Source organism: Astatotilapia calliptera, chromosome 2, assembly GCF_964374335.1.
Source record: "Astatotilapia calliptera chromosome 2, fAstCal68.1, whole genome shotgun sequence".
Lineage (NCBI taxonomy): Eukaryota > Metazoa > Chordata > Actinopteri > Cichliformes > Cichlidae > Astatotilapia > Astatotilapia calliptera.
In genome coordinates, this window is record NC_137423.1 from 35,440,915 (window position 1) to 35,686,897 (window position 245,983).

At 40.3% G+C, this 245,983-nt stretch overlaps 9 protein-coding genes and 1 long non-coding RNA gene across 15 annotated transcripts; 4 read left to right on the top strand and 6 right to left on the bottom strand.

The window, feature by feature from the left end:
• Nucleotides 1-846: 846 nt before the first annotated feature.
• Nucleotides 847-2,607, bottom strand: mid1ip1l (MID1 interacting protein 1, like). Its single transcript, XM_026145581.2, has 2 exons — nt 2,414-2,607; nt 847-2,078 (listed from the first exon to the last, which is right to left on the bottom strand). The coding sequence occupies exon 2, from the start codon at nt 2,004-2,006 to the stop codon at nt 1,530-1,532; it is 477 nt and encodes a 158-aa protein (XP_026001366.1). The 5' UTR covers nt 2,007-2,078; nt 2,414-2,607; the 3' UTR covers nt 847-1,529.
• Nucleotides 2,608-5,379: 2,772 nt separating this feature from the next.
• tspan6 (tetraspanin 6) lies at nt 5,380-15,513 on the bottom strand. The gene is made up of 9 exons (XM_026145600.2): nt 15,384-15,513; nt 15,170-15,276; nt 11,357-11,545; nt 11,201-11,275; nt 10,788-10,880; nt 10,397-10,552; nt 10,196-10,279; nt 6,096-6,180; nt 5,380-6,004 (listed from the first exon to the last, which is right to left on the bottom strand). The coding sequence occupies exons 2-8, from the start codon at nt 15,254-15,256 to the stop codon at nt 6,112-6,114; spliced, it is 753 nt and encodes a 250-aa protein (XP_026001385.1). The 5' UTR covers nt 15,257-15,276; nt 15,384-15,513; the 3' UTR covers nt 5,380-6,004; nt 6,096-6,111.
• Nucleotides 15,403-33,869, top strand: srpx2 (sushi-repeat containing protein X-linked 2). 3 transcript variants are annotated; one of them, XM_080308389.1, is made up of 10 exons: nt 15,403-15,455; nt 21,372-21,443; nt 22,407-22,598; nt 26,360-26,536; nt 26,869-26,992; nt 27,079-27,200; nt 27,284-27,463; nt 30,986-31,119; nt 31,213-31,334; nt 32,758-33,869. In XM_080308389.1, the coding sequence occupies exons 3-10, from the start codon at nt 22,508-22,510 to the stop codon at nt 32,936-32,938; spliced, it is 1,131 nt and encodes a 376-aa protein (XP_080164515.1). In that variant the 5' UTR covers nt 15,403-15,455; nt 21,372-21,443; nt 22,407-22,507; the 3' UTR covers nt 32,939-33,869. The 3 variants fall into 3 exon arrangements, with proteins under 3 accessions (XP_080164515.1, XP_026001418.1, XP_026001437.1); XM_026145633.2 differs by lacking the exon at nt 15,403-15,455 and adding an exon at nt 18,170-18,814; XM_026145652.2 differs by lacking the exon at nt 15,403-15,455 and adding an exon at nt 20,791-20,815.
• sytl4 (synaptotagmin-like 4) lies at nt 33,666-49,666 on the bottom strand. Of its 2 annotated transcripts, none has more exons than XM_026145613.2 (17): nt 49,349-49,666; nt 47,961-48,150; nt 45,006-45,221; nt 43,027-43,136; nt 42,784-42,895; nt 42,513-42,698; nt 41,557-41,671; nt 41,391-41,481; nt 41,183-41,277; nt 40,216-40,308; nt 39,573-39,751; nt 39,096-39,198; nt 38,195-38,356; nt 36,366-36,471; nt 36,184-36,292; nt 35,862-36,070; nt 33,666-34,355 (listed from the first exon to the last, which is right to left on the bottom strand). In XM_026145613.2, exons 2-17 carry the CDS (start codon nt 48,077-48,079, stop codon nt 34,207-34,209), a joined length of 2,154 nt encoding a protein of 717 aa, XP_026001398.1. In that variant the 5' UTR covers nt 48,080-48,150; nt 49,349-49,666; the 3' UTR covers nt 33,666-34,206. The 2 variants fall into 2 exon arrangements, with proteins under 2 accessions (XP_026001398.1, XP_080164507.1); XM_080308381.1 differs by lacking the exon at nt 49,349-49,666 and adding an exon at nt 48,982-49,273.
• A 1,788-nt stretch (nt 49,667-51,454) lies between these two features.
• On the bottom strand, nt 51,455-54,939 carry tyw2 (tRNA wybutosine-synthesizing protein 2). The gene is made up of 7 exons (XM_026178648.2): nt 54,752-54,939; nt 54,448-54,616; nt 54,147-54,345; nt 53,898-54,048; nt 53,700-53,809; nt 53,278-53,435; nt 51,455-52,886 (listed from the first exon to the last, which is right to left on the bottom strand). Exons 1-7 carry the CDS (start codon nt 54,802-54,804, stop codon nt 52,521-52,523), a joined length of 1,206 nt encoding a protein of 401 aa, XP_026034433.1. The 5' UTR covers nt 54,805-54,939; the 3' UTR covers nt 51,455-52,520.
• An 83-nt stretch (nt 54,940-55,022) lies between these two features.
• On the top strand, nt 55,023-86,040 carry zdhhc9 (zDHHC palmitoyltransferase 9). 2 transcript variants are annotated; one of them, XM_080308401.1, is made up of 9 exons: nt 55,023-55,159; nt 68,070-68,230; nt 74,122-74,280; nt 76,731-76,868; nt 77,076-77,122; nt 77,783-77,887; nt 81,985-82,088; nt 82,244-82,316; nt 85,067-86,040. In XM_080308401.1, exons 1-9 carry the CDS (start codon nt 55,131-55,133, stop codon nt 85,247-85,249), a joined length of 999 nt encoding a protein of 332 aa, XP_080164527.1. In that variant the 5' UTR covers nt 55,023-55,130; the 3' UTR covers nt 85,250-86,040. The 2 variants fall into 2 exon arrangements, with proteins under 2 accessions (XP_080164527.1, XP_080164524.1); XM_080308398.1 differs by lacking the exon at nt 55,023-55,159 and adding an exon at nt 58,519-59,351.
• Nucleotides 86,041-91,993: 5,953 nt separating this feature from the next.
• sash3 (SAM and SH3 domain containing 3) lies at nt 91,994-100,448 on the bottom strand. Its single transcript, XM_026145683.2, has 8 exons — nt 100,252-100,448; nt 98,670-98,765; nt 96,389-96,523; nt 95,615-95,750; nt 94,439-94,596; nt 93,781-93,993; nt 93,551-93,695; nt 91,994-92,711 (listed from the first exon to the last, which is right to left on the bottom strand). The coding sequence occupies exons 1-8, from the start codon at nt 100,306-100,308 to the stop codon at nt 92,452-92,454; spliced, it is 1,200 nt and encodes a 399-aa protein (XP_026001468.1). The 5' UTR covers nt 100,309-100,448; the 3' UTR covers nt 91,994-92,451.
• Nucleotides 100,449-107,186: 6,738 nt separating this feature from the next.
• xpnpep2 (X-prolyl aminopeptidase (aminopeptidase P) 2, membrane-bound) lies at nt 107,187-128,296 on the bottom strand. Of its 2 annotated transcripts, none has more exons than XM_026145704.2 (21): nt 128,034-128,296; nt 126,537-126,598; nt 125,988-126,098; nt 125,832-125,895; nt 125,131-125,235; nt 123,482-123,568; nt 123,171-123,314; nt 120,861-120,962; nt 118,857-118,938; nt 118,488-118,689; nt 116,254-116,343; nt 115,988-116,097; nt 115,737-115,814; nt 112,173-112,244; nt 112,020-112,080; nt 111,776-111,845; nt 111,524-111,628; nt 110,104-110,163; nt 109,954-110,030; nt 109,763-109,852; nt 107,187-107,676 (listed from the first exon to the last, which is right to left on the bottom strand). In XM_026145704.2, the coding sequence occupies exons 1-21, from the start codon at nt 128,155-128,157 to the stop codon at nt 107,476-107,478; spliced, it is 2,097 nt and encodes a 698-aa protein (XP_026001489.2). In that variant the 5' UTR covers nt 128,158-128,296; the 3' UTR covers nt 107,187-107,475. The 2 variants fall into 2 exon arrangements, with proteins under 2 accessions (XP_026001489.2, XP_026001481.2); XM_026145696.2 differs by lacking the exon at nt 128,034-128,296 and adding an exon at nt 127,239-127,408.
• On the top strand, nt 127,999-128,681 carry LOC145431943 (uncharacterized). The gene is made up of 2 exons (XR_013912277.1): nt 127,999-128,133; nt 128,574-128,681. It is a non-coding gene; the product is annotated as an uncharacterized LOC145431943 (long non-coding RNA).
• Nucleotides 128,682-195,652: 66,971 nt separating this feature from the next.
• apln (apelin) lies at nt 195,653-218,190 on the top strand. The gene is made up of 3 exons (XM_026145715.2): nt 195,653-196,227; nt 209,798-209,970; nt 213,855-218,190. The coding sequence occupies exons 1-2, from the start codon at nt 196,161-196,163 to the stop codon at nt 209,962-209,964; spliced, it is 234 nt and encodes a 77-aa protein (XP_026001500.1). The 5' UTR covers nt 195,653-196,160; the 3' UTR covers nt 209,965-209,970; nt 213,855-218,190.
• The last annotated feature ends 27,793 nt before the right edge of the window (nt 218,191-245,983 follow it).

Genomic DNA, 245,983 nt, shown 5'->3' on the forward strand with positions numbered 1-245,983 from the left:
GGGAGGGCTTTACTCAGCGATGGATGGATTGATGGATGGATGGGCTTCTGGTTGGAGCAACTTAACATTTAGATCAACTAAATGTGATGAAGCAAATCTTCCAAAACTACTTGAGGTTCAGACCATGTTCTCTGTCACCATTTGCTGTTTTATTATTTATCAAATTTGTCTCACCCAAATAAAGTCTTATCAACCGTGATGGCTCAGTTTGCTTTACTGCCACTTGTCCTCTTGCAGCTACCATTTGTACAGTGTGAGATTTGAACTTTGTTTCAGGATTATTCAGTTCTGATGGGAAAGTTTAGGGTTTAACATTCTGAAACCGATTGTTGGCATTTTGATTTCAGCCAAGTCAACTTTAAGGATTTAATTGCCTAGTTTAAGATTTAAGCAACTTGGCCTGAATATGCATTGAGGTAAGAGTCCAATTACACTTTTAAAAAAAATATAAACTTGTGCCCATGTACTTTAGATGATATACTGAAGTGCTTAAAACAGACTCCAGGCAAGTTGCATCAGATACAAGATTAAATGGTGTTGAGATCCCAGCACTGCTTACTCATTTAGTGCCAAAATTGCCACGCCCAGCTAAAACCCTTCTAGAATTATCTTGCAACATCCGCATACTCATGTTAAAATATTAACATTGCACAGGCCGGACCAACATCTATACGTTTTAAGGGTTTCCCCTCAGAAGTTTAGCTAAAGTATCATCTTTCGCCAGGAATGTCACATCAGAGACTAGTTTACATCTGAGCAGAGATTGAGGTAAACATCTATTTATAGGCAGGCTACTTGAGAGAGTCTGAACATCCTTCCTGTTACTAATGACAGACAAGACAAACATTATTAGCTTCATGTTTATTTCCATTTTATTGCATCAATATAAAATTGGATTTTCAAATTAAGTTTCCATAGACAAACATTTAAGCTATATAATGAACAACTTACAGTGACAATGTGGGAAGGAATTGAACATGGTATGGTACAAAAAGTCAAGGCACACCTTGTTGTAGCATTGAGTGGAACGCTTTAAAACCTCTGCAGGCAGGAACCCTTCAGCTCAGCTTTAATAAAATGACCATTTTTACAAGGAGGGACAGAATAGCCAGCATTCAATATCTCCTATGGGCAGAAACTTTATTCACTTCAACTTGAAATTCATGTAAATTTGAAATGCAGATCACGTGAGGGAAAACGTTCTGCCTAAAATCAGAGCTGTGCTTCATCAGGACTTGATTCAGTAAACCTCCACCGAGCACGAACATGCCAGCCTCTCCAGAAGAGGCAGGCTGACGACATGCGCAGGGATCACTGGTTTATTTATTTTATTCATTTGATGGGAGGGGGCGGAGGAGCAGGATTGAAGTTTGAGTGTTATTCAGTAGCAGGAGAAGCCAGGAGTGGTTGCCCTGGTCAGTTTACTGTCCATCTGAGAGTTTTGGAAGAGATCTGACCCATCACAAAACACCTCACTATTTCAAGTCAGTTTGAGGAGAAAAGGGCGAGGAAAACAGATGCAGTTACTTCTATCTCATGAAGTTTCCTCCTCCAATTTCCCTCTTGTACCTGTTGGTGAGGTGGTCTGCCTGCATGGTCAGCTTGGACAGCACGCCAAACAGTCCTCTGAGGTGATAATGAAACTGATGCTGCAGGTCAGCGTTGTCATCCACGTGTATGTCTCCCTTCACCGCCTGCTGCTCTTCCTGCTTCACCGCCATCTCTAGGAAGCTGGCACCGCTGCTCACCTCCCTCTTCAGCAGGCCCCACTCCATGTCGTTCTTTATGGACTTGAGCAGCAGGTAATGCTCGTACATGTCCCTCTGCTTGTTGCTGCACGGCGGTTCGTTGTTGTTGTTAGCCTGCTGCTCGTCCAGCGGCATGTCTCGCAGCAGGCTCGGCACCATGATGGTCTCGTCCATGTTGTTGGTGGCCGCTATGAAGCGGTGCATGACGTTAATGAGGGAGTGCTTGTTGCCGACGGAGTCGCTGCTGATCTGCATCATTTTGAAGGCTGTAAGGTTACAGTGTAGCGCAGACGGGTGGATCTTTAAAGGCAGAGCTGTTTGGCTGGTGATCTGCAAGATGAAGGGAGGGATGATTAGGATGCAGGAAAGGTGCAGGGAGATTGAGCAGACTCTGCAGAAATGCAGCACAGCAAGGGCAAATCCCTCTGAGACAGCTTTACATAATCAGCACGGACAATAAAACACCTGCAGCACGCCGGACTAAAGCCTGGCTGCAGGGGACCGACACCGCGAGCTGACATCTCTAATAGAAAACAGATGAATAAGACTTCCGTATGCTTCCAATCTATACCATCATGCCCGAAGCGCATCACTATGACCTCGATTTCCTGCTGCTGAAATTCAAACATCCCTTCAGTTAGAGAGGCACTGAGTAAAAGACTGACCTGGAAACCTGAGGGAAAGCTTGCCTGGTGTCCTGGTTGGTTAACTCAAGTTTTCTCAGGCAGCGTACAGCACCCGCTGGGAAGAAAAATAAAAATTTCTTCAGCTGACTGACAGATAAGCGCTGTTTTTATACCCAGCAGCCGGGTTGGGCGGTAGGAAGGACTGAAAGTCCGGCCTCTTTGGGTTTTACTGCAGAGCCAGTTGGGCTGCATGACAACTGCAGGCGGGGCTTCTGCAGCGTCTGATCCAAAATTGACCAATGAAATGAGATCTGGCAGCAGCCACTCAAACGTGTTTGTTCTGGGCTCGCCTGCGATTAGCTGCACCCTGTTTACTGCTCATCTTTTCCGGGCCGTTTGTCCCCTGAAGGCAACACTGGTGTAAGTCTCCGTGCAGCTCTTTGCACGTCGGGTTTGTCAAGAGTTGAACTCATAGATGGTTTAAGATTCAACTAAGCATAGTGTGATCCCCCCCATCCCCCCACACACGCTCACTCTCCGTCCTTTATTGGTTTGTATATATCTTGCACAGCACTGCCGCCTGGCGGTTAAGTTGTGTCGGTTCAACTGAAGCGTCCTCGCTGATGCAATACACTCATCCAAACGACACATGACCCCAGGAGCAGCACGTGTCACCAGGTGGAGCATCCACTGTGTCACGGGTGTCCCTAAAAGTCTGGCATAAATTTCAGGCTTTTAGCTGTATTTTCACGAGTTTTACAGCTTTCCCCACTGATAAAGATCTCCCTCGATGCCAATCTTAGTGCAGCAGTTAATTTAATTAATAAATAAACAATAAAATCACAGAAAAGTAGACATTTCTGTTTTGTTTAGGTCCACAGTAAAAGAAGAAAAAAAGATCCAAACAAAAAAGGACATTTTCTGTAAAATAACAATTTTCTGTTTTATAATTACAGGATAATTTACTGTGAATTTACACACTTATTTCTTCCAATTTAAGCCCAAAGAGTCATGCTGGCGGGCTTTTTTTATTTACTACAGCAGCATTTCTTTATCTTGTAGAAAAACTGTTGAAATTGCACAAATTTTTCTTATATTAAGATATCTAAGGGATTAAATGTGAAGTTGAAACTTCTTTACACTGACAAAGGGCAGAGTTTCATTCATTTGCCACACTAAGGATCAAAGTGGAGCTGCATTTGGTGCGTCATGTAAAATGAGTTTGACATCCCTGCATTATTGGATTAGTTTCACCTGCAATTTTCCTGAGTAAAACCAGCAGTCAGTGCTTTGAAAAGCATGGCACAAGTTGCCTGTGTCTAAGCTGTGAGCAATAGCCAAAGCTTATACATATTTATAGAAGGCTGCTTGTATTCATCAGCATGAATTCAATTATTTATTTACAGTCTAATGTGTTGGTGTACAGAGGCAAAGCTACAGAAATGGTCTGTGTCCTTGCGTCAAACATCATGCAAATCAAATTTGACCCCACCAGAAACTGGTTACCTCAGGGCAATAAAGCGCTATAAGGGCACTAAAATGTCACAGTTTTCTACATATGCTCATTTTTATTTTAATGAACATCAACTAAATTTTCTTAGAAGCATTTAATGTGTGATTGTATGGTTCCGTGTGTCCGAGTGTGCCTATCATTGATAACTATTCTCTGGAACTTCATGAAACACTTACTGTCTTCAAATTCACTCTCCTTGTTGAAGGAATGGGGCCCAAATACCCAAACACATTCTTTTCTCCCATAAAATATTTATGTGCTCATATCCTGTAAGTTAACATGAGTTCATGCAAGTATTAAATGATGCAATTAAGCAAGTTGTAGCAAGCGAGCACCAGAAAACATAAAACAAGCAGTGTCAAGTATCAGAGTTCAGAAACACAGTTTAAATGTACTAAGTTACATTCCACTACTGCTCATCTAACTCAGTGACGCTGTAGGATTAACAGCACTACGCACCAAGTCTAAGGAAACTTTATTTAACAAACTGCAAATGAGCAACATCTCTCAGGCCTTTGTAGAAGTTTAGAGTTCAATCAGCATAGACTGTGTTGATATTTATTTTGTCAACAACGGCATATTACCAAAGCACAGAGGTATAACTGGTGGTTATACCTCCTGCACATGCACATCATGTCAGCTACACCCAGTGACTGTTTCGTTTGCTGTGCAAACAGTTAAACCTGAAATTAAAGAGACGTAGGTTGTGCTTTTATTCTTTGGCCACAATAATAATTTTTTCCCCCCAAGGCTTTTTAGAACGAAAAAAGGTTTATTTGAATGAAATATCAAACCATTGTGCAAAGACCTACCACCTTCATACACATCAGGAGAAACGACTAGCCAGAGAAAATACAACAGCTGCAGTGAAGCACGAGATTCAACAACGAGGTGATCGAGCTGACAGCGTGTAGCCTTGTTACAGCCGTTTACATCTTTTACTATGCTGAGTGGTAGAAGTGAAGAACAATGTGGTGTTCACCCTTTAACTTCACCGCTGCAAATTATAGAAGTTAGGTAATGAAGGGGAGTCTGGTTTTCCTGGCTGTCAGCCACAGCCATGGATGAAAGTTCAAGGCCGCACTGTTTTTTTAGTGTGTAGTTTAATAGTGTAACTGTGTGACAGGTCTTTACGTTACAGATGCAATTAGAGTGCATTATGGGAAAAAAAAAAAAAAAAGGGAATCTTGACAAAGTGGATGGTAAATTCTTATTTGATCATTCAGGCATTTTTAGTATTTTGTATTTTTATGTGCAGTTACTTTAATCGCACATCAAACATGCTATTTAAATCCATAAAGTTGTCTTCCACTGAAAAACAGAGATGCTTTCATATCTTGAAGTTTATTAGCATTCTTCTAAAGGCCCCAAATATCCAGGGCATGTTTGTCTGCCAAAAATCACCTGCTGCCAGAATATTTGTGTTTCTTTCTTTTTTTGTGAGCAAACAGCTGTACAGACAGTTGCTAAGAACGCACACTGTCAGAGACACTGGATTTCATCTTTTATTTTCAAGTATTTCACATGCATCCACACAAGAATAACACTAACACTGAAAACTGTGGTAAGAAGTCAGGTGTAGTTGGCACACATAATTGGTAGGGCTGGCTTTCCCACACAGCTCCTATAAATCATTTGTACTTGATTTCAGGAAGGTGACCTGTCCATTTCTAGGGCTTATAAAGGCTTCACACATAAAGATACAGACGTTTAACATTAACAGCTTATTATTGTCTACATTTCATCTGCTCAGCTACAGACTACTAGCGAAAAAATTATAACAAGGCAACTGTGAAACAAGAAATGAAAATGTTGCTGTCAAATTAACTCAAATAAAAAAGTGACACTAATACACAACATAAACACTAAATGTAATTTCCCTAATTTACTCCCAGAATAACAAATGACCTGTGAAATGTTTTATCTTTGGTCACACCAAGTTCCGAGTATTCTCCCTTTTTGATGCTCCGCAGACATGATTCCCTTGTGCATTGGTGAGATTGAATAAAAGAAAAAGCGGTGAGTGTCTTCCATCTCTAAAATTACATGATAAGAAACACAAAGACAAAATATTAAAATCCCAACTCAGTTCACACCAGGACCGGCTCATCAGTGACCTGCAAATAGAAGCAGAAAGACCGTTACAAATCCTCCTCAGAACAATCTGTAGGACTTGCTGTTATGATAACTCCCTCATAAAAGACATACCTGTGGCAGGTGACTGTTAGACCATCTCATACTGGTTGTTGGTGATGTATCGAGACAAGCAGCAGGCCAGGAACATCCCAATGAGCTGAAACCACAGTACACAAATTTCAATCTGTGGCCCAAACTGACATCTGAAAATTTTTTTTCTATGGCTTCCTGAAACCTTAAATTACTTAAAAAACAAAACATAACAAAAAAAACAAAAACAAAACAAGCAACAATTACTTCCTTTTTTGTGTTTTCACAGATTTACTTACATCTTGTATTCATTAGCAAGACGCATGACATCTGCATTAAATTATTCTGTTCTTTTGTCCCATTTTTAGTTTTTTTTTTTTTAAGTCAACGTTTAAATGATTCTCTTTCTTATACTTTGTTAATTCCTGGGTTTTGATATTTTTGTGTGGATGGATGCTGGATAACGTGGCAGCTGTACTGATCTGCTGAGGAGAAGAGAGCTGAATGTAAAAGCAAAGCTGTTCAGTTACCCGTCGATCTGCGTTCCTGCTCTCACTAATGTCCACGAGCTGTGGGCATCGTGGATATAAGAGACAGGAATTAGAAATGCCTCCTGGGACGCCTCCTATGTGAGGTGTTTCAAGCACTTTCAATTGGGAGGAGGCCAGGGGGCAGACCCAGGACATGTTTGACAGATACTGTCTCTCAGCTGGTTTGAGAACACTTCTGTGAGGAGCTGGAGAAGATGTCTGGGTGTCTATGCTTAGACTCCTGCCCCGACAACCAAGGTCAGTGACAAAAAAAAAAATTACTAGATGAATAATCAGACAATGTTACGGTAATTTAAACATGTTTTCTAACTATTCTTTCCTTATGGCTCATGTTTGAAATAAATTTAAAACATGGGTGATTATAGTGACCCATGTGATTTAGGGGCTGTTTAAACTGGGTATTTAAATGACTTTCATCATTACTGTAGCAATGTTGTTTGTTTACTCAGGTTTTGTGTTGGTTTCTGGAGACTTGGAAAGATTTTACATTTGTCTTAACTGGAAAGCACTTGGGTCAAGTCTACTTAAATAAAAGTGACTTGACTTCTCGTATGACTGGAAAACTGTGGCTATACCGCAGAACCACAAGTTGCACAGTTTTCCACTTATAACCTTCACTTACTCTAAGTCAGAGCTTTGCATGGAGCAGCCACACTAATGCTCAGACAGGCTACAAGTAACTGTAAACATTAACTACACTGTGAGTCACTCTGAAAGAACTAGGAAGATCCTTCTCCACACCTGTGCTACAATGGTGGAAAAGAAGTATACAAAAACTTCAGCATGACAAAGAACCAGTCGATAATATAGCATCTGTGAAAGATGATTATTAAGTGGAGGTATGAAAAGAATTTGGGGTAATTCCCAAATTTTATGGCTTTATAAATGCTTTAAATATCGATTCACGGGAGACTATGGTGACTGGCTTGATTTCGGGGCTTGTCTCAAGTGGCCACCTTTGGAGCGGCATGTTGCTGCTTTGTGCAAAAATGACCTACAGTGGGGCAAAAAAGTATTTAGTCAGCCACCGATTGTGCAAGTTCCCCCACTTAAAATGATGACAGAGGTCAGTAATTTGCACCAGAGGTACACTTCAACTGTGAGAGACAGAATGTGAAAAAAAAAAAAAATCCATGAATCCACATGGTAGGATTTGTAAAGAATTTGTTCGTAAATCAGGGTGGAAAATAAGTATTTGGTCACCTCAAACAAGGAAAATCTCTGGCTCTCACAGACCTGTAACGTCTTCTGTAAGAAGCTTTTCTGTCCCCCACTCGTTACCTGTATGAATGGCACCTGTTTGAACTCATCATCTGTATAAAAGACACCTGTCCACAGCCTCAAACAGTCAGACTCCAAACTCCGCCATGGCCAAGACCAAAGAGCTTTCGAAGGACACCAGGAAAAGCATTGTAGACCTGCACCAGACTGGGAAGAGTGAATCTACAATAGGCAAGCAGCTTGGTGTGAAAAAATCAACTGTGGGAGCAATCATCAGAAAATGGAAGACATACGAGACCACTGATAATCTCCCTCGATCTGGGGCTCCACGCAAGATCTCATCCCGTGGGGTCAAAATGATCATGAGAACGGTGAGCAAAGATCCCAGAACCACACGGGGGGACCTGGTGAATGACCTGCAGAGAGCTGGGACCACAGTAACAAAGGTCACCATCAGTAACACACTACAACGGCAGGGAATCAAATCCCGCAGTGCCAGACGTGTTCCGCTGCTGAAGCCAGTGCATGTCCAGGCCCGTCTGAAGTTTGCCAGAGAGCACATGGATGATACAGCAGAGGATTGGGAGAATGTCATGTGGTCAGATGAAACCAGAGTAGAACTTTTTGGTATAAACTCAACTCGTCGTGTTTGGAGGAAGAAGAATACTGAGTTGCATCCCAAGAACACCATACCTACTGTGAAGCATGGGGGTGGAAACATCATGCTATGGGGCTGTTTTTCTGCCAAGGGGACAGGACGACTGATCCGTGTTAAGGACAGAATGAATGGGGCCATGTATCGTGAGATTTTGAGCCAAAACCTCCTTCCATCAGTGAGAACTTTGAAGATGAAACGAGGCTGGGTCTTCCAACATGACAATGATCCAAAACACAGCGCCCGGGCAACAAAGGAGTGGCTCCGTAAGAAGCATTTGAAAGTCCTGGAGTGGCCTAGCCAGTCTCCAGACCTCAACCCCATAGAAAATCTGTGGCGGGAGTTGAAAGTCCGTGTTGCTCGGCGACAGCCCCAAAACATCACTGCTCTCGAGAAGATCTGCATGGAGGAATGGGCCAAAATACCAGCTACTGTGTGTGCAAACCTGGTAAAGACCTATAGTAAACGTTTGACCTCTGTTATTGCCAACAAAGGTTATGTTACAAAGTATTGAGTTGTATTTTTGTTATTGACCAAATACTTATTTTCCACCCTGATTTACGAATAAATTCTTTACAAATCCTACCATGTGGATTCATGGATTTTTTTTTCACATTCTGTCTCTCACAGTTGAAGTGTACCTCTGGTGCAAATTACTGACCTCTGTCATCATTTTAAGTGGGGGAACTTGCACAATCGGTGGCTGACTAAATACTTTTTTGCCCCACTGTACAAGTGATTTTAGCAATGCACACTGGGCAACGTGGCTCAATAAACTTGAGTCTGATATCAGAATGTAGACTGTATGAGGGGAATAACTGCTGAATCAGAGCCAAGATGCACAGCCGCTGTGGCTCTGCTCTAGGTCTCCATGCTACGTCCCCCTTGGTGCAGTCTTGAGAACAGCTGGAGAACACATCACACAAACAAGCTTATGTTGCCACATTTCAACTAGATTTTCTCTCACTGTTGGAAATCATTTCCTGCTGTGTTCCTGTTTGTTGGTTAGTAGAGGTGGGTCACAGCAAAAAAAAAAAAAAAAAATCAAGACAAACCCTCCAGCTGATCTGCCCGTCCTTTTATTTTCATCCTAACGTGGTGAAAACTGAGCTTTTTCATTAATAGAACAGAGAGTAGAAACATCCTGTCTCAAAGTGACGATGAAAAACCTTTTCTTATACTTATTACTTTGAGGCAGACTGCTGCGATTCCTTAGGCTTAAAACATTCCTTTTTGTTAAAGCAGGATCAGGTGAGCCTGAAACATTCCCATAGTCACATTAATACAGTGAGGATTTTTCTCCACTCCTCTTTTCAATCCTGACGTGTTTACATGCCAATACTGCACGTCACAAACTTTTGTCTACTCTCCCACAGTTTGTGTTCTGTCCTCGCCTCTCTGTGGTTGCCTCTCCCCGAGGGTGGTTTTGCTGGGCGTTCTTTCTTCCCACAGTCACCAAGTCCTTGCTCATAGGATAATTTGGTTGTTGGGCTCTCTCTCTAACATTTTAGGGTCTTCACGTTATAATATAAAGTGGCTTGGGGTGACCGCTGTGAATTGGCACTACATAAATCACATTTAACTGAATTAACATAGGTTGGTTATTACTTCAAGAAAAACAATACTAATTGGTTCCTACATCCGGCTTCAATTGTTCAGCTTTTCTTTGGTTTGTAGCCACAAACGGTTTCCATATAACAGAATATTAGACATACCTGAAAGAAGGCAATTCCAAAAGAAATCCCAGCAATTATTCCCAGGTTGTTCTCCATTGTGGTGCTTACCAGCACAAAGCAGCCCTTCACAACAGGAAAAAACAAAAAAAACCCTCAGAATTAAACAAAGTTATATTGAACCAAAACCTTTTACAAATACAGCTGACCATCTTTGAGATGAACTGCTTGTTCCAAACTCACCGTTGTGTACACCACATTCTCAGCCTTGGCAAGATCCTTCAGTGTTTCTGGTGAGCAGTTATCGCTGTCTTTACAGCAGCTGACCGGGATGCCTTTCTCTTGAAAGTACTTTGTATTGTTCCAGTCTGTGTAATTATACACCCCGCAGCAGTGCAACTAAAAGCAAAGAGTCACAACAAAAAAAAAGAAAGAAAACAAAGCTATGTTGTGGATTCTCCCTTTGAGAAGACAGTGATGAAAGCAACATGGTTCAAGGAGAGTGCTCCTGTGCGTTCAGTGTTGAGTTGACCTTTAAAATGTTCATATAAACAAGAGCCCTCTGGTGTGTACAGAGAAACATAAAGTCAGATAAATGCAACGCCACTAGGGTGATGGAAAATCTCCCACTTACATTCCTCTGGATGGTGTCCACTGGATTCTTGCTCTCCGTGCCGTTGTACTTTATCACTGCGTTTTTATAGCCGTTGTCCAGTGTGGCTTTGATCTGATGAGTTCAAAATAAAGGCGTCACATACATAACAGAGGGGTTGACTTTGAGTTGTGCTAGCTGAAACCTGACAGAGATAACGGGTATCACAATAGTGGTATTCATCTTTTCGCTGCACACGCTGCACACGCTCATGTGATTGCACGACTTCACCGTTTGTGATGTTGAACTTGTTTTAACCTGTTTCAAGAAACTTTCACCCATGAAAATAAATGACAAACATTCCCTCAGTGTCATGTTACAGTTTCATTTTGATTCAAGCGTACCAACTGTAAGTTTAACCCACCTCATGTCAAAAAATATTTCCATTTCCTCACCTCATGCCTGAAGATGAAGCCTGAAACTCCAGCCACGAGCTCAGCCAGGAAGACCAAGGTCAAAAACATGGCATACTGAGAAACACAAAAGACAAAAAACAGTCATGCAAGGTTATTTCTGAGACTGGGAATGTTTCCTACTGCTCTTTCACCGACCAGTTTGAGCATCCACGGGCTGCCACGGCATGTGGCGAAGCAGCCGAACAGTCCGAAGATAACGATGATGGCTCCGGTCCCGATGAGGACATATGGCGCGTTGGTGCTCTCCTCAGCAGCCAGGGAGAAATAGGTCTCCAAGCTTACCTTCCCCCACACGCCAACGGCCAGCAGGATCACGCCTGTGACCTGGAGACAACAGAAGAGCGAGTCAGCTCAAGAATCAAAGATCAACAGAGAAACGCAAGGAAGGCTTTTAGGACCTGTGACTGATACGGGTCAAGCCCAACCAGTTACTTAAGAGTGTGGTTAGCATTCAGGAACACAATCATTTCATTTCAATTTATTATGTAGCTCTAGGGAAAATCATAAACAATGAGCAGCTTAATTAAAGAAAGAGAAAGCTAATTAATTTATCTGTGGATCACCAGGGGGGGAAATATCTACTGACTTCAGCTTCCAAAATATAAAGATCTCTTTTTTGTCACATATGATAATAAAACCATTTTTTGGTAATTATAGACACTTAAAAACATTTTAAATCTATTATTCTGCATGTGTATGTACTCTGACAGACTGGTGATCTACCTTGAATCTCACTTTTACTTGAGAACCGTGTCGGTCTGCATCCAGAGAAAACACAATTTCCCTTAGCGACTTCCTTTATTAAATCTGCACTGATCTCAGGGGAGCAAATGTAGATGAGGCAGGGGGTAGATTGTATCTGAGGCAAACAGGATACAGCCTTTCCGTTCACAATACACGCTTAATATGCTGTGGATTATTCATCTACCCGCCTCGCGTGTTTTAGTAAGAACACGCCTGGGATTCGAGCCTCAGTCTGTGATTTAATCTCAATCTCAGCAGCTTTTCCTTTAACGCTCCCCCACACAAGTCATTAGCCTGAGGGGAGGCATCGGCTCAGCCAGGCAGCAGCAATAAATTGTCAGATAAAAGCACAGCCCTGAACTCTGTGTTAGCAGAAGCAGGAGCCTCACAGGGCTGTTTGCTCAGAGCAAAGACTAACACTGAGAACAACTGTAAGCATCTGTTTTCCTCCACAGACAAGCTTGTGTTTGTTTGTTTCGTTTTGTGAAGAAACATGATTTAAGCGTAAATGGGTCCGGCAACAAGAAATTACTGTTGCGTTTATTTTTGGTTATTAAACTGTGAAAATAATAAAACATGTTATTTCCCAACTGCAGAAATTTAAACCACAAGCTCTAATTTGAAGATATATTCAGTTTTTTTACTCCTGTAAATAACAAAGGGAAGCAGGGTTTCACTGATATATTACCTGAAGATGATAACAGGTGATAATTGCTCTGCTTTTTAAAAATGTGCAAATTAGATCAGGGTTTTTCCTACTTCAAAATAAGCCTGTGTATAGTTAAAGCAACAACATTAAGTAGTTGCATTTACTTGTTCCTGATAAACACGTTTTAACCTGAGTCAGGAAATCAAAGTAAAACCACTTTTGATCAACGTCATCACCCCCCCCTGCTGATAAACAGTGCATTTTGCTGTAACTTCTGGCAATCTGATTAGTAAAAAAAATATTTTATGCATAAGTTTATGAAACCCCTATTTAAATGTTTTTAATTATGATCAGATTACATTGTCATTTGGAGTTGCCAACATGTTTCTAATGCAGGAAAGACACTGAAGATCAATTTGATCTGTTTTGGCTGATTAACTCTTCAGACAGTGTGTTAACTGAAAGTTGGGTCATTATATTAAAATGAGGCATTGTAAACAGAATAGTTGATCCTCTGTAGGCCACTATATCAGACTTTTGTGCCCTTTTATTTATTTATTTTTTTAAATTGGCCCACAAAAGTCAGTTAATTTATATACCACTAGTTAAAAACAAACAAACAAACAAAACAAACAAGTAAGCTTTGAGCCCCTGTAGGCTCATCCCTGCTGTTATTGTTGCTGGAGACACGCTGACTGCTGTGAGCCTACAGCAAAGTTTAACCAAATATCTGAGAGTCTAAGCTTGCAGTTTGCACACGCACATCTTTAATTAAACACTTACTAATTCAGCTTCGCTGTCACGGTGTAAAACAAACCGGCTTGGATTGGAGAAGCTAAAAACATCACCATCTTTAAAAGTTTGCTTCAAAAGGGAAGTGGCTGGTGGAAACACAGTCACTGGTACAAAAAGAGGAAGTGGCAACAAGTTGCCCAATGCACTTTTTCACTAGCCCCACCAAAAAAAAGAAAAAAGAAAAAAAAAGGGGGGGCCCAAAATAAACTAGCCAAAAATAAATGCAGTTTTTCATTTTTATTAATGAATTTTTCTTCTAAACATTTGTACTTCCCTAAGGAAAACCATCCAACCACAGCTGCAAATTAGCACTAGATCAAATGAAATAATCTATGTACAAAATTAAATGATTAACTGTGGAGCTTTAAACAGTTTTGTTTAGAGTAAACAAGAAATCTGAAGAGTTATTCTGCACTCCAATCTGGGTTTTATTCCATAAATCATCTCATGTAGTATTCTTGTTGCACGTGTATATAAAAACCCAGCTTCAATGAAATGTCATCTTATCATGATATGAAACTGAGCTGCAATCATCAAATTATCTCTGACATTTTCAGACAAAACCATTAATCATCTACTCATAAAAAAATAACAGTTTCAGCAAACTGTGTGGAAGAAAAATTACTAGTTGAAGCCGTACATCAAATCCTCTAATCTGAGAAGTATGCAGAGGTTTTGAACAACAGCTGTGCATTAAAAAGAAAAGGGGAACAAAAAACTGAGAACTAGATGAGATGAAATGCTAGGATGAGATGATCACTATATGGCAGCACAGGTTAACAGCAACACAAACTGAGAGTTTTTATTCCCCAGAGTTACTGCAAGACTCTTTTATCAGACATTAATAGCAGTGTACTGATTTATCTGCCAAGGGGTGTAACAAAGGTAACTGATCACAGAGTGATGACGGTCAATCTGCTGTGTAACACCAATTTTACACTGGCTAAAGGCCAAAGGACACTGTGATGAGAGTGTGGCAACAAAAACAAAGTAAACCAACAACATACATCTAATGGCATCGACTACTGCCCAAAATGTTTGCTAGTTCTACTGATGGACTGGTAAATGAGCAAAATAACCACTATAGCCGATTATACAGGCGACCAGGTGCCTTGTCCCACACTTTGTCTGGCTCTAGTTTACACAAGTCACGATATGTTATCTCACAAGAAAAAATGGGTCTCAAAGCAGATATATGAATGCATCCCGAATGTTTAGCAGTAATGTGGCACAAGGTCAACAATTTTAACAGTTTAACGGAGAAACGGGAGGAATGCAGTCAAATTAAAAGCCTTCCACAAGTCACCTGGGATCGGGTCACAATATTAATTTCCTCGTAGTTAATTAAACATTAAGTTTAATTAAGTTTCAGTCAGACATAAGATGTAATGTATTTACTTTATTAAATATCCGTTAAAAAAACAAAAACAAACAAACAAACAAAATAAAATGTGACACTGAGGTTTGAGAAGTGCATTAGTGACTTTATTAGTGTACTTTAACGGCTAACGGCAACTTCCAGGGGTAATAAAGGCGAACACTGGGTGGATTTTTTTCCACAAGTGGTTATTACCGTCGACATAAAACTATCTCTACTCTGACTCGTGGACATTTTTTTCAGAAAATTTAACTTGTGCAGTGATTTCAAGAAACCGTGTCGTGAGCCTCGTTGGCAAAGCCGCTGCTCGGAGCCCATTGTTGCTCCTTCGTTAGCCTGTAGCCCCCTACTCCCCTTCCCTTTTGCAAGTCCGGCGACTCACCCAGAAAATCAGGCTGTAGGATATGAGGAAAGTCTTCAGGCAGGTAATCACTGGCTTCGTCTGAAGCCGGCGAGACGGTGGCGACATGTTGGAGTTTAGTTTTTTAACTGAAAAAAAGAGGAAAAAACTTCACTTCCCAGCGTCCAGAAACGAAGAGAGAAGAAGGGAAAAAAGTTCTGGATCTGAGGAGAGAGGGGGAAGTGTCGTCACTTACCCAGACTCACTTTCCTGGAGGATAAACAGCTCAGCTGGACAGACTAGCGTCAAGTCCGCAACAGCGACAGCGGTAAAACACCACACGCGCAAACAGCTATCAAAATAAAAGCCCAGCTGCGACGGGTTTTTTTTTTTTTTTTTTTTAAGGGAAACGGTGTCCAACATGCGGTCCGGGGGCAGAATTGGGCCGCCACAGGGTCCCACTCGGACTGTTTGATGTGAAGTCATTTACTGCTTCAGTTTTTCAATATAATTAATTTCTTCTTGTTTTCTGCTGATGTTAGCCTTCCTGCACAGGAGTGATACTGTATGGCAAGCATTTCTAGACCAATACCAGCTGATGGAACCATAAGGAGGTGCAAGCGGTGGGAAATGTTCACAGCTTTTAGTGTTACCAGCTGTTCCTGCGCATGGAGGAGAGGCTGGGTGCTTCCTTTACTTAGTGAGGGACTGGGAGTTAGTGAATGGCTGTTTACCTGTGAGTGATTCTGCCTGTGCAGCAGTAGTTTTCATTTTCCTTGCCAGGATAGACCATTTTTTAGGATTTGTTTCTGTGTTTAGACCCCACACATAGGGGTGGAGGAGTCCTGTCAACAGACCTGTCACCAAGTTATTCTAATGATTGTATGTTTAATCTCTTAATCATTTGTTATCTCATAAGGCCATTTGTTTTTTGTAAAACAGGCTGCAGCATGAGCCCAGAAGCTCATAAATTTAGCAATTCCTGGCTAATTACATCCCATCCCCATAAGAAATGGTTCTGACTTCCAAGAATTGCAGTTGTCCCAGTTTGCTGTGGTATTCATGATTGTGGCTTTTTGGCTGTGCAGGGTTTATAGTGTGATTTTGATCAACTGAGTTATCCACTTGCTGTGTAGCGTTTGGGTCTGAGGCAAATTTGCAAAGTGTCACGGTCCTGGGTCATTTTGACCCAGCATTTTCAGTTCTTATATTCCTTTGTATTATGGTTTGTATTCTGATCCTTTTGTCATGCTTTGTTTATTAGTATTATTCTATGTTTCAGTTATTCTTTGTGAGGGATTAGTTCTTAGGTTGTGTCTCTCGTTTAGTATAAGTTCAGTTCAGTGTCTGTTTCCTGTTTCCCGTTTTATTGTGAAAGGTTGTGCCTCATCTCAGTGTGTCTAGCTCCCCGTGTCTCGTTAGCCCAAACCCTCCCAGCTGTGTCTCCCTCCTGTTTTCCATTCCCCGATTACTCCCCTGTGTATATAAGCCCTGTGTTTTCCTGCGTTCTCTGTCGCCTCGTACCCTCAGCTAGCTGTGTGTTCTGCTTCTGTGTTTAAGCACCTGCGCCAGTTTAGTATTTCTTTTCCAGTGTTTCCGTCCTGTGTTCAGACTTTTGTTGGTCTTTTGGTGAGTTTAGTTAATACGAGGTTTTTCCCAGCAATAAAGCTGCGCTTAAGTTTAACTTCCCTGTCTGAGTCCTGCATTTTGAGTCCACCACTCCTGCTTGCCTGCCTGCCACACAGCCAATCTTGACACAAAGTGTGGATCACTCATTGAAGGCTGGACCAGAGATTTAATAAGGACATTTTTTTAATAAACTTAATTCTAAATGTCTTTTTTTGTCTTTAAAGAATCTGTTGAGTGCTTTTCAGCCTCTAAGAACTTGACCAGACCAGGTGTTCAGATTTTACAGAGATGGTGCTGCTTTACATTTTTCACTGATAAATAAGAAATCCCAGTTTTACTATAATACTAGCATATAGATTTTTCTCCTGTTCTGACTGTTCCACAAGTTTACAGACAAGCATGTTTTTTGTTAATTTGTTTGTTTTTCAACTATTTTCCCCGACCCTTGCAGTGCTCAACCTTTTCAACAAAGCTCACATTTATCTTATTTCAAACACCACCGGAAGTTGAATATTTTGTCTTTGGTATATTATGAGTTAAGGTTTGAGATCAGCTACAATTTTACAGTTCAGTAGTCACAGCTTTCTTCTGAGGCCTATAAACTGGATTGGTTTTCTAGGTATGTTCACATGAGTATGACCTTGTTGTAGAAGGACAATGGCTCATTGTTTTCGTCCTGGAATAACTAAGGCATTATTGAAACAAATATACACTTTACTAGAAGCTCAGTATGAAACAATAAATCATTTATTTTGAATCAATAATTTAAAAATTAATCTGAAAATTGTATATCAATCTATGACATCACCAGCCCCCTGAAGACATGGTCCTGCAGTTTGCAAACAGCAGCCAGTATTTTACTGCACATTTAATGTTAAGGGCTTAAAAAGGTGCAGACAGGCTGGTGCAGACTGGAAGAGATTTGCTGGCTTGCAGAACAGAGTGCTATTCAATTATTAATTAATAAGCTATTACACACTATAACACCACTGCTTGCTTCACATTTGTCAGGGCTGCGCTGTGTCCACGTGCTTTTATTTTGACAGTAGCACCGCTACTTCCTGTCTCCTGCAGTCGGTCTTTACAGTCCTTATAATTAGCTTCCTTCTGCTGATGTGGATGTGACACACGCGTCACAGCAGTCAGAGCAGCCTTGTAAATATGCGCTTAGTTGAAGATAAACACAAAGACTGATGCTTTTTTTCGTTCTCCAAATTGAATTTCTACTTGCATCGTGCTCTCCTCGTGCGATTTTCTAAACAAATTACATGTGATGATCCTTTTAAAAAAACAAAGCGTCGCATTAAATAGTGCTACATTTAATTACTACTAGACCGTGAGCTCTTTGTAAGTGTTGTGTATTGTGGGGGGACATATTTGGAGCATTTTGTAAGTTTATTTTGAAAGTAGCCCGTTTCATTAAAACAAAACAAAACGAAAAAAACAAAAACCCATCAGGCGTGATGTCACTGAAATAACATTATGAGATTATGAAATAAAGATCCATAACAGCTGATAACTCCAGTGCCATTGTATATATCAGATGGCAGCCTAAAAAATCTGCTGCTGCAAGTGAATTAGCGTATAGGCCTACTTCTTGCATGAGTTGAAGGGTGGAGTTTATAAAAGATTTTTAATCATGTTTAATGCAGCGATGGGTGGAAACACACACACACACACACACACACACACACACACACACACACACACACACACACACACACACACACACACACACACACACACACACACACTAGAAGCCCGTTAGTGCCACCAAGTGGTTTTTGTCTCTGTGATGAACTAGAAGAATCTTTCCTTAACAAAAGCTGAGGAGGCTGCTGCGTGAAAGGAGCGCTCGTTGTTGACTGTGGGGATTATTCAGACAACTCTTTTTTTTTTTAAAGCTTTCCTCAGTTTTATAGCTTCGTAGGTCTGTGTTGGACTCTGAGATTCTTGGAGTTGTACAAAAAAAGTTTGATCTCATCCAGGAGTGTCATCTCTGCGTTTCTGACATGCGCCTCAGCCGCTCTGTTGCTGTCTTCATCTTGTTCTTCACAGGTGAGTCCATGCGACAAACCTAGCGTGTACGAGACAAGAAAACAAAAATAAACAACAATTCAAATGTTAGGGGCTAGATTTCATCAAAGTACCACGTGATTACAGTGCACGATGTACTTTCCTGTGATCAAAGGAAAAGTACAGAATCAACAAAGTAAAACTACTCCTTAAGTTCCCAATGCAAAAACGTTTGCTCCCAAGGTTTTGGATAGTGCATATTCTGTTAGCAGAAACTAGATGGTGAAGTTGAAACAGAGGCTGAAACTAACGAGCAATCTGCTGCTTCTGTTTAGCTACAGTAACCATGAAAACTCATATTTCCAAAGCGTAAGTGACATCTCTGATAAAAAATGGGAAGCAGCAAGCTCTCATATTTATTAAGAGAGAGAAACCATGAAATCTTTGGCAAGTAAAGAATAACTTTAACTTAAAATAATGATTGTTTTGTTTTAGCTCAATCAATCAGTTGTTCGACTAAAGCTATCTAGCTATCTAAAGTAATCTAAAGTAACTACATCTGTCTGACAGTGATCTTCTTTTAAAGGAAAAGTTATTTAGTCTAAGTTTAGTATAAATTCAAGCATTGGTTTTGTTGCAAGTCTCAACTAAGACAAATTTGTATGAATATGTAATATATTAGATGGTTGGCCAAGGTTCAAGTCACTCATCTTCCCTGCAGCTGGGAAATACCTCCTCTGCAGTAAAGCCACTGGTATTAGATCCAGATGTGCTGCATTTTTTAGGTGAATCGATGAGTACAAATGGAGGTTCCTGCTCCATTTGTGCCTCCACAACATCTCCCAACATGCAACTGGCTAAAATCCAGGATAAGATGACTTTAAAAATGAGCTGAGCTTCATTTCTCTTCAGGTGTTCCTTCCCCGTTTGCTGACCACGCAGTTTAATTACGGCTCAGCTCCAGTTAATTACTGAGGAGTCCCCCTCCGGGCCAAACGTGCTAAAGCCTTCATTTAATCCTGCAAGATAATGACATGACCTGAGATTCCCCTCGGCAGCACATATGAACTCCAGCGATGATGAGGAGTGATTGAAAGGATGATGCTCGGTCTCTCAGCTTTGTCATTAGAGACATGAAATGTCAGATGAGCAGCAGCTTCTTTGTGGTCTGACTCATTTCTGCTGCATGGTCTCACTCTGCCTGCAGTGTGCATGTCTCTGCAGTAAAATCTGCCTAATGTGTGTCAGTGTCTGGGTATTCTGCACCCCTTAGTCATCAGAAGCAGCGTTTGAGTAAAAGCACCAGTCGGGCAAGCCTTTCTTTGTCATACGTGAGAAAAAATGGATTCTCTTTGGGTCCGAGAACAAGTTATGAGGGGACTATTTTCATACATATTATCACAAAAGCTGAATGAGTAACAAGAAGTCTAATCTCCAAGGTTATGTTTGCCTATTAGGAAAAACAGCTTAAGTCTATAGAAAACCTCCGTTTCAATTTTATCCATGTATAATCTCACATATCATTTTAATTCCCATGTGCATGATAGTACACCCCACTTGCAGTAATGTCCATTTCTATATTTGAACACTGCAGTGATTAGCCTGTTATTTCCTGTGTGACTAATTCTCTGTGAGGGGAAATATTAGCCTGGGGAAGTGTATTGTGTGGAACATTGGGCTCTTTATAAGAAAAATAAAACAAACAAAAAAACCCACTGACGGTGGGTTTAATCTGCTTGTCTTAGGAAGAATCTGGAGCAGAGTAGGGAAATTAAATGTATCATTACTAATAAAATGCTTTAAAGTGGACTTTATTAGCTTGAGACTAAGTTTAATGCTGAGCTGAAGCAAAGGAAGCAGAGCAGGAACTGAGAGCTGGGATGGGGGGTGGGGGATTGACAGACTGGAAAGTTTGGCACTCAGCTCTAAACACGGAGTCATTTTCAGGATACTGTGCCTGAGCCACCACTGCAGAGAAAGAAGAGTAACAGTGATTTATTGTGCAGAAAGTACAGTACAAGAACTGTTAGAACATGGAAACTGGTGAGTAAGAGACACAATCGCCAAGTGGGTAATGAAAACATGCTGTTTGTCCTGATGTGTGGTGGAGTTAAAGTGAAAGTTTCAAAACATAACCAAGGCCATTTACATGCATCACCTCAAGAAAGCAAAGAGCCCCAGGATTTTCCATTTCCTGATTGGAAATCCAGGTGGAATATTATTTGAGTTGTGCTAAAGGAAGCTGAAAGGAGGTTGTGGAAATGAGAGTGCGCGGTGAGAAAAGTTTGTGTCTGCCTGCTTCTGTGTGACCTACATAATATGTGCTTCAGTCGTATTATTTCACCCCAGCTGATGCTCAGGAGGTTTGGGGTTCGAACCCTAGGCTTTTCTACATGTTGGCTTAAATACATGTCCAGGGGTTAGGTTGCTCCTGATGTTTCCATGTGAGTGTGTGAATGTTAGGTTAAAAGTGCTTAGGTTTTTTTAATACGTGTGAATGATACTTGTAGTAAGAAAGCTCAAAAAGAGTAGAAAAGTGCTATTTGAGTGACAGTCTATCTACCATAAACACATGTGACATGTCTGGTTGTTTTTTCAGCTGGCTCTGGGACTACAGTATACGAAAATGAGTTTACAGAGGAAGATACGACTCCTCAACTGGACTACACAAGTGCGTATGGACAACAGACACTCACTGGGGCTGGGCCATATGTCAGAACATACCATCAAACTGTGTCTATTAAAGATTTGGCCTCTGTCGCTCATATGACGGTAGCTAACACATCTGGTGTCAAGAATAAGCAGCTTAGTAAGAAAGTCTGTAAACTTTTAGATTTTTGCTCAAAGACTCTTCTAGGAAACCAGATGATAAAGAGAATATAGATATTTATAGCCTGCTTACTTCTTTGGATCCAGGGTTATGCAATCCAGATGAAATGGTTTTTTGATTTTTGTGTCAGTCACTGCTGTTAAAGCCATTAGAAAAAAAAACTTGTGTAATTATTTATTTATTTATTCATTCTTTGCTGCCTTGATGTCTGGCTTAATCCTCTTCACAACGTTGCTTCAGTTCATTGAAGATTGGAGGCATTTGTTTAGGCACAGCTTTCTTAAATTCCCAACAAAGCATTTTAATTGTGTTGAGGTCTGTCAGACAGATGACCTCATATTTGACTCTAGAATACTCTGTTATACATAGGAGCTCATGGTCGACTCAATGACTGCTAGGTGTCCTGGTCCTGTGGCTGCAAAACAAGCCCACACCATCACCTTTCCATCACCGTGTTTGACACTTGGTATGAGTTGTTTATGCTGATATGCAGTGTTTGGTTTTCTCCAAATGTGATTCTGTGCATCACAGCCAAACATTTCCACTTTTGTGTCCTCTGTCTGGGCACTGTTTCAGAAGTCTTATGGTTTGCTCAGATGCTTCTTTCTAATAATAATTTTTGTGGTGCTTTTCATCTGGTTTCTTGCTGAAGTTTGAATCTTTGAACTCTATAATAAAGACTGATTAACTGATATAGACAAGCACAGTCTGAAATCCCACTTTTCTCATGAGTGAACACTGAGTCCAACACTCAGAGTCTAAAGGAATCACACAAATCTGATTCTGGCTGCTCTTTAAAAACAGACCCTTACTGGTGCCATCCTCCGGGTCTGACCAACGGTGAGGTGACCTGCCACTCCCCTCGAGGCAGAGCCTACAGGAGCACATTGGGAACGCGTTGCCAGATGAGCTGCGATCGAGGGTACAAGCTGCTGGGAAGACGCTCCATTATGTGCCTCGCTAATCGCCGCTGGTCTGGGACTGCTTACTGCCGCAGTATGTGGAGATTTTAACTTAACATGTGATCAGTTTGGTGACACTCTTTGTTTTTCTGACCAAGAAAATTGATCAGCAAATACGGTGAGTGTCTGTTATTTGAAAATATTCATCTCATTCTTACTGGCCAGGAATTATAAAATCAGTTCAGTTCACATGTTCCCTTATTACCATGAGCACTGGAGTTGTTAATTTTATTCACTGGCACCACATGTAAGTGTTAATCCACTGCTGAAAATAGTCCCGCCCAGAAGGCTTTTGGCCCATCAGTTAAAACGTCAGGCCTCGTCTCGATTAATTTCCCAAATTAAAGATGCGGCAGGCAACTCGGTCTCTGATTCAAAGGAAGTAAACGAGGTGTTTAAGACGTACTATTCCTCCCTATATGAATCTGAATCTGCTGCTGACGCCTCAGAGATGGATTCTTTTTTTAACGGTCTTACAATGCCCACTGTCGATCCTGTTATAGCTGAACAATTAGATGCCCCTCTTAGGCTGGATGAAATTGTGCATGCAATCAAGACCATGCACAATGGTAAGGCACCAGGACCTGACGGGTTTTCAGTTGAATTTTTAAAAACTTTTATAGACAAGTTAGCCCCACTACTTCTTTCAGTGTATAATGAATCTTTTGAACGTGGTCTATTGCCCCCTACATTGTCTCAAGCACTAATTACTGTTCTCTTAAAGAAGGGTAAGGATCCTACGTCTTGCACCTCGTATAGGCCTATTTCACTGCTGAATGTTGATGTTAAAGTCTTGGCTAAAATTTTAGCAATTTGCCTTGAAAAGGTTCTTCCTACTATTATTTCAGATGAACAGAATGGCTTTATTAAAGGCCGCCAGCTGTTCTTTAATGTCCGCACGCTTTTGAATGTCATTCTTTCCCAACACTCAACCACTAATCCAGAAGTAGTTATCTCACTTGATGCTGAGAAAGCTTTCGATCGTGTAGAGTGGAGCTTTCTCTTTGCGGTCTTGCGAAGATTTGGTTTCAAGGACAGATTCATTTCATGGATTCGACTGTTGTACAGGGCACCCCAAGCCAGTGTCTATACAAATGGTGTTTCCTCTGGCTACTTCTCATTGTCACGCGGGACGAGACAGGGTTGCCCCCTGTCCCCCCTACTTTTTGCTATTGTAATTGAACCCCTATCTGTAGCTTTGAAGGCCCTTCCTCATTTTCGTGGTATTTCCCGGTCAGGCCTTGTCTTAAAATTGTCTTTATATGCAGATGACCTGCTTCTATATGTTTCTGATCCCTTATCTAGCATACCATCGATTGTGTCTCTACTAAACAAGTTCGGCTCTCTGTCAGGTTACAAAATAAATCTTCTTAAAAGTGAATGTTTCCCCATAAATTCTTTAAGTTTTACACTTAAACAATCTGACATTCCTTTTAGACTTAGCCCTGCTGGCTTTAAATATTTGGGAGTTAACATGACTCGTACTTTGTCTTCTCTATACTCTTCCAATTTCTCCCCTTTAATGACTCAAATTCAATCAGATTTTCAGAGATGGAAATCGCTACCTTTGTCCCTAATTGGTCGGATCAATGCTGTAAAGATGAACATTTTGCCTCGATTGTTATTTCTGTTTCAGAGTATTCCTATATTTTTACCTAAAGCTTTTTTCAAAAAGTTAGACCAGCTAGTTACATCGTTTTTGTGGGGAGGGAAACACCCCAGGGTGAGGAAATCATTATTACAGAGACTGACATTTGATGGTGGTCTTGCCTTGCCTAACTTTTTATTTTACTATTGGTCCTCTCATGTTCACAAATTGACCCATTGGCTTGAATCTCAAGACCTGCTGTGGTGCAAACTGGAACGCCTGTCGTGCACTTCCTCATCCTTAGAAGCTTTATTATTCTCTCCACTACCACTTAAGCCTTCTCATTTCACCCAAAATCCCGTGGTACAGTCTAGTCTAAGGGTCTGGTCACAATTCAGGAGTCATTTTAAGTACATCTCTGTGTCAGTACACATGCCCATCACGCAGAACCATCTGTTTACTCTTGGCCTCATTGATGGTACCTATGTACAGTGGAAGCGTCATGGTATTAATACATTTAAGGATCTCTATAAAGATGGCACTTTCTTAACTTTTTTAGACCTGTGTTCAGAAACAAATCTTCCGGCTACCAATCTATTCCGTTATTTTCAGGCACGGCATTGCACTTCTGCTCTCTTCCCCTCCTACCCTCTTCTCCCAAATGTCCAACCGTGGGAGGAATTCTTATCCCTTAAACCCAATAAGAAGTCAATTATATCTTTAATATATAAACAACTTATGGATTTAAATGTCCATTCCGTTGCTAAAATTAGGAGGGCTTGGGAGCAGGAGTTAGGAATAATTTTTTCGGATCAGCAATGGGAGAAAGCAGTATCCAATGTCCGTTATAGTACGTCCTGTGCCAGGTTACAACTCATCCAGTTCAAGGTGTTGTACAGGGTTTACTATTCAAAGTCTCGTCTGTCTGAGATTTACCCACAAGTGATGGATCAGTGTGAGAGATGTCATGCCACCCCATGTGACCTAGGCCATATGTTCTTTCTGTGCCCAAGACTCCATGGCTTCTGGAGTCAGTATTCAGTTATTCTTTCCAAAGCTCTTGGGACCCAAATCTGCATGGACCCTTTTCTAGCTGTTTTTGGGCTTCCAGTCAACACTGGTCTAACCGACCCTACACACTTCAAAATATTAGCCTTTACATCACTTTTGGCTAGACGTTGCATCTTACTCCTTTGGAAATCTTCAAAGCCACCTTCAGTTTCTTTTTGGTTTAGAGATGTGATGTCATCTCTTAAATTGCAAAAGATAGGCCTTGTGGCGAAGGGCAAATACAGAGAATTTTATTCTATCTGGGGCCCCTTCGTGGACTATTGCAAGTCATTAAACGCTCTACCAGCTGATTAATATCATGTCTCTTCCCCCCCCCCCCTTTTTTTTTTTTTTTTTCTCCCCCTTTTGGGGTTTGTGTTTGTTTTGGGTTTCTTATTAGGTTTTGTTTTGTTTGTTTACTTAAGCGTGTGTGTAGATGTGCCTGTGTGTGTGTTATTGTGTCTGTTCATGTAAGAAAAACTAAAAAATATGTGAGGGGAACAGATTGTGTTGTCATTGTAAACTACTGTACACTTGTCTCTCAATAAAAATATTTAAAAAAAAAAAGAAAATAGTCCCCAATTACACTTTTTTTTACTCTTTGAGAGTAATAGTTGCTTAAAAATGCAGTTCCCAGTTTGAGCCTTTTTAACAGCTCGGAGAGTTAAATCAAATCCTGTTTTTAGATATTTTCTTCACACGTGCTCACACTGCTAGTGTTGTTGACACTAAAAATAAAAAATCACCAGCCAAACCTTTTAATTCTTGGACTTTCCTGGGGTGGCTTTTTATGATTCACAGTTCAAAATAATGAATTGTTCTTTTTTTAATACTCTGAAGCAGACTGCTTAACAATTTTAACCTTTAAGGAAAGTTTCTTTTGATTGCCCCCTCCCATACAGAAGGTTTGAAAAGCAGATGGGTGGGGCTTCTGTGCTTACAGTGGAAAGTGTGAAGCTGACGTGTCCATATTAAGGATATCTGCTGTCAGTGATGTTATATAGACCCAAGAGAATAAAATAATCTAAAACTAAATGTTTAGAGCAGTCTGGTTCTTACTTGAACATACACTGAGCTCATTAGTTACAATTTTGACCATGTTTAATATGAACAGCCACCACTGTGGCCATTTAACATACTCTCTGTGTGCCCATCAGAGATGCGCTGCCACATGCTGCCCCTCATTTACCATGGCAGGTACACCTGCACTCAGGGCTTTATGGTGGACTCCAGGTGTGACTTTACCTGTGACACTGGCTATCGCATTGAAGGAGAACCATCACGCATCTGCCAGCACAGGGGGTCATGGAGCGGAGTACAGCCGGTGTGTTCAGGTACGCAGCACTGTCTCAGTGTGTAGATCCAAGTGAAGCCGACCAAATGTTTGGAAATTCTGTCAGCTATATTTTTTAACTTAATGCCATACATGGACTTTAAATCAGGCCATCTGCTCTGGTGTGGTTATCCTTCATTCCTTCACAGGATTGGCTCCTTTTACAGTCTCACAAAAACAAGCATATTTCCTCCTCGTCTGTTCTCTGGACTGAATCCAAACTGTGGCTTGTTGCTTTCTGAATTAAATTCTGCTCTTTATAGCTGTAGCAGTTGGGCAATGCTGACAACATGCCTGCTTCCTTTCTCTAATGCTACATTGCCATTATTTCAGATACTGATCCTCCAAAGATAAAGTGTCCTCCATCTAGACTCAAGGTCGCTGAGCCTGGAAAGCTCACCGCCAAGGTGACCTGGGACCCTCCGACAGCCACAGACACTGCTCACAAGTCACTCGAGTATGTCACAGACTTCCTTTATTTCCCTTTCCTGTTCATTCTTAAATGGATTTGAACATTTTGTTGGCTACTGTGTCTCTCTGCAGTGTGATATTAGTGGGCCAGGAGCCAGGCACTGACTTTAAAGAGGGACTTCACATTATCCGATATAAAGTGTACGATCAGGCCAGGAACAGAGCTGCCTGCAAGTTTATAGTGCGTGTTGAGGGTAAGCTGCCAAACCGGATTTCTTGAGTTACTATTTTGTTATCACTGTTGTATTTTATTTACATGATTTTGTTTTACATTCAGTGAGAAGATGTCCAGAACTCTTTCCACCCTTGCATAGTTACCTCAGCTGCTCCTCCGATGGGAACAACTATGGTGCAACGTGTGAATACCACTGCGAAGGAGGATACGAACGGAGGGGGGTGTCGAGTCGTGTCTGCCAATTCAACCGAAGCTGGGGCGGAGATCCTGCTGAGTGTGTTCGTGAGTACTGAGTCTGCAAATAGGTGACTTTAAGATGACTGTATAACAGTGGCAAATGTACCAGACTGACACAACAATATAATAAATAGAGTAAAAAAAAACATTTTTATATTGTAAGGTAGACCCTAGAATAATACATACAGAGAAAAACCCAACAATCATATGACCCCGTATGAGCAGGAACTTTGGCGACAGTGGGAAGGAAAAACTCCCTTTTAACAGGAAGAAACCTCTGGCAGAGTGAGGGGCGGGGCCACCTGCTGTGACCAGTTGGGGTGAGAGAAGGAAGACAGAAAGACATGCTGTGGAAAAGAGCCAAAGACTGCAGTCAGTACTCAGTTGAGGCTCCAACCACCACCAACACCGGCAGATGAATCGCAGACTGCAGAAACTTTACACTGGACTTCACACACCGGGGATTCTCTATCTGTCCATTGTTCCTCTAGACCAGCGGTCCCCAATCCCAGTCCACGAGGGCCGGTGTCCCTGCAGGTTTTAGGTCTCACCCTGGGTCCACACACCCAAATCACATGATTAGTTCTTTACCAGGCCTCTGGAGAACTTCAAGACATGTTGAGAAGATAATTTATCCAATTAAATCAGCTGTGATGGATCAAGGACACATCTAAAACCTGCAGGGACACCGGCCCTCGTGGACTGGGATTAGGGACCCCTGCTCTAGACACTAGGACTTAGATTTACCAATGAAATGCAAAAATTACCTTCATCTGAAGAGAGGCCTTCTGATGTTGTCTTTGGTTCAGGAGTAGCTTAATATTAAGACTGCTTCTTTCCCTGAGGACGTCTGTGGGTGGTGGCTCCTGATACTTTGACACCAGCATCATTCCACTCCTTGTAAAGCTTTCCCAAATTCTTTAATCGACTTTTCTTGTCAGTCTGCTCAAGGCTGCAGTCGTCCCTGTTGCCTTTGCATCTTTTCCTACCACACTTTTCCCATCCAGTCAGCTTTCCATTAAAATGCTTCGATACAGCACTCTGTGAACAGCCAGCCTTTTCAGCCATAAGTTTCTGTGGCTTACCCTCCCCATGATCGTCATCTGGACAACTGTCGAGTCAGCAGTGTTGTGGTAGTGTGTTCTAAACTAGATTGAGAGGTATATTGTATTTATAATGTTTGAAAATTCATTCATTCAAACTCAAAATGAAATCTTCAAATCATTTCAGATATATGGGCTCAAAATGTGGTCATAAATATTTTGTACTTGTAAATCGGTTTTGTACTTGTAAATCAGGATTTGTATGTGTAAAAAAGATTTGTGTGTGGACGAATTTTGACCCTATTTTTCTTCCTTTCATCTGATTGGTCAATGTCATGTCAATCACAAATGTAACAATCCAATCAGAGAACAGATGGGTTTGGCTGTCGGAGGGGCGCTTTTTTTTGAACTGCAGGTCTTTGAAGGGAATAAATGCCCTTTTACATGCCAACCCAGCGTTTTCCTTCATCACCACGAAGGAAAACAGTCTGTGGTCGTCCGAGTTTGGTGATTTTTGTGTCACAGGTCTACGTGTTTAATACAGGGACTTCCACAGCCTTTTCAACAGCGCTGCGGACCGTGGGGTGGGGCGGGCAGTGTTTTGGAAATGACAGTCTTCATCACAAAGCTTTCTTCGTTATGAATTAGCATACATGTTTTTATTGAACATTTGAAGAACTAGCAAAATAAAAACAGAAACTCTTGTAGAGGACATAAAGTCAGAGATAGAAAAGATGCACCTGCTCCGGAGCAGGTGCATCTAGTACAGGTAGAGCTGCTGCAAAAACCCACAGAGCTCAGCAGCCAGCGCAAAAAATTCTGGATCCTTTGCTTTTAGTTAGCAGTTAGCATTAGCACCACATCCTGCGTCCGATGTGAAAGGACTTTTATGCTGCACACTGTGACTCACAGCAATGGTCCCGGGTCAGCCCTGACTTTGTGTTAAACTAATCCTAAAGTAATAATGGTATTTCTAACCACTGATATACCACAACTTTATCCTTTCAACAGCTGCTGAAAGTTAGGGGACCTAGCTGCTATCGGATATTTATATAGAGATCCTCCAGCTTCAAACTGTATCACCCTTCAAGGACCTGCAGTTCAAAAAAGCGCCCCTCCGACAGCCAAACCCATCTGTTCTCTGATTGGATTGTTACATTTGTGATTGACATGACATTGACCAATCAGATGAAAGGAAGAAAAATAGGGTCAAAATTCGTACTTGTAACTTGCAGGGTTTTTTTTGGCTAAGTCCACACACAAATCTTTTTTACACATACACATCTTTTTTACGCACACACAAATTCCTTTTACACATACGAAACTGATTTACAAGTACAAAATATTTATGACCACATTTTGAGCCCATGCCAGATATTGCACTTCTGATTTTGTGAGCTGTAACCAACAATCATCAAAATTCAAACAAAAGAAATGAAGCTTGTAAGATTTCACTTCACATCAAATGACTATATGAAAGTAACTTTTCAGGATACTTGCATTTTTTGCACTAGTATATTAGTGTAGTTAATAAACAGTTGTTTATCATGGCTGTTTTGCATCAACCAGCAAATATTTTATATACAGTGAGGTAGTAAAGTCCAGTGGTTCCTGACATAAGGGGAAGGCACCCCACAAAGATAATTATTAGAGGAATAAAAAGTTCCACTTTACAGTTTCCTCTGTCCTTTTGTTATTTATGTTGTGTCAGAGATTTACAGTTAACAAACAGTCAGGTGAGTAAACAACACTGAGACACTTGTTACTGATAACGTGCAGCACGGGTGAATCTCAGACAGAGAGACACACCGAACTGCAGTATTCGTTTATTTTTATAGGTTACATCGCAAATATAATCACATTTCCTGTTACGCAGGTCCTGATGCTGTCTGTGTGTAAGCTGTGTGTGTATGTGTCACAAAGTGTGTGTGCTACAAGTCAATTTCTAAGAATAAGATAATGCAAGTCAACTTCTGCGGATGTGTATTTCTGTGCTGATCTCTTGCGGTAAATGTCACAGGGTCACAGGGTCAGCTTCCTGTTTCTTCAGAAAGCTGTGTCTGGTGAAATATGTGAACATAAGCATAACATAACATTTGAAGCATAATCAAATAAAACAGTAAAAAATCCTTAACATGTTGTGACAGATATTCAGAGGCAGGACATTTTTGATGGTGTCTAAAAGCGTTGATGAGGAGTGATGATTACACACTTTCTTCTTAAGAAGGTCAGAGCTGAAAAGGCTGAACAGCGCTGCTTTAATCTTGAACAGCTCGTGCGATTTTACGCTTCAGCGAAAAAATTAATAAATTTAAATTTTTGGAGATTTTAGCCAGAGGTGGGGGATCTGGTTAAAGTCTCCATGCTGGCAGCAAAAAGTATGAGATAGAAGAGAATACATCTGAAATCTATACATTATTACAGTATGGAGTGCACTGCATACATAACAGAATGCTTTTGTATGTGCTTATGTACATGTGGAGGGGTATAAGTGGAGGATGTAACTATGACCTTTTGTTTGTAGCAATTGAGATTAAAGCCGATGTAAAGACAGCGCCAGCTCTCCTGGATCAGTTCTATGAAAAGCGGAGGCTGCTGATCGTGTCTGCACCCAACATGTCGGACCCTGACTACCAGCTCCAGAACATCATGACACAAGTGAGACTTTACTTGATCAGCCCAGTAAAGCTTCTGAAGCCGTTTAATAAGTAACAAGAACCCAATCATGTGTTTCCCCTTTTCCTGATTCAGAAAGCAGATTGTGGATTAGCCCTCCGGCACGTAACCGTGATCGAGCTTCTGGGCTCTCCTCCTCGTGAGACTGGCCGCATTAAAGAAAGTCTTCTTCAGCCTCAAGTCATAGAGGGTTTAAGGTAATAATTTATTTGTTCAACAGTTTTATGGTTCTTTTATGGGGACTTTAAAAAATCCATCCTGAAATGACTTTATAAAATTTCCATTTCACTTAACAGTCAAGAGTTATTTTCACAAGCTTTAAATGTCAGGAGTCTCCTAATAAAAAGAGAGTCTCCATTCAAAGATTAACATTTCTAAATATAGCATAATAATCACTTCGATGGGATTTCAACAGACCCGACAAAACATCAGTAATAATCATCTGGCTTTTGGTTTCCCTGAGAAGCACTGCGATGCTTTTGAAGCTGAGCATTTTGCAGTAAAAATAAACATTAAAAAATAATTCATCTTAGGAAATGCCTCGATAAAGATTCTTTCCTACAACTGTGCAATTTGAGTAAGAAGCATTCCTCAGTTTTTCCAGACTGGAAACTCTTCCTAACCTAAGGTCTCACTGCAGACACACAAATCCTAAAGAGTACTGAGGTAAACTGAGTGAGCAGAGCACAAATCATCAGGGGAATTCAGACATCAATAAAGGGACATGTTTTATCTCAACATAGCTTAGAGTTGGAAGGAAATACATCTAATTGTAATTGAAAGCAATGAGTTGAAAGCCAACAAGTATAAAGCTGCACTGAACAATACTCTTTTTAATACAGTGATCGTGCACTCTCCATAGACTGTATATAAATGATGGCTGTAACTACCTTGCTGTAACCCATTGGTTCGCTAAATCCTATTTTGAAGACTTGTTTTGAACATTTTGGCTGTCACCAGCTTATTCTGAGAATATATTCATCACAAGGCAGTAATGTTATTCCAGTTTAAATGGGATCATCATTCACTTATTTTTTGTACTAAATAAGACATGAAACTAGTGATTGAGACCACAAACCAGAAATATTTTAGGATCTGTGTTCACATACAGTGTTTCTTGGGGTGGAAGCAACCTGGCGCTAATTATATGAGCACTTCTGTGAAGAGTTTATTATTGCTATGCTCTGCTTCTTAGTCTATTGCTATGCTAACACCCTGAGGCATTCAGAGCTGTAAAGCTTGAATCAATTTCTCAAGTCTCTAAAAAACATGCCTGACATTATTGTAACAATTTTATATGGTGTTATTCTGTGAGAGGCCCTGCAGGACTCAGAATTTGATACGTGGAAGATAACGGATGGATGTTTTTAAATTCAGGAATCAAGTGGTCAAAACTAAAATAGATAATGCAGCTTTTATACTCCAATCTGATCATTTTGAACACCTAAAGAATGATGTGTGACTACTTTGAGAAGGCAAACCTTGAAGCAAAAAGTTGACTTTTTTAAGCAACGTTTGCCAATTATAAATATCCAGCTATCCAGAATATTACAAGGATGAATTATTTGTAATTTTCACTGTAGAGGATGTGTTAATGGCTCTTATTGGGTTTCTCCACAGGCAAGCATTCAGAATATCCAGAAGCTACTTCAGCATGGTGCTCCTGGATGAGCTCGGTCTGGACCGAGAGCGCTTCATTTCCCCCGTGGGTTCAGATGAGCTGTTCTCCTACATCGACAGTTTCCTGCTGGACGAAGAGGAACGGGAGAAACTGGAGCTCCGCAGCGATTTCTGTGACTAATTTAATAAACCTCTGTCGTTGCCACAGCAATGCACTCATCAGTATTACTAACACACAGTAAGGACAAACAACCAGAAACCAGGTTCAGAGGAACATTTGAAGCGGGGAAAAAAAAGACAAGACAGCAGTTCCTTGTTTTAAAATGTGATTATACAACACTGAAGTGCAAGCACTGTTTGCTCTGTATTAAATCATCAGCCAAAGGGGTGCTGACAGCAGAAAGCGTTTGCCACAGAATATCTAGCATTTAAGATTAGAAGTAAAACACACCTGCAAATATGTGTATATACACACATATAGAAATGTAGATATGTATTTGTATGGAGCTTCTTTATTATCAAAGACAATTCCCAGCTGGACTCAGATGTAACCAAATTCCTTCTAGAAGCATCTTTCACCACATCCATACACTGAAATGCTTCCGAGCAGTTAGTCTGAAGCAGTATATAAATCAACTTTAATTCAATAGGATATAAACTTGCATGCATAACAAGTCAGATCTGATAAATATAATCTACTGCCAACTTTGCTCTAAAGGTTATAAAAGCTTTATCTCCTAAAAGTTATATTTTTTACCAACATTTAAAAGAAAAAAAAGCGGAAAAAAAAGTGTAGCGTGTGTAGTGTTGCTCTCTTTTATCTTTAGTTTAAAGTGGAGAAAGCGAAAGAATGTCTGAGTTTAGTTTATTTTTGTTTTTTGGTGGAGAGAGCATTGAGGTAAACAGTGTTACCAAAGATAAAATGTTCTTTATTGAAAAACTTCTCATGCAAGTTATACAAATAGTAATGTAAATGCACTGGTATGGATTAAATAAAGCAGAATTTCTTAGAAGCGACAGCTGAAATACTGCATAACCAGTTTGTTTCAAATTGTTTTCCCACACCAGTTTGCATCTCGACACAAATAAAGAGAACTGTGAGAAACTGCCAAGTGCTGTGCATGATTTTGAATAGCTAGAATATATATACAGTTTGAATTTTTAAAAAAGTGACTGCTTTAACAAAATAAATCTGTTGTGGTGATGCTTTGGCACGCTTCCAAAAGGTTAACACCCATCTGCAGTTTGGGGGCCGTGTTAAAGATGAACCCCGTGCAGAGAGAGCAGGTGTGAGCAGCTGTGGAGTGTCACGACAACAAACTGGGTGACCGCTCACTTCAAGAGACCGGCCTGCTCTGGTGTGACAAGCTTGAGAAAATAAAATTAATCCACAATCCCATGTTAGTCTCACAGGACACAGCTTCTCATCATCTCAGGCGTGTGCTGTCCTCATTTGCCCTTCGCCTTCCCCATAGTGGAACGCAGTGTAAGAGTGCCCTCTGCCCATGAGTCCGGGTACTGCATCATCTTCTGCCAGAGACTAATCTCCTCTCCAACCGAGTCCAGCTCCACCTCCTCTTTGCCCACCTTTACTGTGCCTGCAGGGTTAAGATTGCACAGTCACTGCAGAATCTGTTTTTCTCATTAATAATAGTAAATTCTACAACTGTTTTTTCTCAAAGATGCTTAATTTTTGTATTTTAGTTTAATTGTAAAACCCATTATATTGGCATGAATTTCAATTCAAGTCATCTTTACTCCACTGTGACATATTGCTTGCTTTTAGGCTGACCAAATGTTAACAAACTAAATGTAGAGCAAAGAGTTTCAAGGACAAATATATTTTATATGAATGCAAATTTCCCAAACCCCTTGCTACTAAATATAGCACAAGGAAGCTAAAGCTTAGTCTTAAGGATGTTATTTCTGTTGTTTTGTCTTTTAATCATTTGATTTTGCTGGGGATACATCCATCAACAGCACATCTTTCTCCCATTACATTCCAGAAAGTTCTGCATAGCGTGTGATTGTGGTCAAATTTCCCAATGCTGGGTGTAGCTTGAACAAAGAGGGTAACATTTTACTTAGCAGGAGGAAGTAGCCTTTCAATGAAAGCCAGACCTTAGAACAGTTTGTTTTACATTGTTGATTTCTGAAAACAAAATTTGTATCTCAGTATGAGAGGTGAGGGGGACGAGAGATAAAAATGCTGTGCAGGCCCACATAAAGGACCATGTGGTCACTCCTGTCCGATTGCCCATAAATAATATCTGACAAATGAATTGGTTTGTTAACAGGTTATGGTTTCATGTTTTGTAAGATGATTGTTTTGTTTTTTTAAATACTGACTCACATCCCTTTGTGCATGTGCAGTTTTAAGTGCATGAAATGGGAGATGACGTTCATTGTGCTCATTTTTCATTCAAAAGTTCTTCAAACTTAAATATATTCCAGAGTCAGAGATGTTTTTCCTCTTTGCTTTTCCTTGTTGAAGTGCAGGGGGACTGGAGGGACTTTTGTATAAAAAAAAAAAAAAAACCAAAACCCCCCCCAAAAACCATGCAACTTTAAAAGACACCCACAAAATGTACCTAACAAATACAGGTAATACTAAAGGAAGAGGAAACTGCTTAAAAAAATATATAAAAATACAAATAATTAAAAAAAAAAAAAAATACTGGCAGCTGCTATAGCTACCACCCAGTCTCTCAATGGATGTGCCTATGGTACAAATTTGAAAATCCTAGGCGACTTTCTTCTCGAGTTATCACATTCCAAGATTTTTCTGAAAACTTCTGACCTGGATGTTGAAATAACTGAGATTCAAACTATCACATTAACAAACTTGGGCGTCCATGTTGCGCGCCTGCCTGTTGCTGTGATGAAAATACCCCATCAGCCTTTTACAGGTGAGGGGTAACAATGGTTGCGAACCTCAAAATCTTTGTAGTTTAATGATTTATTCCACTTGCTGGAGACAGCAGCAAAGAAAAAAATAGTCTAGTTTATCCCCCCCCCCCAAAAAAAACAGTCCATCTCACATATGAGCTTTAAAAGCCAGGTGAAAAAGACGACACCAGGACTTCATAGATTTGATCATTTACCTTCTCCGGAGCTGAGGCGGACACCTCCCAGGAATTCATTGCTGTGCAAGGACTCTTTGTCCCACACAGTCAGCTCCAGACACATCTCCTTCAGCTGCTCCAGAGTCAGCTCCTTGTACACGAATGTTTCATTGTAGTGGGGGTTCAGGCTCTTCTTCATAACTGGAGTCTTCCTCTTTGAGTTCTTTGCCTTAGTTGGGAACAGGTAGCTGCAAAGCCACAAACACCAAACTAATTTAAAAAATACAAATTCCCGTTTAAAAACCATGAGTGAGTTTATTTATTTTTTATTGGTTTAAGAATTGGACAGGTGATCACCAACCCCTTCACAAAGCTATCCGATGTGCCTCCTGACTTCATTGCCATCAAATTCTTTGCCTCCTTTATTAGGACATGCAGCTCTCCTCCTTCCTCCACCCTGGCTTTTTTGTCTGAACGGGAGAACAGACGAGCTCAGAAATTTGAAGCAAAGCCAGAGATAGAAACAGCCACTTTTTTTTTTACCTTTGGTTTTCTCAGCTGTTTGCTTTTTAGGTGTGACAAACTTCAAGGAGATAATCAATTCCCCTTTGTACTGAGCAAAAGCTGAAGGTGGCACAACAGAGGCTGCCTGTTTGAAAAGACAAAAAAAAAGAAAAAAAAAGTTAATTTGTACACATGCCAATGTACTAACATGGAAACTCAAACCTGTAAATATATAAGACAACATCTGTAACAGCCAGGCTCTTTTCTTCATAGCTAATCAATACTGTTGCTTTGATTTAAATTGATTGACATTTGGGCTGCTCACTCTGGTCTGCAATGTGCTTTTTATTATTCTTGCTGCTTGCTGAAGCCATCATTTTGTCCGGTCTCCTGCACAAAAGCCACTGCTTTCATCCAAATGCACTGATCTACAGGTCAATAAGTTTCAGGGCGTTTTCCCACCTGCAGTGTTTAGTCCATTTATGCTTTGTATTCTGTGGCAAGGGTCTGTACGGGCTAGCATCTAGCTGTGAAATAAATTTTTCATCTTCTCCAACAGTCCAGAACACAACACCTCCTTTCTGCATTTACTGTTGTTGCTTCTGCCACAGACACATCAGGCCAATAAGCAGACTGATTACTCTCTATCTAGTGACGCATTTTGTTTTGCTTGGAGTGCACTTGGATTTTTTCTTTGTGTAAAAACAAATCAAATCACAGTGAAAAGCTACAAACTCATCAATGAATTCTGACCAGATTTAACAAACTATAGGTGTTAAAATGCCCTCAATGAAAAGCAGCAGTCCACAGAGGAAGACTGCTAGTGTGGATGCAGACAATGTGTAAAGCGTGTTCACTGTGGCTTTATCTCTAAGTAATAAAGAAAAATAAATCCAGCAAAAATGCAGGGCAATAGAGCACAAGCGCAAACGCTTCATCTAAATCAGCCCTCACCTGGTTTTACAGTGCTGCTTACAAAGACTCCCATGGTATGATCAATATTTTAGAGATCAAATTAAAGTTACATGAGCTTTATTAAGATTTCTTTACTGAACTTTCTATAATTAAACCTCAGACAGCAACTGCCAGCTCAACCAAAGGTAATTTCTACAGTAAACAGCTCAAACTGGATCTTGTGATAACACAGCAGTTGGGTTTTACTGGTTTTCACAGATCATGTGACTTTACCCAAACAACTGCAGTTTATTGTCCATGTTGTAGATACCCGTATGATGCAATTCATAAAGGAAGAGACATCATTCACAGCAGCGTTGATAGAATTATAAATTAGTACAAAGGCTATTATTTCAGCCTGATAAAGGAAGGGGCTACCTGGTGCAGCTCTCCTTTGCTTAGAGACCCTTCATTCAAATTCTAGTTAATTCATAAAATGTTACATGGCTCTGGATAAAACAGTAAGCTGATGATGAGTGGTGAGGAAGGAGTAAATGTTTCAAATAGAAGGGAGACATTGCCTGTGTGAGGTCTCCTCACTTTAAAGTAATTGAGGTTTAAAGGTCACAGTGTCACTAAGAGAGGAATCTATCAGCAAACACCTGCTGGCATTTTGCAGATAAACCAATTAAAATCAATATTTTAATTTGTTAACCGTTTCATCTAAAATGGTCCAGCTTTGTTTGTATTAGTCACATGGTCGAGGTAGTCATTCAGGCTTCCTTCAGTGCTTAAACTGGGTGGGGCATCAGTGCACGCCCCCGATACGCAGTTTAAAATGTGTGCAAACTCCACCTATTCAGCACAACGCAGATGTACACTCTGCATCGGACCTCATGGGTAAACAAGCCATTTGTTGAGTTTCAACATAGCTACAAGAAAACTCCTTAAAGAGCACAGAATCTCTGCTCTACCTTTGCCAGGAGAGCCATGCGCTCCTCCTGTGGGGAGTCGAGGTCTCTGCAGTCCAAGGGGATCTCCACCTCTCCCAAGAAGGCGTTGCGGCTGAGGCGACCATGATGCCAGACTGATATCGAGAGGGAGCGAGTGGACAACTGAGAGCGGTTGATAGAGTACTGGTAGAAGAAGAGAGGAGACGTGATGATCAAAAGCCTGGTAGATAATTCTCCAACGCGTGGCTTTGAGGAGCTTTTTAGCCCATAGTTGAATCTCGTCAGCTCACCAGGATGCCACAACCCACACAGTTATTCGCCGCTCACATTTTCAGTGAAATGTGCAATATTCACAAAAAACAAACCATTTTTTTTTTTTATACTGAATATGTATTGACCCATAACTGATTGACCCAAAATGCCCATTTTAAGCCAAACCCTGATCTGCTTCTGAAACAGCTTTGTAGTTTCAAATTATAATTTACAATCTGGTTAAACAATATGATCTCAGGTGTGGGTGGTGAAATAATTCACACCACTGCTACTGCTTCAACCTCCAAATGTGGACATTTCAGTCTTTTAAAAGTAGACAGGAACACAAACTATGACGTGAAAAATTGAGATTATTTAACAACAAAAAAAACAAAACATGTTGAGATGGATCTTTCTGGTTAATTTCCCTGTCAACAGTTTGCTACTCTGCTTAAGCTGACTCTACACTGAAGGCTGGAACTAAAATCAATATTTGACAACAGCTACTCTAATCTGCAAAGTCAATATCAACCTTAAGGTCTCCGTAGGTGCGGTCATTATTTGCAGCAGACATGGCGCAAGGTCGCTAATAAGGGAGCGTCTTTAAGTCAACAGGGTAAGATCAACAGTTGGAGTCCAGTTAGGCATGAGAAAAATGATAAATCATCACCTTTAAAGTTTCACTGTAGACTGGGTTTATAATGTTTCTCTTGGTGCTGGTTTTCTTTTTGCTCTGGCGAGATTTGTCAGGGAGCAGATAACATTTGACATAGCTGTAACATAAACACAGAAGCAGGTCAAATCATGAGTCTCCCTGTCATTATTACTGCTCATCTGTTGTATCTCCTGACTAAATGCTGAGAAAAATGTTTGTCTGTTGACACTCAATTTCCTGTGAAGCTCAACTAATCAGCTCTGGGATGTGTTTACTGAGACTCAGTAAACACAGTAACCTCTTATCGACATTGATCAAAGCTTTGCTTACATTACTGAGGGGTGTGTGCGCAGTAGAAAAATGTGTAGTTTTTAGGCACAATCAACAGTGCTGCTTAATCTGAAGGTTAAAGTTTGACTAAACTTCGCTTTTAATTTTAAATTCTGCCAGTTGGAGATCGATGTAGGTTTGGAGTGTAGTGAAAGCTCTTACGGGTTGCAGACACTCCGTGCAGCATCGCCATAAGCCAGCTGATGACACTCCTTGATGAAGACCTGGAGGCTCTGGCTGCTCTCGTCGTAACTTACAGAGAACACAACATCTCCCTTCACCTCCACACTGTCAAAGTCTCCAGCTTCACTGTAAAGGCTCATCATGCTGCCCAGTGTGCTCTGCATGATAACAAACGATCATTAACGATGCCTGCATTTGTTTCAAGTTGATGACAAATATTCAATTTTAGTTAATAAGTGGAGAAACAGACTCAGTGCTTCAGTTTAAAAAGTAATAGCAAGGGAACAAAGAAGCTACAGATTGAGAAAAATTCTACAAAGATACAGAAAGATTGTTAGGGACAAATTGAGTTAAGCATTGTCAGGATGTTTCGTAAATCCATATTAATAGCATTAAAGTCGTCTTGGTGACAGCTTTGCCTTCTATTCAGGCTCTGGTAACTATAGAAACACTTTGCTGGACTCGCACTATCGGTTTTGCACTTCCTAACGCGCTAGAGGATTTCCTGAGGTTAAAGATCCTTGTTCAGATAAGTAAGTATCAGCTCTGTTATGAGACACGTAATGAGCTGCACTTCAAAAACTACTTGAGAGATCTAATGCGAGTTCTGTCATTACTTTACCTTTGAGCCACGCAGGCTGGAGGAATTTGAGTTCATCGTTCTTCTATGAAAGCTAACCAAGCTGTCGATATCTTCTTCCTCTTCTTCATCTTCCTGCGGCACCACAATACACACTTAGCAAGTTTATCATACACACACAGACTTTGAGACCCAGCAGAATCATCTAGTTTCAAAAAGGTATTTGAGGTTTTCAGAAAAATAAAAGTTGATTTAATAACCATTTAGCTATTGACTAAATACCCACCAAATTACCGATCAAACCAATGGCATTTTAATTTAAAGGGCAGAATATATCAAAATTTATTGATCACCAAATGGATTGACCTGGATTTTGCTAACACAATGCACACTTTTCCAGCAAAAAAGATCTCCAATGATGGATGAAGGGCGTGCCCAACAGTTTCTCTAGCTTTCCAATTTACACTCACTTCACAAAGTGAGTGGCTAGCAATGTAGACGTGAGAGGCTTAGGGGTTAGCCTCCTGTTGCATGCCCAACCACCACCTTTATGCAAGTTATTACACAACCGCCTCCATCACTTAACAGACAGACAAGATTTCATCTGGAGGGACCGTCTTTGAAAATGTTCACAGTTATTGCTCTTTTAAAATAACAGAATGCCACCTCTCGCCTGCCTTTGCCACTCAACCTTGTGAAAGTTAATCTGGCTTGAATGCTGTTGATATCCACCACGAGAACAACTACTTTTGATCAAATCTAACAGCCCAGAATGTCACTTCTTCTGCCCTTGTCATCACCTCTGCTGTCAAAAATCATCCTTAGACATACTTAAACATCCTCTGAAACTGGAAAGGTAGCACTGGGGATTAAAAGAAGGCAATAAAATGGTTGCAGGATCCGTTTTTGATGATTCTTTCACATAGCTACATTGATGGAAACAATGTTATCCTTGGTAATTAACTTTAATGTGACATTATAAAATCTAAGCAGCTACACACACACTCGCCTGTATATCCAAGCCTGGTACAGATCTGCTCCTTTTGCCCAGTGATGCCTCTGATGTGTCACGTTCATTACGCAGGTCCAGTGTTGATGCATACTCTAATGAACACACCAGCAATTAAATACATATAATGAATACAGAAAAAAAAACAAACACATTTTTGTTGTGATTACGGGGAACAACACTGCACATGTTAACAGACAATACAAACCTGCAGGTTTTGTGCCTCGCTTGATGCTCTTCTTAAAGAGTCTATCAACATCCAGCTCTGGGTTTACAGTGGAGGATTTTACTTCTGGGGCCTAAAGTGACCAGAAACAAGATGCAGTCAGAGAAGAAGGTGGCGAAAATATTTCAAACAATGAAAACTATCTTACAGTGTTGATCTCTGCGTTGGTGGTTTCACTGCTGACAGTATCTGCTTTGATGGAGACAGTCAGACTGGAATTACTGGATCCTACTGGGCTGGTCCGAACAAAGCTGTTCTCCTTCCTGGTTGGCAAAAGAAACAGACATTTAACAACTACAATAAAGACCTTTTTTGTTCTAATATACAAATAAAAACTTTTAGTTTTGTAAAGAAGTCCCATTAGCCTCAGATTTGTGTTTCATTTCAGTTGTGTGACCTCAGTTCTGAAATCGAGAATGGGAGAGCACTTTAATTAAAACTACTTTGGTGGATATTTGAGGCCTGTGACCCTACTTAGCATACAAACTGAAAACTGTATTAGAAACAAGCCCCCAGCTGGGCTTCCTAATTTAGATGGGATATTATGCTGTTCATGATCCCATTTCTAAGGATATAGCACAAATCAACACATAATTATACTGACAGTAACACGAACAAGTGTGAAGTCCAAGGTCAGATATGATGGAAACTTTGTTTAGATATACTAGGGCCTTACTTTGCAATAGTTTCTCATTTTTTTAAGTACCAACACAACTTAGAAATGATTAACAACTAGGTGAATATAGGAGATTAAATATGCTGCTTTACTATACTGCAACATCACTGAACTTTTGAGAATATTTACATTGTAATAAGTTCTTTCTTTAGTACACAAACATTTCAGGCTTAATAACAATCAAATGTAGGTTAAAATGGCTTTAATTGCTCTACTTTCTCATAACGCTGTCACATAAATATCATTATCTGTTAGTTTAAAAATACAGTCTGAGTTTTTCAACTTTTATGATCAGACCCCACTTTGATCTTAACGGTGTCAGACTAAATACTCTACTCAATTAGGAGCTAAACACCATGTAGAAGAGAGCTAAATGCTGCTATTCCGGTCTCAAAAATTGCTATTTGATCAGCTACATCTGGGTTTACCTTGGTTGCTCAGGCTCGGGGGTCACACGGCCAGACTCCGTCTCAGTTTTAACGCTGGCTATACTGGAACTTTCTACAGACTCCGTGTCACTGCGATTTGAGTTTGGTTGGACCTTTAATTCTTCCTCCTCCTTTGATTCCAATGATGCCCTTGAAGTGATGGATCCAATATAACTGCTTGAATTACTGTCAACAAAAATGCGAGTTTGAGAAGTGGTTTAATGAACATTTTTAAAACCAGACAAAACTGATGTTAAGAGTGACAGCACACCTGTTGTCAACCATCTGAAGTTTCTGCTTCGTCAGAGACGGATACTTAGGAGGACCTGAATTTATTTCAGAACTACTCAACAGGACTTCACCTGCTGTCTCTCGTTTCTTCGCTATAAACACAGAACAAAAAACAAACAAGAAAAAAAAAAAAAGTGAACTGTAACGTCACTGCTCTGACTGCAGGCCGGCTGATGTTTACATAACTAGCTCAACAGTTCTACTTCCTGTTAACTGTACTCACATGGCTGCTTCTTTCTCAGGGAGACTCTCACTAGGTCATGCCCAGGTGTTGTAGAGAAACGGTTGACCCGCTGATTGTAGAACCAGTCACCCGTTCTTTTCTTGACATCACTAGAATCCCATATAAATATTCATCAGTTAACTAACAGATTTGTTAATGGTTATCCAACAAGGTGTGAGCAGTATGTGACCAATATGTGAGAGTGCAGAACACGACATATATAGTGATTATCCTGAAAACAAGCAGTTCTGGGTTTTCATTGATGTTTCTGTTAATGCCCAAAAAATGTTGCAAGACAACGAGGAGAGGAAGAGATGAGTGGTGAGATACATTTCACACTGCATAGCTGATCATCAACAGATGTGGTTTGCAAGACCAACAGTGATTTTTCATACAAATATTTGGTTATTTATTACTACTATATTGACAAATACAGTAAAAATCTAAAACAAATGGGTTAAACCAGATACTCTGTCTGGATGGCACCAATAATATTGTGAGAAAGTTTAGAGTCATTTTTCACCAGGATGTCCTTTAACGCACACATAAAACAAAACTTTAGGACTGCCTTCTTTCATCTGTTCAGTACGGCCAAAAATGACATAACATCTAATTACTCTGTTACTCCAGAGTTGGACTATTGTAATTACCCATTATCAGGTTATTCTAAAAGCTCATAGAAAGCCTTTGGTCCAAAAACACCACAACAAGCACTAACAGGAGCTAGAAGGAGAGATCATATTTCTCCTTTGTCAGGTCCCATCACATCTTAAAGACCTCTTAGTATCATATTATCCCTATAAACAACTCAGACTGCAGGCTTACTTCAGGTACCAATCCCTTCTCCTTTGGAACCAGATCTCAGTTCATCTTCAGGAAACACCCTCTCTACTTTTAAGATCAGTTTACAACTTTTTGATAAAGCTCATATTTAGAGCCAGATCAGATGAACCTGAACCATAATTTTGTAATTCTGTTACAGGTTTAGGCTGCTGGGGGCACTTTGTATTATACACAATGCAAAATAAAACCTAGCAAATCATCATTAGTCTCAAAAGCAATTCATGCGCTGTCACTTCACGTGACAGAGCAATTCATGTGTCTGTTGAACTTGGATGAATACCAAAAGCAGCTCTTCCAGTGGCTAGTCAAAACCTCCCAGATGCTGTCCGCTGACTTATCCAAGTTACACAAAAATGTTCATGTATCATAGAAGTGCCTGACATGTAGGAACACCCAAGAAGACAAACAGCTGACTGGCACTGTGTCACCTGGAAACCTGAAGGACCAATCCTATAGCATCTTTGTAAGCCACTGCAAACCTGCATCAATGATGAGCTATATTCATAACTGAGCTAATTAATGGGCAGAAATGAATTGAAAGGCCACATATTTCTGAGGCAATGCAGACTTTAAAGCTCAGTGGGCTATCATACTCAAGAATTGGCAAAACCAAATTTTTCCTGGTTAAGAATTGGCTTAACCAGGAAAAACTGGTTTCGCCAATTTAAATAAAAATATCAATAAAAATCTTTTACCCTTCAAATCACCAAAGAGAAAAATGACAATAGAGTTTTAATTGCTTTAATATGTGATTAAAAAATTACCATTATAATTTTCTGGTCAGTATCTGCATTCAAAACTACACAACCTGCTCTCAAAGTTGGTGAGGATTTTGGACAAGGATGAAATATTTCTTTTCAGCCACAATGGGCACCTTAAATTATTCTGAACCAATCTTATACATCGTCCTAAAAATATTCGTTTGTGTGTAAAATGTGGAAGAAAATCTACAGCTGAAAATTGTCAAGGCAGTTTGCTTTGAGAAATGGCTGCTTAAGTATTTAAATATTCAGAAGCACGAATGGGAATCTTACTTGGGCTTTGATGGAAATCTCTCAAATATAAAACATCAACCTAACCCCACACACCCTGTTCTTTGAAGATACAATATTTGTTTAATTTAAAACGTTTCTTACGATTCTTTGGCACACACGTTGCACAGCCAGGATCCATCGGGCAGGACCATCCGGCAGTTGCGACATACGACGTGATTGCACATCTTACACTGGCTGGAAAAAACAGTCAGTCGGCTCAAAGGCTCCAGGCATCGGCCACAGCTATGCTGACTGTATTTTTCACTGGCACGTTTGGCCCCTTTCCTCTTAACATCCTGCAGCTCTGTCTTCAACTTCCTGAGCCAAACACGCCACACAAATGCCACATAGTCAGTTTCACTTAAACAGTCATATGGCAAAGTAAACATTTTGCTGGATTTCTTTAAAAGAACAAAACAAAACAACCCAAAAACAAACAGTACATGAAGTAAGTTTTTAAACATATACTTTTTGTAAATGTTAAAGTATAATTTTATTTCAGAACTTGTGGTCATTATCAAGGTGTAGTCCATAAATATTACTCAATTACTGTAAAGCCTGATATAAAGAAGTAATAGTGCGAGACAAGAATTATGAAATTAAAATAATATGTACAGTGTCTTTGTTACTCAGCTTCTAGTGTAAATTTGTCTTGTGCATTAAAGAACTTGGGCGGAATGTTGTTTAATTTTTTTTTAATACTTGTGCAAATAAAATGAGACATTGTTGCTGATAACAAGATTAGACTTTACTGCAATACTTCAATTCAGCAAAATATGTTAACTTCAGAGGGCAGGTGGATTAAATTCATCTGCATTAAGCAAAACTGACAATTTGGTAAATTGTCAGTTTTGAACAAATTTCTAATCTGTAATGTACAACCCACCCCAACACATGTTTACGACTTACAGTGTACAACAACAGAAAAGATTTACAAAAGCAGGACAAATGCCTAAAAGGCTTAAATATCTTAAATTACAGAATAAACTTAAGCAATGAAGACTGAACATTATAAACACTAGAAATTAAACATCTTAGCAAAATACTGAATGTGTCTCAATACAGTCAAAATATTGGCCTCAGTTCTCTATAGCCGAGTCCTCAGTCTAACAATCCTGCACTGAAATCTCTGCAGAGGTTTCTGGAACGACTTCGCCTGCTTCCAAAGTGCACAGTCAGACGAGGCTTTAAGTTCTTTTTCTTTAACAGAAGAACTTAAACTGCAACAACACTTGCATCAAACAGAACATGCATGCATTTTTTTAACCTTACCGAACACCTATACTGTTTAAAATATGTTGTCTATAATATGTTTTATGATGGGCCAGATGAAGGCCACAACATGAAACATATCAGATAAACAAACCGTATGTAATCCCGGAGCTTTAGCTTCTTCAGGTTCTTTTGACTGCTAATTTTATACAGTTGCAGTTTTTAAAATGTCCTGGTGACCACATCAATGCTAATGTAGATCATACTTTAATATAAGTGCAAAGTTTTGTTGTTTTTTCCTTTTATAAAGAAGGAGCTTTGAAGTAGAAACACTCCATGCTTCATATGATGCACCGAGTGTTTCTTCTACACACCTCTTCACTCTGTTCGTATGTACACCACTTTGTATTTATTAGTCATTAATAATCTCTGGCTCTCTTCCACAGAGTGTTTTACGTTTGTCTTTCTCCCCTTCCTCACAACCGGGTCATGGTAGGTGGCTGCCCCTCCCTGTGTCCTGCTGGAGGTTTTGTCCTGTTTAAAGAGAGATATTTTCTTCCCACTGTCACCAAGTGCTTGCTCATAGGAGCTCATCTAAATTTGTGGTCTTCTTTTCTCTTTACAGTACAAAAGTGCCTTGAGGTGACTCTTGCTGTGATTTGGTGCTCTATGGATAAATATGAGTTGAAGTAAAAGTGAGCAGTCTCAGATACTTTTCAAGATGCTCGTCAAGCGCCAATAGCTCCAGAATGACTTAATGATATCTAGCACTGCACAGTGCACTGTTGCCTCATGGTAACAGGGTCCCTACTTTGAGGGAGTTTGCATGTTCTCCCCATGTCTGCATTTGTTACTCGAGGTAGTTCAACTTCCTTTCAGAGTCCAAAGACATGCACATTTGGTTAACTGGCGATTCAAAATCAGCTGATGTAAGATAAAACGCTTTTTACATGTATAGAATGAAGTTCTCTACAAATATATTTTTAGTTTTAAGCACTCTGAGTGAACAGTAAGTGTGGAAAAGCACTACATTGCAAGTACATTACATAGTGTTTTCTTCATAATGATGCAAGACGGGGGACCTATGGACAAGGTTTCCAAACAATATTAAATAGATGAAAACAGAGGCTCATTCAGAAAGCGACTAAAGCAATATCTGTGGAATTTTAATCCAGTTGCAACTGACACATTACAGTTTTTGATTGCTATTGTTATTTTATTGTATTAGTTTTGTCATTACATTTCTTTTTGCAGCGTTGATATTTTGAATAGATGTGCATTTTGTTAAAACTAAATGGAATTCTAATAAAAACAAAACAATCAGCAACAGTCAAACAATGAATCCAGATGCATCTAATACTGTAGGAGACAGCAATAAGTATCTAGAGCCAACACATTAACAACAGTGACACTGACAGTGTTTTTGTTTTGTTTTTTTCTTTAAAAATAAAATCAGATTACAATATCTATATCTTTTGTTCTCCTATTTTTGTCTATTATTTTTATCTATGAAAACCACAAAGCCACCATGCCAATATTACTTTAACTGGATTAAGCTACTATCATCCAGCTCTTAGTTGAACCCTGACAATAAATATCAAGTCCCTACAAGTATCAAATGCCAACTGGGCAAATTTCTAAATAATTAAAATACTATCTGAAAAGTTGAATATAACGCATGGGAATACTTTTGTGAAGTAAAAATGGCTAAAAATAAAACAGAATAGAAGTGCAGTAAAAAAATAAATATATAAGCGGCAGATATGAGTTGATTTTGGTACTTCTAACAACTAAATAACAAGTGACTAACTGACAGGTGTGGAAAAATTAGGAGCCTCTTCTCACCGCACACGCTGGTCCTCAGCCTGTCTCAGCTTCTCATCTCGTCGCAGCACCTCCAGGATCAGCTCCCGCTCGGATTCAGACAGGAAGCCCAGGTTTATCATGTCAACAGCCTCTGGCATGGCGTCTGTATCCAAGAACCCTTAGTGCAGGTGAACTGGCTCAATCGAGTCACTTTTACATCGAGATGTCACTGAGGACAAAACAAGAACATCAGGAGTTGAGCGTTTATGCAAAAAGTGTTTTTTTTAAATTAGACCTTCCAACTAATGCTTGACTTTACTACAGGACAACCTGCTTTCCTATGATCTCCTGTAATGCAAGCTCACCAGAGCCCTTGAGTGAAAACAGGAACTTAGTGACTCGAATCCCTGTAACGACAATACAGCCAGATAGAAACAGTTGTGTTTATGTGGTTTTAATCAAATAACTGGGAGACGACTGAGTGACCTTTCCTTCTTCCTGTTGGCTTCCATACAGGGAAGTTGCTGCTGCCAGTATGCCATCCTGCATAACTCAGCTGGAGATTTCTCATTGGATTATTTAAATCTCATGCCAACATCAACAGCAAAGCTTGCCTGGTGGGAATACTGATAAAACAACCAGGAATACTTTCTATTTCAAGAGACGACTCTGGAAGTTTCTGGCTGAAATGACCTAAAGAAGAACCAGGATGTGAGAGGATTTTAAAATCCCACAGAAAGCCTCTGCCCCGGTGAAAGCAAAAGACAACATGAACTTGGCTACGGTGCATGGTTCCCACCCTCTAAGGATACAGAGAGCAGGGTGGAGTTCGGGAGCTGAAACATTAATTTAAACCCAGCATCAGCCTTGTCATCTGTCATGTCCCCATCTGAAACTTTATGCTCCATTTAAACTCCCCGCAGGGTGATTTAGGCAGGAGCAAAATGAGGCAAGCTGTGAGAAAGCTCCCGTTTCTAAGCACGCGTGGAAAACGTGATAACTTCTTCCTCATTGTTTGAATGCCTGGAGCCTGTTATTATGATGAAGGGTTGAAGAATACCTGCAGGGCAACTTAGTGAGAGAATAAGCTTCAAGGAAACGGTCAATACTCTGAGTTAGTGAGCACGTAATTCTTTACCAATCGTAAACATAAAGGAGGTAAAAGCATTAAAAACAATAAACAACGCTGACAGATTTAAATACAGACTGGAAGAGTTTAAAAAAAGAACTCGACTATGAGTCGCTAACTGCGCCTTATCTGAAAGTCTAATTAACGCTAACGTTACATCAAAAGACCGCCTGAGACTTCCCTTTTTCCTGCTGCACAGACCGGTCTGTAAACTCTACACGTTACAACTGCTGCGAATTTTACTAAATAAAAATAATTTAAAAAAAGGCTCGGACTCATTAAAGGAAATTAAACACACCTGTTGGTAGAAGTCCACGGAGAACAGCCACTATACGACTCGCAACTCACTCCCGAGAGAAAAGACAGGCAAAAGTGATACCAGCAGCACGCGAGCTCACCGCGCGCTCACAATCACACCACCGGGTAGGTACACACAGCTGTACTCTGCTTCGTGGTTAAAACACAACCGTGCCCGAGTCTCCTTAATTGCTGATTTTGTGGCGGAAGATAAGTAAAGTTCGCAGGAGACGCTCAGGAGCGCCTCTCTCTCTCTCCACATTTTCCATGACAGGTGCTTTTCCTTTGCTCTATTTACCGGAGGAGGGCTGGGTGTGGAAAATCTCGCCCATATCTTGGTTTCCTTTCTCCCCCAAAGCTGTTTTTTTCTAATCCTTGGAAACTTGGAACAAAGAAAGTGCATGCATATGCGCTTTTCATTAAAATTTGCACCTAAATGTGTGAAATTCAATATGCAAACGAGAGAGAGAGAAGCACAGCAGATAGTTACACATAGTTGTAATACCGGGCTATTATTTGTTGTTAGGGCACAGCCATAAGAGAGCAGAGCATAAAGAAAATGATTTCTGAGTTTTAAAAAATGACAGCAGCTTTTAAGCCTGAAACACATGTCGTTTAAATAAAATAAAAACAACAACAACAACAAACTTTCAAAGTCCTTTTTGGAAGAAAACCCCTCCCCTTCCTGTTGTTTCATGTCTTATTTTACTGTAAAAGCCCAAAAAATGTTTACTTAGTAAACGCATTTTTGATTATAAGATTGAATTTATCACCACTTATCCCTGCATAAACTATTATTTAGGTTAATACGTTTTTCAGTACATGTAATGTTCTGTTTGTTTTCATGTCTGTTTGATAACTGGGCGGTGGTAGTGACCTCAATCTAAGGCAAACCTAATAAATCTATAGGATTAAAACAAGCTATGCTACCTTGCTATTCTAACTAGACCATGACTTTGATACATGTCAAGTGCTTCAATATTATTAACACATTTAAATGCATAAATAAAGAGAAATAGGATGAAACAGACAGATAAAGAAGGATAAATGACACATTTGAGCACCACAAGCCAGATTAGCTTCATTGCCCCAGGGCATTGATTTCTCCAGGAAGGATGGACCCATCCATCCGTGCAGAACATATCCCCCAATTAAGGTTCAAATCTCTCGTATCAACTTAACTGGATTCAGACCACGTGCCTGCAAAAAGCCAAATCATATGATTCACATAACTTCTCAATGTATGAAAACTGCATTCTGCAGACATTTATTCAGGCTTTTCCTTTAATATGTCATGCATATAGGTCATGGTAGTAAAACATTCCCCCTTTAAAGCAAACAAAAAACAACAACAAGGAGGGTTGTGGATCTTCAATCATGGCAGATTTATGACTAATGCAGAATAACAGTGATAATAGTGTATTTGCTTTCCAATGCAGCCACCCTCAATGGTACTAGTAATCAAACACACCTGAGAAATAGTACAACACAACAATGAGCTGCTCTTTAGCAAGGCACAGCCTGACTGTTTAGCTGCTTGCACTGTGACACTGTGACTCTGGTGCACTCGTGAAAGGGATTGGGGATTGCAACTAATTCCTATGAACGAGGAATTTCCAGCGCCGGTCATAAGTCCCTTGCATAAAAGTGAGGCAGGAAACCCGAGGCCTGTACTACGTTCAAAGCAAGTTCACATCTCCATACATTAGCCACAAGATGAGGCAAACCTACGAAGGTGGTTATAAACTCAACATGTCAACCCAGTGTTTCTCATAATCCAGCTACGAGCATGTTCACATGCCAGAAGAGTGCATATTTTAAGATGAGCAAGGTAGAATATTAGAAACATATGAAGAAGTCAAATGCGTCTTGTAATACAGCCACTGCAGGCAAAGCAGCTGTATTAGGAACGTGCTGTATTACAAGATGTGTAAATTCAAAGATTAATCAATATTAAAGCTCCAGGACATTCAAGAGTCTCACATGACTACAACTGCATATTCTGTTAAATTAACCACCTACTGTTTGATGTGTGCAAGATGATTTTAAACCTTATTCTTTCTTTCATAGCAAGTTCAATGTAAGTAAATAAAAAAAAAAAATTCAATTTAAAGATTGAGTGTTTAAAAAGAAGGCAGATAGATTTCTTAGTGCCCAGACATTTTCATCACTACACAAATGCATGGCGCCACCTCATCAGAACTCAGCACATCTGCACCTAAAGGAAAAAGGACAGTATTTTAAAGATCACAGTGTTAAAGGAGGCATCTACATCCACTGTCAACAAACCTAGAACCACCTAAAATGCATCTTGAGATCCGTTCCCAGATGCTTCAACCCCCACTCACAAATTGTCTGAGGTGACCTCAGTAGCTCACGTGACAGTTAAGTGGGACAGCGTCTTTCACACTTTGGCCCCAGTGAGTCAGGCCCTTTTTCACATGATTGGGTCAAGGATTCTCAGGACCGCCTCCAAGGGGATAATCCTAACTAGGGGTTAAATACCTGGGATTCTATAGCAGTTGTTTTAGAACTAAAGGTGCTTCCTGGATGAGAGACAAACGGTATTGATGAACCTAAAGACGCCCAGTTGTTTCCTTTCTAAGCACTCAAGACTACCATGTCCTGGATGACTGAGAACTTACACAAACATATTCAATTTAAACCTGTAATTTATGTGAGCTTATCAAGTACAAAGCTTTGTTGCTCTGTTCTAGGATTATATTACAATATTAAGGATTAGAAAAAACGCTTTAGAACTGCTTTCAGCTAACAGAAACAAAAACATATGACTACAGTTTCTCCTGAGCATCTACATTTCTTAATCGTGCTCACTGAGGAAAGACAAAAACTAGACCTTCCTTCTACCTGCGCACGTCCATGAGTCCATGGGCTTTTCCACAAGGTAAGGTCAGCAGCATAATTTAACCTGGCAACGCACCCAGAGTAAGAACTGAACCACCTTTGCAAGACTGGAGACCCAGGGTTAACCCCAAAGTTACGTTGCTAAGCCACAAATCCTGCTTTGTAGTACAGGCCTCTGGATAAATGATGGTTGCGGTTGGTTTGTCACAGCCTGACAAATGATTAAACCAGCTTGTGTAGGGTTTGGTTAGAAACGTCTGTTTGTTTAACACCACAGTGTCTGTTTAGTGTTTGTGATGATTACTTTCTCAGGAAGGCCTGCACTCCAAGTCCAGCACGACATGGTGAACATGAGGTGCATATGACTTAACGTGCTCGATGTGCTGGATATTTGTTGTCCACTGTGTACCATTGAAGTCTTTTAAAAGAGAAGCGAAGTGCTTTGCCGTGTCTTCGGCCCAGGCCTGCCACACCTCTCTGTCTGCTTTTTTCCCAGAAACCTTCTGGGGGGCATCGCCGGCTGTACTGTGCTGTACTGGTGAGGTAACGTTCTGGTGTATATGTAAAACGCCTCCTGTTGCTCTCCTGAGCAGTCGACAGGCGACAGACCAGCCGTCCTCAGAGCTTGGTATGAGACCCAGGTTCACTCGGTCAGCGACGCCACACAGCTGGAGCTGGAAAAACCAAAGTTAGACAAAAAGAGGTGATTACAAAAACCTGTATAGCGTATCTTTTTTTCTTAAAGCGGAATAAAAGGCAATTACATTTTTATAATAATGGTAAAAACTCAAACGAAACTTGCTGGTCACACTTGCTGATGATCATTTAATCAAGAGGATTTAATTAGCAGTGACTGGCTGATACTTGGCTTCTTAATTAAGGATAAGTAAGGGTGTAGGTACGGCACACAGTCCTGAGAAATCTATCTCATAGTTAAAATAGATATAGTTTTTATTAGAGGTGGACTTTCTCTGATGAAATAATCATTTCCCAAGGGACCAATCTAAAACTGTAGTATATAAACACCACATGCAGCATAAGATATAACGAATCGATGAACTTTACTTGGCGATTATCTCCTTGGTGAATCGTGCAGCGGTCAGACACTCCGTTTGCCTCGAGGTTTTTCTTTAGAGCTTCGACAGCGTTGGGGTTCCACTCACAAGCATGAACGTGACTGGCCTTTGTATGCACCAGATATGGGAGAGTGAAGTATCCAATACCTGAAGTAAGGCACAAATGGGAAAATTAAACAACAATATGCATCATAATTCGGTTGTTTTTAGGTAGCACACAGCTGTAAGAGCAATAGTACATGAGCAGTGAACTCAGCTGCACCTCCATTTGATTCAGAATTCAAGGAAACGACATCAGTCAGTAACTTTATTTCATATCTACTAAAATGGGTCCTTTTAACCTTCAAAAAGTTACATTTACCACAGATTCCTTTTATTGCAATCGTATAATATATTTTCCAGTTTTATTACCTGCATATAAATCCACTACAGTCTCCCCTCTGCAGTCAAATCCAGCCACCCGGAGCTTCTCTGTTATGTTTCCAGCCGAGAACATGCACTTGGTAACATCAAACTCATAACTGAAACAAATGTGAAGCACACATTTTCACACACATTTTAGTCTAATAAGCATGTCCCCAAGTGCTGAAATCTATGACTGATTATTACCTAATGCCATTGTCTACATGTTTGACCCAGCTGTGCTCTCCTAGCAGCATCGTCACCTCAGGAGATCTAAATCCATCTCTTGAAATCCTCCTGATCTTTGCTAGGCGCTTTGCTCCCAGTCCTCTGGCCACTGTGCTCCAAAGCTGTTGATCTAAATGAGTTAAAAAGTAGCCAGTGAGCCTCCTCATGAATTATTCTGTACATTTAGCGGTAAAGTAAAACGTGGTGCAGTTTGAGATCAGTAGCTACCCATGTTTTCCCATAATGGCAGAACAAAACAAGTGTCTCCCAGCAGGACTAGGTCTCCATGTCGCTGGAAACTGCGAGGGATGTCTCTCTTCAGCTCTTCTGTCCATCTTTCACCATGAGACTCCAACAGCTCCTGGAGGACTTTCTCTAGTTTACTACTACTCGCCCTTCCTTTCTCTTTTTTTGACTGCAGAGCAGACTGTGATGAAAGCAGGACAGAAATGAAAATATTCACAGAAAAAAAAACAGCTATTACATTTTAAAGCTTGCTGTTAATAATAATTCGTTCAGCTTTAATTACCTTACTCCAAACTACTTCAAAATCATCATCTGAAGCCACAGTGGTCCTGAAAGACTGAAGATCGAGCTGGGACAAACAGGATGCTAAAATGGGCAGGAGGACTGTCCCATCTGAGTCTTTCACTAAACTCAAACTCAGGTCCAGAGCCCCTTTGGACTGTAGTGACCTCCTGTGAAATAAAATGCATGTTAAATATAATGTCAAAGTTATTTCAAACAGGCTGTTTGTTCAAATCAATCAGCTCCTTTTGATCTAATGCTAATTGCTAGCTGCCGTTGATAGCAATGACCAAATCGTGGATTACCTGAGCTTCTGAGCCTGACACTGAGGCACACGAAGGCATGGCACACTGTCCATCTGTAAACAAACAAATCAGCTCTATTTACGTTTAGATTACGATGCAAACAAAGACCAGATGCACGTCAACAACCGGGTAGAAGCTTCCCTACTAGACACAACCCGTGTTTCCAGTCGGACTGTTATGCCGGACGGACAACTCCGAAAACAAGCAGTTGATAAACCAAAAATATATGAACAAAAACAGCACCCGGCGAACACATTTTTAATGTTTTTGTCTCTATTTCTTTTACTGCTAGAAAACTACAGCTTTTCCTCAATTAAACGAGGCCAAAAACCATTAAGTGATAGCCAGTTTTGGAGAAGTTGCTCACGGAGCCCAATAGATGGAGACAAAAGGAAGAGAAATCAGAGGGTAAGTTGCGGAAGGTAAAGCAACTTTAATGTAAAGCAGACTAAAAATCCTCCAGAATCAATCTAAAACTAATATCTATAATAAGATATAAAAATTCAACTGTTTGGGTTTATTCTTAGTGGGCCTTTATTTATGTTGTATTTGTGTAATATAGTCAAGTTATTTTGTAGGCGTTTACAAATGCAACAGACGCATCAGTAGACACGTGTACTCAAAGGCCACTTTATTAGGTACACTTTACTAGTACCCGCAGACCTTTGCAAACCTTCATGGCATAGATTCACCAAGGTGCAGGAAATATTTGTCAGATATTTTAGTTCATGTTGACATGATAGCGTCACACAGTTGCTGTTGATTTGTTGGTTGCACATTCATGATAGGCTGTGGCATTTAAATGACGCTCACTTGGTACTAAAGGGTCCAAAGTGTGCCAAGAAAATGTCCCCCCACACCACCATTACCAGACTGAATGATTGATACAAGGCAGGATGGATCTATGCTTCCATGCTGTTCAAGCCAAATCCTCATCCTGTCATTTGAAGGACCAGGAACCGCTCTGTTGTCCAGTTTTAGCAAGTCCCTGCAAAATGTCACCTGCTTTTCTATTCTGATCGGAGTGGTACCCAGTTTGGTCTTCTGCTGCTGTAACCATCTGCTTCGCTGTTCAACATCTTGTGTTTGGAGATCCTCTTATGCAAAGCTTCGTGGTAACAAGTGTTTATTTGAATGGTTATTTGAGTTAATGTTGCCTTTCTGTTAGCTTGAAGCAGTCTGGCCATTGTCCTCTGACCTCTGGCATAAACCAGTGAACTGCCACTGACAGGATATTTTTTTCTTTTTCGGACCATTCTCTGTAAACCCTAGAGATGGCTCTGCAGCAAAATTCAATTTCTGAAATACTCAAATCACCAATCTGGCACCAACAACCATGCCACCTTCAAAGTCACTTAAACCACCTTTCTTCCTCATTCTTATGTTTGGTTTGAACTTCAGCAGGTCTTCTGGACCATGTCTACACGCCTAAATGCAGTTAAGTTTTTGCTAAACAAATTTAAGGACAAATTTGACTGCAAATTTAGGAAAATGATAGTATGCACCTGTGAGATGTCCAATGGCCAGGAATTCCAAATTTCTTCTATTAGCAGGGCTGCAGTCCCAAAAACAACTGCAGTTTGATATGAGTTGTAATAGCCTTTTGGAGTATGTGTTTGTTAGTGCCCAAAAGATGGAGGCAGTATTGGCATGCCTATCTCAGACAATTTTCCTTTTCTTCCGAGATTACGTTATCTGTCTATTAGTGTGTATGACGTTAGATCAGTCATGCCACCACTGAGCGTTCCCCTTAAAAAAGATCGGCCCTGTTTGACAGATCTAACGAAACGTGTCATCTGAATTTAAATTCAGACTTTAAGCTGTCTGCAGCTGGGGGTGCATTTGAACTCGAGAGGGCGGGTGGGTCAATGCTACATCCGACACATCACCCATCATCTCTGTGTTTGATGAGGTGTTGGAGATGTTATCAAAGCAGCATGAGTGAACTGAGGCAATATTGTAGCATTGTAACATATGATATATATACTATAATTTAAAAAATTGTTATATATTTGTTATATAAATATTCATTTGTTATATAAATAAAACACTAATAATTCTTATGAAGAAATACACATCTAATGAAAATGCTGTCCTTCTCCTGACTGTCTATGAGCACAATCGACAACATCTATTCAAAACTTAAAAACTCTATCAAACTATAATTATCCATAACTGTAAATTTGCAATTTTGCACATTTATATTAACCTGTAGATTTGCAATTTTTGTGTGTATCTCTACATATATGCTGTAGTATTGCATACTCTGTATATATTATCACTGTGACAGTGTTGCAACTACTTGCACTTTAAATTCTGATTACACCCACACATAAGCTACAAGATCTACACTGTTTTACTTATTACTACTTTCTTTTTAGTGTTTTTAGTTGTGTGAAGGGAACCTGCAAAGTAAGAATTTCATTACTCTGCGTAACCTTTTGTGTTTTGCAGTGTACATGACAATAAACTACTTGAATCTTGAATCTTAAATCAAGGAAGAGAGGTCATTGACATTAATCAGTCTGGAAAGGGTTACAAAGCCTCTTATAAGGCTTCGGACTCCAGCAAACAGCGAGAGCTTTAATCCACAAATGGATACACCTTGTAACTGTTAATGATTTCATAATCAGAAAGAGACGGAGTGAAAAATTGCATCCATGGGAGAGCTCCAAGGAAAAAAACCACTACTTACCAAAAAGAACATATAGGCTCACCTCACATATGCCAAAAACATCTTGATGATCCCCAAGACTGTTGGGAAAATAAACGGTGGTCTATTAAGACAAAAGTTTAACTTTCTTGAAGGTTTACATCCTGTTACATCTGACATAAAGGTAGCACAGAATTTCATAAAGAGAGCATCATAACAAAAGTCAGACACGGTGGAGGTAGTGCCAGACCATCGTCTGAGGCTGCTTTTCTGCTTCAGGACCTGTTCGACTTGTTTTACTTGATGGAACCGTGAATTCTGCTCTCTACCAGAAAATCATGAAGGAGAATGTCAAGCTGTCAGTTTGTGCCCTGAAGCTTAGCGTACTTGGGTTATGCATCAGAAAAATGATCTGAAACACAGCTAGTCCACCTCTGAATGACTAAAATAAATAAACAAATAAGTAAAACTGAAGGTTATGGAGTGGCCAAGTCAAGGTCTGACCTTAGATGCTTTGGCGTGACCTTAAACACTTCATGTTGGAAAACCCTCCATGTGGAGGGTTTATATATATATATATATCTATATATATATATATATATAGATTTATATATATATATGCATGCTTATATACTTTGCAATTAGCTTGAAACATGTAAGTGTGAAAAATATGCCAAAAATAATAAATGAGGGCGGGGACAAAGAGTTTTTCACACCATTGTGCACACATGGTGTTAGAAATGCAAGCGTATTACTAATATAGCTTACGTACACAGTGCAACAATTCATGTGGTCAAATCTTCAAAATGTATCGGTTTGTTTTAGCCTGTCAAACTGTCATGTATGATGCAGAAGAAATAAGATCAAAAAAAGACCTCTGCATTGCTTATCTCTGCTCTCGTGGGGGATTAATCCCTCTGGTTTCCATTACCAATTAACTCCAATAAAACACTTCACGCTCTGCTCCCTTGGGCAATACGATAGGCGAGCAATTTAGCATATTAATGTGATCAAGACAGGACCTGTTCCTGTGTCCTTTGTTCCCTTTTTCTTTCACCTGTCCTGCCCCTTTAAGATTAGATATTTCAATCTAGGCGTGTTTCCTGCTACCATTGACTGAAACCGAGAGCTGGCAGGCTGTAGGGGGGGAAAGGCATATCCAAGAGCTTTACATATTCCTGGACACACTGGCGATTCTTTCTTATTTTTATTTTTCTTTAAATGAAGGCTGTTGAACCAGCAGTGCAGTCACAGTCTAACAGCCTGTTTGTGAAGACCCAGCAGCTGCTCGCCCGTAAAACCATTTATGATTTATCGAGATGACATGAATGTCAGTCGGTCAAGGTCCGCTCTTCCGATTGAAAAGCTGGATTTTCAGGTTTCTGGTGGGAATCATCTGCTGCACGCATTTGGATGAATTTCTCCTGATTTCCAGAGGTGCCCGGACCGTGAAGGGATTGAGGTTGTTTGAGCGGAGAGGGAGGCTCACTGTGGGAATGACATGCTGCAGTAAAGACGGGAAATAATATGGATTAGAAAACGCCGATGATGTGACTGCGACACTTTGAATGGTCAGAAAATGCTTCCCAGCCGCCACTTAGCGCACAAGTCTTTAATATCACTCATTAACTGGACTGTTTTTGACTAAATAGTATTTTGGGAAGGGGCTACATGTGCGCAGATCCCCTCCCGAGCCATCGGCGTATTGTCTGAATCCCTTTGCAGTATAAATACTTGTATTGACCCAAAGAAGCGCACACTGCTGATCTGAGAAGAGGACACCATGTCGGCGGTGATGATAACACGAAAGGTGCGAAAATGGGAGAAGCTCCCGGGGAAAAACACTTTCTGCTGCGACGGACGGGTGATGATGGCCCGGCAGAAGGGCGTCTTCTACCTGACCCTCTTCCTCATCACCGGGACCTGCGCCCTCTTCTTCGCTTTCGAGTAAGTCATACCCCGTGGCAAAGTTATCAGCTGCTCCAAAAAGTGTTTCCAACTCCCTTTAGGCTTCTTATGCCTTTTCCGGTTGCCAAAATATCACGTCTTATAGCCTTATCCAACATTTGTCAACTTTAGAGGTGCATAAAATCAGTATAAACTCACATAATAAATATTTTAGCTTCAATCAAAAACATCCATCACTGCTTAATTTACGTGTTAGAGATGTCCGCTCTGAGAATATAGGTTATTTGATCATGAAATGCATTAACAATTTATTTTGATTGATTGATCTGGAAAGCAGTATCCACCTTCTCAGAACTCAGAACTAGCTGAATATCCTAATGCATCACAAAGAGTAACGTAAAGTCCTCACCTTTGATTAGGTTAAATCACCAAATCAAGCTTTTACTGTTATCCTCATCTCAGTCATGTGTAGTTGATCTGAAAATGATTTCTTTAAGGGAGTATTGGATTTTTGTTACCTTTCTAAACCTACTTAATGGTAATGTGATCCTGGGCTCGGTGGTGGGCAGTAAATGTAACCTCCTTTTATGGTTTTCTTTTGTAACAGGCAACAATTTCACTTTGATAACCTCGTATTCGTGTCTTGTTGATCTAAATTCTCTTCCTGACAGAGAAGATGGTTATGACTGACCACATACTGAGTTGTTCAATATTTAATGACACAAGTCATTCAGCTTTGGTTTTGCGGCCCTTTTTTTTTTGGTCTCAGCAGTTCTGTCCCAATCCACTACTTGCACAACCCATTGGACTCATCATCCAGGCAAGCACTGTCGACCTGCTCGGATGCTGCTGGTGAAGCCAGATCTCATCAGTTCATGCTGTACTGAGGAGTGCCTTTTAATAAAATGAAGAACATGGACGTGGCTCATAAAGCAGTGCTGCTTACACTTTCTGTCCACGTCCTTGTTATTTCCTCTTTTCTTTCTTGGTAGTTTTTAAATGACACACAGAACACAATGATTTGGCACAAAATCCTGCTGTGTAACACAGTAACCTCCGTTGACTGTGGGTGTGTATGCGGCTACCAGGCCAAATGGATTTGGAGCATAGTGGCGAGGAGAAGTAGCTGCTCTTGCATAGTGCCAGGCCCTTCCCGTCTCTGTCTGCCTGCACGTTAATGGCCTCTTGCTTTCCTCTGAGTCTGCACAGAAGGAGCTGTTGTCCGGCTCAGAGCACAGAGGGAAAAGGATGATACTGCTCACGCTGAGCATCCAGAGCTGGGAGGAGGCGTTATGATAACTGATAGCTAGAGGGTCGTTAACTTGCTATGTTCATATTACAGCACAATATAATTATCTTTCTGGGTGGGACAGCTACTGAAGTTGGGCCCGAGCAACATGGGGGTAATTGCTAAATTCAGTTACATGGCAACTTGATACATTGAAGCTATGACAGGGTGAAAGCCATCAGCAGAAAGGCTCTGAGGTATAATGCATTCACAAAATGCCAATTTAACTAGTGATAGAAGCATTAAAACACCAAGTCTAAGCTCTTTGCTATTGTAGAATTATTTGTCAGCTAGTGCGAGCGCTGTAAGTAACAGCTGTTTTCATAATTAATGCATCTGCTGTTGATTATGTTCATTTTCTGCATTTTCCAGAGTCTGAGACTGCTTGTTCAGAGTACTTATTTTATCTTAAAACCCGACTGAAAAACCTTCCCATCGCTTGTCACCCATAAATAAATAACAACTATTGCATAATCATGAAACTTAGCACAGACATTCAGGCTCCCCAAAAGAAACCAATTGTAATCCTCCAACTCCAAATCTTGAATCTCTATAAACAGATATTTGCATATGAATATCTAGAATCTGTTGGCAAAGACAAGAGTTTTGGTGATGGAGGTTTCCTGGTGTGGCAGGTATTGAGGAGTCATGTGTAAGACATGCAGAGAGACCACGTGGACAGCAAAAGAAAGGTGCATTCAATTGCACTTTCAAGGTCTCAAGATATGTTTTGAAGATGACTCAACTTTCTTCTAGCCGCTTTAAGATAATCTGCATTCATAGTTGGAGACCAAATGGCATGAACCGTTGAGCACTCCCTCAGAAAACGCCTCTTAAGTTTCCCCCACTGGATGATGTCGTGATGATGTTCTAGCCACCACTGTGATTTGATTTCTGACTAAATCATTGCAAAACTGATCACATTTGTAACAGCTGCTGCTCTCTTTTGAAATGTCATCGTGTTAAGCTGCTAAACTAAGGCACGCTAGTGGATAAATATCTGTTAGGTTTGTCATTGTGAGTATAAATCAGTATGCTGACGTTAGGATTATCTGGCTCATTTTGTGCTAAAAATGGGAAAAAAAGGTATAAAACAGAAGCCAATAAATTATCAGTTAATCTGCAAAACTAATATTTGTTGAATTTCACTGCTCTAAAACACTAAAAACACTAAAAACAAACCAGTGATCAAAAATGTAATTTTTGTATAAAGGCTTGCAACACATTAAAGACTGTATTGCAGTCGATTGTGTGACGCTGCATCAGTATAATCAGCTAAGCTGCCTGTCAGGGCAACGTCTTGCTGTTTCTTTATCTTTGAGAATTCCTTCCTCACATGTGAGCTTAAGGTTGGGCAGTGTGCTGCACCGTGACGTTGATGGCAGAACAAGGGAGGGCAATGTCATGGCGTGAGCTGGCTAATATCCAAGACCAGGGGAGCAGACATCTCACTTTTATCATCAGCCACCGGCACCATGTGCAGGGAGACCCCTCCGTGTTTTAATTTGTGCTAAATTGCGGAAACCAGTGGCTGAGTACACAAATGGAAAGATGCATTAGGGACAAGTAAACAAATTAGTCACTGAAGAAATGGGCCCAGCCTTTTTAGTTTTCTTTTCCCTTGCTGGGCAGAATTTTAAGTCTTTACATCCTTACCTTATTGGATTTGTGCTGATCCTTTTTGCATATCTATTAAACTGGGTATTGCATTCAGTGTGTGTGTACAGAGGGCTTTAGCATGTACATATCTGCAGAAGGCTTACTTGCAGATAGATGTTTGCAGGTTTGGTTTCTATTTGCTGCTTTTTGTGAACGTGTGTGCATATGTGCATGCGGATTGCCACCTATGGATTTTGGAGGAAGGAACAAGAAACTGGAACATAAGGACAGTGTGTCATCTGTCTGTCCACCACAGGACACTTAGCCACTAGGCCAGAAAACCATATGTGCATGACGATCTTCTTTTCTGGGTATCGGTGCTGTATGTGTGCAGTAATGGGAGCGATGCAGGAGAAGTAGGTATACAGGGATGAGCCTGCAGAGCGAGTGGCTGCAGTCAGAAGAGCTCTTGTAGTCAACCCCCCCAAGCCTCTCTCAGCATCTAACTCCACCCTGTCTCCCTGTTAACCAATCGGAAAGCGGCATCCGGCCAAGGCCAAATGAGCAATAACATGATTTATACCCTACTCAGAGTACGCGCTCCATTTACAGCAACCATGATCTAAAGGCTTTGTTCTCTGGAAGCTTCTCTATCAGAAGGAGAGAGCCGCTCCTCTGTGGAGGGTGGATTTTATAAATCTATAGCTCACAGCCTGCTAGCCTGCTTCATGCAAGGAAGGAAAGTCCACATTATATTTGCATAAATCTTGGGGTGGGGTTGAAGTAGATGCACTGCTATCAAAAATGTGACAGAGATACTGCTAAATAAACACATTTCTCATCAGTCTCAAGTTCACTTGCTAAATATTATATGACCCAACATCTGTGATCCTAACTTTAATCCCACTAAACGTTCCGTGACCCAGGCTCTAATGTTTCATCTCTCTCGTTTGGTATTTAAATGTTGCATAACAAGGACGACTGATTTAAGCCTGGCATCAGAGTATAGTGAGTGTAGTCTGGAGCTTCAGGTTCAGGGGGTGCAAGCTCCCATGACATCAGAGCAAGGACATGTATCATCTTTGTCTACCTGAAGCAGGAAATTCAGTCACGGCTTGATACCGCATACTAATGTATGAGGTGCTGATATCTGCATCGTTTGGATGACTCTTGAAATATTCTTAGATAAGAAGTAAATGTTAAGTGAGCTTTTGGATTTCGTCAGGCTTTCGTTTTTTTGAATATTTATGAGAATAGCATGAGCAGTTTTATTGCTGTGGGAAAAGCACGAGGATCCACGAAAGCTTTTCTGATATCGACTTGTTTCCTGCTTGTATCTTAAAAAGGAGAGAGGGCAAGCAGAGGTTGAGAGCTTTTGTTTTTTTTCCCTCAGCAGTGCCCTAGAAACAGCCAGGCACAGTCTGCAGATGTTTGTATGACAGAAGGCTGTTACTGAGGCCCACTGTTGAGCTGCCTGCACAGCAAGTGCATAATTCATTTGGAGTATGAGTCAAGCAGGCCTGCAACAGCTTACAGCTGTTAAGTATTAATAACGGAAGGGTTTGAAATGTTCGACAAAGGTAAAATGTCACGAGTCACTATGTGTGGCGTCGTAATCCCGGGTTCAGGGGCGGTGTGGCTGAGACGCTGAAGTGATTCTAATTTGGTGATATCACTACTTTAGGAGCTTTTCATCTCTGAGCTTGTGTCATTCTGAGTTAAGAAGGAACTAAACGTCTGCAGAAGACTCGCCTTAAAGCATCTAATGCCCACCCACACCAGGCACAGACATGACAGTAGGAGCAGCAGTAGGTAGTTTATCTGTCTCCTGTGTAATGAGATTTAATTGTTTTATTTTAATGCCTTTATTGTCTTTTATGACCACCAGGTTTTTCCCTAAACGAGTTCCCTTTTATTAAACAAAGTTTATTCGGTGTAACTTCGGTAAAACTCGGGGTCTAATGCCCACTCTGTGATATTTGTTTAAGATTTAATTAGGGGCCAATAAATAATCCAAAGAACATACAGCAAGGCTTTATTTGCCTATTAAGTCAAGGGGTAAACTCAATTGTGATAATAGTTTTGTGCCATGGTTAATAAGATTACAGCCTTTGAATGTGATGTAGGCCTCCTCTGGGTCAATCAGTAACCAATATGAACTACTGCAACTTGTGCAAAAAAAATAAACACTGTAGAAACAAGAGGTTTTAGCATCTCATACCTTCATATAATTGGCAGTGGCACAATTTAAATTCCTTTGTTGTTGTTGTTGTTATTATTTTTAATAAATTGGAAGAATGCAGGAATGGTTTAATACGCATATAAGGGGTGAGGTTAACAAATGTAATCTGGTTACATTTTGCCTTTTGTTATGCAGCACACACAGATAAGTGTGCAACTCATTAATTAGAAGACAATTTTGCTAAGAACTATGAGAACACAGTCTGTTTGGATTGTAATGGCAATGCATTTTCTTTATGTAGTACCTTTCAAAAACAAAGTTACAAAGTGCTTAACAAGATAAGATAAGAAACAGCAAATAAAACATCTAAGAGAAGGCAAAGGTCACTCAACATTTGGCTTAGGAATACTAGCAGCACAAGGAGGTAAAAAGTGAGGAATAAAGAAAATTAAAAATAAAACAACAGGTAATTAAAAGCTAGTAGAACGTAGATTGAAATTATAACTAGGAGAAGGCGATTAAACAATTGAGGTGGACAACATCGAAATAAACTTCAAATGGAGGCACAGAAAAAGCCTACTTTGAAAAAATATGTCTTTAAGAAGGATTTAAAAGACAAAAGTGAGCTTGGTGATCTGATCTCCTCGGGATGATTATCACGAAAAATGGGTTTCCTAACAGAAAAAGAGTGATCACCCTTGGTTCTCAGTCGAGACAGTGAGGTGACCAGCTTGGCCGAGGACCTTTTTTCATTATTCTTTTCTTATTTTCTGTAATAATCCAAAAGCCTACAGACAAATTCTACTGTGTATCAAGGGCGAGGTGTTTTCTAACTTCCTGGTTGGTTAAAAAACAAAACAAAAAAAAAAGGCACTCTATTACAAATGTATTATCTCTAAAGGTAGTTCATGTATTTGTAGCATTTCAGTGTAATAGAAGGTATTGTAATGTATTCTCGATGAGCATTACATGAGATGAATTATACTACTGTTTATTTTGCTAAATATAAAGCAGTAGGTAAGCTTAGCTTTGCATAAAATTTAGATATTGTGGCATACCTGTCTCTGTACAAAGGTAAGGAAATCTGCCTTCTAGCACCTCTCAAGTTCATGAAATAATTTCCACACAGGTTGTTTTCACACCTTCACAAAGACATGCTGTTAGAATAGTAAACGGATATTTCATAAATATGAAGTAAGTTGGTTAAGGAAGAGGGTTTGTTAGCAACATGTGCGTGTCAGTTGACAGATATCCCCTCGTAGACGATCCAGTTTTTCCTGCTGCTTCTGTGGTGATTGGTGAACACGGAGTCACCAGAGTGGTGCCGTGACAGCTCCACCCTGCACAGCACAGGAAATTGTCACATCCAGGAAAGATAGGGGGGCTTGATGGGAAGCAATGATAGAGAAGCCTTCCTTGAATATGTTCCAGTTTACGGTTACGGGAATTGCACTTCATCGACAGACTGCAATCCCTCAGCCTGAATCCCGCTCTGTGCGGCCTCTGCACAAACGGCTGTGGGAAACACACCTCGCAGGCCTGCCAGTGGAAATTTCTATTGATTTGATCTCCGCTCCTTGTTTCCATTAATGTTTGAAATGCGCTGCCGGAAAACTGTTCAGACAAGTCAAGCAGGTGTGTGTGTGTGTTTGCTTTGTTGTCTTGTCAGAGCTCAGGTATGCTGACAGGGTTCATGTACGTGGTGACATTAAACAAGTCCGCTTTGTTCACTTTTAACTGTATGTCTGCATAGTGAGAACAGAAAACCGACCATGATGATGAAGCAAAACTGTGGGTGACACTGTAGTAGATGAGTAGCTGACATCCGGGCCACCTGTGTGAGGTTATCTGTGTTAAACAAATTAAATAAAACAGGCAAAAGCAATTTATTTTTTAATGGCTGCTGATTTCTCTCTCTTTTCCCCTTTTTGTTATATAACTGCAGCCACTTCAGGTTTAATTATGAGATCACAGATGTGCAATGGTGCCCCTATGCACAGATTTCTGTTATTGGCTTAGAGCGCATTGGATCGTATAGAAGAGCAACTCCGATCAGCAAAATTTGAACTAAGTCAACAACCGTCCACAGTATGAAAAATAAGAGTTTTACCCTCCATATTTTTCATGTGTTATAGGCTACTTGTTTTTGTTACAATAGAGTGTTGGCTATAACCAAATGTTAACTGTTTGGATATTCTTGTGTTGTATTTGAGTTTCAGTTTGTAGATTCTGATATTTGTTTTTAGTTTGTCCTCCTCGCTGTTGTCACTGCAATCATCCTGCACCTCATTTCTTTGTTGCTACCTTAGCAAATTTGTTGCTAGATTCAGCCGCTTTGTATAACCATTCACTGGATTTTATATTAGATGAAAAGGACTTGGCAGTAAACCACAAGACAGTAGCTTGCTGTTCTGTCGCAACCAACAGAAAAGTCCTCCTCGCACTTTTTTTATTGGTTTATTTATTTATTGGTTTTTTATTGGTTTAGCAAGAAAAATAAGATAATAAAATAACACCTTCATTTATTTTATTTTTAAGCCCCATTTTTTTCCTTTATCGTGGGCTTTTTTACATTTTCTGTTTAATTTAGTGTAATGTTTGGCGCTTGTTTTATATTTTTATTATGCTGTATTGTTTTAAGATGTTTTTTTATGGTTTGGCTGCTGTAAAATAGTAATTTCCTAACTTTTGAGATAAATATGTTTCTTATGTTATTGTAACATAAAGCACTTGGTGCTTCTGATGTTCTCTCTAAGTGATAATTTTTGCCAAATTAGCAGCAAAGGCTGTGAACACTTATGTACATGTTTTGTTTTTTATTTTTAATAAATCTGCGTTAATTTCAAGCAAACTGTTTGTTCACTTTATCTTTATGGGGAATCGCATGTAGAGTTTTGAGGCGAGGCTGTAACATGACAAAATGTGGAGGTACTTTCCAGATGCACTGTATGCAGATGCTGTTTAATGGAACAAAAGAGAATACTGTGTAAATAAAGTGTAGTCTGGTGATCTTGTGTGTGGGCAGTTTTATGCGTGGCATGCTGAACTACAGTTAGTGTTCCTCAGTCCCTTAAAATCCTGTAGTGCAACATTAGAGTCACATTATGAATATATGATTTCAGCCTCAAGGGAGAGCGATGAGGCCATAGAGTTAAACTATTAATAACTGCGTGTGGAAGCCTTTTTGCTGCTGCTGCGCTCTTCTGTTGCAGCACTTTGCATTGCAGCTCACATCTGTTATCAGATTGTGCAGCCGGCCCTTTTGGAGGAGCCCAGCTGGCTCTAATCTCAATGGCCTGGCAAATGGATCCACGCTTCTCCACTAGTACAGAAGGTGTAGGGAGTGCGGCATCGTGTTATTTATTCAAGGCCACGACTTCGGTCTTGTGGTTCGTGACCTTATGCTCTGAACACCAGTTAAAAATATGTGTGGTGTTGTTTTGTTGTGTCCTCTGTGCTCATGGCTTTCCTGAGAGTGCTCTGCCGCTTCTCTTAAGATTATCCGTAGTTATCATGTATTACTATGATGGAGAACTGTAGAACAGGATTTCTTTAATTAATTAATGTGAGAAAAACATGTTTTTCCTCAATCCTGTATGATGTCAAGTTTGCAGATGCGAATATGTAGAAAAGAAAGCAGCTGTTGTGTGCACATTATTTTAAAAACACTTTTCTTTTTCTTGTGCAGATGTCCATACCTGGCTGTTCATCTTTGTCCCGCCATCCCAGTTTTTGCTGTCCTGCTGTTCCTTTTCGTTATGGCCATGCTGTTGAGGACCAGCTTCAGTGACCCCGGGGTGCTACCGAGGGCCCTTCCGGAAGAGGCTACATTCATTGAGATGGAAATTGGTAAGTTACAGGATTTGCGGACAGACACTCTCCACTGCTTCCCTTATAACTTCATGTGAAAAAGGTTTTCACAGGACTCTATGCTGTCCTATGAAAAATTAAGTACACCCTTACTGCAGGTGATTAAATGATCAACAGCAAGTGTGGGTATCTCTGTAAAAGCACAAGATTTGTAAGTCTGCTGGTCTGGAAAATTCAGGTGTGTGTTTTAACACAATGCCGATGCTCCCAGTAGTGGACTTTGCAGCAAATTCGCTCCAAGGTCAGACTGTGCAATGCTAAGAGAAACTAAAAAAAACCCCAAAACAAAGTCCAAGAGCTACATCTCAGGCCTTAGTCACCTTAGTTAGATATTAAAGTTCATAACAGCCCAATCAGACAAAGACTGAAGAAGTATGGCTTGTTTGGAAGTGATGCCAAGAGTTAGCTTCTTCTGACTAAAACCACAGCAGCACAGCTTTAGCTTGCATCAGCATAAACCTCAAGACCTCTAGAACTACGTCCTTTAAGGTGACCGACATAGAGATGTTTGGCCATAAAGTGCAAAGAGTGCCAAAGACCAAACCCAGCACTTCATACCATTTGTGGGCTGGGCACTTGTGGGTAGCGTGGCTGAGCGGTCTAAGGCTAGTCTCTCTGGAGGCGTGGGTTTGAATCCCACCGCTGCCATTATTGGGGACAGGGATAGCTCATTAGGTAGAGTGTTCGCCCCATGATTGGAAGGTCGGGGGTTGAAATCCACTGAACGGCTATCCTGAGGCAAGCTGGATTGGTACTCCTTCGATGAGTGAATGGGTTAATGCAGAAGACTAAACAATTTCCTACAGGATTAATAAAGTATACATTTATTATTATCATTGTTATTCTGGAGTCAAATGTGATGCCTGACAGCTAAAGCTGGGCTGAAAGTGGGGCCTTCATCAGGACAAAGATCCCAAGCAGAGCGGCAAATCTACAAGTGAATGGCTGAAGAAGAAATAAAAAATCAAGGTGTTGCAATAGCCCGGTCAAAGTTTTGTTTGATCACATTTGATTAAAAGCGATATCACCATTATTACCATTATCTTATCCACATGTTTCTCAGTCTGGACTAAATTGTTTGCAACATGGCTTTGCCCACTTCTAACAATTGAGAAGAGCTCAGGGATAAACACAAACACAGGAAACTGTTAAAGGAAACAGTGTTTACATCTACAGAAGAATGTCAACACTCTAGATCAAGAAGATAGAGCAGCGTTTATGTCTTTTAAATACCAGTTTAAATTGCAGCTTTGACAAATCCTTAACAGCCTGACAAGACCACATGCTATGCAATTGGGTTTATTTGTACTATTACAAGTAAGTTATCTTGAGCACTACCTGTCACTAGCAAACAATGGAGAGACACGACCAGTGACTAGCTGTGTAGCATTTAGCAGCTAAAGAGCCTCAGGCACAGCTGAAAACTAAAGGCTGAGCCTAAAGAGGAGCAAGAACCTGACCTACATTTGGCAGGTAAACACAAGCACGACTCCATGTGAACAGTATTGTTGCTAATTAAGAAACGAACAAGGTTTTTTGTTGCTAGTGCCAGTTGTAGGTGTAGTTGCAGATTTAATTATATTTTTGGGAATGTTTGAAGAGGCTTTATTTGCATGAAATACACTCATTAGTCACTTTGTTAGTTATACGTTGCTAGCACCAGATTGGGGCCTTTAAGGATCAATGTGTTGACAGATGGTCTTCTGCATGTTTATGGTTATTTGAGTTACTGTTGCCTTACTATCACCTTGAAGGAGTCTGGCCATTGTCCTCTGACATAAATGTGGTATTTATGCCCGAAAAACTGCTCTTTTTCAGGGGGTCTTTCTTTGTTGTACAGATGTTCGTACAGGAACATCAGCAGTTTCTGAAATACTCAGAGCGCCCACTCTGGTATCAACGACCACGCCACTTTCAAAGTCACTTAAAAAAATCTTACTTACCCATTCTGGTGCTAGACCTTGTAACCAGGTCTACCCCTCTGCACTGGAGTTCCTGCTGTGTGATTGACTAGATATTTGTATTAGTGAGCAATTGAACAGGTGTATTCTGGTATCTTTTCAAACCTTTGGCTTTTGACACAAATTTCAAAAATACAGTGGCTACGTGATTGTAAAGTTTTTATTATTTAAAAAAACCTCAAAGTAATAAATAGTAAAAAGTAGCATGTGACCTCACCTTGCCAAGTGTGGCAGTCCAGCGCCTGCCCTTGTAAGCAGTGCTATTCAGTATCAGTGCTGATAATGCCATAGTCACAAGTCTCTTATCTAGATACATTTAAATGTTTAGTCAGCGACGTGTCTAGTGGTTATTGCAGCTCAGGTGCTTTTACATCGTTGTCATCCAGGGTGTTGCACACAGCGGCGCGTGTCTGTGTGTCAAAGGACACCCAGAGGTGTGGATTGCAAACTAGGTGGAAGTAGTTAAAGTATTTAGGAGGGATAAAATATTTCACTATATATGTTTGCTAAACAGTGAGCAGACAGCCTCAATCTGCTGGTTTATTTATTCTTGTTATACTTTAGATTGCTAAAAGTTGGGTGTGCTCATCCACAAATGTAGAGCTTAGTTTAAAATACAGTTTTTCACAGTATCCAAAACATACAACACTCTTAGAAAAGAGAAATTGCCCTTTGTTCTTTATGATTTTTTTTTTTTTTGTATTTTCATGCTGCTATATTTGTTTAGTATCCAGTGCTCTCTCTTTGCCTCCCTCCCTCCCCGTGTGGCTGCTCAATGTTCTTTGTCTCTGTTAAAGATTCACAGCATCCTTCAGCCAGCATGCGTGTTCCCTCGCTCTGTGTACGAAGCATGGGCGTGGACCGGTCTCTTTTGAGGACAGATTAGGCTTATAAAAAAAGGCTAGGGCACTCGGCTCTCTGGGATTGGGTTAGCTGGCATCAAGTGCTGCTGTCATCATGACCGTGACTCATCGTGCTCGTTCGATGATGCTGATGGAGAACCTGAAACGCATGCATGTTTGTGCTGTTAGCTCTGAAACAATTAGTCAAAGGATGGAAAATTCGCTGCCTATTTTAGTGATCTATTACTCATTTGAGTCATTTCTTTACGCAACAATACCACATCGATCCTCTGGTGATGTTTCGTCGCTTTAATTTGTCTTGAGTGACAAACACCAAACTAATTTACTGGGTGGTTCATTTATTAAAATTATAAATATATATTTTAACTCAAAAGTACAGTTTTTAAATTTAACCCTAACCCTTGTGCGTGTTTTTTATTTTGACAGCGAATGCGCACCTGCGGACCACTTATGTGCAGCCCTGGTTATTTAGCTCATCATATTGCAGCCACAGAGATTCTTTTGTCCATGAAACCATAAAGCTGCACTTTCTTTTTTGCCTTATAGTCTGATTTGTCATAACTTCTCCGTTTTGTGGTAAGCTTTTCTTTGGCTGTCACTTCTTCACCCTGACCTGTCTTATTTGGCTCAGCAGAACTGAAATGCTTTTACACGCTCACTCACATAAGCTCAGCGATTCTCTGCGCGATCAACCTCTCACATGTTTAAGCTTGCTGCGGGAGATTTCACTTGTCATGTTTGCATAGTAAGCTAACGATTAATAAGACGATGTCAGAGGAATTGGTGCACAAATTATCATCACTCACAGATCAGTGCTGTCGCTCTCTATACACAGTTCGCACGATTGCAAAGTGAAAGCAAAAAACAAGCGCAAATTCAAACGCGATTTCAATATGTCACATATTGACAGTGGCTCACCGCCAATGACATAATTACCCAGCTACATTTCTGAAAGAATGCAAAAGCATTGACATATATTTTTCCTTCCTACAATAGCCCGACGGGCAGGGCAGAGATAGATTTTGGTAGCCCGACTGAAAAAATCGCTAGCTCCGGGACGTCGGGCTAGCGATATTGCAAGCCCTGTATCTGATTGAGGAATCACATCATCTTTGGAAAAGAGAGTTTATTACAGAGAAATGGCTCTTTCCAAAATAAAAGTTATACTATCCGCTTCTTCTGGGCTATATTCTCAGCAGCATAAGGAGAATCATGTGCTAACAGCTGTCTAAATGACTCGGCTAAAGTTAGTAGCATGCTTGTTGTTTTTGTCTTTGCACTAGGATGATGTCGGCGTAAATGTGCAGTCATATTCGTTGTGTTCCCACTAGTGCTTTCAGGTTAATCTCGTTGAAATGACCTTAACGCCACAACACGGCAAATCTCCGTTAACGAGCTACCGCGGATCGCTCTGTGCATGGGGCTAGACGGCCAACACGTTAACGAGCTAACTGCGCTAACACACTAGTTCACACCAATGTAATTGAGCATTGCATGGCACATCCAACATACTGTTTTACTTTAGTCCATGACTGCTTACCTTCAGGGTCATACGTCACATGAAAACCAAAATAATTCCAAACGCCAGATCTGAATGAGGTTCAATTTGCTTGTTGCAAGGAGAGCTTAACTTCTGTCTCGCTAGCTTGCCCTTCGCTCTTCCTTCTGACTATGCTGTCTGTGTTGAGCGCTCAGTGGATCTGCGCTCGACAGTGCAGCCTAGACGGAGTAGTCGAACACAGATTCACTGAGCGCTCCACACAGACAGCATCGTCAGAAGGAAAATTGATAAAATAAATTACAAATGTTGTATTGTTCGATACATATGCGTACCGAACCGAAAGCACTGTATCGAACGGTTCAATATCGATACGAATATCGTTGCACCCCTAGTTTTTATGTGTTAGGATGGCTGTTGTAAGTGTGGGAGTGCTAAAAGCCAGTTGAGCAAGCGAGCAGGGATGTTAAAGAAGCCTCTGCAGCCCCGATGCTCTGTCCCTTCTGCCTGTTAGCAGCAGTCCCCAGGGGGAAAGCTAATACGAGGAGAGGCATCTTCTCGGAATATATAATGCCACGAGCAGATTGAGCTTTGCTACCCAAGGGAGTGGCATCATTCCCTGTGAGTGGTGACTCATAAATTTATTCTTCACTACTTTATCCTGAAAGCCACTAAATCCCACATTCTGTGGGTGCATGATGCCAAGTATTTGTTGCTGTCACAATCTATGAATTTATGTCCCAGGGATGTTTTTAATAGAAGCCTGAAAATGTGCTCGTTTCACTGATTTATTTGTGCAGAAACTGCTTTGTTTTACTTAAGAGATCTTCATTTAGGACTCTATACAAATGATAAGTATGCATTTTAGGCTTTTGCCCCTTAGCATCTCTGAACACTTTCTAAAACCCAGATAATTTCATTTCCACAGAAAGCACTTTTTAAAAAAAAAAATCTTAATGAATCCCCAGGAAGTCAAATAAGTACGCTTTCTCTTTTCCATTAACTCCACATTCACGCCTGTCCACTGCGACATGTTAATGGTAGATTTCTTCCTCGCAGCTACTCTGCGGGGTTATTCAACTGTGTGATCATCGGCTTGCACGTATAATCTCCAGATCCCGGAGTGTAAGATAATCAGAAACATCCAAATTGTCACAAGCAAATAGTATGTCAGAATTCATTTGTTTGGCATAAGATTGTACTGTGAAATATGGCCATTCCAGTGATAGAAAGCTGTCCAAATGGAGAAAGATATGGTGCTTTATAGTTGCAAATAAAAATATTGACAGTTAAACAGCCCACCTATACTGTACTGAGCGACAGTTCTTGGTGAATGACATCCTCAAGGTTCAGCTGTCGTGATTTATGTCACTAATTCTCACATTAGAGCTCCTGTCCAATGCAATCCAATGCACAAATCATGTTTAACACTGTCTGAGGATTTCATTTGTTGCTGTGTTGTGCTGACTGTGATTAAATATGATCTCTTAGAGTAATTTATATTATGTCATCCACATTGATTTAATGTTTTTCTGTTCGCTTCCACAGAGGCTGCCAATGGGAACGTCCCCGCAGGGCAGCGACCCCCGCCCCGAATCCGCAACGTTCAGATCAATAATCAGATCGTCAAGCTCAAGTACTGCTACACGTGCAAGATCTTCCGACCACCTCGAGCGTCCCACTGCAGCATCTGCGACAACTGCGTCGGTAAGAAGTCTCATCTGATCTGCCGTCGTTTGTTACGCTGCTCAGAAAGGCTTCACAAAAGGAGAAAGATGAGATGGGTTTATTTCAGGCGTGCAGAAATAGAAAGGTGAGCAAGGAGAAAAATAGCTCGCTGACATGATGGCGATTACTGATGCCTCATCCTTAATTACCTCCGTGCATTCGTTTGTCACGGTGAAAAAAAGAAATGTTAGCTTTATAAATATACGCAGAAGCGGACGGGATGTAAAAGTTTTAGAAAAACATTCGTGAGGGGATTTATTTTTATTTTTTAGAATGCCCTTTAAGTTTTGAAGGCCGTGAATTTGTGGTGCATTGTGATGCTTTGTGACGTGACGCGTGTGTGTAGCTGTGTCATCTCACAGCTCTGCAGATTAGCAGTGATTTGGTAGCCGATGAATGAAGAATGCGTTTGAAGGGAGCGTAGACTCACAGGCGACGGGAGAGGAGACAGTGGAGGCTCAGTGAGGAAATAAGTGCTCAGTCATTGTGAACACTGGTTCATCTGTGTCCACCTGCTGTAGAAACGCACACACTCCCAGCGCTAGCATTACACAACTGCATTCCTGTGACCCTCTTTTACTGCAGAGGTTTTTGTTTCCTCCTCACCTTAACTTTGCTCATACTGATGGAAGTCTCAGAGAGAAAACAGCCACTCCACTATTATAAGATGCAAATGCACAGTTTTGTAGTCCTGCACATAAAGTCTGGGGTGAAGGTGTTGGTCTCTGAATAACTGCACATATTTTATTCAGTGACTCACGCTGCAAAAAGAAAAAGAATATGTGAGACTTTTAATCAAGTTTAAGTGCTTATAGATTTATTATGGAGTGAACAGTGTGGATGATTGTTATGCTGCTGCACTCCATATGCAACCTACAAATCTGGGGCAATCAAAGTAAACACAATATGCATAAATGGAAGCTGATGTTTGTCCATATGAAATGGTCTTTTTACACTTGTTTGCTGTTTTGTTTGCATCCCAATAACTGCTAAAATCTATCTTTTACCTGAGCTACTTTTCTGTCTGCTTATATTGTCTTTGGGTTTCAGTAGGGATGCATCTATATATCACTTTGGCCAGTTTGTTAGGTACACCTGTTCAACTGCTTGTTAACATAAATATCAAATAAGCCTGTCACGTGGCGGCACCACGATGCTTTCATCTATTAGAAAATGGTCAAAATGAGCTGTGGAGGTTCAAACTGAGATGAGAACAAAGAATAAAGGCGATTTAAGGTCAGAAAATGAGAAAATATAGAAGTTCTCTTTGCATAAATGACTTATGGATAAGTGACTTATAGTCTTGCCAGATGTCAGGGGAGAGTGTTTCACGCTGACAGGAAGGCAGCAGTAACTCAAATAACTAATAATTACAATCAAGGTATGCAGAAGAACAACTCTGAAAACACAACTCATTGAACCTTGAAGCAGACGGGCTACAGCAGCAGAAGAACACACTGGGTGCTACTCCTGTCAGCTACGAACAGGATACCGAGGCAACAATTTGCACAGGCAAACCAAAACTGGGCAGGAGAAGACTGGAAAAACATTGGCACAATTTCTGCTTTGATATTTAGATGATATGGTCAGAGTTTGGTTAAATGACATGAAAGCATGGATCCATCCTGCCAATCCAACAGAGCACCTTTGGAATATGGTGGAATGGGAGATTTAGGATTTGTGCTAATGTAACAGACTATTTACCATCGTAGATTAGCTGAGGGTTTTGGTTTTAGTGGGTAAAAAAGTGCTAGAGTGAAAGTTTTGAGATCACCACAAACATTAGCTTTCATCCTCTGTGCGTCTGTACTAAATTTCATGATTATCCCTCCATTACGAGTTAAGACATTTCAGTGAGAGTCATGCTACTCATATGCGTTTTATACACTCCTATCATTCCTTTCCAGCTCGTTGCTTTACATTTAGCGACTACTTTATCCCAAAACAGCTGGAATACAAATATAGTCATCTTGGGTCAACATTTGCATTGTGTTCCTTAAATATAACAATCATCCACGGGTCCACTTGAATCTACAAACCGGTTCACATCCTGTCTGTTTGCCTCCGTGTTTACTTGATATTGTTGTGAAACTTCATCTGGGGATTGCAGCGGTGTCGGCTGCGGAGGAAAGTGTAAAGTAAGATGTTTACTTTCATTGTCCATTTGACCCTGCCCTGCTTTCATATGGCTCTCCTCCAGCTGATAGAGGAGCAGCCACAAAGAGGAAGCGATCACTATATTTAGATTCAGAAGCTGAGGCATAAAGCAGCCTTTGACTGAAAGACTGTTATTGAAATTTGTGTATTTTTAACATTCCTTTGATTCCCAAAATTGTCTACTCTCCAAGAAGGCTTGTTTTTCAGGTTCTGGAACATTTTACATATTTATAGTTCCCCTTTTGTTCTTTTTTTCTTCTTCTTTCCCTCAGACCGTTTTGATCACCACTGTCCATGGGTGGGCAACTGCGTGGGCAAGAGAAACTACAGATACTTCTACCTGTTCACCCTGTCACTCTCCCTGCTCACCATTTATATCTTCACCTTTGACATCGTCCACGTGGTCATGCGTAAGTATCCTGTCATTCAACTGGCCAATCAGAGAGAACACATGAGCCTAATCTGTAGCCACACCACATCATCCTGCTTCCTTCTTTTACTGAACATAGGATGAGACAGACAAACTGAAAGAGTATTTCTTCATATGGATGATAAGCTCTGGGTTTATTACCTTAATAACAATAATGACCTTGTAATTTCTGTTTCCCTGTCCACAGGCTCAATGAATGGTGGCTTTTTGAACACTTTGAAGGAAACACCTGGAACATATCCTTTAAAACTGAGTGTGTGGGTGATATGTTTGCTGGATTTTCATGAACACCAAAAACTGTACAGCCTTTGCCCAACCTTAGCATAGCTAAGTTAACAGAACTCTCATTACTTGAATGACAAAAACTCATCCTGCAATTGAAGATAAGCCGCTAAACTGTGACAAATAAAAAGAAAAAAATTACAACTTGCTCATATTTTGCACAGACCCTTCTGCAAGATTCTCATTATAAAATAATTCACCTGGAAACACTCTAAAATCATCCTGAGACTGTGGCATCAGGCCACACACTGGGATAATCTTAGGCTTGTAGTTACCTAGCTACAGCCCGTTAAAACCTGCAGATTCATTGATGAGAGGCAAGAAATAAGTGTCTGTTTATCTGCCTTTTCTCATGTTACAGAAATATTAGAAATTTTAATGGAAAAAAATCTTTAAAGTTGTTTTAATTAAGTTATTTCTAAATGGTCTTATTTTTTCTCCTTTTTGCACAGTTAGAAGGTAAAACCGCTTCTTTCACCGCTCTGTGTTCTTCCACTGACATTCACTGCCTTTAATCATGTTACATAATTTTTTTTGCTACGCTGTCTGCGGTTTAATCAGTAACCTCGAGTCAGCCAGAAACATCTGTTACTGTTTTCTTAACTGGAGCTCACTGTGCTGGAGGTGCTGGTGTGTTTCTTCACCCTGTGGTCAGTGGTGGGACTGACTGGCTTCCATACCTACCTGATTTCTCTCAACCAGACCACCAACGAGGATGTAAGTACTTTTTTTATTCTTGTTGTTTTTTGTTGAATAACTGCTCAGGTCTACAGTTCATTTTGGTTCGAGTCGAGTCTCAGTCAGTCCATTCTTTATTATTTATTATTATTTATTGTTTTCATAAAAAATGAAGATGGAAAATGACAGATGAACTCCTGAAATAATTAGGCAGCAATTGCTTTATGAGCGCACATACAACATTGGTTCCCCTGTACCCATAAAAGACTAAAACAACTGAGAGTGAGAAAACTGGGAACTCTGCATGCTCATATGGTTCGACATTTCAGTTACAAGGCAGGTCCCAGCTAAAGCATCTCGTGCTCTGTCATCTTTTTTCACTGGAATGGAGACCGTAATTTGCAAATTAACATCATGTAAGATGAGACGAGATGGTCTGGGACATTCACAGCAGTAGAGTGGACAGAGCAGGAATAAATAGGTGTAGCATAATCTAACAACAGAAATACTATATAAAAACAACTAGAAGAAAAATGTACGCTCTAAAAAGCAGAAGAAATATATGCATTAATAATAATACAACTGACATTTTAGATGCCTCGTAGCAGCAAAAATTGAATGTTTCATAGTGCAGTGGCTGCATGTTAATAGCAGCAAATACTGAGTATCACACATGTGTACCTTTAGTGAGTCTGACAGCACCTGGGTGAAAACACCTCCCAAATCTCACCTTCACACTGTCACTGAAGGAGTTGCTCATAGCTGTCAGAGTGACTTGAATGGGGTGGGAGGTGTTGTTTAACGTGTGATGACAGTTTAGCCACCATTCTCCTGTCACTCATTACCTCTACTGGACCACTAACTCCATTCACACTTGTTGGTTATTGAGGCCATACAGTCATTAGGAAAGTGTTTACTGAGGCGATCCTGCAGACATCTGAGTTATTTTGGAACCAAAGAAGTGACGCACTGCAAGTCATTACAAGAATACAGATTGAGCTGTGTCCATCTTTTATGTACAGTCTATTCTGCTTACACTTTGACAGACTATTATCTCATTTATTTTATTTTTCCAAGTTTTCTGCAACTATACTCTGATTCTTCAAACTTTATTTTTTGTCACATAACAACAGAAATCGATATTTGGCAGAATCCAGTGAGCTGCCTACTCTGTAGGCTGCATTTGCCAAGCTGATCCTACACAGTGTTTGGAGCATCAGTTTAGTGTTCGAGTGGGTTTCATAGACTTTAGTCCAAGTGAACCGCTGCTCAGACCAGTTTACGTTTACATTTCATTAAATCCACATGTGGCTTAACACATCTGGTCAAGCTGCATCTGGATTAACACAGAGACACATTTACTCGTCTCTGTGTTTCTTTGCAGCCTTCTCATTTTTGGAGGAACGTGTACGACTATTTCAGCTCAGAGGAAGGCGATAATACAGCTAAAGCTGTTTGTTACCTGCCAGAAACCCTCGAGGGGAATATGGAGAGGCGTTTATTCTCAGTTCTTTAATGCCCCATTAGGAGGACTTAAATGCTTCGGGGTTGAACAAAGTCCAACCCCACTGACCAATAATAGAGATGAAGATAAACGCACATATTACAGTAATGCTCGGATTTTTAAGAGTGATGGGTTAGATGTGTTTTCTGGTGAGGTCTTGGTTTATATCTTGAAGGTAATGGTCAGGTGGATACATAATTAGGATAAATCACAGTTTTAGCAACATTGTGATCGGGCAGATTGGCTTCCTGTGGCTGTAAAGATAAACATGCATCACCGTGGTCCAACACTACAATTTCTAAGACCAGAGAGCTGTTACCTTGACAACAGCTCCTCCTCGTTCAGCGCTGAAGGACAGAGGGCTGGTAAACTGTAGCTCGTTAAAACAAGGTTGGTATATTGTAAACAAAAGAAAAGCAAATAAAGTGTCTGACGACCAACAGGAAGAAAACAGAGACATAAAAAAATGAGATATTAACTCACTCTCATTTAAGAGATTGTACACACAGAATTCACCAGCTTGTTTGTTATTTTTCTGTAAAGGTTAATGCTTTATTTTTTATCTAAATCAGGAAGACTGAGACAGAAAACCACCAGCAGGAGCAGCTTATTCTGCTCAGACTCTCAGCCATGCGACAAATTGTTTGCAGTTGGACTCCTCTCAGCCAACCAGCAGGCTGATGGAGCGTAATGATCTAAAAATATGCACAAAAAGCTTCTGTACTTAATAAAAGCACTGACAAAATGAAGCTGAAATAAGTCGAAAACAGACGCGCCGGTCTCTTTCTCCCAGCTTGCCAACTACATTTAGAAAAAGCTTCTCCGGCTGAATGAGGAGGAAAAAAGTATTGATTGGTTGGCCACATTAGCACTGAGTCGTTATTTAGTCACTGCACACAGAAACACAGAGTCAGGCTGATGCGAAGCAGATGATGAGCGGCGGACATGCAGGTGGATGAATTCACAAAGGGAGTAATTTGCGTTGCGTCTGTGCAAATATACTGACATTAAACAGCACGTGTTCTTTAATGGAGGCTTTGTTAGCCCAGATCTAACTGCAGAGGCTCTGATGAGAAGCAGCAGCAGCGATGTGGTGGGAGGTTCTAGATGGCTGAAAGCAAGAGAGTGCACTCATACTTTGTTGTAATGATTAATTTATAATTCCCCTTCTTCTTTCCTGTGGGATGGCTGGCCTCATTTTTTCCCCATTTAATCTGTGATAAAGCAGTGGAATGTGCACCTAAAACGTGTAACGTTGCTTCAGGAGTTGAAACAATAGCTGTCAGCCCAGCTGTTTCAATATCTGTGATTGGGCTAATAATAGATGCATCGATACCTGCAGGGGCCGGGCACGGCGCCAGAAACACTGCTGTGGCAGAGACGAGGAGGGGGAGTGAGAGGAGAGAGGGAGGAGAAGGCGAACAGGGGAAGGAAGGCACCTTGAGTGTTATGGTTGCTCTGGTCTCCCCGTAGGACGACGCATGCTCGATGAAGTGTGTCACACATGCAGACACACGGAGGCATGTGTGAGGCGCCTTGTGTGCAGGCTCCTGACCTACATCTATGACGCCTAAAATAAAGCTTTTTGTCCGTCCTGCTGGAGGGTCAGGGAGTGCATGCTCTGCTGCGAACAAAGAGACGAGCCTTTACAACTATTACAGATGCACTCACAGATGCATTCAGAGTCTGTTTTATCTACGTTTCCTGTTTTTAAAAAAATCAAATCTAATGTGGCTCTAATGCAAAATCTGCAAATAATTGTTGTCCACATTGAAGGTCATTGGATTATAATGGAAATATTTGTTTTCTGTTTTGTGTATTTTATTTTATGATGTTGTGTAACTGTGCCAGATTTATTCACACGAGAATTTTTTTTAAAAATCTGCACTCATTGCACTTTTTGTTAGTAAATGCAGCAGGGGGGTGATTCCTCTGGTTCCAAAAATGAGCTGTATTAAAAGTATCTAATAGCTTGTTTCAGGTCTTATTTAATGGAAAATTATGTTAATTTTGGAGCTAAATAGACTATAAACTTGTGCATGATTAAGGTCCAGGTTTCTCCTATATATGAAAGCAGTGTCCTTGATTTCTTCTTTCAGGTATTTAAAAGAAATTTGTTTAAAAATCTGTCTTTGCAGGAAATATTCCTAAAGATCCTAAAAAATTATAGGCGGTGTCAATAAAATGATGCACAGATTTGTATTTGTATTAAAAAAAAACAGCTATATATGCATAGCATATATGCATAAGTAAAATAATCGTTTAACCCCTTAAGCCCCAAAAAAGCTGCTGTGTAGTGGTTTTATTGCAGAAGAAAACCTTAGTATGAACTCAGATTTTTAATGAATGAATAAAGTGGTTCTAATCTTCCATTGCCCTGCCTGTTTGTACCCATCAGCACATAGATTTCCCAGTAAATCAGTATTCATTAACTCCTGACAAGCTAGATTTTAGTGGGTCAAACCCAACACTGTGGGGATAACTTCTATAAATGGAAGTATGCTTTTGAATAAGGTATAAGCACAGGGAAAATCTTCATGAAAGAAAAGTGAGTGCTACTGCGGATGATTGATAGTTTGGTAGGGTTTGCTTCTTCACTGATTTATGTTGTGGTGAATTTTGTTTTGCATAGATTAAAGGATCCTGGTCGGGAAAGAACAGAGGCCAGAACCCTTACAGCCACAAGAACATCATCAAAAACTGCTGTGAGGTGCTGTGTGGCCCGACATACCCGAGGTAACTGCTTATTGTATCTTAGGCTCACAGTTTTTGGGTTTTTTTTGGTCATTTTGTCAGTGCAAGACTGTTTCCCGCACTGTTGTCTGAGCTTGGTGGCATTGCTTTGTTTTGGTGACTAATGAGCAGAATGATTGCTTCGTCTCACCCTACAGCGTCTTGGACAGAAGAGGACTACTGCAGGAGGATACACTCATTTCCTCCAGCAACCCCGTGCCACAAACTACGGTGAGTGCCCACAAACACACCCACATGCACTCTTTCTCATTGTAGTCTCCTCATTCAGACACACCGATTCGTGAGTGGATGGAGGCTGCAAAGCACAGAATAATGAATATAGAGCAGACATAAAACAGTTGAAACCACTTAGAATTGAGAGAAGAAAGGAAGTGTGTGTGTGTCAGTGTCAGAGAAGGGCCATTTTGTGCCTCTTCTTAGCATACAGATGCTGGCGTTTTGCATTCACTCGTGTTTGTTCCACTGCTTTTAAATGCGAACAGGACCACTAGTCAGGATTATTTCCATCTGCAGTAATTTATATTGGGTATTATAGCTCTGTTCTGGGACCTCCTCGCCCTTTTATGTACAAAAATGGAGCAGCAAGACCTGCACAGAATAGAACACTGGTTCTGGTTAAGCCAAATACAGCATGAAAGGGGGAGATGAAGCGCAAGTGGGTCACAAAGTGGCTTGCAGATGCACAGCAGCTGAGGACCGGTGAAAGCCACTTAAACAGCGCAGCCTGTGTAAGATTTGTTGTTTGTATGTGTGGACAGGTATCAGCTGAACTATTAGCTAACATGTGCTTTCACTGAGATCACGTGATCAGCTGGGATTGAGGCTGAGCTTGACTTCAAGATCTGCTTTTTACTTTTAGATATATTTTGTGGGCTTTTTAGGCTTTTTTTGATAATGTAGGACAGTGGAGAGAAAATGGGAAAGACCAGGGAAAGGTGCACAACAAATGGCCTCGAGGTGCTTTTACCTTATGGCGTATGGGTCGCCTGCTCTATCCAGTTGGCTAAACCGGCGTCCTGTACACCTGCTTAAACTAACACTATACAGAGCAGGCATTTAAGTCTTGGAAATGTTAAAGTTGCCCAAGTGAAAAATCCTGTAACTGTCGCTGTGTCCATCCATGGTGGTTTAATACTTTTCTAGTTGTGTTGCAAACAATAATTGCATTTTTGGAAGTGCACTTACTTTTAAATGGTGTGTTGGGATCTTTTCTGTGCCTATATGGGTTCTCTCCAGGCATTCCTGCTTTCTTGCACAGTCCAAACACATGATTTGGTTGTCTGCATCACCGTGCTAGCCCTGTGGTGGATTGGCAGCCTGTCCAGGTTGTCCTGTGACAGATGAGATGGGCTCCAGCCTCCCTGTGACCCTGAATTGAATATGCACTTGGATGATTAGTGTGTTTTGCTGCATATGAAATCATGTATACTATATAATAAATGTGTTCTGAGATCTCAAAATGGACATCGAAACAAATACATGGTGTTCAAAAAGATCTAGATGAAGTACTCAAGTTGAAAAATCTTTACTGGCATACAAAATGATGAGACAGCGGTCAGTGAAAACCCAAATCACCAAGCCCTTTGAGGGATGGATTCAAAATTACACCAAAAATCAAAGTTAAGATTGTTGAAGTTATTGTTTTTGATAAAGGAATTAGTTCCAGCAAAGGAAGAAGAATCACAAAGAGATTTTTATAAATTATATAGTTTTAAAAATGGTACTAAAGAGGAAATCCACAGCTTGCACTTGAAGTAAACCAATAAACGATCCAGCAGTACTCAAGCACTTCACGGCATTGGGTAGGTGTCTTCTCTGTGAGCTTTTTCAGGTTTTATTGTTTTACATTGATATTTCTACATTTATTTTATTATCTGACTGATTTTAACTGGGTTCGGAAAATGTGATGAGGCACACGTTTGTTCATCAAAGCCCAGAATAAGCTGTTACTGTAGTACCAATAAAATAAAACAACACAACTTTCAACTTTGAATTTGACTTCAGTCTTTAAAAAATTAAAAGCTGAGCCAAAGGAAGTCAGTACAATATCAGTAACGCGTGACCTTTTAGTACTCTGTCGTCACTGAGCTGAACTATAAGTGGTGATTTTAGCCGTTTTTCCACTGGAAATGAGCGTCAGCCGACAATGTTTTGATGGAATGACTCTTCCATGTACTCTTCCGTGTATCGCTGCTATTGCTTCATTACAATCTGTTGTGATGGCAATAACGACCTCTGTTGTACTCGGTCTTACCACAAAGGCTTCTGAGTGCTTTAGCAGGTGTTTTTATGTCACAGCATCACAGTTGAGCAAGATGCAGGCACAAAACCTGCAGGTGTGCAGCTCAGATCAAAATGAAGGCGGCATTCAGAGTTGGGTGGGGTCCAAACCATGAGTTCAGAGCACGCCGTTTTATCTTTTTGTTTTTTAATTTAGCAGCTCTCTATCTCTTCCTAATATAGAAAATGTGAATGTGATAATAGTATATGAATTTCTAATATAAAAGGAGCGACTGTGTTGTCTCCACCCAGTCTGGAACAAAAGAAAGATTCGCCTGTTTTATGTTCTTCTTCCTGTTAATCATCTGATTCAGATCAGTTTGTCGTTACTGCATCTTTTCAGCTTGCTGTCCTCTAGGGAAGAGAATTGCACATCAATTCCAGTTAATAGCTGGTACGAAATTGCTCAATCTATCAAAACCGTGTGCCGCCCAAGTCTAACAGCTCCTTTTAATAGCAGTGGCGTGTTTGGGTTTTTTGTTTTTTTTTTGTTTCTTTGGGGGGGTTGCTGTCAAACCGGTGGCAGTCAGGCTTTTGCACACCCAAGTCAAGTGCAAGTCTCACTTTATTCTAACTCAAAATAATATTACAGCATTGATAATACCACTGATTGCAGCAATATTGGCACTGCTATAAACCCCACAGTTTCAGTGACCATGTTTATTGTCCTCTCCCTACAGAAAACCACAGCTCCGCTCATCCCCAACGAGCACACACCTGATGATGCCAAGCCGAGCATTGCTGCCTCTGCGGAGAAGAACGCCTCCCCGAAAGAGGAGCACCCTGCAGCTACGAAAGTCCCACCCCTGGCTTCACCCGAGACTGATGCAGAGACTTCCATCGCCAAGGAAAGGGCCCATTAGCTGCATTAGAGGGCGGCTCTCATCGGGGCTGCTCCTCCAGCATCCTGCCTGGTCAGGAACTGAAGCATTAATAATCAATGTCTGACTACTGTGAGGAGGACTCAGTTATTCTCCGACTCCTGCCCATCAATCCCTCAGAAGAGCGGAGATTTTGCTGCAGCTCCTCCTCTTCCCTGCTTTTTCTCACTGGTAGCTGCAGAGGAGTTTGATTGACATTCACTCCTGCAGGAGAAGTAATTAAATGGAAAGTCAGCAGCTTCCCGTCTCCTGAACACTGCATGGAAAAAAAAAACGCATAGGGGGGAAAAAGCTGCTGGGGTGCCGCAGAAAAGACACTCCCCAAGCTCTCGACAGCCCCTCAGTTCGCCCGTGGGCTTCCTCTGACTGTCAGTACTCAAGTATGTTTATATTTAAAATAGCGTAATGACATTTATTATAAGAGGCCAGTTCAAATATCCTTGCAAGTCTCTGGCAAAAACAGAAGCTATCACTTCTGGACATGTGTACAACTTCATACATACAGTCGGTTTATGTTGTGCATATATTACACGCCCTATGCAAACCACAAGAAGGCTGGAGAAGCAGCTTTGAGAAGAGTGTGGTGATAAAGGGTTTCACCTTTCAGTCGGAGCTCCTGATGTCCAGGCAGCAGGAGAACGTGTGAATCCTTAGCTGAGAAATTCATTTAAGGCTCCTTCCAGGCAAAGTCTACCTTGTACTCTGATACTGCTGCATTCAAGTACTGGTGTCACTGATGTGCATCTTTTCTTAACAAAGTGATCTCATCCAGACCAACGCCTGTCCTTTCATTTTTTACGTTATTTTCTTTTTTATCTAATCAAGGATGTAGTGTGCCATCGGCGCTCTGAAACGGATGACACTGAGTCACGCACATTTAAAGTCTCATATGTGAGAAAAGGCCTGATGAGCGTAGAGACACTCGTAGTACCAGTGCCTTAATGTAACGGTTGCATCCATCTGTAGCAGCTGAGGTTCACCAACAGAGGAGCCCTTCAAATCATTAATCCAGTGCTAACCTGTGGAGGTGATATAAAGGAAAAAGCATGAATCTTCTACTTAACACTACAATTTTTATGTTGTTGACAAACTGTGAATTTTCCAAATCTGAGAAGGAATAATCACTATTTAGCTGAAAGGATCACAGAGCCCTGTGGTGAGTTTATGTTGCTGCGTTTTAAAATATCGCAGGTCACTGAAAAAGAGCTTGTGAGAAATAAACAACTAAGCAAAGCCATCTTTTAACTGCAGGTTGCTTCAGCAGCGATAGATGTGCTGAAAACTCAGCTGCTGGGTGAGGATGAAAGAACGAAGTGTGTAGCCAGAGTTAATTATTCAGCCTTTGAGCTCCTCCTGATCTTCCTCCCAGTCCTCTCTCTTCCTGCCGTGTTCTGCCTCTGTAGAAAAGTCTCATATCTTACTCCTCTCCTCCTTTTACTTGCACAGTTTTTTTTGTACAGTACGCCCACGACCGGTGCAGCTTTCGCTGCAACCAGCTGTGTCAGGCTCATTATCGCAGAGAATTTTTTTTTAAAAAACAAACTTTTATCCTCACCCCCCTACGTGTCTTTTATTTTGCTTTGGTCACAACGATCGCCTGAGGGTACAGCATCTGTGCAGAGACCAATCAGAGAAGGAGTCAAGCAGATCCTTTGTATTAATTGATGTTAGCTGATAGTGAGAGTTAGTGATTGTGCCGTATGCAAGACAGAGTTTGTGTTTGTGAAATACACTTGTGTAGAAGTTTTAGCACCGTATCAGACTCTAAAATCAAGGGTAGAGAATAAAGTTTAGGGTGAATTGAGGACGGGGCATGCCATCATTTTTATTTAACTGTCAGACTTTACAGCTTTAAAAACTTGATGGGGTAAAAGCATTAAAACTTTTTCAACCAATATTTTGTCGGTTCATTAACTCGTTCATTCTCTAACTGTTTCAGCTCTTGAGGAATTCTTTCTACCTGCTCTCAGGTAATCCCTGACACGTCTCTGTTGGAGGATGCTGTGAAGTGTGTAGTTGTGTAAAGAAGTGTAATTACTGAGTATTTGTTTGGAAAACTCAGAGAAATGCTAAAATTTACAGTAAACCGAGACCTTTTTTTCTTTGTTTTCAACTAAAGCTGAACTTAGTGGGCTTTCTTGTGGAAAGTATTTAAAGATAGTTTGGTGTATTTAATTGTCACCGAGAAGCAAGAATGTATGATGTTCGATTTTTGAGAAGGGGGGAAAAAAAAGGGAAGCTCGTGATGTTCAAAGGGAGGATGAAATTTAAGGTTTAGCTGAAAGTCTGCAGACCACAGAGAGGCCGAGCTCTTGTATTTATTCCTGTTTTCAAAGCGGGATCAGACGTGAATGCTCTGATCTGATTATTACATTGCATTATGTATACAGATACAGTACTATACCGTTGATGGAACACTTATTTATGTCCACTTTGTTTGTTATCAACACTGTGATATATGTATTTCATTCAATTTATTCACTTCTTTTTACATGATCATTGTGTCTGGTAAATAAAAAAACAAAACATGTTGTCTTATTATAACTTTGTTAACGTTTTCTTCTGTCAGTGGGAGGCTGCTCAGTTGTTCTTATTTAAAAAGCATTCAGCGGGAGATTTGTTTGTAATCACAAACCGCTGAATCATGGAAGAGAACGGTTAACACAAAAAAAGAGAACAGATGGGGAAAAACACCCTTTCATGGAAGCTTGTTTATATCACTGAAATAAATAAATTGGCATCATAAGTCATAATTTCAGTTTATGTAAAAAAAAAAAAATTCACTATTAACTAATACATTTTGAGATGATTCAAAATTTTAGCTTGCTGTGAATGTTATTGTTGCACCGTTTGTCCACAGCATGTCTTTTATCCTGTCTTCCTTCTCTCACTCTAACCAATCACAGCAGATGGACCCGCCCCTCCCTGAGCCTGGTTCTGCCGGAGGTTTCTTCCTGTTAAAAGGGAGTTTTTCCTTCCCACTGTCGCCAAAGTGCTTGCTCATAGGGGGTCATATGATTGTTGGGTTTTTCTCTGTACCTATGAAGCACCTTGAGGCGACTTTTGTTGTGATTTAGCGCTATATAAATAAAATTGAATTGAACTGAATTGAATTGAAGAGTGCAATCTGCAAGCTGTTGGCAGTCACAGATGGTATAATAAAAAATGAAAGTAGGCCAGTTTGGAAAAGTCAAGAGCAGCGTTTCCATCTTTGCCATCTTGGTTTCAAAAAAACAGGATGTGACGAGGAGGACCGGCCAGAGCTTGCTCATTGTTCCCACTCATTGGCTAATGACTTCTAATTGAAGTTGTTAGCTGACGTTGTTGGGGTCAAATCAGAAAGTTATCATTTATAGAGCTGAACCAAAGATATCGCCATCTAGTGACCTGTCCGATAAAATGCGCGATTATTGCATCTCTTTGTGGCTTCATTTTTATGATCTGGAATTTACGCCACGCTTACTGTTTATGAAGTACTTTATCCCAATATGCTTACTTTACTTACGTCTCCCAGAGTTTGTAAAAGTAGAATAGGAGTCAGAGGCTTCAGCTATCAGCCCCTCTACTGTGGAACCAGCTCTCAGTTTGGATTTTGAACAAACAGACATGAGACAGACATGTTTCCGCTTTAAAGGTTAAACACAAACTTTTCTCTTTGAGGCTAACAGTCAGGGCTGGATCAAGTGACCCTGAACATCACTTAGTTATGCTATAGACTCTTCATGTGACTCCCTGACTCCACTCACCACTTTTCACTTCCCATCTGTTTATCTGCCACTGCAGTGTGTCACAGTTATTGGTTTTTATTTAATTTGATTTTAAATTTAATGACATAGTTAAATGCTGTCTTCTTTCTGCAACAGTAGGTGTTTTGTCCCATCTTCCTGTGTGCTTTTCTCTTCTCTTTCCCCAAACTGGTCACAACCGATGACCATCCCTTCCTGAGCCTGGTTCTGCTGGAGGTTTGTTCCTCTTACAAGGGAGTTTTTACTTCCCACCATCACAAAATGCTTGCTCATAGGGAGTCGTCAGATTGCCCGAGCTTTGCTCAAATTACTGTAGGGCATTTAGCTAGTAATATAAAGTACTTTGAAGCAACCTTTGTGATTTGGCACTATATAAATAAACCTGAATTAAACTGAACAAATCAGTCTGGACGAGCACAAACACAACAGCCAATCAGAATCAGGCACAAGTTAGAAAATAACAAGTAATAAATGAGTAAATAAATAATTACACATAACAAATGTGAGCAAAAGCTATTCGTGTTTTTTGTGTCCTCAAGCATAATTTATGGTCCCACAGATACATCTGTGCACGTTTCCATTTGGACAGCCTGAGAACCTACACAGATATTTAGATGTTGTAGTTTCTTATTCACATGCAGTGTGGTAATATCTGTTGCTTCATACACAGTTTAAATTGTGTCCTCATCATTTAGAACTAGTGTTTCACTTTTCATATAAAGATCAAATAGCAGATGTGCTGCACACCAAACTACAGCATGACTAGATTAAACTTTGTCCTTTTCCTCAGCTGAGCAGCCGCACAGAGCTGCCAGCGTGGGTGTAAACTCCCACAGATGTATATGCTATGTATAAAACATACGAGAAAATGGTTTTCACACAAGGACTCACAGCTAGAAGACCAAAATGTGGGAAAAATAAATCGTGTTTATCCCACAGGCAGATATGATCCTTTAAGATTTACCCAAATCACACTTTTTGAGATATTTTTTCACTGAATTATCACGAAACGGATAAAACATGGAGGGCAGAAACAGAAACAAGTGTCTCTATTACATTATAAACATTGAATTTGGCGTGTTTTACTGCTGAAAAACTGATATAGTCCTAATAATGAAAAAACTCTTGCTGTGTCATTTTGAGTGTGACTGAAAGTTATTTGCTAAATATATTTTAGCAGCCATAGAATTTCATGTGACTATCCCATGTACTTTTTAGCTATGACGGCTAAAATCAAGAGATGCAAATCTTCAGCCTTCCTCTACATAATTTAAGGTGTGTAACACAAAAAATATTCATTGCAGGGAGGTGAAATTGTGCAGACTTTCATTAAACGGACAAATATTCTACAAAAACAGCCCTTTTCGAACAACTGCATACCATCTCTTTGCCGTCACTGTTTTGGTGGATTATTGTCTCCACTTTGCATTTTTTAGATTCAGTGATTCACAAGAAATGATTTGCTGATCAGGCAAATCGCTCATCTAAAGAGAAGCCATGGCTCTCATGTTCTAATGGCAGGGTTTGCTGCGAATTGTGGATTTATTTTAACTCTAAGCTTAAATCCGAAAACTGTTCTGAGCGCTAAAAAAAGAAACCGACCTCACCGTCACCTCGCAGTATGGCCCTGAAGTCCAAACATCTACATCCTACCTTCTGTCAGCACAGATAAAACCTCTGAGGAAGTTGATAACCCACGCTCAGTTTATTTCCACATCTGGAAGCTGCTGGAGTCACGGAGATATCCGCTGTGGAAGTCATGACAACCGCACGGGGGGGCATCAAGGTTATCACAGTTAATTCAACCTAAGCTAAAAGTAAAACTGAAGGTGAGAAAATAAATTTGAATAAATGAAATACAAATAAAAGGCATCAGTAGTGTAGCTGCTCCATCGTCCAACTTATTAAACAAATACCATCTATATACTAATCTATATTGCAGGATACTATTATACTACCATCTATAACTCAGATAGACTCACCAGCAACATTATTAGGCACACCTGTTTCAATCACATGAAAATAAGTTCAAAAGCTGCATCAGAATCAGGAAGAGAGGTGATTTGAGTGACTTTGAATGCTGCATGGTTGTTGGCAGCAGTCAGGCTGGTCCGAGTATTTCAGAATCATCTCCAGGATTCACAGAGAATGGTCTGAAAAAAGACAAGCGTCAGTTTTCTGAGCTTAAAAAGGGTTTGTTGATGCCAGAGAAGATTGGCCACGCTGCTTATAGTTGATAGAAAACTATAATCAGTTGCAACCAGTTGTTTCAACCAAAATGTGAGCATGTTGAAGGAGATCCAGCAGCAGAAGACCACACCAGGTGTAACTCTTATCAGACTACAATTCATATGGGCTCAAGATGTTGCCTGGGTGACGAGTTTCAATTTCTCCTGCAATGTTTGGATGACAGCATCAGCATTTCGCATGAACAGCATGAAGGCATGCATCCATCCTGCCACGCATCAACGGTTCAGGCTGCTGGTGGTGATGTCACAAGATCACAATCCAACACAATACCTTTGGGATGTAGCGGAACAAGAGATTCGCATCATGGATGTGCAGCCAGGAAATCTGCAGCAACTTTCTGGTGCTATCGTGTCAGTACGCATCAAAACCTGTGACGAATGTTTCCAACACTTTGCTGAATCTGTGGCTTCAAGAATGAAAGCAGCTCTGAAAGCAAAAGAGAGTCCAACCTGAAACTTGTACTTTTATGTGAGTGCCTATTACAATAAAACTAATACAAACTAATCGGATAACTAAAAGTAAAACCAAATGTTTAAAAAAAAAGAAAGTAAACATTAAAATTGAAAATTAAATTGAAACATGGCAAGCGAAACTATTTGCTTCACAAATGATGAAATGATGATAACTTTGCAAAAGCCTCTGGATACAGTGTGTGCGCTGACAGACTCACAGACAGCTATTAAAAACAAATGTGAAACAGTAGCAATTAACAGCTTACAGAATCCACATCTTGATGACAAATTTTCTTTAATTTTTTTATATTTACAACACTGCATCCTAATAGCATGAAAAAACTGCTGTAATATACATTATAACTTGCAGCAGTTGTATTCAAGTTACATTTAAGTATTTTACATTCTTAGACGTAGTCTCAGAGACTACGTCCCATGAAAATGGTTTTAATATGTACCATTACGCTCAGATACATTATGATAAATGATGACAAACAACTTTATAAATCAAACAACACAATACAAAAAAACATTCATTTAAAATAATGTGTCCAGCTAGGACAGATGAAACAACCAAAACTGTGCCACTTGCTCAACAGTCCATGGCTATGTGACTATTGTGTTCATACAGTCTGCTCTTCTACCATGAAGAGATATTTCAGTGGGATTAAATCTGCATCCACAGAAACCCAGAGGACCAGGAGTAAGAGAAGTTTGACAAGTTGTCCATCACGTCTCAGGATCCTTCGTCCACTGTCAGCCCCTCCAGCTGCTCCTGCACATTCTCCAGCTGCTCCGTCTGGCTCTCTTGTGGCTGCTCGGACTCCGGCTCATGGTTCTCTACCTCTTCCTCCATCTTTGGCTCCTCGCGTACACTCTCAAGATTCTCTGAGCTCTCAAAACAACCCGAATCCCGCGGCTCCTTGGCGTCCTCCCCAGATGTTTCCTCCTTCTCCTTCTCCCCCTCCTCCTCTTCTGGCTCTGACTCTTCTTCAGCTACACAAGCACAAAAACAATCACAGTTTAATATATAGAGGTTTACGCCAATCCTTTTTATTCTTCCTGAACTCTGACAGGTCCTTTCATCTCGCTCAGCATCCAGCAGTAAAGGAACAACACAATCATTCATCCGGAGTCACTTTGTGTCCACCTGGTGAATCTAAACCCTAGCTCACTCCTGTTCAGCGTTGTTTATGTTCTCTCAAACCTCCTGAGGGAAATCCACTACATGCAGGCAGCTGACTGTTATTTGCTGCTGTGTTAGTGCATAAATACGGTGGGACAGCAGAGAGTGAACCAAAACAGTAAATCTGTGGGTCAGATGGCTAAAAAAAGAGACAAAACTACTAGTATTTAATGCTCAAACAGCTGCAGATTCAAGAAACACTTGCAGGTTTCTCAGCACAGATAATCACTTCCATCCGTTCACATCTCACCAAAGTTATTGTAGTATGTATGAAAATAAATTAATATGCTGCAGGTTAAATTACTTTCAGTGGTTTCAATGAGCAACGACTCTAATAGTAAGGAATCATGGACAGTCATCACTGTGGTCAAAATAATACAAATAAAGGTTATTGCGGTTTTGGGGAAGTAGATACTGATTCATATGAAATGGTTTTGAGTGAATTTTAAAGAAAGTTTAAATTCACAAACTGTCCTTCTGCAGCAAAGATGAGCCAAGATATTAAGACGAAGCACTGATAACACAACGTGAGCCATGAAGTGCACCTGATTGTGTAGTTGAAGCATAAAAAAATGACAAAGTGCTCCTGAAATCAGCATCCTTTGATTAGATATTATGAGCTTTGCAGCATCACAGTGTATAAACTTACAGTCTCTCAACAGCTCAGTGGCGTTCAGGATCTTGGAGCGCTGCTCTGGGTCTGTGATGTTCAGCTCATTCAGGTGAGACTCCTTCAGCCCTGCAAAGTCCTCCAGAGTCTGGAAACCATGCATGGACAGCAAAGAACTCAGCTCCTGCAACATGAGAGAGAATAAGGTTTACATCTCTGCGATCAGACAGAGGTGACCATCGCAACAGTTGCTCTGCAGTTTCCCTCACCATCAGGCCGATGCTGTCCAGGACTTCCTCCAGGGATTTGGGTTTGGATTTGGCTCGGTTGGCTTTTCTGCTGCAGCGTTTCCTCCTGGTCGGGGGGCTTTCGTCGGGCAGGAGGTTCACATAAATGAACTTAAAGGAGCCCACCTTGTTGTTGAGCTTCCCGGTCCAGGTGCCCACGGGGGGCTTCTCGATGATGTGGATGATGTCCCCTTTCTATGAAAAGAGAGAGCATTAATACTGGCAGCCTGACAGGAGATAAAAGAAACTCACAAAAGACAGAATTATGAGTTTAAATTAAAGTCTACGATCATCTCAAAGTTTCGCTCAATATCTGATCAAAAAGCTATCCAGTGATTTAAGATAATGATCACCAGTGTAAAAGCTTTGAAAATATGAGTTTATAAATATTTTAAGAACCCCGTCAAGCAGACTTTTCTGATCACACATCATTGTATAAACTGCACTGAAATGATATTTTATCAAAGGGGGTAACCAGTAATGGAGGGTCTTGTAGATTAAACTCTTCCTTCACGGATGATAATCAAAATGACCGGTCTTCTTTTACACAGCTAACAAGCTCCCTGGAGGACGCCTCAGTGAGACAGCAAACGAGGCCAAATCGCAGCCAGTGAGGAAGACTCCCCCCTCCGAGACTCACTTGGAGTTTTAGCGAATCCACATCGTAGGGGCTGGGGGTGAAGTCGGTGTGGACCACAGCGCGGCCGCAGAACGGGCCGTTGTAAGCAATGCCGTTCTCCTCCAGTCGCATGCTGTCCCTCTGGCTATATCCACTGTCCAGGCTCTGTCTGTCGCTGTCTGAGGAGGACAGATAAGAAGCTGGGTCAGATTCATCCTGAGGCCTTCGCCTCTGCCCCAGAGGTTTAAACACACTGTAAACATCCCTGTATGACTCCAGGAATCATGCTGATGGGACACTGGGCCTTTATACAATATAAAAGGGGTTTTCATTAAAGTAGTATGGCATTTTACAAAGATGTCAGACCTCTAAATAGCATTTGTAACATAAATATATAATATTAGGTTGGACTTATTAACTATGAATGCTGGATAATTAAGTCAAAGCACTTTTCCTCCAGTGGGAAACACGGCCTTTTGAAGACTTGAACAGTTACAAGAACATTTTACTGGGAAAACTTCCCTTCTCAGTCATCTGTAAAATTATCAACTTGCTACTTTCAGTTGCTCCCTGTGGTTTTGCCACAGCGGGTAGCTCCGCATGTTTGATTTGGCAGATTTTTTATACCCTTCCTAACGCAACCTCATAAGGATTGGGTTCGCCTCTTGGGATCAAACTAGGCATCGTTTGCTTGTTAAGTAATTATGAAATCCCTTAAATTGTGTAAATTAAGAAAAGCGGTGGCACTCACAATTTAGTTTAGCTTTGGGATTGAGTAGCACCTGTTTGGGAAACTTTTCTACCTCTGTTAAATTACTCCAACAGCAAAGTTAAGCCTGGACTAACATTTTAACACTGTTTTAACAGCTATAATGCCGAAGACTCTCTATGCATCTGACCGAGGAAATCAGGTCGACTGAGTCAGTGACCTCCTTTAAATCTAAAATTAAAATACACTTTTAGGGGAGGAGAGCCTTTCCTGTTTTTACTTGAGTAAAAATCCTTCCTTTAAAGAATTCGATAGTCAAGAATCTAGTTTATCATTATAATTATTGTCTTGCTGTTAAAAGAAAATTAATATCACCCTAAAAAAGTATTCAGTGTATCCTTGGGCCACACGCAGTCTGTCACATCTGTGTAGTCGGACCTCCTGTTCCTCTCACACAGCCTGAAGTAGTGATTTTTTTTCACACTTACTGCCAGAGAGCTGGCGGCTGATGGGGCTGGGCATGGTGTCCTCCGAGCCTGTGGAGCACACCGACGTCCTCTGGCCTGCACTCAGATCTGGAAGCCAGTCGGAAGGGACAGGAGACAGCTCTTCACCGCTCTCCCCCTGGGGACAACAGTGCAAGTCAGAGGTCAGTTCACATTTACCTCCCATACATAATAAAAAAGTCAAAGAAGTGTCTCATTATCTTTGTCTCAAACTTGTTTCATTACCTTGGAAAATACTTTTGGGCATCTGTCATTGATTTGCAGAAAAGTGAATTCTTCTTTAAAAACACGGTCTGGCTTGTCTTTGTGCTAACAGACATTAACCTTTAAATGACAGATTGGTGGCAGTCTGCTAAATTTAGAGCTCTGAACTGAGTGAGCATTATACCAAACTTTGGTAGGAGATAGACATGAAAAAGCAGAAGCAGTGGAAGAGGGTTTATTCAGGCTCTTTACCCAAACATCAGCATCCCCACAAATCTAAAATACTTGATTACAAGAAGAGTGCACAGCACTGGCTGAACTGTAACATTAAATTCTGCAGTATGCTGTATTTTAGTTAAATCTAGAAAACGTTGCATGCAAGTTTTTGTGCAAGGTAAAAGAATAAACCCCTCTGCAGTACAAGGATTTCTCCACAAGGTGGAGACAGATTCAAGTTTGTAGTAGTGTGAACTTTTTTTTTCCTTTTTTTTTTTTAGGTATGCATCACGTGTTAACCTTTGGATTACTTTGTGAAACTTAAACAGTCTTTACCCCTTCTTCAGCTAAAGCCTTCTGCACCATCTTGGACGTTTTGCGGGTCATGGTGCGTGAAATGACATTGCGCCACTTCTTCCCCAGTTTGCTGCCACTTTTCACTGCTTCCTCTGCAGTCACACCATCTGCTACCTGGAGAAAAGGAGAAAAGGGAAAACCACCAGATGAGTTTTCAGTGTTATTTAAAGTCACTGGAATTAAGGTTGAGAGTAGTAAAAAAAATTCAAATCTAAGCCACTGACATGGATTTCCTCGGTGGCATGGAAGCCAGGTCATAAAAATTTTCTCACAGACTAAGAAGAGCGTTTGTGGTAATGGGGTTTGCGTGCGCACATGTTACTGCCATCCACAAAGTATTTCTCTGTCTCTCTGTAGCACGAACACGCACACACAGACACACAAGCGCTCTACTGTGGTGCTTGAAAGCACAGTTTTAGAGAGTGTTACCAGACTCCATCTGCAGACAAACTGTGTGAAATTGCGTGCTTATTACTGACATCTAAAAATGTCGTTTTCAGGCTTTTGAGGTAGTTAACAGCAGAGACGGGCACATAGCTTAATCACAGTGATTATTAGTATCATGCAGATCCTAAAAAGCAACAGTGGGCGCTTGTGAATTAGTCAAGAGCTGTAGCCCAAAAACTTAACATTAAGTATTAAAAAGAGTGCCAAATAGACAGAATACATCAAGACAACAGATGCAGTTTTATCCTTAAATTGCTGTAGGTAAAATAGATTTGTCAGGTGAGTTATGAAGAGCAGCAGCAGAGAATTCCTAACAGCACCCACCTGGTTAGTGGTCACGTTCAACCACCATAACCTTCTACTAATAATACCCACAGGTTTCTGTTTTGGTTCTGCTACTCAGGTGTAGTTTTGAAGCATGTCGTATTAAGACAAGCTTTTTTCAATGAAGTCTACCATCTGTCCACATTACCTCCTGATTAAACTGTTGTAATTATTTCTATTTCTTCACCAATCGTTACTTTATCACCTGCAGGGTGTACAAAACACAGAAGCTCGTCGTTTCTCAGGAAAGAAACAGTGCGATCACATCACACCTGTACTGGCCTCCCTGCACTGGCTCCTAGTCCATTGCAGGATCCAGTTTAAAATTTTACTATTTGCTTTCATGAGCCCGAGTGGTTTTGTGCCATCCTACTTAACCTGGTCTGTAAACCAGCTGCTTTTAGAAGTTTCTAGATCCACGCTCAAAGTTGAGTCGTGTAGTAGTTGAGCAGGTTTCCTGGGTTTTATCATGCGGTCTTATTTATTTGTATTATTGTTTATTTGATGATGTTTTGATATTTTTGCAGACTTTAGTGTATTTATTAGTGATGTGCTGATTGGTAATTATCTTTGTATTTGGCATAACCTATACAACACTTTAATCAGCTGATATTAACAGAATTTTGGGGGGTCAAGCTTGGCTTCCCTGATTTAAAAATCAATACTAGATTTGCAAACTAACCACAAGTTTGTCCATTTAGCTCCATTCCCTCATATTCAGTGAGAAATGTCTTGATTTGAAGCCAATTTTGGTACAAATATGAAATAATTTGGCCCTGGAGAAGCCCTCAAAGCTTGTCGTGCACTTATTCTTAATGAAACACTGAAGAATGAAGAAACGCTGCCGTTTATCAGCAGTGTAAACATTCAGTAACCACAATGACAATGGCAAACCCACGTCTGCAGAGACCGCTGACAGGGGTGTAACAGATGAATTCTCAGCAGAAATTTTTAAGCTCAGAGTTGACGTAAATGAAAAATAATAAGGCCAAATTTAAATGGATACACTCTTCGGGGGAATACCATTTATGATTTTCGGACGGAGAGGCTCTCTGCTTGACTAGACCGGAGGACATCCTGTCTGCATGCTGTTGTCATCTGGGGCTCTGTGCAATGCTTCTCATTCTTACTTCCTCTGTAATCATTTCTCTCTAACTTCCACTCAGTAACCTGAATGTTGCTGGGAAATTATTAATATATTCTGTTAATTTTAAAAGTGTTATCATTTGTTCACACGTGTAAATCAGGAAGCACCAACTGGGCACTTCTGTAACAGTCATAACTGAAAAAAAGCTTCCACTTGACCTCTGGTGGATGCGTTATTTAGAGAAGGCCACAGTACGAGAGACGAGGAACAATGTAACAAAATATCTGGAGGAACTGCTATTCAGGAAGTTAAAAGAAGAGATAAAATAGGTATTTTTACTTTTATAAACTGATGTTTTGTATATTTTGCTTGTTTTGGGCAAATCCCAGGGAAGAAACTTACATTCTCCTCCAAGCTGAACTCCTTCTCTGACACAACAGGAGAGGTAGGCTTGGGCTTCATGAAATCCTTGAAGCTGCTGGACCTCTGCAGGGTGAGCTGCAAACAAAATGTGCATTGCACTTAAATATCATGAACTCATGAACAGCAAAGAGGATCACACAGTTGTTCAGTGGTTTTCTGTGGAATAACTGATAATGCTGAACTTGCGGTCGTGCACACAGTACGATCTTATCTCCTCAAATTTGTGAACAGAAGGGGTTTCTTAGAAGTAATGTGTGCCAGTGTTTCTCCACACACTGTTATCGAAGTTGAAGTCACGGCTAATTGAACGTCTGCACGGTGATGTGGCTGCATCTGATAAGGTTTTACAAAGGTATTGCAGCTGTTTAGCAGGAAACACAAAGGAAATGATGTGCGGCTAGATTCATTAGGGTTTCTGCAATAAATAGCTCGTGTTTTCAAAAGTGGCATACACAAGACCTTGGGGGAAGGACAGGAGCACCAAAGCTAAAATATATACAAGAACATGATTTCATCCTCGCAACAACATTGGTTTTTTTAATTCTTTTTTAGTTCAAACACCAGAAAGGCAAAGCTCTAGTAATTTTGAGCAAAAGAGACAAATTTGACTCATTTTTTTGCATATTTTCCAGATTTAGACTTTCTTGTAGCTGTTGTGGAAACTTTTTGTCTAATTTTCCATTTAACCACGCCGCCGTGCAACATCTTATCGCAGCTCATCCTTCTCTCTCTGCTCAAACCACAGGAAACTGGCAAAGCTTTAGCAACTGCTGCCAGCCAATCATTGCAGACATCCAGCCAGCACCGGTGGCTTACGGTCTACCTTGTAAAGTTTAACCACCAAAGCTTAACCTTCAGCAGTCTTGGGCCTCAGTGACATTTAATATGACAAGTTCTGGTGGCAAATGTTTCTTTTCCCATCCTCAGTTTTTATTTAACAGCCACAGACCTTTCAGCTAAATCAATCTTCTATTAAAGCCGACAACCGCAGCAGTGACATGAGAAGAACAAACGCAGCGAGTTGTGTAATGACATGGCGTGAAAACGACCGCGGGTGGAGAGCTGGATGGAAAATAAGAGCACTGGTGTCAAGTGTAGGAGGTTCACTATCTTGATAGCAGCTGAAGACAAAGTCAGCAGAAGCCACAAAGCCTTCTCTGACTCAAACTACATCTGCAGCAATGATTCACCCTGCCAGAATAGAGGAACTTTACTTTTCTAAAAATGTACCGAGGCTGCAGCCAAAACGGTAGTTAGAAAAGGTAGGAAATATTCTGCTTTAGGCAAAAAGCTGCTGCTGAACCTCAAGTGTTGTCTGTGTTCGTGTGCGTTCAGCTTAACCGCAAAGGTCTGAACTAACTTAAGCTGACATCCTGTGTTGAAAAGATGTGCACACAAAGAAGACAGCTGATGTCGAAGTGCAAACAAGTGTGTGTGGCAACAAAAGTCTACAAAAAGTAACAAATATAAAAACTATGACTTTCTGTTTAATATAAGCATTTCTAAGTGTAGCTGCACAGACACATCAAAACAAAGAATTACAGCAACCAAAAAAACTCACCTTCTTCTTCTGCACCTGCTCCTTCTCTGAGGCATTTGATGGCCTTCGCCTCAACATCTTGTCCCTCTGTGATCCTCAGATCTCCCCGGACAGAAAGCTGTGGGAAAGTTGGACCCGCTTTAATCACCTGAGGATTTCTGTGACTGCGCGGTCACAGCCCGAGTCTGATTAAAAAACTGAGGAAGCCTGTTGTGTGCTGTGTTGCTGCCGAGTGAACTGCAGAAGCCAGCAGGAAGTCACGTGGCCATGCTGAAACTGAAGAGGCAAACCCTGTTTTTGGTGACTGCACGGAGACTCGTGGTTTTGTTACAAGTATTGCTCACAAGCGCATGCTATTTGCTCTCTGTGGCTCAAAACTGAACATGATACATGCAACCTTAATGAGTATTTCATTACAACACTGTTGACTGTTACCACATATCAAATGGTGCAAAATCACCTGTTTCTCATCATCTTTAAAAAAAGTTTTAAAGATAAAAGTTAAGTCAAGTAAAAGCTGGCTGGAGGAATATTAATCAGCAAAAGATGTTGATGATCTTTTGCTGCAGTGTCACAGCTGCAGTGACATCCCGCAGCCACTTATACAACATTACTACCCCTGCACCGTCTTTGAACTTCTGCAAAAAGTTGCAGTTAAATTTACTGGCTGTAAAAACTTCTCTTGTGTATCTTAACATCTGTGTTGTCAGGCTCCTTTGTGTGCTCACGATGTTGAGGACAAATAAAAGGTTTTGATTTTGCAGTCTGTCGTTTAGCTTCAGTTTTAGTGTGGAAGTGAAAGGCAGCTAGAGCTGACATATTTAGCAACTCAGTAACAGCTTTGCAGCTGCAGCTACAGGAGGCCATAAAAAATCAAAAAATCACAAACTGCTGATCAGATTGCCCAAAAACTCACATATTTACTCACAAAGTGGTTTATGGGACAAGTGAGTTAAAACAAAAACGGCCAGACACATCCTGACAGGATAGAAATGGAGCATTGAGACAAAAACAACTTGTGTGACTCAGAAATGTGTGCGCTTGTGAGTGCGCACTGAGCTGGCAGGACAAGGCGAAGTAAATGGCTGGCAGTAAATGTAAAGAGGGAAGTACGATGCAAGTCAAGTTTAGTTTGTTATTTTGGAGGGAGGGGGGGGGGGAGACCACATGATAAGAGGATGCCCTATTTTAGTTTCCTGTCAGTCGGTTAAAGGTTGGCAAGCAATCTCGCAAAAGATCTCAAATGGGATGAAAACAACAAGCAACAGCTGATTTGGACAGTGCAAACTAACACACAGTAGTGTCAGAAACATTCAGACGTTTGGGTGACTACAGTGCTGCAGAGATAACAAAATAAGAGCTCTTAGCACATGTTTAACGTAAAGAAAAAATAAAAACACTCATGCATAATGAAATTTGTGTAAAGAAAACAACAAAACATTATTACGGACGCAGCTGTTATGATTACACTCACGGACACGTGAAGATGCTTTTTTAAATAATTTTCAGACAGCAAAAGGGAAAATCAAAAAGCTTTGAAATGATCCAAGAATCGAATCCAGGCTCCTGCAGGTTTCCAGCGTAATAGTTATTAGCTCAACCACAGTGAACTAGGGCAGCACCTGTTTTTTGGCTTTTTCTGTAACCAAGTGTAACAAGTGACAACCAGATCTGACAGAGAAACCATGGGACTCTCTTATTTGGTAGCAGTGCAGTCTGATTTATCATCTTATTTACTCTGAGCAGATATGGATAAGCCAAAGGGAACGAACGATTGAACTGGTTACTTCAATGGAGATGATAATTTACAAAATGAAAGCCATGTTGCTGTTGTCCCCTCTGTGAATCACCACCTTGACATGGTGGAGCGCTTTGTGTGCCCCAGCGATCCCTTTGCCTCCTTGAAGGGTCTCCCAAGGTAAATTGGTCCTGAGTGAGGAGGCAGACAACGAGCGATTCAATGGACCAATGACAGGCAAGAAGAGCAAGGGACCTGTGTACCCTGCCCGAGATAGGCCTGGAGCCAAGAACTTGATGGAAAGCGCCTGGTGGTCAGGCCTTAGTCCATGGGGCCCAGGTGCTCGGGGATGCTCCATCTGGCGACTCCATTGTCCTACTGGGAGACTTCAATGACAGAACAGGTGTGATTTGGAGAAATGGCTTGCTTCATCTGAACCTGAATTTTGTGAAGTTTTTTTTTGTACGAATAACAGTTTGTCCATAATGAACACCATGTTCAAACATAAGGATGCACGTGGCACCTGGATAGGTTGCAGGTCCATAATGGATGGATGGAAGATCATGTTATGTTAAATCACAATTAAGAAATAAATTGGTTTGGTTTTAAATACTCCCTATTTCTCTTCCTTAACAAGGGTTAGGGTTTGGTTCTTGAGTGCCAACTTTCTACTTCCACACATAAAAAAAATGGACAAGCCTGTCCATCTATTATGAGTTTTTTTCCAACATTTTTTCAAAGAGTGAGAAATCCAAGTGAAATCTACAAATATTCAGGCTGCTTACTGATGAGATTTGTTCACTAAAACATTAAATTATAATGCTCATTTGCTAACAGCAGGTTGTTTCCACACTGAGATCAGCCAAAACACCAAGACAGCAACAAAGGAAATGCTCTTAGAAAAGAGACATAAATAAGCAGTGGGTGACATCGAGGTGGCTACATCCATCTTTTATACTCTTAGTGTTTCCAGATTACAGACCACGCTTGGCTGTAGCTCAGATCTGCACCTCAACCTGACATAACTTCATCTGCATACGCCTTCACTGAATCACAGTTAGTCTGGAACTACACCAAGATGAGCTCTTCTAAAGGGTCGGGTTATTTGAAGGTGAATAACTACTCATAGTCAGATTTAAGAGATCAAAGTCCACAGGTGTGTATGTACCTCAACTTAAATACGCAGCACTACTTGGATTGTAGTGATAAGCGGAAGACTTGTGTTAAATTAATATGGGAGTGTTTAACAGTAAATACATGGTAAACATAAAAGATCTTTCTATCATAGAGAACAATGATCGCATAGTTTTTCTTCCTCTTCTCTTCTTTTCACCACAAGCTCACCAAAGTGGATGAAAACGCCTTTTCTGAGAGCAATCAGACTCTGTCTTTGAAAGGCTCCGTCATGTGCTTTTAATGACCAGAGATGCAGATGCAGGGTGCGAAGTGTCGACGCTTGTCTTCACACCTTCAAGTCACGCTGACAGAACAGTTGCCCAGCAACCCAAGTCTACCAGCAGGAGCGGCTCTAAGCTGCTGAACCACGAGTCCAGTTATGTGAAGCTGCAGGTTGAATTTGATTATGATTCGATTTCAGATGTTGTCATTTTTTAATGAAGAACTTCATGCATTGGGAATTTGTGTGCCCTAAGTAGCCTTTTTGGCATCAGTTATTCTGTGACTTTTTCAGAGTCAAATACTGATTCTCTTTGTAGATGCATATTTCTCATTTAATATATTTTACAGCCACTGTTTACTTTCCTGTGCCTTTGTCTGGAGAAGTAACTTCATTAAATGTGCACCTATATGATCAGTTAATTTTAATACAGTACTGTGCAAACGTCTCAAGTCCCTCCTCATTTCTTTGTATTCTGCTAGAAAAACTGGAAATAGGTACAGCATTTCAGATTAGAATACTGCACCTTTTATACTGCTCAAGTGAGAAACATGTAAAAAAAACACATCCTATGTTAGTTTTACAACACCATGATGGTACTACTACTGTAGCTCACATGTTTTGGCCCTGCCAACACTTTTTGAGGCCCTCTCACACTTGTGTGGAAAAATGGTGGTACATTTTTCATACATCTCCAACTTTGGGGGTTTTCCCTTTAGTGATCACAGTTTCTGTGAAAGAAACAGGCACAGCTTTAGCTTCATTAATAAGATGATTAATGAGAAGCAGATAAGTCTACATCTTTAAATAACTGGATTAGAGCTTTTTATGCTGCGGTTAGAAAAACTGAGGTACAGTCAAGACAACTCTCTGGAAAAATTCAGAGTGATCTGATGATCATCCATTGGATAGTGGAATAAAAAAAATGAGCGAATCACAATGCAATACCTGTCACCAAAACACAACATGCACTCCTATTTCTTTATTTGAATTTGTGAAAAGTGACAGTGGCATCCAGTTTAACAGTTTAATTAATTATATTTTTGTGTCATCGATTAAATTCCCAAAGAGCTGTATTTGAAAGTCATGTTTCACCTGCGTTTACACTGGACCTCATTTTTTGTTGGTTTCTTTGAAGGATTTCACACAAAAAACTTTTGACAGCTTTCATTCTTTGACTTTGTGTTTTCTCCTATTTATAGAAATATCTTTCATCACAATGTCACACATGCTGAACTCTATTTTTGTTGGTTTTATTTTTGTTGGTCGCTGCCCAACAGCTTGTTGGTCCATTACTGTTATGTTTGTGTGATAGTAGCAAACTAATGTCTGCCAGGCACCATTAAGAACACAAAACATTTGCATAAATGGTTACTTAAAAAAACAAAAAAATAACTTAATGACTACTTAAATATTTGAATATCGTGCACATCCCTTGGGGTTTTCCCTAATGCAGTTATGCCTGTCACATAGCCATATTTATGAGCACAGCATATATACTGTTTGCAAGTGGCAGCCAGTTACAGGAACGTTGGCTTATACGGAGGGGAAGTGAGCTAAGATGTCACATTTACATAGTAAAAAAAGAGGTGGACATCACGTGATTAGTTTTGTTGTGAAGCACTCATATGAGCATTTTCACCAACACGCATCATCCCAGAGGAGAGTCCACAACAACGAAATCATGTGTGTGCGTGTTTGTGTGTCCAGGGTAATGGCATTTGGCAAAAAAGATTCAGAGATTTCATGAAGTCAGATACTCAGAAACCATGTTGTCACTTTGTTGCATTCGTTATTCACGTTTCTCAAAAAAAAAGTCTTCTTTTATGTCTTTATTCAGTTGATGAACCTCTTCTAGTTGCAAAGTTTGAGCTGTTTATCTCACTTTTAGCTCAGTTTTGAATCTGAAAAACATTACGTGGGCTAGATGTGGTACACACACAACAGCACAGCTGACATTTGGCCCATATGAGGTTGACCTGTGGCTAAGTTTATGCACTCACACTGCATCAGGGCTACCAATTCAGGCCAAATGCAACCTAAAATAACTACAAATATGAGCTACTGTCTCCAAAATGTGTGTTAAAAACTCACCTCTGTGCCACTTGTCCATTTAAGTTTTTGTTATTTATTTTCCTGGGTACCAATCAGCAGTTTGGACAAGAAAGCAGCGTAGCTTTACAGTTAATCTTTGGGTTTCTCTACTAACTAAATCACCTCTTACCTGGGTATATCAACCTGGTAACTTATGCTGCTCCAGAGTTGGTTATGTTCTAAATTAGAGACAAACATGTATGAAATCACCAGTCAACTCTTTTTGTGTCACTGCTGCAGTTTGTTGATCAGTAAAAACTCATATTAAATAAAACATTTACATATAAAATATATGCAAGGTAGGCTGACTACTTCTGTAAAATAAAAACATCCTGGTAACCTGTTAACTTTAACATCTGGTGGTGTCCATCATGCTTCTGCACACTTGTCTTTTGGAGGTTTCTCTCTCCTCTTCTTGTATTTCATCAACTGTAACCACAGGGTTCAGCATTGGCCCTCTGTCCCAATTACTTATTTTACCTGGACCACATACTGCTGATGCTAGCATCCTTCCCCAGAACTGTGCCTTGACAAACTCATCTCTTATATCTAGAGACAAGTTTCTTGTCCTCAAAGCTCATTTTTTACTTTGGCACAAACCCTCTTAGAGCTGGCGCTGACTAAATTTAATTAGACACTGGAGGTTGTAAAAGCATATCAATGACCTTTGATGGAAATAGGTCACACCAGAGCTCAGTGTCATAACAAAGGGTCTGAACACTTACAGTATATAAATAGGATATTTCAGTGTATTATTTCAGTACAGGAACACTCCATGTTTTTGCTGCCTCATTGTGCTGTATTCTCTGGGTGATCGTGATTTGAGGAAGGCATCCATCTCAGTCAAGTCGAGCAGCCGCCTCTACTTTTTTCGGTGGGTGGTTGTTACATTAAAAAAGTCTACCTTGTAATTTGAATGCAAAAACTTCACATTTCTATCTTGAATGTAATTAAATCATGTAAGATCTGTATGAAATTCAACAACTTAATTTGTTCTTGTTGAGATCACATGATACAATCTAGTAAGAGTGGTTAGTTGCTGGACTCATGAAATTCACAAAATCGCAGGAGATTTCAAACTGCAGGAAAATCACTGGAGTTATACGAGGCAGACAACTACACACACGCCACGTGTATGCTATTGCTATTTATTGTGTTTATTGTGCAAATGGTTGTTTGTCTCTACGTGATAGACTGGTGAGCTGTCCAGGCTGTACCCTGCCTCTTATCCTATCACTTCTGGGTTATGCCCAAACCCCCCCTGCAACCTGGATAAAAATGGAAATTCTGCAGCAAGGAGGCCGTTAGTCGTTTTAGATCCATTCAATTCCAATGTTAACCAGACTCTAGACTTTGTTGAACATTATGTAATATGAAGACAACATGTAGTATTTAAGTATTTAAGTAGTATGTAAGTGGCCATGTAGTATTGGGGTAAAAGCTATTCAATAGTGTTGAAATAAAATGACAAAATTGCAAAGGATTAAAATATTCCAAGAACTCACCTTACTTCATCTAAACATGTTTCAATCGCGTTTTATCAACACAAAATGCACGGGTTTGTTGAATATGAATAAGTTGTGTTGATTGAACTCAGTTGTTTAAGTTTCTGCCAAAGAAAAACACTTGTGTGCAACCAATGTCCACTATTGAATTAAGTAAATCCAACATGGTCCCTTTTTTCAGTGTAGACTGGTGAGAAACAAATAAAACCACTTTGCAAGTTCCTTAACAAACCCTTTTTTTTTTAGTCTTTACTTTAATAAAATAGAAACAATATTATCTGGTCATACAAATGTCCAGTTTAAAACCTCTAAATTATCACAACAAATCATTTAAAACTCCACATCAAACATTTACCAACATAATTCAATTATTAAATACATCTTTCAATAAAAAAAAAAAAGAAGTTAAATTGCATCTCTCAACCCGGTATAGCTGCTCAACTGAGACTGCATAGGAGTAACAGTGTGCAAGTCTGCTGCGAATGGAGTAAGTGCAGTGGAGATGGAGATGCTCAGACGATATTGTGGAGCATAGCGACAGCCAGAGCGATGAGGGTCAGCGAGGACGAAGAGACGGAGGCAGACGAGCCAAACTCAGCGAAAGGCTCCGTGTTTCTAAGCATCCAGTCCTTCTCCTCATGAAGGCCCTGATTGTCCAGTTCAGCACCCACCAGGCTCCGGATTGTCTCGTAGTATTTATTCAGCCAGTGAAGCTGGTGAGAGAAGAACATTTACTGAATGTTTACTGTTTAATATTCCAGCTGAATTTAATAAGCTTTATTCCAAAGTAACCAAAATTGCTTAACAAGGATAAAACAGAATTTCCTTTTTATTTTAGTGAAGAAATAAATGCACATTATGAAAGTGTTCGCACGTAATGATTCATTTATGCAACACATGATGAACATCCTGTGGTTCCTCAGTTTTCCTCACAGTCAGCCTATTGTCATTACGCAGAAATGTTTAGCGTTATAAATTTTAAAAAATGTATCGTCATTGCTCCTCAGATGAACCACTTTATTTCATTTTGGAGTGTTATGGACTCTGGAAAAGATCATTTTCAGTAAGAAGTCTGTGAAACTGACGACTTAGACTTCCGGCTCTGATGAAATTCAGTTTGCACAACCAGTCAAATGACGTGATCCATTTTTAAAGGACTTACAAAACAATCCTTCCTGTGGCAAAATGCAAAACAATCTACAAAACCATCGATTGGGCAACCATCGATTGCGTGCTGTATGTCTGTGCTGTACACTCCAGTTTTAAGGGGCTTCACAAGAAACTGTACTTAAAACACTGCTGTTCAAAGGTACAGAGCCTTGCTATCTGGCAACATGTGAGAGATTTTGAGACACTGTCATAAAGGTCCACAGAAGGATGAACATGGTGAGCAACAATACTTAGGTAGGCTTTGGATTTAAACGATGCTCAGTTCATACCGTGGGGCCCCGGAAACAATTCAAAATGAGGAAGGCTTTTGGGATGGGTGGGCAAAAACCATTCCTGATTTGAGAACTGCATTAAGAGTGCTGAGAATGACGGTCATGGTGTGAGGATTGACTGCAACATAAAGAAAATAACTCCACAAATAAGTTGTAGGGAAAATGCCTTCATTCTAATACCACAGTTTACTCTATATACTCCAACAATTTCTGCATGCAAGCCTTCATTCAGGGACTACTGGTTAGCTTTGATCTTGTTCCAGTCAGATTTGTGAGGCATAGTGTAGTTACTCATACTGTACTTACCCATTAATAATAATGTTAGCTCACCATATAAACTGAAAAGGGCTACAATTAGTCCCTTTTTACGAATCAATGCAAATCAGACGATTGCAATTACAGAGCAGAATCAGTTTTTAAAAACAAGACTGTTTAGTGTCTGACTCCTGACACCTATTCTGTTTATTATAAACAGCCCCTAAGAATACATATGCAAACAATTCCCTACACTATTACACCATCCCGTGTACTCAATTAGTGATACAAGACAGGACTGATTCATGCATTCATTCAAATGCTGCAGCAAACATTGAGACCAGACAGCATTTGTCTAATCTTCTATTATCCAATGTTGGTGAATCTGTGTGACTTGTAACCTCAGTTTCGTCTCCTGGCAAGCACTCTGTGTGGTCTGCACCTGTAAACCATCTGCTGCAAGGTTCAAAGCGCATTCAGAGATGCTCTTGTGCATATCTTGGTTGTAGTGGTTATATTTTACAATTCTTCTCTAACATCAACAAGACATTTCTAACCAGGGAACTGCTGCTCATGGGATATTTGCTTTAAAGTGCACAAAAATACACTAGATTTAAATAATACCAGGATTTAAACGTTCATGAACTCTACAAAAGTAACATCTGTTTGTGGTTATCAAAAGTTAATGTCATCTTGATTTGAAAAAAGAAAAAAAAAAGCAGCATAACAAGTTCTTACATTTTCCACTTCTAAAGAAGAGCCAAAACACAGAAGTTGATTTCACACGTGGTTTTGTTTTCTTTACAGAGCGTTTTGATCAGTGAACCGTAGACAAACTGCAGCTTAAAGCGTATAATGGGGGATTTTAAGAGGAAACCAGCATTGGTATTGCAGGCAAAAGAGCCTCTGATATGACAGGTTTGTATACCCAAAGGTATTTACAAATTAAAACTAGAAATTAGTTTTGGGGAAGTAAACTCACACCGAGGTGCAGCCGAGCATTCATTTTATGCCTTCACGTCAGCACATATTTGTATCTCATTTTCAGAAATTGGAGGCAAATGTCTTGTAGTTGATTATGCAATGAGATGCAATTTCTTACCTGCTCTGAGCTGAGCAGTGACATGTCAATCAGCTTTCTGTCATATGGAACCAGTGATACAGTGTCAAAGGTCAGGTAGTTATTTCCATACTGAAGGACAGAAAAGAAAATCCACATAACGTTACCTTCACGTTACATTAAAAAAAATGATATAATTCCAGATTATCAATAAGGCACCACTTAATTTTCACCTTTGTCTGAACCGGTACGACCACTGCAACATCTTCAATCCGGATCCCAAAGTCATTCTCCTTATAATATCCAGGTTCTATGAGCAAAATCAAGCGATTTTTCAGGATTTTGACATTTTGCACAGAAAAACTTTACAAAATAAAACTCACCGATAGACGTGAACATGCCGGCTCTGAAGCCAATGTTGTTGCTTTGGAAGCCAACAGGCCCTGGGGATACATTACATTAACTCATGATTAAAATGCAAGTTACGTTACAGAAAAACAAATAAACCTCTCCATGATTTACTCTACAATATATACATTGGAAGCTTGTGAACATCATGCAACCTAAAGTGTATTTTCATGATCATGCTGGTCAGTGGATATCAAGTATTAAAGAGGAATTATCAGAGGTCATTATTCATGAGCCAAAATGTCAGACTTCAGTTTCAGCTTTTTTACTCTTTAACACTGTTAATGTGGTGGAACATACAGCTGAGACTGATGAGAATAGTTTTCTGGAAAGTTAAAGGCGAGCTTTTATGATCTTTGTATCTCTGTCATACATTACTGTCGCTGTGGACATCCATAATATAGTAATCTCAGGCATTTAGCTAAGGCTGTAAGCTGGCCGGGGACCTTTTGTGTGGATTTGCATGCTCTGTCCAGGTACCTGGGCTTCCACCCACAGTCCAAAGACATGCATGTTAGATTAATGTGAATGTGAGTTTGAATGGTTGCCTCTCTGTTTTATGACTGCTGGGACAGGCTCCAGCCAAACTGCAACTCTGATTTGGATAAGTGGAAGAAAGTGGATGGATAAATGGATCAACAGACTCTTGACTGACATTTCAATGTTTTATATATTAAACAGTTGAGAGATGATGAAAATAATTGTTACCTTCAGCCCTATTAGGAATAATTTCCTCCTGATATTGTTAAAAAACAATTAAACACCATTTGGGGCACAGAATGGACCAGCCACTTAAAAATCAGCCCAATTTTATTTATCCTTGACACACTGTATGATTTTATTTATTTATTCATTTTAACTCAGAAGGTGGAGAGAAGTAAGCAAAGCGTGATAACTAAACAAAGTGTTTTAATACCCTCTAGCATCTTTTTTGCGGAGGCTGGAAGGAATAAAAGTAATGCTTTCAGAGGTTTTTTTTTTATCCCACTTTGTCTTCTGCATCTGTAATAATGCAGAAGACAAAGTGGGATAACCGTTAAATTGTTTCAGTTTCAACATGGTTGATTTAGTGGAAGATTTGGTGCCACTTCTCTTTTTTATTAAATTATACGTTTCCTTGAAATTCTTGTACTTTGTGGCTTTTTCGAAGTTTTTGTACACCTGGGACACATTTGACATGGACTCTCATCCACAGATAGATACTTAGTAACTACTACTGGAAAGATTAAATGCATAAACCCTTTCTCTCGCAGTGTAGCCCATTTTCTGAAACCTTTCTGAGATATTGTTGTGATGCATAGATGCAATATACGCACTGAAAAATAAAACAGTGTTCAAAAAACAGCACGCGGCATATTTGGCATCTCAAAGTCATCTCCAAATAAAGGTTCGTACACTCATGAACTCCGAAGTAGTTTCCGACACCGTGACCTGTGCCATGGCCGTAGTTCAGGCCCACCTCCCACAATGCCCGGCGACCCAGCATCTCCATGTTCACACCTGATGATGAACAAAAACCTCCAGTCAGACATCCTGTACCAGACACGCTACATCTACTCACAGCTATGGTCTATGGTGGAGGAAGGGGGCTCTCTAGTGGTGAAACAGAAAGATTTCATTTAAGATGTGTTTATTTTTCATTCCCACCTCTTGTCCCGGAGGGAAAAATGGTTCTGGATATCTCAATGTTTCCCATCAGCACTCGAGTGAAGGCCTCCTGTGAAGCAAGACATGTGGTAAATGATAGGAAACTTGTGTTTTGAACAAAATAATAAGAATTAAAGAATTAGCATATTGAAAAAAATAGAAAGGAGCAAAGTTGATTGATTGCTATATGACTGATTAGACTGATTATAAGGAAATATTAACATATCTTCTCTATCAGTAATACCTTTTGCATTTCTGTGGGCTTTCCCCAGTGAACCGTCCGAGTGATGTCAGTGGTGCCATCTCTGAAAATAGTGAGAGACACGGTGACTCATTTTAAACGCTCGTGACATAAAATGAAACTACAGAAGTGTGTGAAGAGATCATTTTTACTCACAGATACTGGCCACCAGAATCAACCAGGTACATCTCATCAACTGTCAACCTCCGGTTTGTTTCTTTTGTAGGGCTGTAGCACAAAAACAGGAAATGATAGTAGCACTGCTTGCTGGTGTTTTTCAAATGTGTTGAACTATTAGCAAAAGAAAAAAAATGCCTTCATGCAAAAAATCCAAAAACATAATAATGTTATTGTTATTTTGTGATAACCGCAGGGCTCTAAGGCTCAGAAAGATATAATCAGGCTGTTTATAATAAGACCGTGCGGGCCTCATTTTGTGAGGCACAAAAGTTGAGGAAAGAAAAATATTCTCAGTTACTCATCTTTTACAGATTTTCCTCGATGCCTTTTATGCAGGTCTCACATCAGGAAAGTCGTCCTCACGCTTAGTTCTCAAAACATCTCTCACAACACACACTCATTTTTATAAAAGACAAAAAAGTGTCAACACATGCAAAGCCACTCGATCACTTTAACTCTGCAACCAATGACTAAAAACCTTTCAGTCAAATAATTTTATGTTTTCATCAAAACCTTACTGGAACCAGCACCTCTCTCTAAACCACTCGCACCACCTATTTGTGTGATATATGCTTGTGTGTAACCAGGCATTCCTGACACAAGACTGAGAGCATGCATTTCTATTTGCTTCAAATCAAGGGCATCTGCTACTTCTAAGAGTGCTGAGAATGACGGTTATGATGTGAGGATTGAATGCAACATAAAGAAAATAACTCCACAAATAAGTTGTAAGGAAAATGCCTTCATTCTAACACCACAGTTTACTCTATATACTCCAACAATTTCTGCATGCAAGCCTTCATTCAGGGACTACTGGTTAGCTTTGATCTTGTTCCAGTCAGATTTGTGAGGCATAGTGTAGTTACTCATACTGTACTTACCCATTAATAATGTTAGCTCACCATATAAACTGAAAAGGGCTACAATTAGTCCCTTTTTACGAATCAATGCAAATCAGATGATTGCAATTACAGAGCAGAATCAGTTTTTAAAAACAAGACTGTTTAGTGTCTGACTCCTGACACCTATTCTGTTTATTATAAACAGCCCCTAAGAATACATATGCACATTTACACTAAATGGCCACACCTTTGAATATTTGATTTCAGGTGTTTTGAGTCCCATTTCCACAGGTGTATAAAGCCACAGCAGAGCCATGCAGTCTGCTTTACAAACGTGAAACAATGAGTCACTCTAAAGAGTGCGGTTCGATAATAGGATGCCACTGCTGCAACAATGTGTGAAATTTCTTCCCCCCTAGATGTCACACAATCAACTGTAAGGGGTACTACAGTTAACGAACCACCACCACAACCCAGCCACAAAGTAGCAGACCACATAAACTTACAGAGCTAGGTTACAGCTAAGGAACTGTGTGTAGAAGTCACCAACTTACTGCTGACGCGATAATCTCATAGTTTTAAACATTTTCTGTCATCAAAAACTGTGTGAGAGGAGCTTCATGAATGGGCTTCCATTGCTGAGCAGCTGCATACAAGCCTTATACAATCCTGTGTAAGCATCTGGGGTGGAATAAAGCATGATGCTACTGGACAGTGGTGCAGTTGAGTTATGTGGCGTGTCAAGTCATACTTCTCTGTGTGGCAGTCTAATGCCACACCAGGTCAGGGTTTGTTGAATTCTCTGTTTTCAGCTGTGTGGTAACATTTTGAGGAACACCCTTTTCTAGCATGTCTTTGCCTCAGTGCACAAAGCAAGTCCCACAGAGGCATGGTTGGATTAGAACTTGATGGGTCCACACAAAGCTCAACACCGATTGGATGAACTAGAATGGCAATTGTGAGCCAGGACCTCAAAGATACTTTTGTGGATAAATGGGCAAAACTTCCCACAGACAGGTGTAAAGTACAGGTATTCTGTCCACATAGTACAGTGACTCATCTTTTGATGTCAGTCTGAATGCAAAAAAACAAAAATGAGTGTATTGAATGTGTTTGCGTGTTCAGTCTAAGCACTCCAACATTTTTTCAGTTTCTGCATACAAGCCTCATTCAGTTAGTCTTGTTCCAGGAAGATCTGAGGCAGTATTCTGGTGTAATTACTCATACTGTACTATTACTCCAGATTTCCCATAAACTGAAAAGTGCTACACTCAGTCCCTTTTTAACATCAATACAAATCAGACATCAATATCAGTTTTAAAAAGCAAGACTTTTCAATGCACAGTGGTTGAGCAGGTTTAGGCTTACTTGGATACAATCTGTCATTTGGTTTAACTCTAGTTTTATTTATTATTTATTTTTTAATTCACGATTAACAAAACCGCTCATTCTGCTTGACTTGCAAACAGTCTAACACTACGAATCAATCACCATCACCATCAAGGGACTTGCCCACAGTACAGTGAATCTGAATCAGCTTCTGTGACAGTGTTTTTCCTGTACTCGACCCTTAAAAAAACTAAACAAAACACTGAATTAAAATTATAAAGCCACAGTTTACTACAAAATGCTTTGCTGTTTGTCATATCATCTGACTGTAGAGGTTTCTCTCTATAATATTATAACATTCGGGGGGTGGGGCTTGAGATGATGGTTATTGTAGACTGGCACCTTATATAACTGAACGCATTATCAGAACTCGAGTATGTGACATGTGAGCTGAGGACGTTTATAAATAATTTGTAGGAGCTGTAAAATGAAAGGTGATGATTCTGCATGACTGTTTCCAGGAAACGTGTTTCTTGAGTTTGTGACAATCTTAGCTCAACCAGCTTTCAGTACATTCAGTAGTTCTTTTAGGAGTAAAAAGATCCCGTCAAAAAACATGCAAAAAGAAGATTTTGGATGTATATTTAGGATATTCTACCAGAGATTTAGCATGCCAGCAAAAACAAGTTCCTGTTTTGGCTTTAAGTGTTTTTTTTCTCCCCTTCTTTTTTTAAAAAATCCAGTAATGTTATCCTATTTTTACAGCTTTGAGAACTACAGAACATCATGCAAAAATACTAAGGTACAATATTCATTTAATAAATGCCTTGGAAAAGTCATGTTGGTTGTGAAATATTTAAGAAGGTTAAGACTGCTGCGAGTACACCACAACCACCAACAAAAGCGGCAACAAGTTAATGATACCACAAAAATGTTACAATGCTGCCTTGTTGTGGAACTACAGACAATTACAAATCCAGATGCGTAATGTCAGGTTTACGCAATCATATAAGGTCCTAAAGGGACCTATAATTAAATCTTCTGTTACTTTTTTAACCTTAAACTTTTATGCTTTTTAAGGACCTTGTTGTTTAGTTTGTGTTCTTTTTTTTGGTTTGAACATCTTGGGTCATAATGGAAAAGCCTACACTTGAATTCCGATTGATTTTTTATCTTATAATCCATTTAAAAAAAAAGTGCACCAATGAAATCTTGAATATCTGAGCACCTCACAATGATTTAAAAAGATTCAGCAAACATTTAGGTCATTTTTGGCATCCAGCATGATAGTTTACTGTAATCTTCTTTGAATGCATCCTTAAAAATGCAAAAATGAGTATAAAGATGTCGGGATGAAAATTAATCTCACCTGTAATGGGCAAGAGCAGCATTAGGTCCACTTGCAGAAATGGTGGCAAAGCTTGGGCCTCTGCTGTCCTTCTGTTTGCTGGAATGACGTTCACATAATTCTTTAATTATACTGTTACAAATTTGAGTTTGAGTTTCATAATTTCTAAAATTTCTCATCTTTCATGTGTAACAACTCCTTTAAACTTTACATTTTCAAATTAAATAGTTGGCTTCAAATACTTCATGTCAGCCGTCCCTGTTCCCACCCACCTGCGGCACTTGTCGACGTATTCCGCAGCGGTCAGTTCAGTCGCATTCCCCTCTGGCACGGTCTTTTCCAGCCACATCAGGAACTGGATAACAACAATGGCATCCCTCACCTGCACAGAGTCACCGTGACAATGAAAATGATGCAGATTAAAAATGCATATGGCATGTTGAAAGGCACCTTTGAATGGGGTAATGCATTTACTCAGATGTATGTTTACTCAGTATCTCCTTTGGAGGCATTATGCGTGTCTGAGTGGATGACATACGTGAGCATCCCGTAAAATCTGCTGCTCAGTCTCATCTTTCACAGCTTTTGTCGTCAGCACGGGAGAGTAGGAACTTGTCAATAGTTTGTCCTACATGATGCAAAAAAATAATGATTATTAATTATTATTTTTTATTACCCATTTTGTAAAATTCTACATATTTATTAGTAGAAAGGCCTTGTTTAAAAAGGTGGAAACAAGACCCAGGGGTACTTAAACTCAGCCTGACCAGTCATTTTTTCAAATCATGTAATCCACATGGTCTGACTAAAGAACATGGGGATCTTCATAGTGATATGTGATATCAGGGGGGCGTTACTGCACAGAGAATAGTTATTTTTCACATCTGTGAAGGCCCGGTTTGCAGCTGTGTGTGACATGGCTGGAATGATAATTGGCACCTCCTAGTCTGAAGTCATGGTTCTCAATTGGAAAAGGGTGGAGTGGCTTACTCTAGGGTCAGGAACTGGTTGCTCCAAGCGATGGAGTTCAAGTATGTCCGTGACTGACGAAGGAAGTGGTTGTCACTGTTCTGATGGCTCCTGAGTCACTAAATTTAAGGATAGGATCCTGCCTTCACCCTTTGCCACATTAGTTTGAGGTAGCAGCAGAGTGGTTCGAGCGGTCCAGGGAAAGAGCTCAAATGCGATCACCTATCAAAGTGTTCGCAATAAAGCAAACACTTTGTGTGTCGTGTTCTGATAGGGTTTCCCATAGCCCAGGAAGTGCTACACTGGCAACCAACTACTCCAACGCTCCATGTCAGACCCACAGCCCATGCAGCCAATGCAAATAACATGACAAATAATTCTTGCTTAACATGTTCGAGGCCACAGCACTCGCATGTCAGTGCCCTTTGTGCCTCTTTCCCCCCTAAAGACGTATTTTTTGCTTTTCCAAAAGTTTTTAAACAAGGAAGCCTTTTGTGCCTCTCATTGTTAACAGAAGTCCCACTTGAATATATTGGCATCAACCCCCAAAAAAGAGTGCCTGGCAATCCAATGGGGGGTTGACTCTGTTCGTTATTACCTCCTGGGATGCCCATTCACCCTCTGCTCATTCCACGCCCCACTGCAGTGGTTTCATAACATGAAAGATGCCAATGCTTGGATTAACTGCTAGTAACCACCTAGTAGTGGTCCATAGGTTGGGAGGTGCAGATTGCTGGAGCTGACTTCCTTTCTAATTCGTGAGGGGGGCTGTAGGTTAAGCCATACGGCTCCCTGGGTTAATTCAATTTTGCTACGTGGTGGCGGGAAGTGGTTCGTGGCTCTGGCAGTGCCAGGTGAGGACAGCTGACAGCAATGATCTAATCAGGTCCTGAGAACAAGCCCATTCATCTATGTCCTCTGTCATGGATATTTGTTTTTAGTCTGTATCTTTTGATTTATTTGAGCTACTCTACCAAGTCCCGATGTATTAAATAGAGGACATCCTGGGCTTTCCATTGATATCGCATGTGTTGGCCTCTTGGGTGGCCTCTTTTAGCTCCAAAGAGAAAAGAAATCACAAAAAACGTCAATGGGAAGATTTATTTCCCCCTCGGTTCTCAGGAAGATATTTTACGCAGTAGTGCGCTGGTGTGTGGAAAGGAGTCTGAGATGGCTGAGAGTGTGAGAGTGGCTGGAGCTGTCCTGGGAAGGAGCTCAAATGATCATCCATCAAAGAGTGCGCACTAACACATTGTGTGTGAAAACTAGACACTATGTCTGCAGCATTATCTTTCTCATAGCTCAGGAAGTGCTAGTCCTTCCTCAACTTTTTAAAGCTTGAAGTCTGTGGCCATCAACTTTACAATGAGCATAAAGCAATAAACCTTTGCAGTTTTATTTTATAGGTCATCTGTCCAATATTTTCAGTTAAGCACACTGTAAATTTAGAAGGAGCCCTGTCACAGACTATCATCCTATCTGAGCTGTGACAGGTTTGAGCCCTTGACACCATAAGTGTAGGCAGACAAAAAAATAAAAAATAAAATAGATGCATTAGTTTATTTTTTACAGTTTTACTGGGAAAATATGAATCTGTGTTCTCTTCAGTATATTACACATTAGACAAACAGTCATTTGATCCAAAGAATTGATTAGTGCAGCTTTATAATTTACAACAGCTCTTCCATCGAGAACAGCAGTGCAAACAGATTGTTAGACATAAAAAATAAATAAATAAAAAACTATCACGGTGGGCATAATTATGCTGTGCAACACATAAAAGGAAATAAAAGGTCTGCATACCTGTGGTGTAATGACCTCATAAAGAGCGTAGTTTGTGTACTCTGTACCGATCCACACCTTAACCCCAGGCCTGGTCACATAGTTCTTCAGATGATCGAGGATGGTATCATAACCTTTTAGCTGCACACAGAGGGCCCCTTCACAAGAGGCATTCAAGTACACCTTCAACTCTTCAGTCACCCGCTCCACGTGGAGAAAGAGCCTGTTACATGACGTGAAGGGAAATAAATACTGCATATCCTTTTACATAATATATAAACCACTGATAATAGGTTTGCAGCTGGTATTTGTGATGGGAATTATAGGAAATAAGGAAATGCAAAACGATTTTTATTCGGTGAAGTGTAGTGTCTAAAAAAATGAACCTACCAGATCTCATCCATTGTGAGTAGAGTGTAGGAGTAGAAGAAAGGGTTGTACGGGATGTCATTGCCACGCATGTTGAAAAGCCCTAAAAACAAACAAAGAAAACATCTCACTGTCAGCAAGTTCATTTATTTCCTCACTGGGATCAATTTGGGCCATGAAGCGCTCTTTGCATCTATTGTGAGACTTACGCGACTCTCTCTGTGTAGCTGCTATTTCAAAACAGGCTCTAATTCAAGTCGGAGTCACGAACAGTCTTCCGAATGGTACCCTTCCTGTGTTGGTTTGTGGGTAGACTGCCTTTGTATAATTCAGTCTGCAGAAATCTTGCTTATTTCCGATTCAATCACATCATTTAACCTGTGTGGAGTGATGGAGCTGGAGGAGTGATTTTAGGCTGACATATAGAGAAATTGTTTGAATACGTTTCTAAGTGATTTCTTTTTTAATCCTAATATTCTTTATCTTAAAGGATTCTTTTTTTGCAATTACTTTCTTTAAAGTTAACATGTTCATTAGTGGGGTGAAGATTTTGTACCCAGTGGTAGCTTTAGACAGTATAAAAGATGGACATGGCTTCCAGATCGGAAGATGGAAAATAAAGTTTATGTACCTTAAAACTGCATTCTTTTGATTGCCAGCAGGGGGCGATAGCTGACTCTCCTGATGAGGTTTTGTGCTCAGTCACTCATTTTGGGTCATAATTGAGAAACAAGTGGCAAAAATAGCTCATCTGTATTTTATTGTGCTTGTGTCCATTGAAACAGGAAAGAGAGCCACACTGGAGTTCTCCAGAATCAAAAACGTGTTGCCGGCTTACTTTCGACACTGCCTCCATCAGGCAATAGGTGCTCTCTGCAAGTAGACATGCTACCTGAGATCCCAATGGTCTGCCAGTACATTGAGTGATTTGTGGTCATATCACCCAGCCCTAATGGATGGATTACTTGGCTGGTTGTCCATCCAATAAAGGTTACACTGACTTGCTTCATATTGGTACATGTCATGACGTGAAAGACAGGCCCTGGCCCTAGTTTAACTTCAGTTGATATCTGATCAGCCCAATACACCGACAAGTTAAAACTTCTTAGAACTTAAAACTTCTTCACCATTAGTTCATACGGGAAGATTAAGTATTTAAAACACAAAAACTGCTAAAATAAACTATTGTACTTTAGCAATACTTTAAGAACATTAATGGAAGTGAAAAAAGCTTTTTTAGAGTCTACGAATGTGACAGAAAAACAAATACATTTATTTAGCAACAGTAATTATTTATTATTATAGTAATTATTTATTATTATTTATTATTTATTTATCCTTGCTATGTGTCTTTTTTAATATTTGTAGATCCTCTAAAGGTAAGGATATTACTTAAAATGCAATCAAATCATCTTTAGTGAACCCTTATTTTAATCACGATATTAGTAGTGTTTCATAGGTTTTTAAATTAAAGAAATTAATTAATTAGAAATGAGAAAAAAAAGTCAGTTTTCTACTGACTGCTGTGCTGTTACACTGTAGAAAACAAGGCCTGAAGCAAACAAATATGCAGTGCAGCTGCATGTCACTGGTAGGCAGCATGTTGTTACTGGTACTGAACAGTTAGGACCACAAACACATCTAAAACAGATCTGAGACATTTTCAGGTTAATTTATATGCAGCAGCTGAGTAGCTTGTCGGGACAGGATGTTGGGCAAGTAAAAGAGCAATAAGGAAAGCTATTCAGGGGGACTTTAAAATGAACTGATATTTCCTTCTTGTCATGCTGAATAGGGGAATGTAGTTCTGGACATTCAAATAAGCTTGAATCAAATGGGGGGAATTTAAATTCTGCCCTCGTGGTGGTGAAGAGCGTCTAAGACCTGCAATGAATACATTAGAGCAGGATATGTCTCAGGTGCTTTTCTCAGTAATCCAGTTGTAGCTCAATATAAATATGCACCACAATTAACTAAGGCATTTCTGAACGGCATTATAAGATATATAAGATTGCAGTTACTTACAAGCCGTTTCATCCAGCGCTGAAAGCAGGAGGCCCGTGGGCTTGTATGGATTGTCCCCCATCTGAGTTCGTATGTGCTCCACTTTCTCCTGCCAGGTCCTCTCTACAAATATACATATTTAATTTTCATTTGCATCCAGTGAGACACATTTGATGCTAATTTGTCGTACAGTGTGCTTTTGTCCATCCTCGAAGAGTGGCTGTAGCTCAGGAGGTAGAGCAGGCCGTTTGCTAATTGGAAGGTAGATGGTTCAATCTAGAAGATACTAAGCCCACGTCGCTCTCTGATGCATCCACTGGAGTAGGAATATGTTTGAATGTTATATAGAAAGCACTTGCTTGCTACAATTTTAACTTGGACTTGTCTGAGTGCTTTTTGCTCAAAGTGAGTTTGTAGAGAGTAGGGCATGTGAAGAAAAACAACACTTAATTGTTCATACTGGGATTCTAACATTTTCACTTCACAAATAATGTGGTTTAAACAAAACAAATGTTATTATTAGCAAATAATGCCAAAATAGTTCGAACAGAACGTCTTTAACCACAACTCTTGATTATTAACAGTTTAACAGTATTTCATTTTTAGGTCAAACAATCAATACAGATTATCGTCACACTGCTCGTTTACACAGTAAATATCTGGGTGTTTATTACTATGAGAATTTAATCTGTGTGTGTGTGTGTGTGGGGGGGGGGGGGGGGGGGGGGTGGTGTCAAGATGTGACCACATAAACGACTTCCCTAATCCTGCTGGTCTGGAAGTCCAGCAGTTCATCTAAACAAAAGGCACTTAGACTAAAACAGATATACTTGTGTTTGCTATACCATAAATCAGTAAGAGAAGATATAACCTTTCTCCTGATCTTAAGTTGTGTGTGCATGCCAGAGTGCTCTGGGAGGCGCACAGAGTCTCCACAGACTACTACGGATCAAACCTCCATTATTATGCAATCGATAATAAAACCAAGCATATATGAGTGAATATTTCTAAGCATAAATGACAATCAACCATATAAACCTAACAGCTAACCAGATCACCTTCTCTATTAGGAAGTTAATGGCATGCCAGAGTTGTTTTTGCAGTTCCTTCCGCTGCTTGTAAGTGACAAAAATGTCTTGTTAACAGACGTAAAAGACCTGCTAACTTACTGAAATTCTGTCAGAAATTCAAGTCTACTTTGCACAGCATTTGAAATGACTTACACAGAAAGGTGAGAAATTTGTGGAGAGCTGGACAAAGTCAATAAGGACAAATGCAGATGCACTAAACCAGGGTACAGCAACACAAACTGAATCACTGAATGGGGAGAAAAAAAATCCTATCCCATCCAAACAGTTTCCACTGTTTAGAAGAAGTAGACAATTTCTCTTTACAAAATCATCCAGGGGCTTATTGGTCTTTTCAAAACCTTGCGGAATCTAGGCCGAATACCACTGATGGGGTTGCATCCAACACATTGTGACCCATCTGTGGGAGTAACCAGTCTCATGGCGAAAAAGCATCTTTGGTAACTCTAAACAGATCTCAAAAGCAAAGGTTTATGAGGTATTCTGTGCTTTTCAGACATAAAACTTCACTTTATTTCCTATAGCAACTAACTACTATGATCTTAAATCAATAAATTGCTTTCAGTGCTCCACTTGTAGCTCTTAAATGTTTTACTAGAATTGTAGATCAGCAGCACCTGTCTCTATTTGTTAATCTTGCGATAGATTGGTGATCAGTTCAGGGTGTACCCCTCATCATACCCTATGACAGGTGGGAATGCCTCCAGCTCAACCGTGATGCTAAGCTGGAAATACGGAAGAAAATGGATTGATGGATCTTTCAAATATAATGCTTTGGCTACTCCAAGGCCTTTCTAGTAAATAGGTCCTTTACTCTGACGTGCAAGCTTCTCATTACTTAATGGACTTCTTCCAGACAGTTAGCCAAGCAGAAGAACGAGCTTTCATGTCTAAACTATGAGACAATATTTGCATGCTATATGGATTTCTTTTTTGTGCAGCTTGTAGTCACATACAGTCCATTAGGTTTATGGTGCTCTCCATTTATTCAATGTGCCTATTCTGACCATAAACTGGACAATATGCTCATCCAGTCTAAGTTGGTATTTGATCCATCAGCCTATTGTAAAACCATCGACATGCTATTTATGGCTCTGTTTTGCGAGCGGCTTATTGCACTCTGTCCAGTTTGCAGGTATTTATCAGCACACAGATAAAAAGGACCACACACAGGTAGACCAACAGACTGAAAGATGTGTGCTCAGTACAATCGTAAACACACGTTCACATAAAGGAAACCTACGTATGACTCGGTTAGGCAGGCGGGTGAGGTTGTCAGGCGGGACCGACGGTCTTTCCTTCCACACTTTGTCGACCAGGTTCTCTGTGATGGACTTGAGGCTGCGATCGCTCGAGTCCAGATTGATGTTGTAGTCTCCCTGCGTTTCTAATGGAGGAAACTGCAGATGATTACACACGCTGAACCGAATCAATCACAAGTAAACAGTCTGCATGGCGTCTGGAGGCTTTGTCAATAATTTTCCCATCTACTTAGGTGAGCACTTTATTGATGTTAAGCCAGACTGACAGGTGGGGAAGAAACGTGAGACTCACTGAGAGAGAAGAGGAAGGGATCAAAGCCGATCTCGTCACCCTTTGGCACTTCTGAGATAAGCCACTCTGCCACACTGCTGATGGACACTACAGAGCATCACACATGACAGACCGCAGTCAGGTTATTTGAGAAAATGATGCAGAAGGTGGAAAACATTGTAGCAATTTTAAAACCAACTTTTGGGTTTATAAAAGAATATAAAATAAAATGAGCACAAATAATGTTAATCAGAAAATACAGTTTCTATCAATGAAATGATACATTGTAACATTGAAAGCAAACTTTGACCAATCGAACTGGTTCAATGTCGGTGTTAGAAGGGGTTCTTTGGGGTGAAGGTCCATCTAGAAAGCTCACTTGACTTGATGATGATGTTTAAAACACTCTTAAGTTATTGCAGTGCAAATGAATTATGTGGTTAACAGCATTTGCAACAGTGGATGGGCCTATGCAAGTCAGATATTTGGAAATACCCCACTAAAAAGTGGTCAGTTTTTGCAGCTGTTGGGTTTTTTTGTTGCTGTTTTTTTTTAATCCCACCTGAACTTTGAACCTCTGCAGGAATTGTTTTCTGATTTTTTCCTGTAAAGAATAAACTCCTTTCATTGTAATACTTAATATTAGCAAAGCCTTCCTGAATTTGAATTTTAAAGCTGCTTATCCGAAGAGCAGAGGTCAGATCAACATTCAGAGCCATGCATTTAATGTGTTTTCCCGTATTTGCCTGACAGTACTTTTCAGCCTCCCCTACCTCTCTCTGTGTTGCAGCCTAAGAAGCATTTGTTGCTCAGTAATTTCCTAAAACTGTTTCAGCAAATGTTTCCCCAACCAGGAATGCAAATCCTGAGCACTTGCAGCTGTGGATTAATACATACATGGCTGTAATGTAAGTATATTTATTATGTGTATCATATACACAGCAGTAGAGGAAGATATCACATAACCCCACCATAGCCTTTTAAGAAAAGAAGTAATATGAGAAACAGATACAACAATTCATCTGAATGTCTTAGCAGAAGTTGAGACTCAGCAAACCAACAGAGATTTTTCCAATCATCCATTGTCCAATTTTGTGAAGCTGGTGTAAATTGCTGAGCCTCAGTCTCTTGTTCTCAGATCATAGGAGTGAACAGCTGGCGTGATCTTTTGCTACTATAGTTCATCTGCTTCAAGCTTTGATGTGTTTGGTGTGATCAGGACTTTCTGAAATACCAACACAAGCCTGTCTGATACCAACAACGATGCCACACTCAATGTCACTTGAATCAAGTTGTCTTGACCATGCTTGGGTGATTAAAGCCAATGGTGTCATGTTATTGGATGACTAGATATTTTCATTAACGCACTGATGAACAGATGTACCTAATGAAGTGGCTGGTGGTGGGTGAGTGTATGTGGCCCTTTACAGGCCTCTTTTTTCTGCAATCCTTGAATGACATTGGCTGTCATGAAAAGCTATTAAAAAAAGTAATAAGTCCCATTAGTTGGAGTGTCTTAATTTTTGCTTCGGTGTTAAAGATTTTTGTTAATGAGCGATGTTTATTGATATTAAATCTGCTATAATGGTTTTTAAAAAAGGAAACATTTAACTGGAATCGAATGGTTGCTGTGTTGTCATAACAAGTAAGCAAAATAGGACCACTCCTACCATCTTTTTCCAGCTCCCAGTTGCAGTCCATCTGTCTCTCAGCTTGAACCCAGTAGCGGCTATCTGTCCACAGAGCGGCCTTGTTCAGGGTAACTACAGCAGTGCCTGAGGAGAGGCAGGAAAACAGCTGCGTTATAGAGAGGGCAGCAGCAACAGTGAATTACAAATGACTATAAATGTCAGAGTTGACTCAGTGTGTGACTGGACAGCTAATCTGAATTTAAAAGATGTATGTGTGATTGAATGAGAGGGTGAGCAAGAAACAGTGATAACAGTCCGGTAATGTGGTGCGGATATATAATCAGGGTTTACATTATCATTCCACTGTTGCACCCTCACATCACAAATACCCATCAATGAATCTTAATAAAAACCCAGACAATATGGCTTCTCATAATAGAGTTTCACATAGGTTTGATGGAGTGTAATCAGCGCTCTACTGAACTGTCATCTGCTTTCTTATTCTTTCACAGTTAAAGCGTGAAAACAGAGCTCATCATTTCATAGGGAAGTTCCACTGCGAGGGCGAGTGCCTACATTTGAGGACATGCTGTCGTGCAGCAAGTGAAAGCAGGGAAAACAAATGAATGAGGAGCGAGATGTATGGCGAGGATGTGGGATGAAAGCAGAGGAGCTGCGTGACCGAAGATGTCGGGAGTGAGTCATGGGGAGGAGGAGGACGAGACAGAAAAGGATTGTACCTGCAGAACCAGTGAAACCAGTCATGAAGGCCAACCTGGCGTCACGTGGTGCAATGTATTCACTCTAATGGAAAAAAGCATACACAAACTCAAACACAACAAACACACACGAGCTTTAATCTCAGATGACATAATTATGATGGACAGCATGTGTACCAGGTGAGCATCGGTGGCAGGGATAATGTAGGCAGAAATATTCATGGCACGCATTTGCACTCGTAGCTCCTCCAGCTGGAGAGAGGTGTTTACTGCTGTGCTGGGGAGGTACTACAAAACACACACACACACACAGCAAGAGTAAAAATCTTCAGATTGAATAAAAACTCGAGGAGCTGCTGATTCATCCATCTCTGTATTTCCCTCCATAATCATTAACTGCAGTCCATGTGCTGCAATCATTAACTACGTGCACAAAACTCATGCAACATGTCCTGATCTCTGGGATTGGAAGTTTTAGTTAGTGTTTAAGTTGATGTTTAGTTTTTGCTGAGTAAAATCATTTGTTCAATTGTTATTGGTGTGAAAAACAAGCTTCCAGATATTTTGGACCCTGGTTTGGTCTGTTATTCAGCCTGCCTCTACTCCTCCATATGGATCAGTCACATCTTTGACTTCAGCTTTATTTTCAGCTTCCTTTGTGTAATTTTAGCAAAGAAATCAACAGTATCCCCTTATATAGACATTCAGTTGACAAGCTAATCTTACCGGTGGGGTCAAAGAGCAGTTCCTCTCAGTTGATTCTCGTGCAACAGCACCATCAGTGTTTCCTGAAATTGCATGCACACAGAGGTAAAAGACCTTGGAAAAGTGATACAAGTGACTGAATTGAGCTATGCAGGCACGTTTTTGGATTAGTCTAAAGTAATCTTTCCCTTTAAAAGGGGCTTATTGTACCAAATCTATTCGGACAATCTGAAGGTCACAGCAATCTGCAGACCAAAGTGACTCAAGGCTTTGAGGACAAGAGTCAGACTGGACACACAGAGTTTATATCAATCCCATTAACCACAGTTCATCCAGCAAGAGAAGTGCAATCAATCAAGATACTCCATTCTGTCATGTCCAAGTTACTGCTGATCAAAAACCGCTCCGCAGAGTTTATGCAGTCAAATTTTGTGCAAAGAAATACAGACAAGTAAAACCACCCGGCACAGACAGAGGAGAATGCATATACTTCTTTAAATGCAAGTCTTCTTTAAATGGTCTAAGTGCTTAAATCATGCAGTGTATGTACATGCAGACTGTAACTGTCCCTATAACAGCAGCTCCTACATGTGAGCTGTTCGCCACTTGACAGTTTCTGTACTGTAAACAAAGAGAAATATTGATCGCCACAGTGGCTCAATAAAAGTCTTCACACAGAGAGCAGATCCTAATCAAAGAGGGTAAAGAGGAACTTTTTTTTACCTGTTAGTGCTGCAAGATACAGAGCCAGCAGCCAGCTGAAAGAAGGCATCTTGACACTCCGAGCCCTTTGCAAACAGATCCACACACGGAGTGGCTGAGGATCTGATGTTGCATGCAGGGTATGTGTGAAAGTGTGTGGGGGTGTTGCTCGTAAAAGCATTACTGCCCTCTCTCTCTCTCTCTCGCTCCCTCTCTCTCCTCCTCCACTGTCACCACTCATTATCTCCCTGATAGGAATCCTGTGTGGTGGCACTGGAAGTGAATCTTAGTACTTGGAAAAATTCCTGACCAAAAATATGCATCCATCCATGAAAAACACCCACCTGTTTGTTTTGTGGGGTTTTTTTTGTTTCCCTTGCATCTGACTCAACAGTTTTGATTGTATTATGATGTAATTCAGTGGCTGTGGGTTAGAAATTCCCACTTTTGTGCATTTTTGAACACTACTGATATTGTTATTGTGTATATAAGAAGAGAGAAGCAGTCTTACACTGAACAACATGGATAAAGCTGCTTATATTCTGTGACTGTGTGATTGGAGAGTATTTGTCAGGTGGAAGGCAAGAACAGGACCCAAACACAGGACTTCCTGGTTAGAGGCAGTGAATTTATTTACAGTGAGAAGTGAAGGGTAAAAAATAAACAGTTCAAAAAAGTCGTGGCTCAGTTTGTGGTTACTCAATCTGCAATCTGGGGTTCGGGCCACTCCACCACAGCCTTAATCTCGGCCATCTCCGCCCGGAGCTGCTCCTGTTCTACAATGAAACCAACAAATGTGGAACTTGCATTTCTCACCTTTTACAAACAGAGGTTTCTCTAGTAGCCACTGAAGAACAAGGCAAACAGGATTCTCATGACCGGACAGGGTCTTCGGAAACATCAGAAAGTTGCCAAGGTAAATAAAAACAAAGTGATTCATGAAGTCCCTCAAAATGTCGTTCACCGGAGCCTGGAAAACCTCCGCAACCAGATGGTAAGCAACCAGATGGTAAGCAACCAGATGGTACGCGTTGCAAAGCTCAAGTTTGGTGAAAATGGTGTCCCCTGCAGTAACTCCAAGGCTGAGGACAACAGGGCAGAGGGTACTTATTTTTAACTGTGATTTTGTTTAGTAAGCGGAAGTCGATACAAGTATATACAAAGTGTCTGTACACTTTCTTTTCCACAAAGAGTGAAAAGAACAGTGAGACTTGAAAAGCAAACTGTTCCAAAGTCGTGACTCTGTTCGTGGTTACTCCTGACTCCTGTGCAGTGCTCTTGGTCAGTGGTATGTGGTGAAATCCCACACACAATATTTACAGGTGTGCTCTGCTCCCGCCAAACTTTCTTTCCCAGGTTCCTAACAAAACAAGATGTGACGATTAGATTAACGTTTCTCCAGGACGAGGGATAAAGACACCTCAGAGCCGGGGCTGTGCTGACGATGTCACTCCAGCGTCAACTGAAGTCCAGCCACTCTGTTAGACTGCTGACGAGGATCATCAGCTGCAGCTCGTGAATCTTGATTGGTGGAAGATATGGCTGGCTTCAGCGAGGGAACTCCTTAGGCCTGGTGTTGCCTGTAAACCAGCACACAGGCCACACACACTCACACACACATACCCACATAGAAGGAAGCAGGGGACTGGGAGAGAACATAACAAAAATAGATCGACCGGCGAGGACTGACGTACCATGACAGTATTTATCGGAGGACAGATAATAAAGACATGCGGTCGTGTTTGTGTCTGCACACCAAGACTACTTGTAATTCTGCAGAGATTCCCATAAAAATCAAACAAAAAAAACCCCTTTGGTATTCTTAAATCGTTGAACTCATGCCAAACAGATAATACCACTTAGCTGAAAGGAGGAGGAAGAAGAGGAAGGTAAAAGGAGCAGGGAAATGTATGAGGAGAATAATTACAGCAGCAATACATTAGGTTGTCTTCGAATATCTTTCTAGCTTCTCAATTTTTTTTAAATATTTCATTTTCATTTTGAAGAGATAGTTTGATATTTATGCAAAGACATAAATTGGCTTTCTTGTTGTGAGTTATGTAATATAATCAAATTAAAGCCACAGGGAAACAGATGGTGTGTTTGTAAATGAAGGTACCATCTAAATTCACCTATCAACACTTGGATAGCTCACTAATTAACATACGTTTCATTTGATGAAGCTGCACAAAAGCTGAAATTGAAAGGGGGATTATTTTTTAGGGGTTGAGCACATTGACTTTCTTGGGTCTTGCAGTCGAGAGGATGTTTCCTTTGGACAGAGCCTGGCCACATGTGTCCCTCCGGTCTGTCTTTAGGACAAACTAAAATATGTTCAGGATACATGAATAAAAGATGGATGCAGCATCTGTTTCTGGAAGTGCCTTAACCCTGTATTGTTTTGAATCGACATCAAAGGTAACGTCTGTGGTTTCAGTAAAAAATCAGACTGTAAGAAGATGAAGTAAACTTCATGACCACAGAAAATGCCATCGTAATGGGTTTACATTGTGAATTTGTCACTGGAGGCCGGTACATGGATGTGGATCCAAATACAGACACCAAGTGGAACACCGATAAGATTTAAACAAGCTTTGTTGTGAACACAGATTAGAAATGGCAAGATGAGGGCACATAGTGGGGAGTCTCTATCAGGGAGGCACTGGAACAGCGAGAGCTAGGTCAGGTTATGAGAGTGAGGAGTTAATGCAGGGAGGAGAGAGGAATACTGATTCTGCAGGCTTGCAGGCGGAGGTTGTGAGGCTCTGAGGAGGGCAGCCGAGTGAGCATTCGAGAGGTGAGTGAGTGACTCTTGTTCCAACCTTGTTTTCCTCATAATACAGAAGAGATGACAGGCAGGGGGACAAGCAGGTAAAAGCAGTTTTAATTCCAGTGAGTGGGTTGCAGAGAGGTGTGGAGAATCTTGCCAAGGAGACCAGGTTATTGAGCTGCAGGGGAGTAAAGCAGTGATATCATGAAGAAACTGGAGGCACAAGGAAATCAAGGTAAGTACAGAGCATGAACACGAAAACAAGTAGCAATGAAAACCACCACGAGTTAGCTGACAAACTGGTGGAGAATAGAAGACTGCGCTGGTCTTAAATACAGCCTTTCTGATTGTCGCCAATGGATGAGAGGTAAGTAGGGCAGTTGAGGGAACAGGGCTCCGCCCAGAAGGCGGTCAGAGGTAGACACAGGAAGGCAGTGGAAGCCAGACGCTCCCTCTGATCCTGACAGAATTACTGTTTTCTGCCTTAATTAGAAAGAAAGTTTTTACTGCTCAGTACACCATTAATGCTTCCATAGAAAGTAAGGACATGCCTTTTGGAAGGACTTGCCAGAAGAAAGCCTCTTCTGTCTAAAATAAATATGGCAAAGTTGCATCTGGATAAACAACAAGACCTCTAGAACAATGTCTGTTGGATAAACAAGGCCAAAGTGGAGATGTTTGAATGTTTGATGAAAACCAGACAAAGCAATAACATTTCATACCAAGGAGAGAGGAGTTTGGCTTGTTTTGCAGCCACATTACTTCAGCACCTTGCATTCACTGAGTTGACCATGAACAGATCTGTATACCAAAGTATTCAAATCTGAGGTCATCTTTCCAGCAGCTAAAGCTTGCCTAGAAGTAGGACATTAAACAGGAAAATGATCCCAAGCATACTCATAAATCTGCAACAGAGGGTGTTAAAATGACCCAGTCATTGGGTCACACATTGGTTTGTATATGTGCAATTTGCTAATAATTTAGCACTGAAATGTAGACAAACCCATTAATAATGGCATGACTGTCATTTCTACCAGCTGTGCAGCAGGTTCAAGTGCATGCTATTCAAGATGAGGAAGGCTGATATATTTTTTTCAACAGGCTGTCAGTGTGAAAGTAATGTATTCATTTGATAGAGTGAAAGGTTTCTTTACATTGTCTTTTTGAACATTTTTTATCACCTCGGGTTGTCAACAAATCCAATTCTGTTATTTTTGCATAGTTTAACACACAGACAAGCACACACATTGGACTGTTTATCAGAAACATACTGCTGTAAACCAAACCGTTATTGACTCACTGAATGAGAAACTAAAATCGTGTGTTTCTTGGCCATCCAACAATTACCACACCTTTGGAAGGATTGTCATGTTGACAGAAGGACTCTGGCATTCATGAGATATGGGGGTAGTCAGTACACAACGCAATAACATAGTGCTTCACTGCCCACTGTTACTGATTGTTTAACAAGCCAATGCCATGATTTACTGACACTATAACTACCTGATGTGAATATATTTTTGAGATGCAACACCTCTATGGTGCTCTGGGATCCATTAGCTTTGAACATGACTTCAAAACCTGACAGACATTCAGAGCACAGTGTGCTGGAATAAGAAAAAGCCTATGATATAACACTGGGTAATGTAAAGGGATCACAGAGTGTCTCTTAGGCTGGAACATCAGAGAATATGAAAGCAAAGGTTCCTGTGATTTTAATGAATAGCTAGCTGCTCCAAGGTTACAAAGCTGTGCTTGATGAGTCGAAGGTATACGGTTTAATAGGGCAACACAGCTGTGTAGTGATCAGCACTGTTGCATTTGTGTAGCCTGTGATCCTGAACTTGATGAGCACTTAGATGGAGGTTTACCTAATGCAGTAATAAAGTTAGTACTACACCTTATCAGCTGGGACCTCATTTCACCATCAGAACTGCCTTAATTCTTCACAGCATGCATTTGACAGGGTGATGGGAACATTCCTCAGAGATGTTGCTCCATGTTGAAATGATAGTATCACACTGTTCCTGCAGATATGTTGGCTGCACATCCATGATATGAATCTCCCATTCCACCACATTCAGTGGGTGGTCTATTGGATTGAGATCTTGTGACTCTTGAGGCCATTTCAGTACAATGAACTCATTGTGATGTTCAGGAAAACAGAAGTTTTGAGCTTTTGTCAGGGGCCGAGCTGGCTGTACCAAAATTCGGGACTCAAATGCAGACTCGCTTTACTTTGTACAAGAACTTCATTGAGAAAAAAGGATTAGAAGCACCAGGGGTTCATTAGGGGTCAGAAGAGCAGGGTTACTTTGATTCCTGGGCGGAGTATACTGAAAACAGGAAAATAAGCTTAGTGCTGAAAAAAATCAAGATAACAACAACATCAGGGAGTCACTTTACCACTGGAAGGTAGCAGACAATCTGGTGACAAGTGGAGGCGCTTAATTGCATCTTGATGGAGCACAGGTGTGTTTGGCAAGAGCTGGATGCTGGCTCTGCCCCAAAGAGAGGAGAACCCAGCTCAATCTGGACTCAGAGGCAGGTAAAAACACACTCCAAACATCACAACGACCCAGACTATGACAGCTTTGTAATCCTGCTGAAGGCACCCATCAGAAGATGCATAAACTCTAAATTGACTTACATGGTCAGCAAAACAGAATTAGGCAAACTCAGCTGATATGGTGCAAAGTGTTCCAAGAAAATTTCCCCTACACCATTAAACCAACCTGAACGCCAAATACTGATGCCACCAAAGACTGTGGCAGAAAATCGTCTGTCAGGCAACATCTTCTATTCTGCAATTTTGGTGAACCTGTGTAAATTATAGCCTCAGTTTCTAGTTCTCAGTTGACAGGGATGGCAGCTGGTGTGGTCTTCTGCTGCTGTAGCCTGTCTGCTTCAAAGCTTAATGCGTTGTGCATTCAGAGATGCTCTTCTACAAATCTTGATTGTAATGAGTAGTTATTTAATTTATTGTTGCCTTCCTATCAACTCAAAACAACATCAATGTCTGACCTCTGACATCAACAAGGCAATATCACCCACAGAGCTGCTGCTCCCTGGATAATTCTCAGTAAACGATGGTTTCTGGTTGTGAGGGCAAATCCCAGCAGATCAGCAATTTCTTTGGCAGGCTAGTCTTGAACATGTCTGCATGCCTACGTTTACTGAGATGGGTGATATTTAGGTTTGACATTTACTACAGGTTTAACAAATGAAAAGTGGCTGGTCAGTATATATATTATTGGCTTTCTTGGCTGTTTAGTGTGATCTTGCTTTATGTTGATATTTTCTGCTTTCGCTTGTGCGTCAAAATAGCCAAACAAACTCTGTTTTTGAAGGTGCTATATGAATAAATGTATTATTATAATTCATGCACAACATTTAATGTGTACACAAATACATCCAATGTGTAGATATTTCAGTGAAAGACACTCATGTAAACCTGCCGACAGTGTAGGAGGGAAGTTGAAAATATTTGTTTTGTGAGTCAGTCTTGTTCTCATCATGGCTAAAGCAACAAGCAGTTTCTCTGCTAAAAAAATAAATGAAACTAAAGCCAATAAACATGGATTGCATGAATGCTGCTTATGTGCTACTTCAACATTAAGAGATGTATTCTAAAACACTTCTTCAGCTGAGAATCAGAGAGGAGAAACACACAGTTTTCTTGCTAGCAAGGGCAGCCACCAGAGCGCTCGCACAAGAGTGAGGCTCAGAGACTCGCAACTCTGAGACTGCCCTGGTCTTTATTTATACTTCGGTGGGCGTTTGTTCCTTACATTGGAATGTGGAGGTGTACATGTATGTGTGTGTGTGTGTGTGTGTGTGTCAGAGTGTGACCCCATAACCGACTTCCCTTAACCTGCTGGTCTGGGTGTGAACGCCAGAGCACTCTGGAATGCACGCAAAGCTTTTGCAGACTATTAAGGATCGCACATCCTATCACTACCATATATAAACTTATATTATTAAAAGATTATACTGACTACTAAGTACAATTTTCTATTGACAGTATTTTTTAAATCCATTGTGAAAAACGAGTCTTTCCGACTCTATTACAATTAAATGTCACACTCAAAGCATCTTGTCTAGTATTTTTAGATCGTGTGACCCAGAAATTAGGTTGGACGTCTTATTATCTGATCCAGTGAAGAGCCATGAAAACCGTCTGATTATAATCAGTGTAAAAGCCTGAGTTGGTATTCAAGGATGTTTGTGAGGGTTTTTCAATCAAATTACACACCACTCAGTGTAGCTCTTGTTTAACATCCCATACTGACAAAAAACACAAAAACTGAATCTTTCATTGTAATATGAGGAAGACAGAGGACGATATGTATTTATTGCATTTAATATTATGACATAAGCTCGACTGACTTTGACAATGACGTGACAGAGATCAGCCTGAAGGGCTTGAGCAGCTCCACATTAGTGTTTCTGGGTCATTTTTGTAGAGACTTTTGCCCACAGTGAAACATTACCACAAATTCCTGCCCTGCCCTCTATTTCCTGCAGCAAAGCTGTATCACATTTAACATCTGGCAATGTCAAGAATGAGCAAACACTTACTTGTAATTTGCTACTGGGGAAAGATCTTAAGCAACCCCTCTTTTTCGTTTATATTTTGCTTCCACGGAGCCAGACTTTCTTGTTATTTTTTGGTGGTTTTGATTATTAAAAATTTTACTTGGAACATTAGCTGTTTTTTTTTTACTCTCATTCTCAGTGCAGTCCTTGTACCTGACCACTTTTAGACTGATGTTTTTGTTGTGTTTCTTTTTGCTACAGACTGGTAATTTGTCCCTTGCTCTTTGGCATCTGGCAGCTGTTGTTTTTTTATTTTTTTTTGCCATTTTGTTTTTGTATGTTAAGCCACTCAATACTAACCTATGAATCATTCAGGAATAACTAGTGCAACATGTAACAGACAATGTAGCAAAGAACTGATTTTAAATAGTACTTTTAGGCACTTTTGTTACTAGAAGCCTGTTGAAAAATAAATAGTTTGTTCCCATTTCTTCAGCTGAATCTATGAAAAATGACAAGAATAACCCAGTTTGACAGACATGAAATCACTGTTTTATACTAACAAGGTTATTCCTAATGTCATGAACGGCAAGGTGAGGACTCAAGACTAGACAAGGCTATAATATATATATATATATATATATATATATATATATATATATATATATATATATATATATATATATATATATATATAGATATATATATATATAGATAATACTGAAAAACAAAAATGTTTTATTTTGACTGATTTAAAGTCCAAAAGAAAACCAAAATCCACATGTAGCATTTTCAGTGGAAGAAATACTTCATCACTCATCCAAGTGACTTCTTCAGTTTCAGCTGACTTCAGCTGCACCACTGACAAACAACGGGCTGTGAGGTCAATTTTTAACTTTTACATAACTGTCATGACCATTGATCAGGACTCCAAAATAAAACAGGAAGTAACTAAACAAAGACAAAGGCAAAGGCTAGTCAAAACTAAAATTCAAATTGTGACCAATAAAGAAATCAAGAAGTGGACATAAATCCTAATAATAAAAGAAAAAGATATCAGAAGACCAAAAAACTCAGAAACAAGGACGACGACATCCAAAGACTATTAGCTGAAAACCTGGCATATCTCTGCATGTTGCGCAGTGCATCCTTAAAAAATCTGAGGAAACTGGACAAGTGGAGGACAGAAAGAAGACGTCACAGGCTTAAAATACTATCTACAGCAGATGAACACTTTCTGAAATCACGGTTGTCTCAGGACTGCACTGTATGGACTAAAGGAGAGTGACAAGTTTGAAAGGACTTTTCTTCTATTACATCATGAATTTATAAACATGTAAAGTTCTGAATTTTCATAAGTAACAAATGAAAACAGGAAAACAGGAACGTTAAAAATGACATTTTTATGAGCTGTAAATGAAGCCCTGTTTGAATATGACCCTAGTTCTCTTACTGGTTGAGGTAAATTAAAGTAATATAGAGCTGGGCTGTGGCTTGGCAAAAAATCTGCTAATAGTTGAATCTGGTACTGCCAAGTAAGCCACAAAAGTCTCGGGTTCTTTAGTTTTGTAACTATACACTTTTTAATGATGACTTCAATGTAGCCTCTATCCTGTTTTGACCTTGGTCCAAAGTATCCTCCATTACAGAAGTAAATTGAGCTAAAGCTGTTTGGCTGTCATCTGTCACTGTGCATTGTAATAGCAATCTGCTTATGGGTCAATAAAACCTAGTATTGCCCATAAAGCTTGTTTAGCTTGCATAATATCTTGATAACACAGGGAAAACACAGAGAGGTGGATGAACAAGCAGTAAAAATGGTTATGCAACTTTTATTCGAACCCTATAAACTGTTGATGGGCAGTGCGCTGTGTCCAGAGACCCTCAGCGGTCCTTCAGGACATGTATTTCTGCTGAAAAATGAGTCACGGCTTTATTTTCCTTTCATAAAGTCTGTAATCATCTTTAGGCAAAGTTTTGCTGTGACATTCAGAAATACTTGCTGCAACATTTCAGCTTGCGCAAGCCGAACTATTCAAGGGTTTATTTAAACTTTTTAATAAAGGTGACTAAATTTGACATTAACTAAAGTTAAAGGTGATAGAGATAGTGCCCTACATGAGTGACAGGATGCCTCCTGGATGCCTTTCTGGTCAGGTAATTTGGGGAATCTCCAACCTGGATGAGAACCACAGTGCCACCCAGAAAACCCCAAAATGGGCACAGGCAGAAGATATTTCTGCACTTCTGATGCCTCTATGACCCCAGGAATAAATGAATGTGTCAGTGTATGGATGGAGTCATTTCTGCTATTTGTTTAAATAATAGAAAATAGGAAAAAACAAGATCATCTTAGATGTTTTTGAGGATGACCCATATCCATAATATTTTGTCCATCACTGCAGATGTTTTCTAAAACATGCTTAACTATTCTGGCAGAACAAACAGAACAATTATTGCCATGTGTTGTTAAATGATTCCAGGCCCACTAAAGAGAAGTTTTCTTTGATCATCTGCATTTGGTATCTGGGGCAAAGTGATGACTTTTTGAATGTTATCTGCAGAGATTACTCTTTGATATCATTAAGATACAGCGCTTGTTGAAGCTGACGCCCTGGCAGTTTGTTTCTCTTGTACACTTAATATGCACAGTGAATTAGTCTTTGTTGCCTGTTAACTATGTGCTGTTTGCATTCATATTAACTGTAAAAGACTTTTGCATTAACTGTACATGGATTTCTTTTAGGGGAACATTTTTCTTCTAGCTCTGCTCTGCATAGTGGGTTGCTGTCATTCTCAGAGCATATGACCTCTCTCCATCATACTACACATTTGCAGCATGCATTAAAATAATGCCATCAATTCAGTGTGTGACAGCTGCAGTGTTAATAAGTTCATCCTCTGCACCATTTTTTTGAATGTCAGTGAAAGTATCGAGTACACAACATCTGTCTGCACTCTATAAATCCAAAATCCCCCAGGGGAAGTTTTACTTTGTCACATCTTAATCTTTTCTGAGCTGAGGATGACGCATGCTTAAAAGGCGTGATGTAGTCAGAGTGTACAGACACCTTATTTCAAATGAAATTACACAAATGCCAATTTAATCCTCAGCAACTGAGATGCAAAGACTGTGGAAAAATAAATTGACACGTATCCTAAGTTGCCGATTGTTGCCAAGTTGCCAACTCCTCAATTTTGGCTGCAGTGGCTACAGGTCTGTTCTTGGTGTTTAGATACATTTAAGATATCAATTTGAAAATCCTATGTCACCTCATTCTAGCGTTATCGTGTTCTCACAGTTGGGTGTCCACACCGCCCATCCAGCTGTTCTCCTGTCCACCTGGCTGGGTGACGACAATACTCCATGAGGAAATCTGTAATCCTGTGAGGTCTTATTAATATATTAATATATTAATATACATACTTAAAGACACACACACACACACACACATACATATATATATATATATATATGTATATATATATATATATATATATATATATATATATATAATATGCTTTTGCCATCACTGTGACTCACAGAACTTACACCAGAGAAATTCATATAACCTTTTCTTTTCCTCCTTCAGTGCCCTACATTTATAAATAATTAAATAGGTTTCTTTGTGGAGACATCCGTGGACATATGTGTTGCCAAGTGATAAAACAAACATCTCTCCAACTCTTTTTATAACACGGTAGTTAACAAAATATATATGTACATTAAAAAAAACTAGAAATTAATGTTCATACCACTGTGATAGCTTGTGATAGGTATTGGCTGATAGCTCATTTTGAATAATGCTCCACTTCTACCTAATTGTGTGTAATATGGGATGAAAAGCAAAGAATATTTGCTTTTATCACTGCTTTTGAAATCACAAGTTTCACAATATCACAATTTTCTTAAACAAATACCGACAGATAGTGTTTGTAATGTTTCTAAACCTTTTTTTTTCTATTTGCCAGGTGGTGCTGTTTTAGCCTTTTCCGACAGGGGGTGCTGCAGCACTCGCAGTACCCCTTGTTCTCACGGCCTTGGTGTTGACCGAGAATATTGACACAAGCTCTGTTAGCAGTACACTCAAATGAGCATTTGGGGGCATAAGTGCTTCATGTTGTTTCTTGATGTTTCTGCAAACTCGAACAAACCTTCTTCCAGGCTGTGAAGTTTTAATGTGTGTGTTTTTGTTGAAATGCACACTAATATATTTGCACTGTCAGAAAAAGACAAACGACTTGTTTTCACTGATGCCTACAAAAACCGAATCTTTGGAATTACAGCGTCAAAAATTTATTTTAAATGGGAAAAGGTGTTTTTGTTCAGAGATTTAAAGGCACCCAAAGGCATTATATTTTGTTTTTTTGTTGGCTGATTGGACATCTGCTCAGATCGCTGCATTTTAGTGTTCAAGTTTTAGCAGAAAGCCAACAAAAATGTTGGTGGAAAACAGAAGAAACACCACTTCAAAGAAAGATCTTGGGCACTGTGATTCTGTAGTAGAAGGCATAGGAAGAAATGAAAGCTGCAAAGTTGTAAGTTGTAAATTTAGTACAGTATCATAACAAAAATATAAAGTGATTACAGACTTTGCTTTGTAACACGTTATACCCGCCATAGCAGCAGTAGACTGAAGTAAAAAACCAAACAAACAACCTTATATGGAGCATATATAGTAGCATGAGAGCTGATCTTTTAGCTTACAGACATGCACTTTCATAGACGCCATCTAATGTAATGAGAGTGGGGTAGGTCTGACTGTGAAACCACACACTCATTGGCTATGACCAAAACTTAGTGAATGGATGATACAAAGTGAGTAAATGAGCCTATACCTTCATCACAAAAGTGTTTAGAGAGCTCAAGTCACAGAGAGCTGTTTTCCCACCAAATTTAATAGTACTGCAACCACAGGTATCGCCCTTTGGTGGCGACTGCAGATTTAAGCAACTTACCTATGTGCATAGCACCTAGCGCTGTAACGCCACACCCCATTCAAATGCAGATTCTCTGTCTGTAGCCGCTAAACACTTTGGACTCACAATAAGCACCAAGAAGACTGAAGTCTTCAGCCTGCAAAGGAATGAACAGCAAACATGCCTGAAATAAAGACTGACAGCAAAGACCTTAATAATGTTGACTTCACCTATCTTGGTGGAAGTCTTTTGGCTTCCGAAAGTCTTAATATCGAGGTATCCAAATGCATCGCTAAAGCAAGCGTAGCAGACTCTAAAAGAGAGTATGGAGCGATAGGGGATTGAACCTGGAGATGAAGTGCACAGTATACAGAGCGGTAGTCCTAGCAGTCCTTCATTGCTGTATAGCAATGTATAGCAAACCGAAAATATTTGGCACTCATGAAAAACCTATACAATCTAGGCAGCTAACAGGTCTGAATGGACACATGCTATATGTAAGAGAAGCTCACGAAAAGACAAAGCAGCCATGCAGAAATGCGTACAACTTATACATACATACATACTACTACTGGTACTGTGAACATGAGATAGCACTTTCCAGTCCTCTGTGAGATAATGCCATATTGTATGACTCCACAGCCTCTGATGTCACTGCATTGCAAGTTAATGCAATCCTTTCTCCTTTACTCAGCAGAACTCACTTCTCTGTGTCTGTGACTCAGGGTGTGACCGTGAAAATATGTTCCGACCGTGTCACATACCAGTATTTCAGATTGCATTTTCCACAACTTTGTATGAAGCAGGTCTTTGCACTTAAAGTAGCTGATGAATTACATTATTTAACTGTGAACCTAAGGCTACGTATTTCATATATAGGTCCAATATAAAAACCTGATCTCAGCATGGTGAGGGTAAACTGATCACTTTGCTGAACATAACCACAGGGGGTCACTGGTGTTCAGTGTTCTGCATTCCCACTTCTCTCTCCATCCTCAGTGAACACCCTGTTTTTTTTTCTTCTTGTTTTGTTTTGTTTTTTCAGAAAGCTTGCTCCATTATGGGAGCTCTCATTCACAATCTGCATCAATCAGACCTTCAGTCATTTCTGTGCCTGTGTTTGCATGCTCATTGATCTGTGTATATGCCAGGGGGTTTAGTGCCTTTGTCAGCCATCAGCCATGCTGTAGCTTGGAGATGAGGCTTAAAGTTATGGACCAATATTAATAAATGGTAGCCCTGGCAACAGTGTTCTGTGTGTGAGTCAGAGAAGCTCAGGCAGAGGGGAAGGCAGGGCACCGTGGCCGAGCACGGATGCTCTCTGAAAACCAGCAACAAACCTGGCTATGAACCAGTGTCACATCTGCGCAGAACAAGAGGACAGGCAAAATTAATCAAATCAAGATTCTAACATGAGTGCTTACAGCCGAGGACTCATTTGAGGGTTTTGGTGCAGAGGGATTCAGCTGTTTGTTAGTTTTTGGTCACTATAAACCAAAGAAATTACATTCGGTGAGTTATGCAGCAGTGCTTGAATTTCAACTACATGAAGGTGGAAATGCAGCATGGGTGTTCCCCTGTGTTGGGATGGTTGGTGTGAGCTGTGGGTTGTGATGCATACAGTATTCTCGTGTATCTCTGAGGAGTGGATGGTATTTTTACAGTGACCATAATGGCTGCAATAGATTTTTAGATTTACCAGCTGGATATAAATCCTCCAGAACCCCGCTAGCACTTCTTATGTGGTCTAGACAATAGCTCACAATAAAGTGAATTATAATGAGGAAACTCATTCAAAAAGGCAAAGACTGTGAATAAGTTAAAGAGAAAAGAGTTAATTAAAAGCAGTCCTGTCCTGTCACACAGTTACATCAGAGGTGATGTCAGTCACGTATACAGAGTACAGTCCTGTATGCAGCCATCAGTCGCTGTAGAAAGTAAACCTCGAACTTCCAAGTTAGGGTCACTCACTTCCAATCTTTGAGCTGCTTTTGTTTGCCATTCTACTGCAGAGGCCTGGCAAAGCTGATTACAAATCTCGCCACTTCCCAGAGATTACAGCTATATTACAGTTTAATGTTTTGTTTTTTGCACTGCTCCGTTCAGATTGTCCAACTTCATATTTGCCCAGAGTGAACAGACTCCAAGTACAAAGTGCCGCTTTATGACCTTATAAACCGCAACACAGTTTCCCAGTAATAGAACAACATAAATAAAAGGGCAGAAAAAAAATCAATGGTTAACAATATTATAAAGGTCAATATTATAATAGAAAACCTAGCAAGGTTGGCTAATGCTTGATATTCTTGCTGGTTACTAAAGGCTTCAAATCTCACATTAAATATTAATATTGAGTGAATTCAAACACAAGACGGAGTTGCAAAACTTTTGGAAAGTTTTCAGACTAATCTTAAAATAGGTTTATTTTTACTTATTAATTAAAAAAACAAACACAAATATCATCATTATGTGGATGGTTGTGACTTTTTAATGTTACAGTAGCCATTAACACTTTCCCCGCCAGAGTATTGTCTCCAACTTAACAGAGACTCATAAATCACTAATCATTCGGAACGTCGGTGGGTCCCTGACTACTCCAGTTAGGATGTTGTATCCTTGGGCAAAACGCTGAGCCCGAATTGCCTGCATTGCATCCATTGGAGTTGGAGAGTGTGCGAATTTCAAAAAGTGCTTAGACTTAGATAAAAGTGAATGAATGAAACTTGTAGTAGAGTGCTCCACTGAGTAGAAAAGTGCTTTAGTGCTTTATACGTACCAATCCATTTACCAAATCAAAACAAAGAGCAGAAAGTTAGATTTATAACACTACTGTGTGATGAGAACAGTGATTACTGGACACTACGTCTTGTCATTGGCAGAGATAGTGCTATATACATACATAATATGCTACAGTGACACTGAAAATACACGTTACTAAAGTTATCTTTTGTAAAGAGGTAACTTTATATTATAAAGATGAAAAAATCTATGTAGAAGCACTTCAAGGTAAAAAGAAAACAAATCCAAAGAAAATGAGGTGTAGTGCAAACTATAGAAGTTATAGGTAATAACTGACTAGTCTAACAAGGCAGTCATCACTTTGCACACTCATTAGCGAAGACATCTCATTGAAACTGGTGTATATGACGTCTATCAATAATAAAATTCTGACAACACAGCGATATTTGCTTCTTTTCTTTTTTTAGTGCTGTATGTAGGTACCGTAGGCAGCGTATATACTGAAGCTGCAATTATTTCAGAAGTAAAGGCGGGCAACATGCACCTGCAGGTTTTCTGGTCCATCCTCTTGTCAGTAGCTCCGCCCTGACTTGTTGATAAGAAGGACAGTAAAAGCTGAGTATATATCTGAGTGGCAAATGGCAATACACAAACGATGTCTGACATAATTAAGATGATTTTGACCAAACTCAGCATTCAGATCTCTTCAAAGAATTCAAGGTTAATTTGCATTGACCTTCTCGTGTTATCCACTTCTTCTGCCATTTTCTTTGAGACAGCTAGCATTGCTGTTTTTGCAGCAGTCATATTATCAAAGATGCTGGCTTTAGAACTGTGTGCTGATAACAAACCATCATCTTTAGGCTGTACCACTCCATTTTAGAAGTGAGCTTTCCGCTTTGCCCGAGAGCTTCGTAAATGATCTCGGTCTTGTGTTGGTTCTGGGTTTTGGTCATATGTCTTTACTTTTCTCTGCATGGTGGAATTTTTACTTGCATTTGTGGAAGAAGTGACTGAGGTAGTTATCAGAAGCTTTTCTGAGTGCATAAAAATAGTTTCCACAACAAAAGCCAACACAGGCATCAAGATCACCATTTAACAGCCATGTCTCAGGTTTCTCTGAACCTTTTAGGTGTATTATTTAATGCACATGCTGGAAACTCAAAGCCCTTTGCAACATCACATTGACAAATAGTATTTCTAAAAACCTCAGTCTCATCCAGTCCCCTCCCCATTTTTACTTATGAAAGACCCAGCTTCTCTGTACTACAGTTCTTATACCCATCTTACTAGTTCATTTAATCAGTTGAAATGCTCCACTGGGTATTATTTAGGCAGAATAGATCACCATAATTAGAGTTGTATTTTTACCCTCAGCAATTCGTTTTTGATAAATATTTCTTTTTATTTATACGAGACAAACAGCGATCCCAAGCATATGCTGCTTTTGGAAAAATGCAACTTCTTTTCATCTCCTCCACAAAAGATCCCAACATCTTGAAGAAATTAGGAAATTTCAGCACCAGCTCCATAAAACAAGTCTTACCATTTTTTTCTCTCCCTCCTCTTTACGACGATACATAATTTTGGGTGCTTTGGCTGGGAGGAATACCGCCTCTTCTCATTGTGTTGACAAAGTGCTTTTGAATAGAGCTGGGAGCCCGAGTGAAACCAGATTGTTCGGCGCGATAGAGGAAACAGAAGATAACGGGCAGTAAATCAGGCACTGCTGAGACAAACTTTTGCAGCCAGGGATTCACATATAGAACAGGAGTAACACCTTCCTGCAGTAGCAACAACTATGAGAGTTATCTCTACTGTAAAAATGTATAATGGCCTGGTGATGTTTTCATTGCTCCCCCATATACCACTTTCAGGGCAAGTTTCTGAACGTAACCTAGAGTGATGATCACATTCAAGAGAGGAACAAAACTATAGGAGCTGTTAGGCTGTACTCAAGGGTGGGTAATTTTAGACAATAAAAGGAAATAAAACCACTATTGTTCATCCGTGTCAAGTATTTGTGCAGATGTGATTAACAAATTGAGTTCTGTCTGCTCAGTCTGTTACGTATTAATAGGACTGGCTTTGTAGCTACATCTGGTTTTTGGAACATGCAGATATATCCTTTTACAAACAGTTATGTGCATGAAAAATACAGGGCAAATCACATTTCACATACCATAGGGAACAAGATTGGAGCATTTAGGGGGATTTTCTATATGATGATCACTAACAGTACACCATCTCTTTAACAGTGTTATTACTTTTCCAGCTGTTTGAGAAAACTAGGGGCACATCAAACCAGTGAACTGAACAAAGGGAATCAGAAAAGCAACATCTGCAGTTAAATAAAATATGTGACCTTCTTTTGGATTTTTTAAATCAGGCTAGGACAAAAGAGATGCGTTTGATAAATGGGATTTGCATGGAATCTCATAGGGAAGTAAAACATTACAGTGGGAACACTACAAACATGAGGGTCCATCTCATGCACCATGTGGGTTAATGCAACCTGAGGACAGTAAAGCTAACATTAAATCAGCTCAACCCAAAAAAAACAACCAACCCTGACACCCTTAGGTTGACAAGGCTATCTTCCAGTTAAATAATGTAATCCATCACCTACTTTATGTGCAAAGACCTGCATCCATGCAAAGATGTTGAAAATGCACGCTGAAATGCACGCTCAGGGTCACACCCTGAGTCACGGACACATAGAAGGGAGTTCTGCTGAGTAAAGCAGAAAGGATAGCATTAACTTGTGATGCACTGACATCACAGCTTGTGGATTCATGACAGCTCATTATCTCATAGAGAACTTGGAAGTACTATCTTGCATTCAAAATACCCGTAGTAGTACACTAGTCCGTACATGTTTGCGTTCAGTTAAACTGGACTACACTGTAATGCAAACTGATAAAACAGTTAAGACAGATAATGACAAAGGTTACCTTTTGGGATATATGTCTTGACAACACGTTCTCACTCCCTAAGCATAATATTTTACGCTAGGTGACAAATCGTCAACATTTTACACTTTTGGGTACCCAACACGTTCCTAAATAACGACATCGGAAAAATGAGTAAACATAAGAACCGTTTGGACTCACTCATTTTAGTTCATTTTCTTCAAATCGCTTTGGAAAATGCTATTTTACGTCATTTCAGTGCTGGTTAAGATTAGGAATCAAAGTCAAAGTCAAAGTCAACTTTATTGTCGATTCTGCCACATGTACAGGACATACAGAGAATAGAAATTGCGTTACTCTCAATCCCTAGATAAATAGCAAATGAACATTTAAATATATTTAAATATAAAAGTGATTAAAAATGCAAGTAAAATAATTAAAAAGTAAAAATTTAAATAAATACAATTTTACATATAACAAGAAAGCTATATAATATACAATATAATGGGTAAGTGACATTGAGTGTAAACCAGGCAGAGTAGTGCAAATAGGCAAATAGGCAAATAATACGGTTAGGGTTACCCGGCGCGTACCATAACCTTTCGCGTTCCTCACGAACGCCGCGGGACGTGACAAAACGTCGATATGCTACGCCCCGGGAGTGAAAACGGGCTCGTCTTGATGCATGCCCAATCATCCAGGTAAGGAAATCCCAAAAGTTGATTCTGCTTATCTGGATGTACGTGTAGATGAACAGAATCAACTTTTTGGGACTTTTGGGTACAAGTTGCAGTTGTGATAAATCACAGTATACCTTAATATGTGTCAATTGCAATACTCGGCATATTGCAAAATGTTTAAATGTGTAATGATATCACTATAATATACTGTAGGATAATACACTGTCCACTGTAGGATATACTGATAATTCCCACCTCTAGTATCCAGTGCAACTACATGTCACAACAGTGTTTCCCAAACAAGCGTCATACCTGTGTGAATACTGGAAATGAGACGGGTCTCATTATTCCTGTAAGTGGTTGGTTAGGGGACTGAAGCTAACGCATTGAATACCTATTAGACTGAAGCTCCCCCACAACCCAGAATTGGATAAGCAGAAGACAATCGCTAGCTGGCTGGCTGGAGTTAATTTAGGAACCCTAAATTTCTATAATTCAATTCAATTCAATGTTCTTTATATAGTTTATATAGTGCAAAATTACAACAATAGTTGGCTCAAGGCTGTTAATGTTGTAAAGATCCTCTAATGATACAGAGAAAACCCCAACAATAAAAAAGACCCCCTATGAGCAAACATTTGGCAACAGTGGGAATGAAAACTGGCTCACGGAGGGACAGCCATCTACTGTGACCAATCGGGGGTGAGAGAATGAGCGCCAAATTTCACGGAATAACTTCATGGGATAGTTGTTTTTGACATAGATATTTCAGTTTGAACCAAACTGGTGAACACACTGACAGGCAAACAAAACAAGCTGTTAGCTGGGCTCATAAAACAAAACCACTGAAGAAACTGTATCCCATCATGGGGAACTCTCTCATTTCTCCAGTGACTGAAGACAAATGAAAGTGCTCTTCAGATTCGGCCTATTGAGATGACATAATAAGACTCCAAAGTTTAAAGCCGGAATGCAGATGGAACAACGGCAGATTTCGGCCAGTCGCTGACGTCGGAGAACTGAGTGCGACTGCATGTAAATTCAGCCACAGATGAATGAACTGGCTGGCTTTGATGCTGCAGTGGGTCACATGCCTTCTGTCCATGCATATATTCATTTATGTGTGAGGTAATAGGGAGTGAGATAGTGAGAAATACTGGGATTACCAGAAGGTCAGGAGCTGTCAGATGAGATGGATGCAAGACTTCTCCTTTGGTGCTCAAATCACACACAAACACGCTCAGAGGTGGAGAGATGGGAGTCTCAAGGCACCCGTGTTCCACTTACCATGCGCACATGTGCTCAGATGTGAATGAACATACATGCATGTACTCGCAAAAAACAGATGTGAGTTTATGTGTGCACATGCCCACACACACAAAGTCAAGCTGTACAGTCAGGTCTCAAAGTGCATACATCCTACTGGGCTGTGCTCCAATCAGCAGGATTAATGAAGAGGTATCACATTTTACAGTAACGCAGCATGCAGGGCTCTGGGGAACGAATGGCTACAGTCTGCAATTTCTCAGGTCTGTCTTCAATAATGTAATCGACTTTTAGGTTATGAGATAGCATGGTTAAAGCAATTTGCAGAACTTTGTGCCACGGTTGAGTTATGTTTCTTAACAAGACCATCACATGCAATCTGCTCCTTTCCGTAGACCACAGACCCTCATGAATACCTTCTGTGTAAATACTCTAGTGTAGAAGCATGGTGGCGTAATATGTCAGAAAGTATTTGGTAAAAGAATCCATGATCATTAAAGGTGTTTTGTGAAAAGGATTAATACTTGAAAGGTATTTAATTTGGTGAAACCACCTCAAGTCAGTGAAGCCTGAGATTACCTCGTAAAACCAAAAAAAGCCTGGAGTAACCCACAGACAACAGCTCAGCTCTCGGCTTCATCCTGGTCAGATCACATTTAAGACATAATGTTCGGATTAGTTTGACAATAATCACACCCACATTGAAAGATTTAGTTTGGGAGCTATGACTGACTTTTGTTTGACCCAGACTGAGGTCAGTGTAAAATTACAAAAGCCACTCAAGTAAAATGGAAAACCTCTGAACTGGGTCTGTTCTGAAGTTTAAGTAGTTTTTCTCTGTTGCCGAGGTGGTTTTCTCAAGGGCATGAGCTGCTGTCATTTAGAGAGGATAAAAAATGCTGGCTGATACAAGTGCAGCTGGTGAGGTGGTGGCATATTTGGCAGAGTACAGGATGATAACAGTGTGTGCTTGGTGTGGTGTGAAGTGACAGAGGCTTGTTCCAGAGCTGCAGGCCTCTGGACGGTAACATGGGACACATCTTACGCTTCCATTTGTCTGTCAGAGTCTCAAATTCCAAACCGATGAGGGAATAACCAAACTTGTTGCAGGCGAGAGGGAAGAAATATCAGTGGAGAGTACAGTAGATGAGTGGTAGAGTAGCCCGATAAAGGCTGGAGAAAGCGCATGATATGTCAAGAGTCAGCAGAGCAATTCAGCACAAGACCGGCTAATCCTTCCTTATCATAGAGTTTGTCTTTGGCTGGCATGAAAGCAGCAGAGATCTGGGGCGTAACACTGCAAATACAGACAGAGTAGTGCGTATTTGTGCAGTCTATGCTGTCTCTGAAAACCTGTTTAAGGCAAAGGTCATTGTAAAGGACCTGTGACTGACACACATACTAGGTTTTTTTGGACCACAGTAACTTTTGTTTAATTACAGCTGAGCAAATACTATCTAATTATTATTATATCACTACATTCAGATTAGTGAGCTCTTTAAAATAACCCAGTCTTTCACTAAATTATGTAAAACAAGACTGCATGGATAGATGTTGGATTTTATAAATTGACATTGTATACGTACCTAACACAGTTTAGCTCAGCTTGAGCCAAGAAGGCAGAAAGAATGCCTTTTGTCAACAATCAAAAAAGTATCAAGAAGAAATAAAAGTTCGGAAAGTTTTTCTTAAGTGAGATGAGTCACTCCTAGCGTTGTCTCAGAGGGTTTCCTACCCAGTCCACTTTGTGTGGTTTGTGACTGAGGTGGCTACTCAGTGTCTCAAAAAGAGCGAGTACAAGCACGTATGCTGCAGCCTCCACCGGGTGACAACTTGCAGTGGAGACTGTCTGTGGCTTAGTTGTGAGTAGGCAGTGGATTGTGGGACAGGCTTTGTGGTTAGTAGTATAATTCCCCACCTAATGACCATGCATCATCCTCTATGTGCACGTCTTTTTTTCCTATTTATTTGGTTTATTCTTTTTAAAAACTGTATTTAAAGGACAATAAAATTCCTTGTAACTTGATAAAAAAAAAAAAGATAAGTACAATCTAATCACTGGCCTAAATAATGATGATTATGGTTTTTGTTATAATCAAGCAAGGATTTAATTAGTCAGGCTTTTGGAAGCCTCTGTATAAAGTTAGTGGCTCCTTGCATATTTACTTAAAACAGCATATAATAGGTGCTTTCTGTTATTATCATGAGACCTTGACCACACAACAAATACACAGCTTGAATTATGTGCTCACCAACTTCTTGTTGTCATTGTAGCCTGCTGGATAACATATCACTTTGCATACTGGTGCAATGTACACCACGTACTGGTGGTGCAAATGCAATGAGAAAAAAAAGCCCCTAAAAGTATGTAATTCTTGCAGGACCACCCCAGTGCATAGTTATATTTAGGGAGTCCCCAAAACTGTTTAGTCTCAAAGCTCACACTGAGGGTGCGAAAAACACATGCGAGCAATATCTCAAACATAAGGTCAAAAAGGTCGTGAAGATTCGGGTTTAGAAATGTCTGTGGATTTGTGGGGGATTCAGCGTAATCCCAAATCTGATAGTAAACTGAGGACAGAGAACAGGAATTAGTGGGTGTTCAAAGCAAAATCGTTCTTGCATCAAAACAACTAAAACAAAGAAGTGCGCTGCAGTAAAGCTGTGCTTCAGCTACAAGACACATTCAGTATGATACAATCCTTGTAGTGCTGGTTGATTGAAGCTAGATTTTTAGTTGAAATATGCGTTTAATAGAGAGGAAACCATTTTATCGTCAGTCATTTAGTTTGCAATGCAGAACGACTGCAAGCTCCAAAGAATAAAAGCATGAGTTTCATCCACATAAGAAATAATGTTAATTTGCAGGAGAACATTACTGAACAGGCGTCTGCTGCTGTGCAGGCCCTGCTAACACGTTCTAAGAGTATTTCCTGAACAGTAAAGTTGTGGTCTGTCTTACTGCACTCTACCAGCATTAGAGACATGCTGACAGGCATTTATTCTCAATAATTCATCAATAACTGGTCAATATTTCTAAAGAAATAAACTCACTGTATTTTAAGTGTGAAAAACGATTCAGAGAATTTCACACAGCAGTTTGACAAAGATTTCCAGCATCTGAGTGACTAATAAAGTTGTCAGTCCGCAGAGAGGAAATGAATTTATACTTAAAGGAAGTCCTTGGAAATGGCATTGTTTTGTTTGGCAATCAAGGCGTAGGTGGAAAATAACTACTTCTTACAGTTGAATGCAGATGATGTGCAGGAGGCAGCTCTGTGGCTCCAGAAATAGCTAAAGCTCAAACCAGCATGATTTCAAAACAATGCACCGCACAGTGGACTCCATCAGACTTCCCTTGGCTGATATGTGCAGCATTTTTCTAATGACGTCCGGTGGCCAGAAAAGAGCAGTGAAGTTAGGGGAAAGCTACATGGCCCACAGGAAGATATTGACTTCAGGGAGCAAAAGAAAACACCCAAACAAGCAGGCGGGCGAGTCGGTAAACAGGAAAATACACAGAGGAAGGCACCTGGTTCCAGTGCACGGTGACTTCAGGGACACAGGACACACTCCGGCTCACGCTGTGTTGTTTCCTATTGACACACTGCTTCCTTACTTTCGGACATCCTGTGTGTGTGTGTGTTTATGTGTGCGAGTCAGTCAATCTGTCATTGTGTCAGCTTGTTTGTTCAATGATCTCTATAATTGGCATCACTCTTTCAGAATTTGCTCCTTTTTAATTACATAGGATGTTAGTGTGTGTGAAAGAATGCTATTGTGTTAATCTGTTTGGGTGACCACGTGATCGCGCACCAACACATGTGCCCCTGCAGCAGACATTACATGGCTCAATTCCTGTGGCTTGATTAGAAGTGGATAGTTCCAACAAATCCCTAATCATGGATAAGTTTTAAGCAAATTAGGGACAGCAGGTTGGAGGCAAATGAGGAAAAATTTAATGGGAAATCAGTGGGAACATGTGGTGTCCAGGATAATGAGCCAAAAATACTGAACTAATCAATATCTTTATAATTACAGAGGATCAAATTACTATGTGTAATACAAAGGCTTTAGTCCAAATGATGGATACGCAGAAAATGATCACCCAAAGCATTTTAGGGACTTTCAGCTCATTATTTGGATTTTCTGGCTCACTACTTTTATGTTTAGGTTCATTCCTTCTGGTATTGTTTTCTACTGTTTTCAGAGAAAAAATACCTGACCTTAAAACTCCACCACACACAACCTGCCCCAACGACTGTTGAACATAGTAAAGTACTTCAATTAAATATAGTTAAATATACATACACATCAGGGTGAAAGACTAAAACGGGGAAAGAAAATACAACTTTAGCCAGAGGTTCAACTTTGCAGTTGGTGAACCCTAAGATTGGGTGTAGCACTGCAGTGATGAAAAAATGATTCATCTCAAAATAACTCCCAAAATTGATTTGTACCATGAGCTCCAGTGGACTTGTTTTCTTTGTAGATCAGCTGACCTGTGCTGCTGCTGTGACTTTGAGGTTTACTCTTTGCAGATTTAACCAGCTGCATCCTACTACATATTACATGGACTGCTATGCTATTGTTGGTTTCCAAAAAATCAACCTGGTTTGCAAGTAGTGAAAACATAATCAACAATCATCCCAGCACAATGTTTCCTTTTCCATACCAGACAGTGTCTCGTTGGTACTTGCACCCAGGGACCCAGCCTGTTCCAAGTAAAAAAAGAATGATTGTTCACACTGGGGCTGTGCTGTGTGCTAATGCTGTGCTAATTTCTATGTGATATAAAAGTGTCATATTATGAAATCTATAGCAATGCCATGCATTTACATTTGCTAGTGTGCAGAACGAGATAAACTATGGCATGACTGAGAGCAAGAGCCATGTGTTAGCCTCCAATGACTATTTAGCACCAAAATAAAGGAGCTAATACAACTGCTCATGCTGAGCGTGTAAACAACAAACTTGTTTCACCACTTGAGCTTAAAACTGTTATGATTCCTGGGTCTTGGTCCCAAGGCTTTGAGTTTTGAACTCATGGTGGGTTTTTTTTTTTGTTTGTTTTGACTTACAATGACTTACATGAGTTTTGTTCCTGTTTTCATTTAAACGTTTTGGATTGATTGTTATATTAATATTTTTGGTTAGTCCTCGGTTTACCAGTTGTTACCTCATGTAGCAATTAGATCTTTCTGTTTTTCTAATGTTAGTACTTGTCATTATTGTCCCTCTGTCCCAAAGGTAAACAAGTTAACCAAGTATTGTCAGTTGCCCATAAAAAAGAAAGAGCAAACAGTGGATGGAAATTACTGATGCAATTAGATAGTGAAAAGGCAGTGCTTTAAGCAGCGGTTTAAAAAGATCAACCCAAGACACTGGATCCCAGTTAGAAAATATTTTTCAGTTTTGTTTTGTGACAGTATTGTGCGTTCTGCAGAGTTAAAAGGTTAAGTTACTTTAGTTACTGTCAAACAGAACTGTTATGCAGTCACCTCACTTAAAATTTCCAGGAAAATTTTGCCTTATACACTTATATATTCTTGGTGTCCCTGGATATAATGCTGTGCCACTACTATTACACTACAATGTTGCTGCTGGCTACATGTTTCAGTGGATTCACACTTGAAATTAGGACGTGTGTCATCACAGACAGCAGCTCATTGAAAACAATGGAAAATGCTCGTTATTTAGCTAGACTTATAAATGCTGCTACAAAGGTTAAAAATGCATTCAGTATTTTTAAATTCTATACTGTCAGAAATTGCTTTTGGAAATTATTTTTGAAACACCATGAAGTTCTGCTTTTAAAATAAATTCCAATGAAATATTTTGAATATCAAAGCCAGTTAAAAAGTGAGGACTAGGGTGAGCATACGGAGCCAGCATGAAACAACACAACAAAGGAACAGAAAGTATGAGGCTTGTGCCACAGGTATTTATGTCTGTAGAGCTTCTAGATTACATCCAGGTGAGCATAAGCATGTTCTAGCTATGTCCGATACTAGCTTGGATTTGAAAAATAGACTTTCAACCAAAGCCATATTTATAGAAAACCATTGAACATGTAACTTTATAGAACGTCTAAAGAAGCTAGTCGTGCATGAGAAAATGAAAACACCATGGTCAACCCTAGTGTAGAAACCTGTCAATCAAACTGGTCAGAAACTAGCCACGCCCTGAAAAGATACCATAACTTTACATTGATAGATGTTTTTGATATTTATTTTTATAAAATACAGTCAGGGTATGACTGACTTTTCATCCTTTGGAGATGGAGAATATCCAACATTACCATCTTACATAGCAACAAAGGATGCATTAAATAGAATGAACTTAATTAAAAAGAAAACCAGGAGTATGTCACAAGCTTTACTAAGAGTTTAAAATATTGCACATGTTGTGTCTGCACATTCAGTCTCATAATAGGCTTGTGAAGGGATTAGTGCGATGCTTAACTTGACCTTTTGACCCCTCTGAATAAGACCCCTGCACGACTGTGTGCAGACAGCAGCTGAAAAAAAAACAACCACGTCTCAGTTGCAGGGGCTTCTGCCTCGTCCCCACAGATGCTTCTTCGCCTCTGACACTTGTAAACGGCTCCATCGTGGCAGGCGCTGACCTCTCATTACAAAAGGAGGACTGCATGTCAAACCCTGCAAGTCAGGTCTGCCCATTATATACACTTTGCTGGGGGTTAAGCTGTGCTCTGGCAAACAGTGAAACAGAGCTGAGGCTCCTGTCACATGTAGTTTCAAGCTCCATAGGCTCCTTTTTTTTTTAATGCAGAAATGACATATTTGAAAGGAAGGGGGAGACTTTAGGTGGAGCAATAATGCCAGTTCTCTTTTTTGTGTTTTTGAAAAGAGGAAACGCTCATTATTACCCTCGATAGAAGCAGCTATGTTACAAGAAAAATATAATGAGCAAACTTGGAGACTAAGTTGGAAAGAAAGCTGCATCACCTAAAAGTAGGAATGAAATGTTAGGAATGAGTCACAGTCTCTCAAAGAAAAATAACATTTTGCTTCTGAATAAATTGGGAGCAGAAAAGAACACAGTTTTAATCTGTTGGATCATTTACAATCAAAAATCTAATATTAAGTGACATATACTGTGCATTATAAAAGTTTTAATCAAAAGGAGCACTTCATCTCAGTTTCAGCGAAAAATGCGATTCATATAAAATTCAGTTCGTGTCACGGCCAAAGGAGAGATTTTAAAGCCTCTCTTGGAAGGAGAATAAAAAAACAAACTGCTGTGACTCTGCTGCTGCAACCCCGTCATGTGCAGGACTTTTATGGGTGTCAGCAGTGACCAGTGGAAAAATGAAGCGCGTGCACACACATACGCAGACACACACACACACAGGCTGACCCTCAGTCGACATATCATCCAGCCTGCCTGTTAGCTCAGACACCTTCTTCTCCCAGCTCAGATGGCAAATGCTATTAATAGCCGTGTTATTACTGAGATATACCTTTCACTGTACCCTTATCTAGCATTTGAAAGTGATTAAAACAGCCCACATTTCCAGGCTCTATCTGTGAACAAATGTTATTCTAGCCTTTAAAAACTGCCAACCCCTGACAGCCTGACAAGCCAAGCATAACACCGAATATATAGGAGAAAGAAAGAAACAGAGAATGTATTGTGTCTCAGGATACATTTCATTGATGCTACACCACCACCACCAACTACAGTCTCAAAGACTGGAGTGAAAAATAGTGGCTAAAGAGGTTATTGCTGAAAACTGTTACTGTGTTGCAATGTCACAGATTCACTGTGTTTTTGATTAAACGTGATTATTTCTGCACAGCAGGCTTAAAATCAAGAAAATTTACTCTATCCTGTTTACCCATGTGTATTTGGCAGGATGTACAGCCATATGAAAAAAACAACCTTACTCTTTTCCAACAACCAGCAACCAGGTGCTCGGAATAAAATGCACTTGAGATAATGATCATCAATTATGAGCGTAGCACAATCTTCCCAGGAGTTGACATCCCAGAAAACTCCCCCCAAGGTCAGATCATGGAATATTAAGTGCAAAAATCCCAAGAGCTACATCTTAGACTCTACAAGCCTCAGTTAAAGTTCATGACAGCACATTTAGAAAGCACAAACAGCTTTACCGACTGTCAAGCACGGTGCTGGAGGGGTGATGATTTGGACTTGTTTTGTAGCCACCGTACCTGGACACCTTAAAGGATCCAGCAAGCTGTGCATAAAGGAGTGACTGCAAAACTCAATGAACTGAAGCAACATTTTAAAGAAGAGTGGGTCAATAACGTGAGATGCTAATAAAGTCGTATAGGAAGGTGGTTCTACAAGCTATTGAATAGTTTTTTGCAGGACTGTACGGCATAGAAAACCATCAAATGATATTATTTGAGAAACTTGCAAATGTTTGGCATTTCTTGATTATTTTCCAACAGTGTGTTTCTTTATCGGACAGTCAAAAATATCTTAAATTCACTTTTAATTTTTTTTATTAAGTGTAGAAGGTTGCATTCTTCCTCTTCTTCTTCAGTAAACTAACTTTAAAACATGAAAGTTCTAAAGCTCTGATAACCAAATTGGACCAATTATTGCCTGCAGCTCAGATTTTTCCCTCACTGTACCAATCATGTGAGTCTATGCATATCGTGTATTAGAAATAGATCCCGAATGCCTAGTGAGAAGAGCAAAAAGGCAAACATTCACTTTCAGGTCTTGGATCAGCTCTCAGATTTGGCAGCTTGTCAAATTTTAACAATCTTTTAACCAGAGAAAGAAAACAAGTATCTGCTGATATTCTCACAACAGGTTAGAAGTTATTTGATTATATAAGAAAGTATGAGGCAAATTTTAATTTTAGATGGAAAGAGAAGACATCACCAAAGTTATCACACTCCATCATGATAAGGATGAAGAATTAAGTCTCATGAATTCATCGTCTTAGCAACACAAGTTACAGTTGGGTTCTTGATTTGTTGACAACATTTTTGTAGTTTTGCCTCTGTAGCAGCTTTTTACATGACTATGTCAAATAATCAAATAATCAAAAACAGGAGTTAGAGTTCAGGCAGTCATTGAATACAAATGATTTTCAGCAAAGTATTAAAAACAAACCTTATATTTAAAATGATGCTAGTCTGTCCAGTGTATTAAAATGGTGTAGTGTGTATAAAAATGTATAAACAATTATGTGATTCCTAAACAGTTAATGGAAAATTGTAAACTTCCTTGTATTAAAGTTTAAAGTGTGCACTTCAGTCACATAGTAATTTATTTAAAATCTTAAATCAACTATCCATCAGTGCTGCTGAGGAACCGTTGCCAAGTATTTCTTTTTTTCTTGCATTATGGTTAAATGCATCTTTGCTTCCTAACAATTGTGTAAATATGTATGTTTTTTCTGTATTTGCTATTTGTTTAGTGTTAATAATGTTATGAAGTTGCACTGTCGTGCTATTAGGATTGTCATACCAAAGCCATCCCGACAGCATATCTTAAAACTGAGAAAGCATGAGAGCAAATTAATGAAGGTGTATGAATAAAATTTACTGTTCACTAGGTCAATCTCGAGATGCAGATATACTCTTTATAACGAAAGCAATGCCAAATCAAATATTGAATCATGAGATTTTTTTAGTATAAGAGAATTTTTATCAATTTTATAAATTTCATCTGAGCTTTTGTGCAGAACTGTTCTTCCTAAATGAAAACAAATTCACAGCTAACTGAACAAAATCATGAAACCAGGTGAACAGTGAAGAGCAACTCTCCGTGGATCTGTAACTTCAGTGTGTCTGTTGATTCATTAGCTCAACCTAAAGTCTCTAACAGTAAAGCAAAAATAAACGGGACACCTTGGCAAAACACGAGTATGGCGCTCATAAATCTACTGGAGGCCCTTTGAGATCCTTTGAATCCCTTCAGTTCTGCAGGGTGATACCTTCTAGGTTTGGAGGTCATGGAGGAAAAAGAGAGCCAAGACACAGAAACAGCAGGATGTCCGAATCCCCGCTGAGCTTCTGCAACCAATCATGGAGAATCTCCTGATTGTATGTATAACCTTTCAGCAATTTTGGCGGCAGCCTGCAGTGTGTAACATGCTTTTAGCGCAGGGCAAGCATGTCTACCATGTTACAGACAGGCAAGTTCAAAGTGAAGGAAATGTTGTCAGAGAAAGTGATAAAGTATTTGTTTTGACTTGAAAAACTGGTAAAGAGATATATCTGTCTGTCTATTCACAAGAACATTTTTTTCAGGTATTAGCCATATCCCAAGCTTTACAGAGCTGCCAGAGTCTTCATGAGAATGCCTTATGAGTCTATCTGGACTCGTAACATAAACTGGCTCCAGATCACAGAACCAGGTGTCTGTGGAGCTGTTATTGCCATTTAAACTCTAATGCAATTTTTAAACACTTGTCTTAAGGTCTGTGTGGATTTAAGTGCTGATAGCTTTAAAATTTTATGCTCCGTATCACTTTAATAGAAGACTCTTTAGTGTTAGAATGTAATCCTTCTGCCAGGCCTGATAAGTCAGTTACACTGATGATCAGATGTACAGTAGCAGCTGTTGTAGCTTGGATAAAACATGAGCATTTATTTTGGGTTTAGAATGGGTGCCATTCCATATCAAAGTCTAATACAGTGGCAGTCATCTGACTGTCATCATCCCAAATGCTTAAACGCATGTTTTCAGAGTGGAAGCAGAAAACTGCACATCTTTATCTGAAGCACAGGTGAGGCACTCTAAATCTAATGTCTGGAGTGTTGAAAACTATTTCCCTATTTCTCATTACAAGTTCTGATTGTGATATGAATACAAATACAGTTATTGTTGAATATGAAATTCTTACCTGCTGCAGTTCTGTCATTAAAGTTGTGAAATCACCGCAGAAATGTACCAAGATTTATTAGACAAAACATAAATCAAAACTAAAAATTTTAAATGGACAATCCTTGTCCTGCAACTCTCACTTTCCTTTTCTAATTCCTTCCCACCAATTAAGCACATGCTTCACTGCATAAGTACTCTTTGGCTTCACATAGGATTTGAACCCCACTTTGCTTTTTACCCTATTTAGACAGTAATTCAAGTTTCCAAGAGGACAAAGGAGCTCCACAACGGAGCCGTGCTGAAAGGTTACAGTGCTTTGTTTCAGGGGATTTTCAGCAACGTAAAAAACATTTTGCAACCCTCAAGCATCAGGCATGTTATACATGCACATATGATCATTTGTGGTGTTTGAGCACATGATATGATGATGTCATCTTTAAAGCACCTACAAGTTAGCGTGCCAGCTATTTGAAGCTTGTACTTACAGCGATGCTGTATGAGTCTGTTGGGATAAAGAGAGATCTGAGTGTGAAAGTGAAGCTGTCAATTTACCCTTTGATCTTTTTCAACCCTCACCTATTGTCACACGTAGGGACTGAAAGGATGGGATCATACATTCAAGGAGCAGAAATGAGCTTCCTCCAAAAGGTGTCTGGACTCAGCCTTAGAGATAGGGAAAGGAGCTTCAATTCATAGTAGAGCCGCTCCTCATTCACATCAAAATGAGCCAGTTGAGATGGTTTGGCATCTGACTAGGATGGCGTCTGGGTGCCTCCAAGGTGAGGTGTTCCAGGCATGTCCCACTGGGAGAAGACTCTGGGGCTGACCCAGGAAACACTGCAGAGGTTACATTTCTCGGCTAGCTTGAGAATGCCTTGATATCCCCTCAGAAGAGCTGGAGGAAGTGGCTAATTAGAAGGAAGACTGCTGTCAACAAGACCGATCCATCAGTGGATGGATGGATGAACTCCTTTAACCTGGGTGGAATAAGGTGAGAGGATAAACCGTTTTCTTCCCTGTAAAGTAACTATGGAAACACATGAAGCTGGTGTTTTGTTACCCTGTGGATGTTTACATTTTGCGTCATTGCCAGGATGAGGCTGCACTTTCAGGATGCCACTTGTCAAAATTGTAGAAGAATGTTTATCTTGGCAAACTTCACAGACACATAATTTGTCACTGTGCATTAATAAATAATAAATCATCAATCACACTTCTGTCCTCACACAACTGGCTTCTGACCTTTGCCTCCACATCCCAGTCAAAACAACAACAACAACAAGAGCACAATGAATCTTGAAAGTATATTAAGTCTACAGCTGCTCAATATCAATGCTGAAGAGCCCATTTTCATTAAACAATAGCCACATTCTTGGCTGTCCTGGTGGATGTGGAGGTGATGCACAGGTTCACATTCCTCACGTTTCCTCGACGCATGCTGCGCTGCCTTCGGACCGTTGAGCGGCCCGCATTTTTTCCAGCCAGCACATCCTCAGCAGTGATGGAGCCGAGATTCCAGCAGTGTGCAGGCAGCAGGTGTGAGGCCAAGGCGGACTTTCCAAGGATGTAAAGTCAATGGTGGACTCATTAATGTCCTTCCCCTACCTCCGCAAACAAAAGGACTGGAATGCAGGAGGATGCCTGTCGACATGCCACAGATGGAGAAGATAGGGTCCTCTGAATAGGATCTTGATCACTTGTTGCAGGTAGTTTACACGCTGGGGGCTCACGGGGACTTTTTATCAGCTGGGCCCTAATAAAAATACACCTATAAACTGTAGGAATAATAACTCTCCAGGGCTTTTAAGGATTTAGTGTTTGTCTCGTGCATAAACACACTAACTGGTAACTCTTTATCCCTTTGTCCATGTGGATTTGAAGAAGGATGCATTTGTTTATAAGCCGGTGAAACATCAAAAAAGAACAAAAAATGGCCATCAGGAACGAGAATATATTTCTACTTTCTGTGTCTGTTTCGATTGACTGTAACCACATTTTAAATATTGCCATGGTGATTGCTGAAGATGGGCTTGAGAGCTGAAATTGCACATAATTGCTCCGGCTCAGTGTGAGTGAATTCTCAGAGGGCTCAGAGTGCAAGAAACAAACAAAAAGCTCTTAAAGAGCGACGAACAAGGCGAAAAAGGCAATTTTGTCTCGGAATGCAAGTGAGTTCTAACAGTTTAATATATGAGGACTGTTGCTGTGCTCATTATAATCTGAGGCTACAGACCTGAGAAACACATGATATTTTTGCTTTTACCAGATGTGAAATAAAACCCTAAACTGGAAAGTTACTAATTATACAGATAAAATATATAAAAGCTGGAAACCTGCTTATATGAGCTGATTATTCTACTATTCATTACTGAAGTGAAGGGAAAAAACTAGTATAAAAAGCCAAAGGTTTAGAAAACTCAGATACCTATTAATTTTTCCAAGAATTGGCAGACCAAACCAGTGCTAAAGGTGAAAAATATAAAATCTGAGTTGGCCATCCTGCACCAAAGAGAAATGGAATAGGACTTGTAAGTCACCCTGTGCCTGCTGGATAAACAGCATCTGTTACTGGTATCTGAATCTGTCCTCAAGAGAAAAACTACAGCATCAACAAACCTTTAAAACCAGCCATGTTTACATTTTCTCTTAACGATTAATGACAGCCTTGTCTCAGTAGCTAAGCCAGATGTATTGTGACACTGTTACAGTGTTGTTTAGGTCAATGGGCTTGACTTAGAGTCCATTATTTTAACCACAATGTTTTCCTAACCTTAAACGTGACCACAACCAACTCTTACAAAGTCTTTTTTGTTAATAACCATTAACACAGAGGTGATAACTCTGTCAGTTATGGAACAACTGTAGGGTAACTTTGGAGAGCACTGAAGAAATCTTTTGTTTACAGATATTAAAGATTTTTATTATTCTGAATGGCTACATTACAAAGCAAATGCAGGGATGTTTATTGTGAGTGGGAAACCAGTTTCCCCTATGGAAAATTTCTGAATGAGAGCTGTGATGTGATGATGGATGTATGTGATGACACAGCTCAGTGACTCATCTTTGTACATGAGATTACAAAGAGTTTGAGATTATGAAGGACCTGGGTGGTATTTGCTCAGTGAAAGGGACCATTCATTCATTTAGGTAAGTGTATGCTTGACAAAGTGGCACACCAACAAAAAACAACCATGCTGTTGATGTAACTAAAATAATAAACTTCATCAGAACATTGAGTCGAAGACAGTTTGTTGTACTTTTGAAGGAGCAGGAGACTAAACATGGTGACAGAGGCTACCACGTTTGTTTCAGGTGGCTTGGACAAATGTTGACACTTTAACTATGCCTCTTTCTTGTGTTTATTGCCTAATTGTAACAAATACTTTTAGTAGTAGTTCATAAAGAGATACAATTAACAGTGAGTAGACATGAGATCAGCTTATTGGTCTGGCCTTCCAAAAAAAGTCCCAGCTTCTGCCGTGGCCTCTTGGGAAATATTTGCCCATCTAATTATTTACCATGCGTTCAGATTGTAATGCATGGTATCCTTTAATACTATGGGTAATTGCTTCAATTGTTTTCTTCTGAGTTAAGTTCAACTTTGATTGCTAAGAGTTATTTTCATTGACACTCCATAGACTACACACTGAAATAGCTGGAGTCTAATTCTTTGTATGTGTACACATCCTTGGTCAATAAAACGGACTCTGATAATACTGATTCTGTGCATGGCCTACAGTATGTTTACCACATCGCTTTTAGTCTCTTACTGTATAGATGTCCCCTTAGTGTCATTGCATAAAAATACATATACATATAGTTTTATAAAGGTTTTGTTTTTCCCCCAACAATCCATTTTTTTAACCACTGAGTCAACTTGGGTTCATGGGTAAACTGGAACCTATCCCAGCTGGCAGAAGGGTAATAAGCAAAATACACACTAGACAAGTCCCCAGTCCATTGCAGTGCTAACAAAAGAAGAGACAGACAAACATACCACAGCCAATGCATGTCTCTGGACTGTGGAAAAAAATATGAAAACTCATGGTCAGTGGACTCTTGTCTTATTTTAGTGGCAAAAAGTCATTTTTTGTATATATCAAAGTAGAGCAAGCAAGATCACACCGAAACCGAAAAAAGAAATATTGGCTAAGTATATTCAGTTGGTTATAGTGACACAAGAGGACTAGTCACACAAAGGTTAGCACACAAGTTCCCAGTTCCACTTCAATTGTATTTTCTTTAAACAGAGTATTCCTGAAGCTGCAGTTTGAGAGCAAACATCAACCTTTAGACTGGTCACCATGGTCACTGGAGTGGTCTCAGCTGGCTTGTCAAGGTGTTTTAATGATCCTGGGTGATGGATGACTCTATTACTGTATCAGAGCATGCTGTGTCACCTCCAGCTGGACACGGCCCCTCCACGTTTGCCTCCTCATCCTAGGATGTTGTCTTATTGTTTGCATTGAAAGAAATAAATGTGTTCAAAAACAGCAAAACAAACAAAACATATCTCCTATAGAAATGCTTCCTGATGATAAGAGAAGCCTCAATAATAGGGAACAGACAGGAGATGAGGCAAGAGTTGTTGACCACAGCGATGACAAGGCCTACATCCTGCTGGAGATGGCCTTCGTGTGACGTTCTGTCCTGAGGATCTAGACCACGGCAGCCAGTATGAAAGGAGGTCAGGCAGCTGCTCTTTCATTTGACTGAATTGCTGAAGCAGAGCACCAGCGAGGAGTGGAAAAAAGGAGAGTGGAGGTAAAGGCGCAACGACAAACAAAGTATGGCCCAGATCAAGGTGCACCCCCATCGTCAGCCTGCACGCTATCTCGACCATATTAGTCAAGCTTGAAAAGACTCCTCCTGTTCCCCACAAGACCCCTGAAGATGTATGAGCAGCAGGGAGGCACATGAAATGCAGGTAAAGAAGAAGAAAGGAAACAGGAAGAGAGTAGCAACTTTTTTTTTTGTCTGAAACAAAGGCCAAGACTTTTTATCTGCATGCAGCCACACTGGCTCTCTCTCACTAATAAATCCCATGTGTTCATGTCTGTGAGGTGTTAAATCTGAAGGGTCCTGCCCTCTATGCCCTCAGGGCAGCACTGAGCAGCGCAGGGTGGAGGACCCATGTGAGCCGACTGCACTGTCACATCAGATCACATGTTGCATTTATTCTGTGGGTTTGAAATTTAAAGTAAGGACTCGGGCATTTCACAGGATGCAGGTCTTCACAGTGCCGTGAAGCTTGTGTATTGAATGTACGCTGAGATGCATGCCCATGAAAATGTTACAGGGCATTCACTCTCAAGATTGATACAGCTCCACAGCCTACCATCAGGGGTCCTCTGAAATGGGGGTGATAAAAAATTTACCGCCGTACAATAAATTTTTCACTGAAAAAAACAAAACAAACTTAGAATGTGCCAGGTAGTGAGGTCGAGGAAAGAAGATGTTCATGCTGGGCGGATTTACAAATCCTAAGAAAACAACTCTTTAGAATTATTGATAATTAATTAATGAATTAATTGAATATTATCTTTTCAGTGATGCATGAACTTAAATCACCTCTTGATTGATTGTTTGTGTGTATTGCCATTTAAAGAAGAAGAAGATCAAAACAGAAGATTGCTCGAGGGAGCAAATATAATTCGGCTTGCTGATTACATCGTCAGTGAACCAGGATAAAAAGCTTGAGGGAATGTGGTCAGGAGATTCCTAAATTACTGTTCCATTCAATGCAGAGGCTTACAATAACATGCTTTTAAAGCATTCCTCTGGGCTAATTCAACAATGCAAACATGTACATTTAAGAGGAGAAACCAATTTCCTTTTCCAATTATGCTTTTCATTTCATTTTCTCTCAGTTTGTTACAGTTGCCAAAAAAACGCTGCTGTTATTTAAACACAAATCAAAGAGAAATAAATCAAATGTATCTCTGCGACTGCAGGGCAGGAAGTGCATTCGCCACAGTCTACAAACTGTTTCAGTCTCATGGTAAAGGAATGTGTCGTTTACATTTACAGTTTGCTACAGACTGATGTGAAACAAGGAGGTGGTAGTGTTGCTGTTTCAGTTATGTTCGGGGTATTTGCTGCGGGAACAGACGTGAGAAACTTAGCGCTACTAAACCCGGGTGAACCCCACTGAGCTGCCAGGGCACCTGTTTCCAACAAATACCAGCAGAAATCTCTTGCACCTCACAATAACACCATCAAATCGTGGACCCTGCCTCCCTTCCCCCCCCGACACTGAAGTCTTGTCCTCAAGGGATTCTGACTCCTCTTATCACAATTCCACGGATCCTCTCCTGGATTATTCCCATCCTGCGCAGTGACTGCTGGGTGCCAGCAGGCCACGACTGCCGACACAGATGGGAGTCCAGGCCTGTGATGACTTCCATATGTCACATCGCTCTTTTGAGCCGGTGCGTTTTTTTAAATGTTTTTCTTTCCATCTCTCATCTCTTTCTCTGTTTTGCTCTTTAAAACCACTTGATCAGGGAGGGAGAGGTGAGCACCTCCGAAGGTGGAAAAGGTCAAATCTGATGCCCATTAATACATTTTAGTGCAAAGCGGGAACTGCTTGAGGACTATCTACCTGATTATTTTGAGATTAAAGATTAAAACCACCACATTTTATTGCCAAATAGCCAACAGGAGATAATTTGTCCACGGGGCTAGAATTGGACTCATGGTGAGATTTCCCACCATAACTCCTTCCTCCATTAACTGTCATAGGCGTAAAATGTCTTAAAACCACCCTGGGGAGTCTGCGACTTGACTCTGTGTTGTTGTATGCTGAATATGAACCAATCGGAAGCTGAAAATCTCCCTTTCACGCTGCAATACTGGGAGGTTTTCTCATTGTGACTGACACTTGAGAACACTAATATTCCCTGTCCGATTATAATCCCTGTAGTCGACCTCATTAGCCAGGCATCCGCACTGAACCCTGGCTGAGTAGGGTCTAGGAGCTCGGCTGTCAGTCAACACCTTTTTCTTCAAACAAAGGGCATCAGGGAGTAATGATCCGACTTGTTCTCAGTGGAGCTTTTGAACAGCGTGTTTTGGAATTTTTGTAGACTTATGCATGCAAGCATGCATGCATTTATGACACTTTATCTCAGTGATGAAATGTTTTGGACACAAATCAAACAGCAATACATTACACACATGTGAAAGAAATGGAGAAAATTAGAATAGGGATTTTTAACTTCAGAGTGCAGTAATCTTTCTTTATCATTCTCAGAATATGCGGTTTAGAAAAGAGCGCAACTTTTGAAAATCACTTGTAAAACTAACCACACATCTATTTAGGGACTGCACTCACATGCTATTTTGCCCTGTTTACTGACTGTGGCCCTTATTCCACTAAAATAAAAGTAAAATAAAAAATAAATAAATAAAAAAAACTTATTAAAAGATTAAAAACTACAATAATACTGCGCCCATTAAAAATCATGCCAACTTTAAACACATCACATTGCCTTCATTTCTTAGACGTGTTTCTTAAACATCACTTGGATGTTGCTGTTACTGTCACATTACATTTTTTGTATTAAATTCAATAGTCTACAATTTAGACTTTATTTGCATTACAAAGGTGCTTCAGTTATCTGCACACCAGGTAGATAGAAAGAAGGGAAAAAAATCTAACATGTTTTTTTTTTCTTCTCGTGCACATTACTTTAATTTTTATTGTACAAAAGGACAAAAACACGATGGTAAAGTTCAAACTGCATCCAGGACAGAAACAACTGTATATATATACTGTATTGCTAATAGAAGTCTGGCTCTTCTGCACACACTGCATGCTAACACAAATCCAGCCAAGAACACATAATGATGATGAAGCTACGTGTGTGCTAACCCCAGCCCAGCAGCCAGACCCTGAACTTCAACAGGTAGCGATGAGTCTCCATTTCTACCTGTTCATGCTTCTAAAGTAGAATTAGAGTTATTGTAGATCTCTACCTTACAATATAAATTGCCTTGAGGTGACTGGTGTTGTGAAATATTAATAAAATTGAGCTAAACTTAATCACTGCGCCGATCACTTTGAAGTCTCTGTAGGCTGTTTTTTTTTTAGCTTTACTTTGTATTGTTAGCTTTCTGTTCATTCATAAAAACAAACAAAAAACAAAGACTGCATGTCTGTACAATAGGATAGGGATTTGAGTTGGTGTGTGGGACTGTAGTGTAGCCCAGCTAGAAAAAAAGAGCAGTGGAAAGTAGTTTTTTTCGTGTATGATGTAAATAATTTAGTCATTTCTTTTATGTTTAACGGAAGATGTGGACAAATAAGATTATCTGTTGTCATTTAACTTGGCCAATCAGCAATGAGCTTCCAGTGACCCTTGCTGTTGACCTTGATCACATGATTTCCTGTGTTGCCATTTCGTTCCTGTTCATACAATGCCATGTGCCAGAGAAACTAATGTTCCCGAAGTCGAATCGCTAGGAGTTAAAAGCAAGTCTGCTGCAGTTGTTTTTGGTCGTTCAGAGTTTCACCCTGTCATCGGTCAGGTTTTTTTGTTATCTGGTAAAAGGATGACTCGACAGACGGACCCAGTCTGAAGCAAGCCCCATCGAGGAGCAGTGATTCCACAGTTCCAGTTAACTGGATGGCGAGCCAACCCAAAATTGAATAGGATTTGCCGAGGTTTTATTGAAGCCAAAGTTTCGTTCCCATTGAAGCTTCAGATACCTGCAGGACTACGAACTTTCTTCCTTCATCGGAGTGTGGTAGGACAAACATTAAACAAACTGAACGGGCCCCAACGATCCCTCAGTTATCAGACATTAATCACTCATACAATTGACTCAGAGAAAGCTGTATGCGCGCACTTTTATTTAGTTTGTTATTTTGGGGGAAATATTTAGTATTTTATTTTATTGCTTTCATTACAATTGTTGCAGCTGCTGTGTGTCAAATATAACAAATTTGTGAACAGTCTATTGTGCTGTGGTCTCTCCTTATTGGTGTTTATACCTTGGGCTCCTGCCGATCCTAGATCTTCTGATACTGGCTAGTGGGAGTTTGGTCATTCTTAATAATAATTCGTAAGTTTGGTTACAGTAGCCTCAGTTTTATAATGTTAACTGGTGATAATGTGAAAATGTGATTCAGGTCAGAGTAATGAGAAAGTAATTTAACTAACAAATTACTTTCTCCGGCAAGTAAGTACTACTAGATGAATGAAAGAAAAATTAAAAGGGTTCAGGGCAGTGGATGCTCATATACCTTTACAAAACCATCCTACAGGCCTTGAAACCAACTGGTGACCCTGACAATCACCAGTTACTGGAGAAAAACATGTATTCCCCAATGGTTTGACTATTGGTTGAAGGTGTTGCAGTTTGCATGTTCAGTTTCACTGCCACTTGCAGACAAGTAAGGGTCTTCCATACAAAACTATAGGAATGTGCAGCAGCAACTAGCAACAGAAGGAGCTTTTTGGTGCATCACTTTTTTGCGACCAAATTCACCCAAGGGCAGCAAGCCCCTCCCACAACTGTTCACCAGCCAGTATACAGGGCATATGATTTTTCCCTAGCAACCGATGGCTACCAGGCAGTTGCCAGTCTCGATGCCTGTGCGACCGGGCCCATAAATAGACACGGTAGATGTCGGATGTCTGATAATATCAGCTTGCTGAATTATAGTCATGCACTTGGGCTGCTACCTGTGGCTGGAAAACCTTGATGCAGGCATCTTATTAGATACTCGCAGCTTGTTGGCTTTGCAACAGATGAACCCAGAAAACATCTCAAGGTTGACTAATTGTTAATTGAAAAACAGTTCCAAAAAGAAAGTGCACGGTCAAGACTCAACGTCAGCGCAGCAAACTTCTTGAATGTGTTCAGTGCTCTTCTTGTTCTAACAAGGATGCACATTGTGGCAAGAATGAAAAGCATGTTCCACAGGGATGACTCAGGCTATGTCACTCTGTCACACCATTTCTTATGCTAGGAGCTAACTGACTTGACACTGAATAACAAGCATCACAAGGTTTATGATGCTGATATTGGGAGAAGACAAGCAATGGTTGTAACATGTTAAGTTCACAATGTAAACACATGAGACTGAAAAGATTCCCAAACTTCCTGTACCACTTCGTTGTTTGTATTTGATTAACAGCATCCTCTATGACGTTTTAAGATTATTTCACATTAAATATTTAAGTTTTCACATCGAGTTTTCCAGTTCCAGTTTCAATCTGCTTGCAAGATGGCAGGTTGAAACTGAGAGTACTGTGGAAATACATCTCATTTCAAATAAATGTTTATATTATTGCAAATCCAAAGGTTAAGCTCCATTTGAAATTTGAAATGCATAATTGCTCTACGGATGTTACATTGACGTCAGTAATTAACAGGGTCGGCAACAGACCAACTCTGACAGGAGTTCGGCTCATGTCACTTTGCAATTTTTAAAATAAGTACTCACAATTACAACCAAACATACACAGCGGACACAATGGGCGAAAGTCATAAAAGAACTTGTCTTACGTTGCAGAAGCAAACCTGGAGACAAACAGTGGAGACATTTTATTTCGGAGCAGAAGTGGATGAATGAAGTCACCACACACTAGGGCAGTCGACTGTGAGTGCACAATATCCTCAACACATTTTCATTTGTTTTGCAATTTTTGAGTAGCCTCGTGGATTAAAAGTAGCTGCACAAGCTGATCAATGAATGACCTATTTTAAGTGTGAAAGAGCGATAAAGGGTACTTCCCAAAGACTGACCTGCATAAGCCGATCCGCTCAGTGTCATGCTGTTTACATGATTGCTGCAAAAGCCTTAAATTACTATGAACTGATTAGTTAAGCTGAGCTTGCACTGCAATAACTTATCTGCTTTATTATGAATCAGTGTAACACATAGTTGAAGTATATGAGTGGAATTTAGCTAGGGCCTGGACCATCGAGGCCCGTCCATAACGACAATCCTGATAATAAATAATAAACACAAAGTCCACAGGCAGGCTCATCCATCCTGAATTATATTCATGAAAAACCAAAAAAAATAAACAGAAAGTTTCAAATATACCTCTCATCTGAATTTTTTATTTCACCTGATTTAAAGCTGTAGTGTTTTCAAAGTAGTAACTTTATATTTGACTGTAAGTTATGTATTTACAGGATATCTGTAAACTGTGCTAGTGCTATCATCTACAGTTTTGTCTCTTATTTTTAAGACTGATTTTTGGGGGGGGGGCTAGTTGGGGAAGAACATGTATCGAATCAGCTACTCAGGACATTTGTGCCCACGTGATATGTGCCCTTGCCACTCTCCTAGTGGGTAGCCCAGTTTTCTCCCTAACTTCCTCCCCTGAGGCCTCACACAATGTAATTCATTGTACATAAAGCTCACATTAATGCAAGTTAACTTATACGTTCAGGTTGACATCCTCAAAGAATGCAATAAAGCCTCTACTTTCCATAGTCAAAGCATTAGCTGAATTCCTCGAGGTTCAGATTCTGGACAAAGGTTGGATTGAGGTTCCTTGGTGAACTTCGGGCTGCCTCTGTGTATGTCTCTTCATTCATCCACCCTAGACCTAACCCTTTTACACCGCTTTAAGCAAACACATCAGCATTTAAATCACGCGGTTTCAGAGCCCTTCTCTCTACAACATGAAGAGGGAGAACTTATAAAATGATGCCGGCTACAGGCAGCCTCGCACTTCAAAACACAGAGCTGCCAAAGTGATTTACGGCATTCTCACTTTTCCTCAGGGTGACAGCGGAGACGAAGAGGAAGACTGATTCGGGCCTTTGTGAGGTCTTCTCATAAAAGGTTGAGTGATGAGACCCTGACTGCTCTCATAACATTCCTTTTGGTGTTTGGGTAACACAGCCACACAGAAAACGATACGCCATTTACGCCATTTGCAGTGTCACCAAACACTGATGCCGTTCACCATCCCTACGCATCTAAAGTGGATTTTCATGGGAAATTCACAGAGCTTTATGGCTTTAAGCTGAGATGTATACATAAAACAAACAAGATTAATTCAATAATCTCAATTTTCTGCATTCTCCGTGGGCATTTTGTAACTTTATAGCTCAGCAGTGTTGAGGAAACTGTGACAGTGCCAGTCCTCCTTTGATATGAGAGAGTGTCACAGACATGAAAAACAGACAGACGATAGACAGATGGGCAGTCTGAGTGTAAGGGAGCTTTTTTTATGTATCTATGTGCAGCTTGAACCCATTTCTCCTCTACAAACAGACATAGGAGGCCGGCACACACAGTTATGTTAATATCAAATGCTGCAATGCCTGTAGTGTGGCATGGTGGGCTGCTCCCTATTCCCTCATGCCGGAGCATTCAACATAGCGCTGCTGGACCGCCGCCTGGGAAACAGATGGCAGGGAATAACACTGTCACCCACCCTGAACACTGACATCCTGGGCCAGGCCTTGGCCATGCACTTTGCTATCTGTGTGTCTGTATAGCCTTTGAAATCCCCCCCACTGCCCGTTATCCTCGCAGACCCATCGTCACATTAGGAGATATACATGAGTGAAACTGACTGGAGAGCTGAAGCTCATTAGCCAAACATAAGCTTCTATTTTATGAGTATGTTTGCTCAGTGCTGTTTGAGGGTTACTGCTGGTTGGTGTTGTTTTGGATTTAGGACAATGGGACTAATGAGCATAAGCCATAACCCCATGTGAGCTCCTCAGGAGCTGAAGGAGGAAGACTCGGGTCTTCCTACTCTCTGTCTGGATTTAAAACAATTAGATAAATAACTAGTTAAGAGGGATCAATTGGTCCCAGGATAAAGACTAACCAGAAATGATAAAACACTTTAGATTAGAAAAAGATTACAAAGAGAACATGACGTTCTAACACTGAAACAAGCCTCCTTACATTTGGTAATTTGGCTTATATCGGGCTAATTTACCTTGGTAAAGATCTCATATGCTGGTATGGAATAGCTTAAGTTTTTACATGTCTGCATTTTGATATTTTTGGGATTCAAATGCCTTGATACAGGGAATTAGAAGGAAAAAACTAAACATACGCTGAAATGCGTGTAGCATAACATGGTCTATGTTATACTAGACCCAATGGGTTATTTGCTATGCTATAATTAAGCAAAGAAAACTGAGGGAGTGCTTTCAATTCAAGAGACAGCCTCAGAAATGGCAAGAGTAAAAAGGTATCTTACAAATGATTTGGATGACTAAATAATCATTTTAAGCAAATATCTTCTTTTTTGGGTGATCTTTGGACTTGGTGGATAAGGTGTGGATAGATCAGTTGGATTAACTGCAAGAAAGGTGATACGTTTTATTTCTAATATGCACCGATTGATTTCTTTATATCAGTAATAGATATGTTATAAATCATTTTATAAACAACTTAAATTTTAATTGTAATCGTAAGCTAGCTCACTTTGAAGTGTCCCTGTCATATTTTTTGTAGTGTAATGGCTTTAGATTACAACACTCAGTAAAGAGATTACTAAGCTCGACCATGAGTGTTAAAATGACCCCAGACGTACCAGCAAAGTCTCGCACCAAACAAGTAAGAAGCAGACACAACACTGAGTTTAACTGGAGCCATAATTAAAGTTTCTCTGTCAGATGTTCTCCAGAACAGGTTTGGGAAACCATCTTTCCTGAATGTTGCTTTGTCTCGTTCAAAGACAGAAGCAACAGCATGGATCCTTTTTAATATCAGACCATTAACCCTCACCTCACCCCCCCCACCAGCATTTCTAATCAGGTTGGCAGGAAGTGATTTGATCTCGGTGAAAAGCAGAGCATCTGAAAACCCAATAGCGGACATGAAGTGCTGCCCCGGCTATTTGACCTTGTGTGTTCCTGCTGGTTTTGACAGTGGGAGATCTTAACAGCAGGTGTTTATTTTTTCACTCCTAGCACTTTTAATGCCCTATGGAAACAAATTCATCTGCCTCCTGTCTTGTGATTTTTGTCTGAGGCCACAGAGTCAACAGGTAAACATGGACTACTCTGAAGAACAATGTGACGGGCTGTTGTCTTGCAGGTTTGTGAAATGTCACAGCCCAAGCAGTGCTCGGATTCAAAGTCCACTTCTAGCCAAGTAGGGGTCAAAGAATCACAAGTATCTTCGGGAGTTAACTGAGTGGACTAGCCAAGATCAATGAAGATTTTGGACCAAATCTACACAATTTTTGTCCAAGGAGTTCTGTTTTTTTTTCTCCAGTTAAAATAACATCTGATTTTCAGTCCATTTCTTCAACAGCTTATCTCCCTCAATCTTCTTAACTGTGAATTCTTCTCCATCCCAATCCAAAATGACGACCAATTTACTTATAAACTGGCAGGACTCTCTCCCAGAAAGGTAAAAAACAAGTCCCAAGTTAACAGTTTTCAACCAAATGACAAAAACTGATATCAGAAGTCTCAAAAACACCAGCAGACAAAACACAAAGAATGATCACTGACTCTAAGTGAAAAGGAATGTGAAATGTGGTTGTGTCTGTATGAGTTGGCTGAACAGACTCTTAACTGTAAAAAGTAAGAGAAAAGTTTTCCGGTTAATGAAAAGATACCACACACGCAATATGGGCACACTGACTCATATTGTGAAATGAAGGAATTTCCAAAGTTCCACTTTTGGTCAAAATCAGACAAAACAAACTCCGGATGGTAAAATACATCCCCTCTGACCAACAGAGTAAAAAGTTAAATATAACACCTCTGACGAAATTTAAGGCTGCCAAACGGGCCGTTGGTGAGTTTCCTTTGATTAATATGTATATATACATGAACAGTTCTGAAGGGTTATAGCATGCCTTCTCATGAAGGTGACTCATATTCATACCTGCCGCTTTCACTTCCCAGTCGGCGTTTGAACCTTTTCAGACTCACTCATAGTGCAAAGTGTCAGAATACCCCAATGGCTCCATTTTTCATTTTCCTTGACTGGAGACTTTGCACCCTCTTAAACCTGTGTGTGTGTGAGCTGTCACGCCACAAGTGAGGTCGCCCTCACCTAAGAACCGCCAGACCACCAAAAGTGCCCTTGACTGAAAAATGCTATGCCCTGTACTGAAACCACCGGGGGAATGTCAAGTCCAGACCGATTTTCTGGAGGAGTCTTCCCCTGCCACCATGGCAGGTGGCTTCACATCTGGAAGCTCCAGCTGCAGGAGAACGTGGATCCGGAAAAACAGATGTATGAATGCTGCGTGGCTTGTGGAAGTCCTCATTATCCACATCTTTCTAGAGGAGCCTGCCTATTGAGGCCATTAATCCTTGGCTGTTTCAGGGGTCATGTGTCACTTCTGGTCCATCACTCCCTCGTCTTCCACGCCATCTCACCCATACACACACTACGTCTGACAGGCACAGAGAGAGACAGGCTTGTTGTGATGGGTCTGAGCCGGCCAAGCGTGAGGAGCCGATAGGATGTTTTCATCACTGGGAGAGGTACACTGACAACAGACAGAGTGGTAACCTCAACAGGTCAGTCAAACTCATCTGCTATACCCACAGCTCCTCTTCAAATAGTCGCTGAAAATGTTACAAAACCCGAAGAGATTTTCTGAATGCTCACAGCAGATTTTCAACACATACATACAGTACCTGGCAAGCAGCACGGTTTTAATCTCCAAGATGCAGACATCCAAGAAAAAAAATCTAAATTTATTCCTCTTCTTTAACCTCACTAAAGCAAAGATGCTCTTCCAAACGTATTCCCATGGAAAAACGTGGGATTTTTAGGCTATCTGTAACAGTAAAGGTAAACAGCGGTTCAAACGAGAGTGAAACATTTACTGCGGGATAACAAAAGATTCATCAAAGTGTCAACAAATCATGTGGGAGTGAAAAACTAAAGCTGTCACGAAGAGTGGATGCAGGTGGAATATAAGCAAGAGAAATATGAAAATATGTCATCCTTCGTCCAAAATGCTTTCATGAAACTTAGACTTGTTTGAAGCATTTTGCAGTTATGAAGAATCATAGTTTACACAAAGCAATATAGAACATCATAATTAGAAATTATTTTAGTAAGCCTCTAAAAAGGTACGGCTGAGTTCATTATAAGGTCTGTTAGACAACAGAAATGCATTATGTACTAAAGATTATAATCAATGCTTCACTAAAGTTGAACTCCACACACGATAAGCAGTATCATTTGCTGTCCAGCTGCCTTAGTCCCTACTGCAGTCAGCTAGCTAGACTCTAATGAGCTGAATAAACTGGACACACCTTCATAGACTTATTCAGTTTGCATTTTCTTGACTAACAGGAACTATAAAGTGATATAAAATAATATTCAGACAGCTTGATAATGCAGCATCATCACTTTTGTATGCCTTTATTTCCTTAAATCCTGTTTCAGTGTCTTTGTTTTATCTCTGGGAATATATTTTTAGCTAATCCAGGCAAAGGACTAGCGAGCTTATGCCACAGCGAGGCATCTGTCATCCGTCCATCCGTCCACAGGTCACAATAATTGCTACACCTCCGACAGTATTAGTCACCTGAATTGTGCTCAAGGTCAAAGTCATATTTAGCGTTTTACAGGCAGTTTAATAATCGCAAGAAATGCTGCTTCTCCCTGGAGTATTAGTCAGATTTTAGTCAAACTTTCATCCAATGACTATTTAAAGCATCTTCACTGTGCAGAAGTTCAAGGTCATATTTGTCACTCTCATGGAATTTTATTCCTCATCATTTTGTGCAATACAGTCAGACAGTGACGAAACCCATCACTTTCATTGTGTACTTCACATATTAGAATAACCTGTGAGTTGTGATGGATCATGGGCCAAGTAAGCTACTACGTCACTGCTGTAATGCTTCCTCTGACAAAGAGTCTCTTTCCACAAAAACTCCATGTCCGTCACTTCAGGTGGCTGGGGAAAGCTATCATTAATACCAGGGAAAACAAAAGCAGTAACCTTGTTGCATGTTAGTTGCACAGTGAAACCTCTGGTCTCCCAGAAGGTTTCATAGCTGGGGGTAGACAGACCCTGCTCTTTTAAATTTTAATGATGTCATTATTCTATATCTATTGCAATATGCATTTGACTTTGTCCTAAAATAAAGTTAAACTTGTTTATCTTGTCTAAGTACTATACCAGCTCTACAGTATAATACCGGAACAACTGCAATTTCTTTATTTGAAAGATAGAGAACTACAACAAAATGCAGCTATCAGTTAGAGTTGATCAAATCTGCTAAAGTTTAAGTCTTATTTAAAAAATTACAAGGAATTTTAAGCCCACCCACAGCTGAGATACACACACAAGCTACACACGTAATGATTAACATCTTGAGGCTAACATCACTTTGTTAATTAAACCATTTTACTACCAAAATAGAAAACCCCCTGAGGTACTATAGAAAATCGTGTTTTTCATTTTTAAACAGTTGCGCATCAGTTTTGTAGTAGAAACAATCCGTCTGGGGACTTTAGATGGAACGTGGATGAGTGAACCAGCTGTCCTTTCTGCCTCTTAAGCCCAATGTGGAAGTGCACAAGCACACATCTACCTCTCATGTGTCTTTCTGCTCCCCTGATCTCTCACTTGGTTAATGTGTCTGCTTGCAGAGAACAGAGTAATCTTACTTCGGTGTCAAAACGCAGCACATCCACTCTTATCCACCTCCACTCCCAAGTGTACAAGCTCCTGTCTTGGGAAACATGATATCACGTCAAAACAGTGGAGAAACAGAAATAAGTTATAGGCTGAAAGAGCCTGGGATCCCTTGAAAGTGCTCAGTGTCACAAAAAAAGGATGACAGTCCTCTGCTTTCATTTACAATACAACAGGCAGCTGGTCTTGGCCCGTGAAACTCAAGATAATTGGTTTTGCTTGCAGAGGCTGAATCATTCTTCCATCCAATTTTTCACCACAACTGTGGCTTAATACTCCATGCTGCAAACACATGAGGTGTTTTAACAGACGGGAAGTATTATCTCACAGGCTCCTAGTTTTGGCTGTGCACCACACCATGCACTGAGCTGCACGTAGTCAATGAGTGAAATCTTACACTGACCTCCTGCTGTCATTACTACAGCAGGCATAAATCTGTTCTGAAGTTATAATTTCACTTTTCATATGAGGAAGGAAAAACATTTGTGTACTTTAAAGAATCGTAGAATCTTATATTTGTGGAAGCAGGATATAAAATTCAGGCTGCTTTAATATCTAAGAGCAGACATTTCTAACAGACACCCTGCTAATGTGTTTCCCATCTAGTCCTAAGCCATGGCTTAAGACGGGATGGTCCTGCTCGCTTTCACAAAAAATACCTCACGTGCTGAGTGAGCTGTTACATTATGATGTAATTCGCTTTTATAAGCTGGAGGGGCTTTAAAAATCGTAAAACGTCCATACACTGAAAATACATCATAATAAAGGAATAAAAACTAACCTTGTTTGCTGCTGGAGATCTAGTGTCAAAAGTTTTACAGATGTTGAGCGCCAAGTTGAGCATTGAGCAGGTGCCCATATGCCGCAGGGCTCAATGCAGTGGACCTGGTTCAACCCCAAAGTAAGATTTTCCGGTGCTTGTCTTTCCCACTTTCCATCCTGTTTTCCTGACTTCCCCTCACTGCAGTGTCTAATAAAGGCAAAAAGCCCCCCGAAAAGTTTTACTGATGTCTTCTTTTAACTAAACCATCCAAGACGTTTGTCATTCTCAGCACTAATTACCAGATTTGTCTGTCCTCCAAAATATCTTAACCTCTGGTTCCAAAAAACCAACATGGTGGCAGCTACAAGGTAACACTGAAGATTCAAAATTAGAAAAAAATGTTAATGTCCATCTTTCATATTCATTTTATGGTGCTGACGCCTTGTTCAGCTTTCTTAGATAGATCAGAGGTTTCAACAAGGCTGCACAACGTTTGTAGCTGATGTGGAATTACCCAGTGTGTTGATCCCTTAAACTCCTTCATTAAAAAGCAATTTTAAATCAATAACATATATTGGCTTTAGAGCCTTTATTTTTTATGAAAAGTTGATTAACAAGTACCAATGTTACAAGGAGGTATAATACCAGCACTTCCAGCACTAGTGTTTCCTGTGCTTGTACATGTCTTTCTTCTGCTTCAGCAAGTAAGGACACAACACTGCAACACTTGCACATATATGCTGTGGAAAAAACTCTGTCAGCACAACTCTTTGGTGTTAAGTTGTAACACATGTAATAAATGTATAAAACGTTCTGTTAGCTCATTGTGTAGATAATCCATAATTATATATTTTTAATGTGAGTCAGTTTTAAAAAAAAAACATATGTGTTGTGTAGTAGTGAAAAAACAGCGCTTTGTGTCAATTTATTGTTTATCTGTTACTTAATTACTTTGTTATAGCATGAATGGCCAAGGTGAATGTCTTTATCAGCAAGAGAAGCTGTAACAAGTTCGAAAATACAGTTAAAAGTCCCAAATTTATGCCCTTCTTCACATTTTCCAAAGCTGCCCAGTGGGCCAAATCGAAGTCTTTGATGGACCAGTCGGTCAACATGGTAACATCACTCGACATGACATAGCTTAAAATGACATAACAACAAAAACACACCAAAAAAATGCATAATTGAGGAAAATTAAAATGTGTAAAGAAGCTGTTATACTGCTAACCTTTATATATTCACAAAAAATAAGAAGCATTCGAATCTCACTTTGACTTACTGCCCCAGGTGTTACTTAACGCACCGACACCCATGCTTTTGAATAAACGTTAAACATTCTGGTTAGTTGTCATTTTACTTGCTCTCCATGTGTTTTGGAAGATTCTGCTCAGGAAATTCAGGCAGAACATTAATGCTGGTCATACATCAGCTGCTCGCTGCTGGATTATCGGAGAACATCCTAAGAAGCAGGCATTTGGCGCTTTTCCAACTCATGAACAAAGAGCGGCCTATCTCTCCCTCTGCTCGGGCAATGCACTTGTTAAACTCTGCTTGACGTTTGTCGTTTTTGGCTTCTTGTTGCCCATTATCGCACTGCAACCAAAAACTTTCACCTTGCCTTTTAAATGCCATTTCTCTCTATCTCTCTCTTTCTAATTTGCTGGTCACAGTTAGAAGGCAGCCAAGTGGGACTTGGTCAGTAATTGGAGTCTCTGCAGTGACTGCCTACAGCACAGCTCCAAACGATGCACTGGGGAGGCTTCCCAGGGAAAACTCAATAAGCTCTTCACACTTAAGTGTAGTCATCATTAGGATTTTTCCACTTTAGTGAACAGTACAAGACTTGTTGGCATCACCAACACGTAGGCAAAAGTAAGGAAGCGTTCGCATTGTTTGCTTTTGGGTGTATTTCTTTCATTGTTTCTCTATTTTAAAAGTGTCTTCATTCATTTCCTATTTCAGGGATTTGTCTTTTTAAAAGTGGGTCAAGGTTCTTTCAAGCCACAGCATTGTTTTTTCCCCAGTCTACAGTCATTTATACACATTTACATCAAACAGAGGAGGACAATCATTTGCAACCAAAAACACATTATTCCTGCCATTCTGTTTATTTCCACTTCCACTTCTTTGGCAATAACAGTGATGTGTTTAAAGTTTAACATCAACTGCATACTTGTCTGACATGCTCTGCTGCAGAGGGGTTACTGACTGAGCAGCACTTGAGTAATACAGGGCATTAAACGGTGATGCCCCTTTTCCACTTTAAGGATTATGTGCTTACTTCAGAGCCTACTGGGCAACAAAGTGGGACCATAAACAACGTGTTAATTGCAAAAGATGGATTCACTGCCAAGTCAGCAGTATGGCTGTGCTCCTGCTACTCCTCCACAGAGGTCTAACCCCCTCTGGCTGACACAGAAAACAGTCTGCAGGTTTTGTGTCAAGGAAAAAAGATGAAAGAGAATCGAATCCAAACTGCTTTTCAAACATTTATATTGTTCTGCCTCTAGAGATCTGTCAAAACTCTGGAAAGTGAGATCAGGTCTCGGCTCTGCAGAGAAAACTGATCCCGTCGGTGCAGGTAAAGCTCCCAGGACCGTAAGCGCACGGTAAATTTCAACCTTAAGATGCTGCTTCTGCAGCCCAGCATATATGGCATGACAACCAGACCACACCGTGCATCTCGGCTGGTTGTGATCATTTCCTGATTAGGAGCCCCCAGAATTCAGACCCCTCTCACACCTGGTAAGGCATGCTGAGAGTCCTGACACGCAGGCGCTTGGGTGACAGTGTGATGTATTGGTGAGTGATGAAACACAGAGGCTCCGTGACCCCACAACAAACAGTGCTGCCGCCCCCTCAGGAGGACTGAATGCATTACCTTCAAAACCTTCAGCCTTGGAAAGATGTCAACACAATGTAGCAGAACGGCAGAGAGTGTTGCACATTGCTAGATTAAGTCTTATTTGCTTTTCCAGTGCTGACAGTTTCATGTTTGTTATTAAGCAAAGGATGTTGGATGTAACACTGAGGAAAACAGAACTGAGCTGCTGGAATTCAAGACGCTTTCACTGCCTGACAAACACAACTCCCCATCTACAGTCGCTGGCTGCCGAAGGGCCCGTTTTACCTAATTAAAGCAAGAAGAGTGATGACTCGGTTTATCCTCAATGAGTTATCATATTCTGGACGTTTCACTATTGCATGACTCAGCTCTCCATGTTTTCCTCTAGATAGCGAGCTTGTGGCTCAGGCTTCCTGATGCGACAGATCCTGGCATGTTAACTATGGCGTCACCGCCACCCCCACCCCACATCATCAAGACACCAGGAAGCACAACTTATGAAACAGCCATGATGATGCAACACTGGGAGCAACGCTGCCTTTAAGAGTATAAACAAAACATTTGGCTGTGTGTAACTCCCCTCAGCTGAAGATTTAGAGACTGAATCTTAAGCTTTGCAGGAAGTGGTGGGCGATTGTTCAGATTTTTGAGGTGTAAAAGGAATGCTGCCTGTACAACATGTCTATAATTCACTGACTGCTCAAGCGCTGCTCTTAGTCTACATAATGTTTAATGAGCTGGGGTGTATTTAAACAAGAGGGTCAACCCAATCAGATTAATGCTAGCCGCTGATGTAGCATTGAACCGCAAAACCTGACATTAATCCTGAGGGTAATGTGGCCCTTCCTGTGACTAATGAAATCTGAAGCTTTTAAATGGCTGCACCTAATGAAACTCTCTGACAGTTTTTGAATTAAGCAACCATGACTGCTGGGACTGGACTAAATAGCACACAGATGGCCCACACCAAAGTTCTGTCCACCCACCCCCATCATTGTTTGCCCTTGGGCTGTAGCATGTGATGCCATACCTGCTTGAGCACTAAAGAAGCAAAGGATTTGAAATGAGCAGGGAAACTTCGGCGCAGATTTCTACCAGCAGTGATGGATGCGAGTTTAAATTGAACTGTTGTTTATGGATAAGTTTTAGGAAGCTTTTTCAGTGGTCACCGAATTAGACTGTGTTATACTTCACGAACAAGCATGCGCATGCACATGTTCAGTGTATTTTCCTTCTTGTGTAAACACATTTTGAACTGTTTACGTGCCAGATTTTTGTCAGATTTTAAGCCAACATGTTAGGTGCTCTAACACTTCAGCTGCAGCTATATTTTAGCCGCTGACAGGTAACATCAATGTCTGACAAATGTGCAAAGTCCTCATGAAGAGGCTGAGGTGATGGTGTCACACTTTCAAGTGTTGGTAGTCAGAACATCCTGGTTCAGGCCCCATTGGGAGTTTTGTGTTTTGCACTTACATACTATATGCTCATTTTTTAGTGTCTATTGGGTTCAGGTGCTGCTTAAAACTAGGTTAAGGTTAGGGTCACACAACAGTAACCCTGCTCACTGACGAATGATGTGTTAGAAGTCACAGTTCACTCTGCTTTACAACACGCACATAGTTCTTGTGTAAATTAGCCATCCTAGTGGCTTTAACAAATTGATATTGTGGTTCGAGACCTTTGGTAATTTTGTATTTTGCAGTTTATTTTTGCTTTTTTTCTCACTTGCTCACTTTTAAATCCTTGCAGATAAGGGAGCAGCTGAAAACCTGCTTTCGCTTACTGATTAGGTTTAGGTACAAAAATTACATGATTAGGTTAATGAAAACATCATGGCTTAGGTTAACATATATCCCTTCATAAGAGTTATAATACAGTTATAATCATAATACAGTTTAAAAATAATGAGTTGGGAGCAACAGTTCAATCGCACGAATTAAATAAGCCATCCTATTGGCTACGACTGAGTGAAGTCATATACACCTGTTACACCCACTGGTGCAACTCCCGGCAACAAAGTGTTTCAGATTTTGACAAAAGTGTTCTCAAAGTGCAAGTGTTTCCATGAGGTGAGTGGGAACATTTATCCAAGTGGGGAAGATGGCCCCAAGACAGGCATCTACTGTCTGGAACTGTTGTCCATCCATCCCCAAAGGTATTCATTTGGATTTAGATCAGGGGAACACGCAGGATGGTGCAAAAGAGTGATGTTATTGTCCTGGAAGAAGTCCCTTGTCCTGTGGCCATTGTGTACTGTAGCGTTGTCCTGTTGAAAAACCCAGCCGTTACCACACAGACGAGGGTGATGCAACAGTCATGCAACATCTGGACATAGCCAGCAGCCGTTAAATGCCCCTGCACCTCCTGAACCATCAGGACCATCAAGGTTCAATTTTTTCTCATCGGAGATTTAAACTTTCTTCTACCTTTCAATGTCCCATGTTTGGTGCTCTCTTGCAAAGTCCAAACGGAAAGTTCAGTGGCATTCAAGGACACGAGACGTTTGAAGACGTTCTTTGTTTTTGAAGCCCTTCGGTCTGAGATGTCTTCTGATGGTTATGGGGCTGCAGTCAGCACCAGTAACGTCCTTAATTTGGGTCAGGGATTATCCAGTGTCTTGACAGACACCCAAATGGACCCTTAGTGCTGGTGAAATTTTGGGGGGTCTTCCACTTGACTCTTTTGTTCCATAACCCTCAGGATCATTTAAGAAATGACTGTCTTACTGCGTCCCACCTCAGCAGTGATGGCACATTGCGAGAGACCCTGCTCGTGCAGTTCCACAACCCGACCACATTCAAAAAGGGAACTTTTTTTTGCCTTTGCCATCAAAACGACATGACAGTGTGACTACCTGACAGAAAATGACACCGAATCCACATTTTGCACAGATTTAGCCTTTAAAAGGCATGTGGCCCTAAACTTTTGATCAGGTGTAAAACAACCTGTTTCAGTTTAAGCATCGTTTTCAATAAATTGCATGCTCAAAATTTCTTCTTGTTGCATGTTAAAGCTCTACTTGGAACCTTGTTAAGATCCAAACATGCAAAATATGATTTTTTTTGCCATTTTTCAAGTGGCCTTAAACTTTTGATCAGGACTGTATGACCCAAGTGCTTTGTCTCCTCCTCAGCTGTCCATGTCCATGTCTGTTTCCTCTTTTTTGCTTCCCTATAGTGAAACACTGGATTGCACTATTTGCACATGCATCCCTTTTCAATCTGAGGACATGGCCGATCGATCTCCATCTCAGCCTGATGACCACGGTCTTCATGTCATTACACTGATGGTGAAGGTCACTGTTGGTGATTTTCTTTGGCCAAAAGATGCCGGATTTTTCTCAGGCATGATTTGCAGAAAGATGACAACCTGTCAGCCATGCACTTGGCCATGTGCCAGCATACTGATCCGCACAGAAGAGTCGACAGGAAACAGCTCCTGTAGAGTTTCAGTTTGGTGCTGAGATTGTACTGGGATGATTTCCAGATGCCTTTCATCAATCTCATCCCCCCCCCCCCCCCCCCCCCCCCCAGGCTTTGCACCTTCTGTTCTTGTTAGTGACTTTAACTAAACAGTCTTAATTGAAGCCCAGAAAATGAGAATGACTAAGATTTGTTCTGCTTACTTTCTAACCTGTTTCTTCTTTTTAACATTTTTACCTTTTTGGTAACTGGTGAAGAGCATAGTATCTTAAAACTATAGCCAGGACCATACACTCCTCTAAACCTATTGTGATTTTGTGGTATTTCTCAAGCTGCTTCTGAGCACATTTTTGGATCTGGTGGGCTGTTTCAACCTTCAGGGGGAGGGCTGGTGCCATTGGGGAGTCAAATTGACTTGAAATAATGTTCAGGTGGACGTCAAGATAGCATCCACGTGAATGTCAAGCAGAACATTACATTGTTTAAAATGACACGTTTTTCACTTCACCTGTCAGTAGATTTAATGTTGTAATTGATTGGTGAATAAAAATACCTTTTTCGCCAACAGTAAACTGCAGGACTGACGGATCCTATTTCATGTTTCTGTTGTCAGCAAGCCTTCTTTATATGAATGTCTGTATTTCACTGTCCAAGTTATACAGCAAGAAAAATATACATGTAATTTATCTCCTGCAGTTTTGCAGATTTTCTCCACACAGGTGTTTGGATGTTTTCCCCAAAATGTCAAATCTTTACTTACTAACCCTGTAAGGGAATATCAGATTTATAACTTGATTTCCAGTAATGACATTACCCAAGATGAAGTGATAAAACTCTTGAAATAATAAGGGTTTAATACATGAAAGATGATACTGTAGTAATTTTTTACTACCACTATACATTTCTGCAATCAAATTATTGTTCTGCATTGTCTTTAGTCGCGATGCCAAGCAATCTGCCATTTTTAACAGACATTAAATCCAGCCATGCTTGTCTATGGATAGTTGAGCTTGTCACAGCTGGACCTAAACATGAAATCTGAAACCACATAATTGGCTATTTGATTGCTCCAAATATGTGGTGCATGCAATCTTCCAAAACCAAATAAACCAATTAATTTACAAACTGCCAACCACAAAGAAATCGGTCTCTCTCTGACTTTTTCTGAAGCAGTGCCATGGTGAATAAACAGCTGCATGAAACAGCTCAGACTCATTTCTTTCATGTGCAGCAAACAAACCATTCCAGCAACCCACAGAGGCACAATGCGACTGCTGCCAGGGGAGGCAGAGTGTGAAAATGACTTTATATGGCTTGAAAACGCGCCACAAAACCATAAAATTGAGCTTTGAGTGATATCGGACGAGGATGTTTTTCCCAAAATCTTGAAAAGAGGCCTTTTATTCCTCTGCCCAGAGCTGTTTTCCTTTAAGGCAAATCTTTGCTGTTTAGAAAGAATCTCAAAGCTATAGATATCCCCCATTGGGGGTAAAACCACACATCCCCAAAATGTTGACTTTTCATGCACGGTTTCACAAACCTCTCAAAAATTGAAAATGTGATTTTCAAACAACAGCAGCATCAATTTCATTGCACTGTATGCTTTGAAGTGTCACTAAACAAGGAGCATTCCAGGCTTATATGAGCAGAGGAGCCTCCCACATCGAGTTCAGGCTCAATGTCCAGATAATGAGTGAGCACTGAGGGGCCTGACTGCTCATTTGATCACAAACATATCAGGACAAGTGGGGCAAAATGCTTCAGCAGCCGACTCTCATTTAAACCAGCTGGAGGGGTGATCAGAGAGGGAAATGTGCTGCCATATTGGACACCTCAACCCACCAAGCATCATCCACTGTTTTCCCATGGTAACTGAGTCACCTCACCACCTCCTCTGATTTTTCAGGCAGAAATATCGGAGAGCAGTTGGTGCTGAAATGCAAACATGCAAAGAGCCGAAGCGGCCTGAAGCCACAAAACAGTACTCTAAAAGAAATAAGTTACAGAATGAGGGCAAACACTGGGAGATCATATTGCAATTTTTCCAATCTCTTCAGGACCTTTTGGCTTTGATTTACTTTTGACAAGAGAAATATTGACACAACATGCACTGGAATAAGCAAATCTGAGTATTTACTGAGTGCTACATGGTTCCAAACACCAGAATTTTTTTGAATGAATGTTTAAACATATTGTCTAAAGGTTGACTAAAGAGGCTTGTGGTGTACCTTAAGTTACACTATACTGGTTGGATGGCGTCTGTTTAGCTTGAGAATTCACAGCAACAACCACAGGAAATCCTACTGTTTGTGTGTTACGTTTCCAGTGACCCTGCAAAGCTTAAATATAACTTCTTACCTAAATCCAACAGATTGATTTCAGATAACCTTTTGCCTTGGCTAAATAGCTTGTGCAACTGCTAGCATAGACAAACATACACTACTGTTTAAAAGTCTGGAGCCACCTTTCATTTTGCTAGATTTTGCTAGGGAAATGTGAAATGGGTGCAGCAACGTATTGAAACATGTGTAAACATAATAAGGCAAATACAGAGTTTGTGCAGTTGTAACAAGCTTGAAAGTCAATATTTGATATTTTCAACTGCCTTAAGTCTCTTAGGTAAAGCTTTCTTTAAGTAGTCTTCAGAAATAGTTCTTCAGGGAGCTTGAAGGACATTTAAAGCTCGTCTTTGGATGTCTAACTGTTAACTGATTGTCAATCAACAATCAGTTAACAGTTAGCACTTAGTTAAACAGCATTATAGCAGGCAGATGGCACTACATAAATTGACAAAAAGTTTAATCTATCACTATCAATAGACTTCAAAAACTACCATAAATCTAGTACATCTGCTCCAATTGAGCAGATGTGAGATCCAGCTACATGTGCTAAATGGTGAAGTCTGTTCTTCTCCAGAAAGATTGGCTACTGTGGATCAAGTTGAAAACACAAGAAATCACAGAGAGCAGGAGAGAGAACAACAGAAATGCAGTGCAGGTGGAAAGCCACCTGCAAAGTGTTTGCTAATATGGTCTTCAACTTTAATCTTATTTGAGGAAAAGGAGAAAGTCAAAGTGTGTGTTGAAGTACAACAAGATTGCTCAGGAAAAAAAACAAACTGTAAACAAAAATAAACAAGAAACTGATGTGCAAGTGGTCATAATGAGACTTCCAGGGAGCATCTGAAAAAGGCAGAAGCATTGAGCTTGAACCACGTTGCATCATTCAGCACAAAGTTTACAGCAATCACTAGTTCCTTGCACCATCAGTATAAAAGACACTCATTTGTCTCCACTGCCATCTTGGTGTTTTGGAATTGCTTGTGGGGAGAGAGGGGGTGGTGTGGACTGTGAAACTGAGGACACTACACACTCATTGGTTAATATCTTGTGACTGACAAGTTGTTAAAAACATTTTTCTTATAATATTATCATATAATCCTCAAACTAAATGACTATGGGTTTGAAGTGCGGTACATGTCTACTGGTTCATCTGCAGCGTTGGCACTCTTCTGTAATGGTTTGACTGGTATGTTACTCATCTCTGGTAGCTGAAATCTGAAGCAAGAGAAACTGGTGCCAACTTATAATACAGCCAGACCCATGAGATACCAGTGTGGTCATCAGTGCCATCACATCAAAGAGCTGAATGACCGTCTTAGAAGCACAGACTGTGCTGAAGTTGTGTGCTTCTAATTTGGTGCACTAATTTCCTTTTAATGTAACTCTCAAATATGATTCAGCTACTTTGATGTCCTTAAAATCGTTGCATTTTCCAGTCTTTTCTCTATTCTCTAGTCAATTACATATCAACAACTTGATGCATTTAGGCATGAAGACATGGTCACGATGACCTGCTGAAGTTCAAACTTACAATCAGGATGAGGAAGATAGGAAAGGAAGAATTTAAGTGACAGTAGTATGGTTCTTGGTGCCAGATGGGTTGGCCCAAGCGTCTACTGTGATTGATCTACTTTCCTGAAAAGTCATATAGAGGTTTTACAGAAAATGATATGAAAAAGATAAACTATTCAGTGAGTGGAAATTTTCAGGGAGAAGATATTGATACCAAAGGTTATAGAGAATGGTCAGATTGCTTAAAGCTGATAGGGAGGCAAAAGAAATGCCATCCATCCATCCATTTATTCATCTATCCATTCTCTTCTGCTAATTTAGGGTCTCTGGGAGGCCAGAATCTATGCAAGCTACCACAGAGCGAGAGGTGCTGTACAGCAGCGGTCCCCAACCTTTTTTGCACCATGGACCGATTTATGTCCGACAATATTTTTGTGGACCGGCCTTTAAGGTGTCATGGATAAATACAACAAAATAAAACCAGTACCGGTACCAAAAAAAAAGAAAATTTATTCATAACACACAAACAAAAGACCCAGGGAAACTGAGTTAATGATAAAAAATAACGATAAAAACCCTGAAAACCATAAATTTCACACCCAAGCCTCAACTCTCATGGCCTGGTACCAAACGACTCATAGACCGGTACCGGTCCGTGGCCCAGGGGTTGGGGACTGCTGCTGTACAGTACACCCATGGACAGGCTACCTATCTGGCACAGCGTGCAGCATGTCACGAAGCTCACATCAATTCAAACTGGTGTCTTGAACATGAAAATTATTTCACTGTATTCAAATAGGCTCCACAGTCTCCAGATCACAATCGAACAGAGCACAATTAGGATGTGATGTAACAGAAAATGTGCATCGTGGTTATGCGAAGAATCTGCAGCAAGTGTGTGGTGCTATCGTGTCAACATGGACCAAAAAAACTGTATTAAGGTCTAGCTCTAATGAAGTGGCCGGCAAGAGTAGACGTGATAAACACTAACACGCCTACAACCACTGTGTAAAATGTAGCCATTTGTATATTTCATTTTAGATTACTGTTTAAGATAAATCATGTACAAAAGTCACATGTGATGGTGAAAATATGCTAAATGTGTTGACATCACAGGGCTAAAACTCTGAGCTCTGGTGTGAATGATTCAAGCCATCCAGTCTCGATATGTTAGAGTGGTTGTGTGTGTACATGTGTTTTTGCGTGATGGTGTGGAGAGTTGATTCAGAGGCATTAGCCATTTGTTGTGCTTTGTCAGATCTGATGCCAAAAAAACAAAGTCTGCCAGTTAGTGAAACCGAATAGCAGGAACTATTCGATTGACCCCCGACATAAGCTGAGGAGTTATGAGTGAATAAGTAGAAACCTCCCTCTTTAATAGAGCACACGCCTGCTTTAAATTTATGGAGCTGTGTGCATTCATAGATAAAAATGATGTGAAATACAATTCCTAATACCAAAAGCCTAGTTGCTATGTAACTCAGGGAGGTCAGGCGTTCCCTGTGAAGAGACGCCGTTTCTTCAGAGACGTCCATTCATCAAGTGCTGCCACCGTGCCAAAAGTACAAAGCACAGCATATCTTTTGTTGACTCCATTTCCCTTTTTGTTTGTCTTTCCTGTCTCTTTTCTTCTTTTAAACTCTTTTCAGAGTCGTATTTAACTTCTTTATAATAGCCACAACACAGAGAAACGACCATATTTCTTTCCTCTTAAAGGCAGGAAGACTTTGTCAGCAGAGATGCATGAGCAACTGTTGTCCAATCAAATTTAGGATAAGGCCCATAAAAGCTGCGTCCTACTATTTGGCAGCTAATTAAACCAAAAACATTGAAAAAAATCATTTAAGGAATATATGCAAGCTTTCATTCATCTGTCAGGTGCTCTCCATCTGCATTTCATTGGGGTACATATAAAAGCCTGTTTAAGGGGAGTCTAAGCTCATGTTGAGAAATGCCCTTCATCTACCCCTCCTGAGGCAGGTGGGGACTGGGGTGGCTCACATAAAACAGAAACAAATTCAGCTCGGGACACTTGAAGTTTTAGTCTGCCATAAAACATAATGTGCCATTAATGAAGTTGCCTTTTCTTGCCCCCTTTTTCTTTTTTTGTTCATAACAATAGCAGCGAGGGAAACAGTCACCAGATCTGCTCATGCTTTAAAGTCTGCACAACCATGAATAATTTACTTTGATTGCACGTATCGGAAAAATAAAAAAGGAGTCTTTTTTTTAAATGAAGGGTTGTTGCTTTTTTTTTTTTTTTTTTTGTTGAAAAGAGCAAAGAGAATTCAGAATGGGGGAAGGTGACAAGACATCAAAGACAAGTCTTATACACGGATAAGAGACAAAAGACTTCAAAACACTGCCAGTTTCTAGGCTTTGCTCTTTATACCCCCATTTTTCTTCACTTCCACAAGTTGATAAGTTATTTTTCCTCCATTTATTTATAATTTAGGACACCTTTACTTAAATTAAGTATTGAAAAAAAGAAATCAATGCATTGGACATTTGAGCAGCTTATTCTCCTTCATTTATTACCATTATATATCAAACTATTGTACTAATGATATGAATTACTAAGCTTTGCATGAATCTGTTAAATATTCCCATACCATCACCCAGTAGTCTTCCTGTTTGAGTGTATAAAGATTAATGCAGCATCTTAATGCACAAAAGAACAACATCAAAAACCGGATACAGTCAAATATAAATGTGAATATTCCAGAGGTCACATCTGGATCTAAAAATATGAAACCAGAGCCAAAAACTGAAGGTCCCCTAATGACCACATGAGTCAGTCTCCATAGACGTACATGTTAAAATGTCCAGCACTTTTTATTTACACTTAGGTACAAAAAATTGATCTGCTTTCTGTGGCCGACCTGCATCTTGATTACGTCTGTATAGTGTGCAATGTTTGAGGTTTTTTCAGTTGCTTACATCTTAAATATTTGGGGCCTTTTTTACAGTCAGCTCTGTTACTTTTTACATTTGTGGTGTTTCGTTTCTACACAGAGCTCAGTACGCAATTTTTCTCAGCAGTGCGCACACATTTTCATTGAGTTTCTCTCTCTCTATTGGAACTGTTCCATACCGCGTTAATGTCTCTCAATATCTAGTGTTTAATGGGATTGTGTTAGTGTTTTAAATTAGTGAGTGAATTTGAATATTGACTTGGCAATAAAGTTGGCACGAGAAAAAAGAGAGCGATCCATGCATTTAAGCACAGTAAAAATATCCTCATTAACACAAGGATGGCTTCATTGGACGATACAGTGAATAATAAGTGAACTAACTGCATACTTCCTAATACATTCCTGCACCATTAGTCAATCATCCACACAACTTTCCACTGCAGCATTGCGTCCACTGCAGCGTTTAGAAAATCTGGTCCTTAAAGTTTGTTTTGTATTATTAGCAGCAGGGCTGCTTTGAATGTAACCCCCTTACCTGCAAATCACCTGAATAATTTGACTCAGTGCTGCTTGTGTTGGTGCTTTTTAATGCAGTTCATTGTACTAACAGACTGTACACTCGCTTTCTGTGTTGGTGAGTAAAATTCTAGCATCTTATTTATAATGAGCAGGTGTTTCTATGTGATGCACGTAGCACACGGTCCATCAGTTCACCTTGCTATAAAAGGTTTATTAGCATTAACTGATGAGTTAGCGCTTCAACCTCCTGTCTAAATATTCGCTTCACAAGATCATGGCTGGCATCATCTGTCATCATCTCCTACTGACAGTCGATTGTGTTCACTCACAAAACAAGATGGTCAGTTGCAGTTAAATCAGTAGTCAGGCTACAACTATCAAGTAATCATTTCTTCTGAGCTCCTCTCTATTTTTTGTCTAAGGCCTGCTTACTTCCTACCTATAGTATATATTTTATGACAGTGATCGATAGATACTCCATTGCATTTTATGTACCGCTTATATTTAATGTTTTGTCTCTACTTATTTATTTGAATTTCCATGAAATTTCCCAGTTGGATTAATAAAGCATCTCTCGATTCATCTATGCACTCATTAAGCATTAAGCTTTTCATTTAATGAATGCTCCCCGAAGAGAGAAAAACCTTATATATATAGATATTACTAATGGGTAAAGACAAGAAACAGAGGGACAAGAGAGTTCACCACATAGAGATGGATGATAAAACAGCAAAGATTAAAAAAAAACATAAGTTTCACTTCAGCTCTTTATATTTTATAACTTCTCTATGTAAGTCTGAAGGAGAACATGTTTTTGACACTGCCCCCTGGTAATTGTACACAAAATTTAGACAACAGCGTGCAAAGCTGTGTGCATAGGCTCTATGTTGAAGCCAAACACAACCAGGCCAACAGTTAAGAGCTCAGGGATGTGCTAAATGCTCTGTTTTGAGGGGTTTTTCCCCCCTACTCTTGGATCACATATTTCAACACATATTTCATCTGTAAAGAGGTTCAGTGCAGTTTCTTTTGATTTTCAGGCAGCCTAAAAAGTAATGCCCTTATAACAACAGTTAGCTGCTATCAAAAGTGCACTTTTCTTACTCCTTAAAACATCCCATGACCTGCATCAAGGAAGAAGAAATACGTTTAGTGAAAGGTTCAATGAGCCAAGTTCCGACAAGAGTTGATCTTTAGCTCCGTCAATTCGCGGTACAGACTAAAGCTTTGTGAGCTTTCAAAGACACCTAATGTCTGTTTTCAGAGTCTGTCTTCTCCTCCCCAAGAACATTTCCTTATCGCTCATCTGTCAAGTCACATTTCTCTGTCTTGAGCGAGACCAAGCCGTGGCATGCTCCGTCCCTGACAGTTAAAGAAAAATAAAATAGAAGAAGAAAAAAAAACATCATCTATAAGAAACAAATCGGCCATTTCCAAACTGCATGCCACTATTCAGACAGATCAAACTTCTGATAACTGCGACAATATTGCAGAGGAAAAGGGCAGTTACCCACTTTAGATTCAACACCCTCTCCATTTAGCATGTTTTGACTCAGTTTGATCCTCTGCTACAATGAAGGACGGGTGGATGATTGCTATATCTTCTGCGTACTAAGGAAAACAACATTGCTGAAGAATGGTGCACTCAGGAGCCAGAAGATTGGTATGCTGAAGATCATGGGAGCGTGTAAAAGTCTGGCGTACCGCCATCGAGTCCCCTTCTGTACAGCACATACCGGTGCACATCAACAGCAAAGACATACAGTAAAGTTACAGGTGAGGAGTCATACTTAAGAAAGTTTCTGTGCTGAAGAGGCATTCAGCAGAAGCAGGGAAACATCTGCCCCGAGGGTGATGTCAGACAGGCTGGTATCACCTGCCACCTGGAGAAAAAGCCTCAGGAGATTTTTATTGCTGATTAGCTGGGGGAGAGTGCAGACCATTCAAAAGACTTCCCTTGTTTGTTTTTATTTTTTTTAACCATATCTATGAGGAATCTGTGCCTGACAGGACCATGAGGGTGCAAAGCCTGTTTTGTACATGCTTTGAGTTCAATACTGCAAACCAGAGTGGCAAATCCACATATAATTTTCTCATGATTTGAAGAACCGCTCTGCGGCGTGAACAGATTTCTTTAAAAATAGACATTACGCAGGTGCAATATCACAGGATAAAAATCTGCCCTCCCAACCTGCAAATCCACAGAGATGGAAGTCAGCTGACAGGATTAATGTGATTAATAAAAGCGTCGGTGAAAAGTGCTCCCTGGGAATGAAAAGTTGCCTTTTTGTCTGCAGGCAGCTCAAGGGACTCACAACATATCCTTCTTAGATCTGTTGGCAACTTTAGTTGTAGACTGATGAGCCATATCACACTGATTATAGAGATGTCTGAAAGTCACGCAACGCTACAGCATTAGATACAAGGGGATAACCTGCCTGGTCAACACACACAAAGAAGGAGCACAAGTGAAAACAATTTGGAATCTCCCGATGAAAAATGTCATCGTTTCTATTATCTATTTTGATTATTTTGGATTTAAAAGTAGAAAAAGAGGAGGAAGATGAGAATTTAATTTGTATTTATATGATTACGTTTGTGTAAATTGCTTTATTCTCATGGGTTTCTGATTGTTCTCGTAAGTGTGCTTAGACTCTGACCAACATTAGAGGAGATAAACCTCAGCTGGTGTCCAAATTTAGAGATAAACAGACATGTCTGTTTGAATTTCTTCATAAAGAGACAGCCACTTGATGTTTCACTGTGTTATCTGCATGAAAAACATGAGTTAAGCAGATGCTACGTTTCATCGTTACCGCAGTTCTTTATAGTTGTTTAATGACTGCGAGGAACTCAATTTCTGCAAGTATGAAAATACAGAAAATGCGCATTTGTGCAGAAGAATGAGGACCTGAGATTGGGGGGAAATTGCTGCCCTATCTTTCATGGGGCTTCAGTGAACCCTGAACATTTCTCAGTTAAATGTCAATGTGACAAATAAAGGCAGATAAGTTAATCCACCGAGCCTCTGATTCTTGACATTTCATGATACGGCGCGCAGGCTGCTTGAGGGAAGGATCACAAAACGAGCCAAACAGAGCTTAGACTCTTACAGCTCGCATCTCATCTTTGAAACATCCTAATGAAGATGTCACACTTTCTTCCCTCCACGCTGATTGCTCCCAAGAAGCCAATTAGCAAACCAAACCTGATCTCACATTGACATGACTGTGACGCTTGTTATGATGGGGGTTTGATTTGTTTTCCTTTTCAGTAAAGGTGCGCTGCATCTGATAAGATGCTCAAGAAATGGAAGCGGAAGTGTTCGGTTCACTTTATTCAATCATCAAAAAAAACAACAACAATGCAAACAAACATCCGCAAAATTCATTAGCATTTCAGATATCTGGGGGCTTTATTTAGCAGCGGATGGTAAACAGGAAACACATTAATTGTGAATACAGCGAATAATGCAGCAAATCTTCTCTGAGATCAGGCGACCAATTTAGCCACAGCTGAGAGGCCACCTGTTGATAGTTCCTGCGGCACACGCTGACTTATCTTTGAAAGATACCTTCTCCATCATCCATGGAACACTTATCTTAGGAATGTCTGTCTGTTATTAAAAACTCAGGAATCAGGAAAAGTCGTCAGCAGTGACCGAATCCAGCCATCCACAGCATTCCTTCAACAAAAGCTTCCTGTAAACAGCCAAGTGTTTCCCGTGTTGAGGCACATGTGGAAGCATTGCTGCCCTCAGACTGTTGTTGCCAGCGCCGTGCTGCCAGGACTCGCTCTATATCCCTGGACGTGAGGCGGCAATCCTCCACTGGCACACAGTCCACTGATACACTCTAAGGAAACACCATCTGTTACATTTTCATTACAGGCTTTGCTTCAAGCTAAGACAATTAAAGCTAATAGAGTGCAAATGTTTGAGCCCATGCTGCCAACTTTATAATGTCTCGCATATTCTTATTACTATCCAACCTGCGTTTTAATGACAAGTAAATCCACAGTCATGAATTATGATCACTAGCATCTGGACTCTCCACATTCTGGATATCTGCTTCGGTTTCAGCCTTGATACCTATGTTAGCTGTTAATTTGAAAGAACTCCGCAGGCGGTTATCCTACATAGATTTGAAATTATCCTCGAATGTTGTATTAAATCAAATTCTGAATTACTCCTAACTACTCCTAACTACTAAGTGGGCTGGTAATGGCGCTATAATCCCCAGTATCTCTCATTATGTACAATTGGAAAGAATTGCCCATTCTTTCTGTCAATGATCAGTGAGCACTTCTGAGAAAATGTGGTGAACAGATTCTTTAAAGGCACTTGGGCGAATTATCTTTCAGCTAAAAAAAGGACAGGCTTGGATAAGCATCTTTAGCCCCGGGGGCTCGGCCACCCCCCGAGGTGAGAGGATTGCTTCACATGAAGTGAAGGCTTCAAGTGCTGCATGTAAAAATGGAAGGTGCTCTTGTTGTTGGATCTCAAGTGGGTGGCACAGACATGTTGCCCTCTGGGACCCGGGGCCTCGGGAAGACAATAGCCAGGCTGTGCGAAGCGGGAGATGTGGAGTTAGGGTCACGGGGCCCCTTTTCTCAGGTCTACACCACCGAAGTGACTGTTTAGTGACAACACATAGAAAAGAAGTTGTGTGGAGGATTATGGTGGGTGAGGGGTTGTCTCTGTAAGTCGTGAGCAAAGCAGGTCCATCTATCACGTGCAAGTGCAGTCCTTTGGGGGCTTATTGGAAACTAACACCACATAAACAATATTTTACATAAAAAAATCATGTTCAAGATTAAAAATTAGCTTCATTCACTAATAAGTATTTTATCATTTAAAGGCTGCAAATCTACTGAGCGTTTGATGGATCCTCCTTGTTTTGCGCAGTATAAAAGATTGTTATAGGGCGGAGTTCAGCATTACTGTAGCGTTGAAATATTCTGTATGTATAATATAATACACACAAAATTTATGGCCCTTCCTGAATGATTTTATTCCCAAGAGTCTATGGAGAACGTGTCGCCTTCAAGTTGCTCTATGGCTAAACGCGATAAGAAAAGTTCTAGTGCTTGCTTACAGTTCTCACAATTCAGGGCAAGAAATGCAACCTTTCCTGTTTATTGTCTGATAAACAGATGAAAAAAAATAAGTTGAGTTATTTTCTAGACGCAGGGCGTCGGCTCTCGTGCAGCTTTTGTTCGTAGAAAGAATATAATCTGTGTAACAAAATAAAACAAATGACTTCAGGGGTAGTGAAACAAATACAAGAGATAGAATCAGGCAGAGTCTGATAAGTTTTTTCCTGCATTTACTCCAAAGTGTCACGGACGCTAACTTCAAACGGCACAGATGATTTAAGCCGTACCTTTGGCGAGACATGACTGCCAGGGCAAAGAATAGTATGAGGAAGAAAGAGCTATACAGCTGGCGGAGATACAAAAGCAGGAAAGCATGAACCTCATCTCACACCTTCCCTTCTTTCATCTACTTCCTCTTATAAGCTGGTATTTTGATTTGTGGATTCCTGGCAAGCAGCCCTTTTTGCAATTCAAAGACTTTTCAACAAGAGCATCTGTTTGGGTATTATCATAAACCTGCATGTGCCCCCCACCACACACCCTTCACCTCCCTGCTCCTCCCTCTCCTCCTTCCCTTTTCTCTCTCTCCTTCTCCTTCATCAGCCGTGTGCACTTGCATGTTTGAGGAAAAGGGGTGGAGATGGTGGGTGATGATGGGGCAAGGGGGGCTTTTCCGTGACCCACAGAGTCAATGATACATAAGCCACATGACCAACTAGTCTCCTTATCCAAGGCAAACAGGAGTGACACACACACACACAGACACACACAGAGGCACACTGACAGGCAGACCCGCAGGCTGACTTTCAGCGCATTCACAGCTCCGCTGAACTCACGTTGCCGTTTCTTTGACAGAAGAAAAGAAGAGATTCACGTTCACACACCTCCGTGGGAGAGCTCAGATAAAGACGCGCCTTCAGTCTTGGAGTGGCGCTGTCACACACTGATACACAAATACGTATTTAGACAAATACACAGGCACAGTCAGGGAGCCACCACACGCACACGCATTCCCACAAACTGACACACTCACTTCTCTCTCACACACACACACACACACACACACACACACACACACACACACACACACACACACACACACAGGGAGCAAACAGTCTCTCTCTCTCTCTTGCTCGCTCAGCTGCTCTCCCTCTCTCTCTCACTCCCTCCCATCCACACACACACACCACTACAGTATATCAGTGAGTGACTAGCGGAGAGCCAGAGGGGAGTGCAGAAATGAATGTGAAGATCCTGACGCTGGTGATTGTGCTCTTGGTGTCTCTGCTGTGTTCTGCCAGTGCTGGTGAGTACAGGAGCGGCCAGTCTTGTCGCTGGTCGTCTCCCTTTGCTTTGTATTTCTCTCTCTGTGTGCCTTGGGCTTGTGCAGGCAGCTGTAGTTGATCAGTTACCCAGCATGGTTAGCCTTGTGTGGGCTCTGAAAGGCAGGAATAAATATCAGCACCTGGTTGTATACAGTACTGCACTGCAGTGGTTATACTGTCTGCTATTGTACTGCCATGGCTTTTAAGATAAAGTTGAATGTGGGTTCTAGCTTGGATTGATCGTTTTCCTCCCTGCCTCACCTTGATGTGTGCTTGTAAGAGATGAAATGTGAAGAGCTTTTTATTGATGGGCATTCATTTGTTGAGCTGCTGCTGAGTGATACATATCCTGGATGTATGGATGTTTGTGGCTGTTATGAAATATAAGATATGCATGGCACATGTTCTGTAAGGTGGAGTGGTTCATTTATTGCTTGATGTATTCCATCTGAACCAAGTCCTATATAATTATTAGAGCACCCTACATATATATATGCACGCGTACCTCCCGTGGTGATGATAATGAGGACTGTAATTGTTATACGCATCAATGAGGGGAACTCAGATCCCAGATGCGTGGATTGTCTCTGGAGGGGCTCGGGCTTGATGCCTTGTCACAGTAAAATTCCGTAAAGTGCTGTTGCGTCTCTGGAGCCATTGTTAAACAACATATCAGTTCTACTGTGGACCTCAAATGTCTGCAATTTGGAACAAAAACACTGACTTGGGACATTTAAACAGCAAGAGGGCATATCCACTCTGTTAGTTCATGGAAGTAAATTGATCCTGAGGGGCGCAGTTTAGACAATCTGCAGATTTGATGCAGGTAACATTATGGTGTGAAAAAACAACAGTTAGGCCTGTGTCAATGGCTAGACTATTCTTGGGTTTATCACCTACCCACCAAGTACAGCTGCTTAGAAAAACACATAGGCAGGTTGTGCTGATATTTAATACATATGTAAGATCCATATTGCTGGATATAGACCATTTATCATAACATTTAGCCTACTGGCATGCTATTTGGACTACATTATGAAGCATAAAGGCCTAAGCGTATTCACTGTAAGACTCCTTATGCTGCTAGGTCCTGTACAGACAGTGTTTTGAGATACTGTGTAGACTTTATGCTTTCAAGATGCTGTCCACTCCGTATCGATCCGTGGCCACAGCACTCACGGTTCCCATGCTTCCCAGCACATTCATTACAGCGACATGCTATTTTTGTCTGAGGCTCTCAGCACATGAGTAAAATGGGAAGCAATTATCTTGCATCATGGTCAGTGTCGTTTTTCACGCCCTGCGTGTGGCTAAGCATGTTCCACGCCTGAGAGCCCACCGTGCTACACCAGCGACAGGGAAAAGAAAGCTGCTGTGCCTCGGGCTTTCATGGCAGCTTATCCGTCTCAACGTTCAAGTCCTGCCGCCTATGCGCCTCTCTGTTCCCTGGCCGCTCCTGTAGTACCAGAGCTCCATTGACAGAGAGGAAGAGAGAGAAATGGAGCGAAGAGAGAGGAAGGGATGCAAGTGTGTTGCAGCGTTGATGGGTGTGGGGAGGGATGCTAGCTGGAGTGTGCCTGCGTAGCACAAGCCTCTGCTACAGTATGCGCTGTCGCGGGAAGGTGTCGGAAAAGGCTCTGCATGTAGGCAGTGGGTGTGAAGCCTTTCATCTTGAGACAAATGCTTTTCCAGTTCAGTGGGCTTTCGCTTTCTCAGGCATCTGTGCGTGTGTACATGTGTGTCTAAGAAAGAAGAGATACATAGAGAGTAAGACAGAGAAAGCATGTTTGTGTGTGTGTGTGTGTGTGTGTGTGTGTGTGTGTGTGTGTGTGTGTGTGTGTGTGTGTGTGTGTGTGTGTGTGTGCACTTGCAGGAAGCAGTGAATATAGATCTGGATCTGACTGATATAGGGTGGGGAAGTGTGAGCTTTGATGCCTTGATTGCATTTATGGGTGCAGATGCATATTAGCAAAAACTCCTCGCGCAACAGGCAATTCACCTAGACAACCTAAAGCTACTTCCAATATTCATCCAGCACACTAAAAGAGCTGCTGTGGCCTTCTCTATGCAATATTAGCATCCTTTAGCAGCGCACTTCAATTACCCATCCTTGAAAAGCACTCTGGCACAAGAGTAGGCTCCAGCTTTGGACATGTTGTATCCATAATTCATCCCGTGGCCGATCACTCTTCCTGCGTCTGAGGAACTTTAAAAACTGGGGTATAAACAGTGGTCAGTCTCGCGTCTGTCACAGCCTCTTAGAAAATATCAAAGCTTAATTTTTCCGTGCCATGGAAACACCCGGCCAATCTTCACCTGGGGTAAAAACAATAGCAGCTGGTTCAGACAAGCATATGCACATGCACACACAAACACACACACAGGTACAATTGTGCAGCCTGGGATGAACAGGTGAGGCTGTGGTGAGTGTGAGCGGGGCACGAGGACCAGATTAGAGCCATTATCTGGTAGAGAAATCGTCTGCTTAGGAAGGGGGCGATTTTATGAGAGCTGTCAGCAGTGCTATTATTCCATATTAAACTTTGATGTATTGTTGGGGCTGGCTGCTCAGCGCTACCAGCATGCATCTACATACTGTACTCTTTCCAGCCTCGCTCAGATGCTCAGCCAAGTGTTACGGGTCAAAAGACATGCAGCCACTCATTAAGTCACATAGAGGCATAAAAACTGGCTAGTTAGGTGTGATTATTTTGTTAAACAACATCTATAGATGTAAACCTACCGTGACCAGGAAGCTTTAAATCATAATCCCCCAGTTTTCTAAAGTAATGAAGGTGTTTGTGCCTGTGGATGTTATTACGGTGGAGAAAAGAAAAGCAGCTAAACTTTTCCAGATGTCCAGGGATAATATAATAATAGCGGGCAAACAGTTGTGTCAAAAGGGGAGCAGTGGAAAGGTTATTACAGGATTACAGAGAATCACAAAGCCTTTTTAAGGCACAGAAGCTTGTGAGGACCAGTTGGGTTTATATCGCATCCACAGGGTCAGATAAAATCTGTTTCATGAAGAACCTGGATTTCCTCTTGATGCAACCTAAGAATGAAATAGATCCAACGACCTGCAGCATCACTGTAGTTTCTCTTCTGCAAAGACAAACGCAGACATTGACTAATCTAAGCGGAGTTTGGAGTCTCAGTAAAGAGTGATTTGTTTTCCTCTTGTTGACTTCTCTGTTGGCTTAAATAGAAGCACCAGAACAATGTTTTTTATGATTATATATATATATGCACTCTGGGTGACTTTGGGACATAGGATGAAAATAAATTTGTCAGCTGTCAGCTATTTTTCCATCCTACTTATACTGTATGGATGTGCTGATATATTGCACTGTATATCACGTTCTTTAGACTGTAATTATGGACAGCCAAGAGGGGTATTGCATCAGGAATTTCTGACAGAGACAATATTTCTTACTTGGTGAAAAAAAACCATCTATCCAATATAAACAGTAATACCATCAATTAAGTGTAAAAACAGTTTGCAGGTATCTGGATTTGCTTGTTAACAGCTACAAACCCATAGTTTATTATACATGAGGTTCTCACGTCTTCTGTGTTGACAATAAGCATAAATAAGGCGTTAAACCACTGTGGTCTGTATTTAACAGCCCATAGACAGCACTGCTTTACTGCATAGATTAAAATATGCTGTTATTTTAATCTGTTTGTTAATTAAACAATACTATTTTCATTCAATATCACCCAAACATGCTTGGGTTTATGATGTGAGCTTCAGTGTTCCTTGAAGTTTCTGTGAGAAGCACATAAAAAAAAAAAACTTTCTGAGATCTGTGTAATATCACCCAACATGAGCTTTGATAATGGCATTCTGGCACTCACAAATAATTGCTCTGGAGTGGAAGTTGAGGAAGAGATTTAGTGAAAAATCATAACTCATTTGGTAGGGATATAAGGCTAACCTTTGGGTGAACACTCCCCAGAGAGGTCAGCTGTTGAAGACTTTGGCATATGTGACTGCTGTGCTGCTGTAATGTGATTCAGAACCCACTGAATGAATAAATCTACTCACTTAGATCTTCCCTTGAGAGTTAATCCAGTGAAGGGGGTAGAAAAGCAAAGGGAGGAGTTAAGGAACGTCCAAGAGACAGAAAAGAGAAGGATTGGCAGGAAGAGGCGTTATCTGGATTGTGAAGAGACAGCTACAGCTACACCTAAAATTTCTAAGTGGATGTTTCAGCCTGCAGTAATGGATAATAATTGCATTTCTCTTCTGTAAATAAGTCTTCTGTTAAGCTACATTTTCTTTCCTTTTCTTATTGGAGACCAGATCTCCTTTGAGTTTTGAGAACACAGCCCTTTAGCTTCGGATAAGCGTTAGTTTAAGGGGCTCCTGTGTTAACCAGAGCTCATGTGATCACCAGACCCTATCATCAGGCTCGGGGCACTCCTTACAACTTAATTAGAGCCAGATATTTTCAAAATCTGCCCCTTTTTCCTCCAGTGTCCAATATTAAATTGACCTATGGCTCTCTTTTTGAACATTAAGTGCTACATTTATAGTGGTTATAGCTGCAGATCAGATTCCTGATCGCGATCTGAGTGGACATTTTTATTAACAGCCAGCCAGACCGCAGAATAAATACTGTGGTCTTTGGGAAAGCAGGTGCCTTAATTACTTTCATACTCGATTTGTAAAAAGCCAGAAAAGGAAAATATGACTTTTGTGTATTACTTTAAAGGCATCATTTGTGGAAGAAGTACAAATTTAAGGACCAAACAGTTATGCAGAAACAGAATTTAATAAATACTGCTTAGAGCATTGTCGCCTCTAACATCAAATCTCTATGGATGGCATTTTGGATAGTGAGATTTCATATATGGCTAAAAGTGTTGCACAGCTGGCTGATGTTAGGCAGTTCTACCTCAGATGAGGGATTTCAGTGCTGTGAAGATGGCAGTGTGGATTGGGACTATGGAAGTGTAGCCGCACTTCTTAGATTTTGGGTTCATTTAGTGACTCCCCCACTGGGATCTGCTTAAACTCAAAGCCTCAGGCAACACGATGTGCATGTCTCACTTATACTCGGGGAATTATAGGATGTTGTGGTATACCTCATGTGGTTTCAGACTGTCATGTACCTTATGTTCTCGACTTAAATTAAGTGCTTGGAAATGGGAAATGTACAACCTCCACACAACTGGGTACCTTCAGTGACTGAGAACTCACTCATTTATGAAATCATGCATTATTCATCACAATTGCGCAGTCTTTGATCACAAATGTTATTTTCCCTGGGAGACTATTTCACACCTCCACATACATTTAAACGCTGGTCAATGAAATGATCCGCCGCTGACTGAATACCATGGATAAGGGGCTGGCCCCTCACTGAGTGCCTCTGCCTCATTCATTGAGGAAGACAGCCCACCCTGCAGTACTCAGAGCCCCTGAACATGAACAGATGTTTTTGACAAAAAAAAGGAAAGAAAAATAATATATGGAATTCATAAACATGCATCCACATCAGGCAAACAGTTTATCCTAAGAGCGGACGGAAACCTCGCTGAAGCAGAAGGCCAATAAACACAGAAGTTCAGCTCACCTGCAGCACTGTGCAGCTAAATCTGTCAGTAAAGTCTTTGCAATTTTATTTCTTTGCTAAATCTGTGTGATGAAATTGCTTATTAAATTTCATTGCACTGCCTTTAACCAAATGTCATTTCTCTGCATGCCACACGCACAGTATATCATTTTTATAGGGGAGACACTTTGGATTATAGATATACAGAAGTGGAAAACATTAAAGCAGAAATGCAAGATTTACTCCTACAGATTATTTCTATATATAGGAATACCTTATTGTGAACTACTCTTTAGCATTAAGCTTCAGGTTTCTACACTATTCCTTGTAGTTTGGTTGACAGGTAACACTGTCTGATGCAATGTAGGTGCTATTTTCCTTTAATAGCTCTGAATATGCAATGGGGAAAGGCAGTGGTCTCCTTTGGCTTTAAAAGCTGCAGTGAACCCTTTGCAGCGATGTTTCTCTCCCTCTTTCTGTTTCTCTCTTTTTCCCACATCTCAAATGGGAACGCAGGTTCACAGCATGGGGGGTGATGACACAGGAGAGGGAGGGGCTGTGTTTCACATCTGATTAGTGTGCCCATGGAAACGGATGGTTGGAGGATCCCTTTGCCCTTGACGTGCAATCTCTAGAGATTAGGGCAACGGTTGGTATCCTTACCTACGTACTGTAGCTGCCATGCGCAGAGATTTACCCCCGCTGATGTTAGCGGAAACAGCAGCAGCAGCAGCAGCAAGCATCTCTCCTGTTCCTGCCCTCAGCTGATTGGGCACACCTAGTGGAAAGTTGTAAAAGGAAATCTCCCCTTGTGTTTACTTTATGTTTTCTTTTCGGACTACTTAGTTCATGCAGCAGCTTCCAACCTGCAGTAACCTTGTAGCCACAAATTCACCTCTTCAGCTGTAGTGGGGGCTGTGAATAAACCAACATGCAGTCAAGTGGTGGGGAGAGGCAGTGGCTTCATTAGCTGGCTCAATGCTGCTGCTGCTGCTGCTCCTGGCCCTTTGAACTCATAGTGCTCTGATCATAGCAGACCACCAGCCTCACACCTCATCATTTCATACGCTCTCTAATTCAGGAGTATATACAGCATCACACTTCACAGGCAGCTGACATACTCAAAGGCACACAAAAAAGCCAGAAACCAGAGAGCTGTACGGTTTGTTTTTAATCACTTCTGAACCTTTAGTTCAGAGTTTTGGGGGTAACTTTCAGAGTAAGCTGGACACAGGGTTAGGTTTGAAAGCTGCAGTAATAGGAGCAACTTTTCATGCACTTTTGTTTCCTCGGTGGAGTTTGTGTAGACAAAGCCAGCCTTTAGCTCAACCACAAGCCTAGTATTATCACAGTACAACAATGCTGCATATCAAACAGTCCCCGACAGAAATAAAAGAAAGTGCTCACGACCAAAACAAACCCCCCCTCCTCTCCTCCGAGAGGAACACTCCAAGTCCAGTGGCCCACAGAGGAGGTTAAAAACACCACAGACTCAGCCAGAGGGCTGATCTGGCATTCAGACTCAGTGCAGTGAAATTTGTAAATTGAGAACCTGGTCGGTTGACAATGTCATTCTTTTTGCTCCAAACTGAGCGCCTTTCATGGTGGCTGCCATGGTAACGTGGTCTGAAAGTCGGGAAGCAATTGGTACCAGTTTCTGCCAAAGCCCAGACTTACTGGTAGGAATGCAATATGCAGCATTTCCGACACTAAATGCTGGATTGTACAGGATAAACGACAAGGGACGTCCTCCTTACTTAGGCACCATTCCATATGTGCAGGATGAATGTGTGGGGAGGCTGTCAGGCAGTGAGCAAATCCGCTGTGTGATGCTGTAGCAGAGCTGAGGCTTATTCTAGGTTAAAGAAAATGTTTGGCTTGTATCTGGCACAATTAGCACATTTCATCCTTAGCTTAATAACCCTGATCCCCTAATGTGCTTATGTAGTGGGAGCATCTCTGCCGATGACATGTCTGTGTCTGGCAGTGTGGGTTAGTATGTCTGTGGCAAAGGCGTGTCATAGAGGGATTCATTAGCTTAAGCGACTGCTCCTCTCCTTTTAGTGAATGAAGGAGGGAGGCACACGATGGAGACAGCAGGCCTCCAACGTCATGTAATAACCATGGCTACACACACCAGGGTATTTATTCTTCCTCTCTCCCACTAACGCAAATATTGTTTTGCTACCCGTAAGAATTACACAGTCCTATAATAAGCAACAACTATCTCCCTTACAGAAATAAATAATGATACCGTCCTCACATTATTGTGTATATGACAAACAAATACTATAATACTAGTCCCTGTTTCATTTGAGCCTAAATGAAAAAAATGTTGTTAAGCAGTGAGGAATACTTTTCTATTATTAATGTTTAAGTGAAGTTTATAAGACTTTTGTAATTGTGTAAAAGAGGACAAGAGCTTTAGTTCTGTGTCTCTCATTTAATCCAATAATGATGCAAACAGGCTTTTAACCCCGAGAGACACAAGAAATAAGACTAAGAGTCTCCAGCTGTGCTAGCTGCTCATTGAGGCTGTACTTTGAGCAAAATACTACTTGTAGCATCTAAACGATAACACTAACATTCAGGGATAATTAGCATATAATGTTTATCTTACTTTAACTAGTCATTATTGTAACATTTAACAGGATTAAAGTCTGTGTGGGTTCTCAGTCATCCAGGTCATAGTAATCTAAGGAGGTTGGAAAGAAAAGCAAACACATTTTCTAAGGTAACAGGATTTAAGCACTTTACATGAAGTACAACTGAGAATGATGGGAATGTAAATAATTTTGTGAAGGGGCTTACATGGAAAGTTAAAGACAACCTGTTAAGATTTCTTTCATTTCTATATTTCTATACACTTTGAGCATCCTTTGGGGAAAAATCTCAGGCTTCAGACTGACAGGTTTTTTTTCTGCTTCTGGCTTTGTATGATCTCAAGAAAAATAATATTCTTAATATGAGTATGTCAAGTGCACAGCTCTGCCCCACCCACCTGCCGTTTAAACCTTATGTTTGCGGGGGGCACCCAATCAGACGAAAGTTGCTATGAAGAGGAACTGGTGTCGAGGAGCTTGTTTCAGACTGCAGGGTTGAAATCGGTGATTAGTATGATAAAAATAAGGATTATTTTGAACTGTGAATCATGCAAAGCTGCTCTAGGAGAGTCCAAGAATAAAAATATAGAACTGAACATGACATAATATGTTCACTTTGAGGACTCATCCTCATATAGGATCAAACATTTCAACTTACAAATAATAAAAGTCTTGTGCAAAAATTGAGACCGGTACTTCTTGGTCATGTTGTGGTATTTCAGTGATTGAATGCAAAAAAGCACTTTTGGGACAGCAGAAAGGATTAATCCTCGGGACGCCATGAATTTCTGTAAAATTGTTAATTATAATAGTTGCTGACATTACTTGATAATCCTGGACATTAATGAGGTTTTTGATGCCCAGAGAAAAATGCCTCTTCACATTCCCCATTCCCATTCTGCCAGCTATTTGTTTACAGCTTGATATACATCGGTACAGACTGCAGCGCACGAGGCACAGATGTGTCAGATGAGTGATGTAGGGACAGCGATAAAACAAAACACAGGAGAGATTAGATTTGAAAAGCCCAGCCAACCGTGAAAATGCATCTCTGAGATTGCACACAATTGATTCATAATCAGTGCGACTGTGAGCGATGAGGCACAACGAGTAAACAAACAAATAAGATTCAAGAGGACAGCAAATCAATTTGAGGTGACAAAGAAAATTAAACACAGCTACGATTACATTTTAGTAGCCATTCTTCACTGTGCCTGTTTACATTTGATGCAACAGTTTCTAATGAACACAGCCCCCCCTGTATACTTGTTGCTGTAGACTCATGGGCTGGTTTAATCTCTTGCCCTAGTGGCAGAAAAACCATTACGCTGTAGCTGCATTTACAAGAGCAGACATTTGTTATGTGGTCGTTTTGGCAGTCAATACACACAAATCAGCTTTACAACTATTAATAAGCAGCTCTGGCCCATTTGCTGTGCTGTGTTCCTGCACTGACACAGCACTGTGATATATAGGTTGCTCTTGCCAGCTATGAGGGCAGCTGATGAACTTGGCATTAAACCAGAGGACAGCTATTTCTCTTCTCTCTTCTGACTAGATGGACAAGTCCTGGAAGATGTATGTCTCTCCAGGCTCCGTTGATGGACTGCTGCAGAATCAACAGGGATAAGCTGCCAGTATTCGACTTTTCGCCTGGCTGTAATAAGACAGAGCACCAGCCATCACAAAAAAAAAAACACAACATAACAGATATCACCTTAGGAGGTGGTGAAATTAGGGCTTGGAAATAGGGAGCAGCCCAGCTGCTATTCATCATTAGTCTTTTTCTCCTCCTCTACCCACCCTCACTCGTGCTCACTCGTGGCCTTCTTAAGCAACAGCATCAACAATAAACAGTCATTCCTGAAAATCCTTCTTTATTGAACTTTAATTCGGAAATTACAAAGTGTGGAGATTTGAGGGCAAAACTGGGGCTCCAAGGTCATCCGAAGTAGAGATAAGAGGCTTCTTATTGTGAGACATATACTATCCTGCCGTTTTACTGTTGTGCCAGCTGGACATAAACACGTGAATGTCTCATGGGAAAAGATCAAATGTGATACCACAGAAGCTGGATCCAATTTCACAGCAGTAAGATAGCTGAGATATCTTTGTTTATGGAGATGAAATATGTGTTATCCAATGATAAACTTGCCATGGAAACAATCAAAGGATCTTCTGCAGAAGCAACAGATGCTGCAATAATCATTCTGCAGGTATTCCAGTGATCCTAGGCTAGCTGTTGATGTATGTTGTTTCTGTCACATTTCCATGCGTTGCCTACAAGCTGCAAGAGTTAACCTATACTGCCAGTGTTATCACTGAGGCCCAGCTTATTTTTAGCAGCTTTCATTGCACTTCTCCATCCCATAGGCACATTGTATGAGTTGAGATTTGTCAGGAGAATCACAAGATGTTCTCCTTTCAAAACCCCAGTGCCGAGCAGTGGCTGACAGCTTGCCATGGTAGGAGACATCTAAATTGTCTCATTATGGACCTGGGTTATGACAGGCTGAGCCACCCGGAGAGGATGATGAGTTGTGTGAGCTGAGGTACAATTACTTTACCATCTTGCACTGCAGTGTGTGTAGGTCTGCACAGTGACTGACTCCATGTGTGCTTTGCAGCACTTGTTAAAGTAGTCCATCACTCAAAGATCAGCTGCAGTTGGGCTTTGAGCAGAACTGCAGGCACCACTGTGAGACATAAAAAGTCAGTATGTTTTAAGTGGACTGCCTGCTGCCCTCTCTAAAGCTGGAGATTGGAGGATTGCAACCCCCAATTTAAGGTTTCTTCGTAACTCAGAAAATCATGTTCACTTTATAGAGCTATCGGGCAGGAGGACAGAAAATAGGCAGGGTTTTAAATGTTTAAATCCTGACAAAAACCATGCACCATTTACCCATTCCCAAAACCGTTGTCATGTCTTCCACCTCCAAATATGACCACCCAGCCACGTTTCAACTAACTCTGTCTCTAAAAAACTGTACAAACAAGTTCATTTCAAGCATGCTGAAGACTCCCTCCATTGTGATTCTGTGTGTTCTGTGTCCAAATGCCGAAGGTGTTTCAGAGGTGAATGAGGAGAAACAGGACCTCCCTATAAAACTTCTGTTAGCCTCAAAATCTTCTCAAACACAGAGAGTATTAACATTCAATCCCCTGGATTTGAGAGAAATGAACCGAATGCCTTTAGAATGAGTAAACGTTCCTCATTCACTGTGTCTGGAACAATAACAAAAGGATAATGCGCAGATTAGTGCTCCAAGGGGCAAAGATGTGCTTTAGATGCGGAAATATGCAACCAAGACTTTCCCTGCTGCCAATGAATTAGCCCACTGTTAGCGCACAAATATACTGTGTAATATGCTTGCCGGAGAAGATTAGCATGGAAATGCAACTTGAGATGTCTAGTGTTTCAGGGATATACATTAAAAACATTCAACAAGCTGTCTGGCTTAGTCACGCCATACACCATTATTTAAACCTGAAAGCTAGAAACCCTTCTCTATTTCCTCCTTTTCAGTGGAAGCTGGTCTTTTAAAATGTCTTCATAAAGCCACAGCTGAAGGTCATTAATTAATAAAGGCTGCAGAAAGACTGTTTTGAATGCTGCTCTTGAAGAAAGTTGCCCTCTATTCAACCACACTGATCTTAGCTATTAGAGAAACTTGAGGGTTTTAAATGCAGTTCTGGAGGCAGTCTTTAAAGTTTCAGACAGACAAAATCCTCGGGGTCACAGCTGTGCCGTCTTCATTTAATATCATGACTGTGCCGCAACCAAACCGATGGAAACAGTCTTAAGGAAGCAGGGAACTTAGCATCATCATGGCTTTTCTAAGCTCCTCAAGTGCTGTCCTCAGTGTATTTTCTGCTTTTACAAGCCTATGCAGTCAACTGGCTGACTTATCTTAAGCTGCGTCCTCACCCCAGCTCTTGTAAAGGCAGGGAAGGTCATTCTCTGGGGAATTCTAAAAATGGTGCCAGTCTCTCTGAGGAGGGGAGACGGGAATGTCATGACCTCATGTGAATAATGTCAATCAGCTTGTTTGATGAGAGACACCCAAAGAAAGGAGGAAGGTTGGCAGTTTGGATCTGAAGAAATCTTTTTCTTATGGGTAGATGAGGTTGCTGAACAAAGTATTTTACTAAAGCAAGAAAGGTTCACTCTAAAACCCCCAATCTGTCTTTGGGGCTTTAGCTTGAGATTACACCGTGGTATGGAGTTTATAAGGGATGGTTATTTTTGAGGCAGAGGAGGGATTTAATGAAAGAAACTATTGTGTTTGGTTAGAAGGACCTAGAGTTTTTCAAGTATGACCTTTACTACAGACTACAACTCACAATATCTTCCTCTTCTACTTCAATCTGAAACAAAATGTAAGTCAGCCTTTTCTGAGTCCTTCAATCTTTACAAGTCAGAAATCTCTAGAGTGCCCATGCAATCAGTGTGCAGCTCCATTTCAGTAACTTAATATTATATGAAATTAATGGTTGGTTGCACACATCCATTTGTTAGTTAAGATGAAAAATGCATCACTGTGTATGTAATACCTGTATTATTTGCTGGTATGACATTTAATCACTTTGACATGTCCAAAGCCCTTTGCTGCCTTTACTCAAATTTTACTGGATGAACAAACTGGGTGTGGTGTGAAAGATCACCCATGATAAATATTATGTTACACACAAAGATATGCAGCAAAATATTTTAAAGAAAAGATCTCTTGATCCCCAAAAAGAGGTTGGGAGTGGGGGGGGGGGTCTCTGCTAGTTTGTAATAGGTTGAAAGGTCATAGAGACACTTAGGGTGGACCAAACCATTAAAAAAATGGAGTTGGGGGATGAAGCGCTGGGGGGGTGGCTTAAGGGGATCAGGGCACACTTATTGAGAGATGACTGAAAACATCTGGGTTCACTCTCATACACACATTCACAGGCACTCTGTGAGACCCAACGCTGTTAAACCCATCCCCAAGAATGGATCAAACACTGCAACGAGATGCACCTCCACGAGTGTTGGTGCTTGTTTGTAATCTTGAGGGAGGGTGACAGAGACATGAGACATGAGGGTTTGAGGGGTTTTTTTTGCTTCTGCCAGGGCCGTGTATCTGTTATGCTTTCCTTTGGACCACACTGAGTTGATGAACTACAACACTGGGTGGGCTTAGAGAAGGCCACACACACTCTCTCACACACTTATTTATGTCTATCTCTTCTTTCCTCATCTATTACCAATGTGATTCTTCTCTGCATCCGGTGACATATTTTCTTAGGCTCTGATGGACTTGGCAGATATCCTGAATGAAAAAACACTGTGAAAAACCATCATCAAGACAATTTTCAGGTGTTAAATTGGTCTTTTCTCTCTGTGTGTCTTCCAGGTCCCATGGCCTCCACGGTGCATGGCAGAGAGCTGCAAGATGCATCTATGGTGAGAAAAATGGTCCAGCAAAACTCTGCAAGGGGCGGTCAGACCCACAGACCAACCAGCTCGAAGAGAAGACGCCCACGGCCCCGTCTTTCCCACAAGGGGCCCATGCCGTTCTAGAGCAAGGTGAGTTTGTCTTTAACTGACCACTCACTAGGCTTTGTTGACGAAATGCTGCTACAAACCCATAGTAAAACAGTCGAATTTCAAGCAGTAAAAGTCTTCTACTCTCTATGGATATCTTGTGGAAAAAAACAATGTGCTAATCTCTGCTGTGTTTGCCCATTAGACCAATTTTCTGTCAAGTCAGAGCTCCACATTTCTCCAGAGAATATGAGCCAATACACCTCCTGATATATTAAATTCTAACTGCTGACTAGTGAGGAAACCCAACTTCACAGAGGAATTTCTGGGGGGAATGTTATTTTGAGTCCTGGAATACTTTGTTGGCAGAATCCCTTTGGATGTTTTGGATTGAATGGGAACTTAAACTCTTACAGGAATACTGAAAACTCTGTTAATGACAGCCAGACTGAGCTCCAACACAAGGATGTTATTGTTGGCAAGCAGATTATTAGACTTAGCCCACCAGCTTGCATGATTTCCTATTATGACTAAGGTGGTTTTTAAGTCTACCTCATTTATTTCCTCATACAGTAGAAAGATATACTTAGAAATCTTACCTTTGAGCCAATTCAGCTGGAACAAATCTTTACTGTCCACCTGGTTAAGTCAGTTAAAACACATTTTCCTCAAAAATAATACTCTGTAGAGCCGGGTTTGTGGGTGGCACCATTTTTCTTGCGAGGGGATGTTTAACTTGCTGTCAAATAAAACAAGGCTTTGTATGAAAAAGCTTTCATCCAAGATCTGAGATAACATTATACTTATCACTTTTTCACATTGATCAGAACCAAAACAAACTCTGCGTTTCAATAAAAACCAGATAAAGCTTCAATGGGAAACTAAAATATACCGCGGACATTTAAATAACATGATCAAATTTACAGAACATACAGATTTAAATTTACTGATGTCAGCATGTCACAGCCTCAGACGCCGTGAGAGGCAAGACACAATATCCCTGCAGGAGGTGTCGACTATACAACGCTGACCTGCAGAGGTCCACCATAAATTGAATCTGTAGTGAGAGGAGGCTGCAGCCAGAGTGCGTCAATGGATGGTTAATCAGTTTTAAGAAAAAAGGATCAAAGCTGCAGAAGTTTGGAAGCTCTTTTCTTTAAAGTAGCCATTTTTACAATCATAGGTGATTATTTTTCATTGTACTTTTCTAGATTTAGACTTCCTTTGAACTCATTCCAGAACTCTAAAGGTGAAAACAATGAGTAAGGACCAAGCCAGAGTAGTTTGCACTTGAAGGACAGCATGGGTCTTACAACTTCCCTCGGTCTGCCAATAAAATGTGAGAATCCTCTCTGAGTTGAGTGGTCAGAGCTTATGTTCAGTGCCAGAGTTTTAGCCAGATAATGAGGGGAGCTTCGGGAAGTTGTGAAGCTCTGTAAAAGTGAACGGCTCAGTGAGTCACAATGCCGTCTCCGCAAACACCACTTAAACCACAACAAGCTGAAGATTTCCTTTTTTTGTTCACTTCCCTCTCTGGCTCCCCTCATTCTCGCAGAGTTCATAGTTCGCCTCATTCATAGATTGCTCCCCACATACCATGCCAATCCACCCCCACAGTGGGAATCGGGCTCTCCATTAGCAGCATTTTAGTGATAGCACTACCAACCTTCACTGAGTAAATGATCCAAAGAAAATCAGAGCTCAAAGTCTGAAGTTCTTCAGTCCCAGTTTGTTCACAGCCTGACTGAAGGAATTAAGTCTTCACAAGACCTGATGTCTCACATCAGTCCGTCCAACAAGCAGCTTGAAAGGCTTTGCTCTTCCTCGTGTGTCCTGCTTTCTTCTTCAGTTTGTGCTGATGATGGGAAAACCACCTCTAGCAGCAGCTGGAGTTGCAGTTTGTTCGATCAAAGCTTGAGTTCAATGGATATATCCAGCTGAGGACAGGACTCTTACACATGCAGGCTGTCTATGGATTTGTCGTTACTGGCCTAAACTTCATTACCAGACTATTTATATCAAAGATTAAGAACAGTTATTGCCCTGGCATCATCCATCCTCCAGCTCTGAGCTATTTAGCAACATCACCCCATTTCAGTGTCAACAACAGCTCGTCTTTTATTATCTATGACACCAGAGGCAAAGCTGGATTTTCTCATCATTACACATTCCAGATGTGAACCACTCTGAGAAGAAAGAGAGCGACCTGGGTCATCTTCTTTGAGTAGGCTCAGATCAAACCATGCTATTACAACTCTTGGATCTAAGCCATGCCAGTGACAGTCTAAAAGACGACGGGATATTTTAGATTTAAAGCCAGAGGCAATTTGTGAAAACCCCTGGTGGCCTTGAGTGTGAGAAAGCTCAGTGAATGAATCTTTTAAAAGAGTTTCCCATCAAAACAATGTAAATCAGGTCTGCATCTTCTCCCATACACTCACTATGTGGTAGAGTATGACTTCAAAAGGGCTGCTGTACTGAGATCATACACCAAACGGGGCAACAACAACAAACAACAGTACAGCTCAGTGGTGATTAGATATACCATACATCAGGTCTCAAGGCATTGCATGACCTCAGAAAAATGCTATCACAAAACAAAAACAGGTTCTTATCAGTGAATGAACCTCGTTGTCCGAGCCTTCTGAAATGATCACAGACCAGGAAAAGATAAAAGATGCGGGAAGATCAAAGATTTCGTCATTGTCAAGAAGTGATCCAATGCCCCGAGCGCAGTATAACGTTGGGATTGTGTTTCACAGCAAGATACACAATTGTTTTTCTTACTCCCTGCTGCATCTTCCAGTCGAAGGCAGTGAAATCTGGTTGAAACATGTCTGGGACAGACTTATATTCTAGTTTATCAAGCGCAAGATAACACAAGGTATGACACATCGAAAATTTTAGAAACTAAAATGTCTTCACGTGAGTTGAGAAGTAGTAAGAAATCGAGTGTGATGACCTCTAACACTGCCAAAAACACACTTTTTAAACTCGGGAATATATCAATACATAAAAATATATACAGAAAGACTAAGATACAATTTTTATCATGAAGATACCTCTGTTTATATGGCACAAAGAGCTAAATTATCAACAACAAAGACTAACAAAATATTGGTACTAGCAACAGAAAACGATTAGGTTTGATGAATAGATGGATGGATTTAATGCCAAAATTACGGAGCCTATATTTTGCTAATAATAATACATTAGCAATACTGCATTTACAGAATAGTAAAACTGAAAATTAAAAATGATTTTAACAGTTAGCGCACACTGTTAACAGCATTGTTCATAGCATCGTTATCATAGAACATAAATACAAAATATTACAAATTTAAACCAGATGTCAAAGCATAGTTTCGTTAAATAAATCTATTAGACATATATGTTTTTATATGAGGAAATAGTAATTTAAATGACATCGTATATTTGTAAACCAGACTATAATAATATAAAAAATATTAAATTTTAGTCAATTATCAGTTTGGTCAAATCTCCCAACACAGCAAACATGTTGCGTCCTTGGTGCGTGTTTACTGAGACTGGAATGTAAACGTGGCGGAGAGACAACTGCCTCCACGAAGTGGTGTGATATCTTACCCCTGACAAACACCCTTAAAATGATCCTAATCAAAAGGCCTCAGAGTAAACTAACACTGAACTGAAAACGTCAAATAAGTGGAAAATGAAAGTAACCCTGGGTCGCAGTGAATTATCCCTTCAAAATAAAACAAAAACTAAAAAAGAAATTGGTTAATCACTCAATATTTTTTGTGCATTCATCTTCACTGGCTGCATAAACTGAGGCAAAATGTTACAATAGTCTTAAGTTAATGTCTGCATGACTGAATGGTTTTCAGGAAAAACAGACGGCAGGGGCTCATGAACTTTCTTTTCTGTGTCGTCTTCCTGTTTTGCAGGCACTGCTTTGAGCGCCCTCCCCCAGGTTCTGATTTCTATGCTCTTCCTTTGCCTTGGGGGGCCTTGCAATGAAGGGCCTACGCTTGCCCAGCCTGAAGAGTGATGTCCATAGCACCTGCTGGTTCTTCAAGCAACTCTGTCCACAAAAAAAATCAGGACAAGCCGCTCACCCTCAGCTCTAGGAGGAACTGGGGGCAGGGAAGGGGGGGTGGGGGGTATTGAGCCCGAGCTATCAGACTCTATTTCTCTGTCTCTCTTTCTCTCTCTCTCTCTCCCTGACTACTTATCTATCTCTGTCTTCTCCCAAGTGTTTTTTTTTCTTTTCAATTTTCTTATTATTTGCTTAATAGAGCCCAATCATAGCAATCTCCCTGAGTGTCTCACACACTTTGCATGACATGTGGTGGAGAGGGAGCCTGGTCAAAACAATCTGAATCCTAAAGCATCTGTCCCTTCTCCACGATGCGGTATTCCCACGTCTCGGATCCAAGGTTCCTGCAGCCGCTGATTTCATTGCTGTGTAGCTATTTAACGGCTTTACCGTCGGGTGAGGGCGCTGATCATGCAGACGGGGCAGTGTCAGTTTTAATAGTTGGCAAATATTAAGTTCGCTTGTGATACTCTGGATGTCTGATGCGAAAAAGGAATAAAAAGGTTTTGTTTGAAACGGACGAGCAAAAGCGTCACAACTTAATAACATCACTATCATCACTTAATTATCATTATTAATGGTGCTTTGTACCTCCTTATGACAGTACGTCCACATGCAAAGCAAAGACGGACTAAAAAGAGAGCACATACTATCAAAACAATCTAGTAAAGTGACAGAATAAGTCCTTCATTTAGGAGATTCTTTAATCCAAAGCTATTCTGGTGTTTCTGAACTCATTAACACCTTGGGAGGCGGGGTTTACGGGCGTGCTCTGTAACATGTCCCACCTTGGATGAGTCCTTTGACCCCAAATCCCAATCCTGTCCCCAATCCCCAGCCTTCTCACCACACCGCTGCCCCCGTGCAGCTGCTCTACACGACTGTTAACTGGCAGTGGCGGTCTGCTCCACCGACAGGCCGCCTTGCCTTTTAATGAAGTGCCAAATAATAACCTTCTCCACAATGCTGCCAGGAGCGAAGCAATGAAAGGTTAGGGCGAAAACGAGAAACACATTACCTCTTGTTTGAAGTCTTGATACACTGACACATTATGCATTTTAAATTTCTGCAAAGAGAAATCCAACACAAGGAGGACAAGTTAAATTAGACCAAAAAGAGCTCAGTTAATATGCCGCCGTGATCAGCCTACCACTAGTGCTCTGGCTGTTTTAACATTCAGCATATGGCTGGTTTGACCCTTTGACCGATATCTTTCACTGACAAAAATGCTATGCCTTTCCATCATACTGGAATATATTACTGTTTATGTTTATTTCTGTGTTATAGTTTGATTTCTTTTTTTCTCAGGGTGCTGTGATAGAGGCTTGTACTAGAGCAGTCTATTTTGTGCATTTATTTAACAAGACACAAACATACAATACATTTAAAACGTATATGAGCATATTTTCGTATATTGTATCTTTACTCTCCCTCGTATGTATACATCAATATAGCCATGATTTATTCCGATTCAGTCACTTAGTCACGATCCTTTCCCTACATTATGTTGGGTACAGTTGCCTTCCTGGTCTGCCTTTCCACAGCACAGGTGGTCACGGCTTTGATCATTACACTCATTAAATCCTAGAGTTAATCTTTCTCAGATGGATCTCCCCAAGGTTGGCCAGGGCCACTTAGTCTGAGCTCATTGTTAAATTGGCTTAGACAGAAACTGCACCCTTCCCCCTTTGCAATTTCCGAACCCCCTGCTGATTCAGTGTGTAACCATGTAACATATTAGGACTGTGACCTGTAGAAAAAGACACCTTACAATCCTTTGTTGTTGTGTATTAGCTGTGCAGAGCAACTTGCTAATTGCTTTTGTTTTCTTTAATCTGCTCCAGTTCAATCAGCAAACTCATTTCTTTCAAATCAGTTTTGACCACATAAGCAACTGGCAACTGATTAACCTAGATTTCCAACACTTTTCCCCTCTCGCCATGTCTCATGCAAATATTATAATAAAATGCAGAGACTTCTCAGTCCCAGCGTGAGATGCTTTTATTAAGAGAGCATCTAACATCACAGTGGTAATCCACCCAGCCAAGCTCACCTTGATTAAAAATGTATTAAATCCTAGGGCACTGTGAAGTGTAATAATTTCAGTTCCACCATTATTTTTTCATACCCTCTCAGACAGAGATGTAGATTTCATTAATGCTCCTCGGGAGTGAGACAGCTTTGCTCAGGATGTCTCATGTATTATTGGGGATGATAGTAAGGAGATATGAGCTGAGGATGAAAGTTCAAAGCCACAGGAGTTGGGATGCTGGAAGTAGACTGGGTCATGACACGGGGTTCAAATCAATGTTTCCCCATCTCAGAAGTTATTGTTACAGAGCCGAGCAACGTCTGTATCCGCACTGTTTTTCATGAATGTATCCTCACCATTCGCACCAGCCACGCTGCCCTTTCAGAGACCAGAGCAAACCGATGTTTATGTACAGAACCCTTTTTAAATCTCGGCCTGGTTATCAGTTGAATCCAAAAAAGACAAAAATCAAAAGCCAAATATCCCACTGATCCAAAGCCTCCGATGTCAATGAGTCCCAACAAATAGACGTGGCTTTGCTCCAAGACTTCTCTGCATGGGTTTGCAAGGCTGCACTTTTGCAATTCCATTATGCTGCTGGAAAAATACACCCTGAAAACAAGACTCTCTTGGTATGGAATGGTTTTCCAGTGTATTGTGACATTTTTTTTTTTTTTTGTCTGATTCTTGTCTAGCTGGTTGTCCAAAGCTTACTTTTTTGAATACAGTGTGAGAAGCTGTATCTTTTGTGGATGTAACAAAATAGAAAAGTAGTCTGCAGCACAATATGTCGTGGACACGTGAAAGCTTTCAGGCATTCTTTTCTTGTAGATCATAGCCCACAGCCCTCCCCTGCACATCAGGTTAATGGGCCTTGTGGTGTGGAAGGACAAGCACGTCTAGGCTCAAACTGAAATGGTAAACCAATACATTATGCTCGGGGAGCAAAACCATTTTCCTTAATGGTCTTTTCCAGCAAGGCTTACACAAGAGAAACGATTCCTATCCTCTCAATGTTTCCTCTCCAGTTCCTCTTCTCTGTGACCATCACAAGGCCTGAGTAATGTTCCTATGCACTTGTTAGCATGTTTTCCTGGTAGAAAAATGTTTGTTCTGAGAACTTGCCCCCTCTGTGTTTAGTTATTTTCGTCCAAATGCATTTGGCTGGGAGTGTGTAAGGAGTGGGGATGAGCAGAGAGATAGATGTGTGTTACTGGTGGAAATGAGAATAAGCTAGAAACAGGTTTTAAAATACGAGCTTAGCCATTGATCTCCAATAGCTATCGACACAAACCGCCCTGCCCCGACACACACACTCACGCACAAAAAGATTGCAGAAAAAACACACGGTTTTTATTTTTTTAAACCTAAGATTCCTCTACACTGAACCAAACATTTCACTCGTTGTGGAAGTGGCAGACAGCACATTCCATGATTTTACCTTAGCCCATCAAACTGTATCATGTTGGCCTTCAGAGTGGGTGTCTGCAGGATCGAGTGGCTGATATTCAATCCAATGCATTCACAGTTTTTCCACCGGCTGGGCAATCCAAAGGATAACTAGATTTTATCTCCCGTGAGAAATGACTACGATCTGTCATTATCTTGGAGCCTCAAAATGAGACTTCCTACACCCAAAATAGCACAGGCCCCTCCTGCCTTGATTGCGACACGTTCTCCATCTATGTAACCACTGTGTCAAAAATCAGCTACGTTCAGAACAACCTTAGGAGAAACGCAGTGTGTAGGCTTACACACCATCGCAACAGTGTTACTAGGTCTCAAGCAGATACCATTTGAAAGACGATGTATTACTCCTGAAACTTATATCCTGTTTATGGTGTGTGCTCATATTACTCACCAGGCCAAATGTACAGTCCCTGTCTCTGTTTTGATGTTGAACTGGGCAAAAATAAATGACATAAATAAATAAATAAATAAATAAAACAAGTGTATCAGAAATGGTTGAAATACTGTGTACATATTTGAACTTTTGGTTTCTAATTTATAAAAGATAAGCTTTAGCTCTTGGAGTACTTATTTTATTTTTCCTTTCATGCGTAGCTTTGTGTTTTTATTTTCTATTTCTGTAAAGTGTGTAAATATATCTTTATGATAATAAGTAATATTAAAAATCTTATTTTAAGAAAAAGACTGTGTCCTGTGCTTTTTCTTAAAGGAAAACTTCACATTGACGAAATAAGACAAAGAGTCGACACCCATGGATTTAGACACAGCTGTGTTATCCAGATATGTCTGTTATTGGACGCTGGATGAAAAGTCAGTTACTCACCAAAATTAGCAGACTTCATCCTCTGACAAATTTAAACTCCTGTACAAAATGTTCCCATCGACTAATCTTGTAAGGGTAAATATTTTCAAAATAAGTAAAAACTTTAGATTCTTGTCATATCTGGTGCTTGTGGATATCCTTTCTCTAATAGTAATGAAATACTTCAAATTATTGTTGAAATATTTCTTTAAAATATGAAAATCTGAAGCTGATGTAACTGTTACAGAGAACCCACACAGACTTCTATGAATTTCATAGCCCCCTTTTTACATAATACCATTGAGTATTCATTGAGATATTTCAATCTGCATAACAGTGGTGGTCAACTGACAATCAAACTGAAATGACGGTTCCTAGCACCACATAAATTATGTTTATTGGCTTTGTAGCTCCAGCAGTCACTTATATGATGCAAAAAATCAGACAGAAGCCATCATGCAAATAATTGTAGAAGGAGCACACTGCAAACCTTAACACTCAAAGTAATGAAATAATTAAGTAATGTAAACTTAATTTTTTAAGAATAGTCCTACTAACTCAAATAACACAAGATCAGCTAACATTTCTTTTTTCATTTGAGTTAGTTTAACTTATTATTTTTAACTATTTTGCATATTAATTACCTGCTACTCAAAAATACTTTTTATTACTTTTTTGATTTTTGAAATATTTAAACATTGAAAGAATGAATTTACTGCTCCCATTCATTCAGCACGAGTCTGATGGGGTAGATTTTAGAAGATACTGTGGCACTGGCTATAGTGATCCATGAACAACTCAGTTCATTACCAGTCTGTGAAAATCATTCATAGGAACTTTGTGGAAGTCTCCCAAGAACTGCTGATGAACTTCTTGGTCGTGTTTGGACCTACTACTGCAATAATCCCAAGGAACTGAACAATACTGTATTCATTCAGAGTACACTAGACTGGATGCTGGTAAACTGTTAGCTAACTTAGAGACTCAAGCAGCTGGATCACTGTATCTTGTTTTGTTTTTTGTTGTTGTTTATTTCATTTTTGAATGTTAACCATGCAGGTATTGAAAAATACCAGAACCAGGACAGCGGTATATGAACATTTTAAAATTTTCAAGTTTCAACAGTTTATAGTGTAATTAATTAATTAATCAAATCTGCTATTTTGATATTCAAAAGTACATATTGCCTTTAGTATTTAATAATCTTTGTAAAATGATTGATTTTAATATTTGTTGAATATTAACAATGAAGTGTGTTATTTGTGGAGGCCAAGAAAATATTTTTAAACTGAACAAATGTACTTAAGAGGTTTAATTTAGTAGTACTCAATGCAATTGAGGCAATCATTTGACTTTTTCACGTTTTTAAAGTTGATGTTTGACCTTTGTTTAATTGTAAAGGATTACAAAAGTGGACAATAAATATTAAGTTTTGCTAAACTAAAAAAGTCACTCTGTTGTAGTCATTCCTTTTAAGTTATGTCATCTTATTTCCATGGGAGAAATGAGTGAAAACTTTAAGTTCTAGTTATTCAATATTAGTTTATTTAATTATTAAATATTTTACTTTTATTTTAGTCAAAAGGTACATGTCGAATGTAATCAAAATGTTGGAGTTCTGATAAGCTTCAACTTTTAAGTTATTTGACTTTTAAATAAGGCAATTGGTTACCTTAAAAAGTTTTTAAAAGTTCTGCTTACTTCTCGGTGCAGTACTGTGACAAACAGAGGCGATCAGATGTAAATAAATTCTGGAAATTTGCAGTTTTTACAGGTAAAATAATCACTAGAGCATGAATGCAGGTTGAATTGATCTTATTTTTAGATGAGTAACTCAAGACAGTATTAAACACATTTGAGGGTTATCCATGCAACAGGATGCCAGAAATGTACACTTGGTACTGGAGATTTTTCTGGTAACTGATTTCAAGTTACACTAATCGCAAGCCTAAAGGTAAAGGGGAAGAAAAGAGAGTCAAAATAAAAGTGGTTAACCACCGTCTGTATAAATACTGGTATGTTTCACATAGTGAGCCACATTTTTCAATATTCAAACAGTTCTTTAAAAATGCAGCTGTGTGGCACTTCTACTACTACTACTAGTGCTAGAATAAACAGCCTTCACGGCTTACAGATTAATATGTACACGTCTGTTCATGCATTACTCTGGTAATATGTGCTTCTATGCCTGTCTGTTCTAACACCCTACATACAATAGCTCATATTTCATTTATTTAGTTAAATAGTTAATGAATTTTCAGCATCAAAGTATCACAGAACTGCATCAGTTTACAGGGAAGTCAGCTGTTTCTCTTTTAGCTAATGGGTGGGTACATTAATAAAATGCAAGTAAATGCAACAGCTTAAGCAACCAGCAACAGCAGCAGTTATTTCTAGTCAAGTAATTACACACATGCACTGTTGGCATTTAGTGAAAATATCATGAAGAGCTGTGTGGCGAGAGAACCCAGGTCTTCATATAGAGAGAGGGAACTGATAAACGATGGGAAGCAGGTGATGAGCAAGACAGGTAAATCATTTAATCAAGTACTAAAACTAATGCAAGACACAAAAGAAAAGTAACCTGAAAAGACAAACCAGAAATAATCAAGACAAATGCCAAAGAATTGGAAAACACACTGAACAAGAAGACAGGGAAACACAGAACCAACTACAATTAAAATCTCAAAATCAGAGTCTGAATCTGAACCTCAACTTAATTCATAACTAGACGCTCAGAAACAGCCATCTCATTTACAGAACTGCTCGGCCAACTTTGATTTACTCACACTTTTTGAGTGTTTTAAGTCAGCTCAGTTACTTGTGTAAAAACCATCATGCTTGTTTGACAGCTATGACCGTTAGCCTTTCACTTCAGCTGAATCGCGTATAGAAATTTATTCTCTACAGTACGCCTTTGGAAATGTTAATCCACTCTTCATCCAGTGAGGAACACTTCATTGGTGACAGGTAGCCTTCCCAGAGTTTATAGTGCATGCTAAGCATGGAGAACATTAATGCATCACAGCTGCTGAGCATGCATGGAGAGTATGGATATGTGTAAATGCAATGAGATCAACGTGCACATGTGTCATATCTACATGCAAGGGAGGCTCCTCCAGCTCTGAATTCTTGACAGTAAGAATTAAAAATTCAGGACATAGTGTCTCCAAACATTCAGATTCTTGGTTTGTTCTGTTTATACTTTTAGACATGCTTTTACACACAATGCTTTTTCATCATATATTTAATCCAAAAAACACTCCTTGGGGAGGCTATTTGATGAAATGCACTGGGCTTTGCTTGGGAGCCATTCTTCCTCCCCTAACTCCCACTGGGACCACTCAGGGAAGTGTCTGGTTAACGCATAGAGCTGACATGTCATGATAGACATGGGGTGCCCCACTGAGTCCCAATAGACCCCAAAAGACGCCCAAGGTTATGTCATCAAGCCTGGGTCAGCTGTATAATTGGGCTCGGGGTCACCAGGAGGATATGGAGCGTGACAATGAGGCTATAGAGTTACAGCTTGTGGCCGGGCAGTGAGGTCCAGCGCTGGTGGGGCATTACAGCGAGGCCAGACGTCCCTCTAAAGAGTTCAAGGTCTATGAATGAGAGTGGCTCCAGTGACGCTGCCTCAATGTGTGTCACTGCCTGCCAGCCACCAGTACACTGCTGGGACAGAGAGAGTGGGTGAAGGAGACACTGAGACTGCATGTTGGGATTTGTTGTGAGAAAAGCACAAAACTTTCAAAATGATGGGTGAGCCACTGTGGATAATGAGTGTCAGACACAGTTCCAAACTTTCGTGAGGTTCTTCAAATTGTTGACAGCCTCTCCTCAGCTAGATAAAAAACACACTGGAAATGTGTAGTGCTCTGTGCCTTCTGTACCCCGATGTACAGTATGTATACCATAGAAACAGACTTTGCAAGTAACATCTGGATTGCTCTTGGCAGAGTCCCATCAACTTCTACCACATCATAAAAACCTTTATTGCAGTTGGCTCTCCCACAGTACCACCAACATAGCCCACAGAACCGCTGACAAACCCACACTCGTGGACATTACCCAGCTCTCTGCAGTCTCTCAACCACCTGGAATCCACAGACTCACATTATAGAGGCTGTGCAGACTGTGATTGCAAATTAAGCACATATGTAACAAACAGGTGTTGCAAAGTGTTTTGATTACTTTTATAAATGTTATTCTGTCGTTACGTAGCAATAACTCCATGATTCAAAGGGAGGTATGCAGTGTCTAAGCCAAGAGTTTTAGGGAGTGGTACTCCTCAAGCTATTCAAAGCCACACAACTGACAAAACTGTGAGAACTGTACTTCAAAATGATATTAAGAAGTAATATTAGAGTAGTAAAGCAGTATTTAAATAAATAGGACTTAATTAATGCCAGTTTGAGATAATCAACAACGCTACTGCATTAATAAAGTTTAAAAAAAGGTGCTTTTTCCTAAAGGAAAATCATCAATCATCAATTCATTTCACGTCCAATTTTATTTATATATCACCAAATCACAACAACAGTCACATCAAGGTGTTTTAAAGTGTAAAATAGCAACCCTACAATAATAGAGAGAAAACCCCAACATTTGGATGACACCCTATGAGCAAGCATTTGGCAACAGTGGGAAGGATAAACTCCCTTTTAACAGGAAGAAACCTCTGGCAGAACCAGGCTCAGGGAGGGACAGCCATCTGTCGTGATTGGTTGGGGATGATGGGAGGAAGACAGGATAAGGACACACTGTGGATGAGACCCAAAGATTAACAATAAGTAATAATGAAATGCAGAGTGGTGTAAAAACACACAGTGAGTGGGAAAAAAAGGTGAGTGAAGAAGAAATGCAGTGAAGAAGTGCATCATAGGAACCCCCAGCAGCCTAGGCATATTGCTCCATACCTAAAGGAGGATTCAGGGTCACCTGATCCAGCCCAAACTATATGTTTTGTTAAAAGGGACAGCGTTTTTTAAAAACTATTTTTAAAGTATAATACATTTTTGTTTATCAAAAAGCCAAAAGTTACAGGAAAATGCTTCTAAGTAAGGTAACACAGGCTGTAAATATCTAATTAGTCAGACACCCTATGTATGCAGGCATATAGACAAAGTCAAGACAACCGGGTGTTCAAGTTCAAATTAAGCATCAGAAAGCTACACAACCATCTCTAATGTTTTCAAGGGATGGTCTTAAGTCATGTTGGTGTCAGAGACCAGAAGAGATGATAGGAAGGCAACAGATTTTGAACAATAGAAGATTGGACAAACTTTGTCCGGAGTGACAAGTTTTGATTTCAGCTGCAACATTTGGATGTTATGGAGGATACCATGCCGTGTCATGAAGCTCAAATCATCTCAAACTGGTTTGTTGATCATGACAAGTTCACTGTACTCAAATGGCCTCAGTGTTTACCAAATTTCAATCCAATGAAGCACCTGTGGGATGTCATTCAATAAGGTGATTCCTATCATGTGGAGCTGATAAATCTACAACATGTCATCATGGAGCAAAATCTCTGTTGAATGTTTCCAGCACCTTGTTGAATTTACACCACAAACATTCGAGGTAGTTCTGAAGGCAAAAGAGGCCCAAACCACTACTAGCAATGTGTACCTAATAATGTGAAACGTGTTGAGTATTTATGTTGACCAACCTTGCCTGAAAAACCATTCTGATCCAGAAAAAAGTCATGCTGCTCCACTACAGAATGTCACCACGTAGCAAAAAAGGCCATTACAATTTCATAAAAAGTGTTAAATAATCAAATTATTGCATATCAAAGCTTAAGATAAATGTAATATAAAGTAATCACCACAGCTCACAGTCTTCCCTTCAGCTACCATGCTATGTTAGCTAATGTTAGGACATTAAGACGATTAAGATATATGGCGTGCTCTTAAGTATAACCACGGGACTATTATTTACTGTCAGCTAGCATTAAATGTCTGCAAGTGCTCACTTGCTATCCAGCTATGTAAAGGACAGGAAAATGATGTGCTACCGGATGCAAGATCACTTATCAGCCAACACACTCATTACTCCGGGCGTCTGGCAAAAATAGCAAAAAGAAGTCATGCTTTTTGTCAAAATATTAAGAACCTTTGATTTTAATGCTTGAAAGCTATGGACAGAGAGGCTCTTGTGACACGACACTGATTCAACAAAAACTAAGAGACAACTCTGTCACACAAATTAAGAACATTAAAATTGGGTTATGAAAGTGAAAAGAGAAAAGCCAGCGTGCCAGCTTATATTTCACATCTAAACTTGGTTTAAAAATACTTGAGAAGCTCAGCAAACTCCTGCGACCTCCAGTAAATGTTATCTCACACTTTTCTTGCTGTAAGGTGAGACAGCTCAGCACTACACCACCACAAATAACCCCGTTGTGTTGCATACATGGGGTGGATGTAGCCAGGTAGAGCAGGCCCAAACCCTGTGTATGTGGACCAAGAGAAAGTGCATGCATAAAACTGCTTTTACGTCTCAAGTGAACACACACAAAAACAACGCCTGGAGCCAGGTAAGAGGCAGGAACTCCAGGCCGCGTAATGCACCTCAGCTGTGTTGACACCAGCAGCTCTGCAGTGGCGACGGATCACTGGAGTGGTCATAAAAACAAAGCAAGCACAAACACAGGGCAAGGAGGCAGGCAGCTGGTAGAGAAACGCAAGACTGGGATGGAAGTGACAGAGAAAAAAGAATCGACTATGCGAGCTGCCAAGACTTCCCCCTCGAATGGACACATGTTTGGGATTTTCTCTAATTTTGAACTTCCCCTGCTCTTTTAAAACCTCAACCAGGAAAACAAGATGTTGGAACGGTGTCAAGTGAATTTGCACCTTTCTCTTCACTTCAGTTCTTTGTCAATGAGCCAAGACTTCATTCCGGATTATTCTACATACACTGTTCAGATTAGACACATTATCTTTAGCTCATAAGCCAGAAACAAAGCAAGTGCACTGGCCCATAGGGTAATATAATGAGGGTCATAACTTTCCCATCATTAGAGCGTTACACTTTGATGACTGACAGTCTTTGGATATAAAGCCTTTCTTCTAGTGTCCTGTTTGGGGGCCAAAAGGACATCTCCTGACCTTTCACAAATCTCCCTGATAGCTTTTCTTAATGGCGCTTACATGAACACAAAGGTGTCTGTGAAGCGATATAGATGCATTAGTGAAAGCTTGGCTGTCATGTACAAAGTGGTAAACACCTTAAAGGAATCTATGTGACCTGGCAAAGCTGCAAGAAGCTATCGTGTCGTGCTTTCATGTTAAAAGGACCCTGAAAGCTTTCAGTGAGCAGTGACTTTCTACAGGAAGGGTTCTCGTACCCTTTAAACTTCCTTGTGCCTTCCTGCAAGTTATAGCTCTAACAACAACGGCTTCAAACAAGAATCAAAAACATCCATTTGTCCTTGAAGTTTTTTTCTTAGCAACCATTAAAAAGAAAACAAAAAAAAGAAAACAGATTACATACACGACTACACCCAGCGTGCTCAGTGTCAGGATGTGAGTAAGCAGATCGTACGGGTGTCACCCCAAAACAACATGTTTATCAGCTGTGCACATGGCACAGATTATCTAAAGACACATCCTGGGCTTTAAAGAGATCGTTGATGAGTTCCACGTCAGCACGCTCCTCTTCCCCTCTCACTCAACGCTGCTAAAGAAACAATTTGCTGCTGATCAGGGGATACATGCGGTGTTATTACCTTGTTAGGGGTAGTTAAGGGGCTGGGTCTCTGAAGGCTGAGAGGAAGGCATCGCTCTGCCTCATGGGCCACCATGTGACCACAGACGAGGCGTCGATGTTCCAAATCTCCTCACCACATGGACGCTCAAAGACCGACAACATCTGGCACCTGACTGCTGATGTAGATGCTGAATGACTTTGTTGGATTAAACTGACAATATTTACGGAAGGATGGTTAATTGAGCATTAATAGCCACATTTAGCCAGTGTTATGATTGTCTAACCACTAAGGAAACAGACACACGTGTAACATCACACGTTAACTATGACTCTCCCACACATTAAAGGACAAACCTGAGTCATAATACTGCAGTAGTTATACACTGTTTTCTGGCATGACCACGTTCAGAAACACACATTTTAGTAATCATGCACAATAAAAAAGGATTTATGATGAATTTTACTTAAAGTTCAGCACAATAGCACAATTATTAAACTCTATGTTTGGTTAATTTTTGCTAAATCCAGATATATCCTGAATTTTTTTCATTTAATTTTATTTGATCTGGTTACCCCACCTGCAGGGACCTGCCCCGTAGCTTGAGAACCACTTCCCCACAGTGTGGGTATGTTGTGGCTGTCATTTCTTGGCATAATCTGGGCACGCTTTATGGCTTAGGGTAGGACCACAGCAAACCAACTTGATTAACTTTATCCATTGATTAAACACTTTTATATTGACACATGTGCATTCAAGCTGTTCTGGTGGGATGTGATGGCACCACATGATAGTTTTAGCTTGCAAACATGTCAGATTAGGTGATGATAGGGTCATAAAATCTTGCCTTTCCATGTCTGGGTGACACGATGGCTGGCCGAGCTCTCTGTGAACACTGAAAAATCACGAAAGGCTCAGAAACCTGACATCAAAGTGACATCTCACACTTTGCAGATTAAGCCATAATTAAGTTTATACCATGTAGTTTGAATCTGGCAAAACACACCTTGTGTGTGTTTCTACTTTTACGTCCTACAGAGGTGATTTTCTCCTCTAGGAGAATTTTGTTTTTTAAATTTCATTAGAATACACACTGCTAAAACATATTTAGCAGTGTGTGTTATATTTAGGAAGTTCCATATAATTGAAGCATTTCTTATTTCTTTAGTGATAACATATTAGCAGCTCTAATATAGCAGCACTATTTTACAGCTTTCTGTTGTCAAACCTTTTAGACACAAGCTAAACCATTAAGATAGCTCATGTGTGCAATTAGCTTTCTGTTATCATTAACCATTACTTGCACATGTAAAAACAGCCTGAAAGAGTCATTACAACGAAAGGACTTTAAAAATAAGGAAAACAAACAGGAACCAGACAAATGTCGTGAGTTAACGCCGTTTACATTCAACTGCTCAGCTGATATCCGTCCACTTATGTCCACTAATTATGTTAGCCTACATCATTCACTTCCCTTACTCTCTCTACTTGTGTGAAGAAATGAGAGCCCCCAGTCGTATGCCACACAGCTGCTCTCGCTCTGACAAACATAGTATGTGGTATTGTGAGTGGAAAGAGCTTCATTAAACCCGCAGCAGTGCAGGGTTAAACAACTTTTCTGGCAGAAAACCAGCCCTGCATTCTGTGCTTCTTGAGAGACAGTGCGCTGCTGGAGGTGATGTTTTTTTTTTCTCCCACAATCAAACAACAGTTTTCACAATCAAACGTCTAGTCTTTTAAATATTTGATTATACATGCAAATTTTAAATATTTGTCGACAGCCTTGAAAAGGGCACGGCGTTTTTACTTGCTAAGCAACCCAAACTGCAATAAATCAGGAAACCGTGGTCACAGTGGTGACTGGATATCTAGTTCACTTTAAACAGCAAAAACAAAAATATGACTGATTGAAGCGGGAGCTCGGACTGAGCCATTCAAAGGGAAGACAATGATGTCGTGACACACGCTGACCTATAATTGCCAACAGCAGAAAGCTGAGGGGCAGTGATTGGTTAGCCCTTAGGGCCCTGTGGCCTTAGAGGATGAGAGCCATCATGCAATTGCAAAGGATCAGCAAATCACTGTCAGATGCCCACTGGCTAGACGACTCCACCCCAAACCTATTTTTCCATCAGCATCAGAGGGTTTTATCGAAAACAATAAAAGCAAATGGTTACAGTAAAATGGAAAAATCCTTTGGGCATGTTTCAACAAAAAGCAAAGCGCTAGAAGAACAAAGAGGGTTTGATTTTATGCACAATATAGTCACTGGTGGAAATAAATACATGAAACGCAATAGGGCTAAAGAAATGTTAGCTTCTGAGCTTCATTCATTCACAGATAAAGTGTGTTTGTACATGTCCAATGAATACATTGCTGTGGAGACAGAGTCATCAGTTAGCAAGAAAGTGTTTGGGTGGTGTCCAGACATTTCTAATCTGCCAACACAGATTAGGTGAACTATTTAAACCATAATAGCAGATTTCCTTAAATCACTGCCAAAACTCCACACTTTAACAAGCTTTTGAAGATGCTCTAGAAAACTGTTCCCATTAGCCTGTCAGGGAGTTTCTGATGTCTTAATGCAGGTCAGCTCTCAGACCTGCAGCTGCACAGAGAGAGACGGACTGGGAGAAGAGGTAGGGGGGTGGTATAAACCCAGAATCAGCAGCTCTCCCTCTGCCTCCTCTCTTATCTGCTCACACAGCCAGCTGAGGAGCACACAGACACTCTCAGACACAGCCAAGCTTTCCTGGCATCTCTCCCCCCACTACAGAGAAATGAGTTTGTCCTCCAATCTACACCTCTGTGTGAAGCCCAGCAGACATCAAGCAGCAGCAGCAGCTATGAGCACATTTAATTGGCCAGCTGTCTGAGTGGTCAGAGCTACTAATTATTTGAGAAGACAGCAGTTTTTGACAGTCTCTCAAGCCATATAGGAGTAAACATTGTAAGAGTACATAAGAGTGCAAGCATGAGCCATATGCAGATATCGGAGAACTGTCCTTGCGCCCTATATTCCCACAGGAGCAGATCTGCACTTTCACATTTCTCCTTCAGGAAGTTAATGGATTAAAAATTCAGCATATGGTAATACAAAGCCTGTGAGTCAGGCTCAGCTCACAGGCAATAGATGCAAACGAGTCTCCTGACTAAATGAAAGTGATGTCTTATCAACTAATTATCTCCCCTGAATTGTTTATCAAACACAAACCCTAAAGACTTCTCCCTCCTTTGTTGCTACGCTTATGTTAAACCTCTCAGTGAGTGCGGTAAGTGACATCTCTGCCTAACACTGCGTGTATGGCTGGTAAACACAGAGATCAGCAATACACAAAGCACACTGACCGTGGATGCCACAGGGAGTCACAGTGGAGATGAGTCAGGAGGGCCGCAGGGTGGAGAAAATGATGAAGGGCCAGGAGGTTAATGCTGAAAAGAGCACACATTGCTTTTATATGAGATGCACTTGATGGTGTTTGAATGCAGCTTTTGTGAGCTGCAGTATTTTTTGTACAGCAAAACTGAAACTGACGGCAAGAAAAATGAACTTAACAACCTCAGTGAGCAATTAAAAAGGAAAAAGAGCAGCCACACATTCTCTAAGAACTTATAAATCTCATTCTTAATGTGTAATCAAGAGTAAGAAAACAATAATAACTAAGGTCCTTAGGCTCTAATATGAATGAATATCAAGTCTTCATCCACTTGCATTGTGTTTAATTATGTATATTAGAAAAATGCACAATTGTTTTCTGAAACTAAGAGTAAGGCTGTAGAATTAATCACATTTTTATGGTTTCTAAAGATTATTAAGCCAAGATAAACATGTTTTCTCCAATTAAAAATTAAAATGCAATTTAAGGCTTTACTTAAATGTGCATCGTGTAGCTAAAGTAGCTAACATTTCTAATAAGTAATAATCGCTACTTTGACAGCTTTTATGGCCAGCTAACACAGTATGAGGCAGACAACAAAATACAAAGATAACAGTTGGTCACAGAAACACTTCACTAATGTAACAGTCAGCTCTGTTTTTTGGTAGCTTGCGGAATTTGAACTCATCTGTTAGCTTCCACAGTTAGCAACTTATGCTAAGCTTTTTACACTTTTAAACACACCATGGTTATGTGGTAAGGTTCTTGTATAAAAGATATAAGAATGGCTTTATCCTATCATTTCATTACCTGCAATCTGCAAATATTTAAACCAACCAAATACTCAAGCTTAAAAAACATCATGCAAATACATAGCTGCTATACCACATCCTGGACTTGAACTATTTGAGTTGTGAGTGAGAGGGAGTGGAAAATTACAGATTACACTGTGCACATTTGTCAGTCTATAGTGTGAACACAACCACTGTAGCTGAGTGGAAAACTGCATTACCTTTGAAAGAATAAATGCCTTCAGATCACTTCAAACTATGCTACACCTGTTCAAATGATCTTTAATGTAAATATTTGTCCAGCCAGTCACATGGCTGCAACTCTTTAGGACACTGAGACTACACTAGACTTGGTCAAGTTGACCTGCTGAAGTTCAAACTGAGCATTTGATTGGAGCAGAAGACTAATTTAAGTGACTTTGGAGATGGTATGGCTGTTGGTGCCAGATAAGTTGGTCTGAGTATTTAGAAACTGATGATTTACTGGGGCAGTGGAGGCCTATAGTTGGATAAGTCTCAGTTTCTACTGCAACATTTGCACGGTAGAGTCTGAATTTGGCATAAATAGCATGAAAGCATGGATCTATCCTCCTTTGTATCAATGATTCAGCATGGTATCCAAGAAAGATGATTCTTTTCATCTGGACAAAGAATCAGCTTTCCTGGATTTCCTTACCTGGATGATTGAGCATGCATGAACGCGTTCAGTATGGCACTGATGGTGTAATAGTGTAGGGACTATTTTCTTGGCACACTTTGGCTCCCTCAGTAGCAACTGGGCATCATGAAAAACACTCCCATCATGGATGTTTAGCTGACCAGTCTGCAAACTGTGTGATTCTATAATGTCAATATGGACTGAGGAATATTTCCAGCACTTTGTTGAATCCATGTCATAAAGAATGGTGACAAAGGGGGTCCAACCAGGTACTAACAAGGTGCACCAGATAGTGTATTCTTAAACTGGTATCATATCAAAAACTAATGAGAATCATCTTCAATCACCAACTTTCAATAGCTGCATCACATGTATCAGCAAATAAATGATTTCACCATTTATGGTAAATTAGAGGTTTTCACCATGTACTTTTTACTTGACAAAAAAGCAAAAATATACATTTTTTTTTAAACACAGATCTGTTGTTACCAAAGAAAAAAATAATTTTTTTGCCCGCCATAAAAACACAAAACTCCTGTATGAATCTGCTGCTTCCAAATAACTCTGAAAATTAAAAATTGCCGCCTCCCGTTTACGCCCATGTACACAAAGCATGAACACCCGGCCAGGAAATGTTCTTACTTTCCATGGAGAACATCTGCCTGCAAAAGGTAAACATTAGTGGCAAACCACATGGAGGAACCCAATGCCAACCAATCACATCTCAGAAAAACACTCCAGGCAAAGGCAATGAGCTCTGAGTGTACACACAGACTGATAAGGATGACACAGGATTAGAGACGATTTGACAAGACTCAGGTCTCAGAAGGTCAGATGCGTGGGCGCCACACATGTTTAGAAAAACCACAAACAAGTTATATAATGTTTTAGGACTCTGATTACTCCTTGATCTCATAATATACCAGTATTTAAATAGTTTCATTGATAAAATGGAAAACAAACTGTCGATTAGATTTTGACGACTAAAGGAACAGACTCGCCTTGTGGTTTAGGAGAGCTCATCAACACAGGACTGTCTCTTCAACAGCTCCTCCATATATGTAAACATGACCCCAGTTAGAATAACAACTGCCTGAAATTTTTAAAGGTAATCTCATCTCTGGGGGAACTCTATAAGACCAGACTGAGTATGTGTGCGGCAAACACACGGCTTAACAGAGGCAGAGAGAGAAATTCAGTGACAGATTCTCTTCTTTGGTTTGAAGATAAATCATTGGTCTGTGCGGCTCAGCGGACTGGAGGCTTGCACCATGTGTTCCTGTCATCACAGGGTCAAAACCAGCTCCCGACCTCTGCTAGACATCATCTGTTTCCTTCCCAAATTTCCTGTCATGTTCCGCAGCGGACTATCTAGTGAGGCAGAGGTTTCCTTATGGGGTGATAGTGATGCCTTACTCTCATTCTAATATTGCTACTGATGTTGGCGTACCTTTAAAAGAAGACTTGTGCTATTAATCATTTCTGTGCTGCATGAAAAACCACAGGAACATGAAGCTGAAAAACTATTAAGCACAGTAACCGTCACACAAAAAAAGATTAATTTCAGTCATTGCGTCTGTTTAATTCCATTCTGCATGAGTTGGCTGTTTTTATATCAGTGTGTACATTACGCAGCACTTGTCATACTGTCAGTGGACTGACAGCATGAAATGGAAATAATCCCTGAAAAACAAGTCAGTTTACAAACTTTATTGTCACATTTATGTCTTGTTATTCAGGAAACTGCTGTTCTGTGACAGTAGCAGTGCAACCCTTCACGAAAGCTAAGAAAGAGTGAACAAAACATTTTCTTTTTATCATCAGCTACGCAACTGTGATAAAGGGCAACATTTTCTTTCTCGTCGAGGTAGTCTTGCATTTCTGTACTGGACACAAGTGATGGGAAGCTTGTTGGCTCGGATGTTAAACGCCCAGTCACACAGGCCTAGAGGGCAGAAACCACTGGCTGCTGCTGGAGGTTTCAGGCAGTCGCTGTGAAATCCATTAGCCCAGTCATCGAAGCGTAGACACCATTCAGTGACTCCTTGGAAACCTTGGTCACTTTCAAAAAATGTGTATTCCCCAACCAGTTGGCAAGTGGTTACCTGGAGTTGCTTCATGAAATTGGTTACAAAGAGGTATCTGTGCTGCACTGAAAACCATCCATAGCACAATAGTCATAGTTTAAATGGAAGATGCTGACTTGCCTGCAAACACTCACCAACTACCCACCAAGCAGTAGTGAAACTGTGAAAAGTGCAACACAAAGGGAGACTTTTCAAATGCGTTGGTTGCAGTGGTACGGCACAACTGTGAAGGTGAATGTTCTCCGTTTCCAGTTTGCATCAAACTTTTTGGTTTTACTATAGCTTGGCAAGTAGTTAAAGAGAGTTTGCAGACAAACTGGCTTTTTCCATGCAATCTCCTAAATCTCAATATAATCACAAGGAGATGACTATTGCTACCAACCAGTCAAGGAATACACATTTCTTTTAGGGCCATTATTTTGTTTGGAAGACGCACAACAAACAACAACAGGTCAGACTTTAACCCAGGCTGCAGCATTTCATTTGTTATACGATCAACATCAAATGAGCTAAACTGGCACCCTGGCAAGCAATACACATTTCATCCTAGCAACTAGGAGAAAAAGATAACCACAGAGAAGGTTCGTGGATGTAGTGAAGGAAGACATGCAGAAGGTTGATGTAACAGAGGAGGGTGCTAGGGATATGGTGAGATGGAGGCAAAACAGGAGCCAAAAGAGGAAGAAGAAAAAGACCCACAGGCTCCCAGCGGTTCACCAACCAGCCTCTAGGCCTGTGTGGCCGAGAGCTAACATGCTGACGATGCTAATGCTAACATATTCAGGTATTAAGCATGTTCCTAAGTTGTATGTAGCTTAAATGGCATGGTCCGTCCTGTACTCCGGCGCTGACCCACCTTTCTTTCACTCTTTCTCTTAGTCTTTCTCCCCCCTCTCTCTCATTTCCTGTGCATGCTTTATGTTTGCTATCTGTGGTAGTAACATCCAGGCTCTTGGTTATCTCAGTCATTCCCTGAGATAACTTACCTCGTCTGTATTGCAGATTACTCCACTGTCAGCCAGTGTCTCACTGCCTCTTCTGCCTTTGCAAAACCTGCCCAGACTCCCCATCTGCACAATATCTGTTGTCTCTTAATAAATCCTTTGTTTGCTTGTTTTTATGTAATGCATTTGGTCCGGTGCTTTAAAGGATAAATTTGACGTGTGGTAGAAACATCAGCGACTTATTATTACATGCATCAGTTTGCTGGTTGCATGGTTATGACCTTTAACCTTCACATTTTATCCACTGGGTACCACTTTAGTGTTTCTTTTCAGTTTGCAGAAATCAGTCAGTGATACTTAAAGACCTAAGGGACAAGTAGTGAGCTGGTGTCCCGTGAGACTAGTTGTGCTCAGGATAGAGATCTAACCCTAACCCTAGAGCTGTGATAGGTTTGCCTTATAATGTATGATTAACAATATTTGTGTTGCCTCTCAGCAACAGAAAATAAAAGCTAAAACAATAAAAACAGTGAACATATAACTCCTTTGGATTGATTTAATCGGTGGAGTCAAGTTGTTCCCACAATATTTCACTGGCACTGATACCATGTTTCCCACTCCAGTACAGACAGCATCAACTGTGCTTCTTCCATACATAGCTCTTCAATGCCGAGGACAAAATTCTCTGCATTTAAGAGGAAAGTGACTCCAAACAACATCCACCCACAGGGTACTATATGAAATTGTCATAGTGTGCCTTGCCCTTGTCCTCAGTTATGTGCCTAGGTCTTACATAAGAAGAGTTGTAGACACCACAGAAGAATGACTGTTGTTCTTGTGCTGTATATACATGAAAAAGGAGGGAACGCAGATGCCTATAGATCTGTAAAGCCATGTAATTGTGTTACATCTTGTAGCCATGTTGAAAACCAGAACTAAAATAAGGCAATAAGTTGCAATCCTAAACCTGAAGTTCTGCAAACAGGAAAAGCAAAAACATATACAGTACAGATTAAGCATGACAAATGAGTAGTAGTTGGTTTGATATGCATTTCAGTGTTCCTGCTTGTATTTGACCAGAGAGGGAAACCCATAAAAAAATGAACAAATAAGTAATCATACTGCTCTTTGTCACTACCAGTACAACTATAAATGATCTATCATGGCTATTAATAGACTAATTGGGGAGACAGAGCATCAGCCTGAGCCACTGACAGCAACAACGGGGGGATGGTATCTGGTCTCAAGAACAGCAATAGTGCAAAGTAATGCATTTTGGGTGAGCTATATGATTGATGTTTTTCTGTTGTTGCTATATCTTGCAGTACTCTCTTCAGATGTAGATATGTCGTTTTGTTGAAGTCTGATTTTAATTGCTTCCTGTCTACTAAAGGTGGAAGCCAACCCGGTGGATTTATCCCATATAAAACCAGCTCCAGACTTTGAGGAAAGGGCTCGACAGAAAAATATTCTAGGCTATGTTAAGGGAGTAAACCGTGAAAATCCACCTTTGTCAATCGCCCAGCCCCACAGGGTTTTATCAGAGATTTCGTTTACTGAGCTGTGTACAAGGGTAAAGAGTAGATGTCTGCAGGGACAGTAGTCTGAACTCAGAACCAGAGTTCTGATATTAACATGTCAGCCTCGCTCAACCGCTGTCACTTCTTATCCAGTTAAAATATATTTAGATGAATTTTTCAAACGGTGGCAATAACTCCAAACCACACACACTGTTGTGTTGTTTCTCTGTTGAGTCGGTGAAAATAATTTTGTGGTCACAGTTACTAGAAACTCACACTATAATGACCTCACCCGAAAAAACCTCTGCTTCTTTGACACTCTCAGCATCTCCTGAAAAACAGAGCAGCTCTGTGCTTGACCTGCATATCTGACAGGTTATTATCCCATTAGATGGGCTTCATTTACAGTCCAGCCAATATAGGAAAGCTCAAGAGACAGCTTATGGTTACTTGGCTGAATGTTTTTGTGCCAACAGGCAATCAAAATTCTGTTTGCCATTAGAAATACACTTAATGCATTCAACAGACTGTTGTGTGATGTGTTTATCTGGGTAAAAAAAGAACAAAAAAAACATATACTTGAACTTAAATCATCAACCGATTACAAACTTCACACTTTTGAAAAGTATGTGCATCAGTATCACTGTGAAACAAATACTAACATTAGTCAAACATAGGCATATATATTTTTAGGAGCAGAAATACTATAGAGTTTACAGTCCTGTATCTTAATTGCACTACTTACATAGTAAATGGGCATAAATCATAATCTCATAAATCCTTTTTAAGCCATTGAAAATGAGGCCACAGCGTGCATTACCATCACCCGGCGGTCATTTCATTTTTAGCGTGAACATAATGGTCTTCCTGCATTGAATGTTTAGGGACTCTGTCAGCACTAAGCTAATCGCTCCATCGTGTAATGTTTTATGTGAGGCACGAGGTGGGAATGTAAAACAGGGTGAAGAGCATGGATGTTTCTTGGATGCCGTGTATCAACAGATCCCTGTAATGTGTTTTGACATGGCTACAAGACGACGAGTTCTGGATGTTACATGAAGCTGGAAATGAGAAATGTCTGTATGACAGCATGCAACATATGAAGTCACATGCATCAGTTTCTGATAATTATAAATATATAAAGTTCAAAGGGAGTTGAGTCAGTTACAGGTCAAGGTATTCATAAATTTTCAATGGTTACTCCCTTAATAAGGCATTATGTATGTATGTGAGCATTTAGGTTAAATATTTTAAGGCACCAGCAATAAAAAAAATCATTTATACTGTTAAAACGTAACTTGTTGCCACAGGTAAAGCGTCTACTTCATCAATAAGCAAGCAATAAAAGTAATTATACACATGAATAAGATACCAAAACATTCATCTGAAAGGGTTTCTGTGAGATGAAAAGTATAAATCGTGTGTGATAAGGGAGGATAATTGATATGAGCAACAACCCTGGACATTAAAAGGTTTCCATTAATCCATTTAATGCAATTCCAAATCTGTTAAAACTGGGTGCATTAAAGTGGTGGTTCAGTTTTAATAAATGCCATTTGCCCCACGGTGCTCAAAGTACCAAAACAGCATCAGTGGCTTCATTTTTTTAAATGACCTACTCACTCAAGTAAAACTCCCAAGCCCGGTTATGAGAAGTTTCTTACAGGAACTTTGGTCTTTCTACTGAATTACATTCAAATGTATCTAACAAATGTATCACTGACTCAAGAAAGGGTGATTCTGCCTGTGATAAGAGGCTCATCTCACACACATGACAGCGAGACAGAATGTAAACATAAACCCTCAGATGAGCTCCTCTATTATCTAGTCGCATACTTCCTTTAGTACGCTGACGTAATACAGATGTAAGTCTATTATATTCAAAAGAAGGCAAACATTTCTACAATCAAACTAAAAACTAAAACTTTGCAACTCACATCAAAACAGTCTAGTAGGATTAAAAAAAAGGCCTGAGATATATTATGTACTACCTTTTTTTTCTGGCAGAATCAGATGAGTGAACTGATACCGCTGTCATATCTGTATGCAGACCAACTGTAACCAAATAAAAACAGACTGGCTCTGGCTAAAATGAAAACTAAAATGAAAAAATGCCAGGAATTAAACAAAATTTAATAAAATGTGAAAAGCTTTAGACAACGAGTTTTAGATTCGCTTGAATGCATATTTCCTTACCTGTGGATAGAGCTAGATTAGCTATTTTCTAGTTTTTAGTCTTAATGATAAGAAGCAGAGGTGTGGACTCGAGTCACATGACTTGGACTCGAGTCAGACTCGAGTCATTAATTTTATGACTTTAGACTTGACTTGAAAAAATGTTCTAAGACTTGTGACTTGACTTGGACTTTTACACCAATGACTTGGGACTTGAATTGGACTTGAACCGGTTTACTTGAAAAGACTTGATATTTTACCCCAAATATAAAATTTAACATGCATATTATATGGAGATTGAAAATGTGACGTCATTCACGGGTAGAACCGCAAAGGATTCTGGGAACTCGTGGCAAGCGGTACTAGCGCACGCAGGCTTTCAATTAAAATCAGTCACACAGCGATAAAAAGAAACACAAAAATGTCAAGAAGCTGTTGTATTATTAACTGCAATAGCCGGTCGCATGACAGCCACGGGAAGCCGACGGGTAAAGAGATCGGTTGTTATCGGATTACGTCGTTGAAGAGAAATTGTTCGAGCCATGTTTCCGAAGTAACAAAGAGGCGACTGGATTGCAGCCATTCAAAGATCAAATATAACGTCCTAGAACACTCCAGCTCACAGGTTAGTCTGCTCCAAGCATTTACACGAAGGTCAGTCTGCTGTTGTAGTTAATACGTCATTTTTCTTAACATAATTGGTGATATAGGTTACAAGCAAGTCTGGCGCTGAACAGAAATTGTCGCGCTATGCTCCTTTATTTATTGTGCATAAATAGTGAATTGTCCTGACACAATATTGCGTTTCGCTTCTGTTATTATGGTACATTGACAAAAACATATACTTTTATTCACAGGATAAAACAGGTTTTTTGTATCACTAATTGCCCAGTGCGATTACAGCATACAGTATTATTGTCACTGCTACATTTCTGTGATGCTACCAGAAATTATTTCCACTACTAATTAATTACCGTTGAGCTCAAAGGTTATATTAATAAACGGTTAACGAATGTGTATTTATGACGACAATTTGTGAGACTGGTAAACTTATGATACGTACGATGGTCTTTCGTTCTACACGGTGCATTTCAAGGTCCTGCACCCATCCGTCGGTAAACTGTACCTGGGCTTGTTGCAGTGACCGGAAGTTACTAAACTTCATGAGTGTATGCACTCACTCCAAGAACCGTATAATTATAAATATGCATATAAATATGCTAAGATGAGATAGCTGACTTCATCTAACTAGCAAATGTTGTCCAGGCTACGTTGGTGATACAGTTTTTTTTAATATGTATGATATTTTTGTCATGCGATTTTAAAGCCGGTCCTACAACCGCATCCAAGAATAACATGCAGCTTATCTCAGAACTGTCGGTGAAAATTATTCTTGGAGCTAGGTTTAATTGAGCTGCATTTTAAAGAGGTGCAATTTCACAATTTGTGTATATTTTCTAAGTTCACTATTTTGTATGTGTTGAGAAAAACACAGATTAAAAAATTACATGGTCTAATATTTACATTTAGCATAACTGCAACATTATTTTTTCGTTTTTTTTTTTTTTAAAGACTCGAAAGGACTTGAAATTCAAAGTTTCAGACTTGTGACTTGACTCGGACTTTTACACCAGTGACTTGAGACTCGACTCTGACTTGCCTGACATTACTTGAGACTTGACTTGAGACTTGAGGATAAAGACTTGAGACTTACTTGAGACTTGCAAAACAATGACTTGGTCCCACCTCTGATAAGAAGCAGCAACTTCTGGGGATGAAAGAGGAAGCCAGTATAACTGTAGTTCCTCCAGTGGCCACTTGAGGCTGGGTCCAAAAGTGAATCAAAAATGTGGACTGTATTGAAGTTTTTCACATGACACCAAGCACACTTTGCATGATGTCATGTCATTCACAGCGTATTGGGAATATACTTTTACCTGTCCGACAGGTGGTTGGCAGGGGTCTCTGACCAGCCTGTAGACCTGTGTGAGGCTTTGGAAATCATTTTTCCAATGACTGCCATCAACCTCCATCAAACACTTGCAACCATTTGGGAATACTTATTTTCCTTCATGAACAGTGGTTGCAGACCAGTCTCTAGGTACACTGTGACCATGATTGGCACAAGATCAGAATGGATCATTAATATCCATAATGGTTAGTGGTCACATGTTTGCAAAACCTTGATAAAAGAAGGAAAGGACATATTTGCGTCTGAGAATAAAGTGGAAATAAAAAAATTCCAAAACATTTACATCCCTAAAGAATTTAATTGGAAAACAGCCCCCGGACTTGACCTCAATAAACACTTTTGTGATGTGTATGAGCGACTAAAAAGTCCATTTTCTTGAAGATTTGAGAAAGGAGGATTATCTGGGGTATGCTCATTAACTAATGACTTGTGACTGACAAATCATTAGCCAGCAAGTATGCAATTTCACAGTCAGATCCTCTATCACTCATCACAAATGGTGACAGTAAAAAAGTTCATCTCAAGGCTTCAGAACCGAACTTTTAACCAAAGATTGATTCCCATCTTTTCCACTATCTGTAGTCAGTTATGCTGGGCTCTAGTGTTAATATTCCAACATTTACAGCATTAAAAAGCCCTCCATAATAACTACACAAGGCCTGGGGTTTTTTTATAACAACTTATTGTTTTCAGTTTTTTCATAGCTTAACGTTTGGAGTGTATCCACTAACTGGGAAGTGAATGCTAACTGGGAATAACTAATATGGAATACTATCTAAGGTGACCAGATATCCCCCTTTGAGTAGGACTGTACAATTTATTTTTATTTCTTGTCCCCGTGACCCGCACCTTGAGACGCATTTTGACTGGTCATATGGCCATTTATTATATTTACTTCTAATCTTGTCTTGATCATGGAAAGTTAAAGGTTAAGTCACAAGCTTTGAAAATTTTGTTGAATGTGATGAAAACTACCACAAATAAAATGAAGCTGAAAAAATGTGTCCACACATTTTATGATACCTGCATAGAAATGTGTGCATAGCGTGCTTGCATTAGCTGATAACTTAGCACTCCACTCTCTTGTCCAAATATGGCTCAGAAAGAATCAACGCAGTGCTGGCCAAAGTGCGGACACTAAATACAATTTAAAGTTGGTCTTAACAAACTAATAAGTGAGGTAAACAGTGGCTGTGTCAGTCTATGACTTCTGGCTGTAGTTTCAGATTAACCACACAGACAATATAGTTGCATCAATGTTCTCATCTGACTCTCTTTAAATAGGTGAACAAGCCCTCACTTGCTCCTTTAACAGCACATCATTTGCTTGCTCCTGCCATCAGATTTTGTAAATATCCACATCACACATGTCCAAAACTGAGCACAGCTCGCACTGCACTCTGCAAAATACGATATCTGATTGTCTCACCATAACTGCAGCTCTCTTGGCCCACTAACCACACATACACAGACACAAGGAGAGTCTTATATATAATAAATTGCAGCCTTCACTATTCTCTACGGACCTTCTCTTCAATGGGGAGACAGATGTTTATGCAGTTGCCATGGCAAAAGGTGTCCTTTATTGAGGGAGCTACAGAGGTGTTGCACGATCCACGCCACCCTTTCATTAGACAGCCCCGATTGTGCTGAAATACCATTGACTCACCAGGGTGGGCGCCGTCGTTTGGGAACGATGACACATAGTAAAAATATATACAGATTTATTTTTACATAAATTCCCATTCCACCCCAAAACAGCCAGGGAGTTATTAGTTTCTACACATAATGAAAAATAAATATTCTCACAAATGCAGGCATCCCACGGAAAATAAAACCGCTGAGCTTCAGTATTTTAGTTTTTTTTTGTGTGTTATTGTTCTCATATGAAGGTTTCCTTCTTTGCAAGGTATTATGTTTCCTGAAACATAACACACACACACACACACAAATATATTTTCTCACAGAAATAACCACAAACAGATAAACTTCCTCCAGCGAGAAAGCTCGTTTGAGTTTTTTTCTCTTTCTAAAGTTAGCGATGCCTGGGATACATCCATAAAAATTCACAAGGACAATGTGTGGCCGTTTGTAAGCAGGTCATGGCTCTAATTATCAATTAACTGGGTTATTACTCTCTCTTAACTCAGCCAGGCAGCACATATGTGCTTCTTTGTTGACCGGATACATTGATTGAAGCAAATAAAATACAATGCAATGCATCCAGGTCTATTGTTCATTTCATGGTATAAGATGTTTTTGGATACTGTATAACGTGCCCTATACTGTTCATACCACGCTCTAGGCTGCTAGCGAAGTAGGAGAAAATATGCACCTCTGACATGTTGTGCTTAGAGTTGGCCAATAAAATCAAGGGTTTTGAGCGCTCTGAATCTTTGAGGTGCAGATCTGGCGCTCTGTCTGGCCCCCGTCTCCAAACATTCGTCTTCATCTTCAGGATGGCTGCTGGCTCTGGCCTTGCTGCCAGATCCTCATTGCTTGTTTGATGATTAAATACATTTTGATTTGCCGGGCCATGTTGTAAACTTCCTGTGTGGTTGCACCGTCAGGTCTGTGTTGCACTGTGCTGCTCCCCAAAGGCCTTGCTTGAACACCATTATTATCCCTGCAAATTAGCCCAGTTAACCTGCCCCTGCTCCAGCTCACTCTTTGTTAAACCCTCATTTTTTTGCCATGTCTGGACCATGGACCAAAGGATTTTAGAAGCTGTTCCCCCCACACCCCATCCTCCATCGTCCCCGGCTACCCTTGTACCAGCAGATCCTAACCCCTGTGAATATTAAACAGCACAGACTGCAGGAATGCCTCCGCTAAATTGGCAGCAGATGTTGTTGAGGGGATTTGGTTGTGAGGTGTTTTGTCTGCAAACTGAGCTGTAAAACATCGCAGACCTGACAGGTCCTCTGGTGAGCCTCCAAGCTGAAGCGGCACAAGGGCAATATGGCCCTTAAGTAGCTCTACTGAAGCTCACTGGTGGCTGAACACTCAACCATCTATCTAATGGTCACTTATGAACAAAGGTTTTCAGGAGTGAAGTTGAACAAACAGGGAACTTTGTAATAGAATACGTTAAAGATGAGGAGGATGTAAAGTGTCCTCCCATTTTATATCATTTGGATGACACTTCCAAGATTAAACTGGTGGATAACTTACTTAATATCGTCTTAATTTGGTCCATGTTGTTGTCCTTTAGGTGACACCAAGAGGTTTTTATCAAGATTTCTGTTCAAGATGTGGAAATCATTTCAACTTACATTAAAATGTAATCTTATTGCATGTTAAAATACACTTTTAAAAACCTGCATGTGATCCAGGAATGGAAAATGTTGCTTACCTGCCGCTGATGTCAGGTTGAGAGGAAGCAGGCCTGAGATGTCTGGGTGTCGAGGGGGGAAAGATGAATGAATGGTGTGCAAAGAAAATGATTTCGTAGTTTGTTCCAAATTCTGAACCAGCCATTGCTTCAGGCTACCGCTGCTGACATAAACTGTGGCACATGTGATTTCTTACTCCCAGCACAAATTATAATAGTTTGGACTACTGGTGCTCTGGCTCCGAGTCGTCAGGGGCACTGGAAGAGAAATTGGTTTTGAGCCTAAAAGAAATAAACAGATTGTAACAAAAATAAATGTTTTTATAGGCTCTTTGCAAATCATGTAAATCCCAACACATCTTTATTAAGGACCGCTACTTGAAAGGTGTTGATTGCACTGACAAAGTGGGATACTTATAGCAATAGCCATATTTTGTATTTTAGCTTTACAGAGCCTTTTAGCATCTTTCAGTTTGTTAGTTTGACATCAGTGTCTTTTAGGGTCTTGTTTTGATTTATAACTGTATTGCTTTGCTTCAATCTCACTGTTATCAGCAGCTATTTTCAAGCTCTGAAAACCCACTTTATGCTACCAATTCATTAAATGGATGACAGACAAGTTAGCAACACACTAACTAGCACTAGTCCCAAAAAATTGATTCTGTTCATCTGGACGATGCGTTTTCAGTGGAAGAAACGTTTCGTCACTCATCCAAGTGACTTTTGCATCCAAGTTATATTTGCATAATGACGTAATGCAAACTGTCCTGACCACTGATCAGTGGCAACTTGCATATTAATGATCATGAAAACTGACCTCACAGACCATTGTTTATTCAGTGCTTCTAGTTTCAGTCATTATGCAAATGTACTGTTTATAAGGTTGTGGAAACATGCAGTAAGCTGAGACTGAAGAAGTCACTAGAATAAGTGACGAGACATTTCTCCCACTGATAAAACAACGTTCAGACGAACAGAATCCATTTTGGGGGGGGGATTTCCTTAGCTGCATAATTTAGCATGCCTTAAGATAACTAGCACTACCTTTTAGATGAGGATACTGTGTTTCCAGGTATTTTCTCTAGACAGTTCATCACTCACAAAGGCTTAGTCAAAATAGAGTGAGAAAAGGATCAACCTCCTTGTGACTATGGACGATCCATGATTGTCTGATGATTTCAAGTAGTTCCAGCCAACAAGTTTGCAACAAAGTTGCTCAGAAATTGAGCATGCAGCACCCTCAACCTCTGGATAAATATTTGAGTACTAGTTTTAAACACTAGGCAACTGCAAAGGTCACCTGGTGAGAGGCAACCTGTCTCTAAACTCAAAGTGACTGCAGTCACTCTCATATTGGTGGATATTTACAAATAATTACCAAGTGCTTTACAAATGGATATAAATGGAGACGGGCTGCCAGGACTTTGTAATCATTCTATGTCAGACTGTGGCAATGAGAGAAATTTGTCTGCACTGTCTCTCTTTGACTCAAATTGACTCTCTTTGTTGTACTCAACTTCAAAGAGAAGAAGCAGAATATAGTAGTTAATATGATTTTTTGATATTTTGGGGGGGGGGGGGGGGGGGTTGTATGCAGATGGCAACAGATTTGTGATTTTTGTCAATTTTTCACAGTTAATCATCGTATTAACCCAAAGAGACTGCAGGTAATTGCCAAATTAATCCCATTCAATCACAGGCTGATAGTAGACTGAATCTAATTGCTGTCTTGATGCACCAAAGCCACTTTGACAATCCTAACTGACTGCAAGTGATTGACCTTTCTTTAAACCAACAACTTCAAAGGCAACAAAATGGGGATTTTCTCGCAAGAACTTTGGATGTCCTGTGGTCTCCATAACAGACAGCCATTCTCACCTATGGCCAAATTAGAATCACCAGGTAACTTTACATGCATGTCTCTGGGAGAAGCCCATAGATGCACAGGGGGTCTTCAAACTCCACACAGAAAGACCTCAGCCAGTAGACTTAAACCTGGGACAATTTCTCTTTGGGGGAACAGTACTAACCACCGTGCTGCACAAAAGCAGGTCAAATTAGCTTTAAATAAACACTTTAGTAGTAGACAACAGTATTTTTGTTAATTGTGTTCATTCATGTAGTGCATTAATGTGCACTCACTGCAGACTGCTGTATGCTATCAACAAAGAAATTCCAGGAAAATAATCAGTGCTAGTGTTAAAGCAGGTGGGAGGACATATATCAGCAACTATGTCATACATACTTTCCCCCCCAACTGATAAGAAACCATTACAACCACGATGTAAGTTCCTATATTTAGGGTAAGTGCAGGGAGCAGCCCATTTACTGACACGGTCAAGCTTAACATGAGAACTAAATTCAAGGGTGGCCAAGATCCTTGCAGGCCATCTGCCAAGAATCCAATATAGCAAATGGTTGGATCTGTGTAAGCCCTAAGCTGAAAATAAAGTCGCTATGCTTAAAAAGTGCTAGCATGCTTTAATGCGTATGGAATACAAATCCTGGCTGTGCCCTGTAGGCCAGGCTTTTATCCACTTCCATACAGCATGCCCCGTGAAGTTGATTCATTTGGGACAAAACAGAAGCTTTTATCAACTTTGGCTGTGACTAACACGCTGCTTGGAGTTTGAGGAAACTTTTAAAAAGCTACTTTCCTTTATCTCACGATGTCATGGCCCTCAAGAGTTAGCCAGGAAATCCAACGCATCAAAAATGACCATAGACAGCAAATCAAGATGAAGAGTGTCATGCTGGTGGTGTTTGCCACCTGCTTTGGGACAGAAGCGAGGGGAGCGTGGGGTAAATGTGGGGTCATGGCTGTCAGCAGCCTCTCAGTTATACAGGCCAAGTGGGACTGCAGATATGAGAAGGGGAGAAACTGCAGTGATGACATGATGAGGGACACGAGGGTTACGCAGTCACCGTCTTCATTCAGCGCTGCACGGCCTATAAACTCTGTGACGAGCTCGGTCTGTGTGTTTGTGTGCGCAAACATTCCTTTAAGCAGTTTTCTCTCAGGGCTCTGTCCTTGTGTTATGTGATGCTCCCACAGTGGAGGCCTGTCCACGACCCCTATAAAAAGAGAAGGATGCCCACTT

Coding starts and splice junctions, on each gene's coding strand:
- mid1ip1l (XM_026145581.2), bottom strand. CDS start 2,006: ATGATGCAGATCAGCAGCGACTCCGTCGGCAACAAGCACTCCCTCATT.
- tspan6 (XM_026145600.2), bottom strand. CDS start 15,256: ATGTCGCCACCGTCTCGCCGGCTTCAGACGAAGCCAGTGATTACCTGC. Junction 10,553..10,787: donor TGGACACCATCCAGAGGAAT/GTAAGTGGGAGA, acceptor CTTTGCTTTTAG/TTGCACTGCTGCGGGGTGTA. Junction 6,181..10,195: donor TTGGAATTGCCTTCTTTCAG/GTATGTCTAATA, acceptor CTGTGGTTTCAG/CTCATTGGGATGTTCCTGGC.
- srpx2 (XM_026145633.2), top strand. CDS start 18,769: ATGCGCCTCAGCCGCTCTGTTGCTGTCTTCATCTTGTTCTTCACAG. Junction 26,993..27,078: donor ACTGCTCACAAGTCACTCGA/GTATGTCACAGA, acceptor GTCTCTCTGCAG/TGTGATATTAGTGGGCCAGG. Junction 31,335..32,757: donor CAAGTCATAGAGGGTTTAAG/GTAATAATTTAT, acceptor GTTTCTCCACAG/GCAAGCATTCAGAATATCCA.
- sytl4 (XM_026145613.2), bottom strand. CDS start 48,079: ATGCCAGAGGCTGTTGACATGATAAACCTGGGCTTCCTGTCTGAATCC. Junction 45,222..47,960: donor GCTGAGGACCAGCGTGTGCG/GTGAGAAGAGGC, acceptor TGTTTGGCTCAG/GAAGTTGAAGACAGAGCTGC. Junction 39,752..40,215: donor CCAGCCTGCGTGGCTCAAAG/GTAAAGTAATGA, acceptor GTTATCATGCAG/AGCACACTGGGCAGCATGAT.
- tyw2 (XM_026178648.2), bottom strand. CDS start 54,804: ATGGACAGTGTGCCATGCCTTCGTGTGCCTCAGTGTCAGGCTCAGAAG. Junction 53,810..53,897: donor CATGTAGACAATGGCATTAG/GTAATAATCAGT, acceptor CATTTGTTTCAG/TTATGAGTTTGATGTTACCA. Junction 53,436..53,699: donor TGTAGTGGATTTATATGCAG/GTAATAAAACTG, acceptor GCCTTACTTCAG/GTATTGGATACTTCACTCTC.
- zdhhc9 (XM_080308398.1), top strand. CDS start 59,188: ATGTCGGCGGTGATGATAACACGAAAGGTGCGAAAATGGGAGAAGCTC. Junction 68,231..74,121: donor ATTCATTGAGATGGAAATTG/GTAAGTTACAGG, acceptor TCGCTTCCACAG/AGGCTGCCAATGGGAACGTC. Junction 77,123..77,782: donor CTTTGAAGGAAACACCTGGA/ACATATCCTTTA, acceptor TAACTGGAGCTC/ACTGTGCTGGAGGTGCTGGT.
- sash3 (XM_026145683.2), bottom strand. CDS start 100,308: ATGTTGAGGCGAAGGCCATCAAATGCCTCAGAGAAGGAGCAGGTGCAG. Junction 96,524..98,669: donor AGTTCAGCTTGGAGGAGAAT/GTAAGTTTCTTC, acceptor CCTTTTCTCCAG/GTAGCAGATGGTGTGACTGC. Junction 94,597..95,614: donor CAGCCGCCAGCTCTCTGGCA/GTAAGTGTGAAA, acceptor TGTCCTCCTCAG/ACAGCGACAGACAGAGCCTG.
- xpnpep2 (XM_026145696.2), bottom strand. CDS start 127,398: ATGCTTTTACGAGCAACACCCCCACACACTTTCACACATACCCTGCAT. Junction 120,963..123,170: donor CCTGCCTAACCGAGTCATAC/GTAGGTTTCCTT, acceptor GTATATTTGTAG/AGAGGACCTGGCAGGAGAAA. Junction 112,081..112,172: donor GATTCTGGTGGCCAGTATCT/GTGAGTAAAAAT, acceptor CACTATTTTCAG/AGATGGCACCACTGACATCA.
- apln (XM_026145715.2), top strand. CDS start 196,161: ATGAATGTGAAGATCCTGACGCTGGTGATTGTGCTCTTGGTGTCTCTG. Junction 196,228..209,797: donor GCTGTGTTCTGCCAGTGCTG/GTGAGTACAGGA, acceptor TGTGTCTTCCAG/GTCCCATGGCCTCCACGGTG.